We start from the raw sequence: 272,952 nt of genomic DNA, 5'->3' as shown, positions 1-272,952 counted from the left end.
TTATCCAATCCCTATAATGCCCCCCAAATTGCCAGGGCACCTCATACAGGTAATACTTAGCCCGCTCCCGACACCCGCATCACTGATGCCGCCACATGAATGAAAACATCCGGAGTTGTGGGGGGGCAGTCAATAGCAGGCCACAATGGGACCTAGCCTACTTGGCATCACGGGTGACGCTAGAGAGGCTCATTTTCTTCACGGCCTGCTATTGGCTGCACCCCCCCCCCCCCGGGCATAAGTATTACCTGTATGCGTTGGCCAGTCATTTTGGGGGACATAATAGGGTTTGGATAACCCCTTTAACAGTTAGGATACCAGAGGCTTTTTTCATTTTTGCATTTTCATTTTTCTTTCTTCCTTGAGCCATAACGCTGCCGCGGTGGCAGAGCACAGACAAGCTCCATTTAGGGGTAAGCCAGATCCATATGTCTTCAAAGCCTGAAGCCGGCTTCAGACCCCTCTGCGCAGGGCTATGTAAGTGTTTTCACATCTCCCTCCTTGTTTATTGTATGCAGTTACTTGGTTAAAAGAATGGCTTCTTGCTTTTCCTAGGGAGAAAATGATACCCAATCTGAACCCAGGAAAAAAGCTAGAAAATGTGTGACTTGTGCCAAAAAGTTACAGGAATCACATAAGAAACAATCCAGATAAAATCTGATTCAGACAAAAGGGGAGGAGGTGCTTACTATTTAGAAGGCGGAAAATGAATGTCTCCTCTAAGGATTTAAAAAAAAATACCTTTTTCCCTAGAAGATTTAGACTCGGTTATCTGCAGTGAGAGAAACTATGGAGGTGGTGGAAGTACAGCAGGCAAAAAATAACCAAGATGAATTGTTTGGAGGGTTAAGAGCCAAGAAAAGAAAATTATTTCCAGTCAATTCCAGTCTAAAGGAAATTATTCTGGAAGAGTGGAACAATTGGAAAGGAAACTTGAAGTCGCCTCTTATTTAATCCGGATGAGGCGAGGTCCCAAAAATAAACATCCAGGTTGCCAAAGTAGCAAAAAAAACTTTGAAAAATAGCAACATCGTTTATGGCAGATGCTTCGGCTGAGTCCATTTGCTTTACTGCAAAAAAACTAATACTTCAAGCAGAGCTTTATGGTTAAAAAACTGATACGCCGACATTGTCTCTAAAAATAAATTGTGCACCATACCCTTTTCTAGTTCATATGTGTTTTGCCCTGTTCTAGACACCATTCTGTAGAGAGCGGCAGACAAGAAGAAAGGGTTTCTGGAAAAGAAGCCAAGGAAAATTCAGCCCTTCGGTAGGCTGGCAAGGTAATCTACAAAACACATCAGGGTCAAGGAAAGGCAAATCGGGTAGGTGTAGCTACCTGAAAGAAGAAGAGGTTTTCTGCTCGATGCCAATAATCCCAGAAAGCAATGATGCCAGACCTGTGGGAGGAAGGCCAAGATGGAGGCCATGATTCCAGTCCCTTGGCTTTAACATATGAAAGGCCACTAGTCAAAATGATTCCTTGTAAAAAATAAATAAAAAAAAGCTGAATGGTTCCTTCAGGACCATTTATAAATCTGAAGCACCTAAACAAATGGATTAGCGATCACAAATTAAAAATGGAATCCATTTGGATGGTTACTCTTCTCATCACTGCAGGATCATTCATGTGTACAATAGATCTGATGGACGCTTACTATGACATTCCAATACACCCACAGTATTTAAAATTCCTCAGGTTTGCGATAAAAGTAGATGTTCTAATACATCACTACCAGTTTCAGTGCTTGCCCTTCAGGATATCGTCGGCACCTCGAGTTTTCACCAAACTAGCCGCGGGGATAGATAATGGCGCATTTAATATAGTACAGAGTGATCATTGTACCGTAGCTAGACGATTTTCTGTTGACAGCCGAATCTCAGGAGAGTCTAGTAAATCATTTACAGATAACGAAGGAGTTGTTAACCAAGCTAGGTTAACTACCTACAGATGAACACAAGGAAAATATTTCTGGGAACACTTCTAGACTCGGAGAAACAGACTTCTTTACTGCCATTCTCCAAACGAGGCATTTACGTCAAAAATATCTCTTTTCAAGAGGAAGAAAATTTGGACCTTCAGAGAAGCAATGTGCATTTTGGGGATTATGACATGTATTCCCGTTGGCACAGTTCTGTTTGAGACCATTGCAAAGAATGATCCTGTCGTGATGTAACAGGAACCCAAATTTTCTGAACAGGAAAATATATTTTACCAACAGGAGTAAAAACTTCCGTAGGCTGGTGACTTGCTCAAGAGAATATTGAGAAGGGAGTGGCCTGGAATCAATGTCCTTACACAATTGTTACCACAGATGCCAGAAAAATAGACTGGGGAGCCCAGGTAGGAGATCAGGTGGATCCTCTGTCTCAGGATTGGGACATGGATTTTATAAAATAGTGTAAAGCCTGTTACTTCTGCAATATATAGTAAGATTTGGAAGAAGTCTGGCTCCTGGTTATCTTCAGAACACCCTGATTATTCCTCCCTTGCATTACTCATATTCTAGATTTCCTGCAGAAGGGGTTGGACTTAGGTTTAAGACCAGGTACTTTAAAAGTACAGCTTTCAGCTTTCACACCTCACAGGTGTGGCATATCAAGGTGCTGATTAGACGGCATGAATATTGCACAGGTGTGCCTTAGACTGACCACAATAAACGGCCACTCTGAAATGTGCAGTTTGATAACGGCACAATGCCACAGATGTCGCAACGTTTTAGGGAGCGTGCAATTGGCATGCTGACTGCAGGAATGTCTACTAGAGCTGTTGCCCATGCAATTAATGTTCATTTCTCTACCATAAGCCGTCTCCAAAGGCGTTTCAGAGAATTTGGCAGTACATCCAACTGGCCTCACAACCGCAGACTTCCACATCCAGCATGTTCACCTCCATGATTGTCTGAGACCAGCAACAATCGGTTTGCATAATCAAAGAATTTCGCCACAAGCTCGTCGTCCTCATTGGGGTCTGGACCTGACTGCAGTTCGTCGTCGTAACCGACTTGAGTGGGCAAATGCTCACATTCGATGGTGTCTGGCACGTTGGAGAGGCGTTTTGTTCACGGATGAGTCCCGGTTTTCACTGTTCAGGGCAGATGGCAGACAGCGTGTGTGGGTGAGCAGTTTGCTGACATCAAGGTTGTGGATCAAGTGGCCCATGGTGATGGTGATGGGGTTATGATATGGGCAGGCGTATGTTATGGACAACGAACACAGGTGCATTTTATTGATGGCATTTTGAATGCACAGAGATACCGTGACGAGATCCTGAGGCCCATTGTTGTGCCATTCATCCACGACCATCACCTTATGCACGCCCCCATATTGCAAGGATCTGTACACAATTCCTGGAAGCTGAAAACATCCCAGTTCTTGCATGGCCATACTCACCCATGTCACCCATTGAGCATGTTTTGGATGCTCTGGATCGGCGTATATGACCAGAGTGTTCAAGTTCCCGCCAATATTCTGCAACTTTGCACAGCTATGGAAGAGGAGTGAACCAACATTCCACAGGCCACAATCAACAACCTGATCAACTCTATGCGATGGAGATGTTGTATTGCGTGAGGTAAATGGTGGCCACACCAGATACTGACTGGTTTTCTGACCCCCCCCCCCCCCGTAAGGCAAAACTGTGCACATTTCAGAGTGGTCTTTTATTGTGGGCAGTCTAAGGCACACCTGTGCAATATTCATGCTGTCTAATCAGCACCTTGATATGCCACACCTGTGAGGTGGGATGGATTATCTCAGCAAAGGAGAAGTGCTCACTAACGCAGATTTAGACAGATTTGTGAACACTATTTGAGAGTAAAGGGTCTTTTGTGTATGTAGAAAATGTTTCAGATCTTTGAGTTCAGCTCATGCAAAATGGGAGCAAAACCGAAAGTGTTGCGTTTTATATTTTTGTTCAGTGTAGATTAAGACCTACTATAAGGCAAACATGGGGCCTCACTTTAGTCTTAAATTCCCTGTGTAGTCTGCCCTTTGAGCCTTTAGGGATCTCTTAAAAATATCTGTCCATGAAAACAGTCTTTTAGTAGCAATTACCTCTGTTCGTAGAATAGGAGAGAGTTGAGCTTTGTCCATGAAAGAGCCCTACTTAAGACTTCTAGATGATGGAGTAATCTTCAGGAGGAGCGCGTTCCATTGTCTGGAACGTCGGAAGGTCTGTAATCAGATATCTGCAGGTCACATAAGCTGGAAGACAGGATACAAATCTTTTTGTTCAATATGGAGGAAGCAATGAATGGAACAAAAAAAATAGAGACTATCCACAGGTCATCATGGCTCATTGAACCAGACCCACGGTGACCTTCTGGGGCTTGTGTTACGACAAATCAAATTTGCAGGGTCACAACTTGGTCAAGTTATAACTCCTTCTGTAAACATTACAGACTGGACTTGCCGGCCAACCAAAATATGGTGTTCGGGCAGAAAGTCCTTCATTTGGTATTTTTCCTATGTGCTGTTATGGGGGACGTCCTGGAAATCAGTAATTAGTCTTACCGGTAATTGGTTTTCCAGGAGTTCAACATGGCAGCACATATTGTGAATTTGGAAATAAATATCAAGTTGCATCTATTTGGTGTAGTAATTTGGAAAACACTGGCGAGGGGGGTGGGGGCGGTGCCTTTTAATCTCTCTCTCGCTTCCTGTCCCTACAGAGACCTATAAGGACAACCTCCTACTTTCTGTCATGTTGCATTCCTGGAAAACCATTTACTGGTAAGACTAATTACTGATTTCCTGTCCAGGGGAAATGTGCAGAGAGGTCAGAGTTTTTGGCCTTGATGGAGAAGGAATTCTGTATGGGTGAAGCAAGTCTTCAAAGCCAGCAGCTCCTGCCTTCTTCAGCCAGTCTCTGCCTAGCATTGCAACACCCAGTAAAACAGTATGCTTTCCTTACCTATGCTGTCCAATGAATTGATGGATAAATGGACCAGCCATTACAGTTCATTATTATGGCTGCATTGCTGACAAAGGTAGCTTTTGCTGTGTAGCTGGACAAAAAGTGCTTGTTGCTCATGGCTAGAGTAGGTATGTCTTCTCCTGAGGTCTACTGGTTAGCACAAGGTTGGGCCACCATGAAGGGAATCGCCACTGGCGCGTGACATCAGTTCCAGAATAGGTGTCACTTCCAGTGAAGTCAGATGCCGAGATGAGATGCGCATGGCAAGTTCAGTCCAACCCAGGCCTCTAGGTAATGTAAATAGTAGTAGGGCACACCTACATTCGACTACACACAGAGACAGGCTGTAATAGCAATTCAAATGTATTAAAACTATAGTTCACCACAAAAAGTTGACCACTGAGGAAGGAGTCGTAGTTAACTCCGAAACGCGTATCGTGAAGATTTCTCATGGAGAAACACAAGTAATCTCAATTACAAAAATCTGGAGCGCTTCAGTAACAACCCAGAAAACTAACGGGTGAAGGGATCGGTGATCTAACAGACACGTGGAATGCTGGTTCGGAGATGTGAGACACAGACTCAAACAACACAGAGCGATTCGATGCATTCATGATCCAGTGAATAGGTATAATCTCTGCTGTTGCTTGTTGAATCGGCATACCCGCTGCCAATCGACTCACCGAAGATCCCCAAAATTGTCGCAAGGTATACTCACTAGGAGAACCACCGGAGCCTGGACTGTAATCTTCATTTCTGCAACACGTGGGACGCCACGGTATGTGCGGGGGACTCTGTAGATTCCTACGAAACAGCGAATAAACCAAGACTTAGCTATAAGAAACAGGACATTTACCATCTATTTACCAAATATACATGCAATAGAGGCAATATAATGACTGCATGTATCTAGAAAGATAATGTGATGCCACGTATTCTTAAGAGCTCTATGAGGTCATTTGAAACCAATACAGTCACGAAATAATACTGCACAAATTTGCCTATTTACACCCGGAGAGGAAAGGACAATATATAGATATTACAGGAACCGGCACAGCTCAGGACCAGGGAGCTAAACTAGTGCAATATGAGCTACATTACAGACACTAATCTAGCTCCAATAAATCAAGTTAACCAAGCTATTCTACAAACTAACAGCTCATTTATCTGTTTACAACAAATGTATGCAATATTGTTTACAGCCTATAGAAGAGGGGATCGTCGTATGGCGGCTATTGTGCACTAAGCCACTACGCAGATTTTGCTACTACCTGGTCTCTCTGTCTACTGCATATTGACGTACAGTGTCAGCACCATCTAATTAGTGTTTTAAAAAAATAAATTGTGGTGTACTATAGTTTTAATAAATTTGAATTGCTATTACAGCCGGTCTCCGTGTGTAGCCGAATGTAGGTATGCCCTACTACTATTTATCAATATTACTTCTCTCACGAAGATTGGGTGAATCTTTTCAGTAGGTGCACCCTTTCCATATGCTGGTGAATAGGTGAGCCATCTCTGATCTAAAAACTCTAGGTAATGTAGTCAAGGTTTCTGGCCTTGAGGTGTTTTTCACCAGACATTCTGTTTCAGTGTTTTATCTTCTTCTAAGGCCTCATGCACACGACTGTTGTTGTGGTCCGCATCCAAACCACATTTTTTGCGGCTCGAGTGCGGACCCATTCACTTCAATGGGGCCGCCAAAAATGCGGACAGCACTCCGTGTGCTGTCCGCATCCGTTGCTCCGTGTGCTGTCCGCATCCATTGCTCCGTTCCGTGGCCCCACAAAAAAAATATAACATGTCCTATTCTTGTCCGTTTTGCGGACAAGAATAGGCATTTCTACAATGGGCCGTCTGTTCCGTTCCGCAAATTGCGGAAGGTACACGGGCGGCTTCCGTTTGCGGACTGCGAAAAAATTAACGGTCGTGTGCATGAGGCCTAATGGAGACATAGATCACAGCCTTACTCATGCTTGCACTTCGGGTCCTGTTAAGTTTCTGTTCTTTCTGGTACAGGGGTTGTGTATAGGGATAATGTGGATCTGTAGTAATCTCATTATGTCAAGGTCTGTCTGTTGTCCTGTCTCTAATTGGACCTATTATATTCTTACTCTGTTCTGTTCTCTTTTTAGGGAGACAAGGATCTGGCAATAAACAACAAAAAAGTTGGGAGTACTATTAAATATGCAATCAGAAACATGATCCTTCTTACAAGAAACCTTTATGTTCAAGATGAAACAGAAGTTTTTAAGATTGAAATTAAGTCCATGGTTAAAGAGCATATTCAATCTGCAATGTCTAGTTTTCCTGCGTCTTTATCTAGTAAAAAAAATATATAAGAAAAGATCTAGAGAATGTTTGTTTGTCTTTGCCTGCCTATTAGTGGAGGAAACCGCTGCAATAACATGCAGCGATCTCCACAGTATGGGGACGAGCAATCGCTAATGCCATAGAAAACAGTTTGCATCTCTAACCCCTCCAGAAATTTTAAGGCTTACTATTCTTTCCCCCTCAAAATTTCAGGAGAATCTTTTTTTTTTTTTTTTTGGCATTCAGGATCTCCTTCAGTTAGGGACCATAGAGCCAGTACTGGTAGAAGATAAGTTTCATGGCCACCATTCCTCTCTTCTTTTTTTGAACAATTATCAATTTTAAAAGTCTGAACACACATATACTTTACAGGAAATTCAAGATGGACTCCATAACTTCAAAGATGGTAACTATAGATCTAAAGGGTGCTTGTTATCATATACCAATAAATTGGGAGCATCAAAGATATCTTAGGTTCTCATTATCAATGTCATGTTTATCTTCTGTTCAGGATCTCATCAGCCCCCAGAATGTTTAGTCATGGTGGAAGTTTTGGCCATTCTAAGATTACAAGAGATTGTGTTGGTACCCCAGCTAGACGATCTGTTAATCGAACCTCAGCATCTAAGTTTCTACAGCCAGATCCGGTTGATCCTTTCCACCCTTAAAAATCTGGGCAAAAAAACAGATTTGATCTCTTCAGAAAATAAAAAAGTATTGGGGATGGCACTAGAATCAAATGTCCAGAACACTTTTCAGCATCAGGACAAGATAATCAATTTGATCAGATGACCCTTTATCAAGGGGAGACATTTTTAACCTTGAGGACCAGGCTGTTTTTTTTTTTTTTTTTTTTTTTTTTTTAAATATGACCATTCTGATAGTTTTCTAGCAATACATTTTACTTCATAATAGTGGAAAATTTTAGTCAATTCACTTTTTTTTTGCAAAAAAATGACTTTTCACTTTCTGTTGTAAAATGTTTCAAATAAAACTCCATTTCTATTTAAATTTGTCTCCTAAATCTATTGTTCTCATGTCTTTGATAAAAAAAATGCAATAAGTGTAGATTTATTGGTTGGGTAAAAGTTATAGCGTTTACAAACTATGGTGCAAAAAAATTAATTTACGCACTTTGACTATCTGAGCACCTGTCATGTTTCCTGAGGGTCTACAATGCCCAGACAGTTGAAACACCCCACAAATGACCACATTTCGGAAAGTAGACACCCTAAGGTATTCGCTGATGGGCATAGTGAGTTCATGGAAGTTTTTATTTTTTGTCACAAGTTAGCGGAAATGGAATTTTTTTTTATTTTTTTTCTTCTTACAAAGTCTCATATTCCACTAACTTGTGACAAAAAATTTTTTTTTTATATGAACTCGCCATATCCCTCACGAAATACCTTGGGGTGTCTTCGTTCCAAAATGGGGTCACTTGTGGGGTATTTATACTGCCCTGGCATTTTAGGGGACCTAAAGCGTGAGAAGTAGTTTGGAATCCAAATGCGTAAAAAATGCCCTCTGAAATCCTAAAAGTACTCATTGGAATTTGGGCCCCTTTGCGTACCTAGGCTGCAAAAAAGTGTCACACGTGGTATCGCCGTACTCAGAAGAAGTAGGGCAATGTGTTTTGGGGTGTATTTTTACATATACCCATGCTGGGTGAGAGAAATATCTCTGTAAAAGACAATTCTTTTTTAATACAAAGTTGTCATTTTACAGAGATGTTTCTCTCACCCAGCTTGGGTATATGTAAAAATACACCCCAAAACACATTGCCCTACTTCTCCTGAGTACGGTGATACCACATGTGTGACACTTTTTTGCAGCCTAGGGGCGCAAAGGGGCCCAAATTCCACAGGGAATTTTTAGGCATTTGGATTCCAAGCTACTTCTCATGCTTTAGGGCCCCTAAAATGCCAGGGCAATATAAATACACTACATGTGACCCCATTTTGGAAAGAAGACACCCCAAGGTATTCTGTGAGGGGCATGGTGAGTTCATAGAAGTTGTTTTTTTTTTTTTTTTTTTTGCACAAGTTAGCGGAAAATGATGATTTAATTATTTTTCTTACAAAGTCTCATATTCCCATAACTTGTGACCCAAAATTTTTTTTTTACATGAACTCGCTATGCCCCTCACGGAATACCTTGGGGAGTCTTCTTTCCAAAATGGGGTCACATGTGGGGTATTTATACTGCCCTGGCATTTTAGGGGCCCTAAAGCGTGAGAAGAAGTCTGGAATCCAAAATCTAAAAATGCCCGCCTAAAAGGTACTCATTGGAATTTGGGCCCCTTTGCGCACCTAGGCTGCAAAAAAGTGTCACACATGTGGTATCGCCATACTCGGGAGATGTAGGGCAATGTGGTTTGGGGTGTATTTTTACATATACCCATACTGTGTGTGAGAAATATCTCTGTAAATGACAACTTTAAAAAAAAATGTATACAAAGTTGTCAATTTACTGAGATATTTCTCTCACCCAGCATGGGTATATGTAAAAATACACCCCAAACCACATTGCCCTACTTCTTCTGAGTACGGCGATACCACATGTGTGACACTTTTTTGCAGCCAAGATGCGCAAAGGGGCCCAAATTCCAATGAGTACCTATAGGATTTTACAGGGCATTTTTACGCATTTGGATTCCGTGATGGGCATAGTGAGTTCATGTAAGATTTTATTTTTTGTCACAAGTTAGTGGAATATGAGACTTTGTAAGAAAAAAACAAAAAAAAAAAAAATATTCCACTAACTTCTGCCCAAAACAAATAATCTTCTATGAACGCGCCATGCCCCGCAAAAGTGATCTTTATAGCGCCACAGTGATTTTACAGTGTTTTTGCAGTGATCAGAAAAAAAAAATTGTCACTGCGGTGGGGCGGACTGAACGCAGGTGTGCGCACAAAATCGGGCCTGATCGGGCGAACACTGTTTTTTGTAGAGCCTACAGAACATGTCCTATTCTTGTCCGCAATTGCGGATAAGAAAAGGCATTTTCTATATAGTTCTGGCAATGTGCGGATCTGCAAAATGCGGAAACACATTGCTGGTGTCCGTGTTTTGTGGATCCGCAAAACACATACGGACGTCTGACTGGAGCCTTACAGGGGGGTGATGAGGGAGTCTATATGGGGTGATCAAAGGGGGGGGGGTGTAGTGTGGTGATTGGTGCTACTTACAGCGCTACCTGTGTCCTCTGGTGGTCGATCCAAGCAAAAGGGACCACCAGAGCAGCAGTTAGCAGGTATATTAGACGCTGTTAACAAAACAGCGGCTAATATACTTTTTATGGGTTAAAAAAAAATCGCATCTACAGCCTGCCTGCGAATGATCGCTGCTGGCAGGCTGTAGATTAACTTATCGGCTCTGGCGGGATGACGCGCCGATGCGTCCATGAGGAATAACCCGCCTGTCCGCAGGACGCATCCCTGCGTTAGGCGGTCGGGAGAAGGTTAAGGACCACTTCAGTAATGAAGTCACTTTGTGGAGCTTACATAGTGGAAACCACCCATAAATGACCCCATTGTAGAAACTAAACCCCTCAAGTTATTCAAAACTGATTTTACAAACTTTGTTAACCCTTTAGGTGCTCCACAAGAATTAAAGGAAAAGGGAGATGACAGGAAATTATCTGTATACCCTGTTATTAGCTATCTTGTCTTATCTAGGACTCCAGCAGTACAATAGAGCGACCCTGTCTAAAGGGTATATTAGACGGGCAGATTTTCTGCCGATGATCGCTAAAGAGCATTCTTAGTAATGATCGTTTGCGATCAACTTGCAGTGTAATACTGCCGCTGCTTGCATGATGAATGAGCAAATGCTCATTTATCAGGCAATCCAAATCTTTCAGCATGCTGCCGCTGGCAAACCAGTATATAGCATGGAGACAAGTGATGCCATTAGCGATCGCTCCTCCCCATGCTGCGGAGGAGATTGCTGCATGTAATAGCGGTCTCTTCCGTTATTGAGCAGGCGATTGCTGAGTGGGAGCACTTCCCTCCTGACAATCATCTGTGTGATCGGGGTGTCTAATACACCCTTTATACTAAGATGACTATGTCATTTTCTCCTATTTTATGTAGAAAAATATGTATGTAGTTTACTATTTTGAAAGTATAGTAATGATCTGAACTTTTTTTTATTCACTGCTGCGCGGTGCGACCGATTTGTGATCACAAAATTGTGAGCGAACGCTTGTGATTTTGCGATCCAATACGATTCCATTACATGGGTTCCTATTACGATCGCACCGAGATTTACCAACCGGTCCGATCTCCACAATGAATCCAGCAGTTCGGGAACAGAAGCAGTAGGAAAATATAGTGGGTGAGGAGAATGGGCGGGAACTCTACATGTGGGTGGGGACTTCCCTTGTACTGAGCATGCTCAGTTCACTGGGTAGGAAAATATCTGAGGTAGGAAAATATCTCAGAACACCCAGCACCATTGGCTATAGTGGGGTTTGGCGGAGATCGGGCTGCTACCCGACAAACGTGCTGGGATTCGGCAGGACAAAATCTGCCGCACGCAATGTGTTTTTTTTATTTTTTTATTCTGTGCTGGAACAGCCTGCTGGAGAGCAGAGCCGTACATGTGAAAGAGAGTCATTGCACCTTAAAGTAAGGAACAGGCGAAAGCAAGCAAGTCTTGACAAAATTTACAGTCTTCTTTGTTCTGGTGGCACCTGCTTCCACTGGAGCAAAGACCCTCTACAGACCACCAGCGGGCCGAACAGCAGTTCAAAAAGGTTCATCGCTGCTCATACAACTGGAGTCATGTGAACAGTAAGTGCATCCTTGTCACAATCTTCCCCACAGTCGATACCTCTGTGCCTTATCACAGATGCCCCTAATCTCAATTATCCACTGCTGCAGAAATTTTGAAAGATTCTCAAAAGAGAAGATATGTCCTCCAGTCCTTCCGTTCTGATTTATTAACCCTGTCAGCTGCTAAATGTGTATTTCCCATGACCTCGGCTTCAGGAAGGGGTGAAACTAGCTGCTTTGATGTCCTCCGTACACTACAGATTCAGCTTCCCTACCTTTTTATTTCGCATGGTCATATCCAGCAGGAACATCAGCATGGAGGAGACTATACAGCAGTAATGAGCAGTATTGCTGTGAGGTACTAGCAAAACACTAGAAACAGCAGTTCCCATGTGTCTGTTCTTTCGCTTTCCAGCTTTACCCTTCTTCCCCTCCCTTTGCCATAGAGCTCCATAGAAAGCAGCTGTAACCTGATATCTCAGTAAACTGATATGATCCATCGTCACCATAGCCTTACTAAAGATGAAGTTTACCAGCAAATTGGTGAGTGATCAGTGCATATAACATGATGAAGGAGGGAAGAAGTATTTTCTTAGCTACAATTGTACTATTGATTTATGGAAAAATTTCAATAATATCTACTCTCTAACCGCTTATGTCCAAGCATTCAGCACCTTTCTGAATGTACATTTTAAAAAATCCGCGTAGAGACTAGCTGTGGTAGTGAGAAGGTCCCTGCCTTCCCCATCGCTCTTACAATCCTGCGTCCTTCTCTGATCCCGGCAGTCATGTTATTTCTGTGGGCCGGGTATCTGAGCACATCACCGCTGCAGTCAGGTTCTACAGAAACTATGAGGAATGTATTCCCTCTGTATCTGGGGCTACGACATCCGTCCCAGTTACAAGAGAAATCGGCAATAAATATTTTTATTTTTAAATGTGATGTTAAATCACCCCCAAAGGTCTTGTATGACCTTATGGGGAACACAAAATTAAAAACATTTTAACTGCCACCACAAGTCGCTCCGCAGCTTCTAGCCACACTGCTAGCAACCATAACCTATACAGCCCAATGATCATTCTGGAAAAGGGACATCATGAAAATATATTTTAGTTGCACGTTGTGCTATTAACAAAAAAAATCATCTGAAAATTTAAAATGAGAAACACTATCTCCCCCCCCCCCTTTATTAAAAAAAGAAAAAATACTAAATAAAGGGCTAAATGGCCCGGTTTTGGACTAGTTAAAAATAGTGTAACTCAATTTATGAGGCTGCTTTATTGTCCCTTTAGTCCCTGGAAATGCCACAAGAGGGAGCCAGATCCCTTACAAACAAGACACCAGCCAGTTTTTCTAAGGAGTGGACAAAAGTAGGATCTGAAAGATTTCTATCACCCTCCAACTAAAATTGCATTGTGCAGAATAAATGCCATGTTACTGATATTTTGCTGGTCAGTACGATTACAGCGATACCAAATGTGTGTGTGTGTGTGTGTATGTATATTTGCTCTGGTAGACAGGACAAGCAGATGCAGTATAGAGGCAAAGACCAGTTTGTAACAAAAAAACTTCAGTGTTTTATTCACACTTATGGCAACAAAACAGTATGACAGTCCATTTACAGTTTTGGTGTTCGTTCACACCTAGACAGTTCATACAGAAAGAGTCACCTGTTATCCTAGGTGTTGCCGATCGGCATTGCTCAGGACAGAGCAGACCACCCAAACTTAGGCCTCCAGCCTAGCACACGGCTCAGATCCCATTCCAGCAATTGCCAGAGCTCCTCTGTCAGAGAGAGAGGTAATTACCACCAGCTGACACTGCTGGCTAGGTATTTTTTTTATAGGCAAGTCAAGACCCGGCCTGGAACATGGGGCGTAGTCACCCACCCAGCACTTTGACTACTCCCAGTAAGAGCTGTCCCGGATCAGCTATTACAGCCATACTAAATAGCAAGGTGTCAAACAGCAACTGCTGATGACACATGAAAACTGGCTCTTACTACACCGAGGCCAGGAACCTTGGTGACACATACCTTTCGTCAACAATGGTCCCTTGCGCCTTCCTACAATATATATTTAACTACTTTTGCGCAATAAAAATGTTTTTTGTGTATTTTTACCAACAATGTAGTTGGTAAATTTGGGGCATGTAAGTCCTTGGAATGCCCCCACTCCCTTAGGGACCGTCCACATATGGGTTTATATATAGGTCAGCCCAAATTTGCCAGGAGTGCCTCAGAAAATTCAGGATTGTTAGCAACTATATTTGTGTTGCCATATTCTAAGAGGCATGAATAATATTTTTCCATCAGTGGCGCTGTGGGAGAATTGTTTTGCGGGCAAGCTGTATTTTTTTTTATTGCCATCATTTTAGAGTTTATATGACTTTTTGATCGCTTTTTATTTCATTTTTTTCACAGGCGGAATAAACATAAATAGTAATTCAGACATTGTTTTTTATTTTTGGGGTTTACCATGCAATTTAAATAGGATAATTTAATAAGTTGGTGTGTTACAGACGTGGTGATGCCATGTATGTGTACTTTTATTTTTTTACATAATACATTTTAAAGTAGAAAAGCCCGGTTATGTATTGCAGCCAGCAACCCTGGACGTAACTTTATATCCTTTTAGGGGAACACGCAGCAAAAATGGATGCATTGTTGCACTCGTTCTAGGGATCAGGGGGGCAACTGTACATGTAAAGGGCTAGTTAATATGAGTACAGAACAACAACTTATGGGGGAATCTGGGCGGATCAGAAGGAGCGGTGAGACTAGGTAATAAGGATACGTATAAAATAAAATAAATAACCAAAAGCCTGACCAAGGCTAGAAATCAGATATATAAAAATTAATGAACTAGAAAGACCCCCTTCCCAATGCAGCCATTTTCCCTTTTCTTTTTCATTTCACATACTAGTATGTCACAGCGGGAAGTGATTTCCTACAAATTGACGTACATGATGGACGGGTGGGCACCAGAACTGTGCACACCCAATCAGTGCAAGGACCCTGCTGTATTCGCTGGCATCGTTGTAAACGCCAATGTTGGCGGATTAACCCCCTATATGCTGCGATCAACGCTGACCACAGCATATACAGATTTTGAAGATGGAAGGGGCTCCCTCTGTCTCTCCAGTGGCCCGCGAACGACATAAAGGGCCGATGGCTGCCATGGCAACCCCAGGCCTCGAGGTCTTCCATGTACGGAAGCCTATGAGGCCCAACCCCCAGGCTGGTTCTCCTAGGCAACTGTCAGTGTAGTACTCTGACAGCCAATGTACAAACCGGATTCCAAAAAAGTTGGGACACTATACAAATCGTGAATAAAAACTGAATGCAATGATGTGGAGGTGCCAACTTCTAATATTTTATTCAGAATAGAACATAAATCACGGAACAAAAGTTTAAACTGAGAAAATGTACCATTTTAAGGGAAAAATATGTTGAATCAGAATTTCATGGTGTCAACAAATCCCCAAAAAGTTGGGACAAGGCCATTTTCCCCACTGTGTGGCATCTCCCCTTCTTCTTACAACACTCAACAGACGTCTGGGGACCGAGGAGACCAGTTTCTCAAGTTTAGAAATAGGAATGCTCTCCCATTCTTGTCTAATACAGGCCACTAACTGTTCAATCGTCTTGGGCCTTCTTTGTTGCACCTTCCTCTTTATGATGCGCCAAATGTTCTCTACAGGTGAAAGATCTGGACTGCAGACTGGCCATTTCAGTACCTGGATCCTTCTCCTACGCAGCCATGATGTTGTGATTGATGCAGAATGTGGTCTGGCATTATCTTGTTGAAAAATGCAGGGTCTTCCCTGAAAGAGATGACGTCTGGGATGGGAGCATATGTTTTTCTGCATTGATGGTGCCTTTCCAGACATGCAAGCTGCCCATGCCACACGCACTCATGCAACCCCATACCATCAGAGATGCAGGCTTCTGAACTGAGCGTTGATAACAACTTGGGTTGTCCTTGTCCTCTTTGGTCCGGGTGACATGGCGTCCCAGATTTCCAAAAAGAACTTCGAATCGTGACTCGTCTTACCACAGAACAGTCTTCCATTTTGCCACACTCCATTTTAAATGATCCCTGGCCCAGTGAAAACGCCTGAGCTTGTGGATCTTGCTTAGAAATGGCTTCTTCTTTGCACTGTAGAGTTTCAGCTGGCAACGGCGGATGGCACGGTGGATTGTGTTCACTGACAATGGTTTCTGGAAGTATTCCTGAGCCCATTCTGTGATTTCCTTTACAGTAGCATTCCTGTTTGTGGTGCAGTGTCGTTTAAGGGCCCGGAGATCACGGGCATCCAGTATGGTTTTACGGCCTTGACCCTTACGCACAGAGATTGTTCCAGATTCTCTGAATCTTCGGGTGATGTTATGCACAGTTGATGATGATAGATGCAAAGTCTTTGCAATTTTTCGCTGGGTAACACCTTTCTGATATTGCTCCACTATCTTTCTGCGCAACATTGTGGGAATTGGTGATCCTCTATCCATCTTGGCTTCTGAGAGACACTGCCACTCTGAGAAGCTCTTTTTATACCCAATCATGTTGCCAATTGACCTAATTAGTGTTAATTTGTCTTCCAGCTCTTCATTATGCTCAAATTTACTTTTTCCAGCCTCTTATTGCTATTTGTCCCAACTTTTTGGGGATTTGTTGACACCGTGAAAATTTGAATCAACATATTTTTCCTTTAAAATTATACATTTACTTGGATTAAACGTTTGATCTGTCATCTACGTTCTATTACAAATACAATATTGACATTTGCCATCTCCACATCATTGCATTCAGTTTTTATTCACAATTTGTTTAGTGTCCCAACTTTTTGGGAATCCGGTTTTTAGTACAACACAGCATTTATTGTACTACATTGAAACAGGGACCATACCTGTGACAAAAATAAGTGTGAATAAAGTGTTTTATAAAAAAAAAAAAAAACGTTTACAGTAAAAAAGAAATTAAAAAAGCAGTGCCCCTTTCTCTTCAACTGATTTTTATATTTTTTTAGTAAAAAATAAATAAAAAAATGGGGTCATTTATGGGTAGTTTCTACTATGTAAGCCCCACAAAGTGACTTTATAACTAAATTGTTCCTTTTAAAAAATTGGATTTTGGAAATTTTCTTAAGAATTTTTAATATTGGTTCTAAAATTCTAACCCCCCCCCACACACACACACAAAAAAAAGACACCTACAAAATGATACCAACATAAAGTAGATATATGGGGAATTATTTCATGAGGTATCCATCTTAAAAGCAGTGAAATTGCTAATTGTTCAGAATTTTGGGGGAATTTGGGATTTTGTTTATAAATACAGGTAAAATATATTGACTCAAATTTACCACAGTCATGAAGTATAATCTGTCACGAGAAAACAGTCTCAGAATATCTTGGATAAGTAAAAACGTTCCAAAATTATTACTACATAAAGTGACACATGTCAAATTTGCAAAAAATGGCCTGGGTAGGAAGGTGAAAACTGGTCCTGGGTAGAAGGGGGTAATACGGTGTATTATTGTGATGTCAATTGGTCTTTATTAATTTTTTTGTTAATCAGATACAGCTTTCATTCACCTTTTCTCTTTTATATACTGTTCACATGAAGATAATGTAAGTACATTATAAACATTGTACTTTTCACATTTAGAAATCTAAGGCTGAATTATAGAACTTCAAAAAAATTAAAATTTCCTTTAAGTATAGCAATTAGTTTATTCAGTGAAACAGCTTCTAATGCAGGTTCCTGGGAGCATTTTGTGCTGTCACTTCTAATCCAAGCTGAACTGTTCAATAGCGGTAGACTCAGCATGTGGCTTTATTAAAAATCTGACCTCGTTCACTCCTGTTCCTTCTGATATCTGCAAATATTACAGGAGCAAAAACAATGGTTAATTAGTCCAAAACGAACATTGCAAGAGTTCAATTAAAATTAGTATTTTCTTGTCACATGAGCATATTCATTTCCCTCCCATCTGCTCAGATCAGAAGGCACTTTGGCAAATTAATAAAGAAAAATACAAAAGGCCATGTGGACCTAAATTATGTTTGTGCAAATGAACTCGGCTAATACCAGATTATACCAGCCTTATTGTGGTACCCCATTAATGCGGTGTTACAGTTGACCCTCAGCACCTGAGCCTTATTGGTCAAATTCAAGGGTTCACTTACTTTTTCTCCCTGCACTGTAGATTGCAGCATATCTGGCAATATTACGCAACAAAAAAAAAAAGACCAAATGGTGTGGAATTTGTTGTGGAATTTATTGCTGTAATGCTTTCCAACATAAATTGTCACGCTCTACATTTCACATCTGTACCACAAGTCATTTGTGGAGTTTGTTGTGGAAATGTTCTGCAGTCTGTGGAGGAGATTTATTAAAATTCTGTGCAATTCGCAGCATATACCTTATGTGTGGCCCTGCCCTAAATGTGTCAACCTAAAGAGCTCAGGTTCTCACCGTACTATGTACCCGTTGTGTAACAATAATTCTTTATGAAAACCAAAATCAGAAGATTTTACACAAAAATTTGTAAGTCACTTTATTAAGCCTTCCTGCTTTTGCACCGAATTGATATGTCATGGCAGTAAGTTAGTTTACACTCATTGATGTACTATTACATAGCAGTGATAGCTTGGGCTCCGGAGCTGTGCCCACACCACAACTGGCACACAATCCCGGTCATTTAATCCTTTAAATGGTGAGCTCAATACTGACCGTTGCATCTAAGTGGTTAGAGAGAGGGAGGGGTTACCATTCTCACCCCATCTGCCCCCTTTCATCATGGGATACCAAGGGGGCAGCCTGGGGCCTAACAATGGCCTCTAGACCCGTCATGTAGGGATGGCAAATAGGCTGAAACTCGCATTATAATAATGCATAGTAATACAGAGGTGCAGCATGCCAGACCTGCAGGGTATTGCAATAGTGAGGTCACGGTTATGGGCAATCGAGGGCTACTCACTTTTTAGAGGGGAACCCTGGGCAGGCAGGCGGCAGTAAAGGAGAGGTAGACACAAGTTCCTCTGGGGCACACTCTGTAAATAGGGACCAGGCCTGATGGTGGATGAGGTGCCCTGGATGTTGCAGGTATTTTGAATGCCTGGGGCAAGGTCCCTTTAAGGATCGTGATGCCAGTGCCTGTAACGGTGGCACACCGATTTGTAGGAGTAGTAATAGAGTACACAGATGGTATGGTAAACCAAACGTTGCTTTACTTTGGAAGAACAGTCCAACTTTGTACAGACAGTTTACAGTTGATGATGATGCAGTCCTTTATATCACAAATTCACAGCAGGTTCACTTCACAATATGGCAGGTATAAATCTTGCAAGATACTTGGAGGGTAAACAGTTAATGCTTCGCAGAGCTATGCTGCACTATCCCCTCAGCTATTCTAGCTGGCTGGATCCCAAGGCCCGGATGCCTAAATGCTGGCTTGAATCCTTGGTATATAAATCTTCCTCCAGTATTGACCCTTGCTTTATATTAAAGTACCTCTGCCCATCAGATTACTTAACTGAGCTGGTTGTACTGTTCCTGTGCTGGGTGGCTGCAGGTTTCTCCCAGGAGGTAGATTCTTCTTCTGGGGTGACTCTACTGAGCTAAGCTTAGACTCAGGAGCTTCAGGCTGACTAGGTTGCACTTCTAGTCCCCTGGCATGAACTAACCCTCCCCTGTCTGGGCCTTCCTATATATAACTAGGGCTCTCTAGCTCCCTCTAACGTCTGGGAGGCTAAACTACACCCTGACAGGCCTAACACCCAGATAATACAGGGAAATGAACAGTAAACATCACATTAATGCAATAGACATATTAACCCTTGTGTAGTGCCCACCTTTACCTAGTGGGACACTACAGAGGTAACACATGACCACAATATAAAATAGTTCAAGCAGTGCCAAATTCTTCAATCACATGTTTCCACCTCTCTGGCCATGTCTCCACACACCACTAGTGGCGTCGCTAGAGGGGAGCGAGGGGGGGCAATTGCCCCCCCCCCTATGTTGTTCCTTGCCCCCCCCAGGTGCCCCCCCGCTGATTCCCCCGAGTGAATACTAATGAGCGCTTCCATTATGGAAGCGCTCATTAGTACAGAAGGACCAGGAAGTGGTGAACGCTCTGTACTCACCACTTCCTGGTCCTCGGCTGTCGGCTGTGCAGGGCTGCGCACAGCGTGAGGTCGCTCTGTGACCTCACGCTGTGCGCGCCAGTTTAGAGCACAGTCGACTGAGGAGGGAGAAAATGGCAGGCTGCCCAGGAGCAGGAGAGGTAAGTGTTTTTTTTTATGAAAAATGTGGCTGCTGGGGGCATTATGAGGGCTAATAGGAGGCATATGGGGCTAATAGGAGGCATATGGGGGCTAATAGGAGACATATGGGGGCATTTGGAGGCATATGGGGCTAATTGGAGGCATATTTGGGGGCTAATAGGAGGCATATGGGGCTAATAGGAGGCATATGGGGCTAATTGGAGGCATATGGGGGCTAATAGGCATATGGGGCTAATAGGAGGCATATGGGGGCTAATTGGAGGCATATGGGGGCTAATTGGAGGCATATGGGGGCTAATTGGAGGCATATGGGGTCTATGGGGCTAATTGGAGGCATATGGGGTTAATTTGAGGCATATGGGGGCTAATTGGGGGCTAATAGGAGGCATATGGGGGCTAATTGGAGGCATATGGGGGCTAATTGGAGGCATATGGGGGCTAATTGGAGGCATATGGGGTTAATTGGAGGCATATGGGGGCTAATTGGGGGCTAATAGGAGGCATATGGGGGCTAATAGGAGGCATATGGGGGCTAATTGAAGGCATATGGGGGCTAATTGGAGGCATATGGAGCTAATTGGAGGCATATGGGGGCTAATAAGAGGCATAATGGGGGCTAATTAGAGGCATAATGTGGGCTAATGAGGCATAATGTGGGCTAATGAGGCATAATGGGGGCTAATAGGAGGCATATGGGGGCTAATAGGAGGCATATGGGGGCTAATTGAAGGCATATGGGGGCTAATTGGAGGCATATGGAGCTAATTGGAGGCATATGGGGGCTAATAAGAGGCATAATGGGGGCTAATTAGAGGCATAATGTGGGCTAATGAGGCATAATGTGGGCTAATGAGGCATAATGGGGGCTAATGGGGCTAATAAGAAGAATAATGGGGGCTAATGAGGCATAAGGGCTGATATAGGGGCTGATATGGGAGTGATGAGAGGCATAATGAGGGCTAATGAGAGGCATAATGTGTCATCCACAGATCCCCCATAACAGTGTGTCTTCCACAGATCCACCATAACAGTGCGCCTGTGCACTGACGAGAGACAGAAAGAAGGGGAAAGAATCCGTGGAAGCAAGCAGAGGACGGCACAGCAGACGACTGAATAGCTTCTTTTGTAAGTAAATTGTTTTATTATAACTGTATCCCTGCATATCGCAATTCTCTCGTATTTTGTAATCTTATTTCTATATACTTATTTTGTTTTTGCCCCCCCATTTTTGACTGTGGTATCTTTGTGCCCCCCCTATATATTGTTCCTAGAGTCGCCACTGCACACCACCAACCTTGTAAATATGTTCTGAAGCCAACCCCTCGAGGCATCTATAAAAAAAAAAAAAAATTTGCTGAATCCATCCACAATGAAAAAAACTCAATGCAGACAGAAAATGGTTGAAAAATGGCCATGGAAAACTGACAGTGTGTCTGTTTTCACTGTCGTATTTTATATTGAACCAATTCCACGTCCCCTTTCCATACTTCTTCGCCCAGTGCCACATGAAAGGAAGTATGAAAATACAGAGCAGAGCTCGAGGTGTATGCCATCACTTATGGATAACCCCTTCAGAAAAGAAAGATGATTAAACGAGCTGAAATTTGTCTCTTTCTTCAGTACCACACCTAAGGTGGATTTTAAAGTAGCCCATCATGTGCTCCAAGACAGCTTCCTGGTTTAAAGGGGTTATCCAAGTTCTCAAACGCCCCCCCCCCCCCATGTGCCCGGCCACGTCACCCGCAATGCTAGGGAGGCTGGTCCCCATCCCTGCCTGCCATTGGTTGCTTCTCCTCCCCCCCGACACCGGATGTTTTCATCTGTGTACAGGGAGAAGCAGCAGCGGTCCTGGCACCGGGAGTGGCGTAAGTATATTACCTGTGAGTGGCCCAGCACATGGGGGGGCTGTTTGAGAACTTGGATTACCCTTTTAACTTTTTTTTTTAGAAAGAACCTACAGAATTTCTTGCACCAAACCACAAACTTTTAGAACACAAACCAACCTTAATAAAACAAATATATATATTATATATTTTATAAAAAATAAAATTCAAAAACCTTATACGAACCCCTCCTCTGACAATTCTGCCACTGACCTGGATAATTGGCACTATTGCATCAAAGTCCAAACGTATTGGAGCCTCTCCCTTTTTTTTAGCTGCATCTCCCCCTTTTGATTGCCCCTTTTAAAATATCTTTACAACCCCATGAGATCACATAGGAGGGGCACTCATATTTAAACTTCCTCCTCAGAAACAATTCTCCAGTTCCTTTTCCCCAATTATTCTGGCTAAGAATGCATATGCCTGCGGCCAGTCAGAGAAGTTTCTTGGAATCAACCTGTACTTCCTCTTCTCCTCCTTAAGGAAATGTGTCATCAGAAAATGACTTATGCTTTAAATCACGTTTTTATGTTAAATGCAATTTTAAAGAATATTTGGTGGTTATTTTTAATTTTCCATGTCACTATACTCAAACAAAAAAAAAACTTAAAATCTTGCAGTTTTCACAATGGCAACTAATCCTAATAATCTGCACAGATCACTTTACTGCAGTTATCTGGTAAACATTACAGCCTCATTATATCACCTCTGTGTACAGACAACACAGGATCCACCGTTCACAATAGGTGATACCACAGCTTATCTGCTCCCTCCTGACCTCTGCATAGGCCACAAAGCATGCCTAGAAAACTCTCCCATAAAAGTCTGGGTTCATATCTGTGGTTTTGTCTCCGGCAGTCTGTCGGAGCTTAACGTATCTGGCACCACCGGATCCCCATTCACTGTAGTAAGATGAGGTGATCCGGCGTATGTTCCGGCTTTCGACCGAACAAATATTCTACATGTAGAATTTTTTTGTCTGTCCGAAGTTTGCCATGTACGCCAGATACAGAACAGACTGCCGGAATTGAGGATGCAGATGAGATCCTAGCCCAAGTCAATGAGGTCCCCTCCAGACCATTGTATCTATGGCCTATGTAGCTGCCGGCATTTTTTTTATGCTCTCTAAGTGCTGTAAAGAAGAGCTCAGGTAAGATGGACGCCCCATGATCATGTTCAGGAAATAGAATTAAAAAATCTGTAATCAGAAAATAAAAACAGATAAAAAAAATAATATGTGATACTATCTGGCTTTAACTGTCAGATGACATTTTTGGTGACACATCTCCTTTAGATTCATCCTTGTGATTGAATTGGTCCAATGTAACGAGGGAGAATATCTCCACATAGTCCTCATGCCAAATGGTTTCTCTAACTCTAACAGCATCAAATGAGTCCCCAGTGCCCCCTGAAAACAGATGTATATCTCACCTTTTGGTGAAATCATCCATATGCAGGGTGTTGTCCCCAGGGGCGGACTGGCCAAAGACTCCACTGGGAAAACTCCTGGTGGGTCGATGCCCAGGGCCAGGGGGCCACCTGAGCCCCCTGTACAGCTTCTGGCTGGGTGCATGACACGCTGACACTCCCGGTAATACAGTTGAATACTACATTGGGGAAAAGGAGCCAAAGGCTTTCTGCCTCACCATTTTCCACAAAGGCCTGCACCCTCATGACATTATTGCAACTGCTTGTGCCAGGACACATGTATTGGGACAGGTGACTATTAGATTCATTTTTACTTTGGTGCTACACAGGACAATATAGGAGGCACTATAGGGGGTATTAGTCACTAAGGGGGTGGGGCATTAGTCACTGGGGGCACTATGATGGAATTTTTAATACTGGGGACACTATATGGAGCATTACTGAGGGCATTTTTAATATTGGGGGCACTAAAGGGGGTATGACTGAAGGTATTGGGGGTACATTAATACTAGGGAACTATAAAGGCTTTTTTTTTTACTACTGGCATTGTAGGTGGCATTATTGCTGGGAGCACACTTGGGGGTATTATTATTGCTGGAGGCAACTGGTGGCATTTTAGGCAACATTATTATTACTCAGGGCATTATATTGATACTGGTGGCATTATACAGGGGCAATATTCTTATTGCTAGAGGCACTATGGGGGGCATAGTTATATACTGGGGACATTATTATTACTGGAGGCATTTTAGGGGGCATTATCTATCTCCAGTACAACAGTATTTGAGTTGGCAGCTGGATGGTACATTTGGGACATCAGGGTGAGTTTGTGTTGAGAAGGTAGGGAGGATGATGGAAAAGTGAGGAATCTCAAGATGCCTATGTAGCAAACTCTGCAGACGTGGCTGAAACAAGTTGTCATGGCGGTCTTGACCAAATGGAGAAGATGAGGGAACAGAACATGGATTATACTTACCTGCTCCCTGGCACCCATGTTGCTCCGGATCCCTGCACGGCTGCTGCTGCATCTCCCCGTAGCTTGGATCAAAACATCTAAAGGCAGGGGGAGCAGCCAATAGCAGGCCGTGACGGTAACCAGCCTCAAGGCGGCTCGCCCCCATTGCAGCCTGCTATTGGCTGCAACCCCCCCCCCCCTTCTTTGCTTCATGTTTTGATCGGAGCGACGACCCTGCAGGGATCCGGAGCGACATGGGTGCTGGGGAGCAGGTAAGTATAATTCATACAAGGGGCCCAAGGCATTGGGGGGGGGGGGGGATATTTTATATATTGGATAACCCCTTTAAAACGCAAGAAAAACTATAAATATATGGTATTGCTGTAATTTTACTGACCCACAGAATGAAGTTAACAGGTCACGTTTACTGCATAGAAAACTCCATGAAAACAAAACCCATAAAATTATAAAATTGCTTTTTTTCCAATTCCACCCAGTTTTTTTTTTACCATCTCCCCACTACATCATATGTAATATTAAATGTTTCCATTATAAAGTACAACTTGTCCCCCTAAAAAAAGAACAGCTCATATGTTTGTATGAACAGAAAAGTAAAAATGTTATAGCTCCAGGAAGGCAGGGAGTGAAAAACAAAAAACTAAAGAAATAAAACAACAAAATGGAAGGGGTTAATTGGCTACCTTGGCAGGTAGCTTCCCAGTGAAACCATGGGAGCATAAGCCTAATTTTCTTCTTTCAAGGCTCCTTGGATAATAGTCTGTGTTTAGCAGAGCATAGAAAGAAATACACTCTCTACATTACCACAAACTGTGAATGTGCCTATTAACGCAAATAAAAATTACAACTGGATAAGCGCCCTGTATGTGGTGACACACGCAACTTAACGGTGCCAGTGCCATCATTAAGATGCTCATTAACCCAGGGCTACACAGTAGTTTTGTCAGTAGTGAGAGGATATAAAACAGAAAAAAAAATTTCCTTTATACTTTTTCTCTTTAGGATCCACTCCTTGGTTAAAAAAAATTAAATAAAAAATCCCCCAAAACTACACTTAACATGGCACTGAACTGCAGTTTGATGGTCCTGTACACAAATCCCTCAATCTGGAAAGAACAAGTGCTGCTTCCGCAGTAAAGCCTAGGGCAGTGGTCGGCAACCCGCGGCTCGCGAGCCACATGCGGCTCTTTTGATCCTTAGATGCGGCTCTTTGGTTCGGGCTGGCGGGTGGGCGGCCTTTCTTGCAAAATGTCAAGCTTTCAAAAGGTCCGTCATGCGCCTCCTGCCCCGTCTGTCTGCTCCTTCCACTTTAGGAATGAAGCAGGCAGGCGGGGCAGGAGGCGCATGGCGGAGGGTGAGATGTCACGCTGCGCACAACAGCAGAAGGGCGGGCAGCAGCGGACTTTCAGCACAACACCGGCCATGTGAGGAGTGGTGAAGAGGCCGCCGCTCAGGTCCAGGAGGAGCGAAATGTCCTGCAGAAGAAAGGTAGGAGCTGCCCCCGGTGTGTGCACCGGCCCCACCGCAAGTGTCCCTGCCTCCTCCCTTCCCCCCCACTAATACATTACTTTACTTACCGGAGGGCACTTATGGGGGATATCTGTGGAGGGCACTTATGGGGGATATCTGTGGAGGGCACTTATGGGGGATATCTGTGGAGGGCACTTATGGGGGATATCTGTGGAGGGCACTTATGGGGGATATCTGTGGAGGGCACTTATGGGGGATATCTGTGGAGGGCACTTATATAGCATCTTATGCTATATATGTGTCATCCACAGATATCCCCCATAGGTGCCCTCCACAGATATCTCCCATAAGTGCGTCATCCACAGATATCCCCCATAAGTGCGTCATCCACAGATATCCCCCATAAGTGTGTCATCCACAGATATCCCCCATAAGTGCGTCATCCACAGATATCCCCCATAAGTGCGTCATCCACAGATATCCCCCATAAGTGCGTCATCCACAGATATCCCCCATAAGTGCGTCATCCACATTACATCCACATCTGCAGACAAGTTTCATAAACGTAAAAAATGATAAAGATAAAATGAAATAATAATCAAGATCCAAATAAAAGAAAGTACATATAAAAGTATGTAAAAACACACTCTGGGCTCATGCCCACGAATGTAAGGGCGCCGTGCCTGTGCTGCGGACCGCAAATAGCGGTCCGCAATGCACGGACACAGACCATGGGGCAGCTGCATGAGGATCGCGGACCCATTCACTTAAATGGGGTTCGCGATCCGCATCCGACTGCCCGCACCGCAAAAAAAGTAGCGCGTGCTGAAGTGAATGGGTCCATGATGCGGGCTGCACACGGTCGTGTGCAGCCCGCATCATGGACCCATTCACTTCAATGGGTCCAGGATCCGGGATATGAGTGCTACAGTGTGCTTCCGTAGTGCTTCTGGCTGTGCCTCCGCACCGCAAAAAAGTAGTGCATGCGCTACTTTTTTGCGGGGCGTAGGCACGGCCAGAAGCACCACGGAAGCACACTGTAGCACTCATATCCCGGATCCTGGACCCATTGAAGTGAATGGGTCCTTGATGCGGGCTGCACACGGCCAGTGCCCGTGTATTGCGGACCCGCCGTATGCGGCCTGCAATATGGCAACGGCGGGCACACAGTCGTGTGCATGAGCCCTAATAGTCCTCACTGGTACTGTTGACGCAATATTTTAGGTTTTAAAAATGTGGCTCTCGAAAAAAAATTCAATCGTGGTTTTGCCGATATTTGGCTCAGTTGAAAAAAAAGGTTGCCCACCACTGGCCTAGGGCATCTTTCATTCTGATGAAAGATATATTAGCAGACAAATCAGTGCTTGTTTATCAGCAGCACGATCATCTGGGTCAATGAGTCCCTCATAGACGTTTAACAGGTAAAATAAGGTCTATAGGCCTAGAAAGTATAGTTGGTAATTGGATTGAAAACGGGCTGAAGGACCATGTCCAGAGAGTTGTGGTCAATGTTTCCTAGACAGAATGGTCCTGGGTTATAAGTGGTGTACCCCATGGTTTAGTTCTTGGCCCTCTATTATTCAAGTTATTTATTAATGATATCGTGGTTTGGATTAACAGCACCATTTCGATTTTTGGAGATGACACTAAGCTATGTAGAACTGTCCAGTCTATGTAAGATGTCCACCTAGCCCTGTCATAAATTACATGGCTCCTCCGGCGACGCAGGCTTCATCAACACTGGCACAGCAGATGCTGGTCTTGATGAATAAGGGCCAAAGTCCTTTGGCTATTTATTCAAATGGTTTTTAAAGTGACTGTCCAATGTGGTAAGTCAGTATTTTTAGGGCTGGATTACCAGATATTTATTTTCCTCAGTGCTTGCTCCTTGGTTGCTGATATGTCGACGGACCATGTCCATCACTGCCCTGCTACTTTAGAAAAAAGGGTTTGCTGCTGAAGAGAGGCCCGCTAGCACTCTCTCTCTCTATGTCTCTCAAGGCTGTACTCTGGCCAAGGGCTGGGGGCCTATGATCTGTGGCGTAGTAGTCCAGCTGGCTCCTAGGTCAAAATGCTGGTAACTCAGAGTGTGTGGCTTAGCATCTCCATCTTAGTGTCTTCTTCTGGTCACTCATGCAGTCTGGCAGCGTCTCCTCTTCTAAGCACTGTCCCCTAACTGCAAAACACTAGGGGCTCTGACTGCTCTCCTTATATACAGTTTCTGGCTGAACTAGTGGGAGCGGATGGAGTTGAGAAACACAACCCAAACAGATACAATGTTACAATTCTGGTCTCTCATAGACTTGTATTAGAGATTCAATTATACTACTGAAACAGCAGTTTATCCAGATAAAAACAGGGTTTCAGACATAACGACATAGCAGCACCTGGCATTCAAAAGGTCAGTCTGTCTGGTTTTGGTGGTAAGCAATTATGGCTTTTTTCCCTCCAAAATATGCTCATCTTTAAACTTTACGGTAAGTGTGGAAAATTACCAGCTTCTCATTATTAGCTAGAAAGTCCCAAAAGTATCTGTGTTCATTAACCCTTTCCACAGGGCCGTGCAAACACAATGCAAATGAATTGGATATATATGACAACATACATATAAAATGCAGTTACAAAGTATTAAACGCTATAAGCAAGTGCAAGTTAACCGTTTAAAGTGAAATAAAGTAAGGAGTTGATGACTGCGTAGGGGAAACAGGCAAATGTCCACAAATGTTCAAGTATCCCTGCTCCAGGGCACTACAGCTGTTTGTCTCACTCACTGTCTGAGCAATAGGTTTACTAGCTTGCTAGATCCTGCAAAGGTACTGTAGTCTGCTTGTTTGCTTATATACCAACTTCTGCTTGATTCCTGGATTCTGACTCACTGCCACCTGACCTGTCCAATCACCATACTGACCCTGAGCTGCCTGCCATACCCTTTGAAATTGTTTCACAGATTTGCATGAACTCTGTCTGCCTTTTTCCATCACCCTGGTACTGACTGAGTTTTGCCTGATCCCTTGTTGTCCCGCACTGGTGTCTCGGACACCTGTTGGTTAGATGTCAATGACAGCAGGACTACTCTAGGGGCTAGCGGCAGTCGAGATACCTATATAGTATTTAAAGGGTAACTACCAGGGGAATGCCAGGATGATGCCCCTAGGTTTAGCCCAGAGTCAAACCATTTGGTTGACACAGTGATTCCAAACCCACTGATTGTTAAAGTTTGCTCAGTCCATGGAATCCGCTGACCCATACTGAGTGGGCCTGCCTGAAGTATTCCACGAACTAAATTGCCAGCATGGTCGCCAGGAGCAACTACTATCTTGTTTGCATAAAATCTCTGCCCCCCTGAGTGCCCTTCCAACTACCACTGTGGTGCAGCAACCTCATGCCGCAGCATCTGCACCGACAGCTCAGCTAGTCTCTGGCAGTTCAGATTTATGTTTGACCCTTCCTCCACGCTAGGGGACCCTAAGTTATGCCGACGATTCATCAGTCATTGCACAATACACTTTGATCTTCAGCCACATCATCTACCCACTGAACAACTAAGGTAGCCTTCCTGGTCTCACTGCTGATAAGAGAAGCTCTCTACTCTGGGAGAAAAGTGATCTTATGATTAACTAACAATTTCTGACCTTCCACAAAATCTTTGAGGAACCTGGGGGTTCTGAACTAGCCTAGAACACCAAGGCCCTGGTAGCCGCTTTTTGGAAGGGTGTTTTTGGACACATTTAAGTTGAACTGGCGGGTCAATATACTCAACTGTGGATGACCTGATTTCCCTGCTACCTGCATCTGATTCCAGGAAAGTGCCAAGGAGCTAGGACATGAGAGGAGTGCTACAAGACTGGCACCATTTTTCCAGAGACTCTTAACTTCTCCGGACCCAGTACAGGAACCTATGCAGGTGGACTGGGTCAGGAACTCAGGATGTCTGAAGAGAAGTTGAAGTGCACTCAACACTGAGATTTCATTCTACGTCCTACCTGTTTCTAGGAGTCCTCTTCTTCTGGGACTGCTCTGGCTTGGTCTGCACTATCTTGTCTTGGACTAAAAGATAATATGTTGGAGTACTGCCTGCCACTCCTGCTGCTTGACATCTGTACAACCAGTTTGAGCTCCAGCTGTTACCCGAAATCTTCAGGGGATACCTGCTTCCTATGCCAATTACTTTGACATCTTTCACAAAAAGGAGTCTAAGTAGTTGCCTCCACATCATCCCTATGATAACTCAATTTATCTGTCATCAGGGTCAACTCCTCCTTGTGGCTGGGTCTATCCGTTGTCTCTGCCAGAAACCCAGGCCATGTATGAATATACCAAAGAGAACTTGGAAAGGGATTTTATATGGAAGTCTTCTTACTTGTTAAAAAAAGGATTGTTCCATGTGGCTGTGCAATGACTATCATGGCCTGAATAAAATGACCATCAAGAGTAAGTCTCCCCTGTCATTGATCTCTGAGCTGTTCAAGGGGCATACAACCTCATCTGTATCCAAGAAGGAGATTAATGGAACACAACGTTTAACACCTACAATGGCCACGTCAGCCTGTGTCTTTGTGAGGATCAACTATATGCCAAATTTGAAAAATGTTTGTTTGAGAAGATGTCCTTACCCTTCCTAGGCTTCATAATTGCAGATAAGGGCATTTCTACAGATCCTGAGATGTTGTCTGTGGTTTTGGAGTGGCTCAAGCCTACTCTCTGTGAGCTATTCAGCGATTCCTTGGGTTTGCCAACTATTACAGATTGTATATACCCAATTGCTCCTCCCTGACTGCTTCCATCACTGCTCTCACCAGAAAGGGGGTGGATGCTAAGAAGTGGCTGAGACTGAGTCAGCTTTTCAGTCCCTAAAGCATTTCTTCACCTCCGCATCTATTCTTCATCAGCCAGATATCACTAAACAGTTCTTTCTGGAGGTAGATGCCTTCTCTGTCGGTGCCAGAGCTGTCCTCATGATGACCTGTGGCTTTTTTTTCAAATAGTTTTTCCTCAGTTGAGTGCAACTATTTCATTTAATGACAGATAACTGCTGTCAATGGTGGGAGCCAGCCACCCAGTCTTGATTTTCACCAACCATAAAATCCGGACTTAAATCCAGTCTGCCCAGCAGTTCAACCTATGGCAGGCTCGATGGTTGTTGTCCTTCGCCCTTTTTGACTTCATCCAGCATTTCCATCCGGCCAACACGAATATCATGGCCCTGCTCTCATAGTTTTTGTTTCCCCATTAGAGATTAAGGACATCCCTCCCAGGAAGACATACAGTTGTGTTCAAAATAATAGCCGTGTGTTTAAAAAAGTGAATAAAGCTCAAAATCCTTCTAATAGCTTTTATTTCCATAGACACAAATGCATTGGAAACACTGCACATTCTATTCCAAATCAAAACATGAAGAAAAATATATCAAATTTGTGTTGTTCCTCTAAAAAAAATTGAAGAAAAGTGATTATTAGACTGTTCCAAAAAAATAGCAGTGTTTGTATTCTTCTTTACAAACTCAAACATTCACTATATACCGTAAACTGAAAAATGTTTGAAGATTTTGCTTTCCTTTGAATCATGTAACTAATATTTAGTTGTATAACCGCTGTTTCTGAGAACTGCTGTACATCTGTGTTGCATGGAGTCAGCCAACTTCTGGCCCCTGTGAACAGGTATTCCAGCCCAGGATGATTGGACTGCATTCCACAGTTCTTCTCTATTTCTTGGTTTTGCCTCAGAAACTGCATTTTTGATGTCACCCCACAAGTTTTCTATTGGATTAAGTTCCGGGGATTGGGCTGACCACTCCATAACGTCAATCTTGTTGGTCTGGAACCAAGATGTTGCCCGTTTACTGGTGTGTTTGGGGTCGTTGTCTTGTTGGAACACCCATTTCAAGGGCATTTCCTCTTCAGCATAAGGCAGCATCATGACCTCTTCCAGTATTCTGATGTATTCAAACTGATCTATGATCCCTGGTATGCGATAAATAGGCCCAACACCGTAGTATGAGAAACATCCCCATATCATGATGCTTGTGCCACCATGCTTCACTGTCTTCACAGTGTACTGTGGCTTGAATTCAGTGTTTGGGGGTCGTCTGACAAACTGTCTCCGGCCACTAGACCCAAAAAGAACAATCTTACTTTCATCAGTCCACAAAATGTCTCTTTAGGCCGTCAATGTGCTCTTTAGCAAATTGTAACCTCTTCAGCACGTCTTTTTTTTAACAATGGGACTTTGCGGGGGCTTCTTGCAGATAGCTTGGATTCACATAGGCGTCTTCTAATTGTAACAATACTCACAGGTAACTTTAGACCTTCTCTGATCTTCCTGGAGCTGATTGTTGGCTGAGTCCTTGTCATTTTGGCTATTCTTCTATCCATTTGAATGGTAGTTTTTCGCTTTCTTCCACGTCTTTCAGGTTTTGGTTGCCATTTTAAAGCATTTGCGATCATTTTAGCTGAGCAGCCTATCATTTTCTGCACTTCTTTATATGTTTTCCCCTCTCCAATCAACTTTTTAATCAAGGTACGCTGTTCTTCTGAATGTCTGGAACAACCCATTTTCCTCAGAATTTCAGAGATAAATGCACTGTAACCAGCATGTACAACATTTGCTGTCTTCCTTCCTTAAATAAAAGCAATAATTGTCACCGGCTTTTCAAAAAATGAATGACCTAACTCATTGAACTCCACACTGCTATTATTTTGAACATGCCCCTTTCAATTAGTGATTCAATTACACAGAATCAGTGGCATGCATGCCATGACTGTTGGGTCTGTAGGATATCTATTACTCTACTACACCTGCTAGTAAATTATTTGCCATGTAGAAATATCATTTCTACCATAAACTGTGATTGATCAGGTTAGTGAGACCGCTCTTACTTCCTCTTTTGGATGCACAGTGATTTAGGTGGTGCATTTTGTTCCCCTGCCTGGTCTACCTTCTGCCATACAACTGGCCCATTTGTTTATCACGCACACCTTTTGTTTACATGATCTTCCTCAACATATTGTTTTGGATAGGGTTATGCATTTCACTTCAAGGTTCTGCAGATCACTTTGTAGGTTGTCGGAGGTTAACCTGGACTTCTGCCATGTCTACCATCCACAATCCAAAGGGTAATTGCAGAGATTCAATCAGGTTATGGAAGACTATGTGCATTTCTTGGTCTCCTCTAGACATGATGACTGGGTGTCCCATCTCCTTTTGGGCTGAGTTTCACTTAGTCACCTGTCTTCACTGTTTATCTGTCTACTGATGTGTCAGTCACAGATGGTGCTGCCAGGAATTATTTGCAGCTCTGGAAGGAGACCAAGGTTTCCCTGACTCAGCATCTGCATCTATGAAGAGATCTGCAGACTAGAGGGGAAGTGCTCCTCCACAATTTTCTACTGGGGACAGGGTCTGGTTGTCATCTGGACATATCTGCATTAAGGTTCTATATTATAAATTTGCTCCTAGGTTTCTGGAGCCCTTCGAAGTTCTCAGCCAGATTAACCCAGTCTGTTACACGCTCTGTCTGCCTCCACCTATCTGCATTCCCAAACATTTCCTTCCATGTATTCCTCTTCTGATTTCTTGTGCTAATCTGCACTGTATCCACATCTTTTTCTGCCAGTGCTGAGGATAAATTTGAAGTCAGAAGTATATTGGACATGAGGATAGTCAGAGGCATGACTTTTAAACTGGTGGACTGGAAGGGTTTGGGGCCAGAAGAAAAGTCTTGGGAACCTGCTGAAAATATTACACTGTCCTATTGAGGAAGTTCCTGCAAATGTCCAGACCCAAGAATAGAGGGCATAAGGAGGGGTTACTTCACATTGGCAGCCTTTACCCTCCAATGCTCTGCTACTTGGACAGGGATGGGTGCCACTCCACCCGCTCTGTGTCTGTTGTGATTTTCAGGGCTCGAGCAGCGGGCCTGGGTGTTTGTGTCCTGGAGGTATTCCTTATTGAACCTTACCTCATTCTGCAATATTGCCAGGGTTAACCCTCCTTTGGTTCTGTGTGCAGATGCTTATAATGTGTTGATCAACTCTCATATTTTGTGGTGTTTGTCTCACTGCTTATCTACCCATGTATTGACTTCAGCTTGATTCCCAGATTCTGACCCTCCACTGCTTGACCTAACCCATGCCTATTACCATACTGACTCTGAGCTTCCTGCCCTGACCTTCAGACTTGTTTCATAGATTTGAACAAACTCTGCCTGCCCAAATTCAGTTTGTTACTGACTACAGGTTTGCCTGATCCCTTGGTGCCTCGCACTGGTGTCTCTGATCCCCTTGGGTTAGCTGTCAATCACACCGGGATTACTCCACTAGGTAGCGGCCACTGCCTTCCCTGCAGTGAAGTCCAGATCCCTGTATAGGGGTTAAAAGGTGAATACTATGGAGCTGCCAGGATAATGCTCTTAGGTTGAGCCCAAAGTCAAACTGGTTGATCGACACATTGGTTCCACACCCACTGATTGTTACAGTTTCCTTTTAGCTCAGGTCCATTAGACCACAGCTGTAACTTATGACAATGGCTTAGCTACAGTATCTAATTTCTGCACATACCGTATACTAAGACAAGGGAGCTTTAGTAGAGGAGCTTTAAGCTGGCCATACACATGAAATATTTTTGGGCAGAACCAGACAATTTTGGTGGTATCTGACAACAATCTACCACCCATGGGCCAATAGGTTATATCTGAGTGTCTGGCCAAATGTTATCTCATATGTAATGCCAGGTAGATGGTGCACAATGTGGAGTACAATGTATGAAGAGTAATGGTAGTGGATGTAAAAAAAAGTATAATAACCCTGCAAGAAATGCTTTGCAGGACATGTAACAATGGGATTTATTTTTCTGTTTCACTGTTTGTTGAAATTTAGCGTTGCGTAACTTCGTTACACGTTGCTCACCCTTTTATGATTACTTGCCAATTATTTCTACAGCAGTATCATATTACCTATTTCTCTTGCAAAACATTGGTCACACTTACTGTAGTATTTGAAGAGTCTAACAAAGACTGATTAACACGCTCCGACCTGGAGCCAGTTATCGGGAAGGAACCTTTCCTTTCTGACAACTGACTGCTCGTTCAGTGGAGGTAAAGTGCTGGATTTACATGCAGCAATTATCTCCACTATATGAGGACGAGAGATGGCTACTGCTATCGCTTGTCCTCAAACACCCGGAAATAGATTCATTACAGAATTCATAGTGAATATTGAGATCCTTTTACACAGACCAATAATCGGGCCAATTATGGAGGATGAGTATTTTTAGAAATTCTCATTCCAGATAATTGGCCCCTGTACAGGTGCCAGCGATTACCCAATAAATGAACAAATGCTTGTTCATCGGGGAGTGTGTCTTTCAGCTAATCTTAAAAGTCATCGTTAGTAAGCAGCAGATCATCCAACAATGACTCTAACTGAGGACAAGTGAGCGCTAATCCCAATACAGAGGAAATGATTACTACACTGACATGCAATTATCGGGAACTTTAGGTTAGTTCCCAATAATTGCCTGAAACATAGGTCCATGTAAAGGGACTGTAAATGCTGGAAAATACCCTTTAGCTCACAAATTGGGAGACCCACAAAGTAGTCAAGTGAAGATTCAGTTAATTGACCTGACACTAAACAAAAAAAAAACATTACCACTCTCTTACAGTGTCATAAAGTTAACTCTGATACTATCTTTATGCTCAGGGGGATAGATAGGGAACCCAACTGGCATATTGCTTAACTTTTTGGACAACTTTTTTATTCCCTTTATACCTAGTTTATAAGGCTGAAAAAAGACATCTGTCCATCCAGTTCGGCCTGTTGATCCAGAGGAAGGCAAAAAAAAAAAAAGTGAGGTAGAAGCCAATTTTCCTCACTTTAGGGGAAAAAAATTCCTTCCCGACTCCAATCAGGCAATCAGAATAACTCCCTGGATCAACGACCCCTCTCTAGTAGCTATAACCTGTAATATTATTACGCTCCAGAAATACATCCAGGCCCCTCTTGAATTCCTTTATTGTACTCACCATCACCACCTCCTCAGGCAGAGAGTTCCATAGTCTCACTGCTCTTACCGTAAAGAATCCTCTTCTATGTTTGTGTACAAACCTTCTTTCCTCCAGACGCAGAGGATGTCCCCTCGTCACAGTCACAGTCCTGGGAATGAATAGATGATGGGAAAGATCTCTGTACTGACCCCTGATATATTTATACATAGTAATTAGATCTCCCCTCAGTCGTCTTTTTTCTAAAGTGAATAGTGAGCTCAGTTAGAATCCACAAAGATTCTTACTTTGCCAAGGAGAAAATTCCTTCAAATTGGTAGAGTTTCATTATTCAATCACTTCAACTCCAAAAATCGACTTGATAAGGAGATCTTTGATGAAGAGGCAAAACCCTAGAAGAAGCTATCGGCGGGCAAAACTCAGATTGGGAATGAATGTGTGGATGTGAGCACAAAGAGGCCACCGCGGTCATCTTGCTCGAAGATCCCACGTGAAATCTCATATGCGGTGATGTATGATGTCACCATGCACTGCACAAGGTTTCGTGCTGGATCTTCAAGCAAGATGGCCGCTGCGGCCTCTTTTCGCTTAAATGGATAAGGTAAGTATGATTTATTTTATTTTTTTAATTATTGATCCCTGAAAGGCCTTAATATTAATGTCAGAGGCCACGATCAGTGATGTTCCCCCGCTACTTACAAGGAAATGCGCTTCGTGACAAAGTAATTAGTCAAAGTGAATTTCTTTGTAAAATTCGGCAAAGCAGCCAAATCAGTTTTTAAGAACTTCGCTCATCACTATCAGCTATGTATGGAAGAATCAAGTTCTTTCGTCTGCCCTACTTCGCACCTTCACTGGCAATCTTGACATCCTTTCTTCTTCTTTTCTCAGTTTTAACAAAAGTCTAGTCTGAATACCCGCAGGTTCTATGAGGTGTTTGAATTCCCATGTCTTAGCCTGTACACTGGTTGGGGTCTTTTCAGCCCGGTAGTGTACAGTTCTGAGGACCTCCAGTTTGTGAACCACAGGATGGAGGCAGTCATTATAGCAGGTGCTGGACTGTATGTGTAGGTTTCCTGTAGACTCCAGTTTCCAGCCTTCCTTCCTCTCTGACTGTTAGGGTCCATTCACACGTCCGTGGTGTATTGCGGATCTGCAATACACCCAGCCGTCACCCCCCAGAGAACTGCCTATTTTGCGGACAAGAATAGGACATGTTTCTATTTTTTGCGGAGCCGCGTCCCGGTAGTTCGGGCCGCGCTCCTGAAATGCTCTCCCCATCCCGTTCTGCCCCATTGAGAATGAATGGGCCCGCACCCGTTCCCGATATTGCGGAACGGATGCGGACCCATTTGCGGACGTGTGAATGGACCCTTACCATGCAGTCCAAGAAAGCCAGCGCGTTGTTCCGCACATCTTCCCATGTAAACCTGATGTGTTCAGTGGACATGTTTACTTCTTGTACCACATATGTCATCCACATATCTGACCAGTGACTGGGTGTAATTACTATGAAGGTGTTTGGGGCTTTACATTCCCCCTCCTCCATGTACAGGTTAGGCTACTTTCACACTTGCGTTCGGGACTTGTGAGTTCCGTTTGAAGGCTCTCACAAGCGGCCCCGAATGCATTCGTACTACCCTAATGCATTCTGAGTGGATGCAGATCCGCTCAGAATGCATCAGTCTGGCACCGTTTGTCCTCCGCTCCGCTCAGCAGGCGGACACCTGAACGCTGCTTGCAGCGTTTGGATGTCCGCCTGACCGTGCGGAGGCAAACGGATCTGTCCAGACTTACAATCTAAGTCAATGGGGACGGATCCGTTTGAAGTTGACACAATATGGCTAAATTTTCAAACGGATCTGTCCCCCATTGACTTTCAATGTAAAGTCGGGAAGGATCCGTCTGAGCAACTTTCAGACTTAGATTTTTTTTCTGAAATATAATGCAGACGGATCTGTTCTGAATGGATCCCATCGTCTGCATTATAGGAGCGGATCTGTCTGTGCAGACACCAGATGGATCCGCTCCGAACGCAAGTGTGAAAGTAGCCTTAGCTGCAATGAATGAAACTGGTGAACCTATGGCACAGGCATGTTTCTGTCTGTAGAACTTATACTTAAAACAGTTGTTTGTCAGGCAAAGTTCAGCAAGGAACACACTTTATCTGGGTTAATATTTTTATATGTGCTGTCTTGTATTAACTTTACCCTCACTGTCACTGTGACATGCATGTGAAGAGGGGTGTGACATGATAGGACACTATTGTTTCTTCTGTACGCAGTATCAAGCCATGGACTTTAGATGTAAAGTCCCTGGAGTTCTGGATGTGGTGCTCTGTATTTCCAACCAGAGGGGCTAGGATGCTAGTATTTATGTTGTAGGTCACAGAGTTGAAGCTGTGGAAAATAGGCTTGAGAGAGGTCCCTTCCTTGGGTATCTTAGGAATTGAATACATACACTCAGGGATCTCCCTACGGTAGAGGTGATGGTACATGGCCCCAATAACTTGGTCGCTTTTTTAGCTGTTGTAAGAGTTCTATGACCTTTTTATTGTAACCACTGGTTGGGTCACTCCTTAGAGCAGTGTTTCCCAACCAGTGTGCCTCCAGCTGTTGCAAAACTACAACTCCCAGCATGCCCGGACAGCCAAAGGCTGTCCGGGCATGCTGGGAGTGGTAGTATGAAAAATATGACCTAACTGGAATGAGATCACCGAATTACACATCTATCTTGCCTTCTGCAGTTTTACATTATTCTTCACATTTATCTGTCTTCTCCTGTATTTGCCTGAATATAAATTGCTCGCTCTGTAAAGTCTAAAATAATCTGGTGCTTAAAGGCAATGAGTCATCAGAAAATGACTGACTTATTTTTTAGATCACTTTTTGTTTTCCGTGTGCTCATCCATACTTAACCCTCTTCTGCCCAAAGAAGCAGTATTACGTTATGGGGGTGGGGGCTTTAAAGTGAACTACCTTAGTATTGAGGCATAATTTTAAAATGTTATGGTCATGGACGTTCCCGTGACCGGTGCCAGGAGATCAGTAAGACTGGCAACACATGGTTTGATCTGACAGGTTCCCTGTTTATGGTAATGTCCACACCCCTTGCCTCAGGTGTTGCTTATGTGGTCATTTAACCTTTCCTATTTATTATGGCTTCTCCCACCATGCTGGGCGGTTTAAAACTTCAGTCTTGTTGTGGATTGCGGGTTTTTGGATCTCGGCAGAGTTCCTGTGCTTCCATAGCCATTTGAAGTTAGGTGTCTCCTTCCCCTGTTGTTTATTGTTGGGGTTTTCTTGTGTTGTTCTTTTCCCTGCCATTTGTGTTTAGGCCTGAGGGAGACTCCTATTCGTCCTACCGTTTGGAGGAATAGGTTGTTTCTTGTCCTGACATTAGTACCAGGGTACTACAGGGAGAGTTAGGACTTTAGGTTCCTGTGTATGACCTCACCTACCTCTGGAGTCAGCTCATAGTTGCAGTCAGTCAGGACTTTGATTAAGGGTTTCTCTAGGAGGTGGCCTGCTCCTTTCCCTAGTTACCAGGCCTGTTCCCCTCACCCCTTTCCCTTCTACGTTCGGTGTGGGTTTCCCTCCCACACCGAAGTGTCACAGTTATTGTGTCAACAGATCCTATAGATGGCGGAAGCTTAGACAGGCTGTCTAGACCTGCTCCAGATTTATCACAGGGGCTCCGGCTGGATGACAAATGTGGCGCTGGGATGGACGCTATCGTCTAACTCTATACCAGCTGTTGGTTGACTGAATTTTATGCCTGAAATACGGCATAAATTTAGCATTTTATGCCAAGCCCCATTTTTCAAAAGCCCCTCCTATTCCCACTAAGCCCCTCCTGCTCTTTGTGCAGATCAGAAAAAATTGTAGAATCCCTAGTCATGCCTAATTGTGCCACTTTTTAGACAGATTCTAGGCCCGGCCATTCACAAATCTCGACAGCTGCCCATCACTGCTCAACACTCATGGACTGATCCCACGATCTCTCACCAGCAATCATCATAGATGGTTGGTGACCAAATGACTGACCTTTCCTTATTTTCTTTGGGTTTTCCGCACCCAGAGCAGTGTAAAGTGGTGAATGTCTGCTGACCTGGACAGCAGCCAATCACTACACATTGTCAAGGAACTAATCATAGCATTCCCTCATCGTTGATTGCTATGATACATTTGTATATTGTGACAGACCATTCATACCTCTTCTGGCACCATCTTACATGTGAGATCCCGCCATTCCCACCTCATTGCTATTGTAGTGACGGTGCAGAACAGTTGTGTGCAATAGCGCCATATTGTATCACCTCCCAGCAACCTACATGCCCGTGATCATCACCCATGTGCTTTTCGCATTCTTTGTGTGTGTCATCAGTGACTGCTAAGCGGTTGATCAGTGGTCAGACGCTTGGTTAATTGTTTTTTCTCCCCTTGGACCATTTTTGGTTCTTTTTCTTATGTATAAAATAATACTCCCATATTTTTTGGGACCCATATTCCTTCCCCGTGATTGATCAATGACATCGCCATCTCTCATCTGCCATCCACTTTGTTCGGAGCATTTGTTTTTTGTTCTTACTTGAAGAAGCCGTCTGCAGGAGCCCAGAGGTGGACGTGGGAAGTATATATAACTTTGCATGGTCCATTTCAGGCTACTTTCGCACTGATGTCCCATCCTGTACTTACTGGACCCAAGACTTGAGATAGGGGTACATTAAGGGTGCTTTCATTCATAGTTTTTAGTGTAGTTTTTCTGCACAGTTAAGTTTTCAGCATTTTTTTTTTGTTTTGCAGTAAAAATTAAAGATCCCATCGCCAGATGTTAAGGTTAAAGTCTATGGGACACACAAGCGTTTTTTTGCTCTTGCTGTTTTTTTTTTTTTTTGTCTTTTGGGGCTTTCTTTTACAACCTAGCATACTGTAGCTCTTCTCTATAGGGGTAAAATGCCATGACAAAATGCTAGTGGGTAAACATAATGCAGGTTATTTATCAAGACCTGCATTTGCCTAGATTTAAAGAGGTTATCCAACCCCTATAATGACCCCCCCTAATGCCTGGGCACCTCATATAGGTTAAACTTACCCCGCTCCCCAGCACCTGCGTCGATCCTGCTCCCTGCACGGCTGCCGCTGCATCTCCCTGTTGTGCAGATCAAAACATCCAGCAATGGGGGGTGGGGGGTTGTTGGTAGCCAATAGCAGGCCGCAATGGGGGCGAGCCTCCCTAACGTCACCCATTTTGAGGTCAGCTGTATCCCCAGGTCAGACACAATGTGAACAGGCAATCCATATAGACAAAAAATATGCTCTACAAACAATTTAGCCTGTTGATTGGATGAGGGAATGCCTGGCAGAAGCACAAAGTGGCCATCAGTCAGCCACAACACAAATTACCATGAACTTCGGTGAAATAGACTAGTCTGTGATGAACTCCATGGTGATATGTTGGCATAGAATTTTGTACACAGGCAATGGGAGACGACCAGTCGGTTTTTGTCTTAGAATTTTATTCTGGGAACAGGTTGGCATGCAGACCAGGATAACTAGTGAGCTTGGGGCAATGTCCTCAAAATAGGACCTGCTTCCTCTTGGCTACAAGTACGAATGTTCTCCGAGGTGAGATCTCCTTCATCAGAACAGGGGCTACAGGTATGATGCAGACAGGGTCTATGATATGTTGGGACTCCTCAATACTGCTTTGGTATTTTTCTCTATAAACCAAAAATGTAAAGAAAAGTTGAAATGGGCAAAAATAAAGACCAGTGAGCCTGGTGAGGGTTGAGATATGCAGACTGTAGGTAGGTCAGGTTTTTATGGTCTGTGAAAATGATAACAGGAACCCTCCAAGTGACAACACTCACTCTCTGCTGCTGAAAAGGCCTTAAGAGAGACCCACAGGTGTCCATTCTGCTTGAGGTATCCTTTTACGTCAGTGCAGCTCTTGCCCCTATGGAGAATATGTCCACCTCCAAAAAGTACTGTTTGGAGATATCTGGGCAGCAATGGATCGAGGCAGATGAAAAGGCTTGATTTAAGGTATTGGAAGGCTGTCTCTGCTTCAGGTCCACTCCAGGGCATTCATGCCGTTCTAGGTAATGGAGGAAATAGGTGCAGTCAAGGTGGAATAATGATGAATAAATTGCCTGTAGTAGTTTGCAAAGCCCAGAAAACATGAATGGCATGTAGGACGGTGGTACGAGGCCAGTCAAGACCAGGAGACAACTTCTTGGTATCCATCTGTATGCCTTGGTCAGACATTATATAGCCAAGGAGAAGAAGTATGGTGTGGACATGTTTATGATGGGAGATCAAGTCTGGAGAGAAGAGAAAGATGTTGTCCATGTATACAACTACACAGGTGTAGATGAGTTCTCAGAAGATGTTATTAATGAAGCCTTGCTGAGACCAAATGGAATAACCTAATATTTGTAATGACCGTCTTGGATATCGAAACTGGTTTTCCACTCATCCCCCTCTCGGATTCGGATCAAGTTGTAGGCATATCAAGTTTACAGAAGATCCTGGCACCACTAGGCCTGTCGAAGAGTTCAGGGTTTTTATTTTTTAAAGTTATTTTATTTAGCCTGTGTTAATCAATGCACGGCCGGAGTGACCCGTTCTTTGCCTTAACAAAAAAGAAACCGTCTCCAGTCAGTGAAGAGGTTTTTCCGATGAAACCTCTTTCCAGGTTTTTCTTTGTGAACTCAAACATGGCTTGGGTTTCAGTCGTGGACAGTGGGTAAACTTTACCACAAGTATGAGTTGTACAGGAAATCAGGTTAAAAGGGCAGTCATAGGGACGGTGAGGAGGGTCTCAGCTGCCTTTTTGTCAAAGATGTTGATGTAGTTGGCATAGATGGAAGGCAGCCCTTGCCGATTTCGAGGAACAGGTGGCGTCCGGTCAGACTGAACTGTCTGGACTGACAGGCAGAACCCCAGTGCAGTATCTGCCCTGAGTCCCATTCTAAGACAAGACAGTGCAGACGGAGCCAGGCCAGTCCCAGATAAGGACAGGTAGACACAGGCGGAACGGTGATGTACTGTATGGCCTCCGAGAGAGCCTTCCCAGTGACTGATATCAGGACCAAAGACTTCTCTAGGCACTGAACAGGAATCCGTAGCAAAGAAAAGGCCTGGCAGCTAGGTGTCGGCTGCGCCCTTCAGCGGGGGACACAGAATTGTGGTGACCGCGCTCGCTACTGGAGGGTGGTGGAAGACCAGCGGGACCCAGCTGCTGGACTGTAGCAGCTGGGTGCATGATGTGGCGCCTATCCCTGCCCTGGATAACAGGATGGTGATGGCCATGGAGTGCCGCCATAACAAGAGGCTTAAAGTGGTTATCTAAGACCTCATCTGGCGAGGGGGGGCAGCCAATCGCGACCCGTGACGGAAACGAGCCTCCCTAGCATCGCAGGTTGCGGCCTGCTAATGGCTATACCCCTCCGACGCCAGATGTTTTGATCTGCGCAACTGGGAGAAGCAGCGGCGGCTGTGTTGGCATCAGAAGTGACACGGGTCCCGGGAAGAAAGGTAAGTATCGGGCCCGGGCATATGTGGCGGGGGGCATTATAGATCTAGGATAACCCCTTTAATAGCCAAGTGTTCGATTCACCTAACAGCCCCATAGAGAGGAGCAGAGCTGCAGCGCACATATCTGCTGCGCTGCCTATTTCGGGGGGCCCTGCGGGGTATGGGTTACCTCTTCTCGTGATTAGTGGTTGGACCCCTGACGATCTAATACTTATCTTCTATCCTGTGGCTAAGGGATTACCTGAAATCACCAGAAGGACCCTTTAAAGACCCAATTTATTTGACAGGAGGGTCAAAAAAGTGGTTTTAGTCCCCCCCCTATTGCTCTACAACGGAAGTGACATTACAGTGGGGGGGGGGGGGGGGTATGCTTTATTATATAAAAACTGGTGCTGTCCCTCAAGGACATAGAGGGCAGGTAGTAAAGGGTCAATACGGACAGGTAAGACAGAAGAGGGTCAGAGGAAGTATGTGTACAGAGGAAGTGGTGAGATTACAGGGGGGACACATACTTTACCATCTAAAAACACAAGGCACGTGAGAGGGAAAAAAGCAAAAAGCAAAAAGCAAAAAAAAAAAAAAGCCACGTGCTGGAATCCTGTGTCCATGTTTATGGTGACAACAATGGCAGCGGCTCTGTGCCCTGTGCGGTTTATTACATCCAGGGACACAGAGGACACACCCACATATGTATGTATGTATATATATATATATATATATATATATATATATATATACACACACATGTATAGGATGTATGTATGTATATGTGTGTATATAATATATATGTACACATGTATAGGATGTATGTATTTGTGTGTGTGTGTGTGTGTGTGTGTGTGTATATATATATATATATATATATATATACATACAGCACACACGTCACACACACATGTATAAGATGTATGCGACCAGTCCCTGGGTTTCATCAATTTGGGTCCCACGTGACGCCGGGGGGCGGGGCTTCTCCCAGCCAAGGAGACAAGCAGGAGAATAGAGCAGAGGAGAGAGCGTCTGGGGAAGCCGGGCGTGAGGGAGAAGGACACTGTCCACACACGGACGACCCCGGCGGTCAGCTGCGGTTTACAGGCAGCGTCGAGCCTGTAATGTGACGGTGAGTGTAATGACACTGGTTCCCAGAGCTGACACTCTACCGCCGCATCACTGCGTGCACCTCATAGCCCCAAAGCTTGCGGCCGCAGTGTATTACTGGAGAAGTGTGAATGGGGGGTTATCTGCAGGAAGCAGCTGCTGCTAGAACAATGCTGGGGGGGAGGGGAGGTGATGGACGGCTCCTCAGGAATTGTTTACCCCGTGCACCGATTGCAAAATCCTGCAGCCAGCCTGCTGAAATAGAACCACATGGAGCAGTGTGTACGAGCCCCAGCTCCACCACTCTGCAGCCACCCTGCTGAAATAGAACCACATGGAGCAGTGTGTACGAGCCCCAGCGCCACCACTCTGCAGCCAGCCTGCTGAAATAGAACCACATGGAGCAGTGTGTACGAGCCCCAGCGCCACCACTCTGCAGCCATCCTGCTGAAATAGAACCACATGGAGCAGTGTGTACGAGCCCCAGCGCCACCACTGCCCTGTACTTAGTGGGTGTCTGTGGGGCCCTCAGTGAAAGGGGAGGGTCACTTCTAAAGTGTCACCAGGTGAAGAAACAACATTCGGGACCTTATTGAACAGGGGGCCTACTAAAAGGAATGACAGAGTGGAATGCCCATAGAGAATAATGGAAATGTAATATTTGAATTAGAGACAAAACCATTTGACATATCTAATAATTATTTAGCAGGCTTACTCTCCAAGTTCAGTGGGATTATTTAATGTTCAGATTAAGTGGAATTATCACCTTTTTCTGCAGAATGACGAGAGTGAATGACACAAAGGAATGCCCGTAAACTATGAGCTCATTTGCAGGTAAATCTGTGTTATGTAGGACATTAACATGATAATCCCACTTAATCTAAATTTTAAATAATCCCACTGAATTTGAAGAGTAAACCTGCTACAGATTTATTTGATATGTTGAATGGTTCAGGCACCAAGTCACGTTTTACTTCCTATTATAGTCTATGGGCATTCCATCACCTTTGCATTCTATAGAAAACTGTTATAATCCAAGGTAATTTTCATTTTACAATGTGCTAATCTACCCAGGGAAACGCTTGTGGTAAAGGTTAATGTCCTACATAACACAGATTTACCTGCAAATGAGCTCATAGTTTACTTCCCATTATACTCTATGGGCATTCCTTTGTGTCATTCACCCTCGTCATTCTGCAGAAAAAGGTGATAATTCCACTTAATCTGACCATTAAATAATCCCACTGAACTTGGAGAGGAAGCCTGATAAATAATTATCAGATATGTCAAATGGTTTAGTCTCTAATTCAAATATTACATTTCCATTATTCTCTATGGGCATTCCATTCTGGTCCATTATTCTCTATGGGCATTCCACTCTGTCATTCCTTTTTAGTAGGTCCCTTGAACAGTCCTCCTCAAACAGCGCCTCCGATCTCAGTTTCCTGGGCCCCTGATCTCCGCTCTTTCTGTACTAGTGCCCAGTCGATGGCCGTAATGGACCCAACCAACACGTCGTGTATCTTTAATATTTGTACCTTAGTATGGTTACGAGATCGTGTCCTTGTCCCTTAGGCTACGGTCACAATTGCGCTAAGGATCTCAATACCGGAATTAAACGGATCCGTTTTGATTTTACACATCAGGATGCATTCGTTCCGTTAGGATGTGGTTGTGTGAAATTAAAACGGATCCGTCACTAAATACATTGAAAGTCCTTTGGGCTACTTTCATTTAATATTTTCCTGTATTGAGATCCATCATAGGGTCTCAATACCAGAAAAAAAAACGCTTCAGTTTTGTCCCCATTCATTGTCAATGGGGACAAAACTTAACTGAACATAACGGAGTGCTCCAAAATGCGTTCCGTTCTCATACCGGTTTGCTTTCCGTCCTAGGACACAATCTGACACAATAGAAAACGGATCCGTCCCCCATTGACTTTCAGTGGCGTTCATGACTGATCCATCTTGGCAATGTTAAAGATAATACAAACGGATCTGTCCCCTATTGACTTACAATAGTTTTATGACTGATCCATCATGGCTATTTTAGAGATAACAGATGCAGACGGTTGTATTATCAGTTACGGAAGCGTTTTTGCTGAACCCGGCTGGATCCAGCCTTAGGCCCCTTTCACACGAGCGAGTTTTTCCGCGCAGGTGCAATGAGTGATGTGAATATATTGCACCCGCACTGAATCCTGACCCATTCATTTCAATGGGTCTGTGTACATGAGTGTTTTTTTTTTTTTCACGCATCTGTTCTGCGTTGCGCGAAAAACGCAGCATGTTCTATATGCTGTGTTTTTCATGCAGCCCTGGCCCCATAGAAGTGAATGGGACTTCAGTGAAAAACGGTGCGAGTGTCACTGAACGCATTCGAACCTAATCCTTCACGCTCATGTGAAAGAGGCCTTAGGCTTCTAAAAAAAAATGGATCCGTCACCATTGACTTATATTTTTAATGACTGGTCCGTTTTTATGACCGGACACAAAACCGCGGCTTGTAGCGGAATGCTGCTGGAACGGAAGCCATCCTGATGCATCCTGAACGGATCTCTTTCCATTCAGAATGCATGGGGATAAAACTGAAACATTATTTTTCCGGTATTGAAATCCTCTGCCGGATCTCAATACCGGAAAAAACAACGCAATTGTGAAAGTAGTCTTATTTGTCAATGTGAAGCTCCTCCTCTAAGCGTGGTTATAGCATCCATATGCCTATGTGCCTGGAGGGCTGGCGGGTATCGCTGGGCTTCTCCTTTAGCTTCTACTAATGACTGCAGGGTTAGGACTGAGCCGTCATCTGGCTTATTTCTTTGTTGTAATACAACTCTTTAGGGTTCACGTGATTTAAATCCATTGTGGATTCTGTCGTCATAAACGTCTGTTTTTCACTGTGAAATTCGCCAATAGCTTTCCATTGACTTCAGTGGGGAAAAAACACCACCATGTGCAGATTATGGTGGAGTTTTTATTTATTTATTTATTTATTATCTTTTAATTTTTTTTAATCCCACCACTAAATTTACATCCCCTTCTGTTAGGGTCCATTCACACGTCTGCATGAATTTTGCAGAACGGGTGTGGACCCATTTATTTTAATGGGGGCCGCAAAAGATGCGGAGAGCACACCGTGTACTGTCCGCATCCGCACTTTAGTTCCGCGGCCCCGCAAAAAAGATAGAGCATGTCCTATTCTTGTTCGCAGCCACAGACAAGAATAGGAATTTCTATCATAGTACCGGCCATGCACTGTTGGTAAAGCTTACAGCTATTTGGGCATGCTGGGAGTTGTAGTTTTGCAACAGCTGGAGGGCCGCACTTTGGACATGCCTGCCTTAGACCATATAACCAGATTAACAAAAAAAAGGCCGTGTCAGGAAGGTGACCACTGGCTGTCTGGAAGGGGTTAAAGCTCCTACACAGCTGCTTGTTTCAGTTATTGACAGATTTTCAACCGACATGAAAATGAAGATAATTATCACCTGTTTGGTATAATTGGTTAATCATACACCTGACCATAATCCTACAAAATCCCCGACTGTGTGCAGGTGTACCTAGAAGAACTGATTCTGTTTTGAAGACAAAGGTGGTCACACCAAATACTGACTTTGATTTTCATTTCTCTTTTATTCGTTCCCTTTACATTTTGTTAATTGATCTTCCATTCTGAAAGCATTCCTACTTTGTGGCATTTTTCCAGACCTTCCTAAAACGTTTGCACAGTACTATATACAGTGGCATGCAAAAGTTTGGGCAGCCCTTGTCAAAATTGGTGTTACTGTGAACAGTTAGGGTCCATTCACACGGGCGAGAATTCCGTATCGTTCCAGCAGGGCAGAGATACGCAGAAGAGACTTCGGCAAACCATCTGCAAACGCTGCAGTGAAAGATCCCACTCAACATCCCTGTATTATAGGGTCCTGCCGAAGTGTCGGAATTGGGCCCCTTTCACACGGGCGAGTTTTCTGCGCGGGTGCAATGCGTGAGGTGAACGCATTGCACCCTTACTGATTCCGGACACATTCACTTTAATGGGGCTGTGTACATGAGCAGTGATTTTCACGCTTCACTTGTGCGTTGTGTGAAAATCGCAGCAAATTCTATATGAATAGGGCCCTATATGAATAGGGCTGCATGAAAATCGCAAGCAAGTGTGGATGCGGTGCGATTTTTCACGCATGGTTGCTAGAAGACTATCGGGATGGGGACCCGATCTTTATTATTTTCCCTTATAACATGATTATAAGGGAAAATAATAGCATTCTCAATGCAGAATGCTTAGAAAAATGTCCATTGAGGGGTTAAAAATAATAAACAAATTTAACTTGCCACTTCCATAGTGATGGACCATGTGATGAGCGCAGTGATGTCATCAAAGGTCCTTTAGCCAGGTCCTGAAGAAAGTAGAAGGAAGAAGAGATCCGCTACGAGATCAAGTGGATGGGATGAGTTGAATTTGTTTATTATTTTTAACCAATCAATGGACATTGTACTATGCATTCTGTATTAATAATGTTATTATTAGAATAGAATCTACACAACACCGATCCCAAACCCGAACGTCTGTGAAGAAGTCCGGGTTCAGGTCTGGGTACTAAACATGCCGATTTTTCTCATGCGTGTTCAAAACGCGTGCAAAACGCGCATTTTCCCTCAATGCACCGAGATCCGGCGCATGCCCAATAGAAAGCTATGGGTGCTGGGCGCATGCGCAGAAGCTGAAAGCGAGTCCGACGGCCATAGCTTTCTATTGGGCATGTGCCGGATCTCGGAAGGTCGGGGACAGCAGAAGCCGCCCAGCTAAGTGAATATTGATGAGCTGGGCGGTGCTTCAAAACGGCGGTTGGGCTGATGGTGGCTGGGCGCAAGTGGAGCTGAAACCCCGCCCCTTGGTCAGAAAGAACAGCGATTAGTTCAGGTTATAAAATGTGAGTTAACTGTATTCATAATGTGGACGGGGGGGGGGGGGGGGATACTTATATGTTTTTAATGCACATTAGAAGACCTGTGCATGGATATGTACAGCTAATTATGGTTATTGGGCCTGTCAGTGTCCCTTTTAAAAGGGTTTTCCTCTGGATAGGTCTTCAGTATCTGATTGGTGGGGGTCCGACACCTGGGACCCCCTCCAATCAGCTTTTTGAGAAGACAGTGGTGCGGCTGTGAGCGCCGCAGACTTTTCGCAGCTTACCAAGCACAGCGCCGTACATTAGATAGCGCTATGCTTGGTATCGCGCTCAGCCCCATTCACTTGACTGTGGCTGAGCTGCTCCTAGGACATGTGACATGTGAATATGTTGTCACGGTGCCTAGGAAAAGCAGAAAGAAGGCTGCGGCGCTCAGATATTGATGACCTGTCCGGAGGATAGTTCATTGGTATAAAAATCTCAGAAAACCTCTTTTAGCAAATTGAAGATGAAATGATCAACAAAAGGCATAAAGTTAACGATAACACATTCCCTTTTTTTATTTTAAGAAAAAACTATTTTATATTTTAATCTTTTACATTTTCAAAATAAAAAAAAGGGAAAGGGCCCGAAGCTAAACTTTGGGCACCCTGCATGGTGAGTACCTAGTAGCACCCCCTATGGCAAGTATCCCAGCTTGTAAGCACTTCTTGTAGCCAGCCAAGAGTCTTTCAATTCTTGTTTGAGGGATCTTCATCCCTTCTTCTTTGCATTCCTGGGTTGTCTTGCATGCTCTGCTCTTTTGAGGTTTATCCACAGATTTTCAATGATGTTCAGATCAGGGGACTGTGAGGGCCATGGTAAAGCCTTCAGCTTGCGCCTTTTGAGGTAGTCTATTGTGGATTTTGTGGTTTGTTAAGGATCGTTATTGTAGAAGCCATTTTCTTTTCAACTTTCTTTTCATTTCCTACGTCCAGCTTTTTGGGTTAATTTGCATTGATGTCTATGAAGGTGGGTGTTCCCTTCTTTATAAAGTGATGGCATATTGTAGTGCTAAACGGTGTGTCCTACACCAGCGCTGCAGCCCCTTTATCCTCAGGACTGGTGGACATCCTAGAGGTTGGTTCCCCATAAATCATGAAGCGACGGGATCCTCTATCCATGTACCATCACTTTATAAGATGGGAATTTAGTGGGATTGTTGCTGTACTTCTCTCTGGTTTTTGGGGAAATAATGAAAAATCATTGGTTCTCAAAGAGGTGGTTGAGAGAAGAGGGTCACACAGGAGACATCACACGCTGGAGAGTCCTGGACATCACACGCTGGACAGTCCTGGACGACTTCTTCACATGGGGCCAATAACTCAGGCATCTTGGCTTGTTTCCCTGCAGGTACTCATGATACTGCATGTTCTGCCTCCATACAAGTCAAAGCATTGTTAATACCAGCATTCATTGGTTGATAAATGACTGTATTTGATCTGAGGAAACATCTCCTAAGGCCAGGTGGTTAGGAAAGAATAAACCAAAACCTCTATATAGTTTATCAAGCAGATGGTAAACTTTTTTGTAGTCTGTTTCCCACAGGACTTCGTCCAGTTCTGTTCCTTTATTTCGGCATGCCATCTGTTTAGCATTACCTTTTCTTGGTTTATGTTTGTCGTAGTTCTAACGTTTTATTGCCCAGTTGCCCTCATGACATTGAGCAGTGAACCATAAAATGTTTATTTTTGCGGCTAAATCAACACGTTAGGACTTTCCCCGATACGGGATCTTGGTTTTGAAAGCAAATTTAATTGAGTTGTGACCACGCTAGAATTATAAAAAATACTATATTGTGTTTTAGCAGCTTAGAAATCCAGGATGGTTGCATTTTACAAATAAGGCGACTTTCACACTCGCGTTTGGTGCGGATCCGTCTTGGATCTGCACAGACAGATCCACACCGATAATACAACCACATGCATCCATTCAGAACGGATCCGTTTGCATTATCTTTAACATTGCCAAAACGGATCCGTCTTGAACACCATTGAAAGTCAATGGGGGGGGGAGAATCCATTTTGCATTGTGTCAGTGAAAACGTACATTGTGTGTCAGAACGGATCCGTTTGCCTCTGCATCGTCAGGCGGGCACCAAAACCGCGGAATAGAGGCGGAAGGGAGGCAAACTGATGCATTCTGAACAGATCCTTTTCCATCCAGAATGCATTAGGGCAAAACTGATCTGTTTTGGGCCACCTGTGAGAGCCCTGAACGGATCTCACAAACGGAAACCAAAATGTCAGTGTGAAAGTAGCCTAAGCTATGCAGTCCTTCTCTAATGGAGACATGGAAAAATACTGCAACTGATAGCATACGGTATTTTACCTGGAAAGATTAGACGTCACACACGGCCAGGAAGTCTCTGACTTGACTCTCCAGCTGTACCGCCAGAGAACACTTGAAAACAAAACTAGTAATCAGCAAGTGTACTTTTCCAGTACTAGGATAGACAGGGCAGGCTGTACGAACTCTGGGAGTAGAGGAAGTGGCTGCTATGGAGTGTTTACAGCCTCTAAATAATACAGTTGTATAGTTAAAGGGATATACCACTTTTACAAAAGTTAAATAGTACCTCCACAGCATGACCACATAATACATAATGACTTAATAATACCACTGCACTATTAATGAATGAAAAATACAATTTTTATACAGAAGCTCTGCAGACATATGTGAATAAAATACAGATAAATCCAGTGAGTTGTTCACTTTCCCTTTTCTTCTCTTCCTATCCCAGGCTGCCCTGATGACTTCTCCCTCCATAGCTCATAGCAGATTTTGATGCCAGACATATTGGGATTCTTGCTTTTACAACACCTTCCCCAGTCTCTAGATCTACTTACCATCTTGCCACAGCTTTAACAGTAATATAGTGCCCCCCACAGTGATAATGCCCCCTTTATGTCCAGCACAATAAAAATGCTTTCCACTGTTGCCCAGTAGTAGTGTCCCCAGCACAGTAATGATCAGTGCCTTTCTCACTGTATGTGTGTATGTTATATAAATATATATATACAGTATCTCAGAAAAGTGACTACACCCCTCACATTTTTGTAAATATTTTATTACATCTTTTTATGGGACAACACTGAAGATCTGACACTTTGATATAATCTAAAGTAGTCAGTGTACAGCTTGTATAAATTTGGTGTGCCCTCAAAATAACTCAACACACAACCATAAATGTCTAAACCCATGGCAACAAAATTGCGTACACCCCTAAGTGAAAATGACCAAATTGTACCTAATTGGCCATTTTCCCTCCGTTAGTGTTACAAGGTCTCAGGCCTGAATGAGGAGCAGGTGTGTTAAATTTGGTGTTATCGTTCTCACACTCACTCTTAATGATCACTGGAAGTTCAACATGGCACCTCGTGGCAAAGAACTCTCTGAGGATCTGAAAAAAAAGAATAGTTGCTCTATATAAAGATGGCCAACCAGCGGCTCTCCAGCTGTTGCAAAACTACAACTCCCAGCATGCCCAGACTGCGTACAGCTATCAACCTACAGCAGGGCCTGGTGGGAATTGTAGTTTTACAACAGCTGGAGAGCCGCATGTTCGCCAGCCCTGGCCTAGGCTATACGAAGATTGCCAACACCCTGAAACTGAACTGCAGCACGGTGGCCAAGACCATACAGTGGTTTATCAAGGCAGGTTCAACTCAGAACAGGTCTCACCATGGTTGACCAAAGAAGTTGAGTTCACGTGCTCAGCTTCATATTCAGAGGTTTCAAAATAGACATATGAGTGCTGCCAGCATTACCTTAGAGCAGGGATGCTCAACCTGTGGCCCTCCAGCTGTTGCAAAATTAGAACTCCCGACATGCCCAGAGAGCATACTGCTGTCAGCCTACAGCAGGGCATAGTGGGAGTTGCAGTTTTAGAACAGCTGAAGGGCCGCAGGTTGGGCATCTCTGCTGTAGAGGTTAAAGGGGGGGGGGGGGGTCAGCCTGTCAGACCATACACCACACACTGCATCAACTTGGTCTGCAATGCTTTTGTCCCAGAAGGAAGCCTCTTCTAAAGATGATGCACAAGAAAACCCGTAAACAGTTTGCTGAAGACAAGCAGCCTAAGTACATGGATTACCAGAACCATGTCCTGTGGTCTGATGAGACCAAGATAAACTTATTTGGTTCAGATGGTGTCAAGTGTGTGTGGTGGCAACCAGGTGAGGAGTACAAAAACAAGTGTGTCTTGCCTACAGTCAAGCATGGTGGTGGGAGTGTCATGGTTTGGGGCTGCATGAGTGCTGCCGGCTGTGGGGAGCTACAGTTCATTGAGGGAACCATGAATGCCAGTATGTCCTGTGACATACTAAAGCAGAGCATGATTCCCTCCCTTTGGAAACTGGACCACAGGGCAGTATTCCAACATGATAATGACCCCAAACACACCTCCAAGACGACCACCGCCTTGCTAAAAAAAAAAACTGAGGGTAAAGGTGCTGGACTGACCAAGCATGTCTCCAGACCTATGCATCTGTGGGGCATCCTCAAACGGAAGGTGGAGGAGCGCAAGGTGTCTAACATCCACCAGTTCCGTGATGTCATGGAGGAGTAGAAGAGGATTCCAGTGGAAGCCTGTGAAGCTCTAGTGAACTCCATGCCCAGTGCTGGAAAATAATGGTGGCCACACAAAATATTGGCACTTTGGGCACAATTTGGCCATTTTCACCTAGGGGTGTACTTTCTTTTGTCGCCAGTGGTTTAGACATTAATGGCTGTGTTGAGTTATTTTGAGGGTACACCAAATTGAAACTGTTATACAAGATGAACACTGACTACTTTACATTGTGTCATATCTTCAGTGTTGTCCCATGAAAAGATATATTTATATAATCTGGATAGTTTTCTTTCTTCATTCCACTCTTTTGGACAGTGACTGCGCATTTTCAAAGACCTGTCTGCAGAGAATTGTGTCGGAGACCCCTTGTTCTCTGTATCGGTGGAGGTGTAGATTAGTTCTTGGATGCTGCCCTGCAAGCTCTGAGGATGTAGACTGTATGTCCTTCAGCAATGCCAGACAGAACTTTGGAATGAGTAACCCTACTGGGGCTGAACTTTTCTGATGCTTTCTATTTGTCTATGAAAGCCAATTATTTCTGGTCATGAAAAAAATAAATAATAAAACGGCTTCTTGAAAGTTTCTTAGTTTAGCTCAATTAAGGAGACTGCTGTTTGTCTAATCCAAACTAATCTAGAATTACAGCAAAATACTCAAACTGGTTCCTAGACAGCCGAAGCACTCGCAATGGGGGGGGGGTCTATTACTGGTTTTATTATTATTATAGTAATTTCTTTGATTTGTACTGGATTAATCCCCAGGAAGGAAGTGAACCCATTGAACCTACATCTCTGACTCGCCTAATTCAGCTTCTTCTTTTGATTTGGCAGGACCACATCACTCTACAGCTTCATCATGGAAGAGAAGGAGAGCCAGGCTGTGCCACTTACTTCATCCAGCAATGGAGATGCTCCTGATAAGTCCGAGAGTCCAAAGGACGTCATGCAACTCAAGAAAGAGATCTCCCTTTTAAATGGAGTCTGCCTTATTGTGGGCAACATGATCGGCTCAGGGATCTTTGTGTCTCCCAAGGGAGTTCTTATTTACTCAGCCTCTTATGGGCTCTCTCTAGTCCTGTGGACACTAGGTGGTATCTTCTCAGTGATCGGGGCCCTGTGCTATGCAGAACTCGGTACCACCATTCCTAAATCAGGAGGCAGCTATGCATACATCCTTGAGGCTTTCGGGGGTTTTGTTGCCTTCATCAGACTCTGGACGTCACTGCTGATTATTGAACCCACCAGCCAAGCGGTGATTGCGATCACTTTTGCAGACTACCTGGTACAACCCATGTTCCCTTCCTGTGAACCTCCCTACGTCGCATCTCGTCTCATTGCTGCTGCTTGTGTTTGTATGTATATTATAGACTATAAATTACAGATATGTATAGTAATCTGGATAATCGCCCATTGTAATGGACAAGATGTTAAAGGATGACCTATAGTTTTAATCCTTGCTGAAATTGACCACATACTTGAACCTTCTTCAGTCCATGCAGTTTTATTATTCTGCACGTTAATTGTAACGTTACATGGTGTTTTCTCTAAGGATCCTGACATTAGGGCTATTTCTGATGAGTTTTGTCTGATTGCATTCCGTTTTTTCTGCCCATTTTATTTTCACTGACCTATTATCTTGTATGGGCAAGTCTAGTGTGATAGGACCAAAAATAGTGCATACTGTGATAATCCGGCATGTGAATTGACCCATTGTCTAAAATGTCTGTTGTTTACACTCAGACAGCCCCCAGACATGACCATTGCTCGTCTGATTGAACCCTTGTTATGACATCCGAGTGACCTCTGTTTCTCCATTTAAGAATTGTCTTAATTGCTAGAATTTCAGCCATGTCTGAATTAGGCTACTTTCACACTTGTGTTCGGAGCGGATCTGTCTGGTGTCTGCACAGACGGATCCGCTCCTATAATGCAAACGATGGTATCCGTTCAGAACGGATCCATCTGCATTATATTTCAGAAAAAAAATTTAAGTCTAATTGTTAGTCAGACGGATCCGTCCTGGCTTTGCATTGAAAGTGTTTGAAATTGCACCATATTGTGTCAACTTCAAACAAATCCGTCCCCATTGACTTACATTGTAAGTCTGGACAGATCAGTTTGGCTCTGCACGGCCAGGCGGACACGAAAACGCTGCAAGCAGTGTTCAGGTGTCTGCCTGCTGAGCGGAACGGAGGCGAAACTGAGCCATACTGATGCATTCTGAGCGGATCCTTATCCACTCAGAATACATTGGGGCTGTACGGATCCGTTCGGGGCCGCTTGTGAGAGCCTTCAAACGGAAATCACAAGCGGAACCCCGAACGCAAGTGTGAAAGTAGCCTTAGTGCGATTGTTCTGCCCACAGGGAATCATTAAAGGGTTTCTCTCACTCCAGCAAATAACATTGATCATGTAGAGAAAGTTAATACAAGGCACTTACTAATGTATTGTGATTGTCCATGTTGCCTCCTTTGCTGTTTTGATTCATTTTTCCCATCACATTATACGCTGCTCTTTTCCAGGGGTTACGTCCACCTGCAATCCATCAGCGGTGGTCATGCTTGCACACTATAGGAAAAAGCGCCAACCTCTCTGGTGGCCGGGACCATAGGAGCTCACAAAGACTAGTGCTTTTTCCTATAGTGTGCAAGCACGACCACCACTGATGATGGTCGTAACCAAGCAAATGAGCAGTGTATAATGTGATGGAAAAATGAATCGAGCAGCAAAAAAGGCAATATTGACAATCACAATACATTAGTAAGTGCCTTGTATTAACTTCCTCTACATGATAAATGCCACTTGCTGAAGTGAGACAAGCCCTTTTAAGATCGTGTGAGAAGCAGCAGTTTTTTGAAGCAGCAGTGTTTTTTTTTTTTTTTTTTTTTTTTTTGCACTGTGCTGGTGACCCTATGTATAATAAGGGCACTTGCACACAAGTTCTGGTGATCGCACTAATTTACGTGCAGATTTTTGCTAGTTTTTGCACCGAAGTCCGCAACGTCTGATTGTGGATTTTTATGCAGATTTGATGCGGTTTTACCGCAGATCTTACTCTTCATTTGAAAAGTGTGAAATCGGAAATGTTATTGTCATGGTGCAGATTTGGAAATCGGCAATGCAGGTCAGTTTCCGCACGGAAACAATCTGCAAAGTCTACATGAGATTTGTTCATTCTCCTACATTAGGACCAATACCATTATGTTCAACTGTCAAGCGCACATGTCTCAGGAGAGACGGCTTTAATGTGACACAGCTGATGACAGAACCCCCTTATGTCCTACACAACTTACCGATGGTTCCCCACCTAACTCCACTTCTCCTTCTTGACGTGGACATATAACTGCTGCAGCCAATCATGTGCTTTAGCAGGCCATGCCTGGCTTCTACCTCGTCTAGGAGGACCGCATCTGATCACTAGTGTCATGTTTATAAGCGAGCCATGGCCGCCGTGATGTATCCGTATTGACAGCGAGAATAGCGCTGCAGGGCGCGTAGCATTCATTGCCATCAGAAATACTGAAAACCCAGACGGGCACCGTAGCATAGCAAGCGTGAAGAAAACCTTAGGCTGTATTCACACGTCTTGTTTGTCCTCCACTTCTAGCTGCGTATTGATTGCCAGAAAAGCGTATTAGAGCAGACGAGGGGTGGACAGAGGGATGATTTTCCTTTTTTGCTCTGCTGGGATCCCTTCCCATTTCTGGACAGAACAATCTCAAAACTATAAATGTGACGTCTGCCATGTCATTACGATGCCGCATGCTCTTATATTACCGGGTAGAAGTGACGTGGATCCAACAGAAGCCTTCGGGGATTGTATTTCTGAAGCCTCTGATTGCTTGCAGTCCTTAAATTGTATAAATGACAATGGAATAATCCATGGATGAGTTAAATATTGTGTATTTCATGCTAATGTGAACAGGGCTTTATCATTATGATATATAATATATACATACACACACTTGTTTTGTAGGTGAAGCCTGAATGACGAGTCTGCATGCATCTAGGAATGTCATTTAGTAATATAATAGGGTGCTTAAAGCTATAAATACCCCAGGCATACACACATTCCCAGACTCCCGTGTGTTACCGTGCTGGATCGACCCTTTCTGTCCTTCAGGCATGATGTTTGTCTCTGATCAGTACATACTGTCAATGCCACGTTGCTCATTCTAATTGCCTCTACTGTGATCTCCAGGTATAATCACCTTTATAAACTGTGCGTATGTGAAATGGGGGACACGGGTTCAAGATCTCTTCACCTATGCCAAAGTCATTGCGTTAATTGCTATCATTGTAACGGGCATTGTTAAATTATGCCAAGGTAAGTTTTTTGTTTTCTGTGTTCTTGTCATATGTAATAGTTTGAGACAATAATCACTTGTAAGATTTTGCATGCAGTGGCTAGCCCCAAAGCAGCCCCATCTCGAGAATGGGGCCCCCAAAGCAGGGTCAGACTGGCCCATCAGAGGATCCTCTGGTGGGCCCAAGCTCTGAAAATAATAGAACAGGACCATTAAGTCCTCTGGTGGGCCCAAGGGACCTCATTCCAACGCTGCCCCAAAGTGCAGTGTGCTTTCCATTCACTTCTGTGGGAGTTCCGAAAAAGCCGGGCAAGCGAGCTCTGATATTTTTGGAACAGAAGTGACTGGAAAGCGGACCTCGCAGGCGTAGCTAAATCTATGGGAATAGACGAGCCAGTGCACCACTATTTTTGGTACTCCCATAGAATGGAGGATGTCTGGCAGTGTGCCTTCGTTCCCTTTGGGGCCCCTTCTAGAGAGAGGTACGTGTCCTAGCGATATGCCACCAAAGTGTGAGATGGGCCAACCCCTTTAAAAGACACCAGGACAGTACAAATACTCATAAAAGATGTTGGGACATCTATCTCCAGCATGGGCCCCCGAAAGTGAAGGAGAGCACACCGTGCATGTGTGGCGTGCATTCCATTAATTTCTGTAGGAGTTCCAACAATAGCTGGGCGAGTGCACTTTTCTGAAGTCCAATAGAATTGAATGAAGAGTGTACTGTGCAAGCGCGGCTACCACTCAGTTCACTTCTATGGGACTGACGGAGATGGCAGAGCCGCTATTTTCGGCAGTCCCATAGAAATTAATGGAGGATGGCCGCACATGCGTGGCTGCTCTCTGCTCGCTTCGGGGTTCCTGTTCAGGAGACATTCGTGACATATGTGAGCTGTGCCTATCCTAGCACTATGCCACCAATGTCTCAGATGAGACATCCTAGTTGAACTGACATTGAAATCTTCTCCCCAGGTTACACACAGCACTTTGAGGACTCCTTTGTTGGTTCATCATGGGACGCCGGGGACATCTCTTTAGCTCTGTATTCTGCCCTCTTCTCTTATTCCGGCTGGGACACTCTTAATTATGTGACAGAAGAAATTAAGAACCCAGAGAGGTAACCAGAATCTGCAGCTATATCAGATATGGACACCATGTGAATTTTCTTATCTGTAAGGTCTGCAGCTAGCTGGACATGCTGTGACTTGGCGTCTTGTGACCGCCCCAGAGAAGGTTGTTGACTGACTCATTATAGACTATGTATTGTTGCTGGTCTGAAGGCTTACATCAGTTTAAAGGCAACATGTCATTAGCTTTATCTTGCCCGATGGCAGCATAAAGTAGTGGCAGACGCACTGATTTCAGCACTCTGTAGGCTATGTTTAAACTTAAAGGGGTTTTCTGATACTTTAGATACTGATGACCTATCCTCAGGATAGGCCATCGCTCTGCACACACACCGATCACCTGTTTAGGGCAGCCGCCAGCGCCCGAAAACATAGTGTGGACGGTCTCCGTCATCCACTGTGTTCTCTCCAGTGACGGCATACTGCAGCTTAGCTCCATTTCGGTTGAGTAGGAGCTGAGCTGCAGTAACCCGGCTCGGCCACTACACAGTAGATGGAAACTTTGGGCTTCTGGCTCACACCAAGGTATAGTTTCTGTGGTTTGTGGCTGATTGCTGATCAGTCATCATGATAATGATGACTGATCCTGAGGGTAGTTCATTAATATCTAAGTACTGAAAACGCCTTTAATTCACAGTTATTCCTGGGGAGAAAACTGCCAGAACATGGGAAGAGCAGGAGCTCATGAGCATCCATGACTCTTCTCAGGCGGCTCGTGACTCTTCTTCCAGTTGTGACTCCTCTTCGGCACATATACTGCAGGTTCTCGGAAACCATTTAACATTATCTGTTGGGGGGCTGGCTTACTAAAACACTGTGCCTCTCACTACCATGCTCATTGCGGGCAGCATAAAGTTAATCACAGATTCCCTTTAAGGCTATGATGTGTATAAGATCTGCATTTGATATAAATGATGGGAAAGCTCGCAGCACATACCTGCTGATTTGCTATATCCTTGGCTGGAGACTGACTGAATGGTGGGGCTAAGAGAAGAAGATGGGGCTTAAAGGGACCTGTCATCAACTTTATGCTGCCCATACTAACAGCAGAATAAAGTAGAGAGAGGTAAAGGAGGGAATTTGATTTGTATGGATCGATTCGCTCATCAATATTGGTCCGTCATGCAGTAACTGCTTTCAGTGATTCCATATATGTGTTTTAGGAACTTGCCATTGGCCATTGGAATTTCCATGCCGGTCGTCACCATCATATACATTTTAACCAATGTGGCTTATTACACTGTGCTGGATTTCAACGCAGTTGTCGGCAGCGATGCAGTAGCCGTGGTGAGTAATGTTACTGTAACATAGAGTATTGCCTAACAGTCCGATGTGCACAAAAAATTCTGCATGTCTGGTGGAGTTTCATGAGTTTTGATGTATGTTACAAGTCTAGAGTTTGACAGCTAATATTCCAATACTAGACAAAGCACAGATTCCCTTGTGTACGGGACGTGTGAATTTTGTATCTGTGCCAGCGGGGTTTATTTGGCTTACTGAGATGTAAATTCTCTGAACAGAAGATAAATCTGCATTTTAAAAAAATGCACCTCTACTGTCTTGCAGGAGGGACTGGTAACTATTAGAAAAATACATAGTGGGGCTCACTCAAGTTGCTGTGGCTTTGGAAAAGTGCTGAATCTCCTTAAAGACACCAGTCCTGTATGGAGACTTATTGGCAATGCACCATGGAAAAACAAATATCTCCCAAGAAGGAGAACCATCTTGCCAGCACCACTTATTGGAAGCCTCCATACCACGGAGTACTTCCACTATGTCTACATACAGGACTGGTCTATTTAAGGAGATTCGGCACCCTGCCTAAGCAGCTTCCAAGGCATCGCACTCAGTCAGCCAGAATCCTACTCCGTACTGATGAGTGGCAAGCACCCCGGAACAGCTGTCTACGACTATGGATATCTGGCGTGGCTATATTCCCTTGTCAAATCCCAAGGTTTATTGGAAAGTTGGATCCTGACTCATAAGGAGCCACTTTCAATAGGTGGCACTGGCGAGATGGTTCTTTTCTTTGGGAGATACCTCTTTGCATAAACAAATTGCTTCAAAAGTCTAGATTTTTGGTTTAGTGTTAAGTGCTCAGTTTATTTGTTACACTGACTGTTGCTTCACTCTTTGCCAAACAGACGTTTGCTGACATGGTGTATGGTATATTTAGCTGGACCATTCCCTTGGCTGTGGCCCTCTCCTGTTTTGGTGGCCTCAACTCTTCCATCCTTGCTGCCTCAAGGTGAGGAATATGATACGGTAAATCCGTTCTCAACATAAGTATTTAAATAAAACCTTCTATGCAGCAAACGGCTTAAAGAGGACCTTTAATGGGTTCAGACATTATAAACTATGTATCAGGATACGTAGGGCATACATATCTATACCTATTTTTCTGGGCACAGATTCGTTCGGCCACTGTGGCCCCCGTTGTATTTTCCCGCCTGGTATGCTCATTTTAGCTTCGGAACAATGAGGAGGAGACTGAGTCTTTCTCCATGGGCGTCTCCTTCTCCCTGACTGTAGCTCTGTCTAATCTCAGAGGAGAGCGTCACAGCCAAGGAGAAGGTGAGTTTTTAGGGTTTTTTTTCTCCCTGGCTGTGACGCTCTCCGCTGAGAAGGAGATGCCCCGCGGAGAAAGACTCAGTCTCCTCCTCATTGCTCCGATGCTAAAATTAGCATACCAGGCGGGAGAATACAACGTGGACCACAGCGGCGGATGGAGCGGCGCCCATGAAAAATAGTAAGTGCAGTTAGATCCCTGCACTATGCCCTACGTATCCTGATACTTAGTTTATAATGTTTGGACCCATAAAAGGTCCTCTTTAAAGGGGTTTCTGATTTATTGATTACTTATCTTCAGGATAAATCATCAGTATCAGATCCATGTTTCTCGACTCCCATTCAAGGGAATGGCTTTTTTGCCTTCAGCTCTGTCCACTGTGTTGTTCCTGGCCTTGGCGGCTTCCAAGATCGGCTGTTCAATGCCGAGTCCCCCCCCCCCCCTCCGATCTGAAATTGGTGACCTATCTTGAGAATAGGTCATCAATACACAATGTTCGAAATTATTCCGCACTTTAAATTTTTATTTATTTTTCCTATACAGACACTGAGAGAAATTTTTCAATCTATTTACCCCACTATTGCACACACACTGTACAATTCATTAATTCAGAGTTTGTTGAAAGGTTAGGCATGAAGAATGGTGAACAATCTCTCTCTCATCCGTATTATTGGTGGACACCGGCTTTGACCATGGGTATAGCTGTTGCCGCTAGGAGGCGGACACTAAGCACAAACGTGTGAGCTCCTCCCCTTCAGCTATAACCTTCCTACAGGGACCAAGCTAAATCCATTGTGTACAGCAGGTGTCGCTTAGCTTCTTGTCTTATAAGGTGCCATATTTGGTTGCAATTACTTCTGTCCGTGGAGTGTCGGAACTCGCAGCTTTGTCATGTCGGTTTCCCTTCCTGATCCTCCATCAGGATAAGGTGGTCCTTCACCCTGTGCAGTCCTTTCTGCCGAAGGTGGTGTCGGCATTCCATGTAAATGAGATTATTCTCCCTTAATTGTCCCAGACGGCATCTTTCCTGCGAACGGATTCCCTGTTCGCGATTTCAGAGGGCAGAGACGAGGGCTGGCAACGTCAAAGACTTCCATTTCCCGATGGATTCGTTTGGCTATAGTGGAAGTGTACTGCGTTAAGGACCGGGCCCCGCCCTTCTCGGTGACTGCTCACTCTGCTCTGGCAGTGGGGGCCTTTTGGGCGGTGCATCACGGGGCTTTGGCCCTCCAAGTGTGCAAGGCGGCTACTTGGTTGTCTTTGCATACTTTTTCGAAGTTTTATAGAGTGCACACCTTTTGCGTCTGCTGACGCATCTCTGGGGCGTAGAGTTTTGCAGACGGGAGGGTTTCTTGTTATGCCCACCCTTGGGGACTGCTCTTTAACGTCCCATGGTTAAAGCCTGTGTCCCTGAATGATACGGATGAGAAAACTAGATTTTTGTACCTGCCGTAAAATCAGTTTATCTTCTGTTCATTGGGGGACACAGCTGCCACCCATTCTTTTGTTTAATGACCTTTTCGGGCCTGTGTGGTTCTGGGTTTGTACATAGTGTGATTTTTCTTGTGTCTGGCTTCTCCTACTGCTTTTGCACTAACGGATTTAGCTTGGTCCCTGTAGGAAGGGACTTAAAGACCCGTGACGTACATGTACTTTATGCTGAATGGGCGGGTGCAGGAGCTGCGCCCACCCGATCAGCGGCAGGGGTCCGGCAGTCACGAATAGCTGGACCCCTGCTGCATGCGCCAGCTTTGGTGAAATCACCTATGCTGGTGCATTAACCCTTGATGTGCCGCAGTCATCGCTGACCGCGGCACGTGCGATGTCATGCAGAGATTGGAGCTGCCATCAGGTCCCTGTGCTGCTGTGACGGGTACCTAATGGCATGAAAGGCAGCGCAATGCCTTCCTTAGGTATCGGAGCTGCCTTCCGGGGGGAGAGCCTGTGAGATCGAGCCCCCTGGACCTCACAGGCAGGAAGCTTTATGTGTAATACACACTGTATTACACATACAGCCAATGCATTCCAATACAGAAGTATTGGAATGCATTGTAAAGGGGATCAGACCCCCAAAAGCTGAAGTCCCAAAGTGGGACACAAAATAAAGTGAAAAAAAAGTTGAAAAAATAAAGTTTTCCCCCAAATAAAAAAAAAGAAAAGTAGACATATTAGGTATCGCTGCGTCCGTATCGACCGGCTCTATAAACATATCACATGACCTAACCCCTCAGATGAACACTGTCAAAAAAAACCCAAAAAACCTGTGCTAAATAAACAATGTTTTGTCACCTTACATCACTAAAAGTACAACACCAAGCGATCAGAAAGCTGTATGCCTGCCAATATAGTACCAATCTAACCGTCACCTCATCACGCAAAAAATGAGCCCCTACCTAAGACAATCGCCCAAAAAATAAAAAAACTATGGCTCAGAATATGGAGACACTAAAACATTTTTTTGGGGTTTTAAAAATGCTGTTATTGTGTAAAACTTAAGTAAATAAAAAAAGTATACATATTAGGTATTGCCGCGTCCGTAAGAACCTGCTGTATAAAAATATCACATGACATAATCCCTCAGATGAACACCGTAATTTTTTTAAAATATAAAAACGGTGTTAAAAAAAGCCTTTTTTTTGTTTTGTCACCTTACATCACAAAAAGTGTAATAGCAAGCTATCAAAAAGTCATATGCACCCCAAAATAGTGCCAATCAAGCCGTCATCTCATCCCTTTAAGAATGGTATCCTACCTAAGATAATCTCCCAAAAATGGAAAAAACTATGGCTCTCAGAATATGGAGACACTAAAACATCAAAAATGAAATTGTGTAAAACTTACCTAATATGCCTACTTTTTTTTTATTTATGTATCGCCGTGTCCGTAATAACCTGCTCTATAAAAATATCACCGTAAAAAAATAATAACAGTGTATAAAAAGCCTTTTTTTGGGCACCTTGCATCACAAAAAGTGTAAAAGCAAGCGATTAAAAAGTCATATGCACCCTATAATAGTACCAATCAAACTGTCATCTCATCCCGAAAACAATGAGCCACTACACAAGACAGTTGCCCAAAAAAATAAATAAAACTACGGCTTTCAGAATGTGGAAACACAAAAAAATTAATAATTTTCTAAAATGCTTTATGTAAAACTAAAACAGACAACCAAAAATAGTCATATTTGGTATTGTCGCGTACGTAACAACCTGCTCTATAAAAATACCACATGATCTAACCTAGCAGATGAATGTTTTTAATAACAAAAAATAAAAACGGTGCCAAAACAGCTATTTCTTATTACCTTGCCTCACAAAAAGTGTAATATAGAGCAACCAAAAATCATATGTACGCTAAAATAGTACCAACAAAACTGCCACCTTCTCCCGTAGTTTCCAAAATGGGGTCACTTTTTGGGAGTTTCTACTCTAGGGGTGCATCAGGGGGGCTTAAAATGGGACATGGTGTCAAAAAAAACTGTCCAGCAAAATCTGCCTTCCAAAAACCATATGGCGTTTTTTTCCTTCTGCGCAATGCCGTGTGCCCATACAGAAATACCCCATATGTGGTCGTAAACTACAGAATCAGGGCCATAAATATTGAGTTTTGTTTGGCTGTTAACCCTTTCTTTGTAACTGGAAAAAATTGATTCAAATGGAAAATCTGCCCAAAAAGTGAAATTTTGAAATTTTATCTCTATTTTCCATTAATTCTTGTGGAACACCTAAAGGGTTAACAACGTTTATAAAATCAGTTTTGAATACCTTGAGGGGTGTAGTTTGTAAAATGGGGTCATTTTCGGTGGTTTCTTTTATGTAAGCCTCACAAAGTGACTTCAGACCTGAACTGGTCCTGAAAAAGTGGGTTTTAGAAATTTTCTGAAAAATGTCAAGATTTTCTTCTAAGCTTTCTAACATCCCCAAAAAATAAAATGGCATTCACAAAATGATCTAAACATTAGACATATGGGGAATGTAAAGTAATAACTATTTTTAGAGCTCTTACTATAAAAGTAGAGAAATAGAAATTTGCTAATTTTTCCAAATTTTGGGTAAATTCGGAATTTGTTTTATAAATAAAAAATTTTGACTCAATTTTGCCACTGTCATGGAGTACAATATGTGACGAGAAAACAGTCTCAGAATGGCATGGATAAGTAAAAGTGTTTTAAAGTTATCACCACATAAAGTGACACATGTCAGATTTGCAAAAAATGGCCTGGTCCTTAAGGTGAAAAATGGCAGCGTCCTGAAGGGGTTAATGAATGTGAAACTCAATAATATGCAATAACACACAGCGTTGGACACGTGTTAAAGTAGGTCCCATCTGATAAGAAGCTACCTTGTCGTCTGGTAGATGGGCCCGACATATTTTTGATCAATAATATGCGCTAAGAGCTTCTTCCCTTCTTATTAGTAAGTATTGGTGTCATGTATTTGACCCTGTTCACACATTCACCTGTTCACTCAGTCTTAGTGCATTTAGTAGTGTGCTGCTACTTTATTTTGTTTGCAATAACGCAGTGATATGCAGTACCCAAAATTTGCCACTAGATGGCTCTAACAGAATACCAGCATTCCATATCACTTCTCAAATATAAAAATGTAATACAAGCCGTCTCGACAACAATTGTGACATGGTTATCAGATGATAATATGCAGTAAACTCAACAATGATTAGGGCAGATATGAACCCTTGCTCTGCTCAGACTATAACAAATCTCGCATATTGGGTAGTATTGCTATACAAATTATAAATAATCAAGCCTGATATGACTATGGAATGAATATTCCAATCAGAGATTCCCTCTGATATCAATATTAAATCTTTTATTCAGTAATATATGCATCTTTATTGAATAGTGATAATATTGAGGTATTACATCATCCACAATAAAGCGAGCATTTTCCTAAATATCAAGCCAATTAATTTAATCAGTACTACATATAATAAAGTTATACGTTATCCAAGAGTGCAGTTGATATGCAGAGTCTAAGGGAAGTCAGCTATAAGGTCTGTTCTCATCATTGGGATTTTTTCCTGGGGTCTCTCCTTTATTTTTATTTTTTTCCCCTTTGTTTATCTGTGTTCTGTGTTGCTCCCTGTTCTTCTTCCTTTTCTACTTCATGTGTGTGTGTGTGGTTTATGATCACAAACTTATCAGTTAGACACACCTTCCTAATCTGGAAGTTTTCCAATCATTGTCGGTTAGGCGTGTACATAGGATAATGACTGTGATGTCACTATATCCCCCAGAATGCATTTCAGCTGTTGGTGCAATGTTACCTATTCATACCTAGGTGGCATTATTGCATAAGCTACTAGCATAATCACTATTAAGGGTCTGATTTCTCTTACATTCTATACACATAATATATGGAATCCTAAATCAGAGCTAAGGGATTATTTTTGACACATAAGCCAACTAAAACACAGATGTTTGGGTACAATTTTTGAGACACTTTCCCAAGATACGATATTTATGGTACCGATAATAATACAATAGACCTTGTACTCTCACAGATACAGTGGATATAAAAAGTCTACACACCCCTGTTAAAATGTCAGGTTTCTGTGCTGTAAAAAAAAAAAAAAAAAGATAAATAATTTCATAATTTTTGTTTAATGTGACCTATAAACTGTACAAACTCAACGGTCAATAGACCAAAAAATCTGTTTAGGGGTCTCTACTAAATAAATGTAAAATAAAAAATATATCTTTATTTCATTATTTAAAACACACAGTGTCAGGAAAGAAGGATGCGTTAAAACTATCAGTCCAAAGTGGGGTTTGATGCCGGTTGACCTAGTGGCTACTAGTAGTTACTAACGGTAACTGAGGGGTTGATATCAGCCCTGATGACTGTTATATCCACAGCCAAGTGCTCTGTGCACTATGTTAGGAGGCAAGTCAGATGATATGTTATTATATTATTGTAAATGTTAATGAGGGTATAACATAACCCTAATTAATCAAGGTATGTGTGAGCTGTTAGCAACAGTGTGTAGCTTTTATTGACGATGGGGTCAGGCAGACACTGTAGTAATTTGTTTATACTTCGTCCATTTGCACATCATGCAAGCTTTTAATGACTTTATAGTACTAGAGTTTGGCTGCACAACTCTTTTGTAGTTGATTTTATGCCTGTTTAGATCCCAGGCATAGCACTTTTGTCAATTGCCCTAAAAGTGTTGCAGTGTATAAACAGCTACTTTTTGAAAAATGAAAGGTGGAATCTGATTGGTCGCTATGGGCAACTAAGCCAGATCTACTTTACAACAGTTTTATAAATGACCCCAGTTTCCCTTTGCACCAGTTTTGCTAAGTCTCCACCAGTGTATCTAGAAACCAGAAAACCGCTTTAAGGCTGACCGCACTCAGTGGCAGCATTGCAAGCTGTACTCACCCCCAATACTTAAAACTGCTATGTCAACATGGCCTAAGGGTGCTGCCACATTCAGTTTTTTTTTTTCATGCAGTTTTGGAATCCAAAAATCAGTGGATCATAAGAGGAAAGTATAAAGGACAGATACAACTTCTCTCTTTTTTTTTTTTTTTTTTTTTTTTTTTTTTTATTCGCTCCTGGTTTCAGCTTCAAAAACTGCACCTAAAAACCTGACCGTGTGGAATGGTGTAACTAGCAAATTTCTAAATCACTTCATTTAAAAAATATGCCTGTATCTATAAAGTCATGGACACTAGGGGTCTCGCTTCCACCTAATTCGCAGTCCATGGCCTGTTGTAAGGCAAGATCCGTCCCTAGTAACAGAGACTCGAAGAACGGCTGTGAGGAAGTGGAGCGTGTCAGAGCTAGCTTGTGATTGTGAGCCTGATAAAAGAACAGTTTTTACAGGAGCCTCCTGTGTGTCTGTAAGAATGATTTATCCTTTAGGCTACTTTCACACTAGCGTTCGATCGGATCCGTTCTGAACGGATCCGCTCATATTAATGCAGACGGTGGCTCCGTTCAGAACGGATCCGTCTGCATTATAACTCAGAAAAATTTTCTAAGTGTGAAAGTAGCCTGAGCGTTCAGTCCGTTCAGACTTTACATTGAAAGTCAATGGGGGACGGATCCGCTTGAAGATTGAGCCATATGGTGTCATCTTCAAGCGGATCTGTCCCCATTGACTTCCATTATAAGTCGGAACGGATCCGCACGGCCAGGCGGACACCCGAACGCTGCTTGCAGCGTTCAGGTGTCCGCTCACTGAGTGGAGCGGAGGCTGAGCGCTGGCAGGCGGATGCATTCTCAGTGGATCCGCCTCCACTGAGAATGCATTAGGGCCAGACGGCTGCGTTCAGGGCTGCTTGTGAGCCCCTTCAAACGGAGCTCACGAGCGGACACCTGAACGCAGGTGTGAAAGGAGCCTTATCTGTTCTGTGAGCTCCGATGTTGAAAACAAACCGTGGGAAGTAAGGGAAAGGACATCACAGCAGTACAGTGCTGGCAGACTTCCATAGAAGGGCGACGCCCCTTGCTTCTGAGTGAAATGCATCTAGCTGTGCAGCTGAAGAGGCAGATGATATGGCTGAAAAAGACATTAGGGAAACTCAAACATCACAGTTATGAATGTACAAAGAAGCACAGCCATTATGTAAACTTTTTTTGGAAAAATCAGGTATGCTTTAAGACACTATTTAGATGGTTGTATTAAAAATAGTCTGTGTTGCAGCTTCCACACATGGATGATTTTTAATATAACAGTGAGGTCAGTACATCTATGTAGGACATGGACCCGACGGCTGCCGTAGACAATTGTCTATCGCCATTTACTTTTATGGATCTGTGTGCTATGTGTGTGCACAACAGACGGGAAAAGTTTGGCCATCTTGATCGGGCCTTAGAATTTCAGCTGCATTCTAGAGGAATACAGTGAGTTGCATGTAACATCGTGCGTTCCTGTGGACAGCAGCTGCTCGTACAAAAGTTTGTAGCACCAGGTTAATACAGTGAAATTATTTTAATTTGGCACAGAATTGAAATATAACATGGAATTTTGCGAGATCCCAAGCACAAAACTGAGGAGAATTAACTAGTAATGACACTACTGATTTAAAATGGTGATGTTAGCACTATTTGGGGTATTTTGTTAATGTATTTTTCCTAAAAAATAAAAAAAAAAGCACTTCGTGCTTAAAAGTGAGTTTTCTCTCTCTCTCTCTCTCTCTCTCTCTCTCTCTCTCTCTCTCTCTCTCTCTCTCTCTCTCTCTCTCTCTCTCTCTCTCTCTCTCTCTCTCTCTCTCTCTCTCTCTCTCTCTCTCTCTCTCTCTCTCATAACAAAAAAGTGTGAAACAACTGAAAATATGTCATATTCTAGGTTCTACAAAGTAGCCACCTTTTGCTTTGATTACTGCTTTGCACACTCTTGGCATTCTCTTGATGAGCTCAAAGAGGTAGTCACCTGAAATGGTTTTCACTTCACAGGTGTGCCCTGTCAGGTTTAATAAGTGGGATTTCTTGCCTTATAAATGGGGTTAGGACCATCAGTTGCGTTGTGGAGAAGTCAGGTGGATACACAGCTGATAGTCCTACTGAATAGACTGTTAGCTGTTTTTTTTCTTGCCATAATACAAATTCTAAGTAAAGAAAAACGAGTGGCCATCATTACTTTAAGAAATGAAGCTCAGTCAGTCCACAAAATTGGGAAAACTTTGAAAGTGTCCCCAAGTGCAGTGACAAAAACCATCAAGCGCTACAAAGAAACTGGCTCACATGCGGACCGCCCCAGGAAAGGAAGACCGAGTCACCTCTGCTGCGGAGGATAAGTTCATCCGAGTCACCAGCCTCAGAAATCACAGGTTAACAGCAGCTCAGATTAGAGACCAGGTCAATGCCACACAGAGTTCTAGCAGCAGACACATCTCTAGAACAACTGTTAAGAGGAGACTGTGTGAATCAGGCCTTCATGGTAGGATATCTGCTAGGAAACCACTGCTAAGGACAGGCAACAAGCAGAAGAGACTTGTTTGGGCTAAAGAACACAAGGAATGGACATTAGACCAGTGTAAATCTGTGCTTTGGTCTGATGAGTCCAAATTTGAGATCTTTGGTTCCAACCACTGTGTCTTTGTGTGACGCAATAAAGGTGAACGGATGGACTCTACATGCCTGGTTCCCACCGTGAAGCATGGAGGAGGAGGTGTGATGGTGTGGGGGTGCTTTGCTGGTGACACTGTTGGGGATTTATTCAAAATTGAAGGCATACTGAACCAGCATGGCTACCACAGCATCTTGCAGCGGCATGCTATTCCATCCGGTTTGCGTTTAGTTGGACCATCATTTATTTTTCAACAGGACAATGACCCCAAACACACCTCCAGGCTGTGTAAGGGCTATTTGACCATGAAGGAGAGTGATGGGGTGCTGTGCCAGATGACCTGGCCTCCACAGTCACCGGACCTGAACCCAATCGAGATGGTTTGGGGTGAGCTGGACTGCAGAGTGAAGGCAAAAGCGCCAGTACTAAGCATCTCTGGGAACTCCTTCAAGACTGTTGGAAGACCATTTCAGGTGACTACCTCTTGAAGCTCATCAAAAGAATGCCAAGAGTGTGCAAAGCAGTAATCAAAGCAAAAGGTGGCTATTTTGAAGAACCTAGAATATGACATATTTTCAGTTGTTTCACACTTTTATGTTATGTATATAATTCCACATGTGTTAATTCATAGTTTTGATGCCTTCAGTGTGAATCTACAATTTTCATAGTCCTGAAAATAAAGAAAACTCTTTGAATGAGAAGGTGTGTCCAAACTTTTGGTCTGTACTGTGTGTGTGTGTGTGTGTGTATATGTATGTGTGTGTGTGTGTGTGTGTGTGTGTGTGTATATATATATATATATATATATATATATATATATATATATATATATATATATATATTATGAGATAAGCACAAAACTCACTTTTAAGCACAAAGTGCTTTTTTTTTTTTTTTTAGGAAAAATACATTAACAAAATACCCCAAAATATGAATCGGACATGGATACAAAATACAGTCGTGAAAACTGATGTATGTGATGAAAAAATGCAAGAAAGTAACAGAATTGCAGAAAACACTTAACTGTGAAGTTAAAGGGGTTTTTCTGGGAATCTCACTTTGCTGGCCTATCCTCGGGATACGTCATTACTATGAGATTGGCGGGGGTATGACTCCCGGCACCCCACGCCGATCAGCTGTTGGAGAAAGCTGTGAAGTTCTGGTGAGACGCTATGCTTGATATTAAAGCTCAGCCCCATTCACATAAATGGAACTGAGCCGTGCTTTGGACATGTGACCGATTAAAAGCGATGAAAACTGATATGGTTATGTGCAGGAGCCCTCAGAATGTGATAAGGAAAAAACTAAATAAAACAAATTTTTGCTCTTTAAGGCCCAAAATAGGCCAGGCCTTAAGGGGTTAAGGCAAGAGTAGAAGGAAGGCTTGAAGATGTAATGGTTATCCTTTACCTTTTTATGTCCACAGGCTGTTCTTCGTTGGTGCGAGGCAAGGACATCTCCCTGATATGCTGTGTTTGATACACCTGGAGAGGTTCACACCAGTGTCTGCTCTCCTGTTCAATGTAAGACTTGCTTCTATTTGCATCTGGCTTCAAACAGCTCTAGAATCCAGTTCATCTTCACAAAGTCTATTTAGAAATGGTGTAAAAGTCAAGATTTCTAGATTGGGACTACTCATTGAGTAAAAGGCATAAATATCGGCTTAAAGGGGTCTTTCAGCACAATGAAAATGCTGGTCTATTTCCAGCAAATGGTTAATAAAATGTTAGTACAGGGATCAGCAACCTGCGCCCTCGCCGGCCACCTCCGCACTGCACTCCTCTTCCGTTTTCTGTTCTTCAAACGGCAGGAAAAGTTTGGGGATTCTGCTCAGCCAATCATCCGATGAGGCGGGTGATAGAATAGTAAATCTGCTCCTATATCTTTTTGCACTGTTCTCATGGCTGGCAAATGACTAGGATAGGCCACCAATTTCAGATATGTGCGGGTTTCTAGAATGGGGCCCCCAAAGTGAATGAGGATGCATCACGCAAGCGCTGCCACCCTCCATTTACTGGGAGTGCTGAAAATAGCTGAGTACTGGTTTGACACTTTCCAGAACCCCCATAGAGGTGAACGGAGAGGCGGCGGTGCACTCGCCATTCACTTTTATGGGAGTTCCGGAAATAGCGTAGCACGCTTGCTCGGCTCTTTCGGAACTCCCATAGAAGTGAATAGAGAGCACGTGCGCATGGCTCTCTCCTTTTTTTTTTTTTGATGGCCTCGTTCTAGAGATGGGTGCGGGTCCTACCTCTGGGACCTGCACCTATCTGACATTGGTGGCATATCCTAATGATATGCCACCAATGTGTGAGATGGTTCTAACCCTGTAATAGGCAGCACAATATATGTTCGTAACCGTAGGGTTAAATTTGATGTTATTTCTTTGAGTCGTGGGTATTTGATTTAGGAACGTTGAGAAACAAAGCTCTGTGCATTTATAAGTGTTTCTGTGTTGTCTTCTGCAGTGTGCTGCCACCCTCGTCTACTTGTCCGTGAAAGATGTCTTCCAGCTTATAAATTATTACAGCTTTAGTTACTGGCTGTTTGTGGGATTGTCTATTGCTGGACAGATCTATCTCCGCTGGAAGGATCCTGGCAGGCCTAGGCCTGTGAAGGTCAGTGCTCATCTAATATTGCTTTGTCACAGTGAGATCTTGCTGCAGTACCCTAGGGAAAAGACAGTCATAGCTGGAGGAGGTAGACTCCTGTACATTCTTCGTTGGACGTTCTTGCCCGTCAAATATTAAATTATTTGACAGGAATAACCTCATTCTGTCCATTTCATGTGAGACTGTTAACGTGCTATTACACTTGGTGAGTGCCCGTACACGTAGCTGATTTTGTGTGCTTCATCTCTACATGCCTCACAGCTGGAAACTGCCGCGAACCATGACAAAACTGCTTGCAGCCACACCTTGCGATAACTAGGTCTATGGACATCAGAAGGCAAAACTTAGTGATCGCTCTCCACCATTCTGCCATGATCTGCAAAAATGATGTAGAAATTGGCAAACTTTCAAAAACCATGCTAATTTGTGATAAAAGCAAAGTTCCCCATTGCCCATAATAGGTCAATAGATCTACAATAGAAACAGAATCTCCTATTGTTTTGTGTATACAGCACCTATGCACACTATAAACTAAAACAGTGTGCAGTGAGATCCTGTGACATTCTTTTCTATCTATTATTAGTGATGAGTGGCAGCTGACTTGCATGCAACTGCAGGATCAGACTACACACAAGGCATGTTTTGGCCTGAAAGATAGAGGCCCAGATATGCTGTATACATAAAACCGTAGGGAATTTTTTTACTCAAGACTGTGTGCAAAGTTCCTTCATTATTTTTATTTTTTATTGGAGCAGTGAAAAATGGTTGCAAAAGAGAAGTGTTCTAGTGGTGATAGATAATCAGTTCTCACCTCTACTGTGTTCTCTTTTGTCCCCTATACTACACACAGTGATGAGCAGGGTGTTCTATTGGTGACAGATAATCAGTTCTCATCTCTCTGGTCCTTTATACTATAAACAGCGATAAGCAGGGTGTTCTAGTGGTGATAGATAATCTGTTCTGACCTCTCCTGTGTTCTTTCCTGTCCTTACACTATAAACTGTGATAAGCAGGGTGTTTTAGTGATGATAGATAATCAGTTTTCAACTCTCCTGTGATCTTTCCTGTTCTTATACTATAAACAGTGATACGCAGAGTGTTCTAGTGGTGATAGATAATCAGATCTCCCCTCACCTCTCCTGTTCTTACACTAGAAACAGTGATAAGAAGGGTGTTCTAGTGGTAGAGAATCAGTTCTCACCTCTCCTGTGTTCTCTCCTGGCCTTATACTATAAACAGTAATAAACCGGGTGTTCTGTTGGTGATAGATAATCAGTCCTCATCTCCTGTGATAAAATGCCGGAGTTTTGTCTTACTGAATCCACAGCACTGGTGTATAGTCAGCTTTAATTCCCTCAAATAGAAAGAATTTTTAAAAATGAGTAGTTCCTGCTCTGCACCATATATTTCCAGCACTAGTACAACATGGAGTCAGGACTTGTGTTGGCGGGAGTCCCGCAGGACACCTGTGGGAGTCAGTGGGAGTCAGCGGAAACTAACAGCTGACATCCCGTGGTTCTGTCCAGGTTTGGAAATTACTCCAAACCTACAATAGCCACAAAGAGACCTACAGGTGTAAAAGTGAGGAAGCTTCATTTGTACCTGATTGGCGCCCCCACTACATGACCCAAAAATTTGAGTGTGATTGCTGTGGTCTCCAGGGCTGCCATTTGCAAGTTCCTAATAGGTACCAGTCAGCTTCATTTTGTGAAGCAATAATTTACCGGAATGTTATATATTTAACATGACATGGATAGAGTATAAAAAAGACCGGCATATGGTACATCGGTCTTGATAACCCCTGCACATCCTCCAGCAGTCTGTGCATCTAAACTGAAAGATTCCAGTCTTCATTTATGCCATAAAATTGGTGCAAAAGAAGATAAATGTTTCGGCACTGCCGGCCCTGCCCCCTCTCTTCCTCTGCTGTTCCCCCTTTTTGGAAAGTGGCAAGGGCTGCGTCGAAACACCATTTGTGACTGAATTTAGACACAGTGGTGTTTAAAAAGTCACAAACACGGGGTTCACCACTTTTTTATTTATTTTTTTGCCTGAAAAATTGGGGGCCTGATTGCTCCGCCCCCACTGCACCCCCTTTTCGGAAAGTGGTGAAGGAGATTTAGGAGCAATGACGTTTTAAAAAGTCACAAACTTGGGGTTGACAACTTTGCAACTTTTTTTTTTTATGCCTTTTCAGAATATGGTGACACAAGACTTTTCCATAAGACATGTTTTTATTGTCCAAATACTAAAGGTTAAAAAAAATACTTATTTGGCATTACCATATTTTGAAGAATTACTTTATTTTACAGCATGATAAACAGTAGGGGAAAAAATGGGAAAATACAAAAAATAGAAGCTGATCAGTAAATTACATCTACCCAAATTGGTACAATTGAAATATACAAGTTGTCCTGCAAAAAATAAGCCATCATAATACCGCTATCAATGGAAGAATAAATGTATCGCTCTCGGAGTGGGACAAGTTGAAAAACTAAAGAAGTACTTGGCCCAAAATAGGCTGCTTCTAAAAGGGGTTTTCCTGGACTCCTGTATGCTGTAGATGACCTATCCTCAGGATCTGTTCGGTGAGGGTCTAACACCCAGTACCCTGCCGATCGGCTGTTAGAAGAGGCCGCAGAGCTCTGGTGAGCACTGCAGCCTCTTCACAGCGTACTAAGCACAGCATCATCCATTGTATAGTGGCTATGCTTGGTATTATAGCCCAGATCCATTCACTTAAATGGGACTGAGCTGCTACCAAGCCATGGGACTGATGATTGTGATGTCACTGGCCTAGGAAGAGGCTGTGGCGCCCACCAGATTGTGCGGCCACTTCAAACAGCCGATCATGGAGGTGCTGTGAATTGGTCCCCCACTGATCAGATACCAATACTGTGGATAGGCCATCATTATATGAATCCTGGAAAACCCCTTTAAGGGTTTGAAACATAAGACCAACCTATCCTATTACATTAGTGTGGGATATCGCATAACTCGATGATCGCTGTAGCTTTGTTGTAATGGATCTGAAGTGTTAACGGGTGGTTTGTTCTCTGTTTTCAGCTCAGCCTGTTTTACCCCATTGTGTTCTGCCTGTGTACATTGTTCCTGATCGGTGTCCCATTGTACAGTGATACTGTGAACGCTCTCATTGGGATTGGCATTGCACTTTCTGGTGTCCCAGTTTACTTTATGGGAGTCTACTTACCAGAGTCCAAAAGGCCGCCCTTCATCGGCAAATTATTGGGTAAGGAAACAAGTCTGTTTTATTTAGTATTTTGATGTTTCTACTGGTTACAAAAGTAATCCTTAAAGGGATTGGCTCGCTTCAGCAAATGGCATTCATCATGTAGAAAAAGTTATTACTAATGTATTGTGATTGGCCATATTGCCTCCTTTGCTGGCTGGATCCCACATCCCACATTATACAATGCTAGATTCCATGTTTATGACCAAGCTAATGACACATCCATCATGATTATAGGATCACATTTTTATTAAACATGTATTACAGACATGATTGGCATATAGAAATAAATATAAAAAAAACTGTTAAAAACACCCAACACAGTGGTGGTGACCACACGGCAGGATAAGCACAATAAAGTGCAAGTGCAAAAAGTATTTAGGGAGGTACTATAAAGTGCGGATTCAAGAGTTTATAAACGAGTATTATACACACAGCCTATGGCTAAGAAGAGTACAGATCAAATAATATATATTATATTATTTGATCTGTACTCTTCATAGCCATAGGCTGTGTGTATAATACTCGTTTATAAACCCTTGAATCCGCACTTTATAGTACCTCCGTAAAAATACTTTTTGCACTTGCACTTTATTGTGCTTATCCTGCCGTGTGGTCACCACCACTGTGTTGGTGTTTTTAACATTTTTTTTAAATTTTATTTCTGTATACCAATCATTTCTGTAATACATGTTTAATAAAAATGTAATCCTATAATCATGATGGATGTGTCATTAGCTTGTTGTTTATTGTTGAACCACATATATTTCTATTGCTGTTCTTATCTTGTGGCTAGACCATACATGTCTGAGATGAGAATATCCCTTTATTGGGACCTGCTGCTGTAAAAAGTGCAAGATGTGAATGAGAATATTTGTATGTAATAGGGAGTCTGTCACCAGGAAATTCACAGTTTAACCTCACACAGTGCCTTGTAGGACTAGTTCAGCTAAATGCAATGATTCCTTTCACTTAGCGATCTGTTTTCTTTTGGAGAAAAAGTACTTTCAATCCATATGCAAATGAGCAGTTAAGTGCACTGAGGGCGGGCCCAAGCCACTCTGTGCTCCCTTGCTCCTCCTGCCAGCCACTCCCTCTCCTTGATTGATGGGGTCAGATAAGACGACCATGCAGGTTCTTGGTTCTGCTAATCAGAAATGAGAGAAGGGGCTGGCAGAGGAAGCAGGAGGAGCAAGGGTGCACACAGTGGCTTGGGCCCACCCTCTGTGCACTTAACTTCTCATTTGCATATGGATTAAAGATACTTTACCTCCGGGAATTAATTGAAAGGTATCATTACATTCAGCTGAACTTGCCCTACAAGGCATTGTTTGAGGTTTACCAGTGAATTTCCTAACGACAAGACTCCCTTTAAGGTAACAAGCAATGCGCTTATTTTCCCTCAGCTTTACTTACAAAGTGGAACCAACTGCTTTTCAACTGCGTGTTGACGGAGGTTGATGATGATGATGGTGAGAAACAGCCAGAGGCGAAATCAAAACAACGGCTATGACCAAGTCAAGAATAAAGAGCGTCATCCTGAGCGGAACAGGACGGTTCTGAAAGGAAGCAGGAAATCTGGGCAATTATGTGAGCGTAGCATTGGCTTTGTTGAAAACGGTGGAAATGTGGATAAGGCTTCATTCATGTGGATGTGTATTTTGGGCAGTATTTGTAAGCCAGAACTTGGAGGAGATCCAAAACATGCTCAACTCCTGGTTTTGTCTTACAAATAATGATGCAAAATCCTGACCAAAATACAAACGTGTGAATGAGGCCTGAGGCTGTGTAGGTGGTGGAGTTAAAGATGATCACGAGTGATGATGGTGGTACCAGAAGAAACCATCATTGACTAGATGCACTCCGTTTTTTTTAAATCTTGTACCAAATGCAGAATTCCAGGTGCAATGCTAACCTCTAGAGCTTGTCTTCAGGGTCTCTTCATACAGCTTTACAAAGGTTGGAATTATTATTATATATATTTTAATTTTTTATTTTCTTTATATTATGTTCATCCTGAAGCTGTCAGGCAAATGATGAAAAACGAAGCTGATGCTGACCTTGCATGTTTTACGTTTGTGAATGAGGTAGGGTTGCTCACCTAGTCCTAAATTGTGAGCTTCAACCTAAAAAACCCGATTACCGGAATTAGTTTTTTTTTCATTCTTTTAATGGGCTATTCCCATCTTGAGCCCTTTGGCCTATCCGGTGGATGTCGTTCACATTCACTGCTTTTAATGTTGAAACAGAGAGGTGATGGTAGAAAGAGCTGAGCACCGTTTGCTTTCTACTCCTTCACAGTCACCTCTTCTCCATTGATTTCAAGAAAAAAATGATGCTGCTTTGATTCGATGAGTGGTGATCATGAGAACCCTTTTCTCCTGATAGGTGGGGTTCTCAGGAGAGAGATTGCCAGCTATGTGGACCTTTTTACATATTCATGGCCTGTACCAGGGATCGGCAACCTTCGGACCTCCAGCTGCTGTGAAACTACAACTCCCAGTATGCAAACATGCTTGGCTGTTCTCATAACTCCCATAGAAGTGAATAGAGCACTCTGGGAGTTGTAGTTTCAGAACATCTGGAGTGCTGGAGGTTGCTGATCCCTGACCTATACCGAAGATGGGAATATGTGAAAGGCCAGGGCCATGGCTGCCATATCTGTCTCCTGTTGGGCCTGTTTTTTTCACCCATTCATCAGCTAATCCTAGCTTCTTGATTATTGTCCACACGTTGCTTCTTCAGCAAGAACACTCCAGAAAAGATTTTTATTAATTGTTACGCTACAAGGCACAGTTTGGAAACGTCATATATTATGTCCATGTTTTTCTTCACTTTTTAATACAGTGCCTTTTAAAAGAGTAAGTTTACCAGAAAGTGAATACACCCATTTGAAGTACAGTTTGGTTTATACTGGGTGCCTTTAGTATAAAGGGCTTGTAGCACTTTTCCCTCAAAATTTTATTTTCATCAAGTGCTCTAGCTCCCATTCTTCTTGGATTTTTTTTTTATTACCCGATTTGCACTCTTCTCTTATGCCCCATGTGACTGCTGTCCCGTCATGCCTTAGGGCAGTGAGATGTGTCCTGACAGCAGCAGATCCTGTGGCACTTGGCACCAGTTCATTTTCTTCCTCCACATATTCAACATGCTGGGTTTATAACAGGCACAACTTGTGCTAATGTCCATCATTTCTTAGATCAAAACTATCATTGTTTATCTGTCTATTATCCATCTGTCCGTCCACCCATAACTGACACTGCACATAGAAGAGCAGCTATAAGGGAAAAGAAGCACTGAGCATGTGCGTCCTGTATAACAGGGCTCTACTACAGGACATACCCAACAGCAACTGATTTTGAAACTGATTTGTCACAGGGTGCAATGGTAGGCTAATAACGTTAGAACATGGCCGTTTTTAAAAATGGTTGTATTTGGTGAAATTGATATAACAGCGATATCAGTTGGGTGGGACACATTTATATGAGTGGCACAACCCCTTTAAGAACTTTGGTGAGGGGAAGCGACCTAATTCTGATTCCAGTGCATAGTAGCTTTAGCTCCTCCAAGATATGAAGGCAACATAAATTTGCTGCCGTGACCCTTAAAGGGGTTGTTCATCCTGGGGACCTTTTCTACAGACCCCCCCCTCAGCGTTGCCAGACCTGCTGTGGTAATCACACTTACCTGATCCCCCTCGCTGCTCTGCAGGTCCCAGGTGGACGTGGGTTATGTCACTGCTGTAGCCATTGACTGGCTGCAGCTGCGGTGATGTGTCAACCATGCGTCACTTGACCAGTGACATGACACATGGGAGCCAAAGCGGTTATGACATCTTTTACGACTTCTCTCTAACATGGTTGGAGTTTTAGGCTGTCGGCGCATGAGTTCAGGTAAACGCGCAGAAGATCCACACGAATTTCTATGCATTTCCACACCAAATCTGCACTTTACAGAAATCGCACAGTATGAGATTACAGAATCTCATACAATTTGCTGGCACTGTATTACACTGCGGTTATTCTGTACCTGAGCGGAAAAAAAAAAGTGTCTAATCCACAACATCCTATCTACAGTTTTGTAAAACTGGAAATACACCTAAAGGGCTTGTTCAGAAAAGTGATTCTGTAGCAGGACGTTCATATTACTGGTCCATTGGTTTTAATACCTGCCATGTCTTTGAAGGTAGTAGAACCAGTCATCCGAGTGAGCACCCGTTAAGGTGGAGATCAGTAGACTGTTTGAGGATACATTTTTTTGTCCCCTTAAGGCCTCATGCACAAGGGCCGTTGTTTTGGTCCGCATCTGAGGCGCAGTTTTGTCGGCTCGAATGCAGACCCATTCACTTCAATGAGGCTGCAAAAGTTGCAGATAGCACTCCGTGTGCTGTCCGCATCCATTGCTGTGGTCCACGAAAAAAATAGAACCTGAACTATTCTTGTCCGCGTTTTGTGGGAAAAAAATAGGCAGTTATATTATTGGCTGTCCGTGCCGTTCGGAACGCACATAGACACCATCCGTGTCTTGCAGATCTGCGATTTGCGGACCACAAAATACACAACGGTCGTGTGCATGGGGCCTAATATTATATATGGTTGCGGTGCTCATTTTGGCATGGCTTTGTTTTCAATACCTACCATTTACAGGTAACGGCCCTTTCACACTTGCGTTGTCCGGATCCGGCATAGCGTTCCGTTGTCGGTGCTCTATGCCGGAAGAATCCTGATCAGGATTATCCTAATGCATTCTAAATGGAGAGAAATCTGTTCAGGATGCATCAGGATGTCTTCAGTTCCGGAACAGCATGCTGCGCTTTGTGCTCCGGCCAAAAATCCTGAAGACTTGCCGCAAGGCCGGATCTGGAATTAATGCCCATTGAAAGGCATTGATCCGGATCCGGCCTTAAGCTAAACGTCGTTTCGGCGCCTTGCCGGACTCGACGTTTAGCTTTTTCTGAATGGTTACCATGGCTGCAAGGACGCTAAAGTCCTGGCAGCCATGGTAAAGTGTAGCGGGGGAGCAGCAAACTTGCCGTCCGTGCGGCTCCCCGGGCACTCCAGAGTGACGTCAGGGCGCCCCAAGCGCATGGATCACATGGAACACGTCATCCTTGCGCACGGGGTGCTTTGACGTCATTCTGGAGCGCCCCGGGAGCCGCACGGACTGTAAGTATACTGCTCCTACTATGGCAACCAGGACTTTAATAGCGTCCTGGGTGCCATAGTAACACTGAACGCATTTTGACGACTGCTCCGTCTTCAAAAGCTTTCAGTACACTTGCGTTTTTCCGGATCCGGCGTGTAATTCCGTCAAGTGGAGTACACGCCGGATCCGGACAACGCAAGTGTGAGGGGTAAAGGGGCTTAGACATAATGCAAAAAAAAAAAAATACAAAAACAAACAAACTATAATGTAATTTAAATGGGACCTGTCTGCAGTTGCTGTATTTTATTTGCTCTGTATACAAGGCATATCCTCATTCTCTTGGGAGAGCATATACTGCTCATGTCTGGACAGGCAGACGATTCTTCTGCAGAGACAGTTGGAAGCATCTGCAGTTTTTCAAGTGTAACTGGGTTGTTAAATTCAGCGTCTGTTGTAAGAGCTCAAGTCTAGACAGCAGAAAGCCTTTAACAGTTGTGGTCACATGTAATGCAAACTGAGGTGTTTTTTTGCAGCTGAATTTCTTGCAGAAAAATCCAAAGCAGCAGGAGAGTTTTAACAAATCTTATCCACATGCTGCAGGAAGTGTCTGCACTGGAATCCAAACGTCTAGGCTGCAGCATGTCAATTTATGCTGCAGATTTCCACTGTGGATGTTACCCTTAGCACTGCAAAATATTTAGCAGATCTGCAGTATTTCTGCATGATTTGGTATGGATTTTCCACTGCGGACCTGCTCCGTGTGGCCACACTTTTACAACTGCACCCATGTGCCCCTATAGATGAATCCGCCACCCCCTTTCCAGATTTGTGCAGTATAATCTATACACAACCAACCAAACCCCATGGAAGAGACGACATGTCTAAAAAAAAAATCCTTTCTACTAAGCACAGAAAAAGAACTGCTGCCAGTTGACCTTTAGGATATGTGCACATATTTCTAATATTTTGCTACTGGTGTCATTTACAGCACTGGACCAGATAAAAATAAAAAAATAAATAAAAAATATCTTCAAGCCAAAGGCAGAAAATGCACAGGTTTTGGGGGCCTCTCCTATTGGCTTAGAAAGTCATGGTGTATATGAACATACAAAAATATCATTGTAATAACTAGCATGGTAACACTGTAGCTTTATAGAGAACCTTTCCATGAACGATTTCAGATTTCACAGATTTTTTTTTTTTATCTCTTAGACCTGATGTGGTTGGTGTCCTTTATAAAAGTTTCCCTGTCAGATGTTAAAATAAGCATTTATGAGACCAGTGTATTCATGGGCTAAGCTTGATGTCCACCCATCTCGTTGGGCTGACAAACTGCAGTGTGTACTGTGATTTCAGCAGTAGCAGGGGAACATGTAAAGGAGCCAGTCAGTTAGGTTAGGGGTGTCAAGACTGAGTTTAGCTCATAAATACACTTGGACTCTCATTCCCTAGCTAATTACACAAAATACTCGTTTTAATATTGAGCAGGAGAACCCTCAAAAAGAATTATACAGCCATTCTGCCATGGATTTTCAAAGTAAGAACACCAGCCTCATCAGGTCTAAACGATGGATTATGTAATGTATGCAGTGTGAATTCAGGTGCTTTTCCCAGACATTCAGCATATTTAATTATTTATTATTATTTTCTTAACAACCCATCAATCAGACCAGATAGAAATTTAAGCTGGGCTCTACATCTGGGACTGCCACCTTCACAAAGAATGAGGGGCCCCAAATCTCTGCTTTTAGTACAAGCATGCATTCTTTCCCTCCTTAGAGAGGAATGAGATTTTGAAATAGGTTAGGGTCTGACCTCTAGGATCCTCACTAACATTTTTGCTGTCCAAAAAAAATGGTTAAGGGACACCCCCCTTAACAAAAAAACATGCTTTTGTTGTCCATAGGGACTTTGGAGTGGTGCAATCTGACATTGTGGCCCTTGAACAAGAAAAGGTTGTGCACTCCTATTTAGAGTAACATACAAGCCATTAAAAACAGGTCTTCTCTGACCAACATCTGATCACGCCTCTTCTCAAGATGGTGACTTCACATGATTTAGTAATGCACAGCTCCTGATCATGAAGGACACATACCACTAATCCTCACAAGTGGTGCTTATCGCTTGGAGTAGAATCGTACTAACATGGTCATATTTCTATGGCAGCACATGTCAAGTATAAGATAGAGCAGCTGCATTTATAGACCGCCAGTTGCTGATATCACAGTTTTAGCACTCCTGAAGATATGCCCTTATACAAGGCGACTGTAAGCAAATATCCGATTCATTGTTAATCATACATGCTATTGAAGTGTGTAAATTTGGGCACTAAGGGGGGGGGGGGGGGGGTGCGGCGGCGCAGCGTTTTTTAAATCTGCTATGCCAGTTTTGTAATGTAAAAATGCAGCAAGCAACGTAGCGTACAACCCTTTTGTGCATATTTTTTTGAGACTTTTGATGAGCTTCACCACTTTCAAAAGTTGGTTGGAATTACAGATTAGAACATTGGTGTCTTATATATGATGTGTGAACTATTAAAAGGTCGCAGCTCCACCCCAGGCAACCCCCTGATGTACTTTCCCTGAAAGTGGTGAAACTACATCAAATTTTCATAAATTTGGCACAAGTGTGCAAAGCAACTGTAGTCTAAAAAAAATAACCCCAAACACACAATGATAAATCTCCCCCCCCCCCCCCCCAACTGCTGCCAACTGTGGCCATAATACAGGGGAGTGGGCAGCAGACAGTTTGCCGAGTAGGAATACAACTTGAGAGAGCACCTTATACCTCAGATATTTCAGCCATGTTTGTGGCTCCTTTAAAAGGAATCAGTTACCACGAAATGCATGCAGTCTGCAGGAGGCATTTTTTAGAGCAGGAGGAGCTGAGCAGAGATATATATTTAGTCGGAAAGGATTCAGTTAAACGAATAATTTATACATTTAAGTTTCTGCATCCGAGTTGTGTGGGAGGTGCCATTCAGTGATTGGCTGCTAACTCTGCATGACTTTACACAGGGAAGGCTGCCAGTCACAGAGTAGGACCGCCCACATGACTCCAATGCATAAAAAGAGCAGAGATGTAAGTGAATAAATTACAGGATTTACTGGATCTTTCAGCTCCTCCTGCCCTATAACATGCTGCCTGCAGATTACACTGCATTGTGTGGTGACAGGTTCCCTTTAAGCCTGCACAAAATTGCAACATTTGCTCTGGTTTAAACACTACAGTAGCTTAAAGGGGTTATCCGGTTATAGATAATGATGACCTATCCTCAGGATTGGTGCTAGTAAGCACATCGGTGGGGATCTGAGTCCCAGCACCCTCACCTATCCGCTGTTACATGAGCCCTGGCATCTCTCCAAGCACAACACTGTACTTGGTATTGCAGCCCAGCCCTATTCACTTCAATGGGCCTGAGCGGCCACTGGACCATGTGACCGATGTACGGAGCTGTCACATGGCAGGGGAAGAAGCCACGGCCGTCATGGAGCGCCGGCCTCTTCTAATTGCTGATTGGCAGGGTGCCCGGGTGACAGACCCCTGGTGATCTGATATTAATCACTGGATAACCCCTTTAATTGCTTTAAATCAGGTCGGTGTCAAAATTGGGCATTCTTCAGAAACATTTTTAAGGGGGGGTTTTCCTACTGTATTTATGGAATAGTTATTGGACCCATCAGTAAATGCAGGATAGCACTGTAGCCAACATACAGAAGTGGTCACTGCGTGCTACCCTCTCGTTTTGGTAGAAGCAGGCCTCACACGTACAGCAAGTTCTTGGAGTTTTGGTTTCACAACAGCTTGAGATTTGCGAGTTGCAATCCACTGGTACTCACTTTATTAACTCTTCCGTTATCTTGTGTAATGGTGTCATCACTTCCACGGCCGCAGTTCTCTTTTTAGGCTCTCAACATCTCCTACCTCTTTCATATGCACTGAATCCTCTACATGGCCATTAGATGATAGACAATATGTGATCCATTCATACATACCCACATAGAGGAAAGCCATAAAAGGAGCAGTTTGCCTAAATTGACTGTTGAATAAAAAAAAACAAGCATTCAACCTGCTGCTTGGAGAAATTCAGGATAATGGTAAAGGGGTTCTCTGGGCTTTGTTTACCATCTTGCTATGTGCTAACCTATGGAGGAAAGAGTCTGCCCAGTACATACCCCTTGGTCGCGCTGCCGATTCCACCATTTACACTATGCTCATGTGACCTCCAGGATTGGATGCGGGTTCTTCCACTCAGGTCCCCACCGAGCAGGAAAACTCAGGAACACATTTGGTCAGGGACCTGAACAGAAGAACCTGCATCCAGTCCTGGCAATCACACAAGTGCATGTGTGAAGAAGCGGGCTTTCTTCCGCACACGGTGGCACAGCAAGGTTTTCAAGAAAGCCAGGAGAAGCCCATCTAAGATACCTGGCAGCAGTAACTCTGGGACTGACTATAGTGTCCGTTCATACTTTGTACAGAAGGAAGGATACAGCAGACTTGAAATTACCAAATAGGAGTATTTTTTTTTCAATTTTTGGTATAGTACAGACTGACGGAATCCTTCAAGAGATCCCACTTTTTACGTGCCATTTTACAAAGACAAAAAGGAGCGGGTCTCTTCAGTAGAATCGTGACTTTCATGGTTTTTTGTATTCTTGTTCCTTAAAGAAATGATTTGGTGCTTGTGTCTTTTCCAACGTACAGTAAAATACAACATGAATATATGACTGGCGTCTGTCTTTATTTATACAGGATTATAATTTGCATGTGGTATGTCTTCCACATGGCGTTTTTACGCCGTCCTAGCCACTTGGTTGGCATATTCACTTACATTTAGGAATAAAAGATGCTGAAAACTTACTCCACTCTGGAAGTGGAGTAGAGTTTCACTAAAGGTGCATGGATTGAAGTAGAGATGCACACCTTGTCATAAGTTATGCGCATCCTCTGGGGGCAAAGACTGGCATAAAACAGTCCTATACTGTTGAAAGAAAGTTGTATGCCAATGAATACTGCCAGACAGAGACCAAAAGGACACTCTTTTGCCCTCTGATGTATGGGGGCCTATGGAGCAGTGGGCACTGTGCTAAACACAATTTGGCTAAGGTGCAGATGGCTCCTAGAAAACAAGCCATGAAATCAATGCGAACAGAATGTTAATCTTGTGACAAAATGACCTTATCTGTAAATATGTATGGCAGGGTGTCCTCTAGGGAGAAAACAAAGTGACATACATTAACAGTATGAAAAACATGCATATAACCTAGATGCATCCATATTTTGAACACTCTGCATAGACTTTAATGGGCGTTTCCATAAAGCAACAGCGGTTGTTTTTGGAAGAAAGCCACTTTTTTTTTTTTTTAAAGGGTGTTGAAATTTGCAGGCTCATTACATCCCAAGTCTGTAAAATTACCTTTTCTGTTTTCCCTGTTGGTCCCCAAGTACCTCCGTGGAGCAGCCGCCCATGTGGATAGCAGACTCTGAAGCATGTTCCACCAGCAAGCTGACGTTGAGTTACAGGTGGTAACTAGGGATGAACGAATTTCATAATTTAAAGTTTGTGTGCGAGTTCGTGTTTGTATTTACTGAATTGCGTTATGGATTCCGTTACCACGGACCATAACGCAATTCCATGACTGAATGCCTTTAGAGGCATTCGGTCATAATAGAAGTCTATGGCCTGCGTAACGGATCCGTCCGGTTTACGTTATGCTGGAGTCCTGTCCTGCATAACGTAAACCGGACTGATCAGTTATACAGGCCATAGACTTCTTTTATGACGGAACGAATAACAGAATGCCTCTAAAGGCGTTGCGTTATGGTCCGTGGTAACGGAATACATAACGCAATTCAGTAAAATACCACAATACGAACTCGCACACAAACTTCAAAATATGAAATTCGCTCATCCCTAGTGGTAACCCTAGGCACTAGGCTATACACCCCTCACATATGGTGCCAGTAAGCGCGAAGCTACTGAAATGATCTAATCACCATACACCGAGGATTTTTACTCCGTACTGCAGACTTTCAATAAGAGTCATGTTTTCTATACCGGAATTCTATATTCTGTACATTTGAATCAATGGATTCTGTTAGGGTGAGTAATACTATAATGCAGTTACTGTTTATGTAAAGAATATTTATTAACATAAAATCTGAGTTTACAGACATTTTTTACACATGTTAAACAGAAGATACATTGAAATAAACACACAAAAAAAGAGAAATAAAACTGAAAATCTTTATGAAAAGCGGTATTCCCATCTCGGACATTGATGGTGTATCGCTAGGATATGCCATCAGTGTTAGACAAGTGTGGGTCCCACCTCAGAGCTGCTGTTATCTCTAGAAGGGGGCCTCCGAAGTGAGGCTGGGCAGGTCCGGCCACCCTCCATTCACCGCTATGGGAGTGTTGTAAAATCGCTGGTTCTACAATTTCTGGGGGTCTCATTGCGGTGAATGGTGGGGGTCCCCGCACATGTGCAGTGCGCTCTCCAATCACTGCTGTGGGACTTTGAAAAAAAATAAAAATAGCCAAGTGCGCTCAACTATTTTTGTAGCTTCGATAGCAGTGAATGGTGAGCACGCCACAAGCTTTCCTTCACTTTGGGGGTACTGTTCTGGAGATAGGATCATGTCTCACCTCTGGGACCCGATCCTATCTGACATTGATAGTATATCCTAGCCATATGCCATCAATGTCTGAGATGGGAATACCCCTTCTAGGTTGTTCACACTGACATTGTTCATTCCATAAGGTTTCATTTTTATTTTATTTTAAGTTTGACTTAAGGCTAAGTTTGCCCACTGGGGCAAGAGAAGCTGGACGCCAGTGTAAACAGAGCCTTATACTGAAGGAAACTGATGTAAGCTTGCTCTTAAAACAGAACACTGGTCTTGAAATGCAGAGAGATGCCCTCCAACGTAGCACAATTACCAATTAGTCAGAAGATTCCTCTTCATCATATTCAAGTTCTCTCAGTGCTTTATGACGGTAGGCATCCCATGCGTGTCCTCTGCCCTGGCCAGCGTCCTCATCATCGTCTTCATAATAACCTGAGGGTATAAAATCGGATAGATGCATTATACTGTATAACAGAGGCACACGGTTCTCTCAAAATGTTCCTCTCAATTTTATTTATTTTTTAATGGTTTTATTTTAGCAGAAGACAAACAGAAGCATTTTTTATTACAGCCATACACAATATAAAAACAGCAATATAATAGTCATATATACAATGTATAAAAATGTGATTTACACATATCCCAGGCAATAAATAATCACAGAAAAAGTTCACCCTACACCTTCTGCACGGTTTTATTAGACCGCCTTTATTGTGATCTATACAGTGAGAGTATTGACTATGCTGCGCCATTTCTATGTAGGCGGAAACACAAAGTATCTATTCATCTCGGTGCATTTTGAGTAACAGGAAGAGTATTTCAGGTAAAAAAAAAAAATACAGATATGATGCTGGCAATGTTCTTCAACCAGGAGCCCCAGTAGACATCAGGAGTAGTTAGTATTAGGGCTCATGCACACGACCGTATAGCTTTTTCAGTGTTTTGCAGTCTGTTTTTTATGGATCCGTTGTTCCGCCCCCTTTCCGTATGCCATATACATTATACAGTAATTACATAGAAAAAAATTGGGCTGGGCATAACATTTTCAATAGATGGTTCAGCAAAAACGGAACAGATAGGGAAGACATATGGATGCATTTCCGTATGTGTTCCGTTTTTTTGCGGACCCATTGACTTGAATGGAGCCAAGCACCTTGATTTGCGGCAAGAATAGGACATGTATTATCTTTTTACGGTACTGAAATACTGAAACGGAATGCACACGGAGACACTTCAGTTTTTTTTTGCTGAACCATTGAAATGAATGGTTCAGTATATGTACCGCATACTGAACTAAAAAAACGGGCAGTATACTGAACGCAAAATACTGTCGTGTGCATGAGCCCTTAAGGAGATAACCACGCCAGTGAAGAGATCAGTAACCTCAGTCCAGAAGGCCTGAATGCTGTGCCATGTCCACATGAGATGCATAAAATCGCCAGCTGGTGTTTAGCATATATGTCACTGGGGTGGGAATTTTACCCATAAAAAAATAAATACAAAAATAAATGTATATTTACAGAGAGCAAATAGCTGCAACAGGACTTCCAAAGAAACAATGTCTTTGTTCACCACATGTGTGTTACGTTTTGGCTCGACACAGAGCCTTTCTTCAGGAGTGGTAAAGTGTGTAGGGCTAAGTATATATTGTCAGCAATGACATCGCTTCCCCAGTATGCAATTAAAATATTCAACCTAATAAAATATATACAGGTGAAACTCGAAAAATTTTAATATGGTGCAAAAGTCCATTTATTTTAGTAATGCAACTGCTACTTTCACACTTGCGTTCGGTGCGGATCCGTCTGGTATTTGCACAGACAGATCCGCACCTATACATGCAAACGATGTCATCAGTTCAGTGCGGATCCGTCTGCATAACAGCTTTTTCAGATCTGAGTTTTCACAATCGTGAAAACTCAGATCCGACAGTTAGGGGTGCACCGAAATGAAAATCCTGGTCCGAAACCGAAAATTCAGGATACCCCTTGACCGAAACCGAAACTGCCTTTTTGCCCAAATACTTTTAAAAGACCCCCCACCCCATAACAGTACCATCCACAGACCTCCCCACCTCATAACAGTGCCATCCACAGACCCCCACCCACCCCATAACAGTGCCATCCACAGACCCCCACCCACCCCATAACAGTGCCATCCACAGACCCCCCCCCCCCCCATTGTACAATTAATAGAAAATAGCGGGGAGGGACTGGGAGGAGGAGCTGGGGGCCGGTGCGTTCACTGTGCTCCGGCCCCCAGCTCCAGTAGTTATAAAATGTTGTACAATTAATAAGCATTCTATTCATGAGGCCCCCTCTGCAGTATTACATTCAATATAGCCACATCATACTCACAGGGCTGTCATCTTAATGCTGGCCGGCCGGGGAGAGGAGCGGCAGCGTCACAACTGACGTCATGTGCCCGGCCTACTTTCTGAATGAAGGAGGCGGCGCAGGCATGTGACGTCAGTCGTGACGCTGCCGCTCGTCTGCCCGGCCGGCCAGCACAGCCCTGTGAGTAGGATGTGGCTGTATTGAATGCAATACTGCAGAGGGGGCCTCATGAATAGAATGCTTATTAATTGTACAACATTTTATAACTACTGGAGCTGGGGGCCGGAACACAGTGAACGCACCGGCCCCCAGCTCCTCCTCCCAGTCCCTCCCCGCTATTTCCAGGCCGATATGTAAAAATATCGGCAGAAACAGATTAGGTGCATTCTCGGCCGATATTTTCGGCCGCCGAAATTTCGGCGCACCCCTACCGACAGTATATTCTAACACAGAGGCATTCCCATGGTGATGGGGACGCTTCAAGTTAGAATATACTAAGAACTGTGTACATAACTGCCCCCTGCTGCCTGCCACCACCCGATCTCTTACAGGGGGCTGTGATCTGCACAATTAACCCCTCAGCCCCCCTGATCGGGTGCTGCCAGGCAGCAGGGGCCAGACCCCCCTCCCTCCCCAGTATTAAAAGCATTGGTGGCCAGTGCGGCCCCCCCCCCCCATCATTGGTGGCAGCGGAGCGGCATTTCCGATCGGAGTCCCAGATTAATCGCTGGGGCTCCGATCGGTTACCATGGCAGCCAGGACGCTACTGCAGTCCTGGCTGCCATGGTTACTTAGCTTATACTTACCTACGCTGTCTGCGGCCGGCCCTCCTCCTACTGGTAAGTGACAGGTCTGTGCGATGCCCCACACTGGCCACCAATGCTTTTAAATACTGGGGAGGGAGCGCACTGGCCACCAATGCTTTTAATACTAGGGGGGGGGGGGGGGGGGGGGGAAGGCGTACTGGCCACCAATGCTTTTAATACTGGGGAGGGAGGGGGGTCTGGCCCCTGCTACCTGGCAGCACCCGATCAGGGCTGTGATCCGGCTGTGAGGGGTTCATTGTGTGGATCACGGCCCCCTGTAAGAGATCAGGGACTGCCAGGCAGCAGGGGGCAGTTATGTACACATTCTTAGTATATTCTAACTTGAAGCGTCCCCATCACTATGGGAACGCCTCTGTGTTAGAATATACTGTCGGATCTGAGTTTTCACGATCTAATGCAGATCTGATGGTATATTCTAACAGAGGCGTTCCCATGGTGATAGGGACGCTTCAAGTTAAAATATACCATCGGATTGGAGAAAACTCTGATAGGGACTCCTGACTTTACATTGAAAGTCAATGGGGGGGCGGATCCGTTTGCAATTGCACCATATTGTGTCAACTTCAAATGGATCCGTCCCCATTGACTTGCATTGTAAGTCAGGACAGATCCGTTTGGCTCCGCACGGCCAGGCGGACACCAAAACGCTGCAAGCTGCGTTTTGGTGTCCGCCTCCAGAGCGGAATGAAGGCGGAACGGAGCCAAACTGGATCCTTATCCATTCAGAATGCATTGGGGATGAACGGATCCGTTCGGGGCTGCTTGCGATAGCCCCCAAACGCAAGTGTGAAAGTAGCCTAAAATTTGAATTTTGTGAAAAGGTTCAATATTCTAGGCTCAAAGTGTCACACTCTAGTCAGCTAATTAATCCATACCCCCTGAGCAAAGGGTACCTCAAAATTGAGACTGAGGTTTTGTAAGCCGTAATCATCCAAATTATAACACATAAAGGCTTGAAATATCCCACTTTGCCTGTAATGAGTCTCATGTGTTAGTTTCACCTTTTAAGTTGCATTACTGAAATAAATGAACTTTGCACGATATTCTAAATTTTCGAGTTTCACCTGTATCTTAGGGTCATAAAAATTCCTATGTAATTCATCTCAGTGACTTATCATTGGACGCAGTTCATCGAGATGCCATAATACAATCATAATAACGTGTATGTGTAAAGTGCTAATGGCCATGACTAGAGTTCATAAACTGATGATGACGGCAAGAGCCACACAGTGTACATCATGGCTATCAGCAGAACTTACAAGCGCCGGCATCCTGCACAGTGCACATGTCGGAGAGGATGTAGGCAGGATTGCTGGTGCATGTCCTAAAACCAGGACTTCCCTCCGCATGTCAGTATAAAAAAAATAATAATTCAATGCATGTCAGTAGCAGAACAGGACTGAGTGTGAACGCATTGTGCAGCGAGGTGAGGACTTCCCTTTTCCTAGTTGTATACTGTGGAAGTGATATAACGGTATTCGCCATTATGTACTTTCCTATTGCTTGAGAAAAGCGCTGTGTGGAGCCAAAACATCGCACAATAAAGTTGCTGTTTATTTGGATTCTGAAAGTCCCAATGCTGTTATTTCCTTTTTGATAACTTTTCCCATGGAGGAGCAATCCTGACTCTGTGGTAACATGCACCATACCCTTAGGCCTCTTTCACACGGGCGAGACTTCCGCACGGGTGCAATGCGTGAGGTGAACGCATTGCACCCGCACTGAATCCGAACACATTCATTTCTATGGGGCTGTGCACACGAGCGGTGATTTTCACGCATCACTTGTGCGTTGCATGAAAATCACAGCATGCTCTATTTTGTGCGTTTTTCACGCGGTGCATGCCCCATAGAAGTGAATGGGGCTGCGTGAAAATTGCAAACATCCGCAAGCAAGCGCTGGAGGGGTTAAAAAATAATAATTTAACTCGCCTTAATCCACTTGTTCGCGCAGCCCGGCTTCTCTTCTGTCTTCATCTGTGAGGAAAAGGACCTGTGGTGACGCCACTGCGCTCATCACACGGTCCGTCACATGATCCATCACCATGGTGATGGATCATGTGATGAGTGCAGTGACATCACAGGTCCTTTTCCTACTGCACAGCAAAGATGAAGACAGAAGAGAAGCCGGGCTGCGCGAACAAGTGGATTAAGGCGAGTTAAATTATTATTATTTTTTAACCCCTCCAGCCCTATTGTACTATGCATTCTGTATTAAGAATGCTATTATTTTCCCTTATAATCATGTTATAAGGGAAAATACAAGCTACACAACCCCGATCCCAAACCCAAACGTCTTAAGAAGTTCGGGTACCAAACATGCCGATTTTTTCTCACGCGCGTGCAAAACGCATTAAAATGTTTTGCACTCGCGCGGAAAAATCGTGCATTTTCCCGCAATGCACCCGCATCCTATCCGGGCCAAAAACATGACGCCCGTGTGAAAGAGGTCTTATACTTTGGAAGACACACACATATAGCAAGCATGTTTGGTGTCTTATAACCAGTGTCTCAGTTGCCCAGCTATGCAGTAGAACTTAGTCAGGTTAATGCACGGCTGTATGTATTTAGCATTTTGCCAAATACAGGCACCACCTGTGTTGCATCTGCATTTTTTGTGGGCCCACTGACATCAATGGGTCTGTGGTCAGAATTTTGCAGGCAAATATAGGACATCTATCTTTCTGCAGAACAAAACGAGATTTTTGTATAACTTACCAGTAAAATCTCTTTCTCGCTCTTCCTTGGGGGACACAGGAACTCTTGGGTATAGCTTATCTCCATAGGAGGCGTGACACTAAGTAAAAGACCGTTAAGCCCCTCCTCCAGCAGCTATACCCTCAGCCTGGAGAGAGAGACTTCCAGTTATGTGCCCAAGTAGTGAAAAGACAAAAGGCAAGGAGTAACCAAACCAACACCAACAAGTCAAAAAACACCCGTAGGGCAAGCAAAAAACAATGGGTGGGCGCTGTGTCCCCCAAGGAAGAGCGAGAAAGAGATTTTACTGGTAAGTTATACAAAAATCTCGTTTTCTCGCCCAATTCCTTGGGGGACACAGGAACTCTTGGGACGTTCAAAAGCAGTCCACAAATAGGGAGGGACCACAATCCAAGGCGAACCAAGCACCCTAGACATTAAGGCACCGCCGCCTGCAAGACCAAGCGGCCCAAAGCAGCATCCGCCGAGGCATAAGTGTTAACCCTGTAAAACTTGGTGAACGTGTGCAAAGAAGACCAGGTGGCCGCCTTGCACAGCTGTTCAGCCGAGGCACGATTACGCTGAGCCCAGGAAGCCCCGACCGCTCTCGTAGAATGAGCGGTAACACCAAAGGGCGGATCCCTGCCCCTAGCACGGTAAGCCTCAACGATAGCCATCTTGAGGAAGCGGGCAACAACCACCTTAGACGCCGCCAGCCCCCTGCGCGGACCCTCCGGAACCACAAACAGAGAATCCGAGCGTCGAAAGGGTCTGGTCACATCGAGGTAGATCCTGAGAGCCCGAACAACATCCAGACGGTGAAGATCCCGTTCCCGAGGATGCGACGGGGACGGACACAGAGAAGGAAGGACAATATCTTCATTCAGGTGAAAGGCGGACACCACTTTCGGAAGAAAATCCGGAACTGGGCGGAGAACCACCTTGTCCTGGTGAAAAACCAAGAAGGGCTCCACGCATGAAAGAGCCGCCAACTCAGACACACGCCGAAGAGACGTGATAGCGACGAGAAAGAAAACTTTGCAAGACAACAAGCGAGGGGAAACCTTGCGCAGAGGCTCGAAAGGGGAAGATTGGAGAGCCGTCAGTACAACGTTAAGATCCCAAGCAGGAACGGAAGGGCGATACGGGGGAGCACAGTGAGCAACCCCCTGAAGAAAGGTCTTAACTGGACCGAGCAGAGCCAGAGGGCGCTGAAAAAGGACCGAAAGAGCCGAAATCTGACCCTTCAGGGTACTGAGACCCAAGCCCAGATCCAGACCAGACTGCAAAAAGGACAAAACCGTAGGAAGGGAAAACCGCAGAGGAGGAATCCCTAAGGCCTCGCAGAAGGCTAAATAGGCCCGCCAGGTACGGTAATAAATCCTGGACGATGCCGGTTTACGCGCACGAATCATGGTACGGACCACGTCAGCAGAAAACCCCCGCCGCGTCAGGACCGCGGTTTCAATAGCCACGCCGCTAAACGTAGCGACCCTAAATGCTGGTGGAAGATCGGCCCCTGAGAGAGGAGGTCTTCTCTGAGAGGCAGAGGCAAGGGAGCGTCTGCCAGAAGCAACATAAGGTCGGCGTACCAAGGACGACGCGGCCAGTCCGGGGCTATCAAGATTGCTGGCGTGCCCTCCGCCGCAATCTTCCGAAGGACCCGTGGAAGAAGAGGCAGGGGCGGAAACACGTAGAGGAGCGAAAACTCCGTCCAGGGGAGGACGAGCGCGTCTGCGCCGTAAGCGTCCGGATCCTTGGCCCTGGCCACGTAGGTGGGAAGTTTGTGGTTGAATCTGGAGGCCATGAGATCCACGTCCGGACGACCCCAACGGAGACAAAGAGACTCGAAGACGTCGGGGTGCAGAGACCACTCCCCCGGGTCGATCGTCGTCCGGCTGAGGAAATCCGCCGCCCAATTGTCCACCCCCGGGATGTAAATGGCCGAAAGGGCAGGAACATGAACCTCCGCCCAGCGAAGGATTAGAGACACCTCCCTCATCGCCGCCGCGCTGCGAGTGCCCCCCTGGTGATTTATGTACGCCACAGCTATGGCATTGTCCGATTGGACCCAAACTGGGCGACCCTGAAGCAACGAAGTCCAGTGCCGGAGCGAGAGGAGGATGGCCCTCAGCTCCAGAACGTTGATCGGCAGTCTGGACTCCGATGGAGACCAAGTGCCCTGGACGGACCGAGGAGGAAACACTCCCCCCCAACCCCGCAGACTGGCATCGGTGGTAATCACCAACCAAGTTATTGGCAGGAAGGACTTCCCCTGGAGAGGGGTCCGCAGCCACCAGAGGAGAGAGGAACGAACCTGGGGGGAAAGGGGAAAATGCCGATCCAGACTCTCCTGGGACTTGTCCCAGGCGGACAGAATGGCCGTCTGAAAGGTGCGGGAGTGGTACTGTGCGTAAGGAATCGCCTCGAAGCAGGACACCATCTGTCCCAGGACCCGCATGCTGAACCGGAAGGAAGGACGGCGGTGGGACAGAAGGCTCTGAACGACCGATGAAGGAGCTGGCGCTTTTCCAACGGAAGCCGAACCACCGCTGAATCCGTATCCAGCAGCATCCCCAGAAAGACCAATTGCCGGGAAGGAACAAGAGAGGATTTGGGTAGGTTGATAATCCAACCGAACCGGCGCAAGGTTTGCAGCGAGAGATCCACACTGGCGGAAGTCTGTGACAGAGAAGGCGCCTTGATTAGGAGATCGTCCAGATACGGAAGTAGAAAAACTCCCCTGGAACGAAGTAAGGCGAGGACAGGGGCAAGGACCTTCGTGAAAACACGAGGGGCCGTCGCCAGCCCGAAGGGAAGGGCCACGAACTGGTAGTGGTCGGACCCCACTGCAAAGCGCAGAAAGCACTGATGACAACGCGCGATTGGAATATGAAGGTAGGCGTCCTGGATGTCGATGGAGGCCAGGAACTCCCCCTGTTCCAGAGAAGCCACCACCGACCTGAGAGACTCCATCCGGAATCGCTGAAGACGAAGGAAGCGGTTCAGCCGTTTTAGATCCAGAATGGGACGCACCGAACCTTCTTTCTTGGGGACCACAAAAAGGTTCGAATAGAACCCCTTGAACCTGTCTCCCATAGGAACCGGGGCGATGACTCCTTTGTCCAGAAGGGTGTGAACGGCAGCAAAGAAAATCGGCCGCCCTTCGGGGATCCTGGGGAACCCGGGAACGAAAGAACCGAACTGGGGGAAGGGACGCAAACTCGAGTTTGTACCCGGAAGACACAACCTCGAGGGCCCAGGCGTCGGAGACGTGCGCCTGCCAGAAGTCCCTGAACAGGAGGAGACGTCCCCCCACCCGGGTGGGTGGGGGCGCACCTTCAGGCGGGGGCCTGCTTGGTCGCGGGAGCGCGAGCAGGTTGTGACTTGCGCCAGGAGGGCTGGGTCCGAAAAAAGGGTTTTTTACGCCTGTCCTGGACAGGATTAGCGGATGGACCTGAAGCGGTGCGAGGAGCGGAAGCCCTACGAGAAGACCTGAAGCGGGAGAAGGTGGGACGACCACGAGTGGCGCTTCTAGCCTTAGATTGGGGAAGATGAGTACTCTTCCCCCCTGTGGCTTCAGAGATGATTTCATCCAAGCGAGTCCCGAACAAACGAGAACCAGTGAAGGGAAGGCTAGTAAGAGACCGCTTTGACGCGGCGTCCGCCGACCAAACCTTTAACCAAAGCTCCCTTCTAGCCGAAACGGCCAGGGCAGACGAACGGGCGATGAGAGCCCCGGCATCCAGGGATGCTTCACAGACAAATTTACCGGCCTGAACGATAAGTTGAGCCAGAGCACGGAGGTCTTGAATAGGGACGTCGGATTCAAGCTCCAGATCCAGCTGAGACGCCCACTCTGAAACCGCTTTTCCAGCCCAAGCGGAGGCAAAAATTGGCCTAAGAGCGGAACCGGAGGCCGCAAAGATACCCTTTGTAAGGGCCTCTATACGGCGATCCTCAGTAGATTGTAAGGAAGAACCATCCGCAACGGGAATAGCCGTGCTCTTGGACAGACGGGCCACAGGGGGGGTCGACCTTAGGGGGTGACGCCCAGTTAGAAATGCAATCCGCCGGGAACGGATAACAGACATCCAACTTTTTTGGCGGGGTAAACCGTGCATCAGGACGGGCCCAGGCCTTAGAAACCACTGACGAAAAGTCAGCATGGAGGGGAAAAACTGCAGACCTGTTTTGGCGAAAAAAGGAAACACTGGTCTTTTCAGGATCAGGGGGGGATCATCGTGAATCTTAAAAGTATCACGGATATTGCTAATAAGATGGCCCATGGCAGAGGCCAGTTTTGAAGGCAGTGCCGAGTCCATATCCCAATCGGAATCGACTAGCTCCCCTTCAGAGGGCAAATCCTGTAAGGAGGAAGGACCCGACTGAGAACGCACCCTTGGGGGGGATACCGAAGCATCTGAGGATGACCGGTGATCCACCCTCGGCCGCTTCTGGGGTTGATGGGCTCTGGAGGAATCTCCTGCAGAGAGGGACTCAGCCGGGTCGGCTAAAACAGCGGACCCGGAGGGCCCAGCAGGGGAATCATCCGGCTGCGGTAATGGCAACGCCTCTGCAAGTCGGCCCACAACGCTAGTGAGACTAACCACAGCCTGGGACAGGGATCTAGCCCAGTCAGGGGGATCCAAGAGGCCAGGGGGTGACACAACAGATGGCGGACCCTGCAATGGGTCTTTGCAAGCCGAGCAATGTGGGTCAGACTGCCCTTGAGGAAGGGGCGCCTTACACGCGGTGCAGGTATGATACCAAGGTCCCACAGGCACTAAGGGGTCAGACATGTTGGTTGGAAACAATATGTCCAGGCCAGAGGGCTGCAGTGTTGGAGAGGGTCAACAGTCCTACCAGGTCACAGTGGGAGCAGACGACCGCGGCACAGCAGACGAACAGCAGCAAGATCCGTCCTGCACACAGCAGCAAGCAGGCACGAGAAGAGGCGGGGCTGGTGAGGAGCGGGAGAAAAGACGTCCGCCCCTTAACTGAATCCAGAAGCACATGTAAGCGCATGAAAACTCCGCCCCCCGCCGAGACATTTCGCGCGCGCGAACAAAATGCCGCCCGCCGCCGAACCCCGATGATATAGCCCTCCGGACCCTGCAATAGGTCTCTGAAGACAGGAGCCGAAGGAGAGGATCCGCGTCGCCGCCCCTGTAGTAACCCTCCCCCATAGACGCCGCTCAGCCTGCCCAGAGAGCGCCGACAGGTCGATAGGCCCGCCCCTGAATCGGAGCAACGGAGGCCCGCAAACGGTAGGAGCCAGCTAACGGGGACAGGAGCGAGAACGGAGGGGAGTAGGAGGGAGCGGAGGAAGAGGAGAAAGGAGGGGAGGGGAGGGGAGCGGAACGGCTGTACAGCCACCTCACCATTCGGCGACTTCACCCTCTAGTCCATCCAGCTGGGACGCCCCCTTCAGCCACTGACACAGAAGTGGCAGCAGCTGGAGAGGGACTTGCAGGTGGGCGACCCTGTGCTGGCGGGATGCAGGGGAGCATGGGCTGCCCTGGTCCTCCTTTTCTTCTGTGGGGGAGGCAGCAGGGCGGATAACCGGCCCTGGCGCAGCTCAACCCCGGGAAAACAGAGAGGTCTACTGCGACTCTGTTGTCCCTGTGGGAAAAAACAAATGAAAAATAAAAATAAAAATAAAAAAATCTTTGCAAAGACAGCTCTGCAGTGCAGAGAGTGTCTTGCCTCCTTGACACTAAGCAAAAAACTGGAAGTCTCTCTCTCCAGGCTGAGGGTATAGCTGCTGGAGGAGGGGCTTAACAGTCTTTTACTTAGTGTCACGCCTCCTATGGAGATAAGCTATACCCAAGAGTTCCTGTGTCCCCCAAGGAATTGGGCGAGAAAAGTCTGTGTGCTTTCTGTATTCGTATGTCCATTCTGAAAAAAAGATACGGCCCACGGACCCACTGAAGTCAATAGCACACAGACTGCAACTGTATTTTGCAGGTTTGTGGACCACAAAACGGACACAGTTGTGTGCATGAGGCCTCAGGGCGAGTTTTTCTGTATGTTCCTGAATATAAAGAAGCCAGGAAACTCAAGTGCTGGGTATTTGTGTGAGGCTTAGGGCTCATGCACACATTTTCTTTTTGCTTCGGTTTTTTTTTTTTTTTTTTTTTTTTTTGTGGACCGTATGTGGAACCATTCACTTCAATGGGTCCGCAAAAACAACAGAAGGTACTCCATGTGCATTCAGTTTCCGTATTTCTGTTCCACAAAAAAGTAGTGCATGTCTTAATATTGTCCCCAAATCACTGTCCGAGGCCCCATTCAAGTCAATTGGTCTGCAAAAAAATACGGAATGCACGCGAAAAACATCTGTATTTTGTGTATCCATACTGCAGAAATGCTATGCCCAGCCCATATTGCTCGTGTTCGGTGATTAATAAGTTACCGTTTCCGATCCGCAAAAAATGGATCAAATATGGAAACCATACGGATATGTTTTGCACAATAACGGAAAGGAAGAGGACTTAAATCAGAGAGGAAAAAAAAAAAAAACTCAGATACGGAACGGCTCCATGAAAAAGACTGCAAAACAACAACGGTCGTGTGCATGAGCCCTTAGGAAGATACAGGCCCATGTCAGGAGCATAGGGGAAGATCGGGTCTTCTCTAGGTCCTATAGGTATACCCAGATAATTAGGGTCATGTCATATAGGTAAAAATAAAATAAGAGCTGAACATCATTACATCCACATCTGGATTTCTATTACTACTATTATATTATTGTTAGACGTATTAGGGTCCATTCACACATCTGTGCGTGTTTTGCGGATCCACAAAACACGGACACCGGCAATGTGCGTTCTGCATTTTGCGGCCCGCACATCACCGGCACTAATAGGATATGCCTATTCTTCTCTGCAATTGCGGAAAAGAATAGGGCATGTTCTAATTTTTTTAGGGAACGGAAATGCGGACCCGGAAGTGCGGCCCTATAGAAATGAATTGCGGATGTGTGAATGGAGCCTTATTATTACTGCTATGAGAAAGGGAGAAAAAGCATTTCAGTTTTAGATTTTGTCATGGACTAAGCCTCATGTTGTGGGTCTATGATCAGGATCAGTATAAATCAGGGGTGCTGTCCCTTCTGTTTATCCCCCGCACACCTCCCGTAACCTCCAATGTCTTATGCTAATCCCGCTAAGGGTGTAGATGGAAGACATGCAGGAGAGACGAGAGCCCTGTGTCCAAACATGAGCACAATAGATCTTGATTTCCTAGAATTGTCCCACACCCAGTGCGCACTAATGACTTGTTAATAACTGCATTATATATACACTGACCTAATGCCAGAGGAATGCGGTGGAAAGGAGACACTTTGCATCACGTACTGCTCCTTGCTGGCCTGAACCAGAATGGTAAGACATGATGTGACTGAGGACTCGTTCACATCAGCGCTGTGTGCTCTGGATTTCTCTTGCTGTTCAACTGATGCTCAAAATAACCATCATTTTCATTTTTTACTCCCTGCCTTCCCAGAGCATTGACTTTTTTTTTTTTCGTTCACATAGCCATTTTTAGAGTTATGTCTATGGAACTGTGTGAGGGCTCATATTTTGCAGGGCAATCAGTTTTATTAATACCAATTGGAGTGTGATGACTTTTTGATCACTTTCTATTCAATGGTGTTCACCGTACGGGATAAATACGTTTCTATTTTAATAGTAGGGGTATTCTGGGATGTGGCAATGCTGATAATTATATTTTTTTTATTGTTTATTTCTTTTTAATATGAAGAAATGTGGATGAGAGATTATGTAATAATTTTTATCTATTTTTTAAAAACATTTTTTGACTTTTTTTTTACTTTTCTAGAACCTGCGGCTCTCCAGCTGTTGTAAAACTACAATTCCCACCATGCCCTGCTGTAGGCAGTCTTTGCATGCTGGGAGTTGTAGTTTTGCAACAGCTGGAGAGCTGCAGGTTGGCCATGCCTGCCCTGGGGGATGCTTTTCCCATAGACTTCAATGATTTAATACTGCATCTTATGGTAGATTTGCTATGTTTCTATGATAGGAACTTATTAGCTATGACAAGCCTTGTAGCCTTCATAGGGCCTGAAGCTATTAAAGCAACTGAACGGCTCCCTGAATTTTAGCGAAGAGGAGCCGTTCAGGCAACGAGAGCACAGTGCACCTGGGACTTCAACGCTCAGATGCCATGGTCACAACTGACCTCGGCATTTGAGAGGTTAAAAGTCCATGATCGGCGTTATCACCGTTCACAGACGATGCCTCCTGGTGTCTACCTGGCGGATATGGCGCACGCTCAGCTTCTGAGAAGACGCCATCCTTAAACACTAGACTTTTTTTTTATTTTGGTGTTCTTCTGGTGGAACAGAAATATGGAAAACAACACTGATATGAACAAGCCCTTACAATGCTTTCTCCAAGAACTGATTCTTCAAGGATATAGATAATATTTAAGTAGTCTTAGTAGGTACAAGTACTTAAATGAGTAGTAGCACTAGTATAGGAAATAGTACCAGTAGTATTAGTAGAATAATTCTGGAGTTCCTGCAAGAAACTTACGCAACAGTACTAACCACAGAGCCACCATGCCATCTTCCATTTGAGCCTTATTTGAAGAAGACACCTTTTCAGTGTCAAATTGTCCCTAACTTTTTACAAAACTTCGCAAAACTCAATAATACAGGTGAATATAAGAAATCTTGTAATATATCTTATCAAAAGTAAAATGCCCCTCTCTTCAGTTATCAAGCAATTTCCTTTCTCTCCCTAAACTAAAATTCACTCTGAATTCTCTGCTAAATCTGCCTTGGGAGATTGAGACTGGCTATCAACTCGCTGAGGGATCAGATTACAGCTGCCACAGAAGTCTATGGAGAGAGGAGGAACGAGCTGTAGTGAGAAAGAAAGATGTAGACATGCTTCAGCAGCTAAGGCCTAATTCACACAATACAATGAACAGGTGCAAATATGTCCATTGTACCATATCTCCATATAGGTTCGGGCTAGCAATCACTGATGAGGGAGACTGCAGAGGTGAAAAACTGTATAAAAAAAAAAAAAAAGAAGGCTTTGTGTTTTCTGTATTTCTGTTCAGAGGAACATAACAGCTCACCTTCTCCCTGGCTGTGACGCTCTCCGCTGTGATTGGACAGCGCTACAGCCAGGGAGAAGGAGACGCCCATTGAGAAACCCTGCCGTCTCCTCCTCCCTGTACCGATGCTCAGGATTAACATACTGAGAGCGAAAACTGCAGAAGGGCATATCTGGGCGTAGGAGAGATATTTGAAAAAAACAACCAGGGTGTCAGCATCAGCGAGGGCGTACCCCGCAAGGAAAGTTATTTAATTAAACTAGAAAATTCCCATGAAAGGTCCTCTTTAAGGGTGCATACATACGATCCCAAAATGCAGATATTGGCCGTGTGCACATAGTACCATGGTCGGACCCATTGACATCAATGGGTCAGTGGTCCACATGTTGCAGTGAAGTATAGGACACGTCCTGTCTTTTGCGGCACAGATGCAGAAGCAGACCGCAAAGCTCTTCTGCTCATGTGAATGCCCCCTAACCGTGTGAACAAAAAGAGAACATCCGCTGCTGTAACAGCCTAATATATACTCCTACTGTGGCACTGCTGTGTAACTGATCCATAAAGTGTAAACTTTGTGCAAAAATGTGCAAATTCGGGAAACATTTAAAAAAAAATTATGCTGTGCTTGCAGTTAACAAAAGAGGGGTGGTCTGAAAGCATTAGATTTAGGCTAGGACTACATGGTGACACTGGTTGCGCAATACCTGTCTGGGCCAGGATTGCTGCGCAGCGGTGATACCATAGAAATGAATGGTATGGCCTCGGCAGGTACAAGAAATCCAGCCGTGTTGGGTTTCTTGCAACTACGACCCCATTTATTTCTATGGGACCACCATCGCTCAGCGATCCTGGCCGCGACCAGTGTCGCCGTGTAGCCCTACTCAGAAAATGAGGCAAAAGTCTACATAGCAGGCAATACTTTTCATTTTCAGACTTCTGGACAGTCCAAAATGTGCAAACGTATGAAGAGGCATGTGCCATCCTATTACATTTGTTGCAAATCCCTTCAGTCTTAAATGCAGGGTCTGTCAGCAGTTTTGGCCATGCTAAACTCCTGCAGAAATAAGGTAGGGGCTGGGAAACTTGCAACTTTTTGCACATTTCTGTACAAACTTTACATAAAATTGTAATTGTGAACTAATTAATAAATGTGGGCCCTGTGTGTGAAAGAAGCCTTTACATTCCAATCCGTAGAACAGCTTTGTGGACTAGAGGCACGGGCAGAACTCCTGACAGACCCCCTTTAATATATCTGTCCCATAATTTTAGAGGCATTTTTAATGGGTTGTAAAAACCACCTTGAGACTCGTTTTTATTTTTTTTTAGTACTTTCATGCATTGGTTTAGGTGTTTTTCAAGTCCTATACAGAAGTCTGAGAACAGACTAACTAAAAAAAAAAAAAAAAAAAAAACATAAAATAAAAAATAAAAAAGCCATACCCAGAGCATGCTGCATTTTAAATAAAGCCTCAGGCCTAGAAAATGTGACAAAAATGAAGAAAAACGGCACAATCAGAAATTATTTTCACTATTGGTTTTCAGCATAGATTTGGCCGCAACATTTTTTTAAACATAAAAACAATAACAGGAAAAGACACCAAGCACTGCTATTTTTCTAAATTAAAAATAAAGAATTATTCTTCCTAGAAACATTATGTGTGAAAGCACCCAAACACATGGTACTTACCCATATATCTCTCCTCCCGATTACTGCACTCCTCATCCTCCTCTTCATCAGGATAATCATTCCTCCAGTTGCTTTCTTCATTCTCATCATCCTCATCTTCATAGACTTCATGCGGCTCATCCTCATCAGCCATCTGCACAAGTAGAAAGTGGGCAAAAACAAAATGAGGTCACAGAAGTTGTGACTCATTTGGAAGACACAGGAGCAGATAGACTTGCATTTGGCGTCTTTGTACAACTATAAAGTCTGTCAGCCAAAAATAGGCCAAATTTAGCGTGTGTACCCCAATTCAAACCAGCTAATGGATGGTCACCTTAGTTCTAGTTCTCTATAGTGTCCTGTAAAGGTGAACTGTTTTACATTTGTCGTGTCTCTACTTCTGCCTGGTTTCCAGACACCTCCCCGCCTGACCTGACCATGGCCTGATCACTGTACCGACCCTGAGCTGCCCGTCCTGACCTTGGACTGTTTATTGGATTGCTCGTACCTTTCCGACCCTTGACGGGTCCCTGACTATGCTTATGCCTGATCCTTCTGTGCTCTTCACTAATGTCTTTTCAACTCTGTAGGTCAGCTGTCAACCAAGGTTTCCCTGCAGTTAAGTCCAGAAGTCCTCAGGATAGGATATCAATATTAGATCAGCAGGGGTTCGACACCCGGGACTAGGGTTTTCACGATAGCAAAATTTTGATTTGATTTTCGATAACATAAAAAAGGTATTACGATACTCGATACCACGTGAAAAAAATAAAACCCCCAAAAAATCTGCGTGCATTCCACATTTTATGGAATGTCCGGCCCAAAATAGAACAGTCCTATCCTATTTTTTTTGGGGGGGGGGGGGGGGGGACGACAAGGTGACTAAATGCTGCACCTGAGGGGTTAATTGCCACGGATCGCAGTGCCCTGTCATAGAGGGCAGGTGCCAGGGATGTAATACCGGCCCCCACATCCTACACATATTAACAGGTTAAATATCTTCATTGGTGGCGCAGTGGCCACAGTCCCTCCCCTCCTCCACTCTCTTCTCATTGGTGGCAGCGGCGGCACAGTGGGGAGGGAGGGACTCTCTCCTTCTCCGATACTTCAATACCCAATGCAACCCTACCCGGGACCCCCTGCCGATCAGCTGTTTAGAAGGGCTTGGGTTCTCTGTTAGCGCTGCGGCCTCTTCCTAGACCATGTGATATCTCTGTACATCGGTCAAATGGTCCATTTGCAGCTCAGCCCTATTGCAGTAAATGGGCCTAAGCTGCAATACCAATCACAGCCGCTATACTGAAAATGGTGCTGTGCTTGGTTAGCTGCTGGAGTCCGCGGCGCTCACCAGAGGATAGGTCAGTGTTTCCCAACTAGTGTGCCTCCAGCTATTACAAAACTACAACTCCCAGCATGCCCGCACAGCCAAATGCTGTCCGGGCATGCTGGGAGTTGTAGTTTTGCAACAGCTGGAGGCACACTGGTTGGGAAACACTGCGATAGGTTAACATTATCATTTCCTGGATAACCCCTTTAGGTTACATGCACACGACCATATGTGTTTTGCGGTCTGCTATAAAAAATAAAAAAACGGACGACATCCGTATGCCATCTGTTTTTTTATTTTTTCGGATCATTGCAACAGTGCCTAAAACGGACAAGAATAGGACATGTTCTATTTTTTTTTGCGGGGCTACAGAACGGACATACTAATGCGGACAGCACACGGTGTGCTATCCGCATTTTTTGCAAACCCATATCAAATGAACGGGTCCTGCATCCTTTCTGCAAAAATTTTTAAAATAAACAAAAACATGGAACACGCACTGAAACAAACAACGTTCGTGTGCATGTAGCCTTAAAGTGTGAAAATCAGGGGACTGCCAGGAAAACACCCTTAGGCGTAGCCCCTAAGTCAAATCTGTTTGGTTACCACAGTGGTTCCATACCCACTGTCTAAGGCTACTTTCACACTTGCGTTTTTCCCTGATCTGGCAGGGATCAGCAAAAACACTTCAGTCACTGATAACCTTCTGCATCCGCTATGAACGGATCCGGTTGCATCATCCTTAACATAGTCAAGACGGATCCATCATGAACTCCACTGAAAGTCAACGGGGGACGGATCAGTTTTCTATTGTGTCCAGAGAAAACAAATCCGCCCCCATTGACTTGCTTTGTTGGTCATGCCGGATCCAGTTTCCTCCACATCCCATGACTGAAAGAAAACCGCAGCTCTCCGGTATGGGAACGCAACCAAACGGAACGGAATGCATTTTGGAGCACTCCATCCTGTTCAGTTTTATCCCCATTGACAATGAATGGGGAAAAAACTGAAGCATTTTTCTCCGGTATTGAGATCTTCTCCCGGATCTCAATACCGGAAAATGTAAATGCAAGTGTGAAAGTAGCCTCACAGGCATATCTACTTGGAGCGAGACATGTACCACTTAACGGACAGATCTGTTGCTGGAAGGCAATCGAGGAGGAAGCAGTCATAGCAACGCCCAGTTTTTCCACATAGAAATCTTTGTCTTTAGGGGAACATTTTTGTGAACACAGATCGGCTGATCTTAGGCTCACTTCTTACCAGCTCCTGCTCATAGTGGTATGGCTGAACAGAGAGAATGTCCTGGATCCAGTTCTGTGGAGACGACTCTGCATAGTAAATGTCATACACAAACTCGTCTGGGTTCTCCCTGTGCTCGGAGCCTTGCCCTTCCTGAGACACAGCCAGTCGTTCCCGAATCATCTTCACAGAATTACACATTATGGATTCTGGGTCAGAGGCCTGAAAAAAAAAAAAATATATATATAAAAAAATGTCACATTTCAAAACTTGTGATATCCAGAAAAAGAAACTAATGTTTGAAGGAATCAGCGGCAACATGCAAAATCTAGACACAAGATCCAATGTTCTCCCTCCTCACACATATGGCCATCTAGTGGACATGGTCAGATGCTCCACACTCAAGCCTTTTGAAAGGAAGTCTACTGCCACAGCTGAGCTTTTATAGAAAAAGTTCTGTAAGTTGATCTCTATGCCACAATTTTTTATACATTTGGTATCATCTGAAGAGTTACCAAAGCCAGTTTCACATAGTGTTCATAGGGTTCAGAGCTGAAGCCGGACATAATCTCATCCTCACTCATTAACCATGCGTAAGTGGAGCATCGGAGCAGTTCTTGTTTGATACATTGTGCAGGTCTGTTTTGTTTACTCCTTCACTATTCTAGGTGGAGACTTCCCCCTAGCAGTGATCCCGGTGACATCACCGACACAAGTTGGGGGTCTATAAAACAGCCTAGGGCAGCACTATACCACCACCCATTAGTGCCAGTGACATCACCGGGAGCTCTCTAGGACATACCGTTCCTGGGATGTTCCCAAAAAGATGCATTAGCCAATAGAAGCCTGGTCACATGAACCTTATCACTCAATAGAAGCCACTATTGAAGGGGGAGCGGGGTACTGCGGCAATCACTGTTAAAGAGGACCTTTCACCTGGAAAAACAATGTGAACTAAGTATGCTGACATGTAGAGCGGCGCCCGGGGATCTCACTGCACTTACTATTATCCCCGGGCACTGCTCCGTTCTCCCGCTATGCCCTCCGGAAAAAAACTCCCAGGCTGTGAGCTGTGTGCTGCGATTGGCCAGCGCTGCAGCCTAGGAGAAGGAGACGCCCGCAGGACAAGGGCAGACACCGCCTACTATAACTTACAGAGCGAAGGTACCGGAGGGCATAACGGGAGAACGGAGCGGCGCCCGGGGATAATAGTAAGTGCAGTGAGATCCCTGGGTGCCGCTCTCCATGTCAGCATACTTAGTTCACATTGTTTTTTGCTTATATGTATGAAGAACCTCATGTTCATTATTATACATTTTGCTTAGCAGCAATAGATTGATGGACGGCTATGTGCGCGATGTCTTCTTCTACAACTGTGATGTACAACCATTTGAAATATAACGTATATTATTAGAGGGGTTTTCCAGAACCTATCCTGAGGATAGGTCATCAATATCACATTGTGGGAGTCGGACACCCGGCACCCCCACCAATCAGCTGTTTTGGGCAGAATCTATACCATTTATGAAGCTGGATCAGGCAGTGCTGAACACCGTATAGTGGTCATCGGGGGTACTGCAGCTAAGCTCCAATTTATAAGGGCTTTCCAAGATATTTTTACTTATGACCCAACTTCTAGATAGGTCATCAATATCTGATCGGTGGGGGTCCAATACTAGGGACCCCCGCTAATCAGTTGTTTGAGAAGGCACTGGTGCTCACAGTAGTAAGCACAGCACTGTCCATGTCATAGCGGCTGTGTTTCGTATTGCAGTCACATGGCCTACGGAAAGCTGTGAGAAAACGGGTTGGGCTACTGTGAACACTGGTGCCTTCTCAAGCAGTTGATCATCGGGGTCCTGGGTGTTGGACCCCCACAGATCAGATACTGATCACCTATCCAGAGAATAGGTAATTAGTAAAAATATTTCAGAGAACCCCTTTAAGTATGCCAGCACCCAAATCTACAATGTGTATGAAGTACACTGTACAGTTTGTGACACTGCGGTTGTCCCAAACAGCTGATCAATGGCAGTGCCGGGTGTTGGGCCCCCACAATCTGATGAGCTATCCTGAAGACAGATCATCATCAAAATCTGTTACCCAGAGGACCCCTTTAACTTTCACTGAGGAGCATAAAAGCATCTTTGTAGCTAACATACAAACCTTTACATCAACAGCTTCCTTCTCTGCTTCCTCCTGCTCTATATCAAAGACTTGGATTGTCTCATCCGTCCTGGAGTCCACATCTTCTTTTGCGGAAGCCTCCACCTTCTCTGGTACATGTTGGCGTTCTTCCACGGGGCTGGCAGGCTGGCTATTATCACCCTCTCCAGATTTTGGCCGAAGGCTTGAGACTAAGCGATATCGGCTCTCTTGACGTTCAGCATCTTTCCAGGCTCTCAAATCTTTCTGGATCCGCTGCAAGCTCCCGATGTGGGGTCGGTGGACCTGGGTGGCACGGTCCCGGGATATGGCTTCCTGTACGTACTTCTGTACCGGTTCATTCTATCAACAAGACAGAAAACACGTATGGGTATAAAAAGTCTGGTTCTATGCAGCATATTACTTCAGAAGGAAAGCCATCGGCTATCTGCGGGCTAATATTGATGACCTATACTCAGGATAGGTCATCAATATCAGATCAACAGGGGTCTGACACCCACCACCCCAATACGCCAGAAGCTTTTCCCAGCGTTTTCATTTTTCTTCCCTGAGCCATTATTTTTCCGCTCACATAGCTGTATGAGGGCTTATTTTTTGTGGGACAAGTTGTACTTTCTAATGCCACCATCTATTATGGCATACAATGTAGTGGGAAGCAGGGAAAAAAAAAAAAAAAAAATCAAAATGGGGTGGAATTGGAAAGAAAAACGTTTCATGGGTTTTGTTCCCACAGCGTTCCGTTTGCGGCAAAACTGACCTGTGCCCTTCATTCTCTGGGTTAGTAGGATTACAACGATGTATTTTTTATTTTTTTTTTATTTTTTTTATGACCCCCATAACTTTTTTATAGTTATATATACTGAGCTGTGTGTGGCTCTTTTTTGCTGGACAATCTGTAGTTTATATTTATACCATTTTGGAGTGTGTGTGACTTTTTGATCACATTTTATATAACATTTTTTGGGGTAAGAGAAGAAAAGAAAAAAATTGCAAATTGTCCATTTTGACCCTTTTTTCCATTACGTCACTCACCATATTGGAAAAATATTTTTATATTTTAATAGTATGAGCGTTTTTGGTCGCGGTGATACCCATGATGTTTATATTTTTCATTTATGTCTTTATTTTTTTATTATATGGAAAATATATTTTAAAAGGAACCTGTCACCTCAAAAATGCCGCCAGCAGTACCTCATAGTAGCCCGCAGCCCGTTAATAATCATATATTTCATCCTGTTGTCCGATGCTGCGCAAGTTAAAAAAAAAAGCAGTTTTATTCTCCATCAGCGCTATAGTCCTGGCCTCCTTTCTTCAAGTCAAGCTAACCGCGCCCCCTAACCGTCGCTCTTGCCTGAGGGCGACAGCCTGCAGTGCGGCTGCGATCCCCTACGTCTCCTACTGCCGCTGTTAGCCGGGTTTCAGCGAAACAATGCGCATGCGCGAGACTTGGGGAATCGTGGCTTTGACTTCAAGGAAGTCAGGGGCCCTTGTTTGTCCAGTATTTAGGTCCTGATAAAGGAAAGGCTGCTAGCAAAAATTCCATAGCCAGGTGGATTAAGCCATCTGTCTAGCTTATGTTTCCTTACAGAAACCAGTACCTATGGGGTGGACGGCGCATATCTACTTCGTGGGCAGATAGAGCAGATGCGTCTATTCTCAACATTTGCAAAGCGGCTACCTGGTCTTCTGCTCTAACGTTCAATAGGCCTATAGACTGGACCTTTCTCCCGTCTCTGACCTTTCCTTTGGGCGAAAAGTCTTGCAGGCTATTATCCCACCCAAGCCCGCCCTCTCTCTCTGAGATCTCTACTGATGCTTTCATAGGACAATGGGAAAAAGCCGGAATTAGACTTACCGGTAATTCAATTTCCACGAGATCACCACGACGGCTACAAGGAGATTGACCCCTGACCTCTGTAGGGGCAGGAACAGAGAGAGGGTTTAAATCCCCCCCTCCCACCACCAGCACCAGTGTGTCCAAAATTACAGAGACAGAAAAAAGGTGGTGAGAACAAACATAATAAACCAAGAGGGTATTACTTCATAACCTCCCAGGTAAGGCTAAAGGAAGGGTAGGGAATATATGTGCCGTCGTGGTGATCTCGTGGAAATTGAATTACCGGTAAGTCTAATTCCGGCTTTCCACTTCATCACCACGACGGCTACAAGGAGATATAAAAAATTATAGCTTAGGGGGGGACGACCGCCTGAAGGACTTTTCGTCCAAAAGACAAGTCTGAGCTAGATAGGTCTAACCTATAGTGTTTTGTAAAGGTGTGGATGTTAGACCACGTAGCGGCTTTACAAATGTCTTCAAGGGAAGCTCCGGCCCGTTCTGCCTGGGAGGAGGACATAGCCCGGGTAGAGTGAGCTCTTAAATTTGAGGGGCAAGACAGGTCTTGGGACTCGTAAGAAATGGAAATGGAGTCTTTTATCCACCGTGCTAGAGAGGATCTGGAGGCTTTTAGACCCTTATTCTTCCCCGAGAAGAGGACAAACAGGTTATTGGATCTACGGAAACCTTTTGACACTTCAAGATACCGTAAGACAGAGCGTCTTACGTCTAGAGAGTGGAAGTTAGATTCCCTATCGTTAGAGGGATTATTGCAAAAGGAGGGTAAGACTATCTCCTGGTTTCGGTGGAAGTCCGATACTACCTTAGGCAAGAAACCCGGATCCAATTTAAGAATAATCCTATCATCGGTGATACGGAGATAGGGTTCCTGTATCGATAATGCTTGGATCTCGCCTACCCTTCTTGCGGACGTGATGGCCACCAAGAAAGCAGTTTTAAACGACAGATGTTTGATGGAACAATCAAATAGGGGTTCAAATGGAGCGAGAGTTAAGCCAGTGAGTACCACGTTAAGGTCCCAGCTGGGGATCCTAGATTTTAGAGAGGGACGTAGACGGGAGGCAGCTTTCATGAATCTCCTGATCCAGTGATGACTGGCTATATCTCGATCAAAGAAGCAGGCTAGTGCCGAGACCTGTACCTTTAGGGTAGAGGGTCTGAGACCTAGTTCAAGTCCCTGCTGGAGGAAGTCCAAGATCTTCAAGAAATTGGGCGGCTCTAAGTTTGGGGCCGGGTTCCCCATCCATGTACAGAATCTCTTCCAAATTTTTAGATAAATTGAGAAGGTAACCTTCTTCCTACTCGCTTTAAGGGTAGTTATCACTTGGTCCGAGAGCCCCTGTGACCTCAACTTCTGGACCTCAGGATCCAAGCTGACAACTTGAGGAAGCTTGGGTCTGGATGTAGTATTGGGCCTTGGTGAAGCAGGTCCCTCCTGGCAGGAAGAGGCCATGGGTCCTCTACTGATAGATTCCTTAGAGCAGGAAACCAGCTCCTCTTCGGCCAATAGGGAGCTATCAGGATTAGTGTCGTATCTTCTAGGTAGAGTTTCTGGATTATCCTGGGAAGTAGAGGCAATGGTGGGAACGCATAACTGAGATCCCAGTCCCAACGAATTGTGAGCGCATCCAACGCCCAGGGATTGTCCCGTGGGTTTAACGAACAGAACGTCGGTACCTTTGCGTTTCTTTTGGATGCGAACAGATCCACCTGTGGAGTGCCCCATCTTTCTGCCAGTAGCTGGAACACTTCTGGATTCAAGGACCACTCTGTCTGGTCTATCGACTGGCGACTGAGATAGTCCGCTTCCACGTTCAGTATCCCTTTTAAGTGGATTGCGGAGATGGAATTCACGTGGGATTCTGCCCAGTTGAAGATCTTCTTTGTAATAGACATCAGTTTCTCCGATCTCGTGCCTCCCTGGTGAGATAGGTACGCCACCGTCGTCGTGTTGTCTGAAAGAATCTTTACGTGTTGACCCCTCAGAAGTATCTCTGCGGTTTTCAGGGCTTTCCAGACCGCTTCTAGTTCCCTGAAATTGGAGGACTGAGAGCGGATAGTTGGGGTCCAGGAACCTTGAAACCAACGGTCTCCCACTGTCGCTCCCCATCCTTTCTCGCTTGCGTCTATAAGTACCTGAATGTAGGGGATTTTCTCCCAAACGACCCCCAAGGACAGATTGCTTGTGTTTTTCCACCAATCTAGGGAGGTTTTTACTGCCAGAGGGATCAGGACCTTCTGATCCAAGGAGGCCTGCTGTCTGTTCCAAGCTCTGAGGATCCACGACTGGAGGGATCTGAAGTGGGACTGGCTCCATGGGACGGACGTGATGCAGGACGAGAGAAGACCCAGGAGGCTCATAGCTTCTCTTATAGGACAGGACCTCCTGTGCTGGAATCGTCGGACCTTTAATTGAAGGTTTCTGACCTTGTCTGGCGGAAGGAAGGTATGTTGTGTTCGGGAATCCAGGATAACACCCAGGAACTGGATAGTGCTGGAGGGCACCAGGTTTGATTTCTTCAAGTTCACCAACCAACCCAGATCCTGAACGAGAGACAGAAAGGTTTGTAGGTCTCTTCTGAGTTCTTTCTCTGAATTGCCAATTAGGAGGAAATCGTCCAGGTACGGTATGATCACCAGTCCCTTGTGTCTCAAGAAGGCCATCATTTCGACTACCAGCTTTGTAAACACTCTGGGTGCAGATGATATCCCAAAGGGAAGGGCCGTAAACTGGTAGTGACGGGTTACCCTCTTGTGGTCCTGGATGGCGAACCTCAAGAACCTTTGTGACTCTGGATGAATTGGGACGTGATAGTATGCGTCCTGAAGGTCTACTGAGCACATCAGGGCATTCCTCTTTATCAACGGAATCAGGGATTTCAGGGATTCCATCCTGAACTTTCGATAGATGACAAATTTGTTCAGGGCTTTCAGATTTATGATTGTACGGAAAGAGCCTTCTTTTTTCTCTACCAAAAACAGGTTTGAGTAGAAACCTTGTTTTTGCTGTGTTGGCGGGACTTGTACTATTACGTCCGTTGCCAGAAGGCTTTGAATTCCTTCCAGAATCTTTCCGCGTACTTTGGGGGAATGTGGGTTGGTAACAATGAAGCGGTTTGGGGGAGATGAAGAGAGTTCGATCCGGTACCCGGATCTTATGATGTCCCGGACCCAAGGGTTCGGGGTAATGGACTCCCAAGGAGTCAGAAAATTCTTCAATCTCCCCCCCACTCTGACGTCATTGTTTATCCGAGGGTTTACTCTGGGAGGAGGAGGGGTTATTCCTACCCCTGCCCCCTTTGGGGTAACTCCAGCGTCCTGACTTCCCTTTACCCTTAAAGGGATTGTTCTGGCTAGTGGGGGCCCGAAAGGGATATTTCCTTTTGTAGGGTCTCTCTTCTGGGAATCCCTTTTTCTTGTCAGCCGCTTTCTCCAGGATACGGTCTAGGACGGGGCCAAAGACGTATTCCCCTGAGAACGGGATGGAGCAAAGCTTCATCTTTGATGTGTTGTCGCCCGACCAGCTTTTCATCCATAGGGCGCGACGGGCCGCATTGGAGAGTCCCGCGTCCTTTGCAGCGAATCTGACCGATTCCGCTGAGGTGTCAGCCATAAATGCTGTGGCGGATTTTAACAGGGGGAGGGATCTCAAGATCTCATCCCTAGGAGTATTATCTCTGATACGAGATTCCAGTTCCTCTAGCCACAGTTTCATGGATCTTGCAACTGAGGTAGCTGCGATGTTTGTTTTTAAGATAAGCATCGCTGCTTCCCATGATTTTTTTAAGAGGCTATCAGCCTTCCTGTCCATGGGATCACGCAGTTGAGAGGTGTCTTCAAAGGGCAAGGCAGTCTTTTTATTGACCTTTGCGACCTGAATATCGATTTTCGGTGTTTCACTGAAGATTTTAACTTCGTCCGTGTCAAACAACAGCCGGTTTTTAAAGGACCTGGACACCCCCAACCTCTTTTCTGGGTTGGACCACTCGTCCAACACCATATCCCGTATGTTCTCATTGATTGGGAACACCCGGGTTTTTTTAACCCTGAGTCTCCCAAACATCTCATCCTGGACTGAGTGTGCTTTAGGGGTTTCTTCGACCCCCATAGTGGCCCGGACTGCCCTTAGCAGGTCTGGCATCTCGTCCAAGGAGAAGCAGAATCTTTGATCTGATTCTGAAGTCTCAAGATCAGAGGAGACCGCCTCGTCCTCCCGTGTTCTGGAGGACGAGGCCTCCTCCTCTATAATCTCTGGATCAGATAGGGAAGGGGATGGGCCCCTACGTCTTTTTGAAGGGGGTGCATCCCTAGGTAAAGGTATCTGGGATAAGGAGGTTTTAACTTCCTCATGGATCATGGACCTTAGATCTTTAAGGAAAGAAGGCTGTTCCTCGGCGATCACATTAGATATGCAGTCCTTACAAAGCTTTTTACGGTAGTCGTCCGGTAGCCGTTTGAGGCAGGACACACATTTGGACTGTTTTTTGATCTTTTTCTGAGCCTCCTTAGTGACCTGGGGAGAACAACCCTTATTAGCTATGGTAAGTACACATGCTAACAGCAGGTTATAGCCCCAAGCCAGAGATGTGGAGGAGGAGGAACAAGCAACCTGGTACAGTGTATAGACAAGTACAGGGTAAAGGAAGAAGCGCTTCCCCACAGGGGACTTACTACAGGCGGCACAGAAGGGTCTCCAGGGGAGCGGGGTTCAGCCGACATGACTGCACGCTGGCTCCGATGTACGCCGGTACACTGAGACATTCGGCGCTGCTGCGCGCGAAAATTTGACTCGGAGACGCTTCTGAATGACGTCACTTCCTTCGGCACCCGGAAGTGACGACGGCCGTTATCCTGAAGCGCTTAGGCGCGCACCCGGCGATAGCCAAACAGGCCCGGCGGGAGATCGCGACCGGGAGCAGGCTCACATATAATAATGGAGCGAGGCCTCCCTCCTTCGCCCCTGCCCAGCGTTAGTACGGAGACCGCAGGAGGGCAGGGGGAACACCCGGTAGGTGTCAGGAAGTTCCGCTTTCATCTTCATCTCCCCGCAGGGAGACTCTCTCTGCCCCTGTCCTCTGTAGGGACAGGAAACACTGGTGCTGGTGGTGGGAGGGGGGGATTTAAACCCTCTCTCTGTTCCTGCCCCTACAGAGGTCAGGGGTCAATCTCCTTGTAGCCGTCGTGGTGATGAAGTGGAAATGATAATTACTCTTACTGGTAGTTTGATTTTCCAGAGTCCATGACAGCACCCTTATATTCCCTCCCTTGGTTTTGGTGATGGGTCCTGGTTATGGTGCACAGCAAATATTTTTTTTTTATTTGGATGAATTAAACGCAATGGATTTAGAAGGATAATTATCGGGGATGCTCTCCGTCTCTGAAGACCACTGAGGAATGGAGAGGCCCCTCCTTAAATATCTGTGGGTTCCCTGTCCTGGGCAGAGGATCCTCTCCCTGCTGGTGCTGTCATCGACTCTGGAAAATCAAATTACCGGTAAGAGTAATTATTTTTTAAGTTTTCATAATAGCTGTGAAGGAACAGGTCTTTTGGGCTTTGCTAATGTCTTCTTCAGCCATACTATTCCCCTCTTCAGATGCACAGCTAGATGCATTTCTCTCAGAAGCAGGGGCATCTCCATTCTGTGGAACCTGCCTGCACTGTAGATCTCAGCTAGCTCTGACACCCCCCCCACTTCCTCTTTGCTGTCTTCTAAATCTGTTATTAGGGATGGAGTTTGCCTGACAACCGGTAGTGGACTGACAATTTGGTGGAAGTGAGACCCCTAGTGGCCATGGCATTAAAGCTTTTCTCAGGTGGATGCAGGCATATTTTTTAAATTAAATTATTTAGAAAATTGCTATTTACACCATTCTCTATTAAATGAAACGAAATTGTGTGAAAGTACAGTGACCAATGTCTGGCCTAGGACCTCAACACCTCTAATATGTAATACAGTGTTCTTTAACCCCCAATTTTTTCTAAAGAAATACAACTCCCAAGAGGCTCCATCATCCACAGGGTTGTAGTTCCACAGGTTGGGGGATCGGGGGAGATTTATTAAAGTTTTATTTAATTCCCAGTCTCCATCACCCATGGCAACTAATCACAGCACAGCTTACATTTCTTATAGCGCTCTTAAAAATGAAACCTGCGCTGTGATTGGTTGCTATGCGCGACAAGCTCTGTCTCGTGCACCTGTATACCAGCCTACAGGAGGAGCACGGCATGCTGGGACTTGTAGTTCCAGCGCACCAGGCGGTGGACGGCGCTTACCTGGGAGGTGACGGTAGCCACTAGCTTGAACACTTGGGTGGTGACGGACTCCGGGGTCTTCTCCTCAGCCCGCGGTCTCTTGCAGCTGATAATGAGCGCCTCCGCCGGGTCTGCACACCGCTTACGTTTCACGCGCAGCACAGCAGCCTCCATTGCCGGTCAGGTGATCTGTCGCAGTGCTCAGTACGTCACTGTCGGCGGCCGGGTTGTCTGGGCGGCCATGTTTTGTGTGGCAGGGTTGGCATCGCACACGTGCTTCCGGTATGTTGCACTGTGGGAAGATGGCGGCCTCCAGCGTACCAGCATTGTCAGTGTGGCAGAAGTAAGTGGCAGTGAGATTCTTATAGCAGTTCCTTTAATGTACATGTGCAGAACCAATCACCCTGTGCTCCTAGTCTAGTGCACTGTGATCCATGTACAGAGAGCTCCCCCTAGTGGTAGTGCAGGCAGCTGTATAATCCATGTGCAGTGAGCTCCCCCTAGTGGTAGTGCAGGCAGCTGTATAATCCATGTGCAGTGAGCTCCCCCTAGTGGTAGTGCAAGCAGCTGTATAATCCATGTGCGGAGAGCTCCCCCTAGTGGTAGTGCAAGCAGCTGTATTATCTATATGCAGTGAGCTCCCCCTAGTGGTAGTGCAGGCAGCTGTATAATCCATGTGCAGAGAGCTCCCCCTAGTGGTAGTGCAGGCAGCGGTATAATCCATGTGCAGAGAGCTCCCCCTAGTGGTAGTGCAGGCAGCGGTATAATCCATGTGCAAAGAGCTCCCCCTAGTGGTAGTGCAGGCAGCGGTATAATCCATGTGCAGAGAGCTCCCCCTAGTGGTAGTGCAGGCAGCTGTATAATCCATGTGCGGAGAGCTCCCCCTAGTGGTAGTGCAGGCAGCTGTATAATCCATGTGCGGAGAGCTCCCCTAGTGGTAGTGCAGGCAGCTGTATAATCCATGTGCGGAGAGCTCCCCTAGTGGTAGTGCAGGCAGCTGTATAATCCATGTGCAGAGAGCTCCCCCTAGTGGTAGTACAGGCAGCTGTATAATCCATGTGCGGAGAGCTCCCCTAGTGGTAGTGCAGGCAGCTGTATAATCTATATGCAGTGAGCTCCCCCTAGTGGTAGCCTCAGAAGCTGTATAATGTATATGCAGTGAGCTCCTCCTAGTGGTAGTGCAAGCAGCTGTATAATCTATATGCAGTGAGCTCCCCCTAGTGGTAGCCTCAGGAGCTGTATAATGTATATGCAGTGAGCTCCTCCTAGTGATAGTGCAAGCAGCTGTATAATCTATAATATATATGCAGTGAGCTCCCCCTAGTGGTAGTGCAAGCAGCTGTATAATCTATATGCAGTGAGCTCCCCCTAGTGGTAGTGCAGGCAGCTGTATAATCTATATGCAGTGAGCTCCTCCTAGTGGTAGTGCAAGCAGCTGTATAATCTATATGCAGTGAGCTCCCCCTAGTGGTAGTGCAAGCAGCTGTATAATCTACATGCAGTGAGCTCCCCCTAGTGGTAGTGCAAGCAGCTGTATAATCTATATGCAGTGAGCTCCTCCTAGTGGTAGCCTCAGGAGCTGTATAATCTACATGCAGTGAGCTCCCCCTAGTGGTAGTGCAGGCAGCTGTATAATCTATATGCAGTGAGCTTCTCCTAGTGGTAGCCTCAGGAGCTGTATAATCTACATGCAGTGAGCTCCCCCTAGTGGTAGTGCAAGCAGCTGTATAATCTATATGCAGTGAGCTCCCCCTAGTGGTAGCCTCAGGAGCTGTATAATCTACATGCAGTGAGCTCCCCCTAGTGGTAGTGCGGGCAGCTGTATAATCTATATGCAGTGAGCTCCCCCTAGTGGTAGTGCAGGCAGCTGTATAATCTATATGCAGTGAGCTGCCCCTAGTGGTAGCCTCAGGAGCTGTATAATCTACATGCAGTCAGCTCCCCCTAGTGGTAGCCTCAGGAGCTGTATATTCCATGTGCAGTGAGCTCCCCCTAGTGGTAGTGCAGGCAGCTGTATAATCCATATGCAGTGAGCTCCCCCTAGTGGTAGTGCAGGCAGCTGTATAATCCATATGCAGTGAGCTCCCCCTAGTGGTAGTGCAGGCAGCTGTATAATCTATATGCAGTGAGCTCCCCCTAGTGGTAGCCTCAGGAGCTGTATAATCTACATGCAGTGAGCTGCCCCTAGTGGTAGCCTCGGCAGCCAGCATTTTTTTATTTGACTGTGTGAAGTACCAGCAGGGGATTTGGACTTCTGTAACAGGAAGGCAAAGCTCAACCTCCATATAAAATGCATTTTAAAGTTAGGCTACTTTCACACTAGCGTTCGGGCGGATCCGTTCTGAACGGATCCGCCCATAATAATGCAGACGGAGGCTCCGTTCAGAACGGATCCGTCTGCATTATATTAGCTAAAAAAAGCTAAGTGTGAAAATAGCCTGGGACGGATCCGTCCAGACTTTCAATGTAAAGTCAATGGGGGACGGATCCGCTTGAAGATTGAGCCACATTGTGGCATCTTCAAACGGATCCGTCCCCATTGACTTACATTGTAAGTCTGGACGGATCCGCACGCCTCCGCACGGCCAGGCGGACACCCGAACGCTGCAAGCAGCGTTCAGCTGTCCGTGCGGAGGCGAGCGGAGCGGAGGCTGAACGCCGCCAGACTGATGCAGTCTGAGCGGATCCGCCTCCATTCAGACTGCATCAGGGCTGGACGGCTGCGTTCGGGTCCGCTCGTGAGCTCCTTCAAACGGAGCTCACGAACGGAAACCCGAACGCTAGTGTGAAAGCAGCCTTAATAGTGACGTCATGTTCAGATGTTCCTGTGATGGATGTTATTCTGAAGATATTGTAGGATGAACGCTGCAGGGGTGAAGTAAATGTGTACATTACCTTTTGTGATAAGATGGCATTCCTGATGTGCCAGGGCATAACTGTGTCCACCACATGGGTTGCTGTTGTGGCTTTGTCCTGTGGTCTGGGCCCTCCACGGATGTATTATGTATGTACTACACACTAAACCGCTGTTGTTTTTTACAGCTTTAGCTTCCATTGACATTGAGCGTTCGCAGGGATCGGGAGGATGGTGTTCTGTGGTCGGGTCAACCCCATCACTGGGTCCTTGGACTGGATAGAAGAGGATGAGAACTATGATTATCACCAAGAGATTGCCCGGTAAGTGGCATAGACAATAAGGTCCACACAACGTAGCCTAGCTTCTCGGTCAGTCAAGCTCCAGGGTACACGGGGTAATGGGGGGAATTTATCGACCCCAAGCACTGGAAAATGTCAGCAAAAAGCCGCAGATTTCTGCACACCATTTGTGCTAAAATTTAGCATCTTTTTGAGGTCTTGGTGCCATGCTTCCCACTTTGCTTAGCTTAGGGGGCATAGCCTCTCAGGGCCAGGAAACTTGACTATGATTTATGGCAGTTCTGAAAATATATTACAGCTCGCCACCGTTCTTTCAGCCCCAGGTCCTATTATCTGTCAGATTATGGGGGGTTAGAGTTTGTGAAAAACGCTCGTTCCCGATAATCTGACAGTGTAAAAGGTTGTGTCGTTCCGCCGGCCCGTAAAATCATTGCTCCTGCGCAGCAGGTTGTGGTGTACAGAAGACGATCTGCTGCGCTGCAGCAATGATTTTCTATGCGGACAAGAGGTCGCTGAATCGTCCGCTTGTCCCCATACAGCGGAGCTGATTGCTGCGTGTAAATGTAGCTCTCATCTCCGCCGATGATCTGGCAGTGATCAGGAGCGTCTGCTTCATTCCCGATCATCTGTGGGTTAAAATCATCCACTTTTATTTCCTAGTTTAAAATCACAAAGCTCAGGACATGATCACAATGCCGCCATGTTTCGGACAGCAGTCCTTGCTCATGGCACGTGCTTCAGATATTGAGCAAATTGTATTTAAAAGGGTTTTCTGAGATTTTTCTGATACCCAGGAGTCCAGCCCGTCAGCTGTTTGAGAAGGCACCAGTGCGGCCTTCTCCTTGTTTACTAAGTACAGCGCCGTACATCGTTTAGTGGCTGTTCTTGGTATCACAGCTCAGCTCCTTTCACTTCTATGGGGCTGAGCTGCTCCTGGGCCACGCGACTGATCTAGGAAAAGCTGTGTGTACTCAGATAGCAGATCGGCGGGGGTGCCAGGTGTCGAACCCTTCCGATCAGATACTGATGACCTTTCCAGAGGATAGGTCTTCAGTATTAATGTCTTGGAAAAACCCTTTAACCTTTGACGACATGTGCAGTACATAAACGGCGCATATTGTCTCTTTAAAGATGGCCCCTGCTGTTTCACACAGGCTTATAGATGGACGAGGGCTTCTTTTTTGCGGGACAAGTTGTACTTTCTAATGGCCTCATTTACTGTACATCCTATTTAATAGTGGGAGTCTGGAAAAAAATTCCAAATGGGGTGGAATGTAAAAGAAAAAAAATGCAAATCCTGCACAATTTCATGGGGTTGGTTTTTGTAACGTGCCACATTCGGTAAAAGTGATATGTTTACTCCATTCTGCGGGTCAGTATGATTATAGCGATACCACATTTTTATAATTTTATTGTCTTTTAATGCTTAAAAAAATAAAAACTTTGAAAAAAGTTACGGTATGTTTTTTTATTTGTATTACCGTATTCTGACCCCCTATCTTTTTTTTTATATATTTACGCCTACGGTGAGAGCTTTTTTTTTTTTTTTTTGTGGTGCGATCTGTAGTGTTTATTGACACCATTTTGGAGTGTGTATGACCTTATGATCAGTTTTTCTTCAATTTTTTTGGAGGTAAAGCAATGAAACAATGCTGAATCCGCTGTTATAACGTTCACTGTACGGAATAAATACATTTATATTTTAATAATACAGATTTTTTTGGGAAGTGGCAGTGTAAATGATCTTTATTTTTTATTGTTTACTTATTTTTTTAATTTTAAAATGGGGAAAGCAGGGTGATTTTTATATGTTGCTTAAATACTTAGAATATCTTTTTTTTTTTTTTTTTTTTTACTTTTTTCCACATTTATAAAGTTCCTCTATGGGACTAGAATATGTGATTTATTTATTTATTTTATGCACTTATATAGCGTTGACATATTCCGTGGCGCTTTAGGCTGGGTTCACACCTGAGCGTTTTACAGCGCGTTCCTACGCGCTATAAAACGCTCAACAAGGAGAAACCAATGATTCCCTATGGGAATGGTTCACACTTGGGCGTTTTACAGCGCGTACGATCGCGCTGTAAAACGCCCGACGCTCCAAAAAGTACATGAGCGACTTTTGGGGCGTTTGTGGCCATAGGACACTGTAGTGAATCACACAAACGCGCGTCAAACGCGCGTTTACTATTACAAAAACGCGCATAAAAATGCGCGTCAAAAACGCGCGTAAAACGCGCGTTTGCGCAACGCTCAAGTGTGAACCCAGCCTTACAGACATTAGCATCAAGCTGTCCCCAACGGTGCTCACATTCTACGTGATTATCAGATCATTTCTCCCATAGACTGCATTGAATTACCATTGCAGTCTATGAGAGGTTCACTATTTTCCTGTGGAGCCCTGTCACAGGCAGGGCTCTATAGTTACAATTGCTGGGGTAGCCTTGGATCCTTCACAATGACTTAGGCTACCAGAGAGAGTGAGCTGCTCCCCGATTACCGCGCGGGAGAGCCATTGGAGCCCCAGGAGCACAGCGCCCCACAGGAAAAGCCTCTCGGATGCTGTGTCAGAATTGACCGCGGCATCTAAGATGTTACATTTTTTTGATCACCGTTATTGCCGATCACAGACATTACCTCGGGGCGTCTACTGTGTAAAACGGCAGGCACCCAGCAGCTATGGCGCCCGCTCTGGTCTGGAATGGATGGGGGTTCACATATGTCGCTGCATGCTATGACTGATCAGCATGTGGCCAATTGCCTACTGTGCTTTCGTATATAACAATGCTTGTTTGCTCAGCGAGAGCCAGAAGAGTGACTGTCACATCTGTAGGACCCCATGGACATATTTGGTGTATGAGCCACAGTTTTCCCATGCATACATATAAAGAGTGTGAGCGTATGCTTACAAATGTGACATGGTTATCAGCAGCCTAGTCACAGTGAGACACCCCAGGGCACTCTGAGTACTTAGAAGAGATTCACTAAAAGGGTATTTGGTCGAGTGTTTTCAGCTCTCCATGGGAAATTCTTCTGATAGATGAAAACAGGAAGAGGAATGCAGATTTATCACTAGACTATATGACCAATCTCAGCCAAACTGGAAAGCCATTTCAACAGTGTAGATCTCTATTTGAATGTGTTTAGCGAATCCGATAGCCTTTCCGAATTTTTAAATGTTTGCCATTCTCTCGTCCAGGTCTTCTTATGCCGATATGCTACATGACAAGGACCGTGTAAGTATGAGAAGTAATTTTAGCTTATGAACATTTCCAGCCTTTCCCACTAATAAGCTCTTTGCTGTATGATCTCATTTCTAGTTGATCTAATTGCCACCATTGTGCATATGTTCTGCAGAATGAGAAGTATTGCCAGGGGATTTGCTCCGCAGTGAAGAGAGTGAAGGACAGAGGAGAAGAGGCCATTGTTTTAGACATTGGGACAGGGACTGGACTCTTATCCATGATGGCTCTCACAGCCGGGGCGGACTACTGCTATGCCATTGAGGTGAACTGTCCTGCTAAGATTAATTTGTATATACAGCAATGTTGTAATATATTTACGTCAAGTAACGCTGCATATTGTCTTAATGAGAATTGTTCTACCATATTGTATATGCAGCCCCTATGCATTTCCATGGTTATAGTCTTTAAAGGGCATTCCAGGATTTGAATATTGCTGGCCTACCTTCAGGATTGGCCATTAAAGGGGTTGTACAGCTTTGGAGCCCACAACCCCATTGGTCCAGACCTGTGCCTCTTAAACACCTTGAGCATAAAAAAAGGCAGAGTCGCCTCTGTTTCCGGCTGCTGCGGCCAGTCACAGACCTCAGCGGTCACAGCAGCCATGTACCGTTCAAGCCTCTGTGACCACTGAGGCCAGTGATGGGCCGGAGCAGTCACTTGACTCAGCTGCTTCATGGCCCTGTGGGGACGGAGTAGCGGCGGGACCACGGACAAGTCTTTCATTTATTTTATGTTTAGGGGCACAGGAGTTGTCAGATCAGTGGGGGTCAGTAATTTCAGAAAAAAGCTGCTGTCGGCCGTTGGTGCTGGAACTGCACGGCTCCATCCGTTGTGTAGTGAACAGAGCTGCTAACTGCTCGCATTCATTTTTTGACAGCCTATCCTGAGGTTATAGGTTATTAATATTAAAGGGACTGTCCACAAATCTGCAATCTGCACTGATTGCACTTTTACTAATGCAACAGTTTGGTTTAAAGGCGTCTAAGGCTACTTTCACACTTGCGGCAGAGCGATCCGGCAATCTACATGCAAAAGGACAGCATTTGTAGACGGATCCGGATGCAGATCCGTCTTACAAATGCATTGCAAGAACGGATCCGTCTCTCTGGATATCATCCGGAGAATCAGATGCGTTATATATTTTTTTCTGAGACCGCCGCGTGACGTAACCTCTCGGGTCTTATTATTGGGCAGGTTTTCAAGCCTATGGCAGATGCAGCAGTGCAGATAGTGAAAGCAAATGGCTTCAGTGACAAGATCAAAGTCATCAACAAGCATTCAACAGAGGTGACGGTAGGACCAGGTAAGAATGTACCGATTTCCGGAGGCTGAGATATCTGATCTTCAGTAGATTGGACTGAGGTAGCTGCTCCGCTGTGCATGGGACCCTGACCCAGAAGCAGGTTGTCTATGAACATTTTAGCCCTGCCTTTTGAACATTATGAGCTCTGGGATACAGCCGTGGTGCTCTACACATTACCAAAAATACAAGTTGAAGTTGAACTGATTTTTGATTATGTTGATGTTTGTGCAGACGGAGACATGATGCAGAAAGCCAACATATTAATCACAGAATTATTTGATACTGAGCTAATAGGAGAGGGAGCTCTGCCTAGTTATGAACACGCACAGCTTAATCTTATGCAGGTAAGTGGAGAAAATTATAAAATTCATGCTGGTTAATTGTAATGTCTTTATAGCAGGCAGAGCTGTATGAACATATACTGCCAATATTAACAGGCTGTTGCCTGCAGCCACCACTAGAAGGCGCTCAGGGGCCTGTTGCCTACTGCTATGTACTGAAATGAAAGAATGTCACATTATACAGTGGCGGCTATAGCTAGTGCTCTAAAAGTAGGTCTGTGTCTATGCGGGGGATTTGGGGCTGTATGAAAATCAGAACTGTGACCTCTATAAGCATTTATTACGAATTGAATCAGCATTACATTTTTATCCTATTCAAGGATGAGCTTTTCATTTTAAATTGATTTTCCTCTTTGGAACACTCCTTTCTTGCAGGATAATGGCTCTCAAATGGAAATGGCTAAAACAGATGCGAAATGTGTATGACGGATGCTTTAAATACAGGATTCTTTTTTTTTTTTTTTTTTTTTTTTTTTGTTCTTCTGACGGGTCAGAAGAATGGAAAACTAAACTGTGATGTGAACCCGCCCAGTCAGTACATTTTAAGGCCTCATGCACATGACCGTGCCGTGTTTTGCGGTCCGGGCTCCCAGAATAGAAATGCCTATTCTTGTCCACAAAATGGACAAGAATAGGACATGTTCTATTTTTTTGTGGAGCCATGGAGTGCTGTCCGCATATTTTGCGGCCCCATTGAAGTGAATGGGTCCGCATCCAAACCGCCAAAAATGAGGCTCAGATGCGGACCAAAACAACGTTCGTGTGCATGAGGCCTAATGCGCAGGTGCACTCCACCATTGCCAAAAATACAAAATCAAACAAAATGCAACATCACCCTGCAAACACAGACCATATAAACTAATTCTATACTCACTATATGAATAGGCGTGAGGTACGTAACAAATATATTTTGGATCAAAATCATTTGTGCCCATCCACCACGGCAAGGTGACTCTAATTGCTACCTCTTTAGGTGCCAACTGGCCTTCAATGAATTTAGGGAAGGCAGGGTCCACATATACACTGGACCCATTGCTACCTCTTCTGGTGCCGGCTGGCCTCCAGTGTATGCAGGGAAAGCTGTCTTCCGCTTTTTACTACACTAATTAAAATCAGCCCTTGGGAAAGATGGGTTAGCCAGGAGTGCCCAACCAAAATGGTGCACACTGCAAAGACAAAAACAAAGTTAATCAGCACATCATAATGCACAAGTGTGCGTCACCATTGCTAAAAATACAGTGCAGCAGCACTCTGCAAACACAGAGGGGGGCATTTCTCAGTCTAGTTTTGCACTGTGTGGTTGCATCAAATTTATTAAATGGTGCACAGTTTTATGTATCTGGTGCAACTTCATTGTGTTGTATGATTTAAGCCTCATGCACACAACCGTTCCGTTTTTTGCGGTCCGCAGATCTGCAAAAAACGGAAGACACCCAATGCCTTCCGCAATTTGCGGAACGGAACGGGCGGCCCATTGTAGACATGCCTATTCTTGTCCGCAAAACGGACAAGAATAGGACATGCTATATGTTTTTCCCGGGGCCACGGAGTGCTGTCCGCATCTTTTGCGGCCCCATTAAAGTAAATGGCTCTGCACACGAGCCGCAAAAAACGTGGCTCGGACGCGGTCCCGTAAAACGGTTGTGTGCTTGAGGCCTTAGTCTTAAAAAATAAACCAGGTTGCTGCCTGGTGTAGGATGCCAAGTGTCTCAGATACTAAATCTGCCACAATCCAGATCTAATCTGATGTATCTCCTAAATGTTGCAGAAAACGGCGCAGTCGGCACGTCGTGCAACATTTTTTCACCAAAAAACAGACGTATCTGGTTTGATAAGTGTCCCCCAAAAGATAGGAGCTAATGCTATGCTCATTATATAAGTATTCATTGGAGGCCAGCTGGCACCAGATGAGGTAGCATACAAGAGAGGTCACCTTGCCGTTGTGGATGGCCACAAAAGATTTTGATCAAAATATATTTGCTACGTACGTACCTACCTCACGTTTATTCATATGGTAAATATAGAATTCGTTCATATATTCTGTGTTTGCAGAATGCTTTTGCTTTATGTTGGATCTGTTCTACATTTTGTTATTTTCCTTCTACTTTTATCTTATTGCTACTGCTGTTCTGTTAGCGAACAAACCTCTCTCTACCTTTGTTTCTAGGAGCGTTGGGAAGCAGTCCCTCACAGAGCCACTGTTTATGCTCAAGTAGTCGAGTCACACAGGCTCTGGAGTTGGAACAAGCTCTTACCCATGCAGTTGGATGGCAGAACCATTCAACCACCACCTGAAATGCAGAGCTGCCCAGGAGCCCCCTCAGTATGTGATATCCAGCTGAGCCAGCTAAAGCCAGGAGACTTCAGACCTCTCAGTGACATCCTGGTTATCTTCAGGTGAGGAGTCTGATGAAATTCACTGCTGCCTTATATACAAGCTCCAGCTATATACATATATACCTTAGTGAAAAAGTGTAATACTTCCCTAATCATGTAAGTGAGACGGGGGAAACAGTGGTTGTAGACTGATGAAGCCTTTCAGGGCACACACTGAAATCATTGTGCCCCCCCTCAGTAGACTCTAGAGCGTCTATTTACACGTGCCTTAGTAATTAATATATAACTTTTATTACAAAACTGCTCAAAATTGACTATACATATACAGTACATGAGACTGTTTTAACATCTCAGCAGTTGGCAGGCTAAAGCTCCACATTATAGCTAGTACCTAAAGGGTTATTCAGCTGCTATAGTCTTCAGCTTGTTGGATGTAACACATTGTAGTCCGTTAGTTGTGCACCTTCACCGGCGGCATTCTTTCTTATTTCTTTCCTTTCCCTAAACATTGATGTATTGTACCGGGCTATCCCTGCCTAGCTGCTGTACTTAAAGGGAACCTGTCATCGGGATTTTGTGTATAGAGCTGAGGACATGGGTTGCTATATGGCCGCTAGCACATCCGCAATATCCAGTCCCCATAGCTCTGTGTGCTTTTATTGTGTAAAAAAAAATCAGTTTGAAACATATGCAAATTAACCAGAGATGAGTCCAGCGTGAAGGAGCCCAGCACCGCCCCGCATCCTCAGAATCTCCTCCTTGCTCCCCGACGTCAGAAAGCCAGAGCGCCGTAATCTCGCTATGCGTGAGCTAGCGCATGCGCAGTTCCTTCCCTGAGACTGATGCCAGCACAGGAAAGGAACACTATGACAACACTGCACATGCGCTAGCTCGCTTATGGCTTTCTGACGTCGGGGAGCAAGGAGTAGATTCTGAGGATGCGGGGCGGTGCTGGGCTCCTTCATGCTGGACTCATCTCTGGGACAGGACAAATCTCAGGTTAATTTGCATATGTTTCAAACAGTTTTTTTTTGCACAATAAAAGCACACAGAGCTATGGGGACTGGATATTGCGGATGTGCTAGCGGCCATCTAGCAACCCATGTCCTCAGCTCTATACACAAAATCCTGGTGACAGGTTCCCTTTAAAACACACACAAACTGCCTCCCTACATGTTTCGCTGGAAAGCGGTGTCTTCAGGATATCGGGCAGATCGCCGTTTTCCGGTGAAACATGTCGGGATATAATGATGTTATAAACGTCACACACACCGTGCCTATTGGTCCTTTTGTTTGTAATTAACCCCCTCAGTAGAAGGCGCTGTTTAATGCAGCTATATATTTTAGCTAGAAGGGATTCCAATATTGTTTTGCAAATTTCTGTTCTCTGTATGGATTGTCTCATGGATTGAGTGGACATCCCTGTATTTTCACTGTAGATTAGTGCACATAAAATTGTTGCTTATTTAAAAGAAAGTATTTTTTTTATTTTTCGAAGAGTGGACTTCAGCAAGCAGGTCAGCAGTTCTTCGGCGTCTCATAATGTCAGCTTCACATCTTTGGCCGGTGGATCAGCCCAGGTGGTATTGTCGTGGTGGGACATTGACATGGACCCTGAAGCTACAATCAACTGCAGCATGAAGCCAGGCTGGTTATATCCTGCATTGCATCCTGTGCCGGTAAGGAAGGGGCTTGGGGTTGAGGTTTCTGGCATGCTTAGCTTACTTGCCAACAGGTAGGAAGGAAGGGTGAGAAAAAGGGGAAGTTGTTTAGTAGAGGATTGCTGCTTACTCACATACATACATGTGACTTCCACGGCTCCCATACATCACCAACGTTCTCCTATGTCTCGGGCAAAATCCTTGCTATCTGATCTTTAGCTATGGTGCAGGAGAATTGTGAACTGGTGAGCTCCAGAGTAATGGTGGATATGCGCCACAACCAAGCAATTGTGATCATTGCTTTTTGTGGGTATGCTTTGGTACTGATGTTGATAGGCCATTAATAAATGCATACAATCAAATTCTGCTGAGGTTAATTCAGGTAAGGGAGCATATGAGGTCCAGAATAGGGCAGCCTTTGGATCACCAGGTATGAATCAGAGGCCACATCTCTACCACACAATGGCCCTGACTAATCATACCTTTACTCCAGAATTCCTGTTTAAAACAACAAAAAAATTGGGCCTTTGAGACTTTTTGGGCTCGCTGGCACAATGTGTGAATTTTTGCAGTTTTACACCACTTGATCCAGTTTGGAAATATGGGTGGGAAAGTGAATGTCACCACGGTTAATGAGTTTTTCTCCAGATTTGTCATTGCAATCTGAGTCCGGTAGGAGGGTGCAGTAGGAAAACTGGAGGAGCTTTTCCAGACAAAAGTGTTAGGCTTAAACGGGTTCTGCACTTTGTTTTAACTGATGATCTATCCTCTGGATGGATCATTAGCTTCTGATCGGCGGGGTCCGACACCTGGGACCCCCGCCGATCAGCTGTTTGAGAAGGCAGCGGCGCTGGCAGTAGCACCGCGGCCTTCTCACTGTTTACCTCTGGCCCAGTGACGTCACGACTAGTATCAGTGGCCTGAGTGGGGCTAAGCTCCATTCAAGTGAACCGAGCTTAGCCCCGGCCAGGCCAGTGATACTAGTCAAGTCAGTTTACGTCACTGGGCCAGAGGTAAACAGTGAGAAGGCCGCGGTGCTACTGGAGCGCCGCTGCCTTCTCAAACAGCTGATCGGCGGGGGTCCCGGGTGTCGGACCCCCGCCGATCAGATGCTGATGATCTATCCAGAGGATAGATCATCAGTTAAAACAAAGTGCAGAACCCCTTTAAGGATAACACTAATTTATGAAACATGTGACATTTGATAAATGTGACATAAAGTACGCCAACACAGACTCAAGCAAAACTGACTTCAAATATTCCCCTCAATTCTCTCCTATGAATCTGATGATGGATATTGTTTGAAAAAATCTCCCCACTGCTCTGTGGCTCCCAAGCCCTCTTCACTGAACTTATGATCCTCGTCTGTAAACTTTCGCACAGACAGTGTCACTTGCATCACTGCAACCAATGACTGGCCTCTGCGGTAACATGTCCCCAAGCAGCTGGTTACTGCTAGACAATGTGCTGCTTGGGAACACGTCACCGATGAGGCCAGTTATTGACTGCAATGGCACAAGTGACCCTGTCCATGCAGAAGCTGACAGACGGGTATTAATGGTTACCTTTGATGTAAGATATTATCTGGTTGCTGTTTGATCATTTAAGATAATGAACCTGGGGGACTGGATATAGGCAAGATGTCTAAGATGTCTTCCTTCACACTCCAATTAGCCATACAACCATTTTATGTTCTTTCCAAGATGTAAGAAAATGCTATCTTTCCTTGGCACCATAATGGGTGTAGTTGTAAATAGAAACTTTGCCGAAAGGGTCATTTTGATGGAGGAGATGCAACCAAACCAGGAGAGGTGGTGTTGAGACCACGTATGCAGATCAGGTTTCAGTTTTTTTAAATGGTGAAGGGTAGTCAGTTCGATAAAAGAAATCTATGGCGACTCTAAGACACATGTCCAAGTACATAAGCTTTTTTTTTGTTGCCCATTGAAAATAAAAGTTTAATTTAAAGAGATTGCCCCTTTACAGGAACTAATCCTCTATGCACAGGTCCCCTCAGATCTCAAAAATGGGGGCCCATGTCCTCCATTTTGACTGGAGCAGCAGAGGCGCATATGTGTCCGCTGTTCTGTTCAAATAGGAGTGCACGGCCCCTATTCTTGTGATTGAGGTCCATCTAGATTTGTGAAAAATGTTAGAAATATAAAAATGTACCCTCCAGTGCCACATGTGCACTCAAGAGCCCCTAAATTATAAAGATAAGTATATGCAGATAATGATAATTCGTATATTACATGCAACCAAAATGTGACTGAAAAAATATATAGTAATAGCAATATATCCTACAACAAAAAACTAACATATCAACTCCAAATTTTCAAGAAGAATCACTGTTCTAACCTAATCCAAATTTACTATAAATCCTAAATAGAATACATTACCAAGTACTAAAGCGACTAACTAAACAAACAACAACAGACTGCAGAATATGGCCATATGAAATACCGCATAGGGTTCCGCACATACATGTAGCCAACACCTCAACTAGGAGGCCTTTTCTAGTGAAGAAGGGGTGGGCAGCGGGAGAATCTTCAGCTTGGTGAGTAGTTCCTCACCATGAATAGAAGAGAAGCCATACTGTCTCCTGTTCTATGTGAAGAACGGGTAAAAAGGAAATTCCCAGCGGTATATGATGGTACACTTGTGTGGGATCTGCAGGATTGTATGCGAGGATCTGAATTTCTGGATGGTACAAGGTTCCACATTCAGAACAACATCTGGAAATCGGCGTCGACCAACGCAGTCTTGAGACATTTACTCACCTCTTCAGTAAATAGAAGGTTTAGCACCACCCCGTTCCTGCATGCGTCACAGGGAGCGCCGTAAGCCTTGTACATTTCAAGATGTCAGTCATAAACCTCACAAAACCAGTTCTTTCTTTTTTCTGAACGTGTTTTAGTGGAGGGACCACTGGATGCAGTGCGTATACTTCCTGCCGGAGGAATTAAAGGTGGCGCGAGAGGAGGAGATTTGTCTCGCTGCTCATCAGGATGACTACTGCGTGTGGTACAATTTGACAAAGCCAAGGTAATTGAAGCCCACACTGCAAATTCAAAAGGGGTCGTCTCACGTTAGTAAATGGCGTTTATCATGTAGAGAAAGTTAATACAAGGCACTTACTAATGTATTGTGATTGTTCATATTGCCTCCTTTGCTGTCTGGATTCATTTTTCCATCACATTATACACTGCTTGTATCCAGGGGTTACGACCACCCTGTAATCCATCAGTGGTGGCGGTGCTTGCACACTATAGGAAAAAGCCATCTTGTATCTGCGCAGCAGTGGTGGCCGTAATCCCTGCATACGAACGGTGTATAATGCGATTGAAAAATGAATCAAACCAGAAATATGGACAATCACAATACATTAGTAAGTGCCTTGTATTAACTTTCTCTACATGATAAATGCCATTTTCCAAGGTGAAACAACACCTTTAAATGCAACTTTTCTCAATATTACATAAAATACATTAAACTGCAAAAACAAACGTACCGGTATTTGGTTAGTTTATTAACTATTGTCAGCAATACAAAATATATCAATGTAAAGGAATTCTTCATCACTTAAACATCAATGACCTTCCCGTAAGATAGGCATCTGTGATTGGTGCAGCTCCAGTCCCCCAGGACTTCTGCTGATTAAGGGCTCGTGCACACGACCGTTGTTTGGGTCCGTATCTGAGACGCATTTTTTGCGGCTTGGATGCAGACCCATTTTGATGGGTCTGCAAAAGATGTGGACAGCACACTGTGTGTTGTCCGCATCCCTTCCGTGGCCCTGCAACAAAATAAATGTAAAAATAGACTATGCCCTATTCTTGTGGACCGCACACAGCTGTGTTTTGTGGACCCCAAAACACGGTGCGGTCGTGTGCATGAGCCCTAACCCTGTGAAGGTACTACAGTGCTCCAGCAAGAATTTACATCACATTCATTGTTATCCATAAGGGCAGCTGGGCTAGAATAGGTATCCAGAACACTTTCTTCCATCATACGTGCTGCATTTCATTAAAATGGACCTCTGGATTTGGGGCACTCCCTGATCCCTAGTATTTCTTCTGTAACAGAATGGCTCCAGTGAGCAGATATAGAGAACAGCCATCAAGCTCAGCACAATATACTACATATTCCATTGTGTCCAATCCTTAGTGTTTGCCGTCCATCTCCTTTATATCCAATTACAATTGTGAAGCCTCCAGAGTCTGGACTTGGATAGAGATACAACATATGCAGTTCGCTTTGCCACTCCATGCTTATTTTCCATGTTCAACATTAAAGGCGCCTTCTAAGCTGTTGGACTATTTGCCCAAGGATGGGGGCGTTATAAAGTGATAAAAGAATGTAGGCTCACCGCAGGGGCGGGCACAGACAGCAGAGGGCCCTTGTTCGAAGGATGTGCCTGCCCCCCCCCCCCCCCCCCCCAAGCCACAAATATAAACATATACGTGCAAATAAAAAACATCTTGTTGATATGGGTCAATATGTTTACAATATGTACATATATGTTTTCATACTAGACCATGCCTCTAACTAACTATACACACCCAGCCCCCTTAATGCCCCCACATAATAATTATTCCCCTTTTGTGCCAGTACATAGTACAGTAGTTATGCCCACACTATGCACCCTTCAGAGTAGTATTGCCAAAATATCTGCACCCCTCACAGTAGTTATGCCCAGATATGTGCCCCCTCACAGTAGTTATGCCCACACTGTGCACCCTTCAGAGTAGTAATGCCAAAATATCTGCACCCTTCACAGTAGTTATGCCCAGATATGTGCCCCCTCACAGTAGTTATGCCCAGATATGTGCCCCCTCACAGTAGTTATGCCCAGATATGTGCTCCCTCACTGTAGTTATGCCCAGATATGTGCTCCCTCACTGTAGTTATGCCCAGATATGTGCCCCTTCACTGTAGTTATGCCCATATATGTGCCCCTTCACTGTAGTTATGCCCAGATATATGCCCCTTCACAGTAGTTATGCCCAGATATGTGCTCCCTCACTGTAGTTATGCCCAGATATGTGCTCCCTCACTGTAGTTATGCCCAGATATGTGCCCCTTCACTGTAGTTATGCCCATATATGTGCCCCTTCACTGTAGTTATGCCCAGATATGTGCCCCCTCACAGTAGCTATGCCCAGATATGTGCCCCCTCACAGTAGCTATGCCCAGATATGTGCCCCCTCACAGTAGCTATGCCCAGATATATGTCCTGTTCACAGAAAGTGAAAAAAAAAATACTCACCTAGTTCCTCATGATCACAGTTCAGCCGCTGGCGCTCCACAGCAGTAGCAGGATGTAGTGTCACACATTGCTCTGCTGGTCTGTGTAGGAGCACAGCAGATTCCGGGCCGCACGGCTCCTCCTCATACACAGACCAGCAGTGTGATGTGTGACACTACATCCCGCTACTGCTGTGGAGCCAGGGTCATATTTTATGCTGCCCTGGGCACTTTAGTGCTGGCTTCCTCCCCCCACTGAAGTCCAAACTTTTTAGATAGCTGATGGTAAAATGTTCCCTAGGCCTTCAGCTATCCCTCAGGACTCCCTCATACGCTTGGACAATTAAACGACTGACCTGTTACATGTGCGCTTGGCAGCTGAAGGCATCTGTGTTGGTCCCATGTTCATGTGTGCCCGCATTGCTGAGAAATATGATGTTTTATTGTATGCAAACAGGGGCGTTGTGATGTGATGACAGTTGTGATGACATTTCCATTGCGAGGCGTTGTCAAAGTAGACAGGGTGTGCCAGTTGCAGAGAAACCAGAGCCTCTAGGTGTAATGGTAACGCCCCTGTTGCTCCTAGAGGATCATTCGCATATATTCAAATATTCATTTTGTTCTCAACAATGCGGGCACAAATGAACATGGGACCAACACTGATGGGTGTCTTAGCCATTTTACAGGCTAGAGCAGCGCTAAAGCATGTCCATTAGTGCCGGTGACATCACTGGGCTCACTGCTAGGTGGAAGGCACCTCCCAAATAGTACCCCAAGTGGTAATAAGGCTCCCTACAGGGCACCCCTAATAGAAATAAGGCCAATCTATAAGGCACTCTTATGGAGCCCTCAGTAGTAGTAATGCCCGCCACCACTCCCCACAGTATTTATAATATTCCTTGCAGTGCCACGATAAATTATAATGCTTGTCCTCTCCCTCCAGTCTTCGATACCATGCAGTCCCATGTAAATAACCTCTCTTCCTTAGTCTTCTATACCATGCAGTCCCATGTAAATAACTTCACTCCTCTACCTCCAGTCTTCTATACCATGCAGTCCCATGTAAATAACACCAGTCATCTCCCTCCAGTCCCATGTAATTAACGTATCTCTCTTACAGTTCTCTATAACATACAGTCCCATGTAAATAACTTAAATCCTCTCCTTCACCCCCTCCAACACATTGTCCCATATAAATAACATCACTCCTTACCCTACAGTCTTCTATAATATCCAGTCCCATGTAAATAACACCAGTAATTTCCCTCCAATCTTCCATAACATACAGTCCCATGTAAAAAAAATCTTAGTCTTTTATAACATACAGTCCCATGTAAATAACACCCTCCCCTCTCTTCTAACATACAGTCCCAGTTAAATAACATATTTCCCTCCCACTAAGCAGGGAGGAAGTTTAATAGGGGAGAACCACATCTCCCAGCATTTCTCTGCCACTTACATTCATTCCATGGCATCACAGGTATTTTAGGACTTCTCTCCACTGCTGAGCGCTGCCTTTTTCTGCACTGATCACATGATGGTGACCTCATCACAGGTCCTACCACCACTTCCACTGTTAAAAAAAAAATCACATGGCTATGAGGTCATCGCAGGTCCTTCAGCTATGGAGTATAGGCAGAACGGGCAGCAGATACATAGTAAGTCCCAATCAGGGCCCCCCAAACTCCGCCCCCTCTCGACCTCCACCCCAAGGTGCCCAAGCTACCCTGTTGGCAAAGGATGAGAGTGAAAAATATGATAAAATAAAAAAATAAACACCTCTGCTGGCACTGGAAAGGGCTCCCTCCCTTGCTGGGCCCCAGTGCAGCTGAACCAGTCTCTGGCTCACCACTTATATCCCTTGGCATTCCAGCAATGCTGTTCTGCTGCAGCCCATCACTGAACTCGGTGATATATCACATGGTATAACCGAGGCCAGTGATTGGCTGCAGTGGTCGCAAGTGGTATGCAGCTGAGTCACCGCTGCAGCCAAGTAATCACAGGATGGAGATGAGGACTGGAGCGGCAACACTGGAACAGCTGAAGTAGGAACAGCCTGCTGTAGCCAGCATATTTGCAATCACAAGCATTTCCATGGAATCTCGCAATAGGCTCCAGTGGTACTAAAATCACATATACTCTGTCTATTAGGTCCAGCACTTCTCTCCACGGGCCCCCAATCCTTTGTCCAGAACATAGGTTTAATATCTGCCATCTCTTCTCCGCATTTAGGCAGTTTGCATCCCCTCCCAGGCGCATTTGCCATAACATCCATGGGGTTCTGCATATCCAGTGTATTAAAGGGGTTTCTGATATTGATGACTTATCTTTAGGATACGTCGTCAATATCCAATCACTTGGGGTCCAACATCCCGCACCCCACCGATGCAGCCTCTGGTGCAGCAACTAGAACTTTGAAAGAAGCCAACAGCACAGCTCCATCCAAAATATAGTGGCCATACCGAGTAACTGCAGCTCAGGTCCCATTCACTTCAATGGGAGATGAGCTGCAGTAACCCAGCGCGGTCACTACATTGCTGTGCTTCTGGCTCCTTTTAAAGTGCTAGTTCCTAGGAAAAAAATAAGTTACCGGTATGTTTCCTCTTGTATAAGATGTGCATCTTACATAGATTTGTCTTCCCCAAGGCCAAGGGGCTTCCAACTCTCTCCCTGCAGATAATGTTGGGGGACAAACCATCATAACCATCAGACACAAACTGATGCACAGCTAATGCTCAAAATAAATCATATATTTTTTTTTTCTGTTCTTCTGACAGATCAGAACGGAAGGCTCATTGCAAATGTGAACGTAGCCTAAAGTTTATATCCTCCAGTCAGTTACCACCATGATGCAGGGCTTTGGCCCAATAAACAAATGTGATGGTGAACACATGCAGAGTGGTTGGCTGGTAGTCATCAGGCTTCTGTCTTTATTACCATTCTAGGGCAGCAGATAAGAGTTCATCAGACAGTCCTGCCTGCCGCTGTGGGGCTCACATCATGTGGAACCGTGCACGATTTGGGGAATTAAATGATCAAAGCAGAATGGACAAATACAAAGAAGCTTTAAAGATGGTGAGTCATACAGCAATATTGTACGGGTAAATTCTGTAATAATGTGAGTTGCAGTCATAATTTCAGGAGTGATCCAGTAATAATCCAGCAGTCCATCAGTACTTTTGTGTACACCTGCTGTTGTGACACAGCCTGTGTCTGCTGATGTCACCAGATCTCCCAATACAAACTGCACATATTAGACCTGATGAAGCTAGTGTACTGGCTTTGATAATCCATGTAAAAATGAAGATGAAGTAGAGTAGTTTATTTTAATATCAGGGAGGAAAACCTCAAAGTAAGAACCTAAGCCTCATGAGGTCTAAAAGTTGTATTTAATATATTGTGAAATCTGGTGACAGATCCCCTTTAGCCCTGCAAGTTATTATTTGAAGACTCTAAATGGAGCAATTCTGATAATATATTAGGGATTAATCTAGTATTTTTCGCCCTATACACACCTAGGTTTTAGAGGAGGACAATAAGAAAAACTATTTCTCGCTCGTATCGCTGGGGGACACGGAAGACTATGGGTATAGCTGCTGCCACTAGGAGGCGACACTAAGCAAAAAAAAAGTGTTAGCTCCTCCTCTCAGTTATACCCCTCCTGCAGACACTGAGCTAATCAGTTTTAGCTTAGTGTCCATAGGAGGCAGACATCCCTGCTTTGCAGGTCTGCAGATTTTTTTATTTTAATTTTTCTTTTTTTTTTTCCTTTATCTGGGCTGATGGCAGTCTCCAAGCTGCCAGCGTTTCCACCCAAGAGACGGGAGTCCAGGGGGGTCTCCAAGCCCGTTACCGGTCTCTAGAAGGCAAGTAGGACTAGAGGTTCCTAAAGCCTCTGTATCAAGGCAGCTTTCAGGTCACCAGGTCCGGCCTCTGCTAAGTCCCCTCTGTTACCGGTGTAGCTACCCTCACCAAGGAGTAGCACACTGAAGCTGGAGCCAGGGGGGCAGAAAACGCCAGACGGGTGAGTATTCTCTTAGTCCTCAAGGCCCCATTCCTCCTCCCTCCCCCTTTTCAGGTTTTCCCATGTGAATATTCCCCAAGGAGGCCTGCTTACCTCCACCTGAGGCCTCAGTTTCGGCAGTTTTTTTTATGCATGTGCAATGTTTCAGCTGAGTAGCCTTTTTCCTATAGCTTCTCCAATGGCTTCTGAAGTCCTGCCTCTCTCTATACCAAGGGGGTGAGTTGGACCAAGCCCTCAGAAGGCGCTCACCCACTTAAGCCTCATGCAGACGTCTGTGGAACACGGTCCGTGAGATACCGGACTGGCATTGCAGGCGCACACCGCGTCATTGGTTGCTATGACGCCATGCACTCCTGAAATGCCAGTCCGGTATCCCACGGACCGCGTTCCACGGACGTCTGCATGAGGCTTAAGTGGGTGAGCGCCTTCTGAGGGCTTGGTCCAACTCACCCCCTTGGTATAGAGAGGCAGGACTTCAGAAGCCATTGGAGAAGCTATAGGAAAAAGGCTACTCAGCTGAAACATTGCGCATGCATTAAAAAAAAACCCACCCCTGGCTTGCTTTAATCCCCACCAGCTGCCCAATAAGCTCCGCCCCAACCTTCTGCTTAACCCCTTCTTTGCCTCAGTACTACTGTGCTGAGTAAAGAGCTTACTGGGCTCTCTGTTGAGGCTTACAGTGCTGGTTATTAGTACAGACGGATGTGGGTGCAGTTCCCCTAGCTCTGTTTTGTTAGAATTATATACTTAGAACTATATATTTATATATTATTAACCCTTGGAGCTATCTGGTCCTTCTGAACCTAGTTCCCATGCCATTCTGTAGGCAGAATTTCTTTACCCTAATGCTGGATACATACGTCCTGTAGCGTAAGCGTAATCCTGGCACTACCGCTGGATACCGCACTCCCTGTAGCTTCCCCTCCTTCTATAGGCGGAGTAGTTACACTACCACTGAATTCCGTGAGTCCTGTCACATTCCCATCCCCCCTTAGGCGGAATATGTGCGCTCACCACTGGTCCCTGTACGTTCTGTAGCATTACCCTCCTTCCACAGGCGGAGTAATTGCCCTTGCGCAGGATACTGTACAGCCTGTAGCATTACCCTCCTTCCATAGGCGGTGTACTTGCTCTACCACTGGATACTGTACAGCCTGTGGCATTGCCCTTCTTCCGTAGGAGGAGTAATTGCACCCCCCACTGGGTTCTGTACAGCCTGTAGCATTGCTCTCCTTCCGTAGGAGGAGTAATTGCACTTCCACTGGGTACTGTATAGACTATCGCATTACCCTTCTTCCTTAGACGGAGTAATTGCACGTCCACTGGATACTATGCGTCCTGTTGCATTGCTCCCTACGCAGGCGGAGTTATTGCATTAATGCTGGATGTCATCTGTCCTGTCGGTTTTCCCCCTTATATAGGTGGTTTAGCTGCACCGCAGTCGCATACTGTAGATCCTGTAGCATTATCCTCCTATAGAGTAATTGCACTATCACTGGATCCTGGACAGACTGTCGCTTTACCCTCCTTCCTTAGGCGGAGTATTGCACTTCCACCGGATACCATACGTCCGGTTGCATTAACCCCTCTTCAGGCGGAGTAATTACTCTCTTACTAGTATTCATCTCTCCTGTCGGCTTTCCCCCTTCTATTGGGGGATTAGTTGCACCACAATTGCATGTTAGAGATCCTGTAGCATTACCCTCCCCCCATCGAAGGAGTAGTTGCACAACCAGTAGTGCTTGCACTACCAGGGGACCCTGTACATCTATTCGGTTCCCCTCTTTCCCTCAGCGGAGTAATTCCACTACAAAACTGTTCCTCCTATTACATTATCCGTCTTTCTTGGGTAGAGTAATTGCTTCAACATTGTCTACCGCGACTACTCTCATTTGTTCCTTGTTGCATGCCATCCCATTCCATGGGTGGCCTTATCCTACAATCGCCTTATCCCCCGTCATAGGTGGTATTTTGGCACTACTGCTGGATACTGTGACTGCTTCACACTACCACCTTCCTCAGGTAGTCTTAGTTTGGGTTGGTGTCTGGCGCCTATGTGGCAGCCTTGGTCTTCCAGGTCGGCCTGTAGCTCTAACAGGCCATTGGTATACCTTTTCTTGTGCCTTGAGTCCCTGTGAGGGGCAATCTCATTTGGTTGATTGTCATTGGCACGCCCAGCATCCACACTCCTTCCGTAGGTGGAACGTCTGCTCTGATTGCCAGTTGTCTTCCTTCTCAGGTGGATTGTTGCGCTAGCACCAATTCTTGGTGGCTATTGCTGTTGTCCTCATTTTCAGGTGGAGTCTCTCCTCTGACCCTAGAGGCCATAGTGGTTGCTATCGCCTCCCCCCTGTGCGGCAGTCTTTGCGCTGCCCATAGATATTCTGGCTACTCCGGTTCCATGGCTACTACTGCGAGTCCTTCCCAGGGGGAATTTTTGCGTTCATCCTTCAACTGCGGCTTACATGATGCATCGGCTGTAGACACTACATTTATGGTTTTCTCCTCATCAACTTCCTCCATGTGGAGTATCGGACCTGGCATTCCAGCCGTATCTACACAGCATTCCCTCTGTGTCTACCTTTTCCTTCTTCCACAGGGGGCACTTTGCTTATGTTCTGCCATGACACGCTGCGGCTGAGGGGTTTGCTCACTTCTGCTGGGCATTAGTACGTTTTCTGTACCTGGTATAACCTACCGATTTCTATAGCGCTGGCTTAGCGCCCTGTACCCTTTACATGTACCGCATTGCCTCTACAATCTACTACGGTGACAGCATCAGCGTTCCCTCCGTGTGGAGTTTGGGTATGCACTTATTCAGTTTGCATATGTGAGTTGTCTGCATGGCTCCCCTCACTGGGTCGAGCGGTTGTATTGCCCTTATTACCACCCCTATGTGCTAGTTTTCTTCTAAGCCGCATCGGCTGCTTTTACTTCTCCGCTTCCGCAGGGCGAGTAGTTGCGCTCTACCACATACTGTTACTGCCTGCTCGGCCAGTGTTCGTAGCCATTGGGTTCTCGTATGCCCCCTTTCTGCTGTGGGGTGCCTGCGCGGGTGGTGTTGGTTCTGTTACCAGTGTGTTTCTGGGACTTTGTGGCATTCGGGGTCCACACTCCCTTCCTGACGCAGTATTTTTCTTATCTCTGGTTCCTGTCTGCAGTTTCCGATTAGGTCTACCAGTTCAGGCAGCCTTCCATGGAGTATCAGATGGCTTCTCTCCTCTCTTGTTCTGGAATTTTTTCTTGTGGAGCATTCTCATGCCTGATTTCCAGGTTCTCTAGCCCTGACTTGTTGGTCATGGTCCCACTGGAGTGTTCTTCTCTTCTGGCAGTCCAGTTTGGTGTGTGGGGTCTTTGCCTTGGGGCATCCCTACTTTTTCCCCCATGGGGGGCAAGTTTTGTCACATCTGCACTTCTTTGGCCCTTGATATCCAGATGCCATTTTCAGTTCGTCTTCTTCCTCTGAATCCAGGCTTTGTATTTACCTCCTGTATCTTTCACAATCGCTCCTTTGCTTTTGGTGACTGTCCTGTCTTCATTCTTGTCCACCTTGTGGATATTCTTTGTGCTCTCCACTTCTTCTGAAGTCTCCTAAGCCGTGACTTATATTCCCTAGGCTGTTCTTTCTTCTGCCCAGCCGCTCTTTGGTTGGCCTTCCGGGGAATGGGTCTTCCTGTCCCTTTTCAAGATTCCTGGTGTGTCTTTCCTTATGACCGGCCTTGGATTGGTTCTGTTCTTGTTCCCTCCCCATGGTACTGCTCTTTAATGTCCCATGGTCTTCTGTGTCCCCCAATGATACGAGCAAGAAAATAGGATTTTTTTGTGCTTACCTGTAAAATGCTTTTCTTGCTGAGTTCATTGGGAGACACAGCTCCCACCCTGTATGTACATTGCTGGTTCTCCTAGATTGGTCCTTCTGGTTCTTGATGATGACTCATCTCCGGTTTTCTTACTTTTTATTGTTTTCTGTTGGCTTCTCCTGGCTGCTCCTACTGCTTTCGTACAAACTGATTAGCTCAGTGTCTGCAGGAGGGATATAGCTGAGAGGAGGAGCTAACACTTTTTTGCTTAGTGTCGCCTCCTAGTGGCAGCAGCTATACCCATGCTCTTCTGTGTCCCCCAATGAACTCAGCGAGAAAAGGATTTTACAGGTAAGCACAAAAAAAAAAGCTAATTTTTTAAATTAGACCCCAGATCAGACCAGTAATCAGACCTCAGCTCACAGCCCCAATCAGACCCCCGATGTTAATAAGACCCACCTTTTAGACCTCAGATGAGCCCCCATTGCCATATTTTAGCCCCCATTGCCTCATATCAGCCCCACTGCCACAGAGCACATAAAAAAAAAAAAAAAAACACTTACCTCTCCTGCTCCGGACGCCGCCACTCCTCACCTCCGGCGCTCTGTCTTTTTCAGCGCACAGCGTAAGGTCACAGAGCGCCCTGCGCTGTGCACAGCCACTTCACAGCCGAGGACCAGGAAGCAGTGAGTACAGAGACCTCACCGCTTCCCGGTCCTCCGGTACTAATTAGCGCTTCCATAATAAAAACGCTCATTAGTATTCACCCCATAAGACGCAGAGCCATTTTCCCCCCATTTTTTTGGGGGGGGGGGGGGAGTGCATCTTATGGGGCGAAAAAATATGGTAATCTAATTTAATAAATGCATACGTTAAACTTGTTTTCATATTTTTGAATGAAATTCCTCTACAGATCCTGACGCCAAGCTCATTGTGTTTGTGTGTGAGTGATGGCAGCCTACTGCCCATGCTGGCACATTCGGTTGGGGCTTCACAGGTAATATATCTGCTGATTAGATGAATATGCTAATTACTCATTCCTAATTTTCTAATAAACATTCTGTATTGTAGATATGCATCCTTACTGGTTTTCATCCTTTATCGTTCAGCTTACTAATATATCTGCAGTCCTATATATCTGAAAAAATGGCTGACATGTTGCATGTGCTCCTGGCAGCTGAAGGCATCTGTGTTGGTCCCGTGTTCATATGTGCCTACGTTGCTGAGAAACATGTTTTCTCATCCATATAATTGGGGGACACATGCTTGACCATGGGACACTAAGCACAAAAGTGTGAGCTCCTTCCTTCAGTTATACCCTTCCTACAGGGACTAAGCTAAATCAGTTCTAGCTTAATGTCTGTAGGAGGCAGACCTCCCTGCTATGCAGGTCTGCAAATTTTTTCCTTTTTTGATTTTTCTTTCTTTCTTTTCTTCTGGAGCTGGAGAAGCCTCCGGTGCGCAATGCCCCGTCTCAACGGGGCCCTTCCTCCTTCTCGGCGGTCCCGGGCCTGTGCTCTGCCGGCGTAGCTGCTAATTAGGGCCTGGCTTCTCTGCGGCGTACTCCCGCATCGGCTCCCCGCGGGTTCTTCTCTCCCGGCCGGCATCTCCATTCGGCTGGAGCTCTAGCGGCAGCTCCGCTATCCCGTGAGGGGGGGGGGGGTTGCGGAGCAGGGACAGCAGAAAGGGTCGGGCCTGTGCTTCCCCACATTTTCGCCGGGGACCGGCTCTATTTTGAGGGCAGACTTTTTGGCAAGCGCCTGGATTAGATCATTTCTGATGCTACAGGCAGTAAGAGCACTCATTTACCACAGAACAGGGTTCGTTTCAACGAGTCCAAAAAGCATAAGTCTATTTTTCGCCCCTTTCTGAGTTTTTCCAGCCCCAAGCGGCCAACCGACAAGTCTGTCCCGGATCAGAAGCGCAAGCCTTCCTTCAAACCTCGCCCTTCCTGGCTTCCCCGTCAAAAGGGCTCCAAGTCCTATAACCCCAAGACCTCCTCTGCATGACAGGCTATCTTCATCTGTTTGGATTTTTGTACTTACCGTGAATTCTGTTTCTCTTCCGTTCATTGGGGGACACGGCTCCCACCCACTCTCTCTTTTCACAGGCCTATTTGTGGCCTGCGTGGTTCTGGGTTTGTACATTGTTTGGTTTTCCTGTTTTTCTCTTGCTTCTCCTACTGCTTTTTCACTAACTATTTTAACTTAGTCCCTGTAGGAAGGGTATAGCTGAAGGGAGGAGCTCACAGTTTTGTGCTTAGTGTCCACCTCCTAGTGGCAGCAGCTATACCCATAGTCAAGCTTGTGTCCCCCAATGAACAGAAGAGAAACAGATTTTATGGTCAAAATCTAGTACAAAAGTCTAGTTTTAGTGTATGAAAATGAGCCTCCTAGAGGCTCTGCTCTCTCTGCAACTTCCACACTCTCTGCAGTTTAATAGGGCCAGACAGTGAAAACGTCATCACGCCTGACCCTGTCAATCAAAGTAGAGAGAGCGCAGCAGTTACAGAAAGAACAGAGCCTCTAGGAGTAACGGCAGCGCCCCCGTTGCTCCTAGAGGTTTATTTGAATATATAAAAACATTATTTTTCTCAGCGGACACATATGAACATGGGACCAACACAGATGTCTTCAGCTGCCAAAAACACATGTAACAGGTCTGCTTGTGTCATAGGTACAAAACTGCTGACAGATGCCCCTTAATGCTTCTCATTAGTGTAGACTGGCTCCTGTAAGAGCTGTCTGATCTGGTAAGTGGTCTTGGCTACCCTTATATAGCAGTCTGGATGTATAGTATGGTGCGCCCCCTATAACAGCAGCCTGGATGTATAGTATGGTGCGCCCCCTATAACAGCAGTCTGGATGTATAGTATGGTGCGCCCCTTATAACAGCAGCCTGGATGTATAGTATGGTGCGCCCCTTATAACAGCAGCCTGGATGTATAGTATGGTGCGCCCCTTATAACAGCAGTCTGGATGTATAGTATGGTGCGCCCCCTATAACAGCAGCCTGGATGTATAGTATGGTGCGCCCCTTATAACAGCAGCCTGGATGTATAGTATGGTGCGCCCCTTATAACAGCAGTCTGGAAGTATAGTATGGTGCGCCCCCTATAACAGCAGCCTGGATGTATAGTATGGTGCGCCCCTTATAACAGCAGCCTGGATGTATAGTATGGTGCGCCCCTTATAACAGCAGCCTGGATGTATAGTATGGTGCGCCCCTTATAACAGCAGCCTGGATGTATAGTATGCTGCGCCCCCTATAACAGCAGTCTGGATGTATAGTATGGTGCGCCCCTTATAACAGCAGCCTGGATGTATAGTATGGTGCGCCCCTTATAACAGCAGCCTGGATGTATAGTATGCTGCGCCCCCTATAACAGAAGTCTGGATGTATAGTATGGTGCGCCCCCTATAACAGAAGTCTGGATGTATAGTATGGTGCGCCCCCTATAACAGAAGTCTGGATGTATAGTATGGTGCGCCCCCTATAACAGCAGCCTGGATGTATAGTATGGTGGACTATCCTTGTATAACAGAGGTCTGGCTGTGTAGTCTGCATTCTGCTATTACAGCAGTCTGACTGTGCAGTTTGGAGCAACCCTCGAACTGCAATTTATTATTAAATTAAACCTGAAGTTTAGCAAGCAATACATAATGTTTGCCTTTGTACAAGCAGAACGTTTTGCATTACTGCCTAGCATTTCCATTTTATCCTTTTCAGGTATTCACCTTAGAGTCTTCTGCCATGGCTCAGCAGCTTATGGACAAGGTTGGTATATCGGCAAACACATTAAAATTTTATTGGAAAAAAAAAAGGATTGTGTGAGATTAAGGAATTTTGGCTGCATTGCTTTAGAAACAGCGCTACCCCTGTCTATGTAATTCAGCTCCATTAACTTGAATACTAGACGCAGCCCATGGCCTAGTGGGGCGCTGTTTCTGGAAGTAAGCAGAAAAGTTTCTCTGATCTCATGAAACTTGTGTGGAGACTGGTGGTTGGAGAAATGCTCCATAATTCTTGATGCAAGGTGTGATGAATACCACCCCTCGTGTCCGCTGACGTCAACCACGTCGAGCTCACGAGACCTGGTATGATCACGGGGTTTACCAAAAACGTGAAGTTACGCCCTCCAGAGGAGCACGTAAGGTCAGGCTGGTATAGTTTACACACACACCTCCTGTCCACGCGGGCACAGAGAGGCAACAAGCTGGAAGGGCCTTTTCACTGCCGCAGTGAAAACAGCCCACACTCAGCCCGGGTAACTGCCACCAGTTTCTCGTTTGATATAAGCCCGGTCCGCTAACGGGATTATATAGGGTCAGAAACCAACCCGCGGTAGCTTATAACTAGGCCAAAACACGGACGTGGGGATTCGTGATCGAGATACAAGATAGCACAAGATTAAATTATAGATTTAATCGCTATAAGAGCACACTAGATATAACACACTATACACAGACAATATATATACGGTGGTCTGAGGTTACAGATTACAGGGTATATGGTTACAATAGGATTAAGCAGTGTGAAAGTAAGTTACCAAGTATGATGAGAGTTCCTTGGCGATGTCCTGAGCAGGAGGCCACCCGAGGGGCTGTGTTCTCCTGCTATTTCCTGGGTCCCTCTAAACACATGTGTAGCATGCGACCCCTCTTCAGAAAAAGACGCCCCCTACTTGCTGGCACCAGGCTTTTAACCTGCAGCTGGTCCGTCCCCTCCCTGCCTCAGGGAGGGGTCAACTCCCCCTCTTCTGGGCTGACAGTGAATGACCCACAAAACACTTTAGGGGTCATAGCTCCAGACCAGAGGGTCACAGGGAGATGGTTCTGGGACTAATGGACCTGCCTGGGTTCAGGCTACAATTAGAGCCCAAACCTGGTACCGGTAGGTGGCTTCTATGGGGAGATATGGGTATCTCCCTACCCCGACTGGGTACGAGTAAACAAAGACCATGGGACCGTACCTCGTGGCCACCGGGACACAAATATGTATCCGGTTTGCGTCTGCGGTGGCCAGGTGATTCATAATTCCTTATGAGAGGTAGGTGCCAATATGTCTAGGAAATCTCATTGATCCAGGCCAAAGCAGATACCCCCTGCTGGGGGTTTTCCTGCAGATTCAGGTGGCTCCCAACTGCTGCACAGAGGTGTGAACTTCTCCTTGAAGCTTGGACCCCCTGAGGGGTGTCTTCCTGGCCAACTGAGTCATGCCAAGAGGTGCATAAAATTACAATCAGGGCTGGGGGCTTTGAAGCAGGGAAATCCTGTCAGCAAATGGGGGGTGTGAGGACATGGCTGACAGTAAATATTAATCCATATTCCTCACACCTCCCCCTTTTAGAGGGCGCCAGGGGGCAGCACATTCCTGTGCTCCCCCGTGCGCCCATCCGCCCCCTCTCCTTGTCGGGATAGCCCATCGGCGTTCCCGTGGTCACGGCCCCTTTTGTGGCGAATGGTCAAGTGATACTGCTGGAGAGCTAGGCTCCAGCGTAGCAGCCTCCCATTCGTCCCGGATACGGTGTTTAACCAACTGAGGGGGTTGTGGTCGGTCTCCACCGTGAAGCGGCGCCCGTATAAATACGGCTGCAACCGTTGCAGTGCCCAGACAATTGCCAGGCACTCCTTCTCCATTGTGGAGTACGCCACCTCCCTCGGCAGGAGCTTCCGACTCAGGTACAGAACAGGGTGTTCCTGGCCCGTAGTGTCAACCTGGCTGAGTACGGCACCGAGGCCGAAATCACTGGCGTCAGTCTGCACTATAAACGGCAGCGTAAAGTCGGCCGCCTGGAGTACAGGGAAGCTCGATAGGGCGGCCTTCAGCGCTCGGAAGGCCGTCTCGCAGTCGTTCGTCCAATCGACTGCGGAGGGCAGCTTCTTCTTGGTGAGATCCGTCAAGGGCTTCGCCAGGCTACTATAGTGGGGAACGAACCTCCTATAGTACCCTGCGGTGCCCAGGAAGGACATCACCTGTTTCTTGGTCCTGGGGGTGGGCCAGGATGCGATAGCATCCACTTTCCCGGGCTCTGGCTTAAGGGTCCCCCCGCCTACCCGGTGCCCCAGGTAGTGGACCTCGCTCATGCCCAGCTGGCACTTTTCCGGCTTGATGGTCAAGCCTGCCTGGTGGATCCGCCCCAGCACCTGCATCAGGTGCTGCAGGTGATCCTCCCAGGTGGGACTGAAGACGGCAATGTCATCCAGGTACGCGGCCGCGTACCTTTCGAGTCCCTTAAGCAGCGTGTTGACCATCCGCTGAAAAGTGGCAGGGGCATTCTTCATGCCGAACGGCATCACTGTGGATTCGTACAATCCAAAGGGGGTGATGAAGGCAGAGCGTTCCCGCGCCTCCGGGGTCAGGGGAATCTGCCAGTACCCCCGGCTCAGATCCATGATGGTCAGGTACTGGGCCCCGGCCAACTGATCGAGCAGGTCATCGATGCGTGGCATAGGGTACGCATCGGTGACCGAGACAGCGTTGAGTCCCCTGTAGTCCACACAGAACCGGGTGGTCCGGTCCTTCTTTGGGACGAGGACCACAGGCGAGGCCCAAGCGCTGTTGGATGCCTGGATGACCCCCAGCTTCAGCATCTCGTCAATCTCCTGGCGCATGTGCTGCTGCACCTCCAAGGAAACCCGATATGCTGAACGCCGGATTGGGGGGTGATCCCTAGTGTCCACGTGATGGACAGCCAACTCTGTCCTTCCGGGCTTGCTGCTGAACAATTCCCGGAAGGGGTGAAGGGTGGCCCACAGCTGGGACCGTTGGTCCGTCAAGAGCTGTTGGCCCACCTCCACGTCCTCGATGGACCCACCCGCCTTCACCTGGGTGAGCATGTCCAGGAGGGTTTCCTCTTCCCCCTCCTCGGGGAGGTTGCAGACAGGGAGGGCACATTCCCCCCTCTCATGATGGGCCTTCATCATGTTCACGTGGAAGGCCTTACGCCTTCCTCGGGCGTGGTCCAGGGTGACCAGGTACGTCACGGCATTGAGGCGCTGATGCACGAGGTACGGGCCTTCCCAGGCCGCCTGAAGCTTGTCCTGAGGTACGGGGACCAGTACCCATACCTTCTGACCCACCTGGTAGGTCCTCTCACAAGCGTTCTGGTCATACCATCGCTTCTGGTCGGCCTGGGCCCGCTCCATATTATCGTGCACCAGCTGCGACAAGGCCTGCATCTTGTTCCGGAAGCGCATGACATATTCGACGACCGACACTCCAGGGGTGACTACCTCTCCCTCCCAGGCCTCTTTCACCAGAGCCAGGGGCCCCCGCACACGTCGCCCGTACAGGAGCTCGAAGGGGGAGAACCCCGTGGAGGCCTGTGGGACCTCTCGGTAAGCAAACAGCAGATGTGGGAGGTACCGCTCCCAGTCACGCCCGTGGGAGTCGACCAACATCCTAAGCATCTGCTTTAAGGTGCCATTAAATCGTTCACACAGGCCGTTTGTCTGTGGGTGGTACGGGCTGGTCACCAGATGTTGCACCTGTGTTTGCTTACAGAGGGACTCCATCAATTGCGACATGAACTGGGTCCCCCGGTCGGTGAGCATTTCCTGGGGAAAGCCCACTCTGGAGAAAATCTCCAGCAAAGCAGTAGCCACCTTGTCGGCCCGAATGGATGACAAGGCTACCGCCTCCGGGTACCGGGTGGCATAGTCTACTACCGTCAATATGAAGCGTTTCCCGGAGCTGCTGGGAATGGACAGCGGTCCAATTAGATCCACAGCCACCCTCCTGAAAGGCTCTTCAATTATGGGCAGCGTTACCAGTGGGGCTTTGGGGCGTCTCCCCGCCTTCCCCACCCGCTGGCAGGTGTCACATGAACGGCAGTAGGCAACCACATCAGCCCCCATCTTTGGCCAGTAGAAATGCTGGGCTAATCTGGCCCTTGTCTTAGCGATCCCTAGGTGTCCAGCCATCGGAATCTCATGCGCCACCTGCAACAACTCCTTCCTGAACTGATAGGGTACCACTAGCTGTTGGTCCCTAGGCCACGCCTCCTGTGAGCCCGGCTGGACCGTGACCCGGTACAGCCGTCCTTGGTCCCAGACCATCCGCTCGAGGTCTGAGTCCGAGGGGGGCTGTTCCGCTTGCTCCTTGAGAGCGTTCAGGCTGGCGTCAGCCGCTAACGCTGCCTGAAACTCCTGACTGGACATGGCCAGAATAGACGAGACTGCCACGTCCCCTGTCAGGTCCCTGGGACCTGTCTCCTGGCCTCCCTCTGACTCGGCAGCCACTTGGTCGGAAGGGGGAAAGCCATCAGACCCCTGAGGGGCCCCTAGGGCCCCAGCACTCACACTGCGCGTGACAGCAGCTATGGCCGCTGCCACTGCTGGTAGTGCCTGCTTTCCCTCGGCTCCTGACCAAGTCGCCAGTCCAGACGGACTAACCTGGCCCTCTGACATCCCAGTGGGGGAGGAACACTGCACTGAGAGTTCACCTGGCAGTCCTACTTCTCCTGGGACAGCCCTGACCTCATTTGCATCCTCCCCCCCTGCAGCTGTCTGCCCCCTGCTTGTCCCCCCAGTCACCACACTGGAGGACAACAGGGTCCAGCAGGCTTGCTGGCTACACCCTGGGGCTTCCGCCCAGCTGACAGGAATGACCCCCTCCCCACTGAGGGGAGAGGCACACATTACATCCCCCACATCCCCATCAACATGCATAATAGGTACATTCACAGTATTATCAGGGGGGGACATCACATCACATTCTGGGGAATCGGACCTTGGGGTGTCAGCGGCCACGTACTTAGACACAAGCCGCCCCAGGTCCGTCCCCAGCAAAACACTGGCGGGGATATTTGCGGATACCCCCACCTCCCTTACCCCTCGACCGGCGCCCCAGTCCAGATAGACCTTGGCGACGGGCAGCGCCGGTTCCACTCCTCCAATCCCGGAGACAGTGAGGGATCTCCCGGGCAGTAAATCATAGGGTGTCACCAGTTCAGGCCGTACCAGTGTCATTTCAGCGCCGGTGTCTCTAAGTCCCATGGCCACGGCCTGGCCCACGGTGACCGGTTGAACATTGTCAAGGGACCTCCCACCACCCCCACCCACACACAACACCGTGGACGGTTTCCGGGTTGATGACTGGGACGGATCCCTCGGGCGCTGGGGACACATGGCTTTGAAGTGTCCTGGCTGCTTACACAGGTGACAAAGTCGGGGTTCCCCCACCGACGTGGAAAGTGCAGCAGGGGCCGGTGCCCACTTGGGCCTAGGGGCAGGGGTAGCAGGTGCAGCGTGCGTCTTACCCCCTCTCCAGCCGACAGGTTTCCGGGCCTCTGAAGTCCTGTTGTTGGTGTATTCATCGGCCAGGGCTGCGGTTGCGGAGGCCCCCTTTGGCTTCCGGTCACGGAGGTACTGCTGGAGATCCTCTGGGCAGTTCCACAAGAACTGTTCTGTGGCGATGAGCTCCTTCAGCTGCTGGACGGTGGAGAGCTCCAATCCTGTGGTCCATTGGTCGACCGCTCTCAGCAAGGCCCGCATGTGATCGGCCCAGCTCTGGGTAGAACCCCGGTGCAAATTCCTGAGCCTTTTCCGGTACGACTCAGGGGTTAAGTTATACTGCCTGACCAGAGCCTGTTTGATGTCCTCATAGCTCAGGATGGTCTCGCTGGGCAGGTACCCGAAGATTTCAAGGGCTTTTCCCCTGAGCCGTGGCGTGAGGAATCTGACCCACTGGTCCTCTGGCAGCTGGTATTGATGGCAGGCTGTCTCAAATGCCAACAAAAAGGTGTCCAGGTCCCCATCTTTGTCCAGTAGGGGAAAGTCCTCCGCCCGCAGTTTGGGAATCCGGACCTCTGGAGACTCACATTGGGCTGGGGATGGCTGCTGGAATTGGAGCTTTAGCTGGAGCATCTGTAGCTGGTGCTCACGCTCGGCCCGCTCGCGACGCTCTGCAGCCTCTGCTCGCTCGCGACGCTCTGCAGCCTCTGCTTGCTCGCGACGCTCTGCAGCCGCCAGTAGGAGCTCAGAGGCTGCCTGGTCTCCAGCCTGGAGACGGTCCATGGCAGCTTGTAGGAGAGCAGCTGAGCCAGCTTGGCTGGGGGGAGGGGCAGGTGGAGCGAGGCCCGCCGCGGACCTCACCTCTGGCGACTGGCTCCTTGGGGAGCTTTGGTTGTGCTCCCCCTCGCCTTCCACCTCCTCTCCGCCCCCATTTAAAGCATCGGCCATCTCCTTCGATTTGCTCCTTGTGATACTGGCCGTCATTGCAACGGGTGGTCACTGACACCACTGCAACCTGATGCACACACACCTTATTGTATCTGCCCTCAGACAGTCTAGTGTCGAACTGATCTTAAGACTCCAGCAGCAAGAGCTACTGCTGGTCGTCTTTAGTGTCTGGGAGTATGGGTCTCACACTCACACACACTAGTATCTCGATCCCACTTTGCTGCCACCAATATGTGATGAATACCACCCCTCGTGTCCGCTGACGTCAACCACGTCGAGCTCACGAGACCTGGTATGATCACGGGGTTTACCAAAAACGTGAAGTTACGCCCTCCAGAGGAGCACGTAAGGTCAGGCTGGTATAGTTTACACACACACCTCCTGTCCACGCGGGCACAGAGAGGCAACAAGCTGGAAGGGCCTTTTCACTGCCGCAGTGAAAACAGCCCACACTCAGCCCGGGTAACTGCCACCAGTTTCTCGTTTGATATAAGCCCGGTCCGCTAACGGGATTATATAGGGTCAGAAACCAACCCGCGGTAGCTTATAACTAGGCCAAAACACGGACGTGGGGATTCGTGATCGAGATACAAGATAGCACAAGATTAAATTATAGATTTAATCGCTATAAGAGCACACTAGATATAACACACTATACACAGACAATATATATACGGTGGTCTGAGGTTACAGATTACAGGGTATATGGTTACAATAGGATTAAGCAGTGTGAAAGTAAGTTACCAAGTATGATGAGAGTTCCTTGGCGATGTCCTGAGCAGGAGGCCACCCGAGGGGCTGTGTTCTCCTGCTATTTCCTGGGTCCCTCTAAACACATGTGTAGCATGCGACCCCTCTTCAGAAAAAGACGCCCCCTACTTGCTGGCACCAGGCTTTTAACCTGCAGCTGGTCCGTCCCCTCCCTGCCTCAGGGAGGGGTCAACTCCCCCTCTTCTGGGCTGACAGTGAATGACCCACAAAACACTTTAGGGGTCATAGCTCCAGACCAGAGGGTCACAGGGAGATGGTTCTGGGACTAATGGACCTGCCTGGGTTCAGGCTACAATTAGAGCCCAAACCTGGTACCGGTAGGTGGCTTCTATGGGGAGATATGGGTATCTCCCTACCCCGACTGGGTACGAGTAAACAAAGACCATGGGACCGTACCTCGTGGCCACCGGGACACAAATATGTATCCGGTTTGCGTCTGCGGTGGCCAGGTGATTCATAATTCCTTATGAGAGGTAGGTGCCAATATGTCTAGGAAATCTCATTGATCCAGGCCAAAGCAGATACCCCCTGCTGGGGGTTTTCCTGCAGATTCAGGTGGCTCCCAACTGCTGCACAGAGGTGTGAACTTCTCCTTGAAGCTTGGACCCCCTGAGGGGTGTCTTCCTGGCCAACTGAGTCATGCCAAGAGGTGCATAAAATTACAATCAGGGCTGGGGGCTTTGAAGCAGGGAAATCCTGTCAGCAAATGGGGGGTGTGAGGACATGGCTGACAGTAAATATTAATCCATATTCCTCACACAAGGTTATCATATCAAGAAGATTGTTGGCGCGTGAGCTGATGTTCCTGGCCTGAGGCTTTCATATGAGTAGTGGGGGGATAAACCAAATTCCATCTCTCTTTTTGCAGAGGCCGTATGAACGCCTGGAATCTGATGGGTTGCTATAGCATAAAAAAGGGTCACTCACCAATATATTCGCTCTAGGATTTCCCTTATACTTCATTGATTGGTCATTTTGACATCACATACATGTAGTCACAGGCCACATTGTCAATGGACTTTAGTATTATACAGTGGATATAAAAAGTTTACACACCCCTGTTAAAATGTCAGGGTGCTGTGCTGTAAAAAAAAATGAAACAAAGATAAATCATTTCAGAACTTTTTCCACCTTTAATGTGACCTATAAACTGTACAACTCAATTGAAAAACAAACTGAAATCTTTTAGGTGGAGGGAAGAAAAACTAAAATAATGTGGTTGCATAAGTGTGCACACCCTATAACTGGGGATGTAGCTGTGTTCAGAATTAAGCAATCACATTCAAAATCATGTTAAATAGGAGTCACCATACACCTGACATCATTTAAAGTGCCTGCTTAACCCCAAATAAAGTTCAGCTGCTCTAGTTGGCCTTTCCTGAAATTTTCTTAGTCGCATCCCACAGCAAAAGCCATGCTCCACAGAGAGCTTCAAAGCATCAGAGGGATCTCATTGTTAAAAGGTATCAGTCAGGAGAAGGGTACAAAAGAAATTCCAAGGCATTATTCCCCTTTCACACGGGCGAACGCATTGCACCCGCACTGAATCCGGACCCATTCATTTCTATCGGGCTGTGCACATGAGCAGTGATTTTAACGCATCACTTATGCGTTGCGTAAAAATCGCAGCATGCTCTTTATTGTGCGTTTATCACGCAACGCAGGCCCCATAGAAGTGATAAGGGCTGCGTGAAAATCGCAAGCATCCACAAGCAAGTGCGGATGCGGTGCGATTTTCACGCACGGTTACTAGGAGACGATCTGGATGGGGACCCGATCATTATTATTTTCCCTTATAACATGGTAATAAGGGAAAATAATAGCATTCCTATTACAGAATGCATAGTACAATAGCGCTGAAAGGATTAAAAAAAATTAACTCGCCTTAATCCACTTGCTCCCGCAGCCCGGCTTCTCTTCTGTCTTCTTTTTTGCTGTGTGCAGGAAAAGGACCTGTGGTGACGTCACTCCGGTCATCACATGATCCATCACATAATCTTTTACCATGGTGATGGATCATGTGATGACCGGAGTGACCTCACCACAGGTCCTTTTCCTGCACACAGCAAAGAAAAAGACAGAAGAGAAGCCGGGCTGCGGGAGCAAGTGGATTAAGGTGAGTTAAAAAAATAAAATAAAAAAATTAACCCCTCCAGCGCTATTGTACTATGCATTCTGTATTCAGAATGCTATTATTTTCCCTTATAACCCTGTTATAAGGGAAAATAATACAATCTACCCAGGACCTAACCCAATCCCGAACTTCTGTGAAGAAGTTCGGGTATGGGTACCAAACATGTCGATTTTTCTCAAAACGCATTACAATGTTTTACACTTGGGTGAGAAAAATCTGCATTTTCCCGCAACGCAGCCGCCTCTTATCCGGGCAAAAAACATGACGCCCGTGTGAAAGAGGCCTTAGCTATACCATGGAGCACAGTGAAGACAGTCATCAAGTGGAGAAAATATGGCACAACAGTGACATTACCAAGAACTGGACGTCCCTCCATAATTGATGAAAAGATGAGAAGAAAACTGGTCTGGGAGGCGACCAAGAGGCCTACAGCAACAATAAAGAAGCTGCAGGAATACCTGGCAAGTACTGGTTGTGTGGTACATGTGACAACAATCTCCCGTATTCTTCATATGTCTGGGCAATGGGGTAGAGTGGCAAGACGAAAGCCTTTTCTTACCAAGAAAAACATCCAAGCCAGGCTACATTTTGCAAAAACACATCTGAAGTCTCCCAAAAGCATGTGGAAAAAGGTGTTCTTGTCTGATAAAACCAAGGTTAAACTTTTTGGCCATAATTCCAAAAGATATGTTTGGCGCAAAAACAACACTGCACATCACCAAAAGAACACCATACCCACAGTGGAGCATGGTGGTGGCAGCATCATGCCAAGGGGCTTTTTTTTTCAGTTGGAACTGGGGCCTTAGTTAAGCTCGAGGGAATTATGAACAGTTCCAAATACCAGTCAATATTGGCACAAAACCTTCAGGCTTCTGCTAGAAAGCTGAACATGAAGAGGAACTTCATCTTTCAACATGGCAACGACCCAAAGCATACATCCAAATCAACAAAGGAATGGCTTCACCAGAAGAAGATCAAAGTTTTGGAATGGCCCAGCCAGAGCCCAGACCTGAATCCGATTTGAAAATCTGTGGAGTGATCTGAAGAGGGCTGTGCACAGGAGATGCCCTTGCAATCTGACAGATTTGGAGTGTTTTTGAAAAGAAGAGCGGGCAAATCTTGCCAAGTCAAAATGTGCCATGATGATAGACTCATACCCAAAAAGACTGAGTGCTGCAATAAAATCAAAAGGTGCTTCAACAAAGTATTAGTTTAAGGGTGTGCACACTTATGCAACCATATTATTTTATTTTTATATTTTTTCTTCCCTCAGTTTGCTTTTCAATTGAGTGGTACAGTTTATAGGTCACATTAAAGGTGGAAAAAGTTCTGAAATAATTTATCGTTGTCTCATTTTTTTACATCACAGAAACCTTACATTTTAACAGTGTAGACTTTTGCATCCACTGTACATGCTTCTGTAGTGCAGTGACATAACTAGAAATGACCGGGCCCCACAGCAAATATTTGAACGGGTCCTCTCCCAGCAACTTCTTCGCATCTCCTGACTCTTGTGCAACCCCCACTGAGTCTAGTCAAGATCGCGCTCTGAGACGAGGCCCGGCAGCCGCTCTGTCCGTTTCCTATAGAGTCGCTGTATATAATCTCATTGCATAATGTACAATAAAATCTTTTAGTCCATCTCCTAGGTGGGCCCCTTGTGAGATCGGGCCACAAAGCAGCCACATCCTCTGCTTCCCCTATAGCTACGCCCCTGCTGTAGTGGTCATGTTTTTCATTTTGCACAGGTGTAAAGCATACTTCCTGACACTAGAGGGAGTCATGGCACCGCTTCACATATCACTTCTAAGCTGTTGATATAGTAGGATTAATTAAACATAATTAAATATATACCTTGGTTGCAATAGTTGGTATAAAAGCTAGATGGCTACAGAGGCGAATTCCTTTGTCTTGGTGTTCCCACCTAGAGTATCCCAATTGCGTCCAGATGCATTCTATGAGGATATAGACGTCGCTCTTTTTTTAAAAGACACGTCACAATCCTATTGGTTCATTTGTATTTTTAGGTTGTAAGGGTGACACCCAGCTTTTTGCTAATAAAAGGGGGGGTCTTCTGCTGTTTGGGGTCAGAAGAGGAACACTCAAGTACAAACATGAGTCGTGTCTTCATTGCAGACAACATGGTCAGGTCCTTTGTTTAAGGATCATACAAAAATTCTACCGTGACACTGTTTTATGTCTCCGTTATATCTGAATCTTACTTTAATAAAGTTAGGAGGTTGTTGGCATCTTACAAGCTTTTTGTTGGAAAAGTACCCCAAAATAAGCTGACGATAGGTTGTCCTACTGCATCCAGCTTTGGTCTGCAATGTACGAGGTAGCAAGTGTTCATTTTCCCTGCAGGTACATTAAGCGTAACGCGGCGCCTATTGAAATCAGCGTGTCGCCACAGACTTGCCCGCGGGGAGACTCTCTTTGTTGCCCCTCTCTTCTAGCTAATTGTTGGAGGTCTCGAATTGGAGACATCCGCCTATTAAATCAGAATACCTTAATAAGGAATTTGAAAATGGATTTTCTAGGCCAGACAGCTTTCATTAATATAATTGTCTCATTAGGACAATGATGATGATGAGCTGATCACCAGGGGTCTGCGTGCTGAATCAGCTACTATCGTTCGGGGACACAGCAGTGTCGGCACATTTTCCCCTACAGCTTACGTAATATATGGTCACGCAGAGACCTCCTCTCCCAGGATTACTGCAGGGAGGGGAGCGGAGGCTCTTGTAATGGCTATAAGCCCTATTAAGCCATATGGACTTGGGTTTTCCTGAAAGGTTTAAGGAGTTATCCGCTTTTTACAGCTAATTATTGTGAGAGTAAGTTGTTCACAAGATATCCTGCTGCTGGGACCTCCGAGCTATAAGCCGTAATCTGCAGGGGAACCTGGAAGCAATTCCCCTGCTGCTCTACCACAGGGGAAATACAGGACTAATTGGGCTGTCTATATAATACATTGGGGGTTTAGGAAATCCTCCTGGCGAATAGATGAAGGTCCCCATCGAGCAACCCAGAATTCCCTAATAGATTTGTTGGAATCATTGTCTAATTTGGCTCTTTACTCTTTCTTCGTACAGATTTTGCAAATCAACCACCTCAAAGACTCAATTCACATCTTACAGAAATCTCCAGATAAACTTACTGCGGCTGATCTTGGGGAAAGGAAGGTAACAGAGTCAATTGTCTATGTGGCATATAATCAGATCGGAAACCAACCTACCGGCCACTTTGCTGTCAAATAATTGGTTTATCTGTCTTGTCCCTTTTAGGAAATTATATGTGCCCATATTATGCCTATATCACGTTCCTGCAAAGGACCACACGTGTTTTGAGCATATGGAAGTTTAAAGGGGCTACCCAACAATGAACATTTATTATGTTTCTATAGGATCAGTCATAAATGTCTGACCACTTGGGTCCTCCACCAATCACTAAAATAAGGTCTCCGGTCCTCTTTACTGCACGACTACGTGTGCCCTGCTGCTCCTTTCAAAATCTTATACCCTAAGTTTATGCGTTGGGCGTTTTACAGCGCGTTCAAACGCGCTGTAAAACGCTCAACACATAAAAACCAATGCTTCCCTATGGCCCTGGTTCACACTTGAGCGTTTTACAGCGCGTTTGAACGCGCTGTAAAACGCCCAACGCATAAACAAGTTCTTGAGCTTTTTTTGGGGCGTTTGTCGCGCGTTTTGGCCATAGACTCATTGGACAACACTGCAGTCAATCACACAAACGCGCGTTTACTATTTCAAAAAACGCGTGACAAATACGCGAGTAAAACGCGCGTTTCAGAAACGCTCAGGTGTGAACCCAGGGATAGGATTGATGGAGACGACTCCGTTCAGCACTCTGCTGTTTCCATTAGCCACCTAGACATTGAATGGACATTCAAACTCCTATTCACTGTGGTCATGCAGGGAGGAGGAGTGGACGTTCTAGTAGGTGGTGTGGACCCCAGCAATCGGACATCTGTCTTGTGGAAAGGTGATAAATGATTGCGAGGAAACCCCTTAAACACAGAACACGTTACTGGAATAAATGTCCCTTACATTTCTTACACCACTTATTTAGTCCTCCACCAAGTCTTAAAGGGGGTTCTCTGGGATTTACATATGGTTGACCTGTCCTTAGAATAGGTCACCAATATGAGATCAGTGGAGGTCCACCTCCTGGGACCTCCACCGATCAGCTGCACAAAGAGGCAGCAGCACTCTGAGTGCATAGGGCCTCTTCCTAGGCCAGTTCATTACATTGCTTAGGTGCAGCTCAGTCCCATTCAAGTGAATAGGCCAGGGCTGCAATACCATGCACAGCCATTATACAATATACTGCGCTGTGATGGGTTAGCTGCGAGGAAGCTGCGGTGCTCACGGGAGCACTGCTGCCTCCTCAAACAGCTGAAGCCTAAGCAAGACGCCCAGTAGTGTCAGCAGTATTACTTGCTAGGGCATACATGTACCTTAGGAATTCCCTAAAAGGACCTGTGCATTTTACATACACTTGTAGTAATGTATTGAAATATACAGATACGCGAACTAAAACAGAAGACAAAAAAATAAATAAAATGTGGTCAGTGGACCTTAAAGAGGACCATTCACCTCTCCTGACATAATTGTATTCCACATGAAATGGCAATTCTGGAGCATGTCTTCTTTTGACTCTATGTTGTGCTATTCCTCTGTTGTTCCTGATAGAAGTTTATGAAGAAAGGTACAACTGGGTGTGAGGCCCTGCACAGTCGGACACTATGCATTCAGTGCTGCCATGGTCAGACTGTGCAGGGACATCCCCCCCAACCTGTACCTTTATTCATAAACGTGTAGCAGGAGTAAGAGAGGAATAACGCAGAATTTATATAAAGTTATAAGAAAAGGTGCTCCAGAATTATTACATGGGGAATGCAAGTAGTTACTAAAACAGACATGTCAGGAGAGGTGACACAACACTAACAAATGCTGCCCCATATGCCCGGGCCCCTCACACTGATTGTACTTACCGGGCTCCTCGCTCACTTCGCTGCTCCTGGTCACCGCACGGCCACTGCGATGAAAACATCTGGGGGGGGGGGGGGGGGGCAGGCGGTGACGGGGATGAGCCTCCCTAGCGGCACGGTGAGCCAGGTAAGTAGAATCAGTGTGAGGGGCCCGGCATATGATGGAGCATTTGCTAGTGTCGAACTAACCCCTTTTAAGTGGTTAACTGAGAGGACAGCCGTTGAAGGGTTGTCAAGTGTTATGTAAAGAAAACTCAACAAAAACATTTCAATATACTTTGTTTTACCGTCCTCATGATCTCCGCTTGCTGTCATCAATGGAAGTACTAGCTGCATACATTCAGAGAAAACCCGTCCAGTCTGTTACAGTGTATCAGTGCAGCCAATCCTGAGATAAGTACATTGTCTCCCCTCTCCTGGACATGATACATTGTACCAGACTTCTGCGATACTACATTAGCTTGATGGAATTAAATCATCAGCTCCAAAATGCCCTCCAAACTAGAGCGGTGTATAGTGTAAGATAATTCTTATCTTCATACTCACTTGCATTACGACATTGTGTGCCAACAAAACTGAAGTAACATGTATTGAGAGGACTCATTATGTGTAGTGTTGAGCGAACTTGTGTTTTAAGTTCGGCGTCTAAAGTTCGGGTTTGGATTATCGAAGAATCGCGTTATGGATTCTAAATTCCGTTATGGTCCGTAGTAGCGGAATCCATAACGTGATTCTTTGATAACCCGAACCCGAACTTTAGACGCCGAACTAAAAACACAAGTTCGCTCAACACTAATTATGTGTTCAGCCCAGGAGTCCTCTCAATGCGTTTTACTGCTGGTCTGTGGGAGCGCAGCATCAAAATACAGTATGACGATAAAAATGACATTCCCGGACTTGGCGTCACTTACACTATACACCGCTTACTGTAGTTTGGGGGGCGTTTTGGAGATGTCAGATTTCTTGAATTTTTTGCATATTATGGACGTGTTCTACGATGACGTTGATGAGGCCTGTGTACTGGGTCCCTAGCCTCTTCCTAGAATGAAGGCAATGTGGCATTTTGTCACTGACACACTGGAGATTTCCAGCTATGGGGACCTGTGACATTCTTTTTGTATATTATCAATGTGCTCCCTAGAAAAGTTGTAGCAAGGAGTCCTAAAGCTGAACAGATGATAATGGAAGATTCCTATTTTCTGAGCTGTTAAAACTGAAAGTGTGATGCTAGTGTGAACATAGCCTTGTTGACATCTGTGTATACGTGATATAACCTTTTTGACCTTGCTTTTTAGCTAACTGCTCTGATTGGGGAGCCCTTTTTCACCACCAGCCTCCTACCATGGCACAACCTGTGTTTCTGGTACTCCCGTACGGCTCTGTCTGACAACTTGGCTGAGGACTGCGCCGTCCTCCCCATGTCTGCTTCTTTATATGTGTTGGCTGTTGAATTTAAGGTAAGTGTAGACTTCCAAGTTAAAGAAGGTATCTTCCCTTTTTTCCGTCTAGCAGATGTGGGTGCTGGGTCACTGTAGATGACGTGACAAGTATTGCACATATCTAGCTTTAGGTGCAGAGAAGCCACGTGTTACGGATTCTGGAAACAGAATAGAACTGCTCCATTCAGTTGCTGTAGCACTGGGGAATCTTTACACGGGTCTACAATTGGCCAGGTAATCGCTTACAGAAGACAGCGATTATCTTCTGTGTAAAGGTGCCGCCGACTACGAAACACTGGTTTATCAGGTAATATCATCTTTTGCGCAGTCACCAAAATCATTGTTTGCCAGAAGCAGATTGTGCCGTCTAAACACACTCTGCTGTATGGGGACGAGTGATGACATTAGCAATCACTCCACCCCATACTGTGGAGGAGATCGCTGCATGTAAATACATCGGCCTCCTCCACAGAGGAGCAGGCGATTGTCCGCAAGCAACTCTTCCTTCCCGACAATTGTCTGATAAATCAACCAATGTAAAGTGACCTTAACATATAAGAATGTTACATTGCAGTTATGTGACCATATAAAGTCTCAGATCTTATGATACATTGCCCCAGCTGCTATAGATCCTCTTTTAAAGGGCTTCTCCGGGCTTTTAATATTGATGATCTATCCTCAGGATAGATGCAGGCCTCGTCATAAATTAGGCGCATCCTCCGGCAGTCCATGCGCCTAAGCAGAAATCTTCAGCAGCTCAGAGCTGCCGTAGATTTCTGAATTCATTTGTGCCAAAAAACTTGTGTAAATGAAGATAAAGTTGTAGTGGTGGCCGGTCACACCCCTTCCAGTTCTTGTCACACCCCTTCCAGTTCTTGTTACACCCCTTCCTGTTCTTGTCACACCCCTTCCTGTTCTTGTCACACCCCTTCCTGTTCTTGTCAGACCGCTTCCTGCCCTTGTCACACCCCCTTTATGAAAAGTGGTGAGGACGTTATAAAACTGCCCTTTGTGAATTGGTTTTGTAAAAATTCACATATAAGAAGTCGCAAACACGTGTTTGTGATTGTTTAAGGCCACTTTTCTAGCGCAGGGAGATAATAAATCTCCCCTATGTGCACAAATAAATACATAGGTAAGAAAAAGTCATCCTTGAAATATTTGGTCTCCTACATTAATAGAGAATAGGATCGTATATACAGTCCTACGGGAAAGCCACTATTGAGGGAAAAACATCAAGAATAATTCACGATAAAACATTTTGCACACATGATTACGCCCTCTTAAAGAGGTGGTCACCCCTTCCATACCTTGAACTAGACAGAAATAATAAAGAATAAGAAGATGATTCTTATATTCTCCAAATACATGGATTCTGTAAATCCAGAACTATAGGTATTACTCAAGAAGCAAACACGCATTCTTTAGATCATCCTCAACTCCAGTCCTCAGGGCCAACCTGCCTGTCATGTTTTCAGGATTTCCTTAGTATTGAGCAGGTTATATAATTAGTGTCCATGCATCAGGACTTGCCACAGGTGTTCATTCTGTGGGATATTCTTACCGGAATTATGACCGGAAGGTGGGTCCTGAGGACTGGAGTTGAGAAACGCTCACATAACTTAACCATCTCCCAACTTTATAATGGGTTCTGGAACCAATTCTTAAAGATCAACACTAAAAAAACATTTTAAAAAGAAAAGGATGCAATTGAGCTCTTAACCACTTCAGCCCCGCTAGGTGAAACCCCCTTCATGACCAGAGCACTTTTTACACTTCGGCACTACACTCCTTTCACCGTTTATCGCTCGGTCATGCAACTTACCACCCAAATGAATTTTACCTCCTTTTCTTCTCACTAATGGAGCTTTCATTTGGTGGTATTTTATTGCTGCTGACATTTTTACTTTTTTTGTTATTAATCAAAATGTAACGATTTTTTTTGCAAAAAAATGACATTTTTCACTTTCAGATGTAAAATTTTGCAAAAAAAACGACATCCATATATAAATTTTTCGCCAAATTTATTGTTCTACATGTCTTTGATAAAAAAAAAATGTTTGGGCAAAAAAAAAAAATGGTTTGGGTAAAAGTTATAGCATTTACAAACTATGGTACAAAAATGTGAATTTCCGCTTTTTGAAACAGCTCTGACTTTCTGAGCACCTGTCATGTTTCCTGAGGTTCTACAATGCCCAAACAGTAGAAAACCCCCACAAATGACCCCATTTCGGAAAGTAGACACCCTAAGGTATTCGCTGATGGGCATAGTGAGTTCATAGAACTTTTTATTTTTTGTCACAAGTTAGCGGAAAATGATGATGATTTTATTTATTTATTTTTTTTCTTACAAAGTCTCATATTCCACTAACTTGCGACAAAAAATAAAAAATTCTAGGAACTCGCCATGCCCCTCACGGAATACCTTGGGGTGTCTTCTTTCCAAAATGGGGTCACTTGTGGGGTAGTTATACTGCCCTGGCAATTTAGGGGCCCATATGTGTGAGAAGAACTTTGCAATCAAAATGTGTAAAAAATGACCGGTGAAATCCGAAAGGTGCACTTTGGAATATGTGCCCCTTTGCCCACCTTGGCAGCAAAAAAGTGTCACACATCTGGTATCGCCGTACTCAGGAGAAGTTGGGGAATGTGTTTTGGGGTGTCATTTTACATATACCCATGCTGGGTGAGAAAAATATCTTGGTCAAATGCCAACTTTGTATAAAAAAATGGGAAAAGTTGTCTTTTGCCAAGATATTTCTCTCATCCAGCATGGGTATATGTAAAATGACACCCCAAAACACATTCCCCAACTTCTCCTGAGTACGGCGATACCACATGTGTGACACTTTTTTGCAGCCAAGGTGGGCAAAGGGGCACATATTCCAAAGTGCACCTTTCAGATTTTGCAGGCCATTTTTTACACATTTTGATTGCAAGGTACTTCTCACACATTTGGGCCCCTAAATTGCCAGGGCAGTATAACTACGCCACAAGTGACCCCATTTTGGAAAGAAGACACCCCAAGGTATTCCGTGAGGGGCATGGCGAGTTCCTAGAATTTTTTATTTTTTGTCACAAGTTAGCGGAAAATGATGATTTTTTTTTTTTTCTCTTTTTTCCTTACAAAGTCTCATATTCCACTAACTTGCGACAAAAAATAAAAAATTTGAGGAACTCGCCATGCCCCTCACGGAATACCTTGGGGTGTCTTCTTTCCAAAATGGGGTCACTTGTGGCGTAGTTATACTGCCCTGGCAATTTAGGGGCCCAAATGTGTGAGAAGAACTTTGCAATCAAAATGTGTAAAAAATGACCGGTGAAATCCGAAAGGTGCACTTTGGAATATGTGCCCCTTTGCCCACCTTGGCATCAAAAAAGTGTCACACATCTGGTATCGCCGTACTCAGGAGAAGTTGGGGAATGTGTTTTGGGGTGTCATTTTACATATACCCATGCTGGGTGAGAGAAATATCTTGGCAAAAGACAACTTTTCCCATTTTTTTATACAAAGTTGGCATTTGACCAAGATATTTTTCTCACCCAGCATGGGTATATGTAAAATGACACCCCAAAACACATTGCCCAACTTCTCCTGAGTACGGCGATACCAGATGTGTCACACTTTTTTGCAGCCTAGATGCGCAAAGGGGCCCAAATTCCTTTTAGGAGGGCATTTTTAGACATTTGGATCCCAGACTTCTTCTCACACTTTCGGGCCCCTAAAAAGCCAGGGCAGTATAAATACCCCACATGTGACCCCACTTTGGAAAGAAGACACCCCAAGGTATTCAATGAGGGGCATGGCGAGTTCCTAGAATTTTTTTTTTTTTGCATAAGTTAGCGGATATAGATTTTTTTTTGTTTTTTTCTCACAAAGTCTCACTTTCCGCTAACTTAGGACAAAAATTTCAATCTTTCATGGACTCAATATGCCCCTCACGGAATACCTTGGGGTGTCTTCTTTCCGAAATGGGGTCACATGTGGGGTATTTATACTGCCCTGGCTTTTTAGGGGCCCTAAAGCGTGAGAAGAAGTCTGGAATATAAATGTCTAAAAATGTTTACGCATTTGGATTCCGTGAGGGGTATGGTGAGTTCATGGGAGATTTTATTTTTTGACACAAGTTAGTAGAATATGAGACTTAGTAAGAAAAAACAAAAACAAAAACAAACAAAAAATTTCCGCTAACTTGTGCCAAAAAAAATGTCTAAATGGAGCCTTACCAGGGGGGGGGGGGGGGGGTGATCAATGACAGGGGGGTGATCAATGACAGGGGGGTGATCACCCATATAGACTCCCTGATCACCCCCCTGTCATTGATCACCCCCCCCCTGTAAGGCTCCATTCAGACATCCGCATGATTTTTTACGGATCCATGGATACATGGATCGGATCCACAAAACGCATGCGGACGTCTGAATGGAGCCTTACAGGGGGGTTATCGATGACAGGGGGTGATCAGGGTAATCAGGGTGATCACCCCCCTGTCACTGATCACCCCCCCTGTAAGGCTCCATTCAGACATCCACATGATTTTTTACGGATCCATGGATACATGGATCGGATCCACAAAACGCATGCGGACGTCTGAATGGAGCCTTACAGGGGGGTTATCAATGACAGGGGGTGATCAGGGTAATCACCCCCCTGTCACTGATCACCCCCCATGTAAGGCTCCATTCAGACATCCGCATGATTTTTTACGGATCCATGGATACATGGATCGGATCCACAGAACGCATGCGGACGTCTGAATGGAGCCTTACAGGGGGGTTATCAATGACAGGGGGTGATCAGGGTAATCAGGGTGATCACCCCCCTGTCACTGATCACCCCCCCTGTAAGGCTCCATTCAGACATCCGCATGATTTTTTACGGATCCATGGATACATGGATCGGATCCACAGAACGCATGCGGACGTCTGAATGGAGCCTTACAGGGGGGTTATCAATGACAGGGGGTGATCAGGGTGATCACCCCCCTGTCACTGATCACCCCCCCTGTAAGGCTCCATTCAGACATCCGCATGATTTTTTACGGATCCATGGATACATGGATCGGATCCACAGAACGCATGCGGACGTCTGAATGGAGCCTTACAGGGGGGTTATCAATGACAGGGGGTGATCAGGGTAATCAGGGTGATCACCCCCCTGTCACTGATCACCCCCCCTATAAGGCTCCATTCAGACATCCGCATGATTTTTTACGGATCCATGGATACATGGATCGGATCCACAAAACGCATGCGGACGTCTGAATGGAGCCTTACAGGGGGGTTATCAATGACAGGGGGGTGATCAGGGAGTGTATATGGGTGATCACCCGCCTGTCATTGATCACCCCCTGTAAGGCTCCATTCAGACGTCCGCATGTGTTTTGCGGATCCGATCCATGTATCCATGGATCCGTAAAAATCATGCGGACGTCTGAATGGAGCCTTACAGGGGAGTGATCAATGACAGGGGGGTGATCAATGACAGGGGGTGATCAGGGAGTGTATATGGGTGATCACCCGCCTGTCATTGATCACCCCCCTGTAAGGCTCCATTCAGACGTCCGTATGCTTTTTGCGGATCCGATCCATGTATCCGTGGATCCGTAAAAATCATACGGACGTCTGAACGGAGCCTGACAGGGGGGTGATCAATGACAGGGCGGTGATCAATGACAGGGGGGTGATCAGGAAGTTTATATGGGGTGATCATGGGTGATCAGGGGTTTATAAGGGGTTAATAAGTGACGGGGGGGGGAGGGGGTGTAGTGTAGTGTGGTGTTTGGTGCTACTGTACTTACCTACCTGAGTCCTCTGGTGGTCGATCCTAACAAAAGGGACCACCAGAGGACCAGGTAGGAGGTATATTAGACGCTGTTATGAAAACAGCGTCTAATATACCTGTTAGGGGTTAAAAAATTCGGATCTCCAGCCTGCCAGCGAGCGATCGCCGCTGGCAGGCTGGAGATCCACTCGCTTACCTTCCGTTCCTGTGAGCGCGCGCGTTCACAGGAAATCTCGGCTCTCGCGGGAGGACGCGTATATGCGTCCACCCAGAAGAGCAGGACCGCCGGCAGGACGCAATCCTGCGTACGGCGGTCCTGAGGTGGTTAAAGGGGTATTCCCATCTCAGACAATGGGGACAAATCGCTAGAATATGCCCCCATTGTCTGATAGGTGCGGATCCCACCTCTGGGACCTGCACCTACATCGAGAACAGATCCCTGAAGGTTGTGCTCAGCCGCCCTCCATTCATTTCTATGGGGCCGCTGAAAAGGCAGCCATGTTCTGTGTCACCTAGAGACAGGCAGCATGTTCTTTGTCACCTAGAGACAGGCAGCCATGTTCTGTGTCACCTAGAGACAGGCAGCCATGTTCTGTGTCCCCTACAGACAGGCAGCCATGTTCTGTGTCACCTAGAGACAGGCAGCCATGTTCTGTGTCCCCTACAGACAGGCAGCCATGTTCTGTGTCACCTAGAGACAGGCAGCCATGTTCTGTGTCACCTAGAGACAGGCAGCCATGTTCTGTGTCACCTAGAGACAGGCAGCCATGTTCTGTGTCACCTAGAGACAGGCAGCCATGTTCTGTGTCACCTAGAGACAGGCAGCCATGTTCTGTGTCACCTAGAGGTAGTTATTTAACATACAATAAATCGCCTTTCATATGTTGATGTTGTTCCCCTTATATGATCCCATGTACTTGCTTTGTAAAGGCCCCTTTACACAGGCCAACTTTGCAGGCAGTCATCGGCAATCACCACTGAACACACCACTGTAATACTGCTGCCCAGAAATCATGGTTTAGGTGCACGCTCCAGCGGTCTTTTCACCTAGTGAATGAGCAGCACCTTTACACAGGGCATTATCGGGAAGGAGCGCTCCTCGTAATAATTGCCCTGGTCATTGGCCCGTGTAAAAGAGCCTTTAGAGATAAACAGTAGTATAATTAACTGCTTGTAGTAAATGCTTCTTGTCCCTGCCGTGCACCTCAGCAGATATAACACTGGTCGTTTTATTCTGCTGACATCAGAGAGAATTGATTGTGTCTTTGTTCTCAATTTAAAAGAAGATGTGACCAGTTGTGCCGTATAGAGCGTCTGCTCCCAGTATCTTGAGTTCTTTAAAACGCACAGTTTTATCTTGTCCTTTCATGACTCCGTCCCCATGTATTGGAGTCACGCATCAGATGCCTTCAATAGACTCTATCCCCACTCATTACCTGGGCGGCCTGCATGGTTGCTTGTACGTTCAGATTCCCTGGCGACGGGGAAATCACTGTCAGTTATTGATGGTGATCACTCTTCAGGGAGAAGTTAGAATTCAGCATGTGGAACACTGAAATGGGGAATAGATGCTTCTAAAACCCTTCAGATTAGATCTAGAGCTCAAATGGATCTTTCACGCAAAGACGTCTATTGGCGCTTATATGGTACATTTGTTGTCCAGGATTAAAAAACATGGCTGCTGTCTTTAAAAAAAAAACTGCGCCACACAGAGCTGCGGTAACAGACACAACCCATGGGCAAGTATGCTATTTCTTAATGGATTTCCTTCACTGATTTTCTTTTCACGTCATGTTTTAAGCTATTTGAAGAGGAATTTGAACCTAAATGCTATTTTTTCTGTGCAGTGAAATACAATCTTTTGTCCCCAGTTATCAGACATTTCTGGGTTGGAAAAAAGCTTGTTATCCAAATCTGACAACTGTGACACAGGGAGGTTTTTTTTTTGGGAAGGCAGGTATTTTCCTCCCAACATGTGCGCCTGGGCTGGTTTCCAGCCAGGTGAGGTCAAATACCGGCCCGGAGTTTAAGTGCCGGACCGGGTTTTGGCAGCACCTGGCTGTCCTTAAATAGGCAGCTGGGCTCAGCAGCTGAGTCTCTGTGTTGGGATCTAAGGTTTTGTGCCGGACTGGTGGGCTGAGACCCATGTGCAAGGAGGAACAGGCCCCCTAAAGCCTGCTGTGGACTACTGGAGGCAGAACTACCAGCAAGTTGACTTGTGCAATATGAACTTTCCATTATGTGTGAATTAACACCAAGACTGCAAAGTGAAGTGTTGTTTTATGCAACTGCCGCAAGTGTGAATAAACACTGACGTTTGAGTTAAGAACTTGTATTTTGCCTCTGTACTGCGCCCGCTTACCCTATCTACCAGAGCGAAACCCCACACTACCTACAGCTACATAGACATACTACTGACCATTAGCAGTTCTTTTTATAAAGCTCTGACAGTATGAATGGCTTAGTGCCAGATAAAGAGCACTCAACGCAAAGTAGAAAACCTGTAAAAATCTTGTTAACTGAGCCGCTAATATCTTTTACACAAGAAAGGTTCTGAAGTGGAGATATACGAGATAAAGTAATGATCATGTGGTCGACATTGTTCTCGACTTCTCATCAGTAATCCGACTGAAGAGCCGGCTGCTTAAAGGGCATCTGTCAGAAGATCTCTCCCTATGACACTGGCTGACCTGTTACATGTGCGCTTGGCAGCTGAAGGCATCTGTGTTGGTCCCATGTTCATATGTGTCCGCATTGCTGAGAAAAATGATGCTTTATTATATGCAAATGAGCCTCTAAGAGCAATGGGGGCGTTGCCATTACACCTAGAGGCTCTGCTCTCTCTGCAACTGCCGAGCCATCTCCACTATGATTGACAGGGCCGGGCGTGATGGCATTTACACTGTCTGGCCCAGTCAATCAAAGTGGAGAGGACACAGCAGTTGCAGAGTGAGCAGAGCCTCTAGGTGTAATGACAACGCCCCCGTTGCTCCTAGTGGCTCATTTACATATATCAAAACATAATTTTTCTCAGCAATGCGGGCACATATGAACATGGGACCAATACAGATGTCTTCAGCTGCCAAGTGCACATGGAACAGGTCAGCCAGTGTCATAGGGACAGATCTGCTGTCAGATGCCCTTTAATAGATTGCATGGGGATGGGGTAAAGATTGTTTTAGTATTTTATCATCTTTTCATTTTCTGTCCCCTAATTGCTGCTGCTTTAGGACCTTTGGAGGATCAGAAGTCCATGTGGAAATTGTGAAGGGTTTGATGTCAGTATTATGGATGAAATGATAAAGGTTGGACATTTTCTTTACTGAATTATTCAGATTTAACGGTGTTTATTATTGAGGACCTGTCTTCAGGATAGGTCATCGATACCTGGTCGGAGGAGGTCAACACTTAGCATCCCAACCCCGCCGATCAGCTGTTTGAAGAGGCCGAGACAATTCACTGAGTGCTATGGCCTCCGCACAGCTTACCAAGCACAGCACCATTGGATAGCAGCTGTACTTGGTATTGCAGCTCAGCCATATTCATGTGATTAGGACCGAGCTGCATCTAGGCCATGTGATGAACGAACGTGACATTAGTTTTTTTTTGTTTGTTTTTTATAGAAGAAAGTGTGTGTATGATGTTCAGGATATAATTTAGTTTTTCAGTCACTCCATGTATTCTATTGCCCTGGATCTTTGATCTCCTCTTTGTTTGGACCTTTAGTACAGCAAACAGTCTCGCTTAGGCCCCCTGCACACGAATGTGTGCGCCCCGTGGTCGTGCTGCAAAATGCAGGCCGCAATGCACCAACACAGTCCGTGGGGCAGCCACAGCAGATCGCGGACCCATTCACTTGAATGGGTCTGCGATCCGGCCGTTCCGCAAAAAGATAGGACATGTCCTATCTTTTTGCGGAACGGAAGTACGGGACGAAACCCCATGGAAGCACTCCATAGTGCTTGCATAGGGTTCCGTTCTGTGCTTCCGTTTCGCACCATTCCACATTTCCGGATTTGCGGACCCATACAAGTGAATGGGTCCGCATCCGTGATGTGGAATGCCCACGGAACGGCCCCCGTGTATTGCGGGTCCGCAAATGCGGTCCGCAATACGGCAACGGGGCCTTAGGCTGTATCCTAATTCTGGTATTCTGTTCCAACATAGGAACAGAATGTTTGTTTGAATTGCCGTATCTGGCATTTACACCACCGGCGCCCAATGGATAACATTCACTATAATGGGGTCCACAGGGTTTCCTGCATGAGCACCGGTATTCTACTGCACGAAATACCCCTGCATTCAAATTTCGGATACAACAATCCCATTATTCTGTTCCTATGCCGGAAGAGAATACCAGAATTAGGAACACAGATGTGGACGTAGCATCCTCAGTCAGATCATCTCTGCGACTAGTTAGAGCCCCCTGTAGAGATTCAATCACCACACACTGTTCTGTCAACGTAACAATAGAGCTGCCATATATTATTCAGATTCTACAATCTACTATTATACTCACAGATAACATCTTTCCCCAGCAATAAAACAACAAAGAGTTCCCTATCTGTATAGGACTTTTATCCTTCTGTGCTGAAATGAAAAAGAAAAATGGCCAAAAATTCTTAAAAAATAGTTTTCTATGAATATTATGTTTAAAAAAATACTCCTTTCTGACAGAAGTGTCCTGTTTAAGACGTCACTAAAAACAGGGCACTGGTCATAAACAATAGATGTATCTGTGGTGTTTCTGAATCTTGAGGATCTTGTACAGATTCATGTGATAGTCATTGGGATATATAACTTTTTTATAATTATGCTGTGATTTAGATTCTAAACATTTTAAGCCATAATCGAGGTGTTGAAATCAGTGGGCTCTTGTCAGATATTTGTATCCGGTTCTCGAATACACTGTTCACAGTCATGTTTTATGTATTTATTTATATGCTCTTCAGAAATCTTTAGATTTTCGCGAGTCTCGGGAGGCTGAGCCCCATCCTCTTTGGGAGTACCCCTGCAGGGCTCTTTCTGATCCCACTAAAGTTATAACATTTGATTTCCGAGAGAAAGTCCCAACTGAAGAAATGAAAGCGGAAGGTTCTCTGAACCTTGTGAGGTGAGGAGGGTGACAAGGCGTGTGGAACATCACTGTGTATCGACAACTTTTAGCCACGTCTGTTAACTAGTTCACTGTGTGTCAGGACTATCAGCACTTAAAGGGGTTATCTAAGTTTGAATAAACCTCCCTAGGATGCCCAGCCCCGACCCTGCACATACTTACCTGGTCCCCGATGCCAGGGGGTTGCATCCAAAAGCAGGCCGCAATGGTGACTTACCTCCAAGGGGGCTGATCACCATCGCGGCCTGCTATTGGCTGCTCACCCCCCCGTCGATGGATGTTGATTTCAGCCGGCAGGGGACATGCAGCCACTGTGGAGAAACTCTACAAGAAACCAGCATCGTGGACCAGGTAAGTATGTGTAGGAAGCATCCTAGAGGGGGTTATTCAAACTTGGATAACCCCTTTAAAGGGGTTGTCCGATCTAGGAGCAGACAACCCACTTGCAAACAAATCCACTTGCCAGTCCACAGTACTCATCCCTTCCCACCTGGACCGGAAGTGGCTTGTTCTTGTCCCTACACGTCACTGTCACATCACTAACAGTGACATGCCATTCAAGCACATGTGACCGCTGAGGCCAGTCATTGGCCACAGCAGTCATGGAACCAAGCCACTTCTGGTCCTGCCAGGAATGGGACACTGGTGCTGGAACAGCAGAACTGTGGATAGAGGAGTGTTTTTTTTTTTTTTTTTTTTTAAATGGGGCACACCTTCTGACCAGTAGGATTGTTGGCTCCTGGGCCAGACAACCCCTTTAAGGTGCATTCACTGTAAAAAGTCCTATGTTGCGTGGTCATAAAACTCTGTAGGATGCAGTTAGGAGAGGGTATAGCTATCCCTGTCCTCTCTCTATACAGAGGAGCTGTGCAACAATGATGGGTCCCAAATACACTGGGCAGAATGAACACGGCTATGTACATAACTGGAGAGGACGGCATGCGGTATTATTCAGCTTGTGTAGAACTGTAGTAATGGTAAAGCGTTGATAGAGGTGGACAAGTGACAAGAAATCCTCAGAGAGTATCAGCTCATCTGACTTGCAGCTTAGTCAGAGATTAGCTCACATAAAATACCTTTGCTGGGAAAAGATAGAAAAAAGCAATTTCCGTTAATCATAAAACGAAGGACAAAATGGACAAGTAGTTATATGTAGTGCCTGGGAAGTGACTTTTATAGTATTCACGTACAGCAGCTGCAGATCAGCCATCATCGTTTCTTTATTTGTTGCTTTGTCTTAGGGAGCATTTACATGACCGTATTTTTGGTCCGCATCTGATCATCATTTTTTGCCAATCACACGCAGACCCATTAGCTTCTATGAGGCCGTAAAAAAATGCGGACAGCACACAGATGTCATCTGTGCAGCCATTTCGCAGATTATAGAACATGTCCTAATCTTGTCCATTTGGCAGACAAGATTAGGCAGTTCTACAATAGGGCCTACAGCCAGTGTCCATGTTTTGTGGAATGGGCTGTTTTGCGGACCACAAAGCAGATACGGTCGTGTGAATGCCCCCTTATCCAGGGAAAGTGGAAGAGAAGACAATGCTTACATCATATGCACGGTTTATAGCGGCCGGGCCCCTAGTCCGCTGGAGCTTGGATTCCCAAAACGAAGAGGCACTTGACTGCCCAAACCGCAGTGCCTCCTTCATTTTGGGATATGTGTTTGGCCCCAGTTCTCTTATCCACACCTACAGTACAGACCAAAAGTTTGGACACACCTTCTCATTCAAAGAGTTTTCTTTATTTTCATGACTATGAAAATTGTAGATTCACACTGAAGGCATCAAAACTATGAATTAACACATGTGGAATTATATACATAACAAACAAGTGTGAAACAACTGAAAATATGTCATATTCTAGGTTCTTCAAAGTAGCCACCTTTTGCTTTGATTACTGCTTTGCATACTCTTGGCATTCTCTTGATGAGCTTCAAGAGGTAGTCCCCTGAAATGGTTTTCACTTCACAGGTGTGCCCTGTCAGGTTTAATAAGTGGGATTTCTTGCCTTATAAATGGGGTTGGGACCATCAGTGGCATTGAGGAGAAGTCAGGTGGATACACAGCTGATAGTCCTACTGAATAGATTGTTAGAATTTGTATTATGGCAAGAAAAAAGCAGCTAAGTGAAGAAAAACGAGTGGCAATCATTACTTTAAGAAATGAAGGTCAGTCAGTCGAAAAATTGGGAAAACTTTGAAAGTAAGGGCTATTTGACCATGAAGGAGAGTGATGGGGTGCTGCGCCAGATGACCTGGCCTCCACAGTCACCGGACCTGAGCCCAATCGAGATGGTTTGGGGTGAGCTGGACCGCAGAGTGAAGGCAAAAGGGCCGACAAGTGCTAAGCATCTCTGGAAACTCCTTCAAGACTGTTGGAAGACCATTTCAGGGGACTACCTCTTGAAGCTCATCAAGAGAATGCCAAGAGTGTGCAAAGCAGTAATCAAAGCAAAAGGTGGCTACTTTGAAAAACCTAGAATATGACATATTCTCAGTTGTTTCACACTTGTTTGTTATGTATATAATTCCATATGTGTTAATTCATAGTTTTGATGCCTTCATAGTCATGAAAATAAAGAAAACTCTTTGAATGGGAAGGTGTGTCCAAACTTTTGGTCTGTACTGTATATCATCTGTTGGGGCGTTTAGGTGGACATTTTATTAAATATTAAAGTGATGGCATGGCCGCCTCTAATGTGTGCCTTCACCAAATGGTCAACTTTTTAAAAATCCATTTACCAGGTCAGGTCTGTGTCATGGAGTAGTGCTCTGGATGGAATACCAGCTCACAGAGGATATTGCTATCAGCACGGGACTGCTGCAGGTGACCGATGAGACGGTGAGTGTGAAAGACAAACTATCCCTGTCTGGAGCCTCTTGGTGTGTATATAATGACAGTATTTGATACATTTTCACAATATTTAAAGTCGATTAAATGTCACTGCTGTGACATCAGCCATCCGCTGTTACGTGCATAGAGAGAGGGCCCAAGTCGCTTCGTGCGCCCTTACTCCTCCAGCGTCCTCTGCCAGCATCTCCCTCTTCTTGTTAAAGGACAGGACTTGCTTCCCGCATAGTCATCTCGCTTGGGTCCAGCTTTGGCACGCTTTATTGCTCATTTGATTATGGATTCAAAGTACTTTTTTCTCCAGATTGAAGCAGCGGCTTTTCTACATTCAGCTTAGCTAGCCCTACAAGACATTGTACCTGCCTTAACCGTGAATTTCCTGGTGTCAGATTCCCTTTAAAGGGGTTTTCCCATTTGGACATTTTTGGCGTATCACTAGGATATGCCACAAATTTCCTATAGGTGCAGGTCCCACCTCTGGGACTTGTTCCTATCCCCAGAACAGGGCCCCCAAAGTGAAGAAGAGCCTACCGCACATGTGTGGCATCCTCTCTATTCTCTGCTATGAGAATCGCAGAAATAACTGAGCATGCTTGGTCAGACCTCCACCAATTCCCTAACTGAAGTGTTAAAGGGAATCTGTCAGCCCCGAAACTAAAATGCATTAAGAGGACTCCTGAGCTCATGCACATAATGGAGAGGGTTCAAGGAGGAGTCCTATCAGTGCATTTTACTGCTAGTTTGTCGGAGCACATCATCGGAATTCAACTATGAAGATAAAATGACACAATTGGACTCTGCTCCATTTACACTATGCGCACCTTTAGTTTGGGCGTTGTCTTAGAGCAGACAGATTCCCTTTAAGTTGCTATTAGTTACTCTGAGGAGCAGCCGTTTGTCGGGAAGGAAGCCTTCCTTCCCGACAAACGTCTGCTTGTCAAGTGGAGGCGAAGCGCTGCATTTACATGCAGAGATCACCTCCACAGTATGAGAACGAGCACTGCTGCTATGCTCGTCCTCATACAAAAACATTATTCCTGCTGCCCAGGAACTATGATTGAGTTGTCCGCACCTACGATCATTTCACAAACGTTTCACTTGTTCATCGGGTGGCATGCGCCAGTTTTACACATGCGGATGTTCGGGCCATTCCAGATAATCACAAAAGCACACAATCCTCAAACAGTAATAAGGGCATCTCCGTATATCAATAACACCTACAAAATTGTCCCCAAAGGAACAAATAATGATACCTAGAAACAGCATATACTAGAATATAAAGTTTTAGTAAATAAAATCAAACAAACATGATTAGAAAAGCATAGTAAAGGCAGAAAAAACCATCAGACGATGGTTAAAGTAACCATAATTGTAGTCCCGAGTACCCAACCCACAAGTCGCATAGAACCCCTCCAATAAGATGTACCACATTTCCTATAATCACAGTGGGATACAAAAAAAAACTAAATAATAATACTAATCATGATCCAATCATGTCTCTTTTTGGGTTTTACATGTAGGATATATTTATATTGTTATATAGTCTTTACTTTGCAGCCTGGTTGGACACTATCATTGGGATGTCCCCTCTAGGAAGTTTATAGTGAGGACCATATGGGAGCTCCTGATTAGTAGTCGTATCCCACCTGTGGTTATATGACGTGGTACATCTTATTGGAGGGGATGTGACTTGTGGGCCTGGTACTCTGGACTGCAGTTATGGTTACTTTAACCCAGGCATCCTCAAACTGCGGCCCTCCAGCTGTTGTAAAACGACAACTCCCACAATGCCCTGCTGTAGGCTGATACCTGTAGGCTGTTCGGGCATGCTGGGAGTTGTAGTTTTGCAACAGCTGGAGGGCCGCAGTTTGAGGATGCCTGCTTTAACCATTCCAGATAATTGCCCCGAACATCAGGCCGTGTAAATGCAGCTTTACTTCTCTGAACACCCAGAGGTCCCCTGTAATACAGCCCTGATTATATCCCTGCAGAGTGCTGACTGTAGTGTGCCATGCACTTATGGAAATGTCCAGGATGCTGTTTTGTGGACTCCAACGGATTTGAGCTGTCACTGTTATATGAAAAGGATTTGATTTGGGATTTCTCTTTTAATGTGCAAGACTTACTCAAGAAAGAAATATTAATGAAGAATTCTCATCTTACTCCTGTCTGTATTGCAGGGCGACTGTCAGTGGTATCCACACCGCAAGCAAGGAGTTTACTTTTTCAGCTCTCTCTGGAACCCGGGACCATCCACAGCGGACAGCCACAGTGCGGTCACTTACCATTTGACGTTTAAGCCACAAATGGGAGACATACAAATGAGTTTCATCCCTACATCTTAGCATTCAGAGTCTCAGAATATCCTGCTGTGCTCTCCTGGATTTCCATATATCCTGCCAGACCTGTGGCTTTTAATTATTCTTGTAAAATATTTGAATATGTCTCCCAAAAAGTAAAATTATTGACGGTCCGTTTCTCCTTATACTGGCCTGATTGTGGCTCTAGCTTCACAAATCTGACCTTAGGACACTGTCTGTCAAGTAATTGTCTTATGGGTATAATCATTGTAGACTGAGCCATGAATATATGTTTTAGTGTATGTATATTGTGGACATTATTGGGTCCTTCTGTGGTGCTTACTGGTTTATTAGTGGGAGGCTCTTAGCAGTTGTGACCATGCGGATTTGCTGGTAGTCTAGGTGAGGGGCAGGGAGAGCAGAGCAATCGTATCTTTTGTGAAGCTTTTATTATCAGGAGTAGTGTGAATATGAACTTTTATTCTTCCAAGAGGTAGTGCCTTCTGCATTGAACTTATTTACAGCCACTCCCCCTCTGCTAAAGTGGGCAACACAGCAGTCACTCAGAGCAGACGGGAGAACTGTGAAGCAGCTCAATACAGAGACCACGTCACAGTGAATCCTTGCCCTGGAGCAGTTCCTGGCAGAATAAAACGTCATAGTCACACTATTCCTGATAATAAAAGCTCCACAAAAGGTATATTTGTCCTACCTAGTGCAGTTTTACATGGCCAATCTTCTGACAGGTTCCTTTTAGGGTGCATTTACACGACTGTGGCATGTTTTGCGGTCCGCAGATTGCTTATCCGCAAAACATGGATACTGGCCGTGTGCGTTCCGCATTTTACAGGGTCGGCACTATATAGAAAATGCCTATTCTTGTCGGCAAGAATAGGACATGCTCTATATTTTTTGCAGGGCCGCGGAGTGGAACAACACGGTGTGCTGTCCGCATCTTTTGCGGACCCATTCATACGGTCGCGTAAATGAGCCCTATAGCCCATTTTCAAATATCTTGCCAATAAAGTAAATGAGCAGGGGGTCCCCATTCAGTATACTGTTCTATTCATCCGGGCAGGAAGCAGCTCTGAAGGATGTGGCACATCTGTGCATTATATGGTCAGACCCCTAATTTCAGCGAGAACTGTTTAATGTTACCGTTTGGACAGTCCCTTTTTTGTTAGGATGATTTCCAAGATTATGATCACATCAGGCTGCTGAGAGTCTTATGGGCCCTTTACACGGGCCGACAATTTCGCTCGTTATCGATGATCTTGTGATGTAAATGCTCCGCCGTGCAGCACAAAAGACCACCGTTTGCCAGTGACAGATAGTGCTGTGTGAACACTATCTCCTGCCGGGAAACAACGAGCCTATATGGGGAAGAGCGATGGCATTAGCAGATTGCTGGGAAAAAACGCTTCCTGCTAGATCCTCGTCCCGTGTAAAGGGACCATCAGTGATCAGCTGTAATCTGTTGAATTCCCTAGATGGTCTTTAATTACCCACAGAGCCACAATGGGAAAATGAAGCATTCCCGATGTCCATTGATCTCAGTGGACTGTCTCTGTACTTCACTATATGCTGCATAGTCCAGAGTGAGAAACGCTCTTTGTAACCACTCTCCACTCTGGCCTAATAGATGGGAATCCTGAACCCCTAGAGTTCTGAAAATATAGAAGAAAACCCCTTCCCACCTTGGGGTGTGATATCACCTTGCTAGTCGTACCTGTGAACCTCTGTATTATTTCAGATCATTGATGGCCGTGAGCCTAGGAGCTGCGCCCATGCCGTTACTTGTGGGTGCCGTCTGTAGTAGATGTCTGTAATACTGGCTGCACCTAAGAAGCTCCATCGGTGCCCGCATGACCTGGTCGCAGGGTGCTGATGGGTTTTTCTGGTGAGGCAGCTGTCACATGCAGGAGTGGAATGAAGGGAGAGGTGACCCACATCTATTACACATGGCATAGCCTACAGATGTAGCAGGGTTAACACACAAACTCTTAACTCCAATTTCTTAACTCATCGCGTTATCTTGAAACAAAAGCCATTGAAAAGCAATTGAAGGTGTTTGCTTAACGCATTTAGTTTAGATAACATGTCTCCTAAAGCACGAGTGTTAACTCTACTACATCTGTACATGTCATACATATTTAAAGTGGGAATGTCCTTTAAAAATCCCCAATATTTGCTATAAAGAAACTGAACAAAAATAACGTACATTACCTAGAACAGGACATCATTCATTGAAATCGTAGACATGCATAGGACGATATGTACCAGGATGGCATGCATAGGACGACATGTACCAGGATGGCATGCATAGGACGACATGTACCAGGATGGCATGCATAGGACGACATGTACCAGGATGGCATGCATAGGACGACATGTACCAGGATGGCATGCATAGGACGACATGTACCAGGATGGCATGCATAGGACGACATGTACCAGGATGGCATGCATAGGACGACATGTACCAGGATGGCATGCATAGGACGACATGTACCAGGATGGCATGCATAGGACGATATGTACCAGGATGGCATGCATAGGACGACATGTACCAGGATGGCATGCATAGGACGACATGTACCAGGATGGCATGCATAGGACGACATGTACCGGGATGGCATGCATAGGACGACATGTACCGGGATGGCATGCATAGGACGACATGTACCGGGATGGCATGCATAGGACGACATGTAACGGGATGGCATGCATAGGACGACATGTACCGGGATGGCATGCATAGGACGACATGTACCAGGATGGCATGCATAGGACGACATGTACCAGGATGGCATGCATAGGACGACATGTACCGGATGGCATGCATAGGACGACAGTGTACCAGGATGGCATGCATAGGACGACATGTACCAGGATGGCATGCATAGGACGACATGTACCAGGATGGCATGCATAGGACGACATGTACCAGGATGGCATGCATAGGACGACATGTACCAGGATGGCATGCATAGGACGACATGTACCAGGATGGCATGCATAGGACGACATGTACCAGGATGGCATGCATAGGACGACATGTACCAGGATGGCATGCATAGGACGACATGTACCAGGATGGCATGCATAGGACGACATGTAACAGGATGGCATGCATAGGACGACATGTACCAGGATGGCATGCATAGGACGACATGTACCAGGATGGCATGCATAGGACGACATGTACCAGGATGGCATGCATAGGACGACATGTACCAGGATGGCATGCATTCATCACATTGTGTGTGATTTCTAAATCTGTGAAGTGAAGCAGAGAGGACAGCGGGAGGTTTCCTCAATGTTATATTGATCACCGGACTCACCCGTGATACTCCCGTATAACAACCTGCTGTACAGAATCAGATATTCTGGTTTCTGTAAAAGAAGCTGAGAACATTTTAGACAACTGGAACGAGTCCAAGGCCTCCATTGTGAAGTTGGATGGAGACAGACTCGATTACCAAATTATGCTTCATTCACACGTCAGTGTTCGGTCAGTGTTTTCCATCAGTGATTTTCAGCCAAAACCAGGGGCGGCTCTAAACACAGAACAGATGCAGATCTTTCCCTTAAACCTCATGTCTGTGGAGGCTCAAATCCTGGTTTTGGCTCAAAATCACTGAAGGAAATCGCTGACCAAAACACCGACGTGTGAATGAGGCTTTACACAGTCAGCCCCAGCGGAGAGAGGGGGGGATTACTGCTGGGTTACGGCTCCTTTTACCTATTGTTCTGCTTGTGCTTTATATATGTGAATCGTCTTTTAGGGTATTGTGTATAATTCTGAACATTAATTTCATTTGTCTCATTCTGAAACGCTTTAAATTGTTGTTGATGAAATGTGTATAAAGACGTACGGGACCATCATCTTATCAGCTTCTGATGTCAGGGATGAGTGAATTAATTTGTTCATTTGATGGACTGCCCAATGTGCCGACAGAATAAGGCTACTTCCGCCGGCTAAATCGGGATGTTGGGGCCGGCGCATGCGCAATAAACGCTCGGATGCCAATGCCCATAATAGGTAATGCTGTGCGCAAGTGCGGTGTTTCGGATGCACGGCATTTTACACTGAAGAGAGGAGGTAATCAGAAGAACCTAGGGCGGGCAAGAGTGGTGAAAGGGGAGGGCTTTCAGATGAATAGCGACGAGGGACCTGGGCACCGGCCGCTTGAACGCCGCCCCTGGGCACCTTCAGACCTAATTTGCATATTAAATAAAAGTGTTTCTTAAGAAAATAAGCGACGGCCAGCTACAGTAAGTAGCATTCACACATGGGGACTATAATGCTGAGAATGGTGTTAGTGTTCTATAACGGTCAGTATAGGTGAAAGACTCCCTTTAACATAGTTTGTTCAATAAAATACTATTTACCCCAAAAGATAATCCTCTAATTCTCCCGTCTATATAGAGATGTCAGATATGCGTGCAGTCGTGTAGTGCATGACATCGCTGTAGTGCCAAAAACGAGACCTTTTTTACGTGGCTGTTTGCACCTTTGCTTTAGATGCAGCTTCTGTACATGGATAGTAATCATCCAGGTACGAATTTTTTTTTTGTAGGGGAGTGTAGACTTCTTTTTTGGGGGGGCGGGGGGCCTTTTATTTTTTGAACATTCTTATTTATTTATTTATATTTAACTTAATTAGTTTATTTATTTTACTATGGAGGCCCAGGTTGGCCCTGCTGTCCCCATATACAGAACGGTGATCTGTAGACATATACCTGCCGAGAAGGCGCAGATCACATCTTCTCTGAATGCTTCCCTGTGATGTCATCTCTTACATTCTGTAAAATAGCGCTCAACATAAGCAATATTTTTAGGGGTTTTCTGTGACATAGAACTGTTTTAGTTCTCTGTCACAGTACAAGATCGGGCATTCCTGCTGATGGTACTGTGTGCAGGAGAACACAGTGCCATCAAACTCACCATGTAAAATAATGTTCTGCAAGGGCCATTCCAGTAGCCTATTAAGCTTCATGGTGTGGTTTGGAAGGGGTTAATAGGATCCACTGATCTGCATTCCTGGTACCTGGACCAATGTCTAAAAGTTAGTCCTACCAGAGTCTCCCCACCTTCCCAAGCAGAAACCCTGCAATCATTGGGGGAAGGGGGACAGTAAATATACGTCAGTTATGCAAATTGGCCCTCGGCAAACTTCTGCGTATTTACATGATGCAGTCAGAAATGGGTTAATACTTATTTCACTCCAGACACAGTATGGGTGAAGAAGCCTAAATCTCCACCCTTTACCTGGAATAACTGTCAATCCACAGCTAGTGATGAGCGAACTTGTGTTTTAAGTTCGGTGTCTAAAGTTCGAGTTCAGGTTATCGAAGTATCCCGTTATGGATTCTAAATTCCGTTATGGTCCGTGGTAGTGGAATCTAAACTTAAATAGTGAGAAATCCTCTATCACAGATTCTATATTTATACTGTATGATTCTATCTCACTGAATATTTGAGAAAAGGCATCTAAGTGGACATACAACAGAGTTGCAGTGGCAGAGAGCAGCAATAGGAGATGGACGATAGCCCGACTTCACACACCTAGGCACTACACCTAAGCTAGAGTCAGTAATCATAGATGTATCCTGATAGGGCAGATCTCAAAACTAGCCATCACTGAAGAATGATAAAATTGTATTACATAGAAACATAGAATGTGTCGGCAGATGAGACCCATTTGGCCCATCTAGTCTGCCCAGTATACTGAATACTATGGATAGCCCCTGGCCCTATCTTATATGAAGGATGGCCTTATGCCTATCCCATGCATGCTTAAACTCCGTCACTGTATTTGCAGCTACCACTTCTGCAGGAAGGCTATTCCATGCATCCACTACTCTCTCAGTAAAGGCCTCTTTCACACGGGCGTTGTGGATGACGTGCGGGAAAAGATGCGGGTGCGTTGCGGGAAAATGCGATTTTTTTTTCCGCGCGAATGCAAAGCATTGAGAAAAATCCGCATGTTTGGTACCCAGACCCGAACCCGGACTTCTTCACAGAAGTTCGGGTTTGGGATCGCTGTTGTCAATTTTAGTATTTTCCCTTATAACATGATTATAAGGGAAAATAATAGCATTCTTAATACAGAATGCTAAGTAAATTAGGGATGGAGGGGTTAATTATTATTTTTTTTTTAACTCACCTCGTCCACTTGTTCGCGCAGGCCGACTTCTCTTCTTTCTTCTTCTTTCGTGACCTGGGAGGAAAAGGACCTTTGGTGACGTCACTGCACTCATCACATGGTCCTTCACCATCGTGATGGATCATGTGATGGACCATGTGATGAGCGCAGTTCCATCACCAAAGGTCCTTTTCTCCCAGGTCATTAAAGAAGAAGAAAGAAGAGAAGCTGGGCTGTGCGAACAAGTGCATGAGGCGAGTTGAATTTATTTATTTTTAACCCCTCCATCCCTATTTTACTAAGCATTCGTTATTAAGAATGCTATTATTTTCCCTTATAACCATGTTATAAGGGAAAATAATAATGATCGGGTCCCCATCCCGATCGTCTCCTAGCAACCATGCGTGAAAATTGTACCGCATCCGCACTTGCTTGCGAATGTTTGCGATTTTAACGCAGCCCCATTCACTTCTATGTGGCCTGAGTTGCGTGAAAAACACACAATATAGAGCATGCTGCGATTTTCACGCAACGCACAAGTGATGCGTGAAAATCACTGCTCATGTGCACAGCCCCATAGAAATGAATGGGTCCGGATTCAGTGCGGGAGCAATGCGTTCACCTCACGCATTGCACCCGCGTGGAAAACTCGCCCGTGTGAAAGAGGCCTTAGGCCTTTTTCACACGAGCGTGACGGATTGACTCCGGATGCGTTCAGTGAAACTCGCACCATTTTGCAAGCAAGTTCAGTCAGTTTTGTCTGCGATTGCGTTCAGCTGTTCAGTTCTTTCCGCCCCGGTGCAAAGCGTTTTGATACGTTTTTCACGAGTGTGATAAAAAAACTGAAGGTTTACAAACAACATCTCTTAGCAACCATCAGTGAAAACCGCATCGCAATGCTTTTTTCACTGAAGCCCCATTTTCTTCTATGGGGCCAGGGCTGCGTGAAAAACGCTGAATATAGAACATGCTGCGTTTTTCGTGCAATGCAGAACTGATGTGTGAAAAAAAAACGCTCATGTGCACAGCCCTATTAAAATGAATGGGTCAGGATTCAGTGCGGGTGCTATGCGTTCACGTCACGCATTGCGCCTGCGTGGAAAGCTCGCTTGTGTGAAAGGGGCCTTACTAGAGATGCTTTTTTTTACATATGCCAAGCCCACTACAGAAATGCTAATTTTTGTTACATGGAGGCCCATTTAAGTCACGCCCCTTTCCGCCAAGCCCACTTATTGGACGAGGTATAAACATGTTAGAAAAGTGTCTAAAACGGTTGATAAATGTAGTGCAAAGCATGTACATCAGCTTTTTTGCGCAAATTGCACCAAAACTGGTGCACTTTCAATGGTAAATCTGTCCCACTGTGTATGCAACCAATGATTAAGGGATTGTACAGGGTGGGCCATTTATATGGATACACCTTAATAAAATGGGAATGGTTGGTGATATTAACTTCCTGTTTGTGGCACATTAGTATATGTGAGGGGGGAAACTTTTCAAGATGGGTGGTGACCATGGCGGCCATTTTGAAGTCGGACATTTTGAATCCAACTTTTGTTTTTTCAATAGGAAGAGGGTCATGAATTTCACAAGAAAAACAATGGTGTACTTGGTTTTAACATAACTTTATTCTTTCATGAGTTATTTACAAGTTTCTGACCACTTATAAAATGTGTTCAATGTGTTGCCCATTGTGTTGGATTGTCAATGCAACCCTCTTCTCCCACTCTTCACACACTGATAGCAACACCGCAGGAGAAATGCTAGCACAGGCTTCCAGTATCTGTAAAAGGAGGAATGGAGCTCAAAAAACCATTATGTATTTATCCTGCTGATTACACCTTCTATGACTTATGACCAGAGTTCTCCACCCAGGGTGGCGCTGTTGTTTCTTTCCCTGTTTCTTTTGTTTCCCTGTCCTATTGCATCTGTGTGTATGTAATTATTGATGTCTTTTTTATGATATAATAAAGTATTCACAACATTTATTACTTTGGCTTTTTGAGCTCCATTCCTCCTTTAATCGGATTTATGCTCGGGAGCTTTGGCCGAGTCATTTTCTTTGGGGGTAGCATCTTGGGTATATCATTGGGGGAGCACAGGCCCCCCCGGACTTTTCTGTACCCCTTGTTGTCCGATGCCCCTAGGGTCACCCCTTTCCCTTCCAGTATCTGTAGTTCACAGCATATACTTCACAGCATATGCTGTGAAGATACGAGATGTGCAGCACCTGAAACTATGGATACTGGAAGCCTGTGCTAGCATTTCTCCTGCGGTGTTGCTATCAGTGTGTGAAGAGTGGGAGAAGAGGGTTGCATTGACAATCCAACACAATGGGCAGCACATTGAACACATTTTATAAGTGGTCAGAAACTTGTAAATTACTCATGAAAGTAATAAAGTTACGTTAAAACCAAGAACATTATTGTTTTTCTTGTGAAATTCCCGATAAGTTTGATGTGTCACATGACCCTCTTCCTATTGAAAAAACAAAAGTTGGATTCAAAATGGCCGCCATGGTCACCACCCATCTTGAAAAGTTTCCCCCCTCACATATACTAATGTGCCACAAACAGGAAGTTAATATCACCAACCATTCCCATTTTATTAAGGTGTATCCATATAAATGGCCCACCCTGTAGTATGTAGTAATACATGCTAGGCCATGTCTGCCATAGGAACCTAATTAGTTGCTATGGGCAATATTATTGTTTTTACCGACCCTCCCCCAATGCAATACTTTCGCTCCATGCAACTTTTTCAACAGTTTGGTGCACATGCACATCACGAGCCAATATACTTAAGTGGTGGGAGCAGTTCTGAAGGACTGGATTCAGCCACCATCATCCGCATGTTTTATTGTGGAAGATCTCGCGGTTGTGCAGGTGTTAAATCCCACGACTCTGATAACAGATGATTTAGCTAATCTCAGCCTTGTTTTCCTACTGTTCTGGAGATCTCCTGTGTGTCAAACCTCCAGCTCCCGGAATGTTGTCAAACAGATGGGCTGTGTGGGTGACAAGTGTTGAATATTAAAATCCGTCCGTTCTCCTGTCTTGTTATTGATAGTATGGGGTCCAGATGGCCGCTCGCAGGAGGAATTTATCCAAGTATCTAAATTACAAAATCTCTTACTGTAGAATCCTGTGCAAAAACACAGATACATATGCAAAGGTTTCCATATTTTAGAGATTAATGAACTGTACACCTATGGTATCATTGTCTGGGAATCCAGTAGTAATCCCTGTAACCTAAGACATGTCTTCACGCAGGAGCACTGACTTACGCTTCAGCCATATGTTCATGTTTTCATGCTACATTGTGTCTCGTCTAATTTTAACATCCATATAAAAATATTTTGCAAGTGACTTCCTCTCAGAATTGTGGCTTTTGTTCCAGTTCACCTAAAAAAGAAAAAATGCAACTGAAAACGTATGTGCAGATGGCAGTGTGAGTGTGTTCTAGGAACATTAGGTGAGAGTTTCTAAGCAAAATGACGGAATTCTCCTCAATTTGCACCAAAAACTGGCGTAAATGCTGTGCACCACGTGTTATAGACACTGTACATCTCACTAGACAATGAGGTGTGGTGAAGAAGAGAAGGGAATGGCTTTAAACACGACAAGGTGCACCTAAATTGCATTTTGGAGCAAAGTAAGGGCCCTTTCACACTTGCGTTGTCCGGATCCGGCGTGTACTCCACTTGCCGGAATTACACGCCGGATCCGGAAAAACGCAAGTGTACTGAAAGCATTTGAAGACTGAGCCGTCTTCAAAATGCTTTCAGTGTTACTATGGCATCCAGGACGCTATTAAAGTCCTGGTTGCCATAGTAGGAGCGGGGAGCGGTATACTTACCAGTCCGTGTGGCTCCCGGGGCGCTCCAGAATGACGTCAGAGCGCCCCGTGCGCATGGATGACGTGTTCCATGTGATCACGTGATCCATGCACTTGGGGCGCCCTGACGTCACTCTGGAGCGCCCCGGGAGCCGCACGGATGGTAAGTATGCTGCTCCCCCGCTCCCCGCTACACTTTACCATGGCTGCCAGGACTTTAGCGTCCTTGCAGCCATGGTAACCATTCAGAAAAAGCTAAACGTCGGATCCGGTAATGCGCCGAAGCGACGTTTAGCTTAAGGCCGGATCCAGATCAATGCCTTTCAATGGGCATTAATTCCGGATCCGGCCTTGCGGCAAGTGTACAGGATTTTGGGCCGGAGCAAAAAGCGCAGCATGCTGCAGTATTTTCTTCGGCCAAAAAACGTTCCGTTCCGGAACTGAAGACATCCTGATGCATCCTGAACGGATTTCACTCCATTCAGAATGCATTAGGATAATCCTGATCAGGATTCTTCCGGCATAGAGCCCCGACGACGGAACTCTATGCCGGATCCGGACAACGCAAGTGTGAAAGGGCCCTAAGCCGACCAGTAGGTGATTTAATATAAAAAAAAAACTTGAAGCAAACGATACTGGCAGCACCGACCACTGTATAACCACACGCCTACACTAGTGTTGTGCCTATGCTTGCACAACCCCAAAAAGGTGAGCACCTTATATTTGTTATCAATTATTTACCCGAAAAACTATTACCCTATAAGCGCCTCTCCCCTTTCTGCCACAATTGCTATACTAGAGACTGAGAAGGATACAGAACAGCATTCTACCCTATACTGCAGTGTTTACTCTGCCACTGATGTACGTGAGAGAAGTCTCTGATGAGTGCGAGTGGCAATACAAGCAATGGAAGATAGTGAACTCGCTATAATCATTCCCCTAGTTACACCAGTTTAATGTGGAATTTTAGTGAGCTAGATGCAGTGGATATGTCATTAGGTAATTTATTGAGTGTACTTTGATAAATGATGATAGAGGTCGAAGGAAAATCCTCTGTCCAGATCTGTGATGAATGTTTGACAAACAGGAAAGGACTGCAGGAAACAGGATATGAGCTCACTGTATATAATGTTGTAAATATCTAAATATAGCTATCCTCTCCAAATATAGTATATGCATTATTTGGAGTGAGGAATAGCAGGAGCAGGATTTATTTTCACTCTTCATAAAAGCTGATTGATTACAGGAATAATATAGAAAAGTGTCTTACAGTTTATTGTCCATGTGTGAATATAAATTTTCTGAACATATCATGCTGAACGGCAGAGACCCCTTGTCAGGCCTTGTGTATCTTGTACGTGTTCTTCCAACAGTAACCCCCCAAAAAGAGAGAGAGTAAGAACCCCCCTTGTCTGTCCCTGTCAGTCAAATATAGCATGGATGTATGCGTGTCTATACATGTATGTGCTTCTACTTCTTCATATACGGAAACCTTTAAATATAGGCCTTGATGTACCCATACAGAACTTCTTGCCTCTTTGTGTATTAACCCCTTGCTGACATCCGCCGTACATATACGGCAAAAGTCATCACTTTAAAGATGGAGACCGCTCACAATTACAGCAGGCGCCATAGCCGCTGAGGTTCTGCTGTTTCGAACAGCAGAGGCCCAGGATGAATGTATGCGATCAGACATAAGGCCAATTGCCCATAACAGTGTTTCCCGACTGAGATTGGGGAAGCTGTAATATTCCTGTGATGTCTTGCAGCCACAAGCAGGCTCCAATACCCATCACTGGAATATTCCAATACAGGCCAGCAGGTGGCAGCACTGTATTGGAATACAGTGAATGGCCTGTTCTGTGATGGATATATACTCATCACAGAACACAAATGGCAATCAAATGACTGCTAGTAATAGTCACCTAAAAAAAAAAAGTGTTAAAAAATATAAAAAAATTAAAAAGTTCAAATCAGCCCCCTTTCCCCAAAATCAAAATACATAAACAAAAAAAAAAAAAAACAATCATGGGCATTGCCGTGCGCAAAAACAGCCATACTATTAAAATATAAAAATATTTATCCCATATAACAGCGACACAGAAAAAAAAATGGCCAATCAAAAGATCTGTGGTTAGTTCTCCAAGATGTCTGGAACAACCTCCCTCCCCAGTTCTTCAAAAGTTGTGTGCAAGTGTACCTAGAAGAACTGATGATGGTTTGAAGGCAGAGTGATCACACCAAATATTGATTTGATTTAAATTTCTCTTATTTCATTCACTTTGCATTTTGTTAATTGATACAAATAAACTGTTAACACTTCTGTTTTTGAAAACATTCCTACTTTGCAGTATTTTTCCAGACCTGACCCCATTTTTCCAACGTTTGCACAGTACTGTACCTGTCAGTCTTATACCAACATGCTTATGTAGATGTATAATGACCCGGAGTGCCATTACTACTTCTTTTGGCACCTTGCTACCATTTCCTAGGTGCTAATTTATATCACCTAATGTATTTTCTATAATGTACATATTTATTCCCGAAACTGTTATGTTCAAGTGTAATAACCTGGTCCACCAGCAGATGGCGGCAGCAACATTGGCAGTATTAGCTTCCCTGGAGAGGAATTTTTTGGTTCCTTTCAGCCCTCTGTAGCTAGAGGGAGGAGTTTTAGTTAGTGAGTGAGTCAGTCTAGCCTTCTACCTCCTAGGGAAAGGTTGTGTGTTGGCTAGCAGAGCTCTTACTGCTCTGCTAGGCTCAGAGGCCCAGCCTCTGAAGTCTACATGGTTGCTTGTCCCCTCCTGGGCTTTTATTGCCTCCTTCCAAGCTGAGCCAAAGCTTGAGGTACTCTAAAGCCAGGACAAGAAGTTCCTAGGATTATAAGTAAAATACAGACTACAGCTAACTTAAGTTCCAGCAGAAGAGGAAGAGCTTTCTATTCATCCAGCCAAACAGAGCTGAGAGAGCTACCACATAGCATAGCTGAGATTGTTGCAGAGAAGTATTTGCCTGCCAAAAGTTAAGCCAATACCTGCTGATGACCAAGATATCGTTTAGAAGCTGTTTGAATTACCAATTTATGCAAGTAAAAGCAACTGTTCAACCTTACTACAAAGTCTGGACTCAACTTTATTTCTACACTATCCAAGTTAACTACCCTTTTGCACTGCTTCGGACCACATCACGTCTGGGATCCACAGATATCCAGGTAGGAACACCATGACACGTGTACATAACATCTACAGAGACTGTAGACCACCCTGCACCACTCTGGCAATCCTACCTCTGGGTACCAACATAACCATCTACAAAGGGAGCCTTGAGCTTACGCTGGTTAACCACAGCTGGCGTCTGGTTTACTTGCTCTATAAGAGGGACATATTTCGTAGAAACTTCCCAAGGGGCAAGGGATACCCCAGACGCTGAACCCGTGGGCCCGTTGCATCAGTGGCATCACAAACAGGATTCTGACAAGCCCATACTGTGTGCCACATACCATTACACTAAAGAACACGATTCTGACAAAACCATACTGTGTGCTGCATACTGTTATACTAAAGAACAGGAGTCAAACAACAAAATTGTGTGCCTACCAACTTTATTTGCCTGTTGGATTTACAAATCTGCAGTTGAAAGTGACTTTAATGACTTTGTTGCGGAGCGACCGGCGCAAAATGTTGCGGGCCGGCATCCAAAGAGTTAAATCACCATTTTTACAGTCTATGGCACAGCATCTTCTCCATACCCAGAGGTGCGAAACTACAGGAACTAGAAGCACGAAAACCAAGCCCTGCCTAACAGGGAACTACCTTTCATTATGGAGGGAGGAAGTAAAAAAAACTCCACTCCTAAAGCCCCTCCTTCATGTCCTGTCTACTCCCGCACTGAAGAAATGATGGCGCAGCCGGGTGATAACAAGGCTGGACATCCCTCACGGCTACCAGAGCACTCCCACCGGAACGTTCTCTCCTTCTCCGCGGAACGGGGCTTCAGCTTTATCCGGGACGCCAAGTCCGGGAGGGACTGCTTCGTACGCCGTTGAAGGACCCTGCCTGTAAGCAGGCCAGAACTGCCATTACTGAGGGGAGGAGGTAGAGTTCACCCCCGCGGCCCTTACTGCATCGATGTAAAGCCCTGTTTGCTACCTCCGGCATACTGGCAGGAGGCTTCGGCCAGCAGAGCCCGGCAGACCACACCCAGCAGGCCTCAAACTGAGGGAAGAGGCGTCCGTAGGCCCGTATCCTCTGCAGCCTGGGTGGAACATCAGTCCACAAGCCGCTTCCAGGGACCGGTTGTGGTCTGGCAGACCACCACCGTTCATAATGAAGAGCCGCCCCAGAGTGCTGGATGCCCATGGATGGATTGGCTGACCCCAACGCCAGGATTCAAGGCCTGGGAGAATTAAATGGAGGCGCGGCGTCGTGAGGCTATCCGGCAACAGCTGGAAAAGCTGAAGATCGCTGCTGGTGAATCGGATCCTAGTGCCCCAAGGTCAAAATCGGCAGGAGGAAGACCCGCTGGCCTGTCTGAGACTTAGTCATGGGATTTAGGAAGTCCCCTAGATACGGACTTGCCCTCGTCGCCCGATCCGTACAACTGAAGAGCTGAACCATCTCATCAGTTCCATACAAAATGGACTTTGGGAGCCACGACATGGACTCATCCGGCACGGTGAAAGCCTGTTGGCCATGTTCTCTTGCTGTTTTTATAGGTTGCCATTTTCTTGCCTCGCTTGTCTGGACATGTGCAGTAAGGACTCTGCCCAACTATAAATACCCCCAAGTTGTGCTCAACAGCACTACCTACCTTTGTTTCCTTTTTCCCCCCTTTTCAGGTTATTTGGGAGCCTGTTGCTAACGGTTCTCATGACCTGTGCTGCTACACCATTACCCATGTGGATTACAAATGACTATGTACCATGTGGATTACAACTAATGACATTGTTCCCATGGATTACAATTGTTTCCCTTGGATTCAAAAAAACTTTTGATGCACTCACAGTGACAGTGTAATTGTCACAGCTGAGGATGGGGAAAACCCTCAGCCGTGCGGTATCAGCAGATGGATGGTCAGAGCATGGCCAGGACAGGAATTGGGGAGCAGGTCACCTCCTAACAATCCCTAATTCTGACCCTGTCTCCTAGCCTGTATGAGCCGACCCTGATGGTAGGAGGGCTCATACTCCGGAACCTGATATTCCTGCTAGCCCTCAGGGTGGCCCTGGACTAGGAGCTGGGTAAGACTACATGTTCCTCCTAGATACGGACGAACAGGAGTCTCACTGGCCAAACTATAAAGACAGGGGAAACAGAAACAGACATATGGCAATGGCAGGTAAGTGAGACTAGTACCACACCTACCTGCCACCGACACAGAGCCTGGAACCCATGTATAAGTGCTGCTGTCCACAACAACACAAGAGACACAGAACACACCAGACATCACACGGGAAACCAGGAAACCATATGCTGCAATAAAAAAAGACCAAAGAGACATCTACTAAACACCATACATAAAGCTTATGACCACAAGGGTGGCCCCCACTGGCAGATGGTATAACAGGAGGATGTCTCCAGCAACCATGGCTGAAGAACCCCTCCGCTAACTCAAAACAGCAGAGGCTTTATAGCCCAAAGTAGCCACACCCACACTCAGACACACCCAGTGATCACACACACAGAAGGGAGTTAACCCTTCCAACACAAGGCAAGGGAAGACGGCCACTTAAAGGGGAAGTACACACTTAAACACACACTTCACCTGTTGCCGCGGGCAACGGCATGCGTGGCAACCATGTCCTGGGGATCAGCCATAGGGCTGAGACACTGCCACCACATGCACACAACAGCACACGTTGCCACGGTCAACCAAGTGAAGGAAAGTGTCATAAAACACACCATAGGCCGTGACAGTAATGCACTTTGTCTTCAAGAAAGGAAGAAAGAGACTCTCAAATGATTTATTTGCACTACTTTATTGCACTATTCAGTTATTGCCTTATTGCATTATTAAAAATGTACCTTTTATATTTGCACTTCAGCAACGTTCAAGAAATGTGCCTATTGTATGCATTCTTTTACAGGTGCCGCAATATGTTTTATTATGCACTTATTATACAATTTATAGATCTCACCATCTTTAGCCATGTGGTCAGCACCTTACTTTATTGCTCACAATGGACTGAGTGCATCTGGTATGTTCCAAGCACGTCCTATATTTTATTGCTCAATAATGTTTGCCTCTGAGTACAATTTGAACTAATGGTTCTAAACCAAGTGGTATTGTGCTAAGTTAACCCCTTAACGACCACTAATACGCCTTTTTACTGACGTAAAAGACAGGGGGTTTTAGCTAGTATGGCTTTAATCAATCATTACATGTACCCAAAATGGTGCATTAAAAACTATAACTTGTCCTGCAAAAAATAACACCTCATACAGGTACATTGATGAAAAAAAAAGTTATAGATCTTAGAATGCAATTTCAAAAAAAGTGTGTGGTCACTAAGGGGTTAAAGGGGTTCTGCACTTTGTTTAAACTGATGATCTATCCTCTGGATAGATTATCAGCATCTGATCGGCGGCGGTTCGACCCCTGAGACCCCCGCCGATCAGCTGTTTGAGAAGGCAGCGGCGTACCAGGAGCTCTACGGCCTTCTCACTGTTTACCGCAAGCCCAGTGACGTCACGACTAGTATCAACTGGCCTGGGCCAGTGAACAGAGCTTAGCCGCGCCCAGACCAGTTGATACTAGTTGTGACGTCACTGGGCCTGTGGTAAACAGTGAGAAGGCCGCTGCACTCCTGGAGTATAGAGGATAGATCATCAGTTTAAACAAACTGCAGAACTCCTTTAAGCTAGTACATGTAGAACTAATGGTTATAGACCAAGTGGTTATGTTCCAAGCAAACTTAGCACCATTAAGGGTGATCAGCTGCTGTTATCTCAGGAGTAGAGTTGAGCGGACACCTGGATGTTCGGGTTCGACGTGTTCAGCCGAAACTTCACAACTCGACGGGTTTGGACGAAATCCATTGAAGTCAGTGGGGACTCGAACTTTGGAAATCGAAAAAATAAAACAACGAGAAAGTGCGCTGGAGCATAACAATGGCTGGGTGAGGCCGGTATACAAGTCTATTCTACACAAGGTACGGACAAGTCCTGTGGGATCCATGTCTGGTTCATTTTAATGAACGTGAGCTTGTCCACATTGGCTGTGGACATGCGGCTGCGCTTGTCTGTGATAACGCCCCCTGCCGTGCTAAACACACGTTCAGACAATACACTGGCTGCAGGGCAGGCCAGCACCTCCAAGGCGTAAAGGGCAAGCTGAGGCCATGTGTCCAATTTGGAGACCCAGAAGTTGAAGGGGGCAGACCCGTCATTCAGTACGTGTAGGCGTGTGCACACATACTGCTCCACCATGTTGGTGAAATGCTGCCTCCTGCTAAGACGTCCCATATCAGCTGGTGGTGCTGGTTGTTGTGGCGTGCTGACAAAGCTTCTCCACATTTTGGCCATGCTAACCCTGTCTTTTGAGGTGCCCCAGCTATTAGTAGGCATAGCTGTGACGGCTTCTAAGGGCACACGAGTTAAGCGCTTGTTGATTGGCTGCTCTGCAGCCTTTCAAAAAGCGCCATTAAAACTCTGAACACCGAACCCGAACTTTTACTGAAATGTTCGGGTCTGGGGTCAAGAAATCCTAAACTTCGGTATGAACCCAAACTTTACAGTTCGGGTTTGCTCAACCCTACTCAGGAGTTGTAGGAGAAAATGTTCTTCCTCCTAAAGTACTGAATTATTGGAGTGTTTTAGGTTTAACCAATCCTCCATATCCTAAGGCCTAGTGCACCAGGCTTAGGAAAGATATTTGCTACCTGTTTCTAATCATCAAGGTGACATAGCGTAAAGCATAATTAGACCTTGTTGCCAGAAGGGACCCCCCGATAATGCTACCCTTCTATCTGCGGGCATTTCATTGCATGGTGGTGGGTCGATGGAGTGAAGTCACCCCTGCGCTTTCTTTGGTATTCATGGCCACAATGTTCCAAAGTTAGTTTGCAATGATTGCTTAGTGCACACCTATTGGTTCTCTGGTTATAACTGAGAGGGAAACTGTTGTAGGACACCCTATTCATTTGGGCAGAGAGACTATGCAGCATTTTATTTAGTATTGATATTGATAGCAACATGACGGCAACATGACGGCACCCAGTGATTTCACCGCATGGGTGGGGATTCAGCTTGCTGAAACATAGAAGGAGCCCAATCCCTCTGTCAACCACTTACATGGTGCATTACAGGGCTCCCTCTGTGCTCTGATCCCGGCTGTTGCAGCAGAATATCAGGTAATATACAGCTGAAGTGGCTGTTGATGGCACATCTGCTAGAACTGTATTGTAAAAGCAAACATGGAATCTGCAGTAACTCTGCTTCTGCCAAGACACACGCAAACCTGGAATACACTAATTACTTCAAATTGCATTACTGCAATTTGAGTTCATTTTTTAGGCTTAGGCCCAGAAGTTGTTAGTCTGTTTAGTATAGTGACCCATCTTTAGGAGGTTACCTTGTTGTTGCAGGTGGGCTCACACAATATGATCCAAATGTGCACTAAAGCCTATATTAGACATGAAGATCAGCAAGCGATTGTCAGGAGGGAAGTGCTTGCTCGTTCATTGGGCAATCGGTTGCAGTATTACACTGCAAAATGAATGTTAACCAGCGTTAATGCGAACACTCATTACAGATTATCGTGTTAAATCTTATCGGCCAGTGTAATACAGCCCTAAGACCCTCAACTATGGTAGATACTGTATCAGTAAAGCAATCTGAAGTAATTCATGTATTTAGTACTTATGTGTGTCCTGGCGCTTGCAGAGTGCTGCCACCTTTTTGTCAGTGTGCGTATGTCAGGGTAAACAAGAAGACTACCTTTTTCATGCAGTAGTGTCCCAGGATGTCAGCTAGATTGATTTAGGTGAATTTGAGTCCTTCTCTGCTAATGTCTTTATTAAACTACACTGATGCATTCCTGATGGATAAATTAACGTCTGGCCATTGGTATCCAATCATGTCACTCTACTGGAAGAAATTCACTCACGGATGTCTCTGCAGACTAAGGAGTTATTCACATGAACATTTTCCATGTTACTCGTGTGTTGTGGCCCAACTGTGGGTTTAACTGACCCGATCTCACAGCATCATAGGGATTTATGAAGCTGTTAGTTGGGGTCTTTATAGAGTCAGACTAGGATTCCTTTGGCCCACCAGAGAAAATGATTCCCAGAGCCCAACTATTTAAAGAAATAGACCCTAGTTGCAATTTATTGTTTACAAAGGTAGGTCCAAATTGTTTTTATTTTGACCTTTGGGCCCACTATGGTATCAGAACCTGCACCCACTGCAGGATCCTCTGGTTGGCCAGTCTGATGGTAGGTCTATTAGGTCTTCAGTTGAGCCATGACCCACACAAATAATATGGATGTATAATAACAGTGACCGGCTGAGAGGGTAGTCCAGCCATTTATGGCGTGTCAAGCCCAAGAAGAAAAAGTGGGAGCTGGGACTGTAGCAGTGACCAAACAGTAGAAGCAGGAGATCGGTAAGGTAAGTACTAACTGCTTAGTATTTTACTTTACGCTGAACCAATTTTTAATTAAAATTATGTCGCCAGAATACACTGAATGTCTACAAGAACATTAACAATAGGGTTTGTTCTACATGCAGTACCTTGAAAAGGTATTCATCCCCCTTGAACATTTCTACATTTTTTCACGTTACTCCTACAAACCTAAATATATTTTATTGGGATTTTATGTGATAGAGCAACACAAAGTAACAAGTATGTGTGAAGTGAAAAAAAGTCATACATGGTCTTTAAGTTTTTTTATAAATACAAATCTGGAAAGTGTGGTGTGCATTTGTATTCAGCCCCCCTAATACTTTGTAGGACCACCTTTACCTGCAATTACAGCTACAAGTCTTTTTGGGTACGTCTCTACCAACTTGGCACATTTAGAAGCGGAAATCTTTGCCCATTCTTCTTTGTAAAATAATTCAAGCTCAGTCAGATTGTATGGAGAGCTTCTGTTAATAGCAATTCTCAGGTCTTGCCACAGATTCTCAATGGGATTTAAGTCTGGACTTTGACTGGGCCATTATAACACTTGAATATGCTTTGATCTAGACCATTCTATTGTAGCTCTAGCTGGATGTTGAGGGTCGTTGTCCTGCTGGAAGGTGAACCTCCGCCCCAGTCTCAAATCTTTTGCAGCCTCCACTGGGTTTTCCTCCAGGATTGCCCCGCATTTAGCACCATCCATCTTCCCATCAACATCTTCCCTGTCCCTGCTAAAGAAATGCATCCTCACAGAATGATGCTGCTACCACCACGCTTCACGGCGAGGATGGTGTGTTTAGATTGATGTGCAGTGTTAGTTTTCCGCCAATCATAGCGTTTTGCACGCAGGCCAAAAAGTTCAACTTTGGTCTCATCTGACCGGAGCACCTTCTTCCACATGTTTGCTGTGTCCCCTACATGGGGGACAAGTCGACTGGGATGGGCTGGATGTGGGTAAGGCTATCTGCCCCAGGATATTTATCATCATTTACACAATTTTTCGCGTTTAAAGGATGACTGAAATCTACGCCGATTTCAATCAGGCGAATGGACTGCTTGCCTCATCATAACTTAAAGGGAACCTGTCACGTTGAATATGGTGTCTAAGCTGCAAGCAGTGTGTTATAGAGCAGGAGGAGCTGAGCAGATTAATATACAGTTTTATGGGAAATTATTCAGTATTACTTGTATGTTATACATTTAAATCTCTGCTCATTCTGGGCTTTGAAATCCAGGAGGTGGTCCTATCAGTGATTGACAGACTTTCCTCTATGACTGTGTATACAGAGATAGCTGTCAATCACTGATAGGACCAGCTCCTGGACTTCAAAGCCCAGAAAGACCAGGAAATTAAACGTACTGTATATAATACAAGTTATCCTGAATATTTTCCCATAAAACTATATGTCAATCTGCTCAGCTCCTCCTGCTCTATAACATGCTTCATGTGACTTATTTTGCATTTTCATGGTGACAGATTCCCTTTAAGTGTGGTGATATCATCACACCAGTCTTCATAAATCTCCCCCATTGTCTAACTATTTACCAACTCTTGGTTGGCTTACATTGAGACAGATTTTCCCACTGGAATTGTGGTGCATTTTTGGCATAAAACATTGCCCATTAGACCATGACCTATTGTTGCAAAGCTCTGTCCCATCCTGCTAAGCTCTGCCTCTTTTTGAGCAAGTCGGAAAACAGTGTGGAAACCCTAATTTTGTCAATTGAACCACTTTTCAGACAGATTCTAGGTGCAGACACATTATTAAATTGGACTGAAGGGGTGTATTCTAAAACCTCTGCTTAGACGCAAAACTGGTTTTAAGTAGAACTGCCTTAGTTGTCCATAGAAACTAATCAGATTCAACCTTCCATTTTTCAGAGCTTCTTTGGAAAATGAAAGGTGGAATCAAATTGGTTGCTATGGGCAAGTAAGCCAGTTATGCTTTACACCAGTTTGATAAATCTACCCCACAGAGTGCTTGTCCTGCCTTTGCTCATAGCTATTGAAGCATGTGCAATGTTCAGAGTAAAAAACTCCGGAGAGATAAAATTGACCTGTCTATCAACATGAGTTTTTCAGCATTGTGTGTAATTGCTGGCACCTTTTTAATTGTCTAGACTGTTGAAGACTGATCTTTTATAATATTTTTGGATGTTCTTTATCACATTATTTATCAGCAAGAAGGCTGGCGGGACATTACAGACTCCCAGGAATTTTTCTATTAAGCTATGACAAGCTGAGTGAAGGCCAATTTAGCATTCATTACAGCTCACATAGCAACCTGTACCCAGCTTTCCTGGAACGAGATACAATCGAGGAACATCAATTTGTCTATTTAATCTCCTGACAGAGAAGGGGATACATAGGTTTCAGTATCACAGGGAACCAGATTTAATCCTATCTTATTACAAGTATCTGATAAGATTTCTTCTGTGTAATATTAACATATTCATGTTGTTTTCCTCATGTAGCATCGCACCCACCGATACCATCTGTTTGCATTAATTTAACCCAAGATCTTTCCCAGAGGCCAGATTTATAACCATGCACATCAGGCTGGAAAATAAGAACACGCAAGAAATATTTAGTGAATGTTCTATTACGGTGACGCATCACCATCTATTCAAAGAGAATTATGTTTGTTTTAACCTTATCCATATTCTTCCCCAAAAGAGTGCTGCCGTTTTGTCAGCCATCTACGTTTTCGTGCCATAAATCTTGGCTTGTCTCTTTCTTCAAACCTTTTGGCTACTCGGGATCTGGACACATGATTCTTGATTGATTTTTTTTAAGGATTTTTTTTTAGATAAACATAATTTATATCCTATTTACGGTTTTGGGTGAAATTTTAACCTCAAACCCTTGAATCAGAAGTTTAAGAAGGACATTTGCACATCACTGCTTCAAAATGACCTGTTTTCTGAAGCAGGAGGCTTCCTGAGTCCAGCAAATTTGGCAAATAAAATAAATCAAAACCCTAAGCTACCACGCCCGGGCATCCAGTCAGGTCCATAAATATTGAGACATCGACACAATTCTAACATTTTTGGCTCTATACACCACCATAATGGATTTGAAATGAAACAAACAAGATGTGCTTTAACTGCAGACTGTCAGCTTTAATTTGTGGGTATTTACATCCAAATCAGGTGAACGGTGTAGGAATTACAACAGTTTGCATATGTGCCTCCCACTTGTTAAGGAACCAAAAGTAATGGGACAATTGGCTTCTCAGCTGTTCCATGGCCAGGTGTCTGTTATTCCCTCATTATCCCAATAATCTGTTGCTGTCAACTCTCAAGATGAGATCCAAAGAGCTGTCACTATCAGTGAAGCAAGCCATCATTAGGCTGAAAAAACAAAACAAATCTATCAGAGAGATAGCAAAAACATTAGGTGTGGCCAAAACAACAGTTTGGAACATTATTAAAAAGAAGGAACGGTACCAGTGAGCTCAGCAACACCAAAATACCCAGAAGACTACAGAAAACAACTGTGGTGGATGACCGAAGAATTCTTTCTCTGGTGAAGAAAACACCCTTCACAACAGTTGGCCAGATCAAGAACACTCTCCAGGAGGTAGGTGTATGTGTGTCAAAGGCAACAATCAAGAGAAGACTTCACCAGAGTGAATACAGAGGGTTCATCACAAGGATGTAAACCATTGGTGAGCCTCAAAAACAGGAAGACCAGATTAGAGTTTGCCAAACGACCTTCACAGTTCTGGAACAACATCCTATGGACAGATGAGACCAAGATCAACTTGTATCAGAGTGATCGGAAGAGAAGAGTATGGCGAAGGAAAGGAACTGCTCATGATCCTAGGCATACCACCTCATCAGTGAAGCATGGTGGTGGTAGTGTCGTGGCATGGGCATGTATGGCTGCCAATGGAACTGATTCTCTTGTATTTATTGATGATGTGACTGCTGACAAAAGCAGCAGGATGAATTCTGAAGTGTTTCGGGCAATATTATCAGCTCATATTCAGCCAAATGCTTCAGAACTCATTGGACGGCGCTTCACAGTGCAGATGGACAATGACCCAAAGCATACCGCAAAAGCAACCAAAGAGTTTTTTAAGGGAAAGAAGTGGAATGTTATGCAATGGCCAAATCAATCGCCTGACCTGATTCCGATTGAGCATGCATTTCACTTGCTGAAGTCAAAACTGAAGGGAAAATGCCCCCCCCCAAAAAAAAAAGCAGGAAGTAGAGGCCTGGCAGAGCATCACTAGGGATGAAACTCAGCGTCTGGTGATGTCTATGCATTCCAGACTTCAGGCTGTAATTGACTGCAAAGGATTTGGAACCAAGTATTAAAAAGTGAAAGTTTGATTTATGATTATTATTCTGTGCAATTACTTTTGGTCCCTTAACAAGTGGGAGGCACATATGCAAACTGCTGTAATTCCTACACCGTTCACTTGATTTGCATGTAAATACCCTCAAATTAAAGCTGACAGTCTGCAGTTAAAGCACTTTTGTTTGTTTGTGCCAAAAATGTTAGGATTGTGTTGATGTCCCAATATTTATGGACCTGACTGTATGTCAGTGAAATACTATCCAGTGAACATAAGGTCATCAAACTGGTGGCAAGTGACAGGGGCAAACCAACATAGCCATCAATATGCTGTTACTGAAAACCCGGGGGCCTTTGCTTCCACAATATGGAACATTTGAAAAGATTGTACTGCATGAAGACTTGAAGGACTAGGCACAAGATTTTAAGTGACAACAGAAATCCAAGACCTTTTTCTAAATTTCAGTTCCTCAGTTCTAGAAAGCCATAATAAGGAGAAGACCCAAACCTAACCCATTGTTTTAATGTACTGGATTTTCAGATATCGTGAAGTAATTTTGCCAGGTCTTAAATGATCATTGTCACATCAGAAAGGCCATAGTCACTCTCTTTAGTGCAGTCTCTCTGCCGCCTCATCCTTGCAGGCAGCTCGCAAAATGCAAGTATATTCACACAATGCCTATTGAAAGCAGAAACTTGTTGCATATTCCACACCAAAATGCCACCAGTGGCCGCACAGAATCCACATACAATTGTTTTCAGTGGGAGGCTGTGCTGCCATCCATGTGGCCACTGTTTATAACCAAGACCGCGCCATTAAACATGTCCTTTCTTGGCGTGGTCACAGCTGTAAACCGCGGTTCCCGATTGAAAACAATAGGAGCCCCATTCTGTGCAGCCAGCGGTGGCTTTAGGAGAACTCTGTCTTGGAAACCTTGAACAGTCAGTAGCTGTAGTATTTTAAGTGTTAAAGGTATTAAAGAGAATTTTACATTTAGAGATATCACTCTAAAATAATAGATACAAATTTTAGTTGATTCATGTTTCTACACTCTCTCCTTTGGTACAAGTCAATGAAACCATTGTTACTTCGACTTGCTACTCTAGAGTCATTAAGTATAGAAATGGTCTCCATCCCAAACCTCTCCAGTTGTTGACAAACCGCAGACTCTGGCCATGCTGGGTTTTAGGGTACAGCCACACATCAGGTTTTCTGGTGCAGCTTTGGAAGCCAAAACCAGGAGGGAATTCAAAAAAGAGGAGACGTTATATCTGCCCTTTATACTTTCTCTCCTTTTATGATCCACCGCTGATATTGGCTTACAAAACTTCATGCAGTAGCCTGACCATTGGCTGTACCCTTAGTTTCGCAATAGACAATGAGCCACAGGTTTTAGACCACTGATGTAGACCTTAGACCACTGCCAGCTTTTTTTTTTAAACGTGTCAATCGAATCTGTATTGAGAAAAGCAGGGTGATATTTTATTGTGTTTCTATAACCATTGGAAAAAAGTAAAGAAATTCTAACAAAGCCATTAAAAAAGTATTAGCCAGTCTTGGAAACAGGTTTCATAATTTGCAGTTCATGTTCTTGGATATATCCCTTTAAAATCGTCCAGATGAAATTGGCTGTTTTTATATATTTTTTTAAATATATTTAGTTTTTTTGTTTTTTTATTTTTTATGCAGAGCCTCATGCAATTATAGCGCATGCTAGTGGTGCTGTTCAGAACTACAACAAGAGCCTAAAAGTAAAAAGGTAAATGGTCCTCATTTTTCTTTAGATATACAAAGATTATGCCCAAAAAAAAAAAAAAAGAAAGTAAAAGAAACATTGAACAGCATATCACTTTTACAAACTAAATTGTGCTATATAGTGGTAAAAAAACATCTTGGTAAGAATGGCACTGGATCTGTTCTAGTTCTTCTCATTCTGATAACCAGAGAGTGTGGCTGGCCGGCTGCAGGATCTGCTCTGGTACCCAGTAGCACCAGTGAGGAAGCCTCTGAACTCCCTTCCTGTCCACTTCCTTCACGCAGTCCAAATGGTGGAGGACTCCAGTGGCTCCAATTAGGATGCTGGAGAAATCTCCCTGCTCCAGATTCTGGGACTTGGAGGAACCCCCTAGGCCATACTGTATGTACTTGCCCCACTAATACTGGCAGAGTCCACAGTCCCGCTTAAGACTCCTCTTCCCCGGTAGAAACAGTCACTCGCATTGCTACTGGCACATGGTCTGTAAGTCCAGCTAGTTGTGTAATAAAACTGTATTCTTCAATGTCCTAAAATAAGAGGAAAGTGTTAATTTTCTGTAGACCTCTATATAGCATTGTAAGCAAGATAACTTTCTATGCAAGCCAAAAGTAAATCAGTCATCGTAATAATAGTAAATGATGTACTGTACATAATATGATATAGGTGTATTTTTTCCTTTGCCACTTTGGGGGACCATACGACTGGGGAAAGTAACATTATTACTATTGGGAGCACCATATGGGGCATTATTACTACTTGGCACACTATGGAAGCTTTATTACTACTGAGAGGCACTATCAGGGGTCAACTGGCCATAGTACCTACTGAGAAATTTCCCGGTGGGCTGGTGCATAGGGGGCTGCCCAAGCCCTCCTTGGTGCCTTGGCTGAAGTTACTATAGGCTGAATATTATTACTACTATGGCAATATGGAAGCATTATTAATACTGGGGACACTATGGAGGGCTTTACTACTAATGGGGCACTCTGGGGAGCATTATTACTATTGGGAGTACTGTAGGGGACACTATTACTAATGTGGGCACCCTGGGAGATAATTATTACAATAGGTGGGACTTTTGGAAACAGTATTACTACGGGAGTGAACCTTAGCACAATATTAGCTTGGCACCATTTTTTTTTGGGAGGGGGGGCACTATGTTTGGGGCACCACTACTGGCAGGGTGGCTATTTGCTATTTGTGTGGCAATAAATATTAAAGGGGGCACAATCAGTACTTTCAGGGAAATTATCTGTTTCTGCATAAAATATTTGGGGGTATTGGGGAGTACAACAAGGCACAGTCTTGGGGTAAGCAGCATGGTGACACTGTGAGGGCCCCAGGTTTTGGATTTTGTGTTGAGATGTTAGGGAAGATAATGTAAAAGTTAATAACCTAAGATGTTTGTGTGACAAACTTTGCAGTGATGAGACTGGACGAAATCTGGGGTGAATGTAGATGAAGAGGAAAGAGAATGTCTACAATCCGAGGAGATGTCACTGGATGTCATAGGTATGTAATGCTGGATTCTCCTGTACGTTTGCAGCACTGAATGTAATTTAAAAAGTAATACCCATTCATCATGGACCCAAATGTGGTATCTGTCATCTTGGCAGTAAGATTAGTTTTTGTTCTTTATGTCAAATCTGAAGGCCATGCTTGAAACAATGGTGTTAGAATAGCCTTATTTGGTTAACATTTATCACTGATCACTTCCTTGGGGGTACTTGTTTGAAACTTCTTGTTACTAGGGGTACTTGGAGTGAAATGGTTGAGAAACGCTACTAGAGATCCACAGCATTACATGTTCCACTATGTGGGGTACTATATTTTCCCCGTGCTACCAAAAACCTTGGTGTGGCTCTGTGTAAAAACTGGGGCCTGCAGTGGTGCAGTTTGGACCTTAGAATATGGATCTGAGCTCCATGAGCCGAGTAATAATAGCAATAGCAGCAACAGACACATTTAGGCACTTACCACTTTCCATTCCATATTGAGTCCCTCTTCAGCATATAGCATATAATCAATTCTGCGCCCACTCCCCTTCAGTGGAACCTTTCTTGCTTTATGGTTGGGACAATGGTTCTTGCTGGTGGGATATACCAGATATTCCTTCCTGCCTTCTTCATTTTCTAGGACTCTAGAACATAAAAAGAAGTCTCCTGTTACCTATAGGCCTTTTTTCAACATAGCAGCACTGGGGACAAAGATTGCAACCAGGTCTGCACCGACATGAGCGAGGTGAGTACCTGTTCCCTGACTGCTGGATCAGGCAGCACCACATTTCAACATGCATATGGCCGTTGGTCGGCCGTTCCGTGTATTGGGGACCGCAATTTGTGGTCCCCAATGCACGGGGAACATCCATGCGGATTCCACAGATGGATCCAGACCCATTCAACTTGACGTTTGTGCGCATGAGCCCTTATTCAGACCCGTAGCAGAGGCCTCTGATAGTGGGTGAAAAGATGACATACGTCATCGTTCCTGTCTGCGTCATTCCCAGACAACACAAGTGGACGCATCAAGCAAACAAGGACAAGGAGGTTTAGAAATAAATGGTCGTGTTTGGGGCACTAGAACTATGACAATACTTTCAGGGGCACAACACTGTGTGGTAGTATTTTTGTGGGCACTACATACGGCACTACTATTTGTGTAGACACTACAGCAATACAGCGTTAGACCTCATGCTCACGGCCGTTGCATGGCCGTGGCCGTATTACGGCCTGCAAACAGCGGGTCTGCAATACATGGGCACTGGCCGTGTGCACCCCGCATCATGGATGCTGACCCATTCACTTGAATGGGTCCGCAATCCTGAAGGTCGGTGCGGAACGGAGGTGCGGAACCCCATGCACTAATTTTTTGCGGTTCAGACCGTCGGATGTGGCTCGCTGACCCCATTCAAGTGAATAGGTCCACGTCCACATGCGGCGGTCCTACAGTCTGCGGGCCCGGCACATTCATGTGCATGAGGCCTGAGGAGTTTTGTTGTTAGAAAGACTGGAGATGAGCTGTAAAAGGTGGGGGAGGTCATCGTTGACCGACTGGGTGGAGAACAAAAAGAAAAGAGAGCAACTGCAGTCAGAAAAAGTGTCACATGGGAGTCAATGGAATTGAGTGTTCATTTTTTCTCTGTGTCAGATTGTTTTTGCTTATATGGTGTGCTGCTGAACGAGAAGCGGTACAAACGACTCCCTGCATATTCTTGTTATTCTTCAATTCATACTGGGAGCTGTGGGAGTTTGATCTCTCTACCATCTTACCTTTGGTGTCTTATTTCTTAACTTCGCTTGGTTCCAGAGCTGTATTTATTTACTGTGCTTAGTTCTATTACCTTATTTATGTAATGAACTTTGGGGGTCATTTATTAAATAGAAATATGGCTAAATTAGACATATTTCTGGCGCAGAGGTCCTTTTCACCGCAATCTGCGACTTTTCCCCACTCATGACAGGTCTAAAAAGGTGGGTGTGGCGTGGGCGGGCTCGTCTCATTTACCATTTTCTACGCCTGGTTCACACCTGAGCGTTTTACAGCGCGTTCCTACGCGCTGTAAAACGCTCAACAGGTGAAGACCCATGTTTCCCTATGGGCATAGTTCTCACCTGCGTGTTTTACAGCGCGTACGAACGGGCTGTAAAACGCCCTACGCCCAAAGAAGTACAGGAGCTTCTTTGGGGCGTATTGTCGCGCGTTTGCGCCCATAGACTTCAACGGCAAATGTAGAAAATGGTCTAAATGTAAGACAGCTTGGAAGCTGTCTTACATTTAGAAGCGGCGGTGGTCCGGCGCCATAACCACCAGTAAAGGGCTTTATTAAGACCGGTCTTAATAAATGTGCCCCTTTGTTCTTAAACCATACTTCTGTATTGATCTTCGTTTTCTTACTGTATTTCCAGAGTTATGTTCTGGTACTTTATTTCTGTACTGGTCTTGGTTCTGGTGCCATATTTATTTATTTTGCATGGTTACATTAGTCATATAATCAGGTTGTTAAATAACTAACACATGAAGTGCAGAAAATCCAAGGCCCAATTCGCTCTTCAGTTATTTGGTCAGTTATTGTGAGCCAAAACCAGTAGTGAAGCCTCCACAGAAACCAGGTGGAATGAAACGATGTATACCTGTTCTGTACCTGGTTTGGGCTCACAATAACTGATGGAAATAACTGAACAAATAACTGATACTAGGCCTTCTGTTCCCTGATGAATTGGATTATCATGAGGACAGACGCATCAGTACCCTATGTTTCACTCCATAAAGGTGAGACAGGGGTTTGAAAAGTAATAGCCGATGTTACAGAGGTTGCACAGCTTGGTTTGCAATTTTTTGAATACCATTTAGGCGCACGTGGCATCGCTACTCTGTCTTCGCCATTGGGTAGTGGCAGGGGTGGGGACATGTCAGGCGCAGTGCCATCGGCCCCTGTAACCTGATCTCTAAGTGATCTGCTAACAAATTCGGATTTTATCAGTGAATTGAGAGTGAGTGATTCAGAGCAAGAAGGAGGAGGAAGAGAAGAAGTGAAAGAGGATTTGTATGATTTTTTGTAGACTTTGGTACCAGCCTTGTGAAGCTGACCGCACTGAATGAAACACAAGGGGCAACATACAAACCTTTACTGTACATTTCTGAATTTGCTATCGTACTGCTGGGGTGCTCCACATTCATTTTTTGCTAAGCCTGTCCAAGTTAACCAAATAACGTAGCTGATTAGTTACTCACTTCTGTAAATTGTCAGGAGTGCACACCTCCTCATCATAGAGACCTTCAGGATCCAGCAATGTTCCTGTGAAAGCAGAAAATCATATGTTATAACAGCAGAATTCAATATTGTACTAGCCTGGGGTGACCTCCTGCATAACCATAGCATTCTTTACAGCACTTACAATGAGGAATGAGTGAATAATTGAACTTATAAACATATTATAACATATTATTGTACTTTAGAAAGGTCAAAATAGCTGAAGCGTTCCTCCCCTCCCACTTCAGAACGAAAATTTTACATGGAAATTAGGCCTCATGCATAAATGTTTATGGATCTATAATACGATACCCATATTCCCGTACTTGCTCTGGTCCCATACTGCACCTCCATGCAGTGACGTGTAACTGTAAAGATTGCAGTTGTGACTGGCAATTCAGGAGCGCTCTGCTCAATCATAGAGAGAACTCTGCAGCCATTCAGTTATAGATGCACAGTCCTCTCTATCCCCTCCCTGAAATGATAGGGAAGGGAAAGGTGAGTAACCACTGGAAACCAGGTATGCGGCATTAGCCCGTCCCCTGCCTCACAACAGGGCTGATAAAGGAGTTGTGCATGGGGTTTTATATTTATGATCTATCCTCAGGATAGCTCTGGCACACTAGCCGATTAGCTGTATGAAGAGGAGGCGGCGCTCCACTACGCGTTGTCTCCTTTGCAGTGGTGGCGTAGTGTAATTACAAGTACTTGCTCCATTCAAGTGAATGGAGTGAGTCCTTGTAATTACACCCCACTTCCAAGATGACGGGCAGTGTAATGAACAGGAAGCAGCCCCACCTCGCCAAGGGGTAGGGGGGGGGGGGGTGACCCCTGCCAATCCGATATGGATAACCTATCCTGAGGATAGGTCGTCAATATAAAAAAACCTGCACAACACCTTTAACATTTACCAGCTCTCTACTCTAGACTACCAGGGATACTGGGATACCTTCACTCCCATAGACCACCAGAAAAACTGACAATAACCCCATTCACTGCTCTAGACAAGAAGATATACGGACATTATTTTTCTGTCCAAATTCCGGATACCCCATTAATTACTTTTCAGTGCGTTAATTGAAAACCTTTTTGGGAGCAGTAAAGATACATAATTTTGATAGGAGATTCTTAAACTCGGCAACTGAATCTTGGTATTTTTTTTGTCTTGGGCTTTGTCCTTTGTTCCTTATGGTCAACCCCCACCACTTTGAAATCTCCAATAAATGAACTGCTCTTGCCGCCAGTAGTGAATACTTTTATATAGATGGGGTGGCATGCATTTTTTTTGTGGGAGAAGAAGAGTTGGCAGCAATGAGCGGTGGGAATGGTGCATGCCGTAACTCACTCCTGGTGGTGCAATCGTCTGGTCATCTATCTTCTTGATACTGTAGAAAATTTGTCTTTGTAGTCCATCCACAGTACAGCTTTCATTTTGTATTCTGCTTTTGAAAAATGAATGACTGTTATGTGATTGGTTACTGTGGGTAACAGAGACGGGTTTTCTATTAGACAGTATCATAATTCTGCCCCAATGTCTGTCTCGCGCATCAAACCATGACATGACCACGCCATTAAGGGCATGAGCTCACGGTTAGGACCTTAACCATATTGTTAATAATTCCCCGTTTCCCAAGCATCCACCTCCCATACATCTGTTGCTCTTCATCGTTACTTGCAGTGTTTAGAGTTTCCTGCAGGGGGCACTGGTGGAAAATACTTAGCATTTCTTTGAGCCAACACACATGCACAGCTCACCTATTGCCCAGGGCTTCTCTTCTCCAGGGCCTAGCCTGCATGGATCCTTATAATGTGTAAACAGGGTATGCTGCTGCTCCAGCTTATCTTCTGCAGGATAAGACATAAGTTGGTTAGAGGCAGTGATTGTGTCTATTGCTGTCCACATCCCATCCAAGTTATATTTATTTTTTATTTCTCTCTTTTTTGCATTACTTTTTTCACACTGCGGTTAACTAATGCATTGTGTGATCACATCTCACAATGGCGTAATACATGTATGATAGATATACAAATCGAGTTTGCAGCAGCCTGTGCACAATGCGGCCGGCATCAGGATCCGCACGCAGATCATCACTAATTGCTGAGCCATACCTGTACAATGGAAACGATAGCATGTACACGTAGTGGCACGTACAGGTGCAGCCTGGCAACTAGTGGCCACCCGCATGCAGATCCTGCTGCTGGCCACATTGTGTATGGCAGCCTTAGGCTTGGGCTACACGGCGACATGTGTCACAGAAAAGTCACACAACATTTTTTATAGTGATAGTCAATGGTGTCGCACTGCGACATGTCACATGCTGCGACGCGACAGTCGCAAAAAATCCATCCAAGTTGTATTTTTATGAGACTGTCGCGCTGCAGCATGTTGCAGTGCGACACTATTGACTATCATTCAAAAAAATGTTGCACAACATTAGTATAGGTTGTACATTATTACAACCTTGTTTGCTGCCGCGTATCCCAAGCCTTATGCCTCATTCACACGTCAGTGTTTTGGTCAGTGATTTCCATCAGTGATTGGGAGCCAAAACCAGGATTGGAGCCTCCACAGAGATAAGCTATAGGGAAAGATCTGCACCTGTTCTGTGTTTAGAGCCGCACCTGGTTTTGGCTCAAAATCACAGAAGGAAATCACTCACCAAAACACTGACGTGTGAATGAGGCATTAGGGAGACTTCACATTTCCGTTTCACTTTCCGTTCTTCTGATCCGTTGGAAGAACAGAACAAAAAAAAACTGATCCTGTTGCACATTTGGCATCCGTTTTAGCCATTTCTGCCCTGCATGCAGTACTTTTTTCCATCTAATTTGGTGAATGGCTAGATACGGTTGTCTAACTCTACAGGGAGTGCAGAATTATTAGGCAAGTTGTATTTTTGAGGATTAATTTTATTATTGAACAACAACCATGTTCTCAATGAACCCAAAAAACTCATTAATATCAAATCTGAATATTTTTGGAAGTAGTTTTTAGTTTGTTTTTAGTTTTAGCTATTTTAGGGGGATATCTGTGTGTGCAGGTGACTATTACTGTACATAATTATTAGGCAACTTAACAAAAAACAAATATATACCCATTTCAATTATTTATTTTTACCAGTGAAACTAATATAACATCTCAACATTCACAAATATACATTTCTGACATTCAAAAACAAAACAAAAACAAATCAGTGACCAATATAGCCACCTTTCTTTGCAAGGACACTCAAAAGCCTGCCATCCATGGATTCTGTCAGTGTTTTGATCTGTTCACCATCAACATTGCGTGCAGCAGCAACCACAGCCTCCCAGACACTGTTCAGAGAGGTGTACTGTTTTCCCTCCTTGTAAATCTCACATTTGATGATGGACCACAGGTTCTCAATGGGGTTCAGATCAGGTGAACAAGGAGGCCATGTCATTAGATTTTCTTCTTTTATACCCTTTCTTGCCAACCACGTTGTGGAGTACTTGGACGCGTGTGATGGAGCATTGTCCTGCATGAAAATCATGTTTTTCTTACCTTGCAGACTTCTTCCTGTACCACTGCTTGAAGAAGGTGTCTTCCAGAAACTGGCAGTAGGACTGGGAGTTGAGCTTGACTCCATCCTCAACCCAAAAAGGCCCCACAAGCTCATCTTTGATGATACAAGCCCAAACCAGTACTCCACCTCCACCTTGCTGGCGTCTGAGTCGGACTGGAGCTCTCTGCCCTTTACCAATCCAGCCACGGGCCCATCCATCTGGCCCATCAAAACTCACTCTAATTTCATCAGTCCATAAAACCTTAGAAAAATCAGTCTTGAGATATTTCTTGGCCCAGTCTTGACGTTCAGCTTGTGTGTCTTGTTCAGTGGTGGTCGTCTTTCAGCCTTTCTTACCTTGGCCATGTCTCTGAGTATTGCACACCTTGTGCTTTTGGGCACTCCAGTGATGTTGCAGCTCTGAAATATGGCCAAACTGGTGGCAAGTGGCATCTTGGCAGCTGCACGCTTGACTTTTCTCAGTTCATGGGCAGTTATTTTGCGCCTTGGTTTTTCCACACGCTTCTTGCGACCCTGTTGACTATTTTGAATGAAACGCTTGATTGTTCGATGATCACGCTTCAGAAGCTTTGCAATTTTAAGAGTGCTGCATCCCTCTGCAAGATATCTCACTATTTTTGACTTTTCTGAGCCTGTCAAGTCCTTCTTTTGACCCATTTTGCCAAAGGAAAGGAAGTTGCCTAATAATTATGCACACCTGATATAGGGTGTTGATGTCATTAGACCACACCCCTTCTCATTACAGAGATGCACATCACCTAATATGCTTAATTGGTAGTAGGCTTTCGAGCCTATACAGCTTGGAGTAAGACAACATGCATAAAGAGGATGATGTGGTCAAAATACTCATTTGCCTAATAATTCTGCACGTAGTGTATACTGCCTATTGGTTGGCTTCATTTGCAACAGAATTTTATGCTTGAATTATGGTGCAACTCTAATGCAAAATGTTGTCTACTAGAGATGGCCTTGTGGTTCGCCCCCGCAGTCGTTTTGTGGCGAACTTTGCGCATTTGTGATTCGCCAAACATGCAAACATATGGCGATGTCCACCGGCGCCATATTCTTTTGCATTGCACCGAACTTTGACCCATGACACATCCATCAGGTGGGACAGGACAGCCAATTGAGATTTTTCAGCACATGGTTACACCCCCACCCTATAAAAGAACCTGATCTGGCAGCCATTTTACATTCTGTGTTTTGCCAGTGTAGGGAGAGGTTGCTTTGTGGAGCAGGGACAGGCTGTTAGGGACACCAAACGCTAGCTAATAGGGCGACAAAAGTCCTTTTAAGGACTGGTATAGGTGTCCTATCAATAGGAGTGATATACTGAGGGTGTGATATACTCATAATATACTTTCTAACATAGAAAGAATTATAGTGCATTTGTATTGTGCAGCAATCGTGTGCGGTTCTTCTGCGATACCGCAGCTAGATAGAGGTACAAATGCTATTGGAACAAATAATTGCAACGGGTCTGATATACCTGTTGCCCCCCAAAAAACTGATTGAGGGGTGTGATATACCTTCTTCCACAAAATACTGATTGAGGGCTGTGATATTCCTGGCACCCCAAATAAACAGGGTGGTTTAATATAACTGTTGAGGCAAAAAAATAATTGAGGGGTGTGATATACCTGCTTCCACCAAATATTGATTCAGGCCTGCGATATACCTGCTTCCACAAAATACTAATTAAGAGGTTTGATATACCTGCTCCTAGAGATGGCCTTGCGGTTCGCCCGGCGGTCGTTTTGCGGTGAACTTTGCTCGTTCGCGGTTCTCCGAACAAGCGAACATATGGCAATGTCCACCGGCACCATATTCTTTTGCATTGTGCCGCATTTTGACCCATGACACATTCATCAGGTGGGACAGGACAGCCAACTGAGACGTTTCAGCACATGGTTACACCCCCTACCTTATAAATAAACCCAATCTGGCTGCCATTTTACATTCTGTATTTTGCCAGTGTAGGGAGAGGATGCTGTGTGGAGCAGGGACAGACTGTTAGGGACACCAAACGCTAGCTAATAGGGCCACAAAAGTCCTTTTAAGGACTAGGATAGGTGTGCTATTAATAGGTGTGATATACTGAGGGTGTGAAATACTTATAATATACTTTCTAACATAGAAAGTATATTCTAGTGCAATTGTATTGTGCAGCAGTTGCGTGCGGTTCTGCTGTGATACTGCAGCTACACAGAGTGACAAACGCTATTGGAATAACTAATTGCAACTGATGTTATATACCTGTTCCCCCCAAAAGAAAACTGATTGAGGGGTTTAATATACCTATAATATACCTTCTAACACAGAAAGTACACCAGCTTCCAAATATTTAGGGGTTTGACATACCAGCTTCCAGCAAATACTCAAAAGGCGGTTCTATATACCTGTTTCCACAAAATACTGATAGAGTGGATTCATATACCGGCTTCCACCAAATATTGATTTCTCCTCCCAATTGTCCTCCACTCCACGTTCCACCGTGCCGTCGTCGCGTTTATATGGCAAAAGGCAGGTTTCCGTGGCCCAAATGTTCGAATGTATAAAGTTGATGATGCCGGATAACCCTCTTGCCCAACGGCTGACCGCTGGCTTGTCGGAACCGCTAGCCCGCTTCCACTAATACTGCTCTTCTATAGGGACTTTTTCACAGGGTCATTTAAAAAAATGATAGGCAGAGAAAGAGGCAGGCCATTTCACAGGGGTGGTAGGGGTCAGGCAGGTGGACCAGGCCGGAGCCTAAGTGTGAAGTTGGAGCAGGTGCGTGCGATTACGTCAAAGGACGCACCAGAGTTGGTTAAGTGGCTTACTCAGCCTTCTGCTTCTGCACCCTCCTCACTCTCTGCTGTGTGCACCCCCAAAGACACCACCACCACCACCACCATAGCCCCTCCACTCGAGTCAGAGGAATTATTTGCCCATCGATTCCCAGACCTTACCGATGCGCAGCCATTCTTGACATTGGATGAGGAAGCGGAGGTAGCAACGGCCGCCACCCAGCGGTCTGACGACAGTACCCAGATCAGCCCAAGGATGGACGTCCCCGCTGTTGCTGCCTACTTTGAGATCTCAAATATCAGTGATGGTGAAGGTGACGATGATTACGTGGGTGCCCACAAGAGAGGAAGAGGGGAGTTCAGAGGGAGAGATGGAGCAACAGAGAGGGAGGAGAAGAAGGAGAAGCAGGCAGAGCTCGCAGGGCACAGGAGGCAAAAATCAGACTGCAAATGTATCTGGAGCAAGCCATTCCACCATGCACGGTCACTTCTGGCGCTCCCAGGACGCCGACACATGGCTCCGCAGTGTGGGCTTTTTTTAACGTGTCAGCTGCAGACAATAGTGTTGCCATCTGCAGCCTGTGCTGTCAACGCATAAGTCGCGTTAAGCCCAACACTCACCTAGATACGACCGCCTTAAGAAGGCACCTGGCCTCCCATAACCGAGCCCTGTGGGAGCAACGCCAACAGAACCCACAAAGCCACACTCCCGGCGCTCCACGTCCTGCCTCTTCTCCTTTTTCCTCCCTTTTGTCCTCCACTTCACCTTCCACTGTGCCGCTGTCGCGTTCATCTGGCAGGAGGCAGGCTTCCATGGGCCAAATGTTAGAGCGTAAAAATTTGATAACGCCGGATAACCCTCTTGCCCAATGACTGACCGCTGGCTTGTCGGAACTGCTAGCCCGCCAACTACTGCCATATAAACTGGTGGACTCGGAGGCCTTTAGAAAAATGTGAGGCCATTGGCACACTGCAATGGAAATATTTCTCCCAGAAGGGCATCCCAGAGCTATATTGCCTTGTTTAGTGGCAAGTGAATGTATTTCTGGCACACAGACATGTGGTCTAGAAAACACGGGCAGGGAAGGTACATAACTTTTACTGACCACTGGGTGAACCTTCTGACAGCCGTCAAGCATGTAACCCGTGGCTCCTGTGTGGATTTGGTGTTACCGCCAAGGAATGCATGCAGGCCTGCCTCTTCTTCTCCTGCTCCAACTCCATCCTCCGTCTCCCCCTTGGCTGACTCCTTCTTTTCCACTGCTACCGCCTCTATCGCTGCGCCCCACAGGCTCCCCAGAACCTATTTGATGTCCCAGGTGAGACGTTGCCATGCTGTGCTGCGGCTGTTGTGCCTGGAAGCCAAGAGCCACACCGGTCCTGCTCTGTGGTCACAGGCCGATCAGTGGCATAACCCCGCTCAATTTGACAGTTGGTAAAGTGGTGTGCGACAACAGTGCCAATCTGCTTAGCGCGCTGAAACAGGGCAAAAAATGGCACACGTCCTGAACTTAGTCATGCAGCGATTCGTTGCTAAATACCCCGGGGTCCAGGGCGTCCAGGAAAATCTCTGGCCATGGCTCGCCTGCTGACGTTCAGCGGCGACACTACTTGCCCATCAAACGTCTGATTTGTGACTGCCCGACACGCTGGAACTCCACCTTGTATATGCTTGATAGGCTGCTCCAGCAGCAACGTGCCGTTAACGACTACCTGTACGAACTCTGCAGCAGGACAGGTTCTGCGAGCTTGGTTTCTTTTCATCGCGCCAGTGGCTGCTCATGAGCGACACATGCAGACTTCTGTGGCCATTTGATGAGATCACCAAACTGGTCAGTCGCAGCCAGGGCGCCATCAGTGACATCGTACCTTACGCCTTCTTTCTGGAGCGTGCATTGCGTCTTGTCATTGATCAAGCCATCAAGGAGCAGGAGCTGGAAGATGAGGAAGTCGCAATGCTGAATGAATTCCCAGGGAGGGCTAATACATCTGAGACAAGTCAGCAGGAGTCTGAAGGGGATTCAGAGGAGGATGGTGGCTGGGGGGAGTAGGAGGAGCAAGAAGAGCAGGTTTCAAGAAGGACTCTAAACTTTCCGAGGATCCCTGGTGTTGTCCGTGGCTGGGGGGAGGAGACCGAGGACGACTTTTTCCTAGGCGATGAGCAGGAGCCAGGACGCTTCCAATTTACTGCAAATGGGTGCCTTCATGCTCCAGTGTTTTAAGAGGGACCCCCGTATAAAAAGCATAAAGGGCAAGGACCAGTACTGGGTAGCAACGTACTTAGACCTCCAGTACAAACACAAAATGGCAGACATCAGAGGGCTGTCAGAATGCAGCATTTCCAGGCCTTGCTGCGAGAGATGCTGCATTCTGCTGTTGGTGCTGGCAGAGGATTTTCCACCCACAGAGAAACAGGTGCGGGTACCAATCCTACTGCGCCTGCAAGAAGAGGGCGGTTTGAAGATGTGTTGGTCACTTTGGATATGAAATCATTCTTGCAGCCAACCCATCGACAGCCGCCCTCTGGATCCAACCTCAGGGAAAGCCTAGACCAACAAGTGTCCGACTACATCAGGTTAATGGTCGATGTGGACTCTCTGACAAGCGAGGAACCCCTGGACTATTGGGTGTGCAGGCTTGACCTGTGGCCAGAGCTGGTACAATTTGCCATGGAACTCTTGGCTTGCCCCTCGTCGAGTGTCCTGTCCGAAAGGACGTTCAGCGCAGCAGGGGGAATCGTGACCGATAAGCGCACTCGCCTAGCTCACGACAGTGTGGACTACCTCACATTTCTAAAAACAAATGAGGCACGGATCTCTGAGGAATTCAACACCTGTGACGACCACGCGTAATTGAATTTACTCATGCCAGCCTACAAATATCCGCCACCACCCAGAACAAAGAATGGTCCTTGTCTTATGTATATACAGCGGCATAAAAGGCCTTTTCTGTCAGGTGAATGCCTAATTTTTGGAGCCTGTACTCCAGTGGCCTACAGTAAAAATGTTATCCAGTGACCGCCTAATGTGCCTCCAGCCACATCATCACAAGTTCTTTTCTGTCAGGTGAATGCCTAATTTTTGGGGCCTGTACTGGCCTACAGTAAAATGTTTAGCCAGTGACCGCCTAATGTACCTCCAGCCACATAATCACAAATTCTTTTCTGTCAGGTGAATGCCTTATTTTTGGGGCCTGTACTCCAGTGGCCTAAAAAAAAAAATTTCCTAGGCTCCAACAGGGCACTTTTTTGAGAATTTTCCTTTAAGACACATAAAAATGGCCCCTGATTAAAATACATATTTTTTGTGGGAATTGTTGCCAATGATCCCCCTCTGGTATGTCACTGTTCATGTTGTGGGACTATTTGTGCACTTCTAGTAAGTATTTGGTGGCTGCAAATATGACAAAGGTTTTTCAGGTTTGCCTGCCATTAAAGTCGATGGGGCCCGCCGTGAACGCGCGGTTCACAAACATTTGATTGCAAATGCGCGTTCGCGAACCGTCCCGGACGATGTTTGTCCATCACTATTGCCTACTAAGCCACTCCTCATTCCCGTTAACCATGCCCCTTGTCAGGCTAGGCTCAAATCATTTCTCTCAACCTCGAAGTGCTATCTTGGCACAATTTACACCAAAATCTAGATGTTAGTCAATATGTGTCAATGACTAACCATGTGCAATAGAAAAGTTTTTTTCTATTGACATGAAAGCGGTGATGAATTAGATTTAATTGAATTGAATTTGTTAATGTTACTGTTTCATGCCATGTAAATATACCTGTAGCTGTCTCACAAATGTCAGTTCTGGTGCCAAGTTTTTAGCTTTTGACACATTGATACATAAGGACTACTATTTTGGGGCCCAGTGTTTTTCTATGTAGTTTTAAGTTTTAATTCTGAACTCCTACCTGATGAGCAGTTGTCAAAGTTAAGGTCCCCACAGATTACATCAAAGGCCACCAGCTCCTCCGGGTTTGCGGCACTAGAGGAGGAGGTAGATTTTCGGAATTCTGACATCCACTCCAGGAGCGAGTCAAGCTGCTCACATCGGATCATTGCGTCGCCTAAGAAGAGAACAAACATTTTTTATTTTTGCAAATCTTTCAGGGGCTTTGTGACGTGTATGGCGCAATTCCATTTACAGAAACCCTAGAAAACTGAAGTCAATAGTTGTTACTGTGACAATTCACCATGTCAGTGAATCACTGACCTCATGTTAGAGAAGTGTCCAATAGAAGAAGAATTGCCACATGCCGTTTGCTGGAGGTAGATTTTCACAGTTTTGTCTAGTCTATACGAATCGCTGCACAACGTTTTCTTGGCCCAGGGGCCACAATGTGAGATTTTACTTCATGAAAGGGCCACATAAACCTTATCTTATATTGTATATCACAAACTTAAAGGTTAAGGACACTTTCGGAAGCATTTTTTTTTATTATTGCATTCTGCTTATTTTGGGCTAAAAATCAGTTTTTCAGTTGGTCTTTTTTTAAATTTTTGTCTTCTACAGCTTTGACTCTAAGTATATCTGCAGACGATCTTGCTTTCTTTTTTTCAATGAATCGGTCAGAGAACTGTGGTGATGCCTGGATCTTTAGCTCTTATCTCTAAACTCCTGACGGCTCCTAAGCACAAATTTAAGCTAAATTCTTATCAATTTGAGTGTTATATGTAAGATGCTCAAGAATTGTTATTTCATGGGGAACGCAAGTGCAGCGATCCCGCAGGGCGAGAGCCGAGAGGAGTGGAATAGTAGTTGTGGCACTAATAAGAGTTGTTTACCGTGACTATCCTCACTCCAATGCTTCCTGGGCCAGGCAGTGAATCTTTCCTCAGGGCACATCCTGGACCTTTTGGGGGCTCCTGTCTGGTGTTAGAGGAGATGCCCTTGATGTTAGGTAGTTGGGTGCAAGGCAGGAGGGCAAATTTAGGGACCGTCGGATGGATGGCCTGTTGTTTGCAATAAATAAAGTCTCTCTTTACTGAATTGATACTGGGAGTAGTAGTTCAAACAGCAGCAATAGACACAGTTCTGGAAAATGTTACAGAGTAGGCTTTATCCGATAGTTGTGTATAGGAAGTAGGAATGATGGTAGTTATCCTCTCTGAGTCTCACTCTAAGTTCACTTTGCAATCTTCTCAAATAACCACAGGCATGTAATTCTGTCCTCATTAACTCTTTCTGCATGTCCTAGTTGCTGGGTGCAGACCTTAGACCCGAATGGCCAGTCTATCTCAAAGTGTGATGGGTGCCAAAGCAATATACCCTTTTCAAAGCAATAAAGTCTTATTGCCATAAACGTGCAGTACCTTACTGTCTGCATCCAGCACAGCTGGGATGGTTTTATGACCTTTTATGAATGTCTGTTCTTTTCCCCTCAGTGGTAGTCTCTAAGTTAGGGCTTATGCACACGACCGTATTTATTTTGCAGTCCGTAAAACACTGATCCTCAAAATATCTGTGTGCATTCCGTATTTTGTGAAAAGGAACAGCGCGCCACTAATGGAACAGTACTATCCTCGTCCGTTATGCGGACAATAATAGCACATGTTCTATTTTTTTGCGTAATGGACACGCGGACATATGGAAATGGAATCCACACAGAGTAACTTTAGGTTATTTTGCGCACGCATTGAAATGAATGGTTCTGCATACTGTCTGCAAGTAAAATGGAATGGATACGGAAAGAAAATACGTTCATGTGCATTAAGTTGTTCTCTGGTAGCTTTTCAGTCTCAGAAATGGTGTTTCCTGGTTAAGGCTACTTTCACACTAGTGGCAGGACGGATCCGACAGGCTGTTCACCCTGTCGGATCCATCCTGCCGCTATTTCGCCGTGCCGCCGCTCCATCCCCATTGACTATAATGGGGACGGGGGCGGAGCTCCAGCGCAGCACAGCAGTGCAAGGCGAAAGGCCGCCAGACTAAAAGTACTGCATGTCCGACTTTTTAGTTCGGTGGCCTCTCACCGCGAACTGCTGTGCTGCGCCAGAGCTCCGCCCCTGTCCCCATTATAGTCAATGGGGACGGAGCGGCGGTCCAGAGAAATAGCGGCAGGACGGATCCGACAGGGTGAACAGCCTGTCGGATCCGTCCTGCCGCTAGTGTGAAAGTAGCCTAAGGGCTGTTTCACATGAGCGGATGCCGTGCGTGACATCCGCTCCGTGAATGACAGCCAAGACCCGATGCGAACTGCAGAAGCACGGAGCATTAACATGATTGATAATGCTCCGTGCCTCTCTGTGATCTCTTTACTACGAAATCACAGTGACACCTTTATCTCACTGTGATTTCGTAGTAAAGAGATCACAGAGAGGCATGGAGCATTATCAATCATGTTAATGCTCCGTGCTTCTGCTGTCCGCATCGGGTCTTGGCTGTCATTCACGGAGCGGATGTCACGCACGGCATCCGCTCGTGTGAAACAGCCCTAAGGCTTCTCTTTGGGATTACTTGTCAGGAGCTCTCATATACAGGTCCTTCTAAAAAAATTAGCATATTGTGATAAAGTTCATTATTTTCTGTAATGTACTGATAAACATTAGACTTTCATATATTTTAGATTCATTACACACCAACTGAAGTAGTTCAAGCCTTTTATTGTTTTAATATTGATGATTTTGGCATACAGCTCATGAAAACCCAAATTTCCTATCTAAAAAAATTAGCATATTTCATCCGACCAATAAAAAAAAATGTGTTTTTAATACAAAAAAAGTCAACCTTCAAATAATTATGTTCAGTTATGCTCTCAATACTTGGTCAGGAATCCTTTTGCAGAAATGACGGCTTCAATGCGGCGTGGCATGGAGGCAATCAGCCTGTGGCACTGCTGAGGTGTTATGGAGGCCCAGGATGCTTCGATAGCGGCCTTAAGCTCATCCAGAGTGTTGGGTCTTGCCTCTCTCAACTTTCTCTTCCCAATATCCCACAGATTCTCTATGGGGTTCAGGTCAGGAGAGTTGGCAGGCCAATTGAGCCCAGTAATACCATGGTCAGTAAACCATTTACCAGTGGTTTTGGCACTGTGAGCAGGTGCCAGGTCGTGCTGAAAAATGCAATCTTCATCTCCATAAAGCTTTTCAGCAGATGGAAGCATGAAGTGCTCCAAAATCTCCTGATAGCTAGCTGCATTGACCCTGCCCTTGATAAAACACAGTGGACCAACACCAGCAGCTGACATGGCACCCCAGACCATCACTGACTGTGGGTACTTGACACTGGACTTCAGGCATTTTGGCATTTCCCTCTCCCCAGTCTTCCTCCAGACTCTGGCACCTTGATTTCCGAATGACATGCAACAGTCCAGTGCTGCTTCTCTGTAGCCCAGGTCAGGCGCTTCTGCCGCTGTTTCTGGTTCAAAAGTGGCTTGACCTGGGGAATGCGGCACCTGTAGCCCATTTCCTGCACACGTCTGTAAACGGTGGCTCTGGATGTTTCTACTCCAGACTCAGTCCACTGCTTCCGCAGGTCCCCCAAGGTCTGGAATCGGTCTTTCTCCACAATCTTCCTCAGGGTCCGGCAGGGGCGGGCTGGGCCGGGGGGCAGGGAGGCAATTGCCCCCCAGGCCGCCCTAAATAAACGGCCGCTGGGCCGCCGGTCTAAAAAAAATAAAAAAAATTTTTATTCTTCAGGGCCGCACGGCCGATCACCACAGGCGGCGCGGCCCTGGATGTCATTACGGCCGTGCTGTGGGGCAGGGGAGGGAGAGGCGTGTCCCTCCCCTGTTCTTCTGATAGGCTGCAGGCACTAATGCCTGCAGCCTATCAGAGGCCGGCTCAGGCAGCGCGATGACGTCATTATCATCGCGACGCCTGAGCTGGCAGCACACACACACAGCAGGGACACAGGCCGGCATCGCTGCTGATGGAGGTAAGTATTTTTTTTTTTTCTTCTTTGCGGGGGGCTGGCACTATGGGGGGGGGGAGATCTGGCACTATGGGGGGGGGGAGATCTGGCACTATGGGGGGGGGGGATCTGGCACTATGGGGGGGAGATATGGCACTATGAGGGGGGGAGATATGGCACTATGAGGAGGAAATCTGGCACTATGGGGGGCACTATAGGGGGAGCTGGCACTATGGGGGGCACTATAGGGGGAGCTGGCACTATGGGGGGCACTATAGGGGGAGCTGGCACTATGGGGGGCACTATAGGGGGAGCTGGCACTATGGGGGGCACTATAGGGGGAGCTGGCACTATGGGGGGCACTATAGGGGGAGCTGGCACTATGGGGGGCACTATAGGGGGAGCTGGCACTATGGGGGGCACTATAGGGGGAGCTGGCACTATGGGGGGCACTATAGGGGGAGCTGGCACTATGGGGGGCACTATAGGGGGAGCTGGCACTATGGGGGGCACTATAGGGGGAGCTGGCACTATGGGGGGCACTATAGGGGGAGCTGGCACTATGGGGGCACTATAGGGGGAGCTGGCACTATGGGGGGCACTATAGGGGGAGCTGGCACTATGGGGGGCACTATAGGGGGAGCTGGCACTATGGGGGGGCACTATAGGGGGAGCTGGCACTATGGGGGGCACTATAGGGGGAGCTGGCACTATGGGGGGGGCACTATAGGGGGAGCTGGCACTATGGGGGGGCACTATAGGGGGAGCTGGCACTATGGGGGGACTATAGGGGGAGCTGGCACTATGTGGGGGACTATAGGGGGAGCTGGCACTATGGGGGGGACTATAGGGGGAGCTGGCACTATGGGGGGGACTATAGGGGGAGCTGGCACTATGGGGGGGCACTATAGGGGGAGCTGGCACTATGGGGGGACTATAGGGGGGGCTGGCACTATAGGGGGAGCTGGCACTATGGGGGAGGGCTGGCACTATGGGGGGAGGGCTGGCACTATTGGAGGAGCTGGCACTGTGGGGGCATTTCTTACTGGCACATTATGGGGGGGCACCATGGGGGAGAGGAGCACTATGGGGGTAACTGGGGTCTCTAAAGGGGCCTTTTGTATTGGAACATTATGGGGGGCACTATGGCATTTGGTGGCACTAAGGGGGCATTTTTTACTGGTACATTGTCGGGGAGAGGAGCACTATAGGGGCATCTGCTGGGGGCACTAAGGGGCATTTTTTTACTGGCATATTATGGGGACACTATGGGGAAGGGGGAGAAGAGCAGTATGAGGGCATTTACTAGGGCACTATATAGGGGTATTTTATACTGGCATACATTTTGGGGACATTAGCTCAACTGCGGGCACTAAGCGGGGGTATTTCATGTACTGTCATATTATAGGGAAAATTAGTACTACTAGGGGGTATTATGGGGAGCTTTACTACTACTAGGGGCTATGAAGAACATGATTACTAGGGCACTATAGGGGCATTATTACTACTAAGTGTGCTCTGGCAGAGAATTATTTCTATTGGTGGGATTTTGAGGAGCACTGTTACTTTGGGGGCACCCTGGCATAGTATCAGCTTAGCACAATTATTTTTGGGGGACATTATCTTTATACTATTAGTGTCTGGGCGCAGTTATTTTTTAGAGCACTGTGTGCCAATAATTGTTTAAGGGGGCACTATCTGTGTGGTAGTAGTATTTCCAGGCGGACTGTTTCTGCAGTATAGTATTGGGGGCATAGCGAGTACAGTATTGGGGGCACTATCTGTGTGGTAGTAGTATTTCCAGGGGGACTGTTTCTGCAGTATAGTATTGGGGGTGGCAGGAAACTAATGTCTGTTTCTCAATCTCTGCAGAGAAGGGAGATGGCAGAAAAATCATCATGGCGGTCTGGTCTGAATGGAGAAGATGAGGAAAGAGAACGTCTACAACAAAGGTGACATCACTGGATGTAAGAGGTATGTGGCGCTATGTAGGAGAAGAGATGCTCCGGCTCCTCCACCTGACATCTGCAGAAGGAGGATTCAGAACTGGGTGAGGATGACGAAAGGGGGCAGCAGGCCACGGGCAGGTGGCAGATGGTGGGGGGAACCACAGGCCTTGAGCAGGATCAGGGTAGGGAGGAGAGCGGAGGAGCTTCCTGGCTGTAGCTTGTTATATAAGCAGGCAGTGCAGCCAGGACGGCCTCCCCTCTCCATATGATGTGTAGAGACAGGCCGCAACTATAGAATGTCAGCTGTAAAGTGTGTGTTGGGAGTGGCCTATTATATGTAGGAGGGGCTTTTAATGATGGGCGGGGCTAAAAATGGGCCACTTGACTAGATTTGCCCCCCAGGACTAAGGCTGCCAGTCCTCCCCTGGGGTCCGGTCACCTCTTCTCGTTGTGCAGCGTTTTCTGCCACACCTTTTCCTTCCCACAGACTTCCCACTGAGGTGCCTTGATACAGCACTCTGGGAACAGCCTATTCGTTCAGAAATGTCTTTCTGTGTCTTACCCTCTTGCTTGAGGGTGTCAATGATGGCCTTCTGGACAGCAGTCAGGTCGGCAGTCTTACCCATGATTGCGGTTTTGAGTAATGAACCAGGCTGGGAGTTTTTAAAAGCCTCAGGAATCTTTTGCAGTTGTTTAGAGTTAATTAGTTGATTCAGATGATTAGGTTAATAGCTGGTTTAGAGAACCTTTTCATGATATGCTAATTTTTTGAGATAGGAATTTAGGGTTTTCATGAGCTGTATGCCAAAATCATCAATATTAAAACAATAAAAGGCTTGAACTTCTTCAGTTGTGTGTAATGAATCTAAAATATATGAAAGTCTAATGTTTATCAGTACATTACAGAAAATAATGAACTTTATCACAATATGCTAATTTTTGTTAGAAGGACCTGTATAGGTCTTGCATCTAGCTCTGCTCAGCTAATACTCTCCACTAGTTAGGAGGTGGGACCAGGCCATCACTCTGGAAACTGGGCTGACCCTGCTAGTGTTAACTGTTTGTTGTCCATACACATCTATTTGGGATACACAGTGCATAACAAATAAGTGTTTTTAGCATTACATCACAACAATTAACTTTTAGCAGTGATCCGCTGGGTCACTGCACATGTACTTACTAAAATAGACAGAAAGATGACAGGCCCGCTTTAAACAATGGAAGGTGGTTTTTTGCCCAAGTGTAATTATTGGCTCTCTAGTCATCTGTGCCTGTAGTTATTTCAGCTTCCAAGCAATGTAGAGTATTGTTAAGTAAGTTATTATTTTATCCTCCGATGCTGCTGTTTACACATCTTCTAGTTATCTGTTACTACTCCCTAAGGTTTTCAGAAAGGATATTGCGGCTATTATATGTGTTGTCAGCTGTTTTCCACATTGACTGAAGGATGTGTATGTTGTACTTCCTAATGTATGTTTATTTTATCGTCAGGTCCATTTTCTATATTATTGTAGTCACTCTTGTCCCACTCAGGCAACGCTCCCATAAAATAGCCTCCTTTATTGAAACACAATGTACCTGCCATCTATACATTTGCAGGCCTGGACATTAAGGCTACGTCTACACGACTGCGACGCAACAGTCGCAGAAAATCCATTCGAGATGACGAATAAATTTTCCCTGAGATAACAGTAAAAAAAGAAACATACCAACCTCATCCATTTGTGCGCAAAGCGGCTGTCACGGCCTACTTGATTGAAAATAGCACGCAAAATCTTGCACGGGGTGACGTATGACATCAGCACACCGGCCCGCTGGCTGGGCACAATGGCGTCATCAGTGATGACATCATCGCACCCGGCCAGCATGATGACGTCATCATGTCACCAGTCACCACATGAGATTATGCCCGGAGTCTTCAATTAAGATGGCAGCAATGCCCTCTACACGAGCAAATGGATAGGGTGAGTATTTTTTTTTTATTTCTTATTTTTACCCTGATTAACCCTTGAAAGGCCTCAATGGTAGCCTCAGATGCCACGATCAGCAATGAACGCTGCAGCTGAGAGGTTCAATGACACGGGGCGGCTCGATTGCCGTTCCCCATTATTTTGCCCTCCACATACAAAGAAATGCACTTCGTTACAAAATCACGAATCAAATTTCTTTGTGAAATTCGGCAAATCAACAAATCAAATTTTTCATAACTTTGCTCATCTCTACCTACGACTAAAGAACAAGTAATTAGTTAAAATCTACCAACTATTCAGACGTCCAACAAATGAATCCATAAGGAGAATCAGTTGCATATATGAATATTGATATAAAAGGAAGACTGAATAAGCTGCTAGCTCAGAGGAGCACTGCCGATGTCAAGCCGTCTTCGAGTCCAGCGCTTACACATGCCTACAACAGCCGCTCCACTTAGGGCCGTCTTTGATATTGATTGGACCCTGGGCAAGAATTGACTTGGGCCCCCTGGATCCCGCCTTTCCACACCATAGCACGCAATCACGCCCTCCACCACAACACACACACACACACAAAATAAAATCCACACACCTCGTAGAGTAGTAAACTTTAATAATGATGAGTGGCACTAGAGGTGTTCCTTGGCAGTAATGTAAATACTGCCTTTTTTTCTGAAAAGTCAGTGCTTACATTAAAAAGCTTGCAGAGACAAGCTATAGACACCAGAACTACTACTTTTAGCTGTTGTGGTTCTGGTGAATATAGTGTCCCTTAATATAGAGAAAAAAAGAATCAGCACAAAAGTATCAAATAAAATGGCTGTATCATTTTTCAAAAAATTTTAAAAGCTGAATTTCTGACACAAATATATAGTATTTTGCTAAATACTTTTTTATTTTTTTTACAATGTGCAGATAGTACTGTACTACTAACCCCTCCATCCACCCCTACATACAGGGTAATACAGCGCCACATACCTCTTACATCCAGTGATGTCTCTTTGATGTAGATGTTCTCTTTCCTCATCTTCTCCTTTCAGACCTTCAGACCAGACCACCATTTTTCAGCCATTTCTCATCTCTGCAGTTTGACAAACAAAATCTGTGTTTACTACTTTTCCATCATCCTCCCATATTCTGGACAAATCATCCTACCACCCCCAATACTGTGCCACTGTGTTCCCCAATACTACACTGCAGAAACAGATAAACCCCCTGATAATAGTAGTACCATGCAGATAGTGCCCTTCAATAATTACTGGCACACAGTGCCCTAAAATAACTGCGCCCAGCAAATAGTGCCCCTGACACTAATAGTGTAAACATAATGTCCCCCCAAAATAATTGTGGTAAGCTGATACTGGGCCAAGGTGCCCCCACAGTAATAGTGCTCCCAAAAGTCCCACCAATAGCAATAATTCTCTGCTAGAGCACACATGGTAGTAATAGTGCTCCTACAGGGCCCAGTACCCCCAACATGTCCCCACTGTGCCCCAGAAGTAATAATACTCTCATAGTACCCATACTAGTAATTATGTTCCCCATAGACGCCCAGTAGTAATAAAGCCCATCATAATGCCCCCAGTAGTAATAATTCTCCTTTTAATGTGCCAGTGAAAAAAATACCCTCTTTTAATGCCCCCAGTTGAGCTAATGTCCCCATAGTGCCCCATAATGTGCCAGTATAAAATACCCATATATAGTGCCCCCAGTAAATGCCCCATAGTGCTCCTCTCCACCCTTCTTCCTAGTGCCCCCCATAATGTACCAGTATAAAATGCCCCACATAAAGTGCCCCAGTAGATGCCCTCAGTGTCCCCCATATTTTGCAAGTATAAAATTCTCTTCTTAGTGCCCCCCATTAATGAGCCCATAGTAATCCTCTCTCCCCTTCCCCATAGTATCCAACATAATGTGCCCCAGTATAAAATACCCCTATACAGAGCCCCTCATAAAATACCCCTTCTTTGTGGCCTCAGTAGATGCCACCACAGTGCCCCCCAATAATGTGCCAGTAAGATGTGCCCCCATAGATGCCCCCCAATAATGTACCAGTAACAAGCGCCCCCATAGATGCCCCCCAATCATGTGCCAGTAACAAGTACCCCCATAGATGCCCACCAATCATGTGCCAGTAACAAGTACCCCCATAGATGCCCCCCAAACATGTGCCAGTAACAAGTACCCCCATAGATGCCCCCCAATCATGTGCTAATAACAAGTGCCCCCATAGATGCCCCCAATCATGTGCCAGTAACAAGTGCTCCCATAGATTCCCCCAATCATGTGCCAGTAACAAGTGCCCCCATAGATGCCCCCCAATCATGTGCCAGTAACAAGTACCCCCATAGATGCCCCCCAATCATGTGCCAGTAACAAGTACCCCATAAATGCCCCCTAATCATGTGCCAGTAATAAGTGCCCCCATACATGCCTGCCAATCATGTGTCAGTAACAAGTGCCCCAATAGATGCCCCCCAATCATGTGCCAGTAACAAGTACCCCCATAGATGCCCACCAATCATGTGCCAATAACAAGTGCATCCATAGATGCCCCCCAATCATGTGGCAGTAACAAGTGCCCCCATAGATGCCCCCCAATCATGTGCCAATAACAGGTGCCCCAATAGATGCCCGACCATCATGTGCCAGTAAAAGGTGCCCCCATACATGCCCCCCAATCATGTGCCAGTAGTAGTAGTACCATATAAAAAAAATAAACACTTATACGTACCTCCATCTGGCTGGCAGCGATGTGATGCAGGCCTCTTCCGGCCTGTGTCCTGCGCTGTACGGCTCAGGCGACGCAATGATGTCGTCGTGCCACCTGCACTGGCCTCTGATAGGCTGCAGGCCTAGTGCCTGCAGCCTATCAGAGGAACGGGGAATGGAGACGCCTCTCCCTCCCCTGCCCTGCGGCAGCACTTCCACCTGTATCGCTGTCCTGAGGACGGCGATACAGATGACTATGGAGATGAGCACTTTCACAATGGATGCGCTCATTTCCCTGTGCCCTGCTGCCACCCCCCACGTCACCAGTGGTAAACGGGGCTCAAGGGGCAGCTGCCTTGGGCCCCCCAGGAGCAACTGGGCCCGGGGCAGCTGCCCCTTTTGCCCCGCGTTAAAGACGGCCCTGGCTCTACTATATTACTGGCACTGCTACTGTCTATACAGCTCAGGCTACTTGCTGATAATGTCTCATTGAGACCACACACAGATCCAAAACCGGGCACAGAGCTTTGGTTAATGTCAGTGCTTTGTAACATTCACTCGTCATATTTTAAATTGGGAACTCAAACAATGTCAGGGAGTTGTGCCAGCAATGTAAATACATGTCTGCATTAATCCAACACTATCCAAACAGTGCGCCCTGGAGCTGGCCGGATGTCTGCCTGGGCTGCAGATGACGGCTATACGGGAAACTGCCACCACCAATGGACAGACCGCAAAAACTGCTCGAAGAGTTGATCCTTCAAGAAAAAGCAACCGGTAGTGGATAAAAAGAAAGTGGAGAAGATGTTCTGTATAGGTTCCTTACATTTATATATCAGTGCCAGTGGCTCTACCGTCAGACTACCCCATCTTACTCATCATACAGAGAGAATGCCTAACAGCCGGTGGCCAAGGGGGCAACACCTTATAGACCATACGTTGCAGTAAAATCACAAGCATGCTGACATTTTAGTTCTTTCTTTTGGATAAGAAGTCACAAGCGACGTTGCGTGACACTTGATTCTGGATAATTAAAGTCACATAAATCACCAGTGGATATAACTATCTAGTCTCCTTAAAGGGGTTGTGTCATGAAACATATTCTACATTTCAAACCAGCACCTGGATTTGAATACTTTTTTAATGGCATGTAATGTAATAAAAAATGTAGCATAGCCACTGACTCAGCTATTCAATAAAATGTGCGTCTATAGCGCCACCTGCTGTTTGTTCTTTTCCTTATTTTTGTCTGTCTCACTGAGCTGGTAGAACATGCTCAGTTGGAATTTTCAACTGCCACCAGCCATATGTTCTGTTCTGAAGCTGTGACAGTTACAGGGATAGAGCTGCAGCAGAAAGGACACGCCCCATGAGCTGCCAGGCTGAAGATAATCTAGCAGAGCAATTGGAGCAGTGAAAATGGAGATCTCTGGATCCATGTGAGGTACAGGGCTGGTTCTAGCTTTGTAAGGGTGCATTCACACGACCGTATAAATGGATCCTCATCCGTTCCGCAATTTTGTGGAACGGGTGTGGAGCCATTCATTTCAATGGGGCTGCAAAAGATGCGGACAGCTGTCCGCATCCGTTGTTCCATTCCGCGGGCCCGCAAAAAATATGGAGCATGTCCTATTCCTGTCCGCGGTTCTTGCGGACAAGAATAGGCATTCTCTATATAGCGCTGGCCATGTGCGGTCCGCAAAACACTTACGGTCGTGTGAATACACCCTTAGAAAGGTTATGTCATGTACTATATGATGTCTGATTTTCATTTTTTACGTCAATCATGGCATAACCCCTTTAAAGGGGTTTTCAGATTAGCTGTAATTTTGTAATGTATTTTTTTTTACTGCTCCTATCTTCCGTTCTGAGCTGTGGTCACATGACCATGTCCATGTACCTCTTTCTTATTTCCTGTGATGTTATGCCCATGGGCCTGGCAGTGATAGGGTAGTGCCTAGGTAAGTAGCTGGCTGGGAGGAGCTGTAAAATAGTTTGGCATTGTGCTGGAGGTGTGGCAGAGAAAGGAGAAGTGCATCATGGGTTTGGTTGGATAAAGCAACAGGAAGTGCTACAGTATTTCAAGTGGTTGGTTGTCCAAGTACATTTTTTGTTCTTTGTATGTTTTTAACTTAGCAAATGTAAGGGGTTTTCAGTTCACTTACATTATCTTCAGTGGCCCTGTTCTCCTAGTTAGCTGAGGGTCACATGACCTGTGATGTCAGCTTCTCTCCCTGCTCTGATGACGTTCCGTGCACAAGCCTGAGGAGCAGGAGGCGCAGGTCTGCCTCTGTGCACGGAGCATCACTGTGAAGGCTGTGCTGGTTGGAGCGACAAGCAGTGGCATAGCGGGAAGGGGGGGGGGGGGGAAGCAAGGGGGCCGTTGACCCGGGCGCCAAATTGTAGGGGGCGCCAGGCAGCAGGCAGTATAATGAGGGTGATGGAAGCCTATGGCTCCCATCCCCTCCGTTCTGCCTCATAAGCTTCAGGCCATGAAGCAGTAGAATAGCGCAGGAGATCGCGATTACATCACCGTGACCTCCTGCGCCGGGTCTCACGAGATTACGTGATGACGCAGTGCAGGAGGGCACGGTGATGTGTTCCTGACCCCCTGCGCCGGGATGCCCGAGCAAAGGTTACAAGAGGTGATGAAGAGAGGTGAGTATAATTTTTTTTTAAATGTAAGTACTGGGGGCACTATGGAGGTGGGGGAAAGAATGGGGGCCATTACATATTATACAGAGGGGCCAATATATATTATAAAGAGAGGCCATCACATATTATACAGAGGGGCCAATATATATTATACAGAGGGGCCAATATATATTATACAGAGGGGCCATTACATATTATAAAGAGGAGCCATTATATATAATAATTATACAGGAGGGCCATATAATATTTATACAGGAGGGACATTATATATTATAATTATACAGAGGGCCCATTAATAATGGCCCCTCTGTATAATATATAATGGTCCACCTGTATAATTATTATATAATGGTCCCCCTGTATAAATATTATATATAATGCCCCCCCCCTGTATAATATATAATGGTCCCCCTGTATAAATATTATATATAATGCCCCCCCTGTATAATATATAATGGCCCCCCTGTATAATTATTATATATAATGGCCCCTTTGTATAATATATAATGGCCCCCTGTATAATTATAATATATAATGGCCCCCTGTATAATTTTAATATATAATGGCCCTCTGTATAATTATAATATATAATGGCCCTCTGTATAATTATTATATATAATAGCCCCTCTGTATAATATATAATGGCTCCCTTGTATAATTATTAGAGATAATGGCACCTCTGTATAATATATAATGGCCCCCTGCATTATTATTATTATATATAACGGCCCCCTGTATAATTATGATATATAATGGCCCTCTTTATAATTATTATATATAATGGCCCCCTCTGTATTATTATTACATATTTATAATGGCCCCTATGTATAATTCTGTATAATTATTATATATAATGTCCCCTCTGTATAATTATTATCTATAATGACCCCCCCTGTATAATTATAATATATAATTGCCCCCTTTGTATTATTATCACATATCTATAATGGCCCCTCTGTATAATTATTATATATAATGACCCCCCAGTATTATTATAATATATAATGGCCCCCTCCGTATTATTAGGATATATAATGGCCCATTATATATCCTAATATTACAGAGGGGTCATTATATATAATAATAATAACTAATAATAATAAAATATCTATTAGGTACTGCGCGACGTGTTCCCCCTCTACTTACCCTGCCTGTCGGCACTCAAGAGTCCGCTGTATGCAGTATTACAGAAACCCACAGATTGGTAAATACCTGATCCTGGGTGTTCATCTGTTTAAGCTACTCCTCCTGCGTCTTTCTAGTTTTTTCTTTTGTGCCGTCCGGGATGAAGGGAAGTATGAGAGGAAGGACCCTATTAGCTTTTGTTTGGTACAGAGCTTGCCCAGCGTCAGCTTTAAATAAGTGCAAGCGCCGGTGTATAACAAGTGTTGTTACCAAAAGTAATAATAATAAAACTCTGCAGAGACGAGACGCGGCTGAAAGAAGGGGTCATGGCGGTCTTATCTCCAAATGAAGACGTTGAGGAAAGTCTACATGACAGGAGATGTCACTGGATGGATGAGGTATGTGGTGCTGTATTATACTGTATATTTTGTAGTGATGTATGTAATGTCCAAACACATACTTGTTTCACAGTAGGGTTGGGGGGTGGATTGAGAATATGGCCCACCCTTCCACATCCTGGACCCAGACTTCAGGTCACACTGTGCGTGTTCTGAATTCTGGGGCTTCACACCCATCTACTACATTATCTGTATTTAAAGAATTATCACTGCATTATCTGTGGTGTTACATAGGACTGCTACATTATCTGTAAAATGGGGTCTGTCCACAGGTTGTGGGGGGGGCGCAATACATGGCTTGCCCCGGGTGCTGGCAACCCCACGCTACGCCACTGGTGACAACCCCCGCCCCCTGAACTGACGGTCTGCTGGGAACGCCCCCTGCACTGCCTGATCTGCTGGCTAAGCTGTCTGTCCTGTGTCTCTCCTCCCACTCAATTCTACCATCAGCAGCACAGGCTCAGGGCTGGAGGCTCTGCCTCAGGTACTGTGCAGCTGCAGGGAGATAAATCATGTGCATAGGATCTTCCCTCCCTCCTAACTCTGCAGACACAGAGCTGACAGAGACTGGAGGAGTTCGCTCCTCTGTACTCTTCTGCTGGCTGTGAGGACGTGTCTGCAGAGCATTGCACAAGAACAGGTAGGGGAGGTAGATCCTGTGTGTATCAGCAATGTCATTGTACAGCTGGGACTTATAGTCCCACACATACAACATGAGTATCCCAGCAGTCAGACTGCAGGCAGGCAAATATTAATGAGGAAAACCTTAGAGATTGTCGTTACACGCCCCCACAGCTCTGCAACTGCATGTCAACAAAGGGCCAGAACAGAACTATGGAAATGAGGAAATATAATTTTTTTCCCCTAAAACTTGCTTAGCTTATGCATATATTGCAGACCATCAGATTGACTCGGACAATGAAGTGATTGGTTTACATGGTCTGAACAGGTGGGGAGAGTCTAATTTGAAGAAAAGCATGGGTAAGGCATATACTTTAGATCAGTAGATACACAAAGGGGTTGAATAATTACTGAAGACTTAAAGGGCTTTTCCAGGAACACTATACTATATATGCTCATGTACATCTTAGGCTGGGTTCACATCACATTTTTGCCATCCATTTAACATATACGTTGGAAAAAAAAGAAACAAAAAAGAGTAGCACACCACGCTTTTGTGTCCTGGACAAAAAAGGTGTACATTTTTATAATGGAAAAAACATTTTTATAATGAAACTCTATGGTAAATGGATGGCACTATATGGCATCTGTCTGAGGCATCCGTTAACGAATACGTTTTTTGTACACGTTAAATGACTGGCAAAAACTTGATGTGAACCCAGCCTAAGATGTACATGAGCATATGTAGTATAGTGTTCCTGGAAAAGCCCTTTAAGTCTTCAGTAATTATTCAACCCCTTTGTGTATCTACTGATCTAAAGTATATGCCTTGGACACATTAGCACAATTCTTTAAAAACACACAGACAACCAACTTACCTGCCAGGGCATGCAGGTGAGTGCAGGAGATATATCCCACAATTCTTTGGTCCTGAGGAGTGGTCCCCACCTGCACCTAAAGAACAGAACACAGGGCACAACTTTTAGTGTTCTATTACACCTACCTTATGCCATTACAATTTAATGTTCCTGGCCATATTTACTTTAAAGGGTCACAGCGTTTCGGAAACCTTTTGTTATGTCATAGTGACATATCAAAGGTTTTGATCATTGGGTGGAGTGCTGAGACCCCCACCAATTGCTAGAAAGAGGAGAAAAAAGCGATTGCATAGGACACACTCTCTCTCCTCACTGCAGGGGACGGAAGCAAGATGGGCCTATTGGCTGACTATTGAGTCCATCGCACTTCCTCTCCTGCAGCGAGTAGAGAATGAGCACTTCTCTGTACTCGTTCTAGTGATCGGTAGCAGCCTCAGAACTCCACCGATCAAGACTTTTAATATATCTATAACATATCAAACGTTTTCTGAAGATGTAGCGACCCTTTACAGGGTACCAGTTTTCAAAATAAGGTGACTTTTCAAAAAAAGATGTGTGTGGATGAGGAGTAACACTATGTGACCATTATATGACTTGTGTGTTGCATTTTTCCCCTCTGCAGGTTTCACCTCTAATTGTCAGTTATCCCTGACATACCAGGTGGAGACTAGCTGCAATGATGTCTCCCCTACACAGCACACCCAGAAGCAACAGCAGCATGTAGGACAGGGATCAGCAACCTCCGGCACTCCAGATGTTCTGAAACGACAACACCCAGAATGCTCCATTCACTTCTATGGGAGTTGTGAGAACAGCCGAGCATGTTTGCATTGTTTGCATGCTGGGAGTTGTACAAACCGGATTCCCAAAAAGTTGGGACACTATACAAATCGTGAATAAAAACTGAATGCAATGATGTGGAGGTGCCAACTTCTAATATTTTATTCAGAATAGAACATAAATCACGGAACAAAAGTTTAAACTGAGAAAATGTACCATTTTAAGGTAAAAATATGTTGAATCAGAATTTCATGGTGTCAATAAATCCCCAAAAAGTTGGGACATGGCCATTTTCACCACTGTGTGGCATCCCCCCCTTCTTCTTACAACACTCAACAGATGTCTGGGGACCGAGGAGACCAGTTTCTCAAGTTTAGAAATAGGAATGCTCTCCCATTCTTGTCTAATACAGGCCTCTAACTGTTCAATCGTCTTGGGCCTTCTTTGTTGCACCTTCCTCTTTATGATGCGCCAAATGTTCTCTATAGGTGAAAGATCTGGACTGCAGACTGTCCATTTCAGTACCCGGATCCTTCTCCTACGCAGCCATGATGTTGTGATTGATGCAGAATGTGGTCTGGCATTATCTTGTTGAAAAATGCAGGGTCTTCCCTGAAAGAGATGACGTCTGGATGGGAGCATATGTTCTAGAACCTGAATATATTTTTCTGCATTGATGGTGCCTTTCCAGACATGCAAGCTGCCCATGCCACACGCACTCATGCAACCCCATACCATCAGAGATGCAGGCTTCTGAACTGAGCGTTGATAACAACTTGAGTTGTCCTTGTCCTCTTTGGTCCGGATGACATAGCGTCCCAGATTTCCAAAAAGAACTTCGAATCGGGACTCGTCTGACCACAGAACAGTCTTCCATTTTGCCACACTCCATTTTAAATGATCCCTGGCCCAGTGAAAACGCCTGAGCTTGTGGATCTTGCTTAGAAATGGCTTCTTCTTTGCACTGTAGAGTTTCAGTTGGCAACGGTGGATGGCACGGTGGATTGTGTTCACTGACAATGGTTTCTGGAAGTATTCCTGAGCCCATTCTGTGATTTCCTTTACAGTAGCATTCCTGTTTGTGGTGCAGTGTCGTTTAAGGGCCCGGAGATCACGGGCATCCAGTATGGTTTTACCGCCTTGACCCTTACGCACAGAGATTGTTCCAGATTCTCTGAATCTTCGGATGATGTTATGCACAGTTGATGATGATAGATGCAAAGTCTTTGCAATTTTTCGCTGGGTAACACCTTTCTGATATTGCTCCACTATCTTTCTGCGCAACATTGTGGGAATTGGTGATCCGCTACCCATCTTGGCTTCTGAGAGACACTGCCACTCTGAGAAGCTCTTTTTATACCCAATCATGTTGCCAATTGACCTAATTAGTGTTAATTGGTCTTCCAGCTCTTCGTTATGCTCAAATTTACTTTTTCCAGTCTCTTTTTGCTACTTGTCCCAACTTTTTGGGGATTTGTTGACACAGTGAAAATGTGAATCAATGTATTTTTCCTTTAAAATGATACATTTACTCGGATTAAACGTTTGATCTGTCATCTACGTTCTATTACAAATAAAATATTGACATTTGCCATCTCCACATCATTGCATTCAGTTTTTATTCACAATTTGTTTAGTGTCCCAACTTTTTTGGAATCCGGTTTGTAGTTTCACAGCAGTTGGAGTGTAGAAGATTGCTGATCCCTGATGTAGGGTATTATACAGCAGTGCTGAGCAGTGTAGCTGTATATCCAGCACTGGAATGAGACAGATGACTTATTAGAGCCTTCAGCAGCACCTCTGTGTGTCTGTGACTCTGTCTCCATCCAACTGCCACTCCTCCTCCACCTAGGCTTTCAGAGCTGATAAGTCAGTTTGGTCTTAAAGGACTATAGCTGTGAATTGAGGGTGAATGATCAGTTCAGGGTGAAGGGGGTGGGGAAAGAAGTGGCTCATAAGAGGCATTTTACTCTAATAACATATATCACAAAGTGTCTTATATTCACCTGTACCTTTGATTTATGCAAGGGTTGTTGAAAATACAGTGCCAATTTAAAGGGTCATTACTCCTACAGACATATACTGTACATACTGTAGCACAGTAAAACAAAACTACTAACAAGGAGAAAGGAGGAACAATAGCCCAGTGAAACAACAGAATCTTAGCACTGGTCAGAGATATCCATAAGATATTGGAATATCAAACCAATTTTTTTGGAGGCATCGGTGCTTTGATGGCTTCTTTCTTTCAGAGCTGCACTAAAATCACTGAACTTTCTAAGGCTGGAGCTGCTAACAGACATTGGGAAGATTTACAGGATTAAAGGGATTGTCCGGGTTCAGAGCAGATATATCCTCATTTTCACCCAGGCAGCCTCCCTGATATGAGCATTGGAGCTTTTTGTGCTCCAGTGCTCTCATTTGCCCTGCACTGAATAGCGCAGAACAAAGGCATTTTCTGGAGATCCATAGACGTACCGGACTCTCTATGGGGAAAGCTAGGCGGAGGCTTCCGTCCATCAGAGCTGGTGATGTCACAAGCACTGGTGCCTTCTCAAACAGCTGATCGGCGGGGGTCTCTAGTGTTGGCCCCCCACTGGTCAGATACTGAGGACCGATCAGTATCAGAGGCTAGGTCATTAGTTCACAAATCTTCGAAAACCTTTTAAAATACAGGAGATTTATTGAGGTCCCTGCCTTTTAACATATTTGGTACAGCTTGGACTGTCCTAGAATAGATTTGCACTACAATTTCTGCCATTTTCTGTCTTTAGTGGTGATAAATCTGTTGGATAGTTTTTGGCTCTGGCCCCTGCCGGTTAATCCAACCTACTTTTTTGCCACTTTTCAAAACACACTCTGCTTTTAACCCCGTCTAGTGCCATTACAGCTTTCATCGGATCCAGGGATGCAAGTACCAACATGCATGCTGAGCCCACTATATACTTCTCCTGGAGCCAAATGGCTACTGGTAGGTGCTATATAAGCAGACTCAGTTTTTGTCACGGCTGAGGATGGGGGAAACCCTCAGCCGTGTGATGGTGGAAGATGGTCGCTGCTTGACCAGGACTACAGGATTAGGGAGTAGGTCACCTCCTATTGCGTCCCTAACGCTGACCCTGTCTCCTGTATGTATGAGCCGACCTTGGTGGTAGGAGGGCTCATACGCTGGAACCTTATAGTCCCTACAAGCCCTCAAGTCAGCCCTGAACTAGAGAACAGAGTGAGACAACCCACTCCTCCTAGGCACGGAGGAGCAGGAGTCTCATTGGCCAAGCAGCATGAAGATGGGGAACATAAACAGGACTATGGATAAGACAGGTGAACCAAACAGTTCCACACAAACCTGTCTCAGCCTTGCTGACTGGAACCCGTGCTCAGAAAACGCTGTCCACACAACATAAGAGAAACAGCACACACATACGAACACTCAGGAACCAGGACATCCATAGCCGCACTAAAAAGCAAAGACATAGGACATCAACAACACATCACGGTAATAGAACTTATGACCGGAAGGGTGGCCCTTACAAGAAGATGGAATCACAGGAGGCTGCTACAGCAATGCATGACTGAAGCAACCTACTGAGCCATGCCAAAGTGAGAGGCTTTATAGGCCTAAGAGGCCACACCCAACGGTCAGACACACCCAGTGACTCATACACACTGGGAAGGGAGTTAACCCTTCCAGCACCAGGGAAGGGAAACACCAACTTAAAGGAAAAGTGTCCAACACAACAAACACACTGTGGTTGTTGCCGCAGGCAACGACATGGGTGGCAACCGTGTCCTGGGAGTCATCCCGAAGGCCGGGACACTGCCACCACATGTACACTATACAACCAAACGTTGCCACGGGCAACCACAGTGCAGGAAAGGTGTCAGTGCACACCACACAATACAAAGAGTGCACACAGACAAACAACAGTGCATACATACAAACACACCTAACAGAAAGGTTGTTAGGTGCAACCGCATGCCATGCAGCAAGCTGCCCAGCAACGCTCAGGCTGCTCTGCTGAAACCAACACATACGACAGGTTGTCCGCGGCAACCACAAGTGAGGCCACACACCAGCGGCCCTCACCTGTGATTGAACACTAAACCAAACCGCAGGCAACCGCATGCGGTTGAGGAGTCACGGTCGTGGCAATGGCCGTGACAGTTTTATACTGACTTTAAAACCAGCCTCCGGGGCAGACTAACTGGTCAGGTGTGCATGACTGCATGGAGATCGCCACGCCTCCAATATATACTACAAAGAAAAAAATGTGGGGGGTTCAGTCCGCACAACCTTGTATGCAGGTGCACATTGCTATGGCGAGATACAGATACAAACGCAAAAACACAAATGCAATCACACTCTGCAAACCAGCACTCTGCCCTGCCTTTATGCTGGATGTTGAATAAGGCATTGGTGTACATTTTGGCCAAAGCGTAATAAGCCACTTACCACGTCAAGGTCGCCTCCATGAGTGGTCCCTAACACTAGTTCCTACCTGTTATGGGCCACGACAGCCACACAAAAAAAGTGGTAAGAACCGAGAAAAGTTGCAAATTATTAAGCAAACATGACACATGCCATAATTTTGAACTTTTTTTTTTGCCTTTTTTAAAGGTTTACAAATTCTCCCCATTGAGTTTCTTGGCTTTTTAAATGTCAAAGTCAATGTAATCACCTTAAGGCTGTGTTCACATCTACGCTTGCATTTCCATTATTTTGTGCCAACACAGGAACAGAAAAATAAAAATGATGGCAGTAATCGATCAATCACACGAGGGACATAAACAGTTTCCATCATGGTGTCCATCATTTCACCAGAAAAGATTATGCAGCATGCTGTGTTATTTTTACTAGTATTTTTATGGAATCTGTGATGGAGCCTCCAACACACATATGAACACAGCCTTACTTGTGATTTACAAGTGAATGTTATGTTATTCTATGAAGCAGTAACAAATGACTTATGAAGTTTCTGTAGACTCACAATTTAAAGTAAGTCCAAAATCACCTCCAAACCAGTTTCAATGTATGTATATCACCGAGTAGGGTAGGTGCCCAGAAAAATACCCAGATCTTTCTTGTAAGAATCTGATCCGCTAAGGCCCCTTTCACACGGGTGAGAATTCTGCGTGGGTGCAATGCGTTCACCTCATGCCGCATTGCACCCGCGCGGAATTCTCGCCCGTGTGAAAGGTGCCTTAGGGGATCAGATTCTTACAAGAAAGATCTGGGTATTTTTCTGGGCACCTACCCTACCAGGTGATATACATACATTGAAACTGGTTTAGAGGTGATTTTGGACTAATTCACTTCAATGGGGTTGTGCAGATGAGCGGTCATTTTCACGCATCACTTGTGCGTTGCGTGAAAATCACAGCATGTTCTATATTCTGTGTTTTTCACGCAACGCAAGCCCTATAGAAATGATGGGGGCTGCGTGAAAATCGCAAGCATCCGCAAACAAGTGCGGATGCAGTGCGATTTTCACGCATGGTTGCTAGGAGATGATAGGGATGAGCAACCCCGGACCCCATTAAAGTCTATTCACTGTATTATTTTCCCTTATAACATTGTTAGAGTTCAGCTTGGGCCCCCCTTCCCTCTGCTTTGTGGGCAGGGAAGCACATAGCCTTCATGCTGCCTGAGGCAAAAATTGAAACGGCACCCCTCCATGACAAATTCTTGACCTAACCCCTTCCCTCTAGCTAGAGGTGTAACTTGACGAACATGCACTTTCTATAATACCCGGTGTCTTCTTATGCTGCACAAGGGTCTTTGGGGCCCCCTCAGGCTCCTGGGCCAAGTAGCCACAGCTACCTCTGCAAATCCTATAGCTATGCCTCTGGGGGTTATCCAATTCTAAAAATGCCCCTGACAATTACCCTGCTCCCCAGCACCTGTGTCACTCTGGATCCCTGCACAGTTGCCACTGCTTCTCCCTATCGGATCAAAACATCCAGCAAAGAGGGGTACAGCAAATAGCAGGCCGTGATGATGATGACCAACCCCCTTGCACGACGGGTGATGTCACCGTCATTGTGGGGGGAATTTTTAGAATTGGATAAACCCTTTAAAACATGGATACCAGTCGTGTGCATCCCACACTTTCCCATCCTGCACTATTGTAAAAAAATGTCTATTCTGTCTGCCAAACAGACAACAATAGTATGTGTTCTATCTTTTTCGGGGGACAGACATACTGACAAATGGATCTGGACAGCACACAGATGACATTCATGGGCTGTCCGCATTTTTTGAGAACCCATAGAAATGAATGGGTCTGCGTTTGATCTGCAAAAAATGTGTATCAGACGCGGCCCGAATTTATGGTCATATACATGTGGCTTAATCTTGAGAAATGCAACTTTTTATTTTTATTCAAATAAGATTTTTAGTGCACTGTGGGTGGGGCCACTCTGTAGCACCTGGCCTCACCTGCATTATTGCTACCGGCTCTGAAATTTCAGGGACTGCTAATCAAACAAGAGAGGAAGGAGCTGGGCGGTGTCACTGGCAGAGCAATGGTGCACCAAATGGAGCAGCCCCACACATGGTGCACCAAATGGAACAGCCCCACACATGGTGCACCAAAAACCATATATACAAAGTTAAAGATGTATTTCTCAGGATTAGAGGACCAGGTTTTCATAAAAAAGATATGGCAATGTTTGAGGGCACCTACCCTTACATGGCGGCATGCTCTATCTGAAACTGATTTTGAAGGTGGCTTTCTACGTTTAGAAGTGGCTCAATGTGTTCCTATGGATAGGGAAGTCAAGCAACAAAATCTATGTGGAGCCTTAGACTAGATGTGTGGTCAAATAGTCTGATAATCTTATAGGTTATGTACATATTCACATTCTTGTGGAAGTACCAGAGTACCATGGTCCGATGACAATGCAATTTTATAAGGCCCTCCAATAAATTTCTCTCTACAAAATGTATTTTTAATAAGTACAGCCATTTTTATGTAATTGTCAGGCAAGACATCCTTAGCAAACAGATTTTAAGCTCAAAGCATGTAGATGTCATGGTACCTTCTGTCACAGAGGTTAGAAGATCAAAGAGACTGACTGCACGCGAGGTTAACTGACAGTCTCTTGATTCTCAGTGTTGTGGTTTGGTAATGGCCACACCTCTTGTCAGGTGCAGCCCGTTGTCATTACTGCATTCCCTACTTAGTTTGGTCTCACACTTCATACCATGTGGTTGATATTCTCTTGGATTTGGAAGAGTTGCTGTGTGGACCTTACATGTGTTCCTGCTCATCCATTTTCTATAAGATAAGTTGTACTGCTCTTTGTATTTGGTTGTTTCCCCTGTGCTTGTTGTTACTAGGCCTCAGGGAGGTGCCTGGGAAGAAACCAGTAGTCTCATTCTCTGCCACTACCTAGGGAATTTCAGGGCTCCTAGGGTCTAGGTTCCAGGGTATGTATTTTCCCACCAGGAGTCAGGGCCAGGTTTAGGGGCTTCCTAGGAGGTGACCTTTTTCCTCTCCTTAGCCTTGAGGCCTAGTTCTGTGTCCCTCCCCTCCCCTGTATTCGTGACAGTAGACTTATTTCTCTGTCTTCTAGGCTTTATGCACATGGCCATGTTACGCCTAATTGCCTAATGTTCGACCTGAGTATGACACATGGATTCTTTTTTTAGTGTTTATTTTATCCTGGTCTCATGCAGCAAAATTATAGTGTGAAAAAAGTGGTGGTGATGTGCTTAAGCATGGCTTAGTTCCACAGTCCTTATAGGCTATGGATACCTTCGGGGCATCTTTTTATGATTGACTTTTACTAATTTGGGGCTAAATATCATTTTTTTTTATTGGTCTTAATTAAAAAATTTAGCAGTTTTTGTGATACATGTGGTTAAAAATCAGTCTATTTGCAGACTATCCCTCAAGAGTTCCCTAAGCTGATGGCTCATGTACAGATGCTATCTCTGATTTCCTGACCTCATAAACAGGCATTGCAGCTAAGCTCTTATCAAACTGATAAGAATATGACTTAAATGAATGTTTATGAGGTTAGGAGATCAGAGATGAAGCTTCACATGAGCCATCAGCTGACTGAACCCAGGAGGGATAGTCTGCAAATAGATTTTTGACCACACGTATCACAAAAACTGCTGAAAAGTTTTAGCTTCAGTCCCAGCCACCACCACTGCAGCTCCTGGAAACGAGCAGTGTATAATGTGAGGAAAAAATGGATCAAGCCAGCAAAGGAGGCAACATTGGTAATAACAATACAGTAGTAAGTGCCTTGTATCTACAAATGCTATTTGCTGAACTGAGACAACCTCTTAAAACTTACAGGTCTGTATTTACTTGTTGAAGACCTAGAACCCTTTTTGAGTTTGAGCACCACATTTGCATTGTACCAATCCCTAGAAAATCTCTAAGAAAATATGAACAGGGGCACAAAATCTGAACTGAGTTCTTTAAGAACCTTTGGTTGTAATCCATGTGGACCCAGAACCTTGATCTCATTTACTTTATTTAGCTTAGCTTGGACCATGTCTATATTCAGACAATTTTGTTTATTACTTTGATATAGTAACAGCCCTGGTACCAATTATATCAGATCTTCTTTTTATATACTGTACATAGCTGAAAAACCCATTTAGCAGCTCTTTCTGCCTTTTCCTGATTCCCGTGACAATCTCTCAGTTACCATTATTTAGTGGGGACTCTGACCTTGGTTTTTTTGCATTTATATATTTATAGAATTTATTGGAGATTTGTTTTGTGCTCTTTTGCCACTTGCCTTTCATTTTGTATTTTAGATGATTTTTATTTCCTTTTATTAAGCGTCTTTTAATTTTAAAAGGCTACAGCTGACCCCTCCGATTTGTATTTTTGAAGTGCTTTTTTTGTTGTTTATTGCTCTTTTAACAGTATGCCATGTAGAGTTTAATTGAAGTCATTTTATACGTATTACCTAAAGGGATACATTATGCAGTATAATTACCCAGAGTAGATTTAAAGCTCTCCCATTTATGACCTGTGCTATTATCTGGCAATAGTTGCTCCCAGTCTCCCATGTGTTGAAGTGCAGCCCTCAAATCTGGGGAAATTGGCCTTTTTAAAAATAAATGTTTTTGTCCTCTCAGCCAGAGACAGTTTTTTTTACAGTTCAGGGGGAATCTAATTACCGTATATCATGGTCACTGTTACCAAGCGTTTCACAAACGGTGACATCCTCAACAAGCTCTGCACTGTTAGAAGTGAACAGGGCCAGGTTCCTGAATAGTTATTTTGCCTGGCCCCATCAATCAAGAAGGACAGGTACAGTAGGGGCTGGCAGAGGAAGCAGGAGGAAGAACAGTGCACAGGGTGGCTAGGGTCTACTCTTGGTGCACTTAATTGTTCATTTGCACATGAATTAAAAGTACTTTTTCTCGAGAATGAAGCAATAGATCCCTAAGTGAATGGCATCATTACATTCAGCTGAACTAGCCCTACAAGGCATCGTGCCTGGTGTAACAATGAATTTTCTGGGGACAGATTCCCTTTAAGTAAATAGAGCAATTTGCTGTCTGTATTCTTTTTGTGGTCTGTGGTCTGAATTAATTTCTGTGTCTGGTCTAAAGTCTAAATTAATTTTGGGGTCTGATCTGGGGTCTGAATAGGTCTGGTTGGGGTCTAAATTAAATTGGTTATCTGGGTATACATTTTTCCCTATCCCTGTTTTCCCCTGCCAGGCCCTGCAACTAACTTATGCACTTGCTACTTTTTCTGTTGGGAGAGTGGTCTCGTGGCTGCGCCCTCTGTGGAGACTGAATTTCCACTGACATCGAAAACCAGGCCTCCCATGATCCCCTCTATCAAATTTCCCACCTGAATGGTCATGACGTGAGATCTTGGAAAGGGCTGGTTGACGCTTTCAATCCGCAAGCAGGGTAAGCGGAGTCCACCGCTTGTCACATCGAAGCTATGTGGGAGGAAACAACAAGGGGATGGTGGAGGGTGTAGTGGGCAGAGTTTTGCTCCAGGGAAGGGTGCAGTAGGCGTGTACATTTCTGGCTGATCTTGCAGCACACAGCATTATGGGAAATGTTGTGGCTGCTGCTCATCTGCACCCACAACCTGGAAGTTTAGGTTGTAAACAATGGAGGGCAGCGGGAGCATGGAGATTGTGAAGACTCAGGAAAAGTTGACACGTACACTATTATGCTCTGTAGAAGACTAGACAAGGTTTACACAATAAATGAAATTTTTTAGGATCCTGCACAAACCCATTTAATTTTAAGAGCTTAACTAGGATCTCAATTCTATTAATTTTGAATTTGCAATGGTTATGTTATGCTGACTCTCTTGCTTTTTCTTGTGTCCCATATATAAAATAGTATAAGCTTTTTTCATGTTTGTCACCATCTATTGTCCTCATTGCCATATGTCACTGACTGAACACCTAGAGCTCATACTTCCTCTAAATTCCCAGTTCAATCACATCTCCTCACATTCAGAAAGATAAAATCAATTCCGGAGCAGGTGGGCATCACATGCCACCCACAGCAGGTCATCAGCCTGTAGAATTAGAGGGCCTCAACATGAAATACAACTGCAACCTCAACAGTGTCTCTCTGGGGTGATACAAATAGTTGTGGGTTGTGGCCACAGAACAGAGCTCACCCCATACAACTTGGTTCTTCCCTTGGAATACTTTATCGTAAGCTTGTAATTAGTAATGCTGTGACTTAGGAATAATGTAATAATATGAAGGACTTGTTTGCGCCGCAGTGATTTTAAAGATATTGTATGTCATGCAATCATATTTTCTTTCATTTCTTGCTATCCTACTGAATTGTCAGGCAATGGAGCACATACTGTAGGCTAGTGCCCCGGGTCTAGAGCATTCTGAGGGGGCAGTGGTGATGAAAGGGTAAATGCCTTTCCCAGGTTTTTCGCAGGACAGGTTTAATGGGAGAACTAAAATACGGTATAGGTTTAAAATAAAATCATAACACAATAATCCTAAAATGGGATTTAAAAAAATGCTTTAAACAATGTAATAAAAAAATGAAAAAAATATCTGCAAAAAATACATTCTTTAAATAAAAAAACTAAACAAAAACTACATATATTAGGTATGCACACGACCATAATAACCCGAATAATTCACTTATTTATTTAGTGTGAAACGGTCTTAAAAATAAACCAAATCAAACAAATGAGTCAAAAATCATAGACCTGGCCATTTATTTATTGAGAAAAATGATCCAATATCACATGTCTGTGAGTGGCAAAAGTATGTGAACCTTTCTTTTCAGTTTCCAGTGTGACCCCCTGTTTCCAGTAATAGTTGATTAGTCCTACACATCCGCTAGGAGGCAATTTAGCTCATTCCTCCATCCAAAACAAGTTCACCTCTTATCACTGTCAATAAATAAAGGAGACAAGTGTAGTAATCAGCTCACCAGACAGTTGAAACTCAAAGACCACCGTTGAGCGTGGTGCAGGGAGGAAACAAATTCCTGAGTTGGTCACAGGTAGGATGCAAAAAATTCTATTAAATCCAAAGTCTTCAGCACGTATTTAAAACACAATAGATCTTATATTTGCATCCTTAAAACATTGTGGATAGTTAGTAGAGATGTTTACACATTTTGGATGAAGTAGAAACATCCGGTCTGGATGGCTCTACTTCATCCAAAATGCGTAAGCGTCTCAACTATGCTACTGTATGTGTAACGCCCCAGTGTATACTTCTGCACCCTGCTACTATCGCTAATGGGCTAATCTCATGTCATCCTATGTATTTATTTCAGGTCCAAACACTGTGCATTTCTAATGTTGGTAACTGTTATGTTAAAGTGTAATTCTCCTGGTTCACCAGAAGGTGGCAGCAAACACGGCAGAGCTACAGTTAGGTAGAATGGAGCTTTCCATTCCATTCTAACACCCCCCTCTGTGGAGGAATGGGCAGTCCCACTTCCTGCAGGAAGGGTGGGGTTCAGTTAAAGTCAGTTCAACCTATCCCCTCCTAAGGGTTAGGTGTGCAGCAGGTGCACATCCCTGTTGTACGAGCCCTGTCTAGGCCAGCTAGAGAACCTTCAGCTCTGCTGGATGTGGAGGCCACAGCTTGAAGCCTCTGAAGCCAGGAGGAAAAGTTCCCTGGATTAAGCTAGAGTCAGACTACAAAGAGATAAGTTGCAGCATCCTGCAGAAGCAGAGACTCTATTTAAGCCTGTCAGCACAGTAGAGCCAGAGAGCAACAGATGTAGCAAAGAGGAGTTTTCCTGCCACAGTTAATGCTAGCACCTGCTGGAACCAAGACAAAGCCTGAAACTGTTGGAGAAACGTTTATTGAAAGTAAAGCTGTTGTTGAACTTCATCACAAGGTCTGCACTCAATTTATTCTTCATCCCCTAATTCAACTACCCCTTTTTCTGCTTTCGGAGGGCAACGCCTGGGGTCCAGCGTATCCAGGTAGGAGCACTGTGACACATGCACAAAACATTAAGGGACATGTAGGCCACTCTTCACCACTCTGGCATTCCTACACCTGGGTACCATCCACTATATTACTAAAAGGGGCGCCGTGCCCTTGTTGCTTCACTGCAACTGGCGTTACGAAAAACATGTACCTTTAGGGACCCCTTATCATACACCCGACACCTGCTTATGTTGGTGGGTTTTCTCCCATGAAATACTTGCTTGAGGTCCTTCCACAACATTTCGATTGGATAAAGGTCAAGACTTTGACTTGGCGATTCCTAACTTTATTCTTCTTTAACCATTCTTTGGTAGAATAACTTGTCCGCTTAGGGTCGTTGTCTTGGCGCATGAACCACGTTCTTTTGACATTTAGGTCATGGAAAGCTGTCCTGACAGTTTCCTATAGAATTTGCTGGTGTAATTAATTGTTTCATCAATGATGGTAAGCTGTCGTGGCCCAGATACAACAAAATAGGCTCAAACCATGACACTGCCACTACCGTGTTTCACAGATGGGATGAGGTTTTTTTATGCTGGAATGCAGTGTTTTCCCTTCTCCAAACATAATGCCTTACATTTAAACCAAAATGTTTCATTTTAGTCTCATCTGTCCTTAAAACATTGTCCGAATAGGCTTCTTGCAGACTGTCATGCCATGACTAAGGATAGCATGTGTATCCCGCACCACGCTGGATTTTATGCTTTTAATTGGATCCAATAAAGGTGAACATTTTATAGACATGCTGCTGGATTTTTTTGTCTGGCATACTGGTAGTCTTAGTACAGGTTCCTTCTGGGCTGTACACCACTTATAAGGGTCCATTCACACGTCCACAAATGTTTTGCTGTCCGCAAATTGCGGATCCGTAAAACACGGACACCGGCCATGTGTGTTCCGCATTTTGCAGACCGCACATGGCCTGCACTATAATAGAAATGCCTTTTCTTGTCTGTGTCTGCGGACAAGAATAGGACATGTTTTATTTTTTTGTGGGGTCGCGGAATGGAAGTGCGGATGCGGACAGCACACTGAACACAAGAACACAAAAACTTATCTTGTGACATATTAAAAAATTCACCCAAGTGAACCTTTCCCCAAAGTGGTGTGAAGTCCCGTCAGATGACCACCATGACCACCATGCGACTTTCATACTATCAATCCTACAATAAACCGAGTAGGTTAATGGCGAGGAAAATTAAGCCATTAACCCAAAAGGTAAATATCCCCTACATGTTAGCTCCCGACAGAATGTCTAGAATTACGCACCCAAACGAGATAGCAGAAGCCTTTAATTAATACTATTCTAAGTTATACAACCTTAATAGAGACTCCTCTACACCCCAGCCGTCCTTAGAGAAAATTGCTTCTTTTCTTCAAAAAGTCAATCTCCCCTCTCTAAATCTTGAGCAAATTGCAGAGCTCAATTGCCCAATATCTGCTTCCGAAGTAGATGCTACGATCAAATCTCTAAAACCGAATAAATCTCCCGGCCCTGACGGATATTCTAATGAATACTATCAATTATTTTCACCCCTATTACAAAGTGGCGTGAAGTCTAGTGCAGCAGTAACTTCTAACAGCTTTCTCATATAATCTCACACTTTTATAAGGAGATTCACCATGGCACGACATGTAGGTCCCCTCCTTTGCTTCAATTGTCCAAATTCCAGCAACACAAATATACTTTTATATCCTGAGTTATAGACCAATAATGAAGAAAGGACCGGCACTCACAAATTGTTTCTACAACAATTTGTGAGTTCCAGTCCTTTCTTCGTTATTGTTGTTTGGGACGCCAGCCCCTGGACACATGCACCACCATGCTAACTTCAGATGCAGTGCCATTCGGTGATTATTGTATCTTATGTGAGTTATAGACCAAGTCTTTTAACACGGGGTCAAGCTGCCATTCCCCTATCTTTTGTAGCTGGGCTGAAAGGTGGTAACCTCTAAAAAAAAAAGGTATGCCCAATCCTCCTGTGCTATTATCAATCCAAACTGGTGCAGCCATAAACTGATACAAAAATTGAGGGAGGATCATCATTTTGATAAGTGAAATTCTGTCAGCCATTGATAGTGGCAATTTAGACCATATCGCAATCTTGGCTTTTATTTTTTTTAATTAACGGGTTGATCTTAAGTGGGACAAAACCATCTATAGAGGAGGAGACTCTTATACCCAGGTACTGCCCAATATCCTCACTCCCCCTATGTTATCCAACATCATGCCCTCCAAAATGGTCTTGTTTGAGATAATCTCCTACCTCCGACGTACCCCCGAACTCCTCCACACTATAAATAATATTCGGTAAAGTATTTGGGGTGTCACCCAAACAAAATAGAATATCATCAGCATATAAAGACACTTTTCCTACACTCCCAACCTCTCCAAAACCTCTTATTGAACCATCTTGCCTGATCTGTAATGCCAGGGGTTCTAAGAACAGAATAAATAAATGGGAGAGGAGATAGGGGGCATCCCTGACGCATACTTTTCGATAATAGAACAGATAGAGTTAACAAACCGTTAACACCAATTCGAGCCGTCGGGTTTGTATATAATATTTTTATCAAGTAAATAAAATAGTCTCCTATTCCAAAATTCCTCATTGGTTGTCCAGAGGAAGCCACACTCCACCCTGTCAAAGGCCTTAGTGGCATCCAGTTCAGGATGGAGCGGAGGCACATCCCCCCCCCGTCACTTGCATATGTAACATCCCAAAGTATGTCACTAAACTCTGTTTCCCCTGCTACAACATGTCAGGTGTATATGGGTATTGTCATCTGGTGTGATCTAACATTGCATTCTCCATTATGTGCATTTTCTATGCCTGTTTTATAAATTTGCTGTAATTTTCATGCTCACCAGCAGGCAGGTGGCAGCAATATGTTTAGCAGTCCATAGCCAGTTTAGTATATCTAGCCTGGAATAGTCCATTCCAAGTTAGCCTCCCCTGTGTGAGCAGAAGTGGGACGTTCCCATGTCCTGTCTCATGAGGAGGAGAGGAAGTTTAGTTAGTGTACCAGCCACCCCTGCCAGGGGCAGGCTGTGTTGGTAGGAGCTCCCAGAATCAGGGATCCCAACCCTGGATCCCGCCTCGGATGAGGCGAGGATCCATCTTCCCAGCCTGAGTCATTTACCTCAGCTGGTGACAAGCAAGCAACAACCTCCAGAACTTCAGATCTCCAGGACGACATCATTCCCTGCGAGCAGTCCTGTGAGTTCATATCCAGAGTCCAGGAGAAGCCAAATTCCTCCTCAGCTAGTCAGGCCCATTACTAAGCAGAAGACAGACAGAGCAGAAGATAAATACCTGCCAGATTCACTAGGCATATGACAAGAAGCAGAATAGATATAAATTCCTGCCACATATTGCCAATACCTGCTGGGACCCAAGAGACTATTGCTGTAACTCATATGGATATCTGTTGCTATTAAGTAAAGACAAGTTGGATTATATCTCCTGTCTGGATCTCAATTATTCCACCATTACTCCTACTGACCACACTCAATTTTATTGCAAGTGAGCCAGGATCCAGGAGTCCAGCCATACCAAGGTAGGAGACACCGTTGACACTACCATATCTGCTATACAGAGACATTATTCCCCTCTGGCATTCCTCACCTGGTACGTGGGTTATAACATCTTAAAGGGCCTTGCTACAGTACCTGCGCAAGCTGAAATTGGTGTCACGAACTACTACACATATATACTGACCCACTGCATAGCTGACCCACTGTACCAGTGTCCTGCTCATTGCATAAGTGGCATCACGAACAGGATCGGATTGAATTGTGTGCTATCCCTGATAACAGAACCGGATCCAATTGTGTGATGAAACGTATCCGACCGCATGTTCTACAGTATTGCAAGTGCTGCCGCTTGTGTAAATACCTTGAGAAGTGACTTTATTGCTGAATTGCTGGTCCAGAAAGCGCTAGACGTGCACTCCAGCATTCAAAGAGTTAATTCGCTATTGTTGAATTCGCCATATTTGTTAAAATGGCACTTCATCTTCATGCCCAGAAGCGTGGAAAGAAAGGAACGCCCTCTCAAGAGCGCGAAATTGCCGTATACGCGGGAAAATATAGTAACTCCCCCTCAAAGGTGCAAAGATATTGAATACGCCCCTCTGGGAGGGGGAAAAATAGAGACTGCCCCCAGTGAACTTTCTAGTGCAAGCAGAGGTGATAAAGACTCCACCCTCTGGGCCGCACCCTTGGAACTAGCAGTCTGGTGGATTGAAGAGGCGGAAAAGATGGCATTTCCCCAGCCACGGTGGAACCAGATGGCGTTTGGTGGCGAACCTGTCTACGAAGAACGATCACCGGAGATCCATGTCTCCCAGGTCCTAAAGAAAAGTGGGCCCTCTGTATTCGCTATCATGCCGGAGGCCGTGGATCCCTCCCTGCAACACAAAGCCAAGCCGCCTACCTTATCCAGCATCCCGGAGGTTTTGGAAAAGGCCGCCGCTGAAGTCCCGGTTCCTGCAGCAAAGAGCCCGGACGTGATGGAGTTCCCGGAGGCCGTGGAAGCACCCCCGCGGAAGCCGACGCGCCTGTGAGAAATGAGGTCAACGTCAAGCCAGCACCCGCAGAGGACGCCGCTGACGCAGCTACTCACGCCGTGGACGAGCCAGCGAACCAGATGGCGCCAGAAGTCCATGATGACATCCAGGAGGCACCAGAACCGGCTGCCCGGCCGCAACTACAGGTAGGAGCTGCCGTGCTCCCTGAGGGTCCCGATACCCCAAACAGGCCTAGGCCTGCTCCGTCAAGGACACTTACTGGTGCGGCGGAGGCGGACGGAACTTCTACTCCGCCGCCCAGTGCTACTACTGCCAGAGCGGGACGCCTCAATCCTGAGGTCCCCATAGTGAGCCCTGAAATCCCTGTGGCTCCAACTCTACAGGTGGGGCAAATAAATAATTCTGTCCTGACTTTCAATCCCAAAGTGCAGTGCCTCCAGGAAACCCCTGATGGCCGTATGCAATTTAAGGAGAAACCCCAACCTGAGCCGGCACCTCTTATACCAGGTTTGGCTGCACCACCAACCCTGACGGTAGGACAGATAAACAATTTGGTCCTTACGTTTAACCCTAAGGTACAGTCATATGCCAAGCCACCATACGTCCTGCCCTGGAAACAGCCCCAGGCAGCCGCTCCTAACCCTTCCTGAGCCCCTTCAGCCAGAGGTCCTATCCCCCTCTGTGCCGGCTGGAGATTCCGGGCTACTGCGTGTTACTGCCGCGTTTTCCAGGCTGTCAGCACAGCCAGTACCTGCAGCCACCAGCAGAGGGCATTGGCGTACCACTACGGCAGCTCCAATGAGCTACCACCAGAGGCAGGAACAACCTCTTATGCATTTCAGCAGCTCCAGAAGCGAGGAGGAGCTGGATACCTTTCTGTAAAAGGTGTCCCCTAAAAAAGAAAAATAAATAAATAACAGTGACATTTGGGAGCCACTCCATGGACTGATATCTGACGGGTGAGGACTTGTTGGCTTTTGTGTGCTTTTAACGTTTTGTTACAGGTTGCCTGTTTTAGTCCTCATCCAGATGGTCATGTCAGTTAGGACTCCCCCAGCACTTAACCCCTCATGTCCAAGTTCAGTGTTTTATCCCCTTTCTCCGGTTACTTGATAGCCTGTTTGCTGCTCCTTTACCTTTTAACCCTGTGGATTACAATTAACTTTTACCCTGTGGATTACAAATTGACTTTTATCAGTTTCCAGAGGATTCTACAACTTAAAGCACTTCCAGGAAACAGGACTCAAGTTATTGTTGAGCCTATCCTCGTATTAAAATTTGCACTATTTTGCAAAAATGTTTTATTGCAACGTAAAAGTTTGCACCCAAAGAAAGGACTCAAACGTAATACCTGAGCTCTTTGTGATCTTATATTGTAACAATTTTGCACTATTGTACCTGTTTACAAATTATGCAACGTTCAAGATAACCTGCCCATTGTGTGTATTCTCCTTCTAGGTGCAGCAATGTGATTTTATGCACTGTTTCTAATGATTGCACTTAACCATTGCACTTAACAGAATTGTAGCAACTTACTTAAAGTGTACCTTTTTACAGCTCTTGTTCTCTTCCCCCTTATACGGACTGTCATCATAGGGACGTTGTATACTAATGGCCTACACCCGGTTAGGACCAAGTGGTAAGTCCAGGCAGATCCAGTTACTTCACAGGTACCCCTGCTGCTTCGGGAATCCTTAGACGCCCTAGGCTGCTCCTTCCCGCTTGTTTTATGTTCAGGATTGTTCCCATCCTGAGGTGTCTCACTTCCAGGAGCGCACGGGATTAAAGGCCCTCCTCCTGTGACTTGCCAGAAGACACAGAGACTATAAATACCTCCCCTTCTGAGCTTCTTTTGCCTAAGGTATGGTACCTCAAAGCTTAGAGGCCTACTTTAGCTTCCTCTTAGTCATCATAGTGATCGTGCTACAAGCCAAATTTCTTCAGGCTATGGTGCAGGGAAGGGAATACAGGATAAAGCCACCCTTCTATTTGCGGGCATTCCCTTACATAATGGTGGGATTACAGAGTAAAGACACCCCCATACAAAGTCAGTCAGTAAAGGTTTTGCTTTGTGAAGTGTTTAGGTTACCTGGTTATACCAAGAGAAGGAAACTGTGTGTTTGACACCTTACTGTAGCGGGCAGGAACCTCGAGAAAGCCGTTATATGTTTTGTCTATGTCTGTCATTATATGTAATTCACGCAGCACTTTGTATTTATTGGGTACCCAGAGCTGATTCCTCCACCCTCTTGGCATACGCCGAGGACGGCTTAACTTAAAGTAAGCGGGTATGTAACATCCCAGAGTATGTCACTAAACTATGTTTCCCCTGCTACAACATGTCAGGTGTATATGGGTATAGTCGTCTGGTGTAATCTAACATTGCATTCTCCATTATGTGCATTTTCTATGCCTGTTTCATAAATTTGCTGTAATTTTCATGCTCACCAGCAGGTTTCAGCAATATGTTTAGCAGTCCATAGCCAGTTTAGTATATCTAGCCTGGAATAGTCCATTCCAAGTTAGCCTCCCCAGTGTGAGCAGAAGTGGGATGTTCCCATGTCCTGTCTCATGAGGAGGAGAGGAAGTTTAGTTAGTGTACCAGCCACCCCTGCCACGGGCAGGCTGTGTTGGTAGGAGCTCCCAGAACCAGAGATCCCAACCCTGGATCCCGCCTCGGCTGAGGCGAGGATCCACCTTCCCAGCCTGAGTCATTTACCTCAGCTGGTGACAAGCAAGCAACAACCTCCAGAACTTCAGATCTCTAGGACGACATCATTCCCTGCGAGCAGTCCTGTGAGTACATATCCAGAGTCCAGGAGAAGCCAAATTCCTCCTCAGCTAGTCAGGCCCATTACTAAGCAGAATACAGACAGAGCAGAAGATAAATACCTGCCAGATTCACTAGGCATATGATAAGAAGCAGAATAGATATAAATTCCTGCCACATATTGCCAATACCTGCTGGGACCCAAGAGACTATTGCTGTAACTCGTATGGATATCTGTTGCTATTAAGTAAAGACAAGTTGGATTATATCTCCTGTCTGGATCTCAATTATTCCACCATTACTCCTACTGACCACACTCAATTTTATTGCAAGTGAGCCAGGATCCAGGAGTCCAGCCGTACCAAGGTAGGAGACACCGTTGACACTACCATATCTGCTACACAGAGATATTACCCCCCTCTGGCATTCCTCACCTGGTACGTGAGTTATAACATCTTAAAGGGCCTTGCTACAGTACCTGCGCAAGCTGCAATTGGCGTCATGAACTACTACACATATATACTGACCCACTGCATAGCTGACCCACTGTACCAGTGTCCTGCTCATTGCACATACTAGAAAAAAGACGCCTTATGTTATAATGAGTGCTCTTTCTCGGAATGAAGCCACATTTAACAGGATGTATAATCGACTCTATAACTTTTCTGAGTAACATAGTAACATAGTACATAAGTCCGAAAAAAGACATTTGTCCATCCAGTTCGGCCTGTCATCCTGCAAGTTGATCCAGAGGAAGGCAAAAAAGTGTAATAGATAATACCTTGGCGATAATTTTAATATCTGTATTAAGCAGAGATATTGGTCTGTATGCATCGACCTCCAACAGGTCTTTTCACTTTTTGCCTATTAACACAATAATAGCCTCCATCATAGATCTTGGGAAACCCACCTCCCGGGCTCCCCCAGGAGGGGAGCAGCACTTCCCAATACCTCCTATAGACCTCAAATGGTAACCCATCTGAAGCCAGAGAAGTATTACCTTGAATTGATTTCAAGGCACTCTGTAGCTCGATCACAGAGATCGAGCAGATCCAGAGCAGATCTCTGCTCATCAGCCTTGGAAATTTAATGTGATTTAAGTACTCTTCTATCTCCTGTTCAGTTCCTTACTTTCAGTTCTATACAAGCCTGCAAAATAACAATAAAAGGCGTCTCTGATTTCTTCCTGACTATGAAGAATATTACATTGTAATGACCTTATTGCAAGTGTAGAGGGGGGACTGCCCTGATTCTTAACAATGGCAGATAACAGCCTACCAAGCCTACCAGCCTAAAGGTGTTATAACCAGAAAAGAAAATCTTAAGTTGTGCTTTTTCATACATAAAATCACCATACTTTCGCTGAGCATTTATCATTTCTTCTCTCTTAGCATCTGTCTGATTTTCATAATATACTTGCTGTTTTCTATTTACCTCTTCTTTAAGCTCCTTTTCTCTTGACGCAAAATCCCTCCTCATGGATGCTATCTTTCTCATTAAGATTCCCCTGATAAAAGCTTTCATAGCATCCCAAACATAATACATTTTCGTAGAGCTATTATTGATATTCCAAATAGCAGAACTCTCCTCCTGGATAGATCGGTGTTCTACAATGAGACTCAGCCAATGCGGATTAACCCTCCAACAATTTACACTCCTCCTACTCCAGCCAAGATCGATTTCCAGCAACAAAGGACAGTAATCAGAGACCGCCCTTGGCTCATAACATATTTTAACCACACTGCCCGCGTGCCCATGGTTGATTAACGCCATGTCAATACGAGACATGGAACCACTTGTTCTACTACAAGAGAAGGCCTTGGTAGAGCCATTTCTAAACCTCCAAATATCAACAAAACCTGTTTCTTTGCAGAATTTTGCCAATGGAGAAGTAAATCTACAAGGTGCATTTCCCCCCCTACTACTGCTGATCCTATCCAGTTCTATATCCATTACAGAATTAAAATGGTTGCACAATTTTCTCTCTGTTCCATAACTATTAACAATTGACCCAGTATATACGGAGAGTATGGTGAAGGAATGTAGACGAATGGAAGGATACATTTTGTGCCATTTAATATCCCATAAAGAAAAATATATCTCCCTTCCCCGTCACTAGATATAGAAATGCACTTGAAGTTAACCCTTCTATGTATCAATATGGAAACACCCCTTGAATAACTAGTATACAGTAGACTGAATGGTAACAAGAACTCATCCAGTTCTTTTTAATACATTGAATGGTATCCTTAGTCAAATGTGTTTCCATTAGACCAACTGTACCTGGAAGATGTTTATGAATCAAATAAAAAATGGCATATCTTTTAACTTTATCCCCCATACCTCGTACATTCCACGATAATATCTTAACCGACATACTGTGTTAAAAAAAAAAAAAAAAAAAAAAAAAAAAACACCAGCTCCAGCAGTTCCAACTATATCCAGTAAGTTTTGCTTTTAGGACCCCCCTTTCCTCCTTTAGAAGCAAAATGTCTCGTTTCAAGTCTGAGGTAACAGCGTCTAGTTCTTGGAGTTTAGATCGTACTTTATTTAAGTCATGTCTAATAAGCGATATATCAGTTTTTACAGATCCTATTTGTGTTGTTAAATTCTCTAAAGCCTCATTAGATCTCTTAACATGGACGAGGATTTTGCCCAAGATATGCACATCTTGATTATTTATTTCTGACGGATTAGTGGAGATAGGTATCCCCAACTGACCCAATTCCTGGGCTTTTTCTTCAACAAGCTGGTCATGATTATTTTCTTTAGTACTGTCTCCCTGCATATTTCTAGAGGCCATCCTTGTTTTAGCCGGTGGTGATTTTACATATTTATCAATCTTGGATGATCCCCCTTCTGGTCTACTCCCTGAGCAGCATTTTGGAGAGGACAATTCACCAGATTTTCTACTGATTTTGGGGGCCATGATCTATTAGCAGGCTTACAAATATAACTGGGGGGGGGGGGGGGGGGGGAGGGGTGGTATTAATGTCCAAGATTATCCAGATATTAAAGCTTCAAGCTTCTGTATACACCATTCCAAAAATGCGAAGCTGCACAAAAAAAAAAAAAAACGCCCCACGCACATGAGGTTGGGGGGCCCAAGCTGAACAAGGATATCTTTGAACGTGGTAACAACTCTTTCCCCGCTTTAAATCAAATGCTCCAAGCCCATTCTAAATGTCCCCTTTCCTCCTTTCCGTTGGTTATACACCCCTCTAAGCCAGCTAGAGCACCTCCAGTTCTGCTGGATGTAGAGTCCACAGCTGGAAGCCTCTAAAGCCAGGAGTTCCCTGGACCAGTTTACAATCAGACTACAGAGAGAAGTTGCAGCATCTAGAGAAAGCTAGAGAGGAGTTTGCCTGCCACAGCAGAGAGGAGTTTGCCTGCCACAGTTAATGCTAACGCCTGCTAGAACCAAGACAAAGTCTGTAAACTGTTGGAGAAACTTTTATTCAAGTAAAGCTGTTATCAACTTCATTACAAGGTCTGGACTCAATTTAGTTCATCATCCCCTTCATCAACAACCCCCATTTTCATGGCTTTGGAGCCAACGCCTGGGGTCCCCCGTATACAGGTAGGAGCACCAGGACACGTGCACCAACATTAAGGGACATTATAGGCTACCCTACACCACTCTGGCATTCCTACATTTGGGTACCATCCACTATATCACTGAAAGGGGCTCTGTGCCCTTGTTGCTTCACTGCAAATGGATTCAAGAAAACAAGTACTTTTTCCTCTTAAAGGGCCCTGGGGGAGGCGCTGTTGCAATTTTGACATCACAAACAGGATTTACGTGTGTGTCCTTGTACCACAAAGCCTATAGAACAGGATACGAACAAGATAAATCTGTGTGCCCTTGGATAATACTGCCTATAGAATTGACGAAATACCCTTTCAAAATGACTTTACTGAATTTATTGCTGAGCAGTAGGTGCAAAACTGTGCTCGCCTGCATCTGAAGGGTTAATTAGCCATATTTAATGATGATGGCGCAGCTTCTTCTACCAGCCCAGAAGCGGGAAAATAGAGGAACACCTCCATTTGGAGCAGGAGAATCCAGCCCTGCCTACAGGGAGCGACATCTTAGTGCAGAGAGAGGAAGTGGAGACTCCACCCCTAAAGCTCCTTCTCCTTCACCAGTTGGTATTGCTTATCAAGGAAGCAACATGGCACATCCTCTGAAGCCAGACTGGAGCAATATGTGCTACGGCGATGAACTGCCGGAATCGCGCAGTACTGCGCCCAAGATAGCAGCGTCACAGGTAGTCCGGAGACCGAAGCCGTGGTCCGGAGCTTTCCCTGTGCTAGCTGGTGCGGCGGAGGTGGCAGGAGTTACCACTCCGCCACCCAGGAAGAGAGGCACCTTTCAAGGCCTCAACCCGATGGTGCCCAAGGAGGTGACAGTCCACGCTGCCAATATGTGGGAATACAAGCGAGCAATAGAGGACTAGGCCATACTTGTATGGGACCGACCGCAGCCTTGAGATCCTCTCCTGGAGTGGAGAACCGTGTCAGTAGTCTGGTTCTCAGTCCAATGAGGCAGTGGTTTCCTCATGGATGAGAAAACTGGATGGGAGCTCTTTGTGGGAAGGCACTCCGTGAAACGTTATTATCTGCCCCAGGCAAGGCACAGTCTTTAACAAGGGGATAGAGTGGAGTATACCCCTATGGAGTCCCTCCAGGGGCCCTTTGCCGTAGCTGTGATCCTCATGGAGAAAACCGTAGTACCCCTGACGGCACTGGAGACGGCAGAAGGACCCAACTGCTGTTGGGGGGGGTGCGATGTCTGCAGCGGTCGGCAGATGGTGTGCTACGCTTCCGAGAACGAAATCAACCAGAGCCACTCATTCCAGGATTGCCGGAGCCACCTGTTTGTCAAATGGGCTGTGTGTCCACCTCCACTTTTTACTACAGCCCAAAAGGTGTCTATCAACTACAGTGGAAAGTAGCAGCAGCAAGAGAGAGGGCTATCCAAGTTCCCTTACCACGTGAGCTGGAATATCTACCCGCTCCCATACAGCTGGAGGTGCTGGATTTACATTGCCTGGCAGGAGAGTCTGGATCCGTCAGACAGAAGGTTACGGCTGTCATGGAAAGTGTGACCACCCGGTCAGTGCCTAAATCTGCCAGTAGGTGTCAAAAAAAAAACCTAAAAAAACATTATTCACCTGTTATATCCCTGCCGATCCAGAGCCAATTCTTCTGGGTCCCCAGTCTTTCTTTGATTACATGCCAGCAACAGTCAAGTACCAAGCTTACTGTCATCACTGTTGCAGCCAGTGGTTGGTTGCAGTGGTCACATCACTGCACCATGGCTGGGATATAAACAAAGACCAACAGGGGTGAGCATGGGCGGTGAATCAGTGGGGGAATTAACATGTGAATAATGTGTCTTTTGTTTTTCTTTTTATAATATATCCTGTTGCCATTTTTATACCACCATCTACAGTTTCATGCTGAACATGGGCTACTTAAATATTGCCCAGTGTTGCAATTGTACGCTACAACTACATTTCATGGTCTGTAATCTGAATTGGTGGAGATTATGTTATGTTACAGGTGACTTTGATCAGGGCCAGAAAAAGTGCAGAATTCTCAATTTGGCATCCACACTTGCAATACATTATTCCTTATGCCTCATTCACACATCAGTGTTTGGTCAGTGATTTCCATCAGTGATTGTGAGCCAAAACCAGGTGCGGCTCTAAACACAGAACAGATGCAGATCTTTTCATTATACCTTATGTCTGTGGAGGCTCCAATCCTGGTTATGGCTCACAATCACTGATGGAAATCACTGACCAAAACACTGACGTGTGAACGAGGCATTAGGCTGAGTTCACATTAGTGTTCAGCCTTTCTGTTCTCCTGTTCTGTTATAGGAGCAGAAGACTGGAAGGGACGGATTCTGCACATAACGGAGCCTACGGACCCCATAGACTATAATGGGGTCTGTTGGGTTTCTGCTCAGAGGAAGATTTTTGAATCAGAGACAAAAGTCTTGCATGCACTACTTTTGTCTCTGCTTCAAAAATCTTCTTCTGAGCGATAGGGCTAAAACGATTACTCGATTGAATCGAGTAATTCGACACAAAAAAATAGTTGATGCAAATTTTTTGCATCGAGGATTCGTTTGTGTCATGTGACCACAAAGCAGGAGTGAACCGCTTGCCGGCCCGCCGGCTCGCACTGCACTATCCTCCTGACACATCATCAGGAGACATAGTGCACGTATGCGTGCACTATGACCTGACGCTGCGTGACGTCAGGACGACAGTGCAGCGCGTGGAGAAGAAGACAGAGGAGTTGTGGAGCGGCGCCCCTACAGGAGAGGTAAGTATTAAAGGGTTGCTGGAGACTAGGAGCGGAGATGGTGGCACTGGGGGAGCTGAGGGCACGCTGGCATCTGAGGAGATGATGGCACAGAGGACTGATGGCATTGGGGACTGATGGCACAGAGGACTGATGGCACATAGAGTTGATGGCACAGAGGATTGATGACATGGGGGGGTGATGGCACTAGGGGAAGCTGATGGCACTGGGGGATGCTGATGGCACTGGGGGACTGATGGCACAGAGGCCTGATGGCACGGGGGGAGCTGATGGCACTGGAGGACTGGCACAGAAGATTGATGGCATGGGGGGTGATGGAACTGGGGGGAGCTAAAGGCACTGGGGGACTGATCGCACAGAGGACTGATGGTATGGGGGGAGCTTATGGCACTAGGGGGTGATGGCACTGGGGGGAGCTGATGGCACTAAGGGGGGGCTGATGGCATGAGGCAGCTGATGGCACTGGGGGACTGATGGCACGGAGAACTGATGACATAGGGAGCTGATGGCTCAGAGGATTGGTGGCACAAAGGACTGATGGCACTGGGGGTCTGATAATGGCACTGGGGTTCTGATGACATTTTATAAAGGAAAACGTTCTTTTGCATTAGTTTTTTCTTATTAGAGTACTCGATTCATTGTTGGATTAATCAATAGATTACTTGATTACTAACAAACTATAGCTGCAGCAGCGAAAACCTAATGGACCCCATTATAGTCTATGGGGCCAGTAGGCTCCGTTTGGCTCAGTTATGTGCAGAATCCTTCCTTTCCGCTCTCCTGCTCCTATAATGGAGGAGAAAAGAAAGCCAGAACGCTGATGTGAACTTAGCCTTACAGATCAAGTTGTAGGATCTCTTTGCTTTCCGAAGGTCTTTGCCTTAATTAAAACTATCCTATCATTTTGTGTTTACAGTTCCTGTGCAAAAGTATGTGTCTCTGTGGTTACAGGCTGCAATCAAACCCTGTTTAATCAAGTGGTGGATTGGCACAGAGTACGGTAATTGCAACTGCTTATCCTATTGAAGTGAATGGACGAGCAGTTGTAATTACAGTACGGCTCCTCTGCAAGCGATACGACGCACAGGTAATTTTGAAGCGTAAGCAGTACTCGCAAGAGCGTCATTACCTATCCTGAGGATAGGCCATCAATATTGTAGTGCTGCACAAACCCTCTAATTTCAGTGTGGAAGAAAACCAGATTACCTGGAGGAAATCCACACACAAAAGTAATACATAAACCATGCAGGTTTTACCATTGCTCAGATTTGAACCCAGGACCCTGACACTGCAAGGCAATAGTGCACCACTGTGGCCCTATTCTGCAAACCCAAAAATGAATATATACCACACCCTCTAAACAAATATCGACCGTACAGTGGCGTCTGTCACCCATAGACTCCAATATAAAAAATAAAAAAAACTTATTTTACATGGGGACATGGGGAGTATCTGGACCTGGTAGTCACTAACTTTAGATCCTCAGATGATGACCATTACAAATATGCAGAATCCTATTAATTTTAAATTGCAGGTAGGCTCTACATAGACTCCTGAGGCTAGAAACATACTGGGACCAATGACAGCGCAGAGATTGTTCCAAAACAGCAAAAGGCATTGTTCTGCAGCCATCGTGTGTACATGTAACTTTCCTGTAGTTGTCAGAAACCAAAATATGAAAAAGAGCTGAAAAGTCCTTGCGTGGTCTTCATGACAACAGTGAAGCTGACAAAACCTGGGACTGGTTGTCATCTAAATCTCTCAATAGTGCAGCCTTAGGCTTTATATGTCTGCGAGATATTAAATATTGGTTGTCACTTTCTTATTTTCTTCTGGTAGGTCAGCTTTAAAGTTAAAGGAGGTGTCCAGTTTAAAAAGAAAACAGGACAACTCAGGGGATCGACCTGTAGTATAAAATAGTGGGCAGAACTATTTCTTGTCTAACTGCGTGTGGACATCATTTGGCGCAAATATGGCCACAATTGTCAAACCAGAAACTTATTTTATTCATACCTCTATAAAACAACACGTTTTGGAACATGGATACTCCTTTTATTAAGTCTCAGCAGCATCAATCCTTTTTTCCCCTCTCAGGACTACAGAGGTTACAGTTGTGAGAGGTAAAAAAGGGAGCGTGTAGTCACTAGTGAAGCTGCTGAGACTTGAAAAAGGAGTATCCACACTCCGAAACACGTAGCTTTATACAGGTATGAATTAAAGAAGTTTCTGGTTTGACAATTGCGGCCATGGCTGCATCAAGTGATGTCCACACAAAGGTAGACAAGAAATTGTTCTGCCCATTTTTCTTCCCCTTGCTGTTCTCCCCTGGAAGGTTGTCCCCCTAATACTGAGAGGACCCTTAGAAGATAGGCTGCATCAACCACTCTTTATTGAAGGCTCTCCATTGGTGTTGTGTCTAATCTAGCAGAACACAATAAGTTGAGCATAATCAGTATCGCTGTAATTTTAATATTTTATGCCTGAATATACTTACGCTATGAGCAGCTCCCTTTGTCTGTTCTGCCGCCTGGTGCTGTAATAAAGAGATGATTACTTACCTGACCTGTCCTGTCTTGGCAGAGCTCTGTTTTTCTGGCTGCAGTGGTGACATCATGTCTACCACGCATGACTGCTACAGCCAATTACTGGCCTTTAGAGGTACAGTGACGAGGCCATTGATTGGCTTCAGAGGTCATGTGTTGTGGACATGATATCACCACTAGTGTTGATCGCGAATATTCTAATTGTAAATTTTTATCGCGAATATTGGCACTTCAAGAATTCGCGAATATCTAGAATATAGTGCTATATCTTCGTAATCGCGAATATTCTTGCTTGTGGGCCAATGAGAAGGCTGCACTATCTTTGACTTTAGGAGTAGTGTTGATCGCGAATTTTCGTATAGCGAATTTTTATCGCGAATTTTCCAATGTCGATTTTCGCAATCAAGAAAATAATGACTGGAGATCATGAATTCTCGAATTCGCGAATATATGACGAATATTCTGCCAAATATTAGCGAAATATTGCGAATTAGAATATTGCCCCTGCCTCTCATCACTGATCACTACTGCTGGTGCCGGAAAACAGAGCCATGGCAGGAGAACCAGAGTGGTGGCACTGGATCTATTCTTTATTACACCTGAGCTGTCCAGGGCTACATGTTGACTTTGACCATGACCTGCAATTTGCCATCACACTGCTGGATTTTTTGTGCTACCTGCAAGTTGTATTGTGATCCCATTCTCTTTTATTATTTTGTGAGGCTGCAGTGCTACACAGCGATCTTTGGTCGCTCAACAATAGCTAAAGTGGCCAGATGTCCCGTTTTAGGCCCGGCTGGACAGCCCGGTTTTCAGGCTTCCTGTTCTCCGTCTGGCGCAGTGCCTGGACGGACACAGGGATGTCCACCCTTTCAGTAGCTTTGTGCTGTGTGAGCGTGAGCTGCAGCAACTGACTGAGGCTTCTCTCACCCCCAGCCAGTCACTAGTGCCGCAGATATGGCTCACTGTGGCTGACTAAGAGAAGAGAAGCACCCCGGCTGCCCCCAGCTCATCTCCCTGGCTTCACGGATTCGAGGGTGTGGCTTCACGAGGTGGCCGTGGCTTCAGGCATGGCCGGTGAGGTCCCGCTTTCTTAGGTGAAGCTAGTGGCCACCCTAACACTAGCTACGGTAAAAGTCACCATGTACCCGCAACCTAAAGATTTTTAACAGCAAACAATTCTTCCTTGTGAGCAAAAATTGGGTTTTTAACAGAAACATTGTAAACAGTGCAATGCATGACTGATCCAATCCTAGATAACGACTGACCATCTCGACAACAAAATAAATGTTTCCAAAGCTCTGTGAACACGCTGCACCAGAAAATGCCTACTTATGGTGACATGCATAGAATGCTATATATTGCACCAGACAGCAGAAGCTGGAAATAAGATGATCAATGATGTTTACCAGCTTATAACATTATTTATGGAAAAATGTGAAACATGGACATTTTAACCTCAACCTTCATAAATTCAATAATAAATGTATTCAGATTTCATTAAGTGTTACATACATCAATCTGGGCATGAGTTTGTATCTGTCTATTCTACTAAAACCCTATCAAATGGCGTCCAGAAGTCTGCTCACTGCAAGCGATATGCAGAGTAGTGACAGCATATAAATATTACTGTGCCATCCACATAGAATGCACGTCAGTGACTCACCTTAATAAACAGAGCTCCCTTGGAGGCCAGCGCATCTATTCCTCTCCCGTTGGGATAACAGTGATAGGTAGCATCCAGTATGGGGTAGCGGCTAGCAAACATGAGCCCACTGTTCAGACACTTAAATCCGCAGCAGCCGTGACAACTGTAGGCCCCCACGTCATACAGAATATACTCAAAATAATAGTGTAACTGTTCTTTCAACTTCTCTGCAGCCCGTTTGTCGAATACTTCCTGAAGGCAGAGGAAGTCCAGGTTGGCTGGGAAGAAGGCAGAGATTTCATGGTCAAGGATATCGTCCGTATGCTTTTTTTTGCGGGCTGCAGCTTTTTTAATGATTGACGCCTTGTACAGAAGTTTGTTATTTATGCTGCTTTGGTCAGTAGCTCCATCTACCACTCTGCCCTTGACTAGGGATTCACGGGAAGTGGTGCAGCTGTCCAGACTTCCACCATCCCCTTCCCTGTGCTTATGGTTAGAGGTTGGGCTTTTTTGAAAGTCTGGTTCTGTTTCAGCCAAGCAGGCCACATTGACATGTCCACCCATAGGATCAGGATCCGTGTCGCATATGTTACCACTGTCCTCACCACCGATTCGAATAATACATGCATCTTCCCCTTCACCCATATCCCCACCATTCTTCCCATCCCTTCCCTCTTCAGCACTGTTCTCCCCAGAATTTTCTACTTTGTATTCCATGGATGTAGTTCTCTTCATACCCATGTTGACTGCTCGGTGGGTGACATCTGTTCCCTGTGGGGAAACTAGACTGCTAAAGCTTGCAGCACTGATAGATGTGTTGGTTGGAGAGTCTATATAAATCTTGATCTGAGGCCTGCTAGCGCCATTGCGTATTCTCCTCCCAATTTCTTTGGCCCGTGCCTGAGAATTGAAGAGGTTATTAAACCTGGCCAGTGAGTCCGGCAGCAGGCACACATTGGCAGAACCAAAGCAAAAGCTCTTAGCGCTGCTTGTGGCTCTCCATTCCGTTAGCAGCTTTTCTCCACTGGCCCTGGCCTTGTCTTGTAGACGAGAGTAGATATAGGGTCTACGAACAGCTTGGATAGGTGACCATACCAGGAATCCAATAAAAGCAAAGGGGAGAGAGGAGACGAGCAAGGCCAGGTATATTGGGGTAGTGATGATAATACAAAGTGCCTGGAAGTAACAGGGATCATCAGACCGCTGACGTTTCTCATAGGTGGTTGGCAGGAAAGAGGCTAGGAGACGGTCTCCAAGCCAGAAGCAAGGAAAAATTAGTGCCCAAGACAGGGAGTTGAGGAATGACAGGAAGCTACTGGGGAAGGGGGTAGTGTGCAAAACCATCTCAGCTCAGTGGTGTCCTCTTCATGAGAGCTTCTGCATGATGTCACTCTTGTTGAATTAAATGGATGAAGGGAGAAGCAGGCAGGATCCACCCCAAGTCCCTCTCCAAAATGGAGTAATATGCACTTCTGTCAAATATCACCTTGACATGTCAAAATAACTAAAGATATGTCTAGGGCAAGGATGTTTTTGTAACCAGAAGTGTGTCATTGCTTGATTGAGGCCTTCATATCTGTGCAAGGTATTCTGGGGTAAGAGGAAGAGAAAAAAAAATGTTTATTTTAAATGGAAATTTGCATTTTTCAAAAAATTGACATTTGAAAAATGACAAAACAATGACTGGTTCATTTTGGTATGTATATTAACATAAATATCTATTATAATAATAGTGTTTATTCCAAACACAGACAGATTTATAAAAACTCTTAAAAAGTACAAAGTGCTGCTAATTATCATTTGAGGACTTGAACCATGATACATTCCATCCCCCACTCAATCCCCCTCCATCCTTTCAAGCGAATGGAATAATGTATGGCCAGTGATACACCAATTAATATACGGTATACAAAATAATACAAGATATTATAGTAGAAATAATAATCAACTTGTAACTAAAGAAAATAACATTCTTGCCACAAATACCATACAATAGAGAGATTGGATATAATACTGTCGGTATATACTGTAGGAAAGAGGGTACTAGGTTCTGGTACTGGGTTTAAACTGAATTTCATATTTTCATTAATAAATTATAATCCCAACAGGAGTTTATTACAGAGAGTATAAAATTCTGTTTAAAGAAAGTTATTTCTGGGTCTATGGAATGATATTATAATCGAGGACAGCGATGGGGGCTAACTTCAGCCCTAGTTTTGCTAATTTGTATATGGAAGAGTAGGAGGGAAGTGTAATTTGCTGAAAATCTCCTGTGATACAACAAATATATCAATGATTATTTCATCTTTTGGAAGAAGACAAAAAAAGAAATTTGATATATTCGTTGCTTGCATTCATCAAAATGAATACCAACTAAAATTCATCCATAAAGTTGGGGAACAAAAAAAATACATGTTTTAGATTTGCAGCTGTCGCCATAGACTGAAAACATCCTGAAAAAAAGGCAACTGAAAAGGATAAACAAAAGTTGCAGTGATGAAAAGATTTTTTTGAAAACAGTAATGATTTAGTGGCTCCCTTCATTACTTCCTATTCAATGGATTCAAAATGAAATACAAAGAATTGTGGAAAAGAATTGGCTTTTTGAAATTATGGATAATGTAAGACTGACTGAAGTAGCTCTTTAAATAAAAAGAGGTAAGCTATTCTTTTTTGGGTACCAATAATGGGTTCAAACATAAAATTTAGCAATATATAACCTGTTATACTAAGGGGGAGTTATTTATGAGTGAAGTGGGCTAATGTATGTGGGGGGTTAATAGGGTGAAAATTAAAAAAAGGGATACAGAATGAGCATAAAAATATTAAGAATAGTGTCTCTATGAACAATTAAATAACTAGGATCCTATTAGTATAAACATTTGGGGGACACAGATTATCATGCGGTTGTGGCAGGGAGGAGGATGTCAGCAAAAAGTTGTACCAGAGAGAGTTTTTTATTTTATTTTTTTATCTGAAAACAAAACCCCATACTGATTTAAACATAGACTTTTAAAATTGAAGAGTTTAAGGTAAAGTTTGGGGTCACTTTTGTCGTAATATCACATTATATTGAATCTGGTTATAATATAACTTCTGTACTATTGTTCACTTATTTGTTTTAAAGAGGCCCTGGCAGCATGATCAACCCCATTATACCAGGCATACTGCCTGGTAGGGCTCATCATGCTGATTAAAACTATACTTTTTTTTGTATGCTAAATAGCTACGGAGATAGCTGTGTTTTTATCCATATGCAAATGAGTAAGTAGGAGCACCAAGAGGCGGAACTGAATCCTTGGAGCACTGCTTTCTAACACCCCGACAGTCCCCCTCCCCTTGATTGATAGAGCTAAGCATCAGCATGCTTAGGGAAGAACAGTGTCCTAGCATGTACATATCATACACTGCTTACTGTAGCATTACCACATTGATATATACTTAGAAAGCTAATATACACATTACTGCTATATTCACAGGCACAATATATCATTATAAAGACACCAGTAATATGTGTTTTTGAGCATAGAAAAACAGTCTTTACGATGTGGTAATGCTATAGCTTAGTAGTAAGTGCTCAGTCATACATGTAGTGATCCCAGGTTTGAATCTTGGGGAAAACTTTTATATTTTTTTTTCTTCAGATATTTTTTTTCTCCCTCATTTAACCCGTAATAAAAGTCTATATCCATATCATATTGAGAATAATGTTTTGTTTTTTATAAATCTTAGAAAGCTATTACATATTGCTAGTTTATTTATAATCATATATTGTGTCTGTGAATAAACCAGTAACATGTTTTAGGTTTCTAGACAAGGGTCTGATAACAACGATGATGCCTTGCACTGATGGGGAAGAGCTGACTGGTCTGGTTATGTCACGTTTTTAGAAGACTAAGCTATAAAAATGTGTCAAGATATTTAGGTTTACATTCCAGATCTATGGCAATGCTAGACATAGTAATATAAATTCAGAATTGAGGCTTGCTGTTTATAGTATGTGTTTTGGGGATGTGTAATTTAAATATGAGAAACCTACCAGTTTTAGAAGCTTTAGGGCTGAAATACACCAACAGATTATTTCACAGATTTTCTGACCAATGATTGGTTAGATGGCCAATTATGCACACAGATCTTTTGTAATACACACCAACTATTGGTATGTTTGGAAAGATATTGGTCAGATAATCTATTGGTATAATACCGTCCTAAGACTGTATATAGGTGGAATACTGGTATTTTGGATTGTGAGATGCAAATTATCTGCCTAAAGGTACAAATGAAGGAACCAACGTTGGACTGGGGTCCCTTGGGTCCACCTGAGGAAATTAATGTTGGTGTCCAACCCCTATATCATTGATAAAGTCTAATTGATTCAAAACCTAAGACAGAGACCCAAGTGCAATGGTTTTATTGTGTGTAAGGAACTATGGGGGACAGTTATCAAAATAGATGTTTTCTTAGCTGGTCTTGATTCCCCCTCCGCCTCCGGAGGATGCTCCAAATTTATGTAGAAGCGCTTGCCTTTCATAGATTTGGCACATCCTCCCTCTAGCCATGCAACAGTCTAAAATAAGATTTATGTCTTTATTCATGCCAGAAAACTAGTGTGAATAAAGATATATATGGCAAACCTGCTGCGACACCCCCTCCCTACCCTCGCCATGCCCCCTTTTCTTGCCACTTCTGAAAGTGGTGTGACGAGGAAAAAGGAACAGATTTTGGCACAAATATGGTGGGCAACAAAATCTGCATTTTTTAGGCACTATTGTGGTGTAAATAACATACTGTAAAAACTGCCCCTCTATATTTTTTAATCGACCTTGATTACAATAAATATGTGTGGTCTACACTATGGTGCTTATTGTATTCCTTTAGCTAGTATTGGTACCAGCCCTACAAAGAGGAGTATGTGAAGCCAATCCAGCTAAGTATATGATTCATTTTCCCTACAAGTGTGAATTCTTCGCGACAATGACCATTGATTTCAGCTTCATACTACTTGAGTGGGGTTAGAGCCACGAGAGGGTGTTTTGTATTGAATTTCGTCTATGAACTGATTCTTTTTGTCCTAGTTGGTACCCCCGCTTGTTTAAATACAGGCTGTGCATTAGCTGTGCTTTCTAGCCCTATATAACACAATTCAAGGTATTTGAAGGGGTTCTCTCAGCATCATTTTAACTATGATTTATTTGTTCTACCCATAATGAGGGGACAAAAGGTATATTTCTCCCTCCCAGGCAAGCATCTACTGCTACTGCAATGAGCTGCAGTGAATACTGCCTGTGGTTGAACATTAATGAAATGTATGATTGACATGGACAGGACCTCTCTGTATAAGGTGAAGTTACAGTGCCTGGCTAAATACAAAGCAAATTATGTATATACTCATGAACCGGTGAAACTGAAATTCAACACGTCCTGTCCTTATCCCCCACAACATTATCTGTTGGGGGAGAGTCAGAAGCTTCCTATACACATAAGATTGTTGGCCAACTTCGCCAAAAACAGCCCATAGCTTTTATCAGTAGAGTCAATATAAAATAACAGGGGTCCAGGTGCTCATGTCCGAGTACTTAGGCAATTTTTGTGCTCTGCTCTTTATTGGAGGGACTATTCAGAAAGTGTGCATGTTAACTTATACTAACTTATTACATTTCATGCATGATAATATATGTTGTATAGAAATCTGTATTATAGCACTGTTATTATCTATGCATAAAATTGCATATGATAAATGTTTTCTAATGTGGAATTCATCATAGATGTGCAGCGAGCCCAGGAGAGGTGAGGAGTGATAGTATCAAGAGTGTTGGTTGTAGTTGATACTCACTCTGACGCTCTCCTGGGCCGTACAGTGATGAGAAGGGCACACCTTTCTTCCCTTTGGGGCATATCT

The 272,952-nt window shown here is 45.1% G+C and overlaps 4 protein-coding genes across 4 annotated transcripts; 2 read left to right on the top strand and 2 right to left on the bottom strand.

The window, feature by feature from the left end:
* The first annotated feature begins 44,577 nt into the window (after window positions 1–44,577).
* Window positions 44,578–79,988, top strand: SLC7A6 (solute carrier family 7 member 6). Its single transcript, XM_044270647.1, has 10 exons — window positions 44,578–44,715; window positions 55,051–55,571; window positions 58,421–58,546; window positions 59,499–59,643; window positions 60,817–60,940; window positions 61,798–61,901; window positions 72,691–72,787; window positions 73,733–73,882; window positions 76,943–77,126; window positions 78,533–79,988. The coding sequence occupies exons 2-10, from the start codon at window positions 55,076–55,078 to the stop codon at window positions 78,637–78,639; spliced, it is 1,533 nt and encodes a 510-aa protein (XP_044126582.1). The 5' UTR covers window positions 44,578–44,715; window positions 55,051–55,075; the 3' UTR covers window positions 78,640–79,988.
* An 8,416-nt stretch (window positions 79,989–88,404) lies between these two features.
* Window positions 88,405–118,554, bottom strand: SLC7A6OS (solute carrier family 7 member 6 opposite strand). The gene is made up of 5 exons (XM_044270840.1): window positions 118,387–118,554; window positions 110,258–110,599; window positions 108,113–108,313; window positions 105,544–105,676; window positions 88,405–89,336 (listed from the first exon to the last, which is right to left on the bottom strand). The coding sequence occupies exons 1-5, from the start codon at window positions 118,537–118,539 to the stop codon at window positions 89,221–89,223; spliced, it is 945 nt and encodes a 314-aa protein (XP_044126775.1). The 5' UTR covers window positions 118,540–118,554; the 3' UTR covers window positions 88,405–89,220.
* Window positions 118,555–118,616: 62 nt separating this feature from the next.
* PRMT7 (protein arginine methyltransferase 7) lies at window positions 118,617–181,661 on the top strand. Its single transcript, XM_044269532.1, has 18 exons — window positions 118,617–118,708; window positions 121,408–121,542; window positions 124,724–124,760; window positions 124,882–125,031; window positions 125,964–126,072; window positions 126,304–126,416; window positions 128,581–128,810; window positions 130,249–130,429; window positions 133,329–133,456; window positions 138,604–138,733; window positions 144,396–144,479; window positions 147,212–147,259; window positions 159,667–159,756; window positions 162,881–163,042; window positions 172,040–172,114; window positions 173,762–173,922; window positions 176,678–176,774; window positions 178,964–181,661. Exons 2-18 carry the CDS (start codon window positions 121,451–121,453, stop codon window positions 179,126–179,128), a joined length of 2,052 nt encoding a protein of 683 aa, XP_044125467.1. The 5' UTR covers window positions 118,617–118,708; window positions 121,408–121,450; the 3' UTR covers window positions 179,129–181,661.
* A 23,230-nt stretch (window positions 181,662–204,891) lies between these two features.
* On the bottom strand, window positions 204,892–268,427 carry SMPD3 (sphingomyelin phosphodiesterase 3). Its single transcript, XM_044270933.1, has 7 exons — window positions 267,072–268,427; window positions 236,003–236,078; window positions 219,754–219,909; window positions 211,265–211,354; window positions 209,491–209,554; window positions 206,737–206,899; window positions 204,892–205,286 (listed from the first exon to the last, which is right to left on the bottom strand). The coding sequence occupies exons 1-7, from the start codon at window positions 268,395–268,397 to the stop codon at window positions 205,185–205,187; spliced, it is 1,977 nt and encodes a 658-aa protein (XP_044126868.1). The 5' UTR covers window positions 268,398–268,427; the 3' UTR covers window positions 204,892–205,184.
* Window positions 268,428–272,952: the final 4,525 nt, after the last annotated feature.

The sequence above is a fragment of the Bufo gargarizans genome, chromosome 10, assembly GCF_014858855.1.
Source record: "Bufo gargarizans isolate SCDJY-AF-19 chromosome 10, ASM1485885v1, whole genome shotgun sequence".
Lineage (NCBI taxonomy): Eukaryota > Metazoa > Chordata > Amphibia > Anura > Bufonidae > Bufo > Bufo gargarizans.
Note: the sequence above shows the minus strand (reverse complement) of the source record. Positions and strands in the feature narration are given on the sequence as shown.

Bases quoted from the DNA above. Each gene is read 5' to 3' on its own strand.
- SLC7A6 (XM_044270647.1), top strand. From the start codon at position 55,076: ATGGAAGAGAAGGAGAGCCAGGCTGTGCCACTTACTTCATCCAGCAAT. The intron at 60,941-61,797 runs GTGAGTAATGTT...TTTGCCAAACAG, and splicing joins GCAGCGATGCAGTAGCCGTG to ACGTTTGCTGACATGGTGTA. The intron at 72,788-73,732 runs GTAAGACTTGCT...TGTCTTCTGCAG, and splicing joins TGTCTGCTCTCCTGTTCAAT to TGTGCTGCCACCCTCGTCTA.
- SLC7A6OS (XM_044270840.1), bottom strand. From the start codon at position 118,539: ATGGAGGCTGCTGTGCTGCGCGTGAAACGTAAGCGGTGTGCAGACCCG. The intron at 110,600-118,386 runs GTAAGCGCCGTC...TCTTGTTGATAG, and splicing joins TGGCTACCGTCACCTCCCAG to AATGAACCGGTACAGAAGTA. The intron at 105,677-108,112 runs GTAAGAAGTGAG...CTACTTGTGCAG, and splicing joins ACCACTATGAGCAGGAGCTG to ATGGCTGATGAGGATGAGCC.
- PRMT7 (XM_044269532.1), top strand. From the start codon at position 121,451: ATGGTGTTCTGTGGTCGGGTCAACCCCATCACTGGGTCCTTGGACTGG. The intron at 125,032-125,963 runs GTGAACTGTCCT...ATTATTGGGCAG, and splicing joins ACTACTGCTATGCCATTGAG to GTTTTCAAGCCTATGGCAGA. The intron at 144,480-147,211 runs GTAATATATCTG...TATCCTTTTCAG, and splicing joins ATTCGGTTGGGGCTTCACAG to GTATTCACCTTAGAGTCTTC.
- SMPD3 (XM_044270933.1), bottom strand. From the start codon at position 268,397: ATGGTTTTGCACACTACCCCCTTCCCCAGTAGCTTCCTGTCATTCCTC. The intron at 236,079-267,071 runs GTGAGTCACTGA...TCTGTTCTTTAG, and splicing joins AGGGAGCTCTGTTTATTAAG to GTGCAGGTGGGGACCACTCC. The intron at 219,910-236,002 runs GTAAGTTGGTTG...TTCTCTTCTTAG, and splicing joins TCACCTGCATGCCCTGGCAG to GCGACGCAATGATCCGATGT.